At 42.7% G+C, this 288358-nt stretch overlaps 7 protein-coding genes, 1 long non-coding RNA gene and 2 pseudogenes across 24 annotated transcripts in view; 6 read left to right on the top strand and 4 right to left on the bottom strand.

Moving 5' to 3' along the window:
• Positions 1–4400, top strand: part of ANGEL2 (angel homolog 2) — a 16646-nt gene extending 12246 nt beyond the window's left edge. For all 3 annotated transcript variants that reach the window (XM_058539840.1, XM_058539837.1, XM_058539838.1), the window contains exons 8-9: positions 1838–2001; positions 3595–4400. In XM_058539840.1, coding sequence (XP_058395823.1) covers positions 1838–2001; positions 3595–3746 — 316 coding nt within the window. In that variant the 3' untranslated portion in view covers positions 3747–4400. The remainder of the gene's footprint in view (positions 1–1837; positions 2002–3594) is intronic.
• Positions 4401–6453: 2053 nt separating this feature from the next.
• VASH2 (vasohibin 2) lies at positions 6454–44354 on the bottom strand. Of its 5 annotated transcripts, XM_058539832.1 has the most exons (9): positions 44185–44354; positions 43728–43771; positions 43102–43553; positions 34339–34427; positions 30603–30659; positions 30051–30125; positions 23788–24169; positions 22474–22589; positions 14794–15514 (listed from the first exon to the last, which is right to left on the bottom strand). In XM_058539832.1, the coding sequence occupies exons 3-9, from the start codon at positions 43375–43377 to the stop codon at positions 15421–15423; spliced, it is 1089 nt and encodes a 362-aa protein (XP_058395815.1). In that variant the 5' UTR covers positions 43378–43553; positions 43728–43771; positions 44185–44354; the 3' UTR covers positions 14794–15420. The 5 variants fall into 5 exon arrangements, with proteins under 5 accessions (XP_058395817.1, XP_058395819.1, XP_058395815.1 ...); XM_058539834.1 differs by lacking the exons at positions 14794–15514; positions 44185–44354 and adding an exon at positions 6454–9565 and having other exon boundaries at positions 43728–44134; XM_058539833.1 differs by lacking the exon at positions 43728–43771.
• Positions 44355–57581: 13227 nt separating this feature from the next.
• On the top strand, positions 57582–67978 carry LOC131404789 (uncharacterized). Of its 2 annotated transcripts, none has more exons than XR_009219855.1 (3): positions 57582–57696; positions 67024–67267; positions 67513–67978. It is a non-coding gene; the product is annotated as an uncharacterized LOC131404789 (long non-coding RNA). The 2 variants fall into 2 exon arrangements; XR_009219854.1 differs by having other exon boundaries at positions 67406–67978.
• A 7792-nt stretch (positions 67979–75770) lies between these two features.
• FLVCR1 (FLVCR choline and heme transporter 1) lies at positions 75771–115258 on the bottom strand. Its single transcript, XM_058539830.1, has 10 exons — positions 114313–115258; positions 109468–109612; positions 103178–103318; positions 87056–87123; positions 85968–86071; positions 83525–83635; positions 82715–82820; positions 82381–82492; positions 78402–78469; positions 75771–78235 (listed from the first exon to the last, which is right to left on the bottom strand). The coding sequence occupies exons 1-10, from the start codon at positions 115048–115050 to the stop codon at positions 78161–78163; spliced, it is 1668 nt and encodes a 555-aa protein (XP_058395813.1). The 5' UTR covers positions 115051–115258; the 3' UTR covers positions 75771–78160.
• A 483-nt stretch (positions 115259–115741) lies between these two features.
• LOC131404787 (small ribosomal subunit protein uS8-like) lies at positions 115742–118810 on the bottom strand (annotated as a pseudogene).
• Positions 118811–121398: 2588 nt separating this feature from the next.
• On the top strand, positions 121399–121778 carry LOC131401850 (dynein light chain 1, cytoplasmic-like; annotated as a pseudogene).
• Positions 121779–123893: 2115 nt separating this feature from the next.
• On the top strand, positions 123894–153717 carry SPATA45 (spermatogenesis associated 45). Of its 2 annotated transcripts, XM_058539831.1 has the most exons (4): positions 123894–124197; positions 124749–126355; positions 147604–147918; positions 153461–153717. In XM_058539831.1, the coding sequence occupies exons 3-4, from the start codon at positions 147642–147644 to the stop codon at positions 153478–153480; spliced, it is 297 nt and encodes a 98-aa protein (XP_058395814.1). In that variant the 5' UTR covers positions 123894–124197; positions 124749–126355; positions 147604–147641; the 3' UTR covers positions 153481–153717. The 2 variants fall into 2 exon arrangements, 1 of the variants encoding a protein (XP_058395814.1); XR_009219853.1 differs by lacking the exons at positions 147604–147918; positions 153461–153717 and adding an exon at positions 129447–130049 and having other exon boundaries at positions 123897–124197.
• A 3047-nt stretch (positions 153718–156764) lies between these two features.
• Positions 156765–180163, bottom strand: TATDN3 (TatD DNase domain containing 3). 6 transcript variants are annotated; one of them, XM_058539823.1, is made up of 10 exons: positions 180058–180163; positions 178594–178626; positions 177617–177690; positions 177316–177400; positions 173900–173962; positions 172875–172984; positions 172654–172709; positions 170735–170847; positions 163810–163890; positions 156765–162240 (listed from the first exon to the last, which is right to left on the bottom strand). In XM_058539823.1, exons 1-10 carry the CDS (start codon positions 180124–180126, stop codon positions 162097–162099), a joined length of 828 nt encoding a protein of 275 aa, XP_058395806.1. In that variant the 5' UTR covers positions 180127–180163; the 3' UTR covers positions 156765–162096. The 6 variants fall into 6 exon arrangements, with proteins under 6 accessions (XP_058395806.1, XP_058395807.1, XP_058395809.1 ...); XM_058539824.1 differs by having other exon boundaries at positions 163810–163887; positions 180058–180161; XM_058539826.1 differs by lacking the exon at positions 180058–180163 and adding an exon at positions 179874–180040.
• Positions 180164–180278: 115 nt separating this feature from the next.
• Positions 180279–214964, top strand: NSL1 (NSL1 component of MIS12 kinetochore complex). Of its 3 annotated transcripts, XM_058539820.1 has the most exons (7): positions 180279–180512; positions 183901–183979; positions 188638–188768; positions 190547–190601; positions 207824–207901; positions 212050–212117; positions 213411–214964. In XM_058539820.1, the coding sequence occupies exons 1-7, from the start codon at positions 180279–180281 to the stop codon at positions 213687–213689; spliced, it is 924 nt and encodes a 307-aa protein (XP_058395803.1). In that variant the 3' UTR covers positions 213690–214964. The 3 variants fall into 3 exon arrangements, with proteins under 3 accessions (XP_058395803.1, XP_058395804.1, XP_058395805.1); XM_058539821.1 differs by lacking the exon at positions 207824–207901; XM_058539822.1 differs by lacking the exons at positions 207824–207901; positions 213411–214964 and adding an exon at positions 204065–204094.
• Positions 214965–247799: 32835 nt separating this feature from the next.
• On the top strand, positions 247800–259898 carry BATF3 (basic leucine zipper ATF-like transcription factor 3). Of its 2 annotated transcripts, none has more exons than XM_058539818.1 (3): positions 247800–247947; positions 250689–250793; positions 259397–259898. In XM_058539818.1, the coding sequence occupies exons 1-3, from the start codon at positions 247870–247872 to the stop codon at positions 259580–259582; spliced, it is 369 nt and encodes a 122-aa protein (XP_058395801.1). In that variant the 5' UTR covers positions 247800–247869; the 3' UTR covers positions 259583–259898. The 2 variants fall into 2 exon arrangements, with proteins under 2 accessions (XP_058395801.1, XP_058395802.1); XM_058539819.1 differs by lacking the exon at positions 247800–247947 and adding an exon at positions 248527–250406.
• The last annotated feature ends 28460 nt before the right edge of the window (positions 259899–288358 follow it).

Raw genomic sequence — 288358 nt, 5'->3', positions numbered from 1 at the left:
TTAATACAACAAGATGGAAACTTAAATCCTGTCTCTTTGAGAGATTCTTGAAGTGTCCTGATTGTTTTATATTGTGGCTCTTTTATAGTTTTGGTTTTTAACATTTAAAGTTAGGGACCATGGGCCAGCCCCGTGGCTTAGCGGTTAAGTGCGCGCGCTCCGCTGCTGGCGGCCCGGGTTCAGATCCTGGGCGCGCACCGACGCACTGCTTCTCCGGCCATGCTGAGGCCGTGTCCCACATACAGCAACTAGAAGGATGTGCAGCTATGACAAACAACTGTCTACTGGGGCTTTGGGGGAAAAAATAAATAAATAAAATTTAAAAAAATAAATAAATAAAATAAAGTTAGGGACCAAATTAGAATCTTCTCTCATTCATTTTATCTGCTTCTCAGTCTTATTTTATTTCACATATCTTGTTTTGAGAAAATGTTGTCTCATATAAAAGAGCCTAGTAAGAAAGGAAGCAATTGCTTTGAATTTTTAAAAAAGAATACTTAAAAATTTATAATTAAACCTTTGAAATATAGTAAAAACTTCCCTGAGTAAGATTAATAAAAAGGCTAATCTGGGGCCAGCCACCAGTTAAGTTCGTGCGCTCTGCATTGGCAGCCTGGGGTCGCAGGTTTGGATCCCAGGCGTGGACCAGCACACCACTCATCAAGCCATGCTGTGGCGGCAACCCATGTAAAGCAGAGGAAGATGGGCATGGATGTTAGCACAGAGCCAATCTTCCTCAGCAAGAAAGAAGAGGATTGGCAACGGATGTTAGCCCAGGGCCAATCTTCCTCAGCAAAAAGGGGGGGATTGGCAACGGATGTTAGCTCAGGGCTGGTCTTCCTCACACATACACAAAAAAGGCTAATCTGATTAACAAATAGTTTTGAGTAATTCTAAAATCTTTTCATAGCAATATGAGGTATAAGAAAAGATACTTTTAAGTATCTAAATACAGTGTGTTTATATGCATAGTTGATATCTGGAAAGTTGATAGTAAGATAACAGTTTGCAGGAGACCTATTTTACATTTAATAATATTGTAAATATAAGTCCTTAGACATAAAAAGTTGCTAAAACTTGGAAGTAAGGGCATTTTGAAGGAATTACCTTTGTTCATTGACATGTGAGCTCTTTAAAAGCAGAGCAACATCTTTATCTGTGTATTCTCGGCTCCTAAGGTAGTGCCTGGAACTTAGTAGATGTTTGGTAAATGTTGGATGAATTAAAAAAATTTCTTTTTAATTTTGTTTTCTTTCATGACATAGAGGATCATTAACATTCATGATGTATTAATAGGAAATGATTTTTAAACCTTTACCCATAACATCACATGTATTTGTAGTGTGTGGTGAGTGTAAACCATTATAGAAGCTATTTTAAGATGCATGCAAAATTATCTCAAATATCATAGCAAGAATGATTGTAGAAAAATATGGCCCCTTTGACATCAAAAGTATGGTGGGTTCCAGATAGCAGTCCTGAAAGCAACTTTGATTTTCTTTCTTAAAAACACACAAAAAAAATTTATAAATTGTTTTAGAATACATGTTCAGTAGTAAGTGGAGGCTTTCAAAAATGTTATAATTAATAAAAAATCACATTGGTGTGTTAATTATTGAGCTTTTCTTCCCCCCATGTATCACAGCCTTATTAATGGGTTTTATATATCACCACATGAATAAATGAATGCCAAATTGTGACATGATCTATTTAAATAAACTTTGTCTTAATGTCTGGCTTTGTCTGGAAAGTAAATGAAAAAGTGCTTTCAATAGAAGGAATTATAAAAATCATGAAAAAGTTGATGGATGCTAACCACTCTTTCTTTTCAATTTAGATTATCTTCGAATTTACAGCACCATTTCAGCTTGTCATCTGTTTATTCACATTATTTTCCTGACACTGGAATTCCAGAAGTGACCACCTGTCATTCCCGAAGTGCCATAACTGTGGATTATATTTTCTATTCTGCTGAAAAGGAAGGTGGTGCTGGGCAGCCGGGTAAGGAATGCATGTAACCTTAAGTTCTGCTAGAGAACACAGCAACTAAAACCTCAAGGCTAAAGTTGCAAAAGTTAGCTAAACATCTAGTTGAAGTTCGAGATTTAGAAGTTAAAAATATTTTTAAATTGGTGATATGTTTGACAAATTGGTAATATATTGGAATAAATCAGTTAATTACCTGCAAAAGATGGAGGCAGTAAAACACCTCTAAGCAAATTATTATATCCTCAGCTCTACCCTCCAATTCCAGTCAGCTGTTGAGTTAGAAGTCTTTCATATTGCCCTTTGGTTTTACTTGCCATAAATTTACTGTTTTCCTGTGACAGCAACTGAATATATTGTGTTAATGATCATCATATAGTCTTGTGCTTAAATTTTACTAAGGCATGCTGCCTTCATTGTAGTAACATGCTTATACTGCCAATAGACAATTTGTCAGGTTGACCCTGGAATACAGTCATGTGTTGCTTAACAACGAGATACGTTCTGAGAAATGCGTGGTTAGGCGATTTCATCATTGTGCAAACATCACAGAGTGTACTTAGACAAACCTAGATGGTATAGCCTCCTACACACCTAGGCTGTACGGTACTAATTCTTATGGGACCGCCGTTGGATATGTGGTCCGTCATTGATTGAAACGTCATCATGTGGCACGTGACTGTATTGGATCTGAGAAAGAGAAGTCGTGATATGACTGTGTTTTCAAAAAGCAAAGATGATAAAACATTTTCCTTGTATGATTCAATGAAAATCTGATTTTAGATATTAACCAAAGGATTCAAAGTGAGGAAGAAAATGCAGCTTAAAGTAACTGGAAGTCAAAAAATACCATTCAGAAAAATGTGGGCAGCTGCTTTATCTTTTCTGATTTTCCCATTTTTTTCTGTGCTCTTTTTATTTTTCCCTTTTTCCATTATTTGTTTGTTGTTTCCTACTGAGGATAACCTTATTAGTAATACTCAGGAGATGGCTTGCTCCTCCTCACTAGATCAACTCTACAGAATATGCTTGCTGCTTTGAATTTGTAATGGTTCTGGTAGTTGTCATTGCCGTAAACATTCACTAGGTGGCGGGAGTGTGTCATGCACCAGAATCTCAAATGTTAATTAACAAAGAGCATGTCATCTTTTACTCTACTTCTGTGGGTACTGACTCTCTGGGACCAAACTTTACTAATTTATTCTCCAGTCACCTTATAAACTTCCTACTCAGCTGTGGCTGGGTCTGTCTGGTTTTATGCAACTACAAAATAGTTGCTGGATGAATTGCTTATGTAGTTGTTAATATCAAATTACTCTTAGCATTGTCGTATATTACATTGATATTTTCTTCTAAAGATTATTTGCATAACTTGAAATAGAAATATCTGAAATAGAAATATCTGAAATAGAAAAAATCTGAAACTGCTGTTTGAGAATGATAATTAAATTATAACTCAGTAAAACTTGAATCACATTCTAAAAACTGACTTCCAGAGGGGTCTCAAGTTCTGTATCATCGTTATTTAGAAAAAAAGACTTATATGATTAATTTACAATAGCCTGTTGACACGGTTTCACTAAATATGTATGTGTTTCTTTAATGTAGGAGCTGAAGTTGCTTTGGTTGGTGGCTTGAAACTTCTGGCTAGACTATCACTTCTTACAGAGCAAGACTTGTGGACCGTGAATGGACTTCCAAATGAAAATAACTCTTCAGACCACCTGCCCTTATTGGCTAAGTTCAGGCTGGAGCTCTGACTCTGCTTTAATTACATATATACTTTTCTTTCCAATTTATATTCTTTTTCAAAGACTGTAAAGTTGTTCTTAGAGTTTGCATGTTGTTTATTTTTGTGCTGTGGAGTTTCTGAAGAGGTTCTGTTAAATGCTTGAAACAGATAACAGAAGAAACAAGTTTACAACAATTTTCTTTTTTAATAATGAAAAAATATTTTCCTGACAAGTGAGATCTAAATGCTGTTTGTTGTAAATATTTTTTATTCTAAATCCCAGTAAAATTGACCATGACTTTTAAATATAGTGCATTTTCTTTAGTCTTCTTAGTAAAGAATTTCATTTCATGTTTTTGGCAAGCTTTACAGTGAGTGGATCCAAAGTATCTTTGAGTTCTTGCAAACTACAACTCGTTTCCCTCCAGAGGGCCTGATTTCACTGGGAGAACCATATGCTTATTGCGTCCTAATTAGTTCATCTCAGAAATCATTGAGTCATTCACAAGTCATTCACAACCAACCATTTTAGTTTCTTTTTGAGAGGGCTTGATAATGCTTTTTAAAATTGTACAGATTGCTTAATCCACCTTTTTACTATCCTGAGCCATGTAAAATGCCTGCATTTTGTTGGGGAAGGTAGGTCACCGTAACCAGTAGGATGAGCTGCTCTACAGAAGCCCACTCTAACTGGTAGGATGAGGTGCTCTACAGAAGCCCACTCTAACTGGTAGGATGAGGTGCTCTACAGAAGCCCACTCTAACTGGTAGGATGAGCTGCTCTACAGAAGCCCACTCTAACTGGTAGGATGAGGTGCTCTACAGAAGCCCACTCTTTCCATCCTGTGACAGACACCCTCACAGGATGCCTGAGAAAGGCAGAGACTGGGCTATGACCCTCTTTCCCTAGCAGTTGTTTCTTTTTTCTGTTCAGTTTCAAGGAAAGGTCCCTGGGTTGGGGGAGAGATTTTATTTTACTGAACCAATTCTGTAGACATTTATTTTATTAGGAAACTTGTCTTCAGAACAAAAGGGCAGCTATAAGATTATTTTTGTTTTACCTCAGAAGTTTGAGGAAGCCAGCAAATCTCTTGTGGGGAGATACCAACTTGGAGACCTAATACTCTTAAGTAGTAATTTTAACTGTTTTAGTGATTTTGTTTCTAAAATGTTTTGTTTTGCTTTTTAATGATACAGCTGTGTGAGATGGGGCTAACATTTTTTATGAAGTGGTTAAGAGCAGGTCTAATAAATCCTGCAGTTGGCTCTGTATGAGTGTTGGAATCAAAATTTTTAAAACATGAAGAGTGAAAATTTCTTCTTTTTTAGACTTTGGGATCAAGAATTGTGTGCATTTTTACTAAGTAGTGATTTTATATTGAATCATACTGAATTATAAAAGTTTTTACAATGGGTTTTCTTAATAGAAGCTTCAGCTTAAATTAGAAAGCAGTGGTTAACTTTATAATCTTGGACTTTAAGTTTTTGTACTAAAGCATTTACTACAGTTATTTTTTAAAAAAATAAACCAGATGAATACCCCAAAAAAGGCATGTGTGTTATAAGGATTTGCCTAGTAAAAATTGTAATAAGTACTTTAAAATGTTTAATTTCTCATTTTTTGGGTTTCTACCTATAGTATTAACTATAGTTCTAGGATTTTCCACATTTTCTAGTAAAAGTTTTCAGAATATTATGAAATGTCCTAATTAGCAGATATAGTCATCATTAAGTAATAATGACAGTATAATTATCCCCTTTTAGTTTAGGGGAAAGAAAAATGAAAATCCATTGATTAATTACTGCTTTGTGTTGTGTGAATTTATTAACAAATAACTCTATATATAGGTCATTCTTGACAAACTAACACCTCTGAAAACCTCTGTGAAAAGTTAATTTTTCATATCCTGATTAACATATTGTGATTTTAGGCCCTGTTCATGTGCTCAAAAGAGTTAATCCATAAAATTGCTTTCCACTTTAGCTTACAGAATGAAGTATTATTTTGTGGACTGGAGGCCAAAGGGTCAAGGTAACCTTCTCACAGGTTTTTTAAGCTCCACTAAAACTAATTATCTATTTGTCTCTACTGTTTTTGGTCAGAAGAGTTGGTAACTGTCAGAGCCTTCTATTTACCTGCCGAAAGCAATTAAATCTGGTTAATTGCTGAAACCAAATCTTCAGTCTCAAGTACTATACTATCCAAGTTTTAAATGGAAAGGAATATTGTGGGATAATGAAAGTTTGGTTTTACTATACCTTTTGATATCAAGATAATATGCATGTTTGAAATCTTGTCTTTTTTTGGAATTTAGCAACTGTCTGCTTTTAACCCTTTGCTTTCCTCACAAACTAAGAAATCCAGAGAGTTCAAGGGGTTGGGGAAACAGAGACATCAAGTCATTTGCACTTTGTACCTGTAAATTACCTAATAAATTATTACACTAGTATGTTTGTGCCTGCAGGTTTTGTGGTAGGTGTACTAAGCTGTGTAAGCTGGCCTGTTGCCTCTTCTAAACTATTTCATTACCCTTTTCAGCCTTTATTACTTAGGGTGATGCTAAAATATAAGTGAATTAACATGTGCCACAATAGAGTGATGTTTAGTATAGAGTCTGAAAATTGTAGAAGACAAAGGTGAGAGAGTGATAAATTAGTTTACTAGGACAAGTATGTAATCAGAGGACAAGAAAAAAAAATTATACCATCTTACATTTTTAGAAGAAAACCAGCCCTTAAGTTTCCAGGATGGTTTTATTAAAGTCTCATGCTGTGTATAAACATACAAGTGATGAGAAAGACATTAACTTGAAACATGCACTTATCTGGCATTCTCTAAAATACCATTATACAAGTTTTCATTTACTTAGAAAAATACCCACTAAAACAATCACAGTTCTTCTTAAAGATTTAAAAAAAATGTATTGGCCAGAACAAAGTCCAAGAGAATAAACAAGATTCGGAATTGTATGTCAAAAAAACTGTACAAGGTTGTACATAAAACTATAGCTTACAAAAGCCTCGGGTATAGTAAGAATACTGAATTAAGATTTCCAAAGTTCTATTTACCAATATCTATTAATAAAATCCTTATGAAATAATTGACTTAGAAAAAGTGAAATGCTCATGATTTCAGAGTGTATAGAAAATACTAAATATCACTTTCTGAAGTAAAGTGTACTCAAAACAGCACAATGCGTAGTCTAAAATCAAGATTTCTGTCATTCATTTAAACTTTGCATATATTGCCATAATGGCCTTAAGCATAAAACTTCTCTTGCATTAATAGCTTTTTTAAAAATTAGATTTCAGATCATTTCATATTTTATTTTTTGTCTTTTGAATTATAGCCAGTTTTAAAATAAATTTTGGGGGTAAATCATGTCATGTTTTTTTTTCCCTTGCCTTACTATCATTTTAATTAAATTACTGCACTAGAATTTAGAAGTTTGGTGCCTTTTCCATATCTTTTAGAAATTAGCCTATTCCATAAGCAATAAAAATAGAATGACAACTAAGAACATTTTAAATTAATTTTCATGTTTCTGTGACTAACTCTTGCTTTGGGGAAATGAATCTTAAAATCAAAGAGTAAATGTGGAAGAAATCAGGTTACTAATTGAATGATCAAGCCAGTTGGCAATTTTAAGGCTTATTCATCAGCATATTAAAAACAGTTTGTATTCCTATTCTTTTCCCCTTTTTTGTGGGAACCAAGAGGCTATGCAACTATTGACATTCTATATTTTAGATGGGACAGTACTTAAGTAATACTTGGAAAATCCTCTTCCAAGCTCTTAGAATGGCTGCAATGTTATTAGTAGTATACTGTTGGATATAATAAAGTTTCAGATTGATAAACAGAAGATATATATATCCATATATATCTTATCTTATATCTCAGAGAGAGAGAGCTAAGTCAGTATTGTTTTAGAATGAGAAGGAAATGATTCACTGACTACACCAAACATCTAAACACATGTGGCCATGAGGCTGCAAATGGGTTTGTCTTGTGAAGATAAACAAAGATAACTCATTTTAAACTCTGCTAACTGATAATACTATTCTTGAAGTGATTAAGTTCAGAATTTTTAACTTATGCTGTATTTTTATCTAATTGAGATGTACACTTACTTGGTTCCTTTTCATGTACAGGACATCCGACTTTCTTCTTTTTAAAGAAAACGGTACTTTCCATTAATAACATTGATTTTTAGGGTAAAGAGAGCTCATGTGTGCATGGCTGAAGGAAGAAGTCCTTTTCTTTCCATGAGGTTTTATTGGTAAAGAATCTGAGCAGATTCTGATTTTTATACTCCCTTCCTAAAATCACCTTCAGTCAAGGAAAGCCAGAGGGGAAACACGGAGACTGAAATAACTCTTCTGTTGACTGGCAGACTTCACTTAAATGTGCCTTTTGGTCTCATGAGTTGGCATGGCTGCTAAGATAAAACAAATGAGATAGAAGCTGTACTCCTGCTTTTGATGACACACAGACTTGGGATGCTGTTAGAGTTATTCTGTGTGGGCTGCAGCCAGAAGTTACACTGTAACTACCATATGCAGGCCAGACACTCATACAGTGCTTCGTGGACTAAATCACGCTGTAAGGTATAAAACTGTACCCAAAGACTTTTCCATTTTAAAAAAAGGTTCTGCTTTTCTAATTCATTGCATTTCCCAATACCAGTTCCTCAGTGTCATGAAGTGGTACCTAAAAGCAAGGTATTGGAAAATAATCACATCATGCCACATCTGGTCTTAATATAAGACATCAGACCACATCTCTAACAACAGTGAGTCCTTCAGAATCAAGGCCTGACTCAGTTTAAAAATCAGATGAAATGTGAACAGAAAGGTTATCTGGTTCTCAAGACCTACTGATTCACTCCTGGCCTCTGCCTTTCTGAGTGTTTTTGTCAGAGGTAATCGCAATAACAGTGCAGGACCTCTTGTGCTTTTTGCTGGAGTCTGCAAAGTTTAAATGTTAGTGACAGAACATAGACTAGCTTTTGAACGTGCTTCCTGTTTTGTTTTGAAAGAATAAAAATTGCTATCAGAGAATGCTTTAAGAAAGATTAGGAAAGAAGTAACTGCAAGATCCTGAAAATGGTTTCCCGTATTGCCAGAAGAATTTCAGTGCTTTTTAGTAAAACACTTGCATATAATACCTTAAATCTCATCACATGTGTGCACCAGGAAAAAATTCCAAACTTTGTGAAGATCCCCATGGGAAATATTGGGGAAACAATACAAATAGAATATAAAAAAACCAAAACACCATTAAGTTTGCATATCTGATGCCAAGATGCTGAGGTAATATTGACTGCTTAAAAAAAAAAAATCCCACCAATCTTTGCCTCTGTTATTGCTGAAAAAGACATTAATACTGATTGAGTTGCCTTACTATATCAAAAGTGGAAGGGAGGATTTCATGAACATTTACTACTGATGAGGCATAATGTTCAAAGCAAGTAAAAGAAAGTAGGTAAATGGAAAAATATAAACTACAGTTACAGTATCATCCTTCTGTCTGGAGTGAGGGAGACAGTCCAACCCCAGTGGGGTTTATTACTGTAGGCTTATTCATGGTTGCCCTTTTGTGAATTTTTTAAAGTTAATTGTTACCACCCACTCAGATTCTACTTCCAAGTGAATCCTTAAAAATAAAATTCACAAGTTCTCAATAAATAGTTGCAGTTCCTCCTGAAGGTGCTGGGTAAAGTGCAGAGAGAAGCACCATAGAAGCCCTCTTGCTGGCTGGTATGGCTTGCCTAAATTCGGATTTGATAGCCCACTTCATTCAGAGTGCTGAGATCAGCCACTTTCTTTTCTGGCAGCGCAGGCCTAAGAGGAGAGGGGAGAAGGGATGGGAGAGAAATATCAGTCAGTATTTTCAGGGGCCTCTGCTCAGTCTTCCTCACCCTCCTGAGACCTGCTGCCAGCCTGAGCTCCCAACTCTACCTCTTGTTCTCAAGTCCACCTTTCTAGGTTTTAGGGAACATTTTAACAGGCTTTCCAGCGTCGAGTGCCAAAAAATTTACAGGCTGCCAAATGAATTTGTTCAACTTCAAGCCTGAATTTGGTCACATTATAACTTCTAAAACACAGTATCTGTAAAATTTGCAAAGGTCTAAAAATATATTACAGCAGAACTAAAAATCTGAGCCAAATTCTCCTTGAAACCTTGGCTTCCTAGTGTTGGTGCCCTGGGGGAAGCCCAGCAACTACCAGACATCACAGGTGACTCAGATTTTCGTGGAGAGATTCTCAGTTGTCTTTGATAGAGGGTTACTATTCCGGGCTTGAATACCTAAAATCAGGGTGAATCTTTTAGAATTCATCTGAAAAAGCATGTCAATGTGGAAAATCATTCAGTGGCAAATCATCTCTCTTCCCTAAATACATTTTCTAAAGTACTTTCCAATATAAAACTACACCTAAGCATTTATGTGAAGTCATGTAAGAAAGTACATCAACCTGGGGGAAAAAATCATTCAGGAGCACGTCATCTGTCTTCATAAAGACGTTTCCTACATACTTCCCAATATAAAACTATGCCTGAGCATTCTCGCAATTTATCTCATAATTTTTCCATTTCTTAATGAGCCTCTTCTCACCTTTGATAACAAGTAACTGAGACTATAAACCAAGTTTAGGATATGCAATATGTCTAGTGAGTTCTACTTCAAAAGTTTCATATTTAGCCATCTTTGTAAAAAGATCAAAGACATTTCTAGGTTACACATGAACCTTGTTTTAAGTGTTAAAAAAGAGACCGAAATGAAAATATAATTGTTTAAAAGTTTCTTGATTTATACCTTCGAACGATTTCCTAACAGCAAATGGTTTTCCCCTGTCACGAATGTGGTCCAACTCATTCAATGTTGACAGAACCAGAAATCAACAGCTAGCTTCTATCAAGGGTGCTGCTTATCAAGGACATTAGGCTCAAATTTGGGCAACAAATTCTACCACCCTACATATTCTTATTCTCTTTCCCCCTCTTTCTCCTTTGACTTTCTGTCTTTTTTTTTTTTAGAGATGTCCCGTCTCTGCCTAGTCATCAACAGTCTGTGATCATCCTCTCTGAAACTCGATTATTGTAAGTGGTCAAGAAACCTCTGACTTGCCACCCAGCACTACTAAAATGACTTGTAATTTTACTTTTCTCCGTGTTGCATGGGACATATTTCTCAGCTTCACCACGTGCCCTGCTTTATTGGTCAGGAACCACGCCTCATTTCTTTGTCTCTTCTCATGGTGCCCGGAACTCACAGATGATGCTGATAAATATGGCTGACTGTGGGTAGAAATCCCAGCACTTCCTGGCGTGTAGACCCCTGCTTGTTGTATCAAAGAGCTCAAGGCTTCTGACCTTCAGGGTGATGGGGACCTCCAGCCCATACATTCCCTGGAGATGAACAGAGCCACTGCCTACAGGCCTGGCAGAGTGGCTCCCAGGGGCCACTGTGAGGACCATTCTTAAGTAGATGGCTAAAAGGAGCACACTTTTGCTTCAGGATTCAAACAAATTTATATTTCTGCCCTAGTACTCAGCCCAGTAATCTGGACAGAACTAGGGTTCTTGCAGACAAGTCAGGTTCAGAGTCCATATGTACCTTATCCATTTTGTCATAAAGCCTGAAATGAAGTCTCTGTTTTGTTTCCTTTCCTGGGTGGTGTCCTCTTTACAAATACCTAATATGGGGCTTTTTGCCTCAAGCAGACTCCCCATCAGTTAGCATCAGCCTAAGGCAAATGTGGTTAGAAAGATAAATCGACTTCCCTCCTCAGTGTGCCCCACTTTAATCAAAAATTCACTTGCAAAAGGATAAGCTTGAAGTACCCGTATGCGTTCCTTGCTTTAGAAAAGGATCAAATGGGGGTCATTTCGTAGAGCAATTAAGATATGATTTCCTCTCTACATTTCCTGGTAGTATAACTATGTAAGCATATATTCCTTATCTAAATATAAATTACATTTGTATTGGATGATTTTCTTAGCTGATGTTTCTAATGATCTGTGTGTGGCCCAGTCTGTTAGTTGCCCCTCAGCATCCACACTGGGCACAGAGCTGCCTGGAATACAAACTACATTTCCCAGCCTCCCTGAAGCCGGGCAGGCGTTGGACTGCGTTGTAGCCAATGAGACTGAAGTGGAAGTGTGCTGTGGTAGTCAGTTACCAGGGCAGCTCTTCAAAAGACGCCTGGCACGTGCCCTTCATCTTTTTCTTTCCCTTTCTCTTCTTTCTTGTGGAAGTGATGGCTGGAGCCTGGCCCTCGAGGTGGCACACTAAAGAGGCAAAGCAGTAAGAAGCTCCCTACCACCTCTGCTGAGCGTCCTGAGAGTCACATTATGGTGCATCGCTTCAACCTAACCTTGCCCATGGCCAAACCTGATCCTAACTGGTACCACTTCCCTCCATTAACTCACTGATACAACGCTAATTCACACTGATGCTAGTAACAGCGGTGGGTGTTGCATCAGCCTGAGGAAGGTTAGTATGAATAAGAACATGTTCCTAGCAAGTTCTCTAGAATTCCACTCGGGAGAAGCGGCCACACCCTAAATGAAGTCTGGAGACTCACTTCTAAGTCAGTCTTCTTTCCTGGAGCCCTGCACACTACGTAGGACCTAAGCCATGGTGGCCCTTTAGATCTCCACTGTCTCTGAAAATTAGGCAATTCCATGTGCCTGACAAGAGAATCCCTTGTTTCCGGGGTCCCTGCAGCACCTACCAATTAGCTCGCCCCAGTTTCTGAACTTTCTTGCACATGCTTTCTTCCTGGCCTGGCCTCCTCCTCAACACCAAGTCACACTTCTCCTTCTGAAACTAAATGTGCTGCCCTTCATATATGAACATAATGCTAGTTAGACAGCTTCCTGCTGTTGTTCAGGTGTAGGAATTGCACCACACTGAGCTACATTCTCTCCCTCAGTCCCGGGACCAGCAGCACCTGCTGGAAAGCCGGTGGCAGGACAGGCGACAGGGTGGGTCCAGGAGAGAACAAACCCTGCCCCTCAGCCCTTATGTGGGCTTTCTTGGGATTGCTGCAGCATCCAGCCAGAGGCCACTGGCCACAGGCGTGCACCTCCTCAGGAGCCATTTTTTGGCCACTCATCTGACGTCCCCCCTTTCGAGCCCCTCAGTGGCGAGGAACAGAATTTTCACCACATTTTTTCAAGTCTGTGTGTTCTTAAAACTTCACCCTGTACCTTTACCTACGTTCTGTTATTGGCACCCTTGAAAACAGATACACTTGCATTTGGGGGTCTTTGGCCTCCTTTTTCTAGACCTTTCCTTGCCACCTCCATCAGTCCCCCCACACCTTCCAGATGCTGAGAAATCACCATTAGACATAGCTTTTATTTATCAGGCACTTACTCTGTGCCAGGCATTCTTCTAAGAGGTTTACGTGGATTCATTCTCACCCTAACCTTATGGGGTTGATACTGTGACTACCTGTCTTACAGAGGAAGAAAAAGAGGGGCTGAAAGTCAGGGGACTTGCTCAAAGCAAAGTCATAGGGTTAGCAAGTGGTGGAGCCAGGGTTCGTCCCCAGAATCTAGAGCGCGTGCCCTTAAGTATGATGCAAACTGCCCCCATCCTCCCATTCCGCACGCAAAACATCCTCCCAAGCATCTGAGGATGACACCACAGCCTCTCCTGCCTCTGCACCTTGGCTATGGAATGCCCTCCCCCATGTCTTCCTGTCATCCCTTCAAGGTCCAACCCACATGGCACTTCTCCCATGAAGTAGTTTCTGACTTCCTTCCCTCACAATGCATTGTTCCTTGCTCTGTATGCTATGGCATTTCCTTTTGTCTATCTGTTAAAGAAGCCTGCAGGCTCCTAAGCCTTGTGCCTGCCTTGGAGACCGAACAACTTGAGAACAGGGATCAAGTAAATTCATCTATGAATCTCCACTGTTGAATATCCTCTACTTCTCAATAAACTTTGGTCAAGTTCTCACTAACATGTAAATGGCTGATAGGGCTTCATTATGTTACCTTTATCATGGGATATTTTTATTCTAACAAAGTCCTAAGCTAGGAATTCAAGTCACCATGAGAACATTCTAAGAATTAACAAGTAGGAAGAATTTTTTTTTTTCTATATAGTAGCAGCTTTACCTTACTTCTGAAAGCCACTTGGGGAACCCACCTACTTGTAAAGCTGAATGTGGTTCTGCACCGACAGCTTGAGGGCTTCCAAAGGAAAGGGAATACGTTGTCTCCTCCCTCTGTATCCCCACCCCTCCCACTTCCCCCCAGCTACCCAGAACCCAGAGGAAAAAAAAAGGCTAATACTGGCAGAAAATGAGTTAAACTGAGATACCCGGTGAACTGCCTGGAAGATGAAACCCTTTTCTTTTACAGCAACACTGGCTGCAATTTCCTGGCCTGGCGAGGGGCAGAAGTGGGTTATCACAGCATGCCACCTGCCTGTAGGGCCCAGCCAGAAATACTGTTCAGTCCTTGCCAGCTCGTCTCCGGGCCAGAGCTGGGTGCACTGTTGTGTGTGGAGAGGCCTCTTCCAAGTGCTCCCCCAGCTATAATTAGGATATTGCAAGGGGATTTATTTTTAAGAAACACAGGCACCAGGATGATGATTCAGCTGGGTCTGCACTTGCCCAGAACCTCTCATCAGATCCAGAGTTATTATTTTAGACTGAACAATACATTTCTCCAAACCCCTCCCCAGTCCAAACAAGGAAAAAATAATCAAAGGATTTCCTTTTGAAAGGCTCTCAGGCCGCCTTTTGTTTTAAGGGAAGCAGAGTTGGGGACTTTAAGTTTCCTTTGACACACTTTGTGGAAGGAAGGAGGGGGCTCTTCTCTCTGCACACAAATGGATAATCCCAGCCTCAGCTGTCGTCATGTAAATGTATCCTGGGTGAACTAGGGTGACTGCTTGATGGCCTGGTCCCAAGTCTCCCCTTAACCCCAACCTCGGCCTGCATCCCAGGAGTCAGCTGTGGCAGAGGCTGTTCAGAGGGGGAGGTAGGTTGGGGAGGATGGGGTGGTGGTTCCATAGAGACGGTATTCTGTGGGAAATACTACTAGTGTTCGCCGCTGCTACCTAAACCTTGACAGTTCAGGGAGAGTGAACCATCTCCTACGTGTGCCAGGCAGCACATCGAGTCTTTCACACACCCTGAGGCAGCCTCAGTGGCCAGGAAGAGCGCAGCTGGACTGGATGTTGGTATCAGTGAAGCCACAAGAAGCCTCAGAACCAGAAAGTGATGGCAGCGTGCTGGGGACTGAAGTGAGGATGACATCACATCCTGGGGCTGAAGAAGGTGGTGTGTGTCTGTGTGAGACTGGGTTTAAGACAAGAAGCAGTAAGTGGAAGGACAGCCTGTAGGGTGCCCTCTAAATCCCCCAGTCCCTTTTCTGCACCTCTGACTAAGGGCCGTGTCACCCCCCTCTCTCTGCTCAGCTGTTGTTGGGCAGGATGTGTCATGGGCCTGAGTGGCAGCCAGGAGAGCAGGGCTCCTGAAACTTGCTTGCTATTTACTCATTCACAAGAATTTATCAAGCAACACTTTGTGTCAAGTACCTTGTAGGTTTTGGGGTTACCAAGACAGATAGTTTCTGATCTCAGTGGAGCTCAAGTCCATTCCCTTTCTTCCAATGGAAATTTACCTCTTGCTTCTCCCCTCTGAGTATGAGATACTTCAGGGACATAGCCCATCTATGTCCAGTTCAGGGCTACCTGATGGGGACGCACAGGCCACCAGTCAGTCGATTCATGCTTCTTGCTCCTGTTTCCCCTGAGGTCACAACTCCTGCGGGGGGAGTGCACATGCCCATGTGTTCAGATGTATCACCCTCACACACAAACACACTCTCACAAGGACTCGGGATTCTAGAAAGGGACATAAGGTGCAACTCTAACATTAACCTCTCAGTCCTCAGTGCTAAGGGTATGGAATAGATTAAATCAGGGGTGGTGTTGGCCCAGCATTTACAAGTTTAAGTGGAGACCCCAGGCCCTCCTGTCTTGTCTAGTCTGGCAGGAAGTAGGTCACACCAGGCCCCCATTTAGGATTTATGGCCTATTTGGGTAGGCCTCAGCTGGAGGAAGGCTGGGATGGGGGAGCAGTTCCTTCCCACCTGTCACCCTCATTCAAAGCTAGTCCTGCTCCTCACTCACATTCCTTACTTCCCAGGACTGCAGGCACCACTGCTGGCAGCTGACAGGCAGACAGCTGAAGTTACTGTGTAATCAGATCTCAGCCAAGATTTGGCTCTGAAGAGATCCCCAGCCCTTTGCCCTTTCTTTCAAGCCCTCCGCAGGCAGGAGGCTCTGGCCAGAGACCAAGAGCCACAGGCCACTGTTTGAGATTCCAGGGCACATCTTCCTGGCTCTGATCTCACCTCTCCTTTCTGTGACGGAGAACCCCTTGAGGAACCCCAACCCCATCTGGACTATCTACAACAGTCAGCTCTGGAGGCTCCTGGCTCACTGCCTGTGGCGGTCTTTCCTGAAAAGGCCCATCACTCTGTCCTGGTTTCTTCAAGCATTCCTGGGGGCCCTGGACCATATGAAATCCCATGGAGAACTAAGCTGGGCAGTCCTCTGAGTTGGAAGCTACCTTCTCTGGGCTTCTGGAAAGAAACTCCACATCATCTTAGAGGTTTTACTTCTCTCTCCACAGCCTTTCTAGCTGTCTCTCTCTTTTTTTTTTCCCCTCTCCACCTTCCATGCTAAGGAATTTTCTCCTTTCCACTCTTGGGAATATTTTTCCTTTAGGATCTAAAGAGAATGACTTCTTGGGCCCCATTCAAAATATCTTCAATGTGATTAGACCATGGAACCAAATTGATTCTCTATGACTTCATTATGACTTCATTTAGAAACGACTTGGGGCCTCACTCAACCAGATGCCTGGAGGCATCTGCATGATCCTTCATGACAGAATGGAGCAGGAATTCCATTGTCTAGCTTGTGGCCCAGCAGTGAAAGGTGGGGCTTAGTAACCTCAGTGACCCTGCGGGTCTCCAGCAGGGCGAGCAAAGCCCACTAGAGCCATGAACCATCATAGAGACAGATGACGAAGAAGGGAAAGCAAAGAGGGAGGAAAAGAATCATGAATAGCAAAGAGCAGAGGAGGGACAGAGGGAAAAAGGAGCTGGACAGGGGAGAGAAGACAAAGATGTTCTCATCGGTCCTCAGGGACTCTTGCCCCAATTTAGAAGAATGTTCCACGTGTTCACTGCAATTGGCATGAGCTGTTTTCATGCTCACACAGGCAGCCGAGCCAGGAAACCACTGTCTGCTCACCCCTGCTCTCCCAGGTTCAGGTCCCAGGCAGCAGCCAAGAGCCGTGCACCACCAGAGATGGACAGGACCCCAGGGGGCATGCATGGTTCTCAGCGGGGACACTCTTGGCATTTTAGGCAGACCATTCTTTATGGGGGAGGATAGTCCTGAGTTTTGCAGGACATTTACCGTCCCTGGTCCCCGGCCCTAATGGGAGCGCCTGCTATCACTGTGATAAGCAAAAACTTCCCCTCCTAGGCATTTCTAACCCTTCTCCCTCAGACGGCATCCTGGTCCCTGCTGAGAACCATGGTGAATGCCCCTCAGTGAGGAGCTGCAAGGAGACTGAGGCCCAGAGTTGTGAAGGAGTTGGTTTCAGTTCACGGAAGGCCTTTTAAACATGGATCTCAAACTCTATCTCCTTGCTTCTTTAAGAACCACAGGAAACACCTTGCCTATTCTGTTTGGAAAGTGCTTTAAACACTCCTAGAGAAGCAGAGTGAGAAAAAGGACCCGTGGGCGGAGGGATGGGGGAGCCCCTGTTTCCCCCTTGAAACTCTGCCTCAGCTGATGCTAGTGCAGTCATTGCTACTTGCCTTCCACTCAGCTGACTCTTTTGTCAACCCAATGACACCGATCCTCCTTTCCAGAAGGATTATTCAGACAAGTGCAAAAATGGAGAGGAATGCAGGGCTGGAAGTAGCTCCAGCTGCAGGGAGGAGGTGGATGGGGATATAAAGCCACTAAAATAAAGCCACTAAAATAAAGCCACTAAAATTATCCACGCACAGACACAGGCTGGGCCCTCACAGCTGGTGGGCCTCTTGCCTGTTATGGTAATTTTCCACCCTTTGGGCCACTCCCAAGCCTCATTATGGCACCCAACACATTTAGAAGTGACTTGATGGCCTTATGTAATGCTGAAATAATAACATAATGATAGAGTCACTAACTCCTTCCTAGACCTGACCATTCTACAGTAAGTAGGATGCCCAGAGCTTGGTGGAGTTATTGGGTCATAACCAAATTGGTCACTTTCTCGTTTCTTCGCCAAAAGCAAGATTACCTGGAGAAAAGCCTGCTTGCTGAAGGCCATAGGCAGAAGCTGAAAAGCTGCTTTTCTCCAGAAACACCTGCAGGAACCAGGTGTCCTGGGTTCTAGCCTGTAGCAATGGCGGAAGCTGGGATCTGGAGCAGGAGGGAGGGGTTTGTGCTCCAGTTCTTCTTGGGGGCCCCACCGCTAGCAGCCCTTCCTTTTCCTCTCATCTCCTGCATCTCTTTTCTCTTCCTACATGGTAGCCCCTGTAATCCCTTGCCCAGCCCTGGACTCAAAAGTCAGGATTTAGGACGAACTGGGGAGAGACTCTTCCCTCCTTGTAACACCTCAATCCATTTTGAAACTTCAGCCAAGATATTTGCCCTCTAGATTCCCCTCCTAACCTCCCAATACGGGGAAAAGAGAAAACTGGTAGCAACAGCTTCCACCACCAAGACTAACCATGGTCCTACTGGATTTGCTCATATCAAATTGTCCACAGGAACCCACAAGCCACCTGGGCTCCCTCAATGGTCAAACGCTCCCAAGGCCACCTGACCGTTGTGAAAAAAAAGAGCCCCAAATTCTGACCCATTGGAAAGAGTTCCTGAAGGAAGACTCCTGGGAATCAGTGCTCTGCCCAGGAGAAAGGGCTGTGGGGACGGGGCATGGGTCTGGGGGATTCAGGGGCTGGTTGCAGCCACTTTTCACCATTTTTAAAAAGTGTATGTTTTCCTGAACCATGAGCCATCACCTCTGTGCTCCCGGGGACTGCCTTGCTGGGGCTGGGATGGACTCCGGGGCATGGAGGGAGGAGCGTGATGGAATTGAATCCCCACCTTCCTGCAGGTCTTCCTCCCTGACCCCTCTGGTGACTACTGCCCTCTCCCTAGTCTTCCTCCCCATTCCCAGGCCCACTCCCATGCTTTAGGTGGGCAGGAGGGGAGAGGGCGAGTGGGCCCGACACTAGAAAGTGGCTTTGCACTCAACTGTCTAACAGCTGTCGTCTGCAGGCGCGGCCTGGTCACTTGCCTTGGCTGCATGACAAAGTAGCCAGAGATTAGGCTATGGGCATGGCCTGGGGATGACTGAGAACCAGGAGTCTCTATCTGGCCCCCAAGAGAATGACAGTTGGGCTCCTCCCAGAGTGACTTCAGTGGGGCCCAACCATGGGGGCCAGGCCAGGGTCACACCCTGTAACTTCACCTCAGCAACCACATTATCTCAAGGCCCAGGCAGGACTGTGCAGGGCTGAGCCCCTAAATCACACTCGATGGCGTCATCTGCCCCTCTCAGCAGACTCAATACCTTCATCTTGACGTTCTGTTATTTTTTAAGGTCAACCCCCAAATCAGTTCTCCCATTCTGACTGATCAAACGGTGGATCTCCAAGTGTGGTCCCCGGACCAGCAGCATCAGCATCCCGAGAAGTTGTTAGCACAGCACGTTCTTAGGCCCCACCCAGATCTGCGGAATCAGAAGCACTGGGGGAGGACCCGCCAATCTGTTGTAACAAGCCCTCTGGTGATTCTATGCTTGCTCAAGTTGGGGGACAGGCTTATAGGAGCCTTCTATCTCTCCTCAGCTGGGCCCTCGTGCTGCGTGAAGCCCTTTCATCACCCGGTACTGATAACCCGCCCTGTCTTCCTCACTGCCATTGATGACTCAGCCTCCTTCACCAGTAGGATAAAAGCCATGGAACATACAGTCCATCAACTTCTACCTCCTCATCCACCTTAAACCCTCCCTGATTTCCCCTCTTCCTTGGCTCCCACCCTCTTAACAGCTGTCTTCTGCAGGCAGGGGCATGCCCCTTCACACTCCTGATCCACTCTCTCTCTCTCTGACTATTCCTTCCCCATCTCCTGTTCTGGTTCTTCTTCCTCTGGCCTACTCAGGGCCTTGACATCACTTCTTTTTCTCTTCTCTCTTCTTTCTTTCCTCACAAACTTATCCAGCTATCATTTGAACTGTCACTTCTAGGTAGATGGCACTAACATCATTATCTCTATTCCCCAACTTGCTCAAACTCCTGGTCTGCATTTTCAGCAGCTTCTAGGACACTCCCCCGGATGCCTAGGAAGCACCTCAAATTCCACAACCCAAACTCCAAGCTCACCTTCTTCCTCCACTCTTCTCAAACCACCACTACCACCACCACCACTTAGCTTGTCACCCTGACTTCTGTCTCCACAACCAGGCTCTACAATCTTATTGGCTTTACTCTCCCTGGGCAATCATCGTAACTTTTTCTGGTTAAAAACTTAACATGCCTTGGACTGCCAAGTTCCTGTGGATTCCAGCAAAATGGATCCAACAGGAATCACCTTAAAAGCCAACAGCTGCCATTCTGTGCAGAAATCCATCCGGTAGAATGCTTAGGGTTTCGTGTGCTCTGGACTCCAGTCTAGAAGGCAGACAGGACTTTACGGACTGTTCAGTGTTTGCTGAAGACTGGGAGTGCCTCAGGAAGAACTCAGCCCTCCATGGGCAGAAAGGATAATAAATCAGACTACAGGGCCCCCCGCCCCTGCTTCATGAACAACCAGATTCCTATTTCTGGGTCACTCACTCTATGCTAAATGACCCTCTGGGGAGGGCTTACATGTTCATAGTCCTCTGAGACAACTGCTACTTTGTTGAGTGAATGGATGTCTGAATCAGAGAGGAGAGCTGGGGTTAGGGTCAGGGTCAAGAGTCAAAAGCAGCGGTCAGCATCATGGGCAGGATTAGGGTCAGAGGCCATGTGTGAAAGGTTTGAAGCAGTCCTGCTCCCTAAAAGGACAAACCTATGCTGAAACCATCCTGATCTCCAGTTTCTCTTGCTGCAGGAGCCCCCAGCCCTCCCCCGTCATCTTCCTCCCCTTTCAAACCCTGGACTCCAGTCATTTTAGCCAAGGCCTTCCTGGCTGTAGATGCTGAACCCTGGGGTCAGCAGTGGGGAGTGGAACGGAGTCAAACAAGGAACCTTCCTTGGACCTGACAATACTTCGTCCCCTCCCGTTCTTCCAAAAACAGAACCAATACTCCCTTCCCCTGCCACCTTCCCGGGGTCAGGGGACCTGGGTTCTAGCCCCAGGACCATCACTGACCAGCTGTAGAAGACTTAGCACCAGATAACAAATCTTTTGTGGGTCCTGGTTTCTTCATCTGAAAAGGAAAACTGTAAAACTCTCCCTGTTTACTCTACAGGGATTGATGTGATAATAAGAATACACTGTGTAAAAGCAGTTCACCATTAACAAATCACTCTCACTGCATTTTCTAACTTGCTTCTTACAAGCACCTGGTGAGATAGGCAGGGGAAGCATTTTTATCCTCTTTGACAGATGAGGAAACTAAGGCTCCCTAAGGATTGCCCAGGCACAAGGCTCATGGCGCAGCAGAGCTGGGGCTCACCCTGGACCTCTGCGCACTGTACCACATGGTCCCCAACATGGTGAGAACCTCATGTGACACAGCATGCTGCTATTAGTAATAAAAGTATTATTTTTTTCCTTGTATAATTATGGCCCAAATATTTGCTTGTAGATTATCACGGGTTAATCTGGGCATCCTCAGCATCTCCAATCTGCCATTTCTTTTTCTGTGTGTGTGTGAGATCAGCCCTGTGCTAACATCTGCCCATCCTCCTCTTTTTTTTGCTGAGGAAGACTGGCCCTGGGCTAACATCCGTGCCCATCTTCCTCCACTTTATATGGGACGCCGCCACAGCATGGCTTGCCAAGCGGTGCATCAGTGCACGCCTGGGATCCGAACCGGCGAACCCCGGGCCGCCGCAGCGGAGCACGCACACTTAACCACTTGCACCACTGGGCTGGCCCCTCCAATCTGCCATTTCTTAAGTGGGTCATTTTGACCTGAGAAGTAGGTGTGGAATCACTAGCTTCAGGGCTAAAACAGGGGAGAGCAGAGTCAGCCAAGGAAGAAGATGAGCCTGTGGGTATTTCTGATGCCGCCATCTGCGAAGGGCGATCACATTTTCTGCTGAGCCAGAAATTCTGCTGGGCTTTAGGAAATTCATCAATTCTAACAATCTCATTTTTGGGGTGAGAGAACTTAAGCCCGTAAAGGTAACATGACATGCATAAGGTCACAGAGCTCATAAGCAGCTGAGCTGGCTCCAGACCCAGGTGTCCTAATTCTAAGCCCAGGGCTCCTTCCATGCTGCCGGGATTTCGGGCTATTCTTCACCTCATGCTGCCTAAGGCTTATCCCTCCATCTGTGTCTACAACTGATAGTCAGTAGCGTAAGAGCAATGGGGGTGATGTGCATGGTGAATCTTTTCCATGAGAGCTGTCCCCTGCATGAGGGGCAGTCCTCTTGGAGATCTCGGTCTGGTTCAAGTGCCAAGCCCAGGACACAGCTTTGTCCCCATGGGCCAGGACAGCCCCACGAATGTGTGTGTTGGGTCCTGAGTTGAGAAAGAGGAAATGCTACTCACGACTTGTCTCGCCTGCCGAGCCGTCTCGGGGGGCTTGCCTGTCTCCTTCGAGGGGACAGGGATTTCCCCCGGCTTCTCACTTGGGTTGGAGAGTGGGCACTTGCCGGTTTCAGGATCTGAAGGACATATGAGGAGTTACTACACTGGTTCCTAACAGATCCCGCCCTCACGTCTTCCTACAGCACAGCATCCCAGCCCCCAGCCCATTCATGATCCCATGGTTTAGAAGGCACTGAGCTGGAAGACTTCCAGAGGAGGAGGTCTGAGACACAGATGTTCCTCTCGCATTCTGCACTGGCAAGAAGCAAGGGTGCCACTTCCTGGGGGTGACACGATCACACTGTGCCCCTTTTTCCCTGGCAGAGAGAGAAGCAGAGCCCAATGCCTCAGCCTCCTACGGCTGTGTTTGATTGCTCAGCAAGTTCCACTCTCGTGAAGGCAGAGTCCCTTGTGCATTGCCCCAGAAACCAGCTTGTTCTCCCTCCAACTCTCCCACCCCACACACATGCACGGAGTGGCTTCAATTTATCGAGAATCTCCATTCCAGGTCCCGCAGAGCAAAGATGACAAGTCCCCAGGTGCTAAATATAAACCAAGCCTGAGGTCAGCATAACCCCTTCCCCTTGTGGTCTTCAGTGTCTGCTAAGGCTTTCTCTCAGCGATTCCACAAGCCCTGAAGGGACAAAGATCAGCGGGCATCACGTCACCTTGGAAGTGACATGGTAGAAAGAAGAAGGGCTTATGAGTATAGTTCATATAAAACCAGCGCAGTGATGGCTCTTTAATTTGGTAGTGTGATGCTAGGTCAGAATTTTATGTCAAAGAGCTTTGCAATTTATAAAGCAAAGCAGAGATATAATGTGACTCTGAAATAGATTATAAAGCAGGGTGACTCATTCATCCTGATTTGCCCAGGACTTTCCCGGTTTTAAGTACTGAAAATCTCATGTCCTGGGAAACTGGGGTGATCGGTCACCCTATTATAAAGACAAAACAACAAAACAAAACTAGAGCCTTAATATAAAATTACTAACATTTTAGATTTGATTTCATAGAAGGAATTGCAGGCCAAGACATAACATCTAAATTGACTTTAGCTCTGGTTTTTGAAGTAGTATATGCAAAGAGAGACTTTGTCTATATCAAATAGCGAATGACTTACCTTTTTTGTTTTAATATGGGGGCTACTAAGCAAGATAACCTCAAGAAACTTCTGACCATCCCAGAATATGGGGCATGGGGCAAGAGGAAGAGAGAGAGAGAGAAAGGGGAAAGAGCTCTCTTGCATTGCTTATTTGCCTTCACAGCACCTACCTTCATTCTCATGTCCCTGGCATATTTCTCCAGCTCCTTCCTTATGTCAGCCCTCAACATCTTCGAGACATTGAGGACCAGCTGCTTCCACTCAATGGGCTGGAAGCTATGAGGCTCATGGGGGACATACAGCCCAATCTTGACCTTCTTGACTGTGTGCAGGTATTTCTTGTAGGAGTCTTCAAAGTCAAAAATGAGGTCACTCAGAGTCCGAAAGGTCAACGGCTTGTCCATCAGCTCAGCCCTTCGGCTCATGCCCAGCGAGCCATAGCGGCCATTGCAATAAATCCCCAGCACGACGTGGTGAAAGTAGTTTCCTGAGAAGTAGGTTTTAAAGCTGATGGGGAATCGCTCAATGGAAGGCTGTCCATTGGTTAAGTATCTGAGACAATCTGAGTCAAGGAAGAGAAAGGAGGCCTTGACAATTCACAGAGCTTGGACTCCCAGGAAGGGAAAGTGGCCCATAGGATTCACTTGATGTCTTTGAGTACCTACTATATGGTGCATACCAAAGCCAAACCAACATGGGACAAAGAGGAAAAACTTGCTATCTTTAGTAATTAAATAAATGCAAAACAAAACAATAACAAAGAACTTTAACCTCCCTTAGTTTTCTACAGGGGATGACGAGATAATAAAGGTTTTTTTATGCAGTCAGAACGATGTTCTCAGACATTAATTCTGACTGGAGTATGTGGGACAGACCAGGAATTGAAGGCCTCTGCAATGGTCCAGGGAAGAAATGACAACCAGAATCAAGACAAGGCAATGGAGATGTAAGAGAGACAGGCTGATGGACTACCTGGATGAGAAGGGAGAGAAAGGCGTCAGAATGGGTGGCATCTGCACCTTGTCTGCTCCTCCCATTGGCTCCGGCACACCCATGCCGGCAGCCTTGGGTACCACACAGAAAGCTGCCTGCAGCTCCAGAACCTCAGGCTCCCCTCAGTCCCCAACCTACTTAGAGTCACTGCTTGGCTCTCTCCATGTACTGGCCCATTTGCATTGAGTAACCGGGCCTCTTACCATCACCTGAGTTTGGGCCCAGCAATCCCCCAGGGTGCAGCTTCAAGTAATTGCCCCGCTGACTCCACAGGCTGGAACAATGAACAACAGGCACCACACCTTCAAGTCCATCTCAAAGTCCCTGGACAGCCCTGGCAAGGCCATGGTGACCCAAGGACCCAGCATCTCTGGAGAGGGATACTGGAAACTCATAATAGTCTCTGCTGAAAAGCTTTGGTGACTCCAGAGTGTTTCTACTAAAATAACAATCTTAACATTATACATGGGGAGTGCTCAGTCAGTGGGTACCGTTCTCCACGCTCTGAGAATTTTCTTCACCATGTCTTGCCCCCACTCCAATTCCTTTCCAGACAGTGGCCACAATGACCTATTTAAGCCAAAATGTGGCTTAACTTCCCCCATAATATGAAGTCAAATATCATTGAAAATTTTAAATGACCTTTACCTTACAAAGCTATGAGACCAAAGTGATCTGCAAAACTTAAAAAATATGCTACTAAACACACTCTACACTACATTATGTCCCTATTGTAGTGTAACATCTTTTACGGCTTCACTCACACATCAGCCTTACAGTGCGGGGGATTCAAACCTGGCAGAGATCTTTGGGGTCTCATAAGAATCACGAGTGATAAGGATGCTATGGGCTTACTCTCTTTACACAGGCTGTACCCCGACTGGAACAGCCTCACTACTATCCCCTCCCCGTTCCTGGGGCTGATACCTTCCCTGACCTCCCTCAGTGTGGGTTAAGCAGCCCACCCCTCCCCCAACACTCCACAAGAACTCCCACAGCACTTGCCACTTAATCATTGGGCAGTGTCATTGTTTGTATCTTGTGAGGGCAGGAGTTGTGTTGTGCATCCTGGGACCCGTACCCTGGGCACAGCACAGGCCTGGCACACAGAAGTGCTTGGTTCATGCTTGCTGAAAGAATGAACTTTAGATTGGAGGATACATTTCCTTACACTTAAAAGGACTGCATTCAGTGTGGGGGCTAACCCAGCTACTCTTAAAAGAAAGAAGCTGATAGAACCCAGCCCACAGCCCTGACGTCAGCCTTGTCCTCTGCCCTCAATTTAATCATAGATGGTTCCTTTCCATAAAAACGGTTATCTGCTTTCTCTTCACTTCACCACGTGAGAATAACTGGCAGTAAGGGAGTGAAATCACGTCCTTCTGAGTCCTCTTACCTAAATTCTTACTTGCTTTCCGGGGCGAGTTCTCTGAGGCTAGAATAAGAGCATTCCTTAGTTGTTTAAGTCAGTATAACAAACACTTACTGAGCGAGTATCTCCTGTGCCAGACAGTCTGCTAGGTAGGACTGTGGAGCCAAAGATGAAGAATGTAGCCCTTCTCTGGAAATCTGGTGGGGACACAGACTCAAAATGACACAATATGATCAGTATGGTGGTTCCCCCCAAAAATTAAACATAGAATTGCCATACGATCCAGCAATGCCACTTCTGGGTACACACCCAAAAGAATTAAAAGCAGGAACCCAAACAGATATTTGTATACCCATGTTCTTAGCAGCATTATTCACAATGGCCAAAAGGTGGACACAACCCAAGTGTCCATCAGTGGATGAATAGATAAACAAAATCTGGTGTATACCTACAATAAAATACTATTCAGCCTTAAAAAGGAAGGAAATTTTGATACCTGCTACCACACGGATGGACTTTGAGGACATTATGCTAAGTGAAATAAGCCAGTCACAAAAGGACAAATACTGTATGATTCCACTTTATGAGGTACCTGGAGTAGCCAAATTCGTAGAGATAGAAAGCAGAATGGTAGCTGCCCGGGGCTGGGGATCCTGTGTTTAATGGACATGGCATTTCAGTTGGAGAAGTTGAAGTTCTGGAGATGGATGGTGATGATAGTTGCACAACAGTGTGAATGTTCTCAATGCCACTGAACGGTACACTTAAAAATAGCTAAACTGGTAAATTTATGTTATGAATATCTTACAACAATTTTTTAAAACCCCACATTCACAATATATGTATGTTGTCATTATGCTATACACCTTAAACTTATACAGTGCTGTGTGTGAATTATATCTCAATAAAACTGAAAAAAAACAAACAATGTGATGTGTGCTGTAAGAGAGGCAAGTCCAGCAATCTCAGGGAGAGCAGAGAAGAGGCCTCCGTGCGACCACACCGGAATTAGTCTTACAGGACAAGTAGTCAGCCAAATGGAAAAGAGGGAGTGGGGAGGGGACAGAAAAGACCACCAGCTCACTCTGTCATAAGTCACCGATCGTGATGATTTGTTCCACCATTAGGGCAATCAGTAAAGCCTTGGGACCTGGAGCATCTGGGAAGAGAGAGGAAGGGCACAAGGAAGTGTGGATGAGGGCAGGGAAGTAGCCTCAGCTTTTCTAGGGAAAAGGAAGCAGCAGTGCCCCAAGCTCCTGGAAGATCTGCCCAGAATCCAGCCTGCTGGGGATACGGCCAACCTGCCTCTACTATCCAACCTGTTATTTGAAAAAACCATAGTACTTTAGTGCCATGATTGAGCCCCACCAGGGTCAGTGAGGCCCCCAAAAGATCTGCCATGCTTCAGAAAATAATTTGGAACCAAAGGTCTGTCTCTCCAGCATGCATGTGAGTGTGCACACACGCTCAAGCAAGATCAACAGAAGTGGCTCTTCACAAATGAATCCTGAACTCAAACAAGAGAAAGCAAGGAACGACAAGCCAATGGATACAGGCTTCCAAGCAGCAGCCAAGCAGACCTGTTTCAATGTCGTCAAGGCCCCACTTGTTTCTCAGGACCTGCTGAAGGGCCAGTGGGAGAAAGACAGATGACCCAAGTCATGCCCTTCACTGTGCCCTGGATAGCAGGCCACACGGATGCTGACACAGAGCACAGACAAAGATGCTGCAACTTTCAGAAATCAGGTCTGTGTTTCTTGTCTGTGTGCAAGAGTCAAATTTCCCTGAGTTCGGCAGTGTGAGCCGAATTTCTCCAGCCTCCCCACCTTCCTGGCACTTTTCTGAAATGTCACACCAGTAAGAACAAAGGAAAACCAAGAGCACACTGTCGTCTGATTTGGACTGCCCCAGAGGCTGGCACAGGTCTATCCTCCACAATCCCAACAGGTTTTAGGTCACTTAGGTAACCTAAAGTAATGCCTGGATTTCTAAAATTGCACAGGGACAAGACTATTGTGTGCAAGACTATTGTATAAAGCAAGATGACCTCTGTCCATGTGCTCAGACCTCCGTCAGCAAGGGTCTGAAGGTAGCTGGTCCACCCAGTGAAGGGCCAGCGCTTGTGTTCTCCCTCACTGATCTCCAGCAAATCCCCAATTGTTCACCCCCATAAAACTTGCAGGAGGCTCTGCCCAACAGCTGTGGCTGACTCCTGCCACGAAACGGTGGGGCGCTGAGCCATCTGCCCCCACCCTGTCCTGCCCTCCTGCTGGGCTCCACAGGCACACGTTTCATCTCCTTTGTGGGGAGCAGGGAGGAGGTATGAGAGGAGAGCTGGGGAAGGGCCTCAATTAGGCTCAAGTTCCCATTTTTCAAATGTCAGCCTGGGCACCTGTGGACAATCTTGTTTCGGCGCAAGGCCGCCCATGCTTTGCAGGCTGCAGATGGGCAGAAAATTCCACCTTCGTCAAAGTGTCCAGGAGACCAGGAAAATAGACTAGCCCTATCCTACCGTCCCCAGTCTGATTCTAAGCCACCTGTTCTTCTGCTGACTTCTGTATCTTCTTTCTCTCCTGGTTTTCCCTCTACCTTTCTAACTTTCCTTCTTAGTCTCTGTCATGGGCTCTGTATGTCCAGCTAGACCAACAAATAGTGGGATTTCATCCCTATCTTTTTCTCTTCTCAATCCTTGAACAGCAACTACCACCTCCTAAACACTCACAGCTCCCAAATTTGTATTTCTAATGCAGAGCTCTCTCCTGAGTGCCACACTCCAAACGCCCCAACTTGACATCCCACAGGCACCTCAAATTCAACATGTCCACATCTGAACTCATCCCCTATAAATCTGACCCTCCCCTTTAAGTCTTTCCCTTGAACTATGGCTCTATTGTCCAATCACCCAGTTTTCCAAGCCAGAAATGTGGAGTCATCACTTCTTTCTCCTCTAACTCCTCACATCTGGTGTGGATGACACCTCCAACTTCCTCCCTCCACCTTCACTGCTACTGTCTTAGTTCAGGTCAGTGCTGAAGTATCTCACCTCTCTGTCGCTCTCATCCCTCCAGTCCAATCCAGAAACTTGTACTTGTTGACTCCTTTCTCACCAACTCCTGCACCCCGTTGGCCTCCAAATCCTGTAAATTCTAGGTCCTTGATATCTCTTGAAACTGTCCCCTCAAATCCATTCCCATCACCAGGATCCTGATTCAAGCATTACCATTTCCCTCATGTAACAGCTCCTAACTAGCTTTGCAGAACCAGCCCCCCCCACCCTTCTCCAGTCTGCCCTTCAATCTGCCCTAAAAGCAACCTGTCTAAAGTGCATGTCGGATTATGTCACACGTCTGCTGCAGAGCTTTTACCTGGGTTGCCCATGACCTTTTGGAAAAAGATGACATTTCTCAGCACAGCACTCAAGGACCTAACTGGTCTTACCTGGAACCACCTCTCAAGCTCACGTTTTGCCGTGTTCCCTTGGTCATTGTTCCTTCCAGCCATCTGCCCTAAAGGACTGGGAGTTTCTTTCTTCTTCTAACAGATCATGCTCTACTGTCATCATCACCAATAAGTCGGTGCCATCACAGTTTTTCTGGGCCATATTCCCCTCAGCCTGAGGAGCCGCCAGTCTGGTGGAAAATGGAACGGAAAGTATGGGAGAGACCAGACCCTTGTTTCTCTATGTTCTGTAGAGTCAGGACACTACATCATTGCTTGATCTCCTCCATGATCCACTCTTAGAATTTTCCCTGGAGATGGGTTTGGATAATCCTATTTCCCCTTGAGTGTCTCCTTGAATTTTGCTTGTGACTAGTGAGTCTGGCCTGAGAGCTGGCCCTGAGGCTAACAGATTATGCTGATGACGGTCCAAGAAGCCAAGCTCTGATTTGGTTCAACTCCAGATGGTGAAAGTTAAACACAAGCACCAGGGGAGCTTGACACTTTCCTCCAAGGAGACAACGGGCATTATTTCTGTGGATCTAGGATGTTAAAGGCACAACCAGCCCCACCAAGATGGTGAGGCCACCATCTTGGAGTGAACTTAAGCATACATAACTTAAAGGATACATGCCCAGGATGACAGCTTCAAGGCATTTGATAGGCAAGGACTCTCGAGTCATTTCTTTCGCTGTTTCCATTAACCTGTAGGATAGAACACAGCGAAGGATCTCAGGATTTATTTAATTATGCAGTCGGTCTGTCTGTTGATCCATCAGCATACTTGTCTCCACACTAGGCAACATGCAGGAATATAGAGAGAAAGGGGAGAACTCATCTCACAGGTGGGTGCTAGAGCACATCAGACCTGGCAGAACTAAATTCCTAAATTCTCCACTCCTCTCTCCAATAGTTAGTTCCTGGAAGTTAGTGCCCATAATTCCCATAATTCATATTCTTCCTCCACCCCCTGAAAGAGTTAGTCTCCACCACTGAGCCTAGCTGTCAGAGTGGCCTAGACCTCAACCCCACCTCCAACCTGGCCCTGGGGCACCCCCACCTCATCCCTTACAGACTAGGATATTGGAGCCCTGAGATACATGGATAGAAGGTAAGTGAGGTAGTTGGCAGCTCTCAGGTAGGAGAGAGATCACCTGGGCCCACAGATCATGCACCACTTACCCACTCAGCGGTCTCATTTTCCTAATTTCAAAGAACTGGGTCCCTGTATGATTGTATCTGTGTGAAGTATGTAAAGGGAAAGTGACAGAAAACTCCAAAGGTCTCAGTAATCCAGCAGAGAGAGCTGTGCATTGATTTCTCAAAAGGATGAGGAAGTGGGGCTTTCTAGAAGGTGTCCAGTAGCCAGAAGGTAGCCAACAGCCTCTTAATCCTCACTGTCCTGCCCTGGAAATCTAATTTCTAATTTAGGCCCCAAAGCACCTTGAACCTTTATAATAGGTATTTTCAACCTGCTTTGCATTCTGTTTAGTTGAATACGTCTTAATTCACCTCCTGGACTACAAGCTCTTTGAGAGCTGGGACCATTTATTTATCTTTATCTTTTTATCACCCATAAAGCCTGGCGAAAGCCCAACATATTCCAGTTAGAAAATATTATTAAGTGAATGAGGAATAAGTGAAGGGATGTGTGGACAGACGGATGAATGGGTGGATGGATGGATGGAGGGACGGATGGAAGGAATGAAGAAAGGAAAGAAAGATGAATGGAATTGATGGAACGGAAGAGTGGATGGACAGACAGATGGAAAACAGTAGGGTTTCTCAATAGCGCACAGACTCTGCAGCAGAGCTTACTGTGGAGATATCACTTTCATTTCATGCCTAGACTGACACTTGACATTGATTACTAAATCTAAGAAGATGACACCATTATCCACAACTTGGGATTTAGCTGGTTGCCCAGAAGGTCTTGGGGACTGGAAAACTTGCACCAGGTCATTCTGAAAGAGACCAAAGATTCCCTGATATCATGCTCTCTGAGACTAGATCTTGATTTTTTCTGAGCCTAAAGAAAAGTTGCTTTATACATTTCTCTTTCCTGCCTTAGACAAAACCCTATAGAAAAAGTGCATACTGGGAAGGTGCTAATGAAGCATGAACTTATAACTTAGGTGGGGTGTATGAGGTTAGATGTGTGCCCCCACAGTGGTAAAGGCAGCTACAGAGGGTGGCGCTGAGCACCCAAAGGCACTGCACGCCCTCCTGAGAAGGGTTGGGAATCTTCTTCTGGTACAGACATGCTTGTCCGCTCAGACACGAGCACACATAACTCCCACTGGGGAGCTCATTACAAGCAGATTCTGGGCTCCACCCTCACAGGTTCTGACTTCAAGCCACAGTCTTAACTCTAGATGTCATTCAAAGTCATCCCACCTCAGATTGTTGAATTGGAAGTTTCAGGGCGAGAGCCAGGGAATGGTTCTAACAAGCTCACCAGCGTGAAAATCACCAGCATGAGCCATAAGAATAACCAATAACAATATCGGCTTGCTTTTTAAAAATACAATATACAATATACAAAACCCTAGAGGTAAAAGAGAAAAATGAGGGGCTACATATTCTCATTGTGAAGTGATTTTTTTACTTTACCAAAGATTTCATTCAGACAGTGAGATTTCCAGTATATTTAAAGTAGAATTCAATTGGCAAAAATTCTGTTTATATGCCCAACTTTCCCCCGTTCATAGATCTAGTTTATACATCTGGTGCGTAAAATGAGACAACCCTGTACTAAAATAATTAAAAAATTACCTGGCCATCCTTTCTCAGTTCCTTATAGTTATTAGCCCCTGAAAGTGAGCTGGGGTGGGCGGCGAGGGGGAAGTCTCTTATAACCATTGCCTTCAGAGTGGGAGACTCATTGAGCCCAGCTCCACCCTCAGAAGACTTCTCCCCACGTAGCAGAGCTCAGGTGGCACCTGTCTTTCCAGAACCCCATGCACGTTCAGCACTCTTGTTGGCCATTTCTCTGAGGCTGTCAGAAAGGAAGGCAAGATTTATCCTTTCATATCCCCAGCTGAGCACATCTACAGTCAGAGCTGGCCCCAAGCAGTCCAGTCACTGCGTCCAAGATAAAGCAGTAGGAAGTCCCAAGGAACTAAATAAAAAAGTCTAGTCAGGAGGTAGAACAAAGAGACCACACTCTGCCTTCTTTGTGTGGTAGCTCCAATGGCCAGATGACCGGGAGCATGGCCCCAGCAGCCTGCTGGAGCTTTCCCTTCTCCAGCCCTCTCTGCAGTCAGTGATCTAGGTCAGTGACCATCACAATGGGTCAGAGAAGAGAAAAATGAAAAAGCAGATCCTTCAGGGCAACAATGAAAACTTGGCTGAGAACATGCTGCAGGGTTTACGGGAGAATGAGCAAATGATATGCAAAGCACATGCAAATTTTCCCCTGTCAATGCATTCCCAGCCAGGCTCATTCTCTTTAGTCTCTGGCCAGATGATCCTTGTGAAGACGTCCTAGATAGAAGTGGGGAGCCATTCTAAATTCCGTCACCTTCTGGAATGTTCTGTGAGGAGTCAGTCACATCCAGGAAGGCTCAGCTCTTGGGGTCCAGGTCTACTCTGGCAGGAGTTTATGTTTCTGGACCACACGGAGCACCCCACGTGGGGGTCTCAGTTTGGGGATCAGCACCAACACCAGATAGCCTTCCCAGAGCTAGGGCTGTCTGCCTCACCCCTGGTGGCTGGTACTACCTTTTCCCTATAACATCGCTTCAGGATTCCACTGGGAAGATGCCATGCAGGGGAGTTCATACTCTGTGAAGTGGCAACCGAGAGACTAATCAAGTAATCTGCCTACCCAAACGAGCAGCAATTGGTATAGTCCCATCTGGTAGGACCCCTCCCATCAGTGAAGACACGAAAATCCACAGGAGAGTCTTGCCTGTAGCCCAGAAAGGAGAGGCCTCTTCTGGGGTATGTGGGACATGTGTGCAGTGCCCCATGAAATCCTTTCTGCTACGTTCTATGTCTTCAAGGAGGAAGGACAGAGGTCAGCAGAGGTTTGACCTCCTGGACAATGTGCTAGGGGCTAGGGTGGCGGCAGCTGCCTCAGTAGGGAGTCTGATGCTGGCTTAGTTCTGAGATGCTAGCTGACTTGCTTGGGCAAACAGCCCGTCCCTCTCACACACACCTCTGTCAGCCCAGCTCCCCTCTGACTCCCATCCTTGATACAGTGCCAGCAGTGGCGAGTGGACCATCTGCCTCTGCCCCTTCGTTTTTATACTGTTGCTTGAGTGGGCCCTCAGAACTGGTCTAACCCTGACTGCAAACAACCTGAGAACACTGGAGGAGAAAAGGACCAGAGTCTGGCTGGCCTGAAACCAGCCTGGACCCACAGGACTCCTCAGCTCTTCTTCAAACTCAAGTGAGGGGGTCCCCGTCCCGGAGGCCCAATCATTCATGTGGAACGGAGCAAGCTCACCAGTCTGGGTCGCCTGGGGAGCCACAGGCAGCATCAGGTGGGCCTCCGTAGATTACAGGTAGTCAGGATGAAGGCAAAAATGTGACAGAGGAAAGAAAAGGAACGGAAGACTAGGAGGGAAGAGGGAGAAAGAAAGACAGTAGAGGAAGAGAGAGGAGGGAAACAGACAACTGAGGAGGAGGAGGTGAGGAAGAGAAGAGGGGCTCCAGGTGACCCACCACTGCCTCACTGCCCCCTTACTGTTCTGGCCCCCACCCTGCTTAAAGGGAGAAGGCTCAAACCATTGCAACAACATCCTCTGTTATCACTCCTTGTAGCCTCTTACATAGAGGCAGCCCTCCGTGCCCAGCCTCACCAACCTTCCAGAGGATTTGCTGACCATCTGGGGATAGACATGCCACCAGAATTATGATCACCACACCCATCCCCTGGCTGGGTCTGCTCAGTTCCTGGTTGGAAGGATACTGTAGTGTCTTCATGTAGTTCTGGATTGCCTGGAGCCAGTCCGGGATCGTCATCGACAGCCTGTAGTTTGGAACCTGGGGTATTGAAGGCTGCAGAGAAACAGAGAGAGATCTTTTTGTCAAGCAGCTGCTCTGGAGCCCAGTGCCTGGGGGCAAGCACAGGGCTGAAACCACTGGAGAGCTGCTCCTGAGAGCAGAGGGCCACCCCGGTACGGTCACCTGTTCAAGTGGTACCTCCTGGACGAGGTCTCCCCAGACCAGTTGGTCCCTCGCTGAAGTTCTCCTTCTCTGTGTTCCCTCTACACACACTCCCCGTGTGTGTGGCTCTCTATGGCCCTCCTCCATATGTTGTGAGTGTGAACACAGCATGCCTCCCCTTGGGAGCCTCAGTGTCTCCTTAAGGCCCAGGACCATGTCCTATAGTGTCCCCCACCAAGTCTGGCCCAGAATGTTCACAGAGGTGCTCCATTTATCCTCACTCTTTACTGCACGACTACATCTTTTGCTGCATAGCTGGTGTGACCCATTACATGTGCTCCACTCCAGCGCACCACTGAATACAAGATGAACGGTGCCCTGAAGAAATGCAACATGGCGCTACGGGTGCCATTTCTCCTCAACACCACCCCCTGCGACGCCCACTGCGTCCCTTCCCCGAGTCCGGCCCCAGGTGGGTTAGGAAAGATTCTCCTCATGCCTTACTCTTCCCAGGTAAGGGCAGCTCCTCTGACTCACGAGCCGTCTCACCCTTTCACCCCTCACCGCTGCCCAGTCACCTCTTCATTTCCTAGTCTGCCTCTTGGTCAACACTCACCAAGTGTCTACAGCTGAGCATACCGAGTTCTAATCCCTGCTGGCAAGATGAAAGGAGTGATGACAGACAAAGGCTGGAAAGAGGGAGGTAAGCGCCTCTTCTCAGGAACTTACAGCTAAAACATCACTCAGCTCTGAGCAACCCTGCCAACGAGGCCAAGAGCGAGAACAGCCAGGGGCTTCCAATCCAGTTACTCCCGGGAAGCAAGGGGTGGTTTTGCTTTATTGCCCCTGTATGTTTCTCAGCCTCTCTGGTGGGGTGGGGTCGCTGGAGACAGAGAAACTCAGCCCATGTGGGCCTGCGACTCCGACAGGGCTCCTGCCAGGAAGGAGCGGGGAGGCTCCTCCAGGCCTAAGCCACGTAGGGAAGAGCGGAAGGGCTCTCAGGGCAGATGGGCTCCATTCTCTGAGAAAACAGGGATTCAGTGCTTAGCTGATGGAAGGTGAAGCCGCTGGTGAACAGACTTGGGAACAGTGCTGAGCAGCCTGGCTGGGAACCAGAGCCAGACGCTGCAGAAAGACACGCCCTCGCCCTTCCCTGCCGGAGGGCGGGTGCCCCTGGGCCTGAGGCTGACGCTTTTCCATACTTCTACATTTACTTAAAGGGCTACTTGACATTCTTTTCCTCTCAGAGCCTCTATTCTCGCTTTGCTTTGAAGCTTCCTACTTCACAGCAACTGCCCCTTCAACAGAAAGGAAACAGCCACCCGTCTACTTCCCAGCCAAGGTGCTCTGTGTGTGTGTGTGTGTGTGTGTGTGTGCGCGCGCGCGTGCATACACAGCTGTTCTCCGAACTACATTTTGTTTATAACATATCAACTCACACCACATTCCTGTCTTAGAGAGTCATTTTTGGGAGCAAAATGTTCCAATTTGAACATTTGTTCACTGGACCGCCCCCCCCACACACACACACAGAGTCAAAATACAAAGTGGATCCTTGTATTTCTGCCCTAACAAACACCAGGAAGTGTCAAGCTTGTCCTTGTTTTTTGCAGTAACATCCACCGATCTACCCATACCTGGAATTCTGTGTAAGAATTCACAGAGAAATGGAGAGAGAAGGGGAGACGCGAACACACATTTCTTTAGCGCCTCCTGTGTTCTGAGCTCTAGGCCAGGTACATAAGGGGACAAAGGAAGGGAGGAAGGAAATTATACAGTTTATTGAGGAACAAACACATTCCTACACAGAAAAGTGCTGTTTGTACTTATTTAATAGAAAAGCTGGTAAGCATGGAAAAATGCCCCAAAGAATCACTGCCACCTAAGGGATCCCCAGAGGGGATCAGTCCCCCGGCAAGAGCCCTGCGGTAGCCAGAGTGACTTGGTTCAGAGTCGGCTATGGGGGCTGACCACCAAATTATTTCAACGCCCTCAAGCCCAAGAGAGCTGACAAGAGCCGGATGGTAGGGTGGGAGGCAGGCGGCAGCTGGTCCTCAGAATAGCAGCCTAGTGGCGCCCAAGGGCTTTTAAAAACAGCTGCCTGGTTACCTCAGCCCCGGCTGAGAGTGAGTGCAGGAGCTGTGGCCACATTTCCCAAACCCCAGCTGGGGAGCAGAGCTGTGGTGGGGAGAGGAGCCGAGACTGTGGGGAGATGATGTCAGCAGGCTACAACTCACCCTGATGTCTGGGAGAGCTGGCTGGGACTCAGGCTGGGGGTCAGCTCCCACCAGCACCTTGGGCTGCCAGTGCCCCCACAGGGCAATGGACCATCCACCAAGTGGGTTCCTTGGGGGATAATCACAAGGTTCGAGTCCCTGCTCTGCCACCTACTAACACGGACCCTGGTCAAGCTGCATGAACTCTCCTAGCCTCCGTTTCCCTCCTGATAAAATAGGAGAATATCACCTACTTCCACCCTTCTGGGCTGGCTGTGAGGACTATGTGACCTAATGTATATAGCAGGCAACTTGGGTTTGGCACTCGGTGCTCTTTAAGTGTTAGCTGTGTTATTACTCATCAACAACGTGTTTTCAGGGGTCTAGACTGGGGACGCCCGAATGGACTTCGCTTTTCCGGAACTGGAAATCAGAATCAGTAGGGCCTGAGTCCCTGGACACTCAACTCGGGAGCATCATAAAGATGCCTTCTCACCCTCATGGAAGAGGATGAAAACATCCACTTCCTCCCTGAGGACACGTGGTGACCATGAGTTAAAATCCTTAATTCACAAAGAGTTCATACAGGGTGGTAAGAAAACTCTTTAGGCCTCAATGAAAAAAAAATGGCCCCCAAAGGTGGAAGCAACCCAAGCGTCCATGGATAGATGAATGGATAAACACAATGTGGTACAGACATACAATGGAATATATTCAGCCTTGAAAAGGCAGTACATTTTGACACATGCTAGAACATGGATGAACCTTGAAGACATTATGCTAAGTGAAATAAGCTAGTCACAAAAGGAAGAATATTGTATGATTCCTTATATGAGATTCCTATACTAGGCAAATCCATAGAGACAGTAAGTAGAAGGGCAGTTGCCAGAGACTGAGGGGAGGGAGGAACACCGAGTTAGTGTGTAATGGATACAAAGTTTCAGCCGGGAAAGAAGTAGTTCTGGAGATGGAAGGTGGTGATGCACAACAATGTGAATGTACTTAATGCACAGAACTGTACACTTAAAAATGGTTGAAACAGGGGGCCAGCCCGGTGGCACAGGCGGTTAAGTGAGCACGCTCCACTGCGGCAGCCCAGGGTTCACCGGTTTGGATCCCAGGCGCGTACCAACGCACCGCTTGGCAAGTCATGCTGTGGTGGCGTCCCATATAAAGTAGAGGAAGATGGGCATGGATGTTAGCCCAGGGCCAGTCTTCCTCAGCAAAAAAAAAGAGGAAGATTGGCAGATGTTAGCTCAGGGCTGATCTTCCTCAGAAAAAAAAAAAGAAAAAAAAATGGTTGAAACAGTAAATTATATATTATGTAAATTTTACCACAATTTAAAAAATGGCCGTGAAAAGGCAATTCACAAAAGAAGAAATGCAAATAATGAATAAATATTTGAAAAAATATTCAAACACTAATAATTTAAGAAATGCAAATTAAAGCCACTGCAAAATGTCATTTTTCACCTCTCCAATTTTAGAGGTATTCTGAAACGTGGATACTCAATGCTGGCGAGGGTGCTCTCATACAGCACGATGGGAACATAAATTGGTACAGCCTTTTTATGAAAAATCCACTGCACGCTACTTTTTTTCTTCTCCCTGACGGGTCCCGAGAGTCCCTCCTTATGTTATCTTCCTGCCCTATTTCACCTTAAACTCCAGCCGAGATTTTTCACGGCCCTCTCCCTCAAAGTTCCAGCCTCCTGCCGCCCACATCCAGCACCTCAAGCCACAGCCCAGCTGATGAAGGCAGAATCCAGAGGGAACAGATCAAAACCACTCTCTCCACACAGGCGCTGTGCCTGTAGTGTGGGGGTGAGGAACCTTGGAGTAGGGGTAGGAGGAGGGAGTGGGGTGGACAGGAAGATGGTTGTTCAAGAAGAATAATGAAACAAACCAGGGGCCAGCCAGGTGCCTCAAGTGGTTAAGTGCGGGCGCTCCGCTGCGGTGGCCCGGGGTTTGCCAGTTCGGATCCCGGGTGCGCACCAATGCGCTGCTTGGCAAGCCATGCTGTGGCAGCGTCCCATATAAAGTGGAGGGAGATGGGCACGGATGTCAGCCCAGGGCCAGTCTTCCTCAGCAAAAAAAAGAGGAAGATTGGCATGGATGTTAGCTCAGGGCTGATCTTCCTCACAAAATAAATAAAGTTCATGACTGATAACTTAAAAAAAAAAACCAAAGACCAGGCAAGGCTTTTGTGGACAGGCTCTCTCTCCCTCCATTCTTGCCAAACACAATTACCTGTCAGAAGAAGGCAAGGGGAGGGCCGGCCCCATGGCTTAGCGGTTAAGTGCGTGCGCTCCGCTGCTGGCGTCCCGGGCCCGGATCCCGGGCGCGCACCGACGCACCGCTTCTCCGGCCATGCTGAGGCCGCGTCCCACATACAGCAACTAGAAGGATGTGCAGCTGTGACATACAACTACCTACTGGGTCCTTGGGGGAAAAAAATAAATAAATAAAATTAAAAAAAAAAAAAAAGAAGGCGGCAAAGGGAAGTGATGTGGATGGACACAGGTGTGTAACTGGCATCACCGTGTGGGAGAGAAGGGGCAAGCCAGAAAAGGAGCCAGGGAGGCAACAAGAGCCCCAGGCACCAGAAATCTTTAACAAGAAAGAACAAGGAGAAAGCAAAGCCTTTTGCTATTCCTCCTCTGAAAAATACACTGTGCCGGCACCAGGCAGAAGAATTTTCTGCTTTTTTTTTTTTTTTAAAGATTTTATTTATTTTTTTTTCCCCCCAAAGCCCCAGTAGATAGTTGTATGTCATAGCTGCACATCCTTCTAGTTGCTGTGTGTGGGATGCGGCCTCAGCATGGCTGGAGAAGCGGTGCGTCGGTGTGCGCCCGGGTTCCGAACCCGGGCCGCCAACAGCGGAGCGCGCGCACTTAACCACTAAGCCACGGGGCCGGCCCAGAAGAATTTTCTCTGGCAACATGGAGGAGAAGCACAGAACATCATTCAGAAGCCTAGCATGGGCCCCAAGCCCCTGCATCAGGGGCAGCCAGGAACCTGTTGATGGCGGCCTATTAGTGAGGCCCAGGGGTCACAACCTCCGCCAAGCAGGAAGGACAAATGGATGGCTCTGAATTCAGGACAGAGGTGGGAGTGAGCTGCCCGTGTGAGCCAGCAGGGGGCAGGAGTGGGGCCCCGACTACACACAGTCTCACCGCAGCACTCACACTTCTTCACTCAGGCAAAGCTGAGTCCTCTACATGTGAATTATTTCCAAATTTGGAATCAATGTGAGAACAAGGCACAAAAACATGGGATCTGTAAGAAACCAATTGCTGTCTCCTGCTGAATCCCGAGGAGTCACTCAAGAAGCAGCAGAAGCTGTTTCCTAGTGCACCAGCCTCCCTTCCCATCCTCTGTCACCCTCCAACCCAATCGTGCTGCTTTCTCGCACCAGCCTTGAAAACCCTTGGCCTTCAACTAGCAGTTGCTGACTTCAGACCCAGTAACCCCAGGGGAGAAGCCTACAGTCACAAATTCAGAGGGAAGACTGCAGAGGAGGTGAGCCTCCCCAGGTGGGGCACCTGGACCTTGGGGCAGAACTCCCCATGGCTGCTAGCAGAATGTCCTGCAGTCAAAGGAACTGACTCCTAGGCCTTGGACACCTTCCCCCATCCACTTCTTATGCTTCTTACTCCACATTCAATTGCCAAAAAAGATTAATCTCCCTGAAGCTCTCCAACCCTTCCACCGCCACCCCATCACCCCACCTCTTCCGTACAAATTCCTCAGCAAGACATTGACTTAATTAAAGGAGAAAAGGACTTGGCCCAAAGGAAAAAGTCTGCCAAGCTGAGTGCAGGAACAGCCCTTGAATCAGAGAGGAGTAGCCCCTGGAAACAGGAGCTTTTGAAGCCATTCCCATCTCAGGGCCTACACAGGGGTCAGGGTTTGGGGAACGTTGGGACCTGGAAGAGTGGGGATGCCATGGTGGGTTTGGAGATGGAGAACCAGCCATGATGATGCAATGTAAGAGACAGAAACGTTAAGTTCTTTATTTAGGTTCAAAAAACCAATGCCCACATTGGGGCTGGGGTTGTCCTGGCTTGGCAGGAGTTCTCATGTGACCTTCTGCTTACTATGAAAGTACAATACGATATGGCTGCTATATAAAAAGAGGGAACACTCTTTTTTAAGAACACAGCATTCAACTACAATAACAGAAGCATCAAGTACAGTCTCAGGAAGTAGTAATCTGTGTTCTAAACTGTTCAGACAATATTTAGAATATTGTGTTTCACACGTGCTTGTTTTAGGAAACTGACTGATGACAAACCAGCAATTGTCCTAGAAAGAGGAGGAGGAGAGTGCCTTGATCCGGGAAGTACGACACGTAAGAAAAGGTGAAACGAGCTACCTGTAGACAAAGAAGACTAAAGGAAGATGTAGAATGACAGATGTCACGGTTCCAGTGCACCTCTAGCATCCCACAGATCAGCATTGGAGACCTGGAGACTCATGGGTCCTATCATAGGATTTAAGAGTTGGAAAGAACTTTGCATGAAATCTGGTCTACTCCCATTTTATAGATGAGAAAAGTAAGGCCAGAGATTTTAAGTGAGAGACCTAGGCCACAAAGCTAGAGGTAGCACAACCAGGACTAGAATTCAGTCCCTTGATTTTACTCCAAGTCCCTTCCTTGCTCCCAGAGCACGGTCTCATAACATTCAAGGGGCTGTGAGGAGCAGAGGAAGTCGGCATGTGCTGCCCTGATTCAAAGGGCAGCACAACAATCAGTGGCGACATGCGAATGAGGGGGGAGAAAGAGGACTTCTGTCAGTTTAAGAAAAGAGTGTCCCAACAACCAAATCAGGCCAGGCCTGGCACCAGCTGTCCTGTGAGGCGATGAGCCCTCCATTCCCAGGAGGTCTTCAAAAAGAGGAAGGGATTCTGCTGAGAGGTGAGAGACGGTCTCCACTAACATTAACATTCCGTGATTCCCATCGACAAAGGAGGCCCCCACACACAAGGTCGGGAGAAGGATGAAGACACAATGAGAAGCAGGGTCGATGCTGAGGGTGCTGAATTAGAAAGGCAGCGTGGGACAGTAGGAACAGGCCTCTGTCCCCTGTGGCCGCCTCTCTTCCACGTTTAAGGGCTCCGGCTCCTCAAGAAAGAAAGGCTCAGTTAAGTGAGGACAAATGCTGAAGTCAGAACGGCAAGCCAGGACCAGTGTTGTTCTCATGCTCAAGGAGGACTCAGCAAAGGTAATTACAGCTGACACTAATGCAGGCAAGACTCTCGCTGGGCATAATGATCTCCTTGACCTGCTGGTAATAAAACACTGAAACTGACTGCAGCAGGAAGCTTACAGGAGCCCCCAAGGCCTCACATAGCTTTCTGGCCTGCAGGGCTCAGATGCTCAGGTCACCAGATGCTCAAGGTTGGGGACTCGACCAGATGGCCTTCCAGGTCTCAGGTCTGGCATTCCTAGACCTGCCCAGGAATCTTCTCAGCCATACCAGTGCCCCCAGGGCGCAGGGGAAACCATCTGCCATGCCATAAACCCCCAGCCTCCACAGCATTTCTCCCCCAGTTTGCATTTTGATGTTTTATGTGGCGACCCCTGCACATCTCCCTACCTCCCTTTCACCAACAATATCCTTGGCCGCCAGACCTGATCGCTCACTCGCTTCTCTCCAAGGTGGAAAGAGTTTCGCTCCTGAGCCTCTTTCTCTATCCAGTGAGACTAATTCATCATGCGTACTGGAAAGTCCCGTTTAAGCCATAGCCACCACTCTTGTTTTTTGCTTGGAGCCCAGATAAGCTGGGAAAAGAGTTCACTGTTTTGCAAGTTTCAGAGGTGAAAGTCATTGTCATAAAAAAAAAAAATTGGCAAAAAGTCTAGAAATGATTCACGCTGAGAAGTCTCACTGGTTGATTGCAAATTCATTCACAGCCTAATAAATCATTTGCAAGGGGGAGACAGAGAAGGATGGAGAGACTCCAAAGAGGAAGGGCAGGGTGGGATCCTGAGGGGGCCTATGCACTCTTGGCATAGCTGGTGCTAACTGACGGCGACAGCTTTTGCTGAAGGAGGATGTACACGGGGCTGAGTAAATTAAACAGAGTTTGGCTACAGATTCAAAGAAACCTTGGCACAATCCGACAGTATAGTCCCAGGACAGCAAGCCCCCTAGCTCTCCCTCCTCTTCTAAGGCTTCCAAGACAAACATATCAATTAAGCCAAGGGGGTGGGGGCTGGCGGGAAGAATGGAGAGAAGAGTTTGCAGTAGGACCAGGAAAATGGAAATTGTCTCTACTAGCTATGTACTGGCTGAAACGGTCCCCTCACTGCCCACCCCACCCCCTCCTTCGAAGCCACTGACCTTTGCCAAGAAGGCAGCGTTCCTGATGGCACCCACCATTTCTCCCCCCTTGGGGTGCACCTTGGCCACGTGCATCCACATGCGCTCCCAGGTGTGGCTGTCGATGGGGAAGCCGCTCTTGTTAACGTGAAACAGCACCCCGCCGTCTTTGTCCTCCTCCTCCGAGCCCCCGCTGGTGGCGAGGCTCACGGGCCGCGCGTGGCTGCTCCGGGACCGCGTGCCTTTGGCGCCTTTGGGATGCGGACAGCGGTGAGTGTCGGTCGCGGAGCCGGTCATGGTGGGGCCGGAGCGGGGAAGGAGGCGCGGGAGGCGCGCGGCGGCGGCGGGGGGCGTGTGCGCGCGGACGCGGCGCGGGGATCAGCGCCCCTCGGGGGCGGCCTTCTCCATGCCTCTAGCTGCCGCAGGACGCGCGAAGGGGGGACGGCGGCTGGAGCTCCGCTTACGGGCCGTGCCTGAAATCAGTGGAGACACAGCACACACCACGGATAAGTGGACACCCAGAGGAACCGAGGCCGGGGCCGTGACACACAGTGAGTGTCCCCACATCACTTCCCGCTCCCCGCCCCGCGATGACAGACCCCCCCCCCCCCAAGGAATTGAATACAAGCTTCCAGCCCTGCAATTACCTAGAAAAGGCGACTCGAATTTTGCCACAAAGCTTCACAAACACCTAAACACCGGAAGGGAACTACAAGGAACCTGGAGGATGCGGAGTGGACGGGGTAGGGAGATGAAAGACAGCTAGTGCAGCGTGAAGGAACAGGAGGTGCACGCAAGGCTCCACACATTCCTTGGTCGCCAGATGTGGCCGAGCGCCGAGCAGAGCCGAGCCAAGAACGTGCCGGCACGTGAGCGCCCGGGGCTGGCGCGAGGGCGCAGCAGCAGCTTCGGCTTGCAAAGGCGGCCCCTTTTCTTCCAGGAAGCTCTCCTGGAGCCGGGCAGGCAAGGGGGCGGCTCCAGCCCCCAGGCTCCGGTGGAAATAGCTCCCCCCGCCCCCTTTGCCTGGATTCCAGCGCCAGGCACCCGGAGGGACCGGCTGCAGGCGGGGCGCGGGAAGGGCGCGCCGCAGCTCCGGGACCCTACCTCGGGACGGTCGGCCTCATTGCTGCCGAGCCTCTCCGGGCGGCGGGGGCGGCGGGGGCTGCTGCTGCTGCTGCTGCTCCTGCTGATGCTGCCGGGCCTGGGGCTGGGGCTGCTGGGGCTGCTGCAGCCGTCGCCTCATTCCATGTCCCATTCTCGAATGTTATTCTGTGACAGATAACCGAGTCACCCGGGCAGCCGCCGATGTTCCGAATGCGCCCATTGGCCACCGCAACAAAGAGGGGCGGGTCCTGGGCTCCGGACTCTACAACCGGGAGCTCCGCGACGCTCTGATTGGCTCCGGGGGTTCCCGGGCGGAGGGGAGAGGAGTGGGGGGAGCTGGGCAGCCACGCGAAATCCGATCGCTGTCGCGTCCTGGAAGCCCCGCGGGGCTGGGGCGGTTGTCCGTGGGACTGAAGACCGAGTTTCCCCAGCGGTCGTGGCACTGCGAGGGTTTGCAACCGTGGGAAGCAAAGGAGAAGCAAAGCCGGGAAGTGACCGGGAGGTAGAGGAGGGCTTGTCATTAGAACAGCATTCCCTGAGGAAGGCTGGCCCAGTCACCTGCCGCTACCAGGGAGTGATGGGTGGTTCAGGCACGGGCTGTTGGCATGAAGCCACAAAATTAAATCTTCTTTTTTTAATCCTACATTACACATTCCCCAAAACTGACCCCTGACACAGCCAGGTACTCTCTGACATTAGTCATGATTAATAAAGTCCCTTTAAACGCGAGCTGATATGCAACACTAAAACCCAGGAGGTCAACCAGGCTGTGACTGTTCCGTCAAAGCTTCTGAGTTAGAGGAAGGGAGGGAGAGATGCTTCAAAGCCATGGTCAAGTGGGATGCCCTCTCACACTCTCCACTGAAACACCTTTTCCTTAAAGGCAGCCTCTTTTTTTTAAAGGAAAGAGGTGAGGTGGCAAGAGCACCAGACTACTGACCTGAAGGCTGGCTCTGAGCCCAGGTTTGTCACTTGGCTGAGCCATTTCCCTGTTCTGGGCCTTAGCTTCTCTTTCTGAGAAGAGGAGAGCAGACTTCTCCCTCTCCGCGGTCTGTTCTGGTTCTCAGGTTCTGCGATTCTCTGACTTGCTCTCTCGTGGACACTTAGGAACCTGGCCGTAATATCCTCTCTTTAAACTCCAGGCCAGCATGGCAGCTTTGAGAGGGTGAAGCGGTTGTGATGGCAATGCTAAGTTAACCTCGAATTAAGAATGCAGTCATCAAAGAGCCGCTGATGACAGATCAGTTTCTGGATGCTTAACTCTGCAAGTTGCTTGTAATGGAACTGGAACTTCTCTTCCACAGGAGGGCCTGGTAAGGAGCCAGTGCTGGAGTGTAGCTGAGAGCCAGGACTTCTGGACCAGTCCTGCACTGCTACAGACAGACCCCCTGCCTAGGCCTTTAGAGATTCAATAACAAGAGTAATAACTTGGGTCCGTATAGACAAAGGAAATGGGCCAATTCAGAAAATTATCTGAATAGTTCAAGTGGAACAAGCACACCTGAAAAAAATCAGGAAATTGAAAGAAAATTATCCTCTCAATATATAATTGCCTGTTTTCATTTCCCGATTAGAAGAAAACATGCCTCAGAGAGTCATCTATTTTCTCGTCTCGAACATTCTCCTCCCTTGTTTTCTCACTCATCTCTCAAATCCGTCCCTTTCCCCACACTTCCCCGGAGTTTCAAGTCCAGGAGACTAGGATTTCAGGATGAAGATCTGTATGCAGAGGATGAAAATTTGGCCTAACAATCCCTCAGGAGAAAACTGAGCTCTCAGAGCTCAAGTAACCAGACCACTTGGTGAACATCGAAGAATGTCTGGCAAGTGTCACCTTCCTTGGCATCAATCTGCAATGTCCCCACTCAGGCCAAGCCCAAACAACTACAATTACCCTGTTAAACCAAGGCCTGGATCCAGTGTTAGCTGAATCAAAATCCTAGGGACCAGAGACAGTTATCGGTTCATCTTCCTGCCCCAGGCACCTCAGAACTCCCTGACAGTTGAGGGAAAATCTTGTGTTGTTCATCTCCAATAGTCCCACTGTCTGTTCTCTTCTTCCCAGGGGGTGGGGAGCAGTGGGGAGCCAAGTGAGGTGGTATATGAAGAGAGCTGTGAGATTTGGCTGCTTTTCCAGAGAGGTGGTAAGAAGGCTCCTGAAGTGAACTGCACTGTCCCAGGGAAGGGCCTGGGAGGCAGGAAGGCCCTTTTGTTCAGAATTCTTTTGCGTACCAGAGTTGTGCTAGTTGTGTGGACCAGCCAACTCTGTTCTTTGTTTCCTTGTGTATTTTGTGTTACATAACACTCAAATGAACCCCGGCCAGGCAGATTATGGGTTTTGAAAGTTCGGGTAGTTAATAAGAGTGACGTAGCCATATATGCACACAATGGGACAGGGCCAACTTGTGATTTGAACAGGGACACGTGTTCAAAATGCTCAGCCTCTGAGAGCATGGTCCCTTCCATTCATTGGCATAATGACTGGTATAGCAGAGACATGTAGTGAAAGGTTTGGAACAAGAAAAACTGAGTCTAAATAGTATCTCATTATTCAAGTGCCAGCTGCTAGGGTCTCAAAGATAACCAAGACAAACTCCTAACTGATGATGATGATCATTTGCCTAGCTCCACCACTTGTTGATGTTAATAGCCTATTAATGGGCGTATCAGATGCGTCTCATGTGTCTCCTCGCATCCGCTAGACCTTGCCTTTCTCCTGGCTCCACAGCTACCTCCACAGCCACCCAAATCTGTGCAGTCCACCCACCTGGGACTGACTAGTCACTGGCCCAGCCAAGTCCCTCTTGGCTGCTGCTGCACAGCCAGGCCGGCCAGGCACACGTCTGGAGTCTCGGACGCCTCCACTGCTTCTGGACTCAGACGAAATACCACACTGCAGGATGTGGCTTCTAAGCAGCCATCAAAGGGGCTAGATGATGCATCTTAGGGAATTAATTGCCTGTGGGAAGCATTTGGATCAATGAGAAACAGGAGATGGGAGGGAGCTGGGCAGGTAAATTCTCTTTTCTTCCTCCCTTATATGGACTGTTCCGAGTCATGATTTTCCAACACAGCCCGTCTGGAGCTGCCCTGCATGGCTGAGCCGACCTGCCTACTGAGGAACCTGCATGGCTCTTCACAGCTGGTCAGGAAGCAGTTACCTGCATGATCACACATCACCTTGCGTTTCTTCTCATCCTAGCCTACCCCATTTCCTTTTTCACTCACTCTTGCTGCCTTCTCAATCAGATTTAATCTTTGCTTCTAATTCTGTTTTCTAGGGAAACTGAGCTAAGATAATTGGTTCCACAAGTGGTTCTAGAAAGCAGATCCTCAGGATGGATTTTGAGGTTATGTTGCCTACCTGTCTGAAATCAATATACTCCTTTGCTGGTGATAAGAGGGAAGGTAATAACTCTGATATGCGATAGGACCACAGCTTTCCCTTGTGTTTAACTGGGGTCAATCGGATGGAGACACTGGGAGATCAAGTAGCTGTGGGACTCAATCAGTTTGGAAACAATGATAATTATAAGATACCAGAGATCTTGGAAACAGAGAACGACAGGCTCAGAGCAGTTAATTACCAACTCATGGAATACCCTGAAAACCAGGCAGCCTGCATGGTGACCTTAAGGGAGAGTCTTATTTCCTGCGGCCATAAGATGGACTTTTAAAATCAAGCCCAGGACCTGATCGCAGGGTAGCAGAACTGCAAAGGATACTAAATGCATGGCCTTCACAGGCTTCCATGTCAAAGTCAGAGTTCTGATAGGGAAAGGGTGGGGCCCTGGGACCTGGAATAGGGATGTCTCAGTGGATGAGCGTCTTGACCCTTCAAACTCCCAGTGAATACTGCTGCCCAGCGAACAGCCCCTTCTCCATAGCTTGTTCTCCTCAAGACCTGGCCTCACCACTTACTGCCTCCACCAATACCCAGAGTCAAGTTGTAACACAGCCTACACTGGGAAGAAAAAGTCTTGCTCCAGGGAGAAAAAGCAGACCTGCCAAAGATGTTGTAGGACTTGGCTAACATATACTGGCAGGAACTGTGGAAATGTGTGTGGGGGTGGATCTTGAAGATGTTATATTTGAAGGTGGGGGTGAGGCAGAAAGCTCAATGGGGAGAATTCACTGATTTGGAGATACTCATACAGAACTCAGGATTTAATGTTCTGGCAAGCATGCCTGGAGCTTGTCCTGATAGTTTCCTGGGTTGGCTCTTTGAAGCTTGTCTCAACCATGGCCTATAATAAGGAAGTGGAGAAGCCAGACTTCCTTGTGTAGTGTTGAGGAAGGGGTCAGAAGACTCAGGAAGGAGGGAATATTAGAAGAGTTTATTAGTATGGCTCAAGAACCCTCCACCTGGCTAATTTCCTGGGCCAGCCCAGAGGACGCTCCCTTCACTAAGGCAATAAAGAATGCACTAGTAAGGAGGCTTTCTGAGCAGTTGGTAGTGGCTATCCTTGTAGTCCAAGATTGATGGTAGAGGAAAGGCTGCTGTGTAACTGGGCTCCCTACTATTAGTGAAGATGACAAAATCCCAGAATTGAAGAGGCCAGGTGAGAGCACTTAATCATAAAGGACGAGGTGGACGTGCTTACCACAATGGGCAGCAAGGTGGAGGAGCCATCAGGGTGACTTTCTCTGCAGGGACTCGTGGTGCTGGCTAATAGATTATGTGTTCCTAGAGGGAGGGTGTTCATATAACTTTTTGTCCAAATTGAGCACTTTTGAGAGTGAAAAGGGGTGCTAGTGATGATCACACGGGGACAATTGGTATACACCAGGGCCATCCCAGTCAAACTGATACCTATGGTCACCCTACCAAGGATGAGATAGATGAGTAGCCAATCAGGGTGCTGCTTGGTTTGTATATTCAGAAAGAATAGCTGGTGAGCAGAAGGCTGACTTCAGTCACCATAGTGAAAAATCATAGACCCACACCTAATTTCCAAATCTAAGCCAGATCTGGCCCAAAGCTATTGGCATTGCTGAGTGAGCCCAACTGGCCAACTGCGAAGACAGATGCTGAGCCCTCAATATAGCAGCATTCCTCAAGGAAGCCAGATACCTGCCTGGTAGCGGGTAAATTTATATTGGACATTTTACCTTGGAGAAGGCAGTGACTTAACTTTATCACAATCGGTATAAACACCATATGTGGGTTTGCCTTCCCTGCCCACAGGGCTTCAGGCAGGATCACCATCTAGAGCTTCCAGAATATCTTATCCATTGACATGTTACCCCATACAACATTTTCTCAGAACAAGAGACCCATTTTATGGTGAAAGAGGGGGCAACAATGGGCTCATGACCATAGTGTACTGGTCTTGCCATGTATCCCACACCCAGAAGCAGCTGACCTGATAATATAGTGGAAAAGCCTGTTGAAACTCAGTTAAGGCAAAGCTAGGGGACAATACTTTGCAGAGTTGTGTCACAGTCCTCCAGGGTATAGTATGCTTTGAACTCATGACCAATATGCTAGTCCTCAATAGCTAGAAAGAATGAATCCAGGAACCAAGGGATGGAAGTAGAAGTGGCACCTTTCACTATTACACCCAGTGACTCCCCTTGAGGAATTTGTGCTTTTTGTCCCTGGAGCTTTGGACTCTGCTATGTGAGAGGTTCTGGTTTCCAGGGAGATAGCTCTGCCAGGTGCACAGTAAGGTTCCACTGACCTGGAAGTGGGGACTGCTACTTGGCTGGTTTGGCCACTTCAAGCTGGTGAGCAAAGAAAGGAGTTCAAGTATAGAAATTCTAATTACCTCAAGGAGCCTGGATTGCTCCTCCTAGGTTGCAGGGAACCCAGGGGATTCACTGGGATATCTCTTAGTACTTCCATGCCTGGTAAAGCAATAATTTCACAATGATAGCAATTACAATTCCATAAGGGCAGTTCAACTAAGAACTTCAGACCCTCTCCCAAGTGTGAAGACCACCCAGTCAGGCAACCAATCTAGATAAACCAGCTGAAATGTTGGGCAAGAGTGAAGGAAGTCTAGAATGGATGGGTGAGAAGGGAGATAATGAATATCGATTATAGCCTTAGGACCAGCTATAATAGCTTGAATCAAGCTGACTGTAGCTTTACTCATTGGCCCTCTTCCCTTAGGTCTGCTAGGAGATTGCAACTGGCCACAACCTTGAAGGGAACTTCATAACTGAATGAATTTGTACTTCCTCTCTTGGAAAAGAAGTGAGGGTGTTTTATTCTAAAAAGAAAAAGAAAGAAAGAAAAGAAAAAGAATGGCAGCTTCATAGTCTGAAAAAGGAGCTATATATAATGGAAGTGCATGCCTTCTGTCCTGGAAAGAACAGTGATTTCCAGAATCATATCGTCATCAACATATATACCGTATATGGATTTGCTTTGATTGTCCACAGGGCTTCAACCAGCACCACCACTAAGGGCTTACAGAATGTCTCATCCATTGACATGTTACTCCCTACAACTTTTCTGATTGGTGAATGGGTAGACTGTATTGGATGTATCTTATAATGCCTTCTCAGATTCCCTTGGCCTGGCTGCTGATGCAGCCAACCATCTCCACGCTGTTTCACTGCCTAAGCCTTTCTCTTTGGCTGCTGTTATATAGCCAAGCTGGCCAGCTCTAGCTCCTCCTACTACTTCCAGACTTGGATGAAATACCATACAACTGGATGTGAAATCTGGCTTCTGAATGGCACTTAAAGAGATGGAGTTTAGATATAACCCAGAAGCATAGGTGTTAACTCCCTGTGGGGCAACCAATGGGAAACATGAAATGGGAGGTTTATGAAGATAAATTCCCTTACCTGCCCCATTGTTGGATTTCTCTGAGGCACAGTTTCTCTGTACAACCTGTCCAAAGACTTGCCACATGGTCAAGTGCTCACACCTGCCAAGCAACCTGCTTAGTCACTAAAGGCTCAGTTGAAGCAGAGGCCGGAGTAGAAACCCATCACCTTGCATTGTTTCCCAGCTTTCCCTGCCTGACTTCTCTTTTTCCCTACTCTTCCTGTTGTGAGTTAGCGCCCCTCAAATGAAGCATCAGCTCTTAATCCTTGCATCAGGCTCTGTTTTTAGGGCAGAAGTTCTCAAATTTCAAATCACCTAAGGGTCTCATTAAAGCGAAGATTCTGGGCCAGCCCTGTGGCTTGGCGGTTAAGTGCATGAGCTTCGCTGCCAGCGGCCCGGGTTCGGATCCTGGGCGCGCACCAACGCACCTCTTCTGCGGCCATGCTGAGGCCGCGTCCCACATACAGCAACTAGAAGGATGTGCAGCTATGACATACAACTATCTACTGGGGCTTTGGGGGAAAAAATAAATTAATTAATTAAATTATTAAAAAAAAAAAGTGAAGATTCTGATTCAGTGGGTCTGGGATGAGGCCTGAGATTCCACATTTCTAACAAGCTCCCAGTGATGCTGCCTGGTGAGCACCACACTTTGAGAAGCAAGTACTAGAGAACCTAGGTTAAGATGTAGCCTTAAGAAAAAATTTGAAAAAAATTCCAGATGAGTTAATTATCTAAATGTGAAAATCAAAGTTAAGAATTTTAGAGGAAAAGATAGGCAAATGAACCAGGATAGGGAAAGTTTATCAGGCAGAATTCTTCAAAATAAGCACCAATGCTGATTCTGGTTGACCAAGCAGAAAAAGCATCTATTAAAAGAATGCTGGGCTGGCCCCGTGGCTTGACAGTTGAGTGCGCGCGCTCCGCTGTTGGCGGCCCGGGTTCGGATCCCGGGCGCGGATCCCGGGCGCACACCGACGCACCGCTTCTCTGGCCGTGCTGGGGCCACGTCCCACATGCAGCAGCTAGAAGGATGTGCACCTATGACATACAACTATCTACTGGGGCTTTGGGGGAAGAAAAATTAAATAAATAAATAAAAGAATGCTGAGTAGCTCACAGAAATGTTGAGAGGAATAGAGAACCAGGCTTGAGGTTAAGCTTCTGAGGTCAATAGCCAAAACCGGGTTGCAGAACTGGACTGATGAGGAATTGCTGCCACCACCTTAATACTAGACCATACAACTTGCATCGCCTCCAATGTGACTTTACTAGAGTGACTCTTGCTGCCACTTCCAATGCCATTTCTGTGTAGAGCTCGACTTAACACCCTCAGTGAGTCCTCAAATCCAGACTATTCAGCCCTCACCCACCCTTACCAGCAAAATGGATGTTCAGTGCAGAGCCTCTTTCCTCCCCCTGTTTTGTTGTGAATCAACGTCTCACGTTGATTGAATGTGGTGACTGTGACTGGTGGAACTCATGTCACTTGTTTGTGCCCTACTTGCAAAGAAAATTGAAGGGGGACTTTTCCAGATTCTATCTGAAGGAAAAGAGATTCATACGGTGGGAAATTCCCCAGACATAACGAGAGTGTTCAAAGGAGGCTGCATAATTCTGAAACTGTTTTAGATGTCTGATAGGATTAAGCAAATGAGTAAATGTATTGGTATTGTTGGGAGACAGTGTTTTCACTATGGAAGAAGGAATATACAAATACGGAATAGGGGAAAGCAAAAAAGTAGGATGAATTGGAGTTAAAGATATTGATGTGAACTCATTATTTCTAAAATACATGTATATTCATGTATACATGTACATATACATGCATGTGTATACTATATTATTTTATACATACATTTGCTAGCACCATCTGTTGAAAGGGCCAAGAAGCAGATTCCTCTGTAGCAATGAGGATACCAAGCACCCTGTCTTGGTATCTAAATACCATTCTCCCTCAAAAGGAACCAGGGCTCCTTGGTGAAATGGCTGGTTCCATGGCTTGTGTAAGGTAAATATAAGGTGAGCCCAGAATATCTTGTTATGTCAAAAAGTAATTGCTTAAAAACAATGATGAGGGCATTTCACAAGGACACAAGGACAAAGAATCAGCTTAAAGGGGCTCCCACTGGTCAAATTCGGGACAGTTTGAGCACAAAATAATTAACTGCAGTAATGGATTACAAACTATTGAAAAAAGTAGGAATCTGTGAGTCCATATTGATTATAAATAGATAAATGGGGAAGAAGGGAAGGCTCTTGCTTATGGTAGAATGTGAATGTGGAGAGAGTGCTAGAGTTAGAACATCATCATTTGGAAACTATCATATTAAAGATTATTTCAGCCATGAGTCACAAGTGGATGCTAAATCAAGTGGGACAATTTGAGGAGCAGGATATCTGCATGGTCTTAAAGTGTCTTCCTCCAGATTGCTTATTAGTTGCAAGGGAAAGAGTAGTAACTATTCAGTAGAGTAATCACACAACACCTTGACCAGGTGATCAAAATTAACATCACCAATGATGGGCAGATGGACATCATGTGTCTCCAGATGTGATGACCTGAGAAGGGGACACACCATCCCCTGTGCAGTATTCTGGCTGAGAATCCATAACATGAATCTAATCATGAAGAAACATCAGACCAATCCAAAATAAGGAAAGTTCTATTTAAAAAACTATATTTTTAAAATTATCAATGTAATAAAAGACAAAGAAAATCTGTGGAAATGTTCCAGATTAAGGAAGAGTAAAGAAACATGACTAGTGGGGGCTGGCCCCATGGCTTAGCGGTTAGATGCGCGCGCTCTGCTACTGGTGGCCCGGGTTCAGATCCCAGGCACGCACCGAGGCACCACTTGTCTGGCCATGCTGAGGCAGCGTCCCACATACAGCAACTAGAAGGATGTGCAACTATGACATACAACTATCTACTGGGGCTTTGGGGAGAAAAAGGGAAAAAAAAAAAAAAAAGAAAGAGAAACATGACTAGTAAATGTGGTATCTGAGCATAAACGAGATCTTGACCTGCAGATAAAATGGTGGAAATGGTATTATTGGGTCAATTGACAAAATTGGTATACAGATATTTGATTAGATAAAAGTATTGTATCTATGTTAACTTTACTTAAGTTAATAACTGTACTATAGTGACATAAGAGGATATCCTTATTCTTATTCTTAGGAAATATACATGAGGTATATAGAGGAAAAGGGCCATAATATATGTAGCTTATCTCAAGTGGTTCAGAAAAAAAGACCCAGCGTGTGTGTGTATAGTGTGTGTGTGTACAGAGAGAGAAAATGATGAAGGAAAGAAGGTATAATGTTAACAGTGGATGAATCTAGGTAAAGGGTATATGTGCATTCTTTGCACTATTCATATTCTTGCCACTTTTCTGTAAGTTTGAAATTATTTCCAAGTAGAAAGTTTAAAAAAGGATGGGGACTGAATTACTCCTGAAAACATAATAAATGTCTACCATAATAACCCTGTGAGACAGGCATTATGATTTCCACTTTACAAAGGAAGAAATTGAGGTTTTAAAAGGTTAGATAACTTGCCTGAGATGATACAATTAGTAAGTGTCAGAAGTGGGGATTAAACCTAGTTCTCTTCAGTCAACTCTTTTTCCTTTTCCTTTGCTTTCTTTTCTTTTCTTGTCTTTTTTATAATAGCAGGAAGAACATAGATTTAAATGGTAATCACAGACAATTCCAAACATTCTTATGATCAGAAAGTTTTACTGTCCTGATGCTTCAAACTTTTACCTCCCAGGGAAGTCCCTTGAATTTCAGGTTCATCTATTTTTCTAAGCTGTCCCTTGGAGAAGGGACGCCAGCAATGGGGGAACGTGGAGGAGAATTAGAAACAAAATGACCAAGACTAAGGGAGCCACCAAGGAAAGGACCACACTGGGCCTGAATAATCCACTGGCAGCAGTGGGGGCCTGAACAATGGTCCTTCCTGCCAGGTTTAGGGTGCTAAGGTGCTTTGAGGACATTTGGCTAGAGGGAGCAAGAAATTTAAGACTCTCTTGGATTAGAACTACTTTTTGACCACAGAAGAAGAGGATCATCTACTGTAAAACTACTGCCTTCTCTTACAATGGCAGCCTCCAGGGAGAAACCTGTTGTCTCCTTCTCGATAGTGCAGTCAGAGGCTCTGTGTCTGTCCCTTCCTAGGAAAGCAACTGTCTTAGTCAGTTTGGGCTGCTATAACAAAAATACCACAGACTGCATGGCTTATAAACAACAAACATTTATTTCACACAGTTCCTCAGTTTGGGAAGTCCAAGATCCAGGCACTGGCAGATTTGGTGTCTGATGAGGGCCTGCCTCCTGGTTCATAGATGGCTGTCTTTTCATTGTGTCCTCACATGGTGGAAGGGACAGAGGAGCTCTCTGGGGTCTCTTTTATAAGGGCACTAATCCCATTCATGAGGGCTCCACTCTCATGACCAAATCACCTCCCAAAGGCTCCACCTTCAAACCCCATCACTTTGGGGTTAGGATTTAACATATGAATTTTGGAGGGACACAACACTCAGTCTCGAGCAGCAACCATCTTGCAAGGATTTGGCCTCTGTGGGGCTTTCCTGAGATTCCACAGAGAGGGATAGTTGCTCAGATGCCTTGGGACTGCTGGGGTTATGTGGGGAAGCTCCCCTTTTGGTTCTCTGGCATGTTAGGAAGATGTAAATAAAACAAGTTTAACAAGATAGCATCCGTGTCCCAAAAGAAAATGGGAACACACTGACCCGGGCCTGCCCAGTCTGCTAAACGAGACCTAAAGCTGTTGCTATGGAGGTGCATATGATACGCATCAGTGATATGAGGGGCGCTCCACCTGCCAATGTTAGCTCTGCCTGTAACATCCTGGGCAAGGCAGGTAGCCACCTCTAGGTATCTGGTGAATGCCACAGGATGTGTGTTGTGAATATTCATGGAAATTGGAGTTGGACAATCTTCCCTGAGCGGGATGAGTGCGTGCCCCATCATGCCTGGCCACTGAGCAGGTTTTCTGGGTTCAGATCTCTCCACTGGCTCCTGAAAAACTATGTACAGATCAGATTTCGCTTATACCCGTCAGGGGCCAAGCAGGAAACGGGTGAAACTCTCAAAAAGCTTCAAATGAAATACATTTTTGAAGGGCCTGTTGACAGAGGCATTGGCAAGATGGAGGGAACCATTAAGGATGGTGAGGAACCCAGGACCAGGAACCTGGAAGCTGTTACCTGCCCTACACCTGAAGGAGCCCAGTGAGGGCTGGAGACAGGAGCCCAGTCCACTGAGGGCAGCCTCTTGGGCAGAGAGCAGAGCAGAAAGTGGATTTGGGGGTAAACAGAGACAATGAGTGCACCTCCATCTTCAGGGCCCAGGCACAGGCCCCATTGTCTTCTGGGGGAATTTCACACACATGGAGATGGAAAGGAGAGACAGTTAGATGTAACAAGGACTTAACACAAGAGGGAGAAAAGGCATTCATGTATCCAGACCATGAGTGGAAGCACATTCAGAGGCTGGATGTCTGCCTGGGTATGCTGAATAGAGTGTGAGCCCAGGGTTGTGTAGGGAGGTGGTTCAACTTTCCCTGAGGAGAGGATCAAGGAATCTCTTGTTGACAGTGTCCCTTGATGCTCCTGAGTATCCAATTTGAGGTAAGGGGTCAGCATTAGGAATAGGCCTGCAATTCTTCCTTTCTTAATGAAACACTTTCCCTGGCCTTATGAAAGACAACAGCTGTTTGGGGAGCAGGGTGGGTGCCCATGATAAACGTATCTTTTGGCAGAAGAAGCACTACAAAAAGCTACAGAGGAAGCCCGCACCCTCAATATTATCATCATATCCTATTGCTAACGTTTACTGAGTACATACCACGTGCCCGACACTGCTCTGAGAGCTTTTCCTGCATTTACTCATTCCATCCTCACACAACCACCCTAGGAAATGAGCACGGCTATGGACTGAATTGTGTCCCCCCAAAATTCATATGTTGAAGCCCTAACCCTGCAGTGTGGCTGTATTTGGAGATGGGGGCTTTAAGGAAAAACTAATTTTAAATGAGGTCATATTGTTGCCAAACCAATGGGCTCACCTCCTGTTGAGTTAAATAAGACTCTACACCAGTGGAAGTTGTCTCATAAAGTGTATTTGCAGCAAATAGGAGGCCATGAGGAATCATTTCCAAAGTCATGGCGTCCCGGAACAAAGGGAAGCAGGAACTTTTATTTCAGTTGGGGAACAAATATTCAAAAGGGAGAGGTTGGTATTCTCTTATGCAGGCTGAGTTGGAGAACATACTTCCACATAATGAGGCCTAAGCTCCTCTTGGAGAGATCTTTGCATTAAAAACAAGGCAAAGGTCATGGGTGTAGCTCTTGTGGTGAGGCTTGGTCAGTTTCAGGATGGTTGGTGTTTACATCTCCTTAACACACAAAAGGAAAAGAAACAACTTGGAAAAACAGTTAACTGCTTCCAAACCCACCTTTGAGTTTCTCGAGGTGCCTAATTGGTGACAATATGGGTGGGGCTCTGATTTGATAGGATAGTGTTCTAATAAGAATAGACACAGAGAGCTTGCCCCTACGCCGCAGCACATGCAGGCACCAAGGAAAGGCCGTGTGAAGCCACAGCAAGAAGGTGACTGTCTACAAGCCGGGAAGAGAACTCTCACCAGAAACCAGATTTGCTGGCACCTTGATCTTGGACTTCCAGCCTCCAGAACTGTGAGAAAATATGTCTGTTGTTTAAGCCCCCCAGTCTGTGGTATTTTGTTATGGCAGCTGAAGCAGACTAAGACAGGCATCACCAATATTCCAATTTATAGATGGGGAAATTGCGCACAGGGAAGCTAAGTGGCTTTCTTAAGGTCACCCCGTTTGCCTTTGACTTCGATCTCTTCACCTCTCAGGGTCCTGTTTTTCTTATAGGAGGAGGGAAGGTGGAAGTAGATCAGGGGCCATAACCTCAAATGTCAACAGGGGTCAGGGAGATGACAGAAATGAGTGAAGTCAGCCGAGTGGGGACTGTGGCAGACCGGAGAGGGCAGGCCCCTTCAGAGAGGGCAGCCGCTAGTCAGCTGCAACCAAGGGTGGGCCAAGTGGCTGGTGTTCTCAGAGCTACAGTTTTTCAAGACAAACTTGGAAGTCTGGATCTTTTGGGGAAATGTTGCGGTTTTTCAATTATTGGCAACAAATGCCATCATGATACAGTGTGCAGGCCAATTAAGACATATCCACGGGCCATGTGTGGTGTACAATGTCCAGTTTGCCCCCTCTGGGCTAGACGGTTTTTCTACACTCCTTTTTCCTCCTCTCTCTCCCCTTGGCCATGATTCTCTGCCTTTGGCAATATTCCTGTGTGCAGACTCTAAACCCCCTGCCTTCAGGAAAATGAGGATCGTCATGATCCAGAATTGCTTTAAGGCACAGTCAGTGCAAAGAGCACTGCGAAGACTCAGCTGAGCCATGTAACTCTTCTGAAAATTGGTCCAATAACACCCACCTCACGGGAGTTCTGGTAGGATTAGATAAGGTCCTGCACGAGGAAGCACCCGGAAAATAATGCCCTAGCTGTGTGTAGAGCCCCTGCTAGGCTCAGAAACACTGTGCTCGGTGCTTCCCATTCACCATCAGGTGGCTCAATATTAGGTGTCTGAGCTCCTTACACATAGGGGACTGATGACTTCATTGGCTGTAACATGCTTGAAATAGAAACGATTGGCAAAGTTCTAAAAGGCAGCAGAAAATGTTCTGGAGAGCCCAGGGGCATGGCTGGGAGGTGGAGAACTTGTCAGGGATGAGAGCAGCAATGATTTCACCCCTGGAAGACAGGAACAAAACAGCCTCCTGTGCTCATGAGGGATTGGTAAGACTGTTTGTGACAATGTATTGACAGTTCTACTCGATGCTTAATAGCTCCTTGTAAAAATTCCAGTGGGTCCATTTTTAGTTGGGGCTAATGAGGGTTAAAAACTTGCAGACTGCCCAAAATACTCTCAGTGAGGCTCCCCAGGAGAGGGTTTATTTACTGCACTGCTGATTAAAGAACAGTTTACCTACTCTGGATCATCTTTCACCAAACCTTTATCACTGTGGTTTTTTTGGCTGCTGGTGGTTTGTTTTTTAAATAAATGAAAGCAGATTGTGTGGGTTCCAAGGCTGTGACTCAAGTTAGCTGTTTGCCAGCTGTGAGGCAGACGGACTCAAGTTAGCTGTTTGCCAGCTGGGTCCTCTGGGGCCAGCCCTCCCTTTGCAGAGCTGAGGGGAGTCATCAATGAGGAGAAATGAAAAAGAAGGAGGCAAAACTCACTTTTTTCCGCGTCTTGCCAGGAACAGCTCAGTGTGGGAGGGAGGATCTGGGAGGATGTTAGCCAGGAGAAGAATGAGGGGGTTAAAGGCGGCTGAGGTGGAGGAAGGAAGGCCAGAAACAGACTGGCCGGGGACGGAGAGTAGAGAAAAGAGCTGCTGGAGGGGAGGTGCGTTGAAGCCCACCCCAAGAAGCTGAAGACACCAGTGTACGTGGTTGTAGAGGGAAGACGGCACAGAGCAGGAAGGAGGATCTGAGAGAAGCTGCGTTCTGGGCTGGATTAAAACTCTGGATTAAAACTAAATCCACTCTGGGCAGATCAAGGAAAGGCTTAAAGGGTGTGACCTTGGGAAGAACCTTCTGCCATAAAAGCCAGGAGATCCTAAAATGAATTTTCAGAAGATAATAGCAATGCGTTTGGAGTAGAGAAGAGCCCTCGCCGGATTTGGGATTCAGCCCTGCCACGAGGTCACTGGATAATCCTGGTGCACACACAACCTGCATATTAGAATCACCCGGGGAGCTGCAGCCCAGACCATTTAAATCAGAATCTTTAGGAGATTAAAGGGTCCAGGCATCAGTACCCCACAAACTAGAATACTGCACACAGCCAAGTTTGAGACCCGTGGGCTAGATGGTTTCTGAAGGTCCCAGTCAGCCCTGAAGTTCATTAAGCCTTTAAGGAAAGGAGAGGGGATGATTGGCAGGCAGCCCTCCATAGAATCAAGTCTTGGACCAGATGCTTCTTGAGAGTTCCGCTGCCCATAAGAGTCGATGATTTGAGACTCCAAGTGGACAGGCTCCTACTGCCAAGTTCCAGCCAGCTGTGTTTCTCCAGGTTAATTCATTCCTCAAGCATTTACTAAGTGCCGACTATGTGCCTGGCACTGTTCTAGTGGCTGGGGACACAACAGTGACCGAGCCAGACCCTCTGGACAGACCTGAAACCACGAGCCTAACGAGCAGTGTGTAGGCTGGTGCAGAGAGCAGGAAGGGAAGGGAAGTTTGGGAGTCTGTTGAGTCACACAGTGTTCCCCAAACTCGCACATTATTTCATCAAATCCCTAAGGTTACTAGGGACTGTCCTTGCTGCGTTAATGCCACCTTCCTTTCCTCCTTCCTCCTCCTTCAACTGTGGGGGTCATCATATCTGCATTTAGCAAGTGACCATAGGGTCAGAATAATTCTGCCCCCTGATCCCAAATGCACACTCTCAAGTACACACCGTGTCTTCACAACTCAGCTGCAGCTCCTCGCAGCCGAGGGCAGGGCCTTGAGTCCCTGGGGAGAAGATGGTGTCATTCAGGGTGTGCAGGCCACAGACAGTCTGGATCCAGACTGTGCGTCTGTCTCCTAACTAGAGGCCATTACTATGTGACCTTGGACACACTACCTAACAGCACCCGCCTCAGATCTGCATCTTCAAAATGGGAATTATAATAGTACTACCTTTCACGTTGTTGTGAAGAGTAAATGAATTAACGAAGGCAAAGCAGTGGCTGGCACGTGATAATGCTCACAGTAGGTGCTGACTGTCATTGTCCTAGAGAGGGAGAAGTTAAATGTACTTGTTCTGATTAAGCTAAAGGAGAGGCCATCCAGATTGTATGTTGTGGTGGCATCTGCTCTTTCTCATTTCCCATCAGGGCAGGTGTCTGATACATTGGTTAAGAGAATGCTAGATGCTTTAACAGGTAGATCCTGAAATCTCAGTGGTTTAATTCAGAAGGAGTTCATTCAAGTCTAACGGGCCTGGGAGGGGTGCTCTGCTCCATGCAATCATTTAGGGTGCCAGAGGCTGCATCATCCTCAAAGCAGGTCAGGGCTTTGACATCCAAGTGGCACACAAGCTGAGAGAGTGGAGGATGACAGGGGGGCTTTTTGTAGGCCAGGTAAGGAATGGCATCACCTCCATCTACATTCCACTGACCAGAACTCAGCCACATGCCACAAAGAGCCTGGGAAAGGTGCCAGGAAGAAGTGCAGGAGGGGTCCTCCAGGGCCTGGCCTCTGGGGGTCTTCTTAGCTGGCAAGGCCGCTGTCTCCCCATCTCAGGTCCCCAACATGGGAGGCGGTTATCCTGCCTGGGATGGGCACTGGGACCATTGCACATGTGCGGGGCACTCTCTTCACATCTCCTTCCTCTCTGACCTTCTCCAGTTACTTTCTTCCAATTCCTGTTCTCTCTCCCATGGAGCCTACCCTCTATTGAGCTCCTGTGGTTGGAGAAAGGTTATTATTTGGCCATTGAGGGCTTTGGTGGAGAGGTGCTCTAGGGATTCAATGGGACAAAGGATGTTGGGGGGGGAGGTGGCGGTGGGTCTTGGCAGAGGAGCCTTCCAGGAAGGAGACCTGTGGCCACCTCCCTCCGCCCGCTTCCTGTGAGATCTGGGAGTTTGACCCCAGGCCGCTGGGCTCCCAGGAGCTGGGAAGGGGCTCTTAGCCCTGACACTATCCCCTGATCAGCAGCAGCCATATCACCTAGGAACTTGTTAGAAATGCAAATTCTCAGTCCCACCTCAGACCTGCTGAATCAGAAAATCAGCTCAGAAAGATTAATAACCTGCCCCAAGTCACACAGCTAGAAGGAGACAGGACAGAAGCGTTCGAACAAGCCCTGTGTGATTCTGGTGCACACACAAGTCTAGAATCCCTGCGACAGGGATGCAGCTCCGGCGCGAGGGTGCAGATAGGAAAGTGTTTCACACTGCCACCCAGTGGCCATAGACGGAACAACAGCCCAGCTTCCAGCTCCGTACAAACTCGGCCTGTGGCGGCAGCGCTGGTAATAGTACCTAGAATGTTAGGAAGCAACTTCTGGAAAGCGCTGAGGAATCCACAGGCCCAGCAGGAGGCTCACCCAAGTCTGTCCGTGGACAGTTCATAACTGGGCGGCAAAGCCTGAGGGCTCACCTGGTTTGGCCCTCCCTGTCAGGAGCTTGGGGACCCTGGGGTGGGGAGCAGAGGGAGAAAAGAAAATGAGATGATCCCTCAGGGCGCGGGCCCCTCAGCCTGTTTGGTGAGGAATGCAGGGGTGGGGGTGACATCTGAGCTCAACAGGAGGAAATGGCTGGGGACAAAGGCCACTTGCTTTCTCCCTTGCCCCTGACCTGAGACACAGCGGGGCAGGAAGTTCAGCCCTCTGGGTTTTGGCTCTGATTTTGTGCTTTTATGGAAGGAGCTGACAGCTGTGGGGTTCCCAGGGGATGCACACAGCTTGCTGAGTAGGCTGTTCAGTCCTGACATCTGGCTTGGCCTGACGGTGCACTGGAGAAGCAGACTCTGGGGGAGGAGGAAGGGCAAGGAAACCAGTGTCTGTAGGGCAGCCGGTGCTGTGGGGGGAACCCGAAGTCTCCGCCTGGTTTAACCCACTCGCACCTAATTCCCAACACACAGGTGCTAAGTCTCAGCCCAGAGAGGTTAGGAACCTGCCCAAATTCATACGGCTAGTAAGAGGCAGGGCAAACATTGACTCTAAGATCTAATACCGAAGCCTACATATGCTCTGTCCACCACTCTCTACTGCCCACTTCCCCACCGCAGAACCCCTCTGGGCTGACCATCACACAAGGCAGTTCTCACACTGAGAAAACCACGGGATCCAACAGCAGGAGATAGCCTCCTTCCTTAGCTGCCCTGCTCTCTGCTCTCAGGCCCGTTGTAAATGCTTCAACAGCAGCTCTGATAAGGGAGGCAGCTCCAGCCAACTTAGGGACCTGGGGCACTGGTTAGAGGGAGAGCCTCCCCTCACTGTCCCCAGGTCGGAGGGAAAGCCTCCCCATCCTGGGGCAAGACTGACGTCCGGAGGGTGCCCGTCACCACCCTCAGGGCTCCTAGCCAGGGGGTGCAGAGCAGAACAATGCAGGAGCGGGGAGCAATGCAGCAGCTCACCTCGTCCAGAGGAGCGACAGATGGGGACCCTGGAGCAGCATGGAGCAGCCTGGCCACCACGAGCCCCAGGTGGAGGAGCCCAGCCGAGCCTGGGATAGTGGTCTCCAGAGGCCCCACTGTTCCCCTGCGTCCACCAGCTGGGCCACAGCCACCTCACAGTACAGGTCACCGCAAACCAAAGTCACTTTTTAAGATACATTTTCTGCTGCAGACTCACAACTACATAACCGTCACTCAAGTAAACACGAGAAAAGCATGGAGGGATTTATGCTTTAAACTTTATTCAATATACAGTTGTCATCAAAGAGCCTGACATATGCGAACCTCAAGTTCTCTCTGGGAGTCTGATTCAGGAGTATGTGGGTGGTTCGTTGGACTTTTGCCTTGCCAAAAGATCCCAAGGATCCCCAAGTTTGGGAATTGCCAGCGTGGCTTATGATCATCATCATAATTAGACTCCCAGAGGGTCCACCTCTATGTTCCTGGAAGTTCTTCCCTGACTGACCCTTTTGTCACTGACCCAGATCCTCACTGCAAGGCCCAGAGGATGGGATGGGCATAGAAACTGGGCTGCCTTGACTGCACCAGGGGCGGCTGCCCCAGACGGACTAGGTGTGGGAGACCTTTTTTCTTGGGGGTCTGCACAGGGCCTAGTGCCATGGAGCAATCCAGGCAACTGTCCCGTGGGGGTTGGGAGGCAGAAGCGCCAGGAGCAGGTTTGTGCCAGGGCTCAGAGCGCCAGCACCTGACTCCCTTCAAGGTTGATAATCATTGCTGACTCCTCCTTGGAGACGTACGTCCCTCTGGGTCACCAGGATGGACTGGCGCCTGCGTGCTCACGTTACCTGCCTGAGGCTGAGGCTGCTGCCAGCCACTCCCAGCCTGGGTTTTCTGGCCTTCCTTTTCCCAAGGAGGCAGTGTGAACAGGAGAGAGGCTGGCCCTGGGAATCTGCCCGAGTCCCAGCTCCACTCTTTTCTAGCTCTGTGGCTTTTGGCGAGGCTGAGTCTGAGTTGACTCTTCTGCAAAATGGCTGTAACCAGTGAGGCTCCAGTGTGTTTTCCAGGAGGCACCTAGTGGTCCTAAGGAAGGAGGTGGGGTGCTGGGAAGTTGTCTACAAGCACATATACACCATTGTACTTAGATGACAGGCTCGTGAGGGGTGAGTTGGGGGCTGGGAGCCAGGGCGACGCTGAAGCCCCTCCCAGCCATCTTTGCGTCTGCCATGGTCATATGAATCAAAACCTGCCTCCCTCCCAGGGTGGTTGTGATGGTCAAATGAGATCAGGTGGATGAAGCCCTCCGGGAAGTGTAATGTTCTCAACAGATGGAGCAGATTATTATCCCCTCCTAAAGCAGGACCCTAACCCTTTAGTCAGGAGCCAATAATGGACCAGTGATGGTGCCTGTGGGCCCTTCTGCAGAGGAGCCACCAATGAGCACTCTCCCCAACCCTGGACGATGCCCCAGGTGGTTATCTGGGGGCTCCTTCCTAAGCTAGGGACGTGGTCAGATCTTCCAAGCCCCCCAGAACTTTGTTTTCTGGAGGAATCTCCCTCCTCATCAATATCCCAGGCAGTCCTCCAAATAGGTGGTAAGAGTGTTCAGAGGAAAAGGTACCCGCTGCCCAACTGCTTCAGAAGCACCTGGGATGCTTGCGAAAAATTCCATGGCCCCATGCTGGCTCTAGGGAATCCATTTCTGGGAGTGGGCTTGAACAATCTAGAGGGGGGTTGTTTTGTTTGTTAATTACAAGCATCCCTGGTTATTTCTGTGCAAACTAAATTTGAGTTTTGGGTTTATCATGGGATCTGGTCCCCTGCCCAGATAGAGTTCCTGCAAACCATTCAAATTCGGGAGACTCTTTCTCGTTTCTCAAGAGCCCACCTGCCGGCCCCGTGGCTTAGCAGTTAAGTGCGTGCGCTCCACTGCTGGCGGCCCGGGTTCGGATCCTGGGTGCGCACAGATGCACTGCTTCTCCCGCCATGCTGAGGCTGCGTCCCACATACAGCAACTAGAAGGATGTACAGCTATGACGTACAACTATCTACTGGGGCTTTGGGGGAAAAAAATAAAAAAAAAAAAAAAAGAGCCCACCTGTCCCTGGAGGGTGATGAAGTGACAGGAACACACAAAAATATATCACCCTCATGTCCTTTTGGGAAAGTCAGCTGAGACAGTCCAGAAGGAAACTTGAGATTAGAAAGAGGACTGGGGAGGTCAGGTTTTAAATGCATTTGTACTTTGCTAACGGCAGAAACTCCTGTCTGTGTGGGAAAAAGCAAAAAACTAGGGGAGGTCCCACGGGGCGCAGGTGCATGCTCCTGTCAGGCTCAGCTCAAACATCGGCTCTGCCACCCACTTCCCTCACCCACTCCCTGTCCACCGCACCCCCACCACGAGTTCATCCTCACTAATGTGCCACAGCACGCGGCACAGACCCCTCCTTAGCACTGTTGCACCATTAAAATTCTCCATATGTCTGTCCTCCCTAGACTATGACAGCTGGCATCAGGTCTTCCTTGGCTCTGCAACCCCAACCCCTGGCCCAAAGCGCTGTTAAATGTTTGTTGAATGAATAAACAAACAAATCCCGTAATTAACCTGTGAGACAGAAACCCAGAGGAGACCTTGAATTTTAAGAGATAATTTAAAGAAGAAAAAGGAAGTCTTTATCAGACAACTCATTATCCTTACAAATAAAACAGGGAAAACAAACAGGCAGAGGAAGGGTTAGGCAAACCCATACTTGACAGTTCTAGAAGTGAATAATTCAGGGAAGTGGTGTCCTGTGGGAGTCTGACCCAGCATGGCCGTCCTGGGGATCACTAGGTGATTCCTAGAGCATAAAAATCAAGACTACAAGCATTTGTCTTTCCCAGCCTCTACTCTCTCAGAAGGAAGAGGCTCTAGTGTCAAGCCTAGGAGTTTTCCCTGTTGGAAGTAGTGAACTTCCTGCCCAGGTTCTGGGGCAGAGCCTCGTCTCTCTTTTGCTACCTTTTCTCCAAACCAGGTAAAGGTGTTGCTTGCTTTCCTCGCTTAGTGGCAATCACGGGGCTGTGGGAAGGAGGTGTTAGTGCTGTCTTCACCAGGGAGGAAGCTGCTTTCCTAGAAGCTGGTTTTTCCAACCCTCCTTTCCTCACAGCAGAGTCCCCTGCTCCCATCTCAAATCTACCCTGTTTCTGAATCAGCCCAAAAGGAAGGGGAGGGAGAAGATAAACATCTGAGGGAAGAGCGACAGCTGACACTCTCTAGGAATCAGCCTGGCCCTCCCCAGGGCTCCCGGGGGTGGCTGAGTTGGTTTCTGCACAGAAGCAGGTGTCCGGTGGCGTGTGGTCCCAGGCAGGCTGGAGACGGGCCAGCCGCGCCATCTGCGTTCTTTCTCCACAACAGTCACAGATGCGCCCGCCGGGCTCGGAACTGTCTGGGTGTCTGAGAAACCAAATCTCTACCTAGTTCCTCTTCACGAGGGAAGTACAAACGCCTCCCATCTGGATGATGAAAAGAAGAGCCAGGTCATGTGTCCAGTGAGGCCAGAGGCAGCCGGGGGAGCATCCATGGGGAGGGGTGCTGAGCCCAGGTGGACCCACCCGAAGAGGCAGCGTGTGCGCTCTGCCTGCCTGGGGAAGCAAGGCCAGCAGGCAGCTACTGCAGGCAGGCGTTCTCAAAGTGTGGTCCTGGGCCAGCAGCATCGGCATCACCTGGGAACTTGTTAGGAATACCAGTTCTTGGGCTCAACCTCAGACCTGCAGAACCTCAGGGAGAGGGACTCAGCCCTGTGTTTTTTGTTTTTGTTTTTGTGAGGAGATCAGCCCTGTGCTAACATCTGCCAATCCTCCTCTTTTTGCTGAGGAAGACTGGCCCTGGGCTAACATCCGTGCCCCTCTTCCTCCGCTGTATATGGGACGCCGCCACAGCATGGCCTGACAAGCAGTGCGTCTGTGGGCAAACGGGATCCGAAGCGGTGAACCCCGGGCCGGCGCAGCGGAGCACGCGCATTTAACCGCTTGCGCCACCAGGCTGGCCCCTCAGCCCTGTGTTTTAACAAGGCTTCCAGATGATTCTGAGGCACACTCAAGTCGGAGAACCTCTGGGTTAAGGTATGCCGTGATAGTGAGCCCTGAGCCCTGGGGTGGGAGGCAGGGCCTGGGGTACTGGGGGTCACAACAGGGGGCTTCCAGTCAGGGCAGCCTCATCCATTTGCCCCAGTGTGTTATATAAATAGTATCCTCCTCTAGATGCGCCAGCAGGTGAAGAAGTTTTGGGAGCCTGCCTGAGAAGCATGTGACAGGGAGAAACACTGAGGAATGATGTCACCTACTAAAGGAAGCTTTCACTCTTCCAGGCTCAGACAAGTGTCTACCCCAACTTGGAGAGCGTGTTTCCACAGATCCCCCAAGTAACCTGGCTTGGAAACTAACACAGTGTTCAAATCCTTTTGCCCAGCATGAACCTGTCGTGTTTCAGCACAGGCCCCCTACTTTGGTCGGCAGGGAGGAGGAATGGAGAAAGCACTCCGCTGAGCTGAGGGATGTCTGTGGAAGGAAGCCCACCATTGTACCACCAGGCTGGGCCTGGAGCAGCGTGGCCAGAGGGCACCCCGAGGGCCACAGGAGTGTTCACGATTCCACACTGGAGCAGCCTCTGGTGAAAAACAGTCTTCTTTCCCATTTTACAGAAATTGTGCAGACGGTTAAGCTGAGTCAGCACGTTCACCAACCATCCCGTTATTTGGCCTGGAAGTGTCACTAGAAATGTGAAGGTTGTTGATGGCTGACGTTTCACCACTGCCCGGGCTGTGCTGCCCAGACGGGGCCGGGGGCGGGGGTGGGGGGTGGGGGACGCTCACTTGTTTAACATGTGAATGTGAGTGTGAGTGTGTTTGGGGCACATGACCCTCCTGATTTGGGGATATGGCTGAAATGAACTGGCACATCCCTGTCCCCCTTCCCCGAAACACACACACACACACACACACACACACACACACACACACACACACACTCATTTCAGCAATGAATCTGAAACAGTTTGTGAAAAGACCAGTAGAGGGAGCGCTCTCCCCATTTGGGGGGTGGAAATGGTTCTTCCGCCCGGTGCCAGGAATGCCAGGTTTCCAGTGCCAAGGAAATCCACATTTACTCACAGGTCAAGGAGGCACCAGCCCAAAGCAGAGTGACTTCAGGGACACAAGCAGGTGCAAAGCTTTGCATAGTCTGTCTTATTGGACAATTGAGACTGTCTGAGCTTTACCCAGTTAGACTACACCAATTTAAAATGCAAACACAATCTGGATTATACTTCAGGCCTTTTTATCTCATTGAGATGGAGGGAGCTGAGAGAAGGTGACAAACTGGAAGGTGAGGGTGAGTGCTGGGGGGGCAGAGAGGCATGAGGGGCTTAAAACAACGAAATGGGGGCTTCCCAAGCATCACAGTCCTCCTTTGTTCAAAGGAAAAGCCATGGCCACGCCTGATTCCAACAGTGAGGGCTGAGTCTGCCGCACGTGTCCCGTCCGCAGGAGGGCACGCCGCCTCCCTGGGCTCTAGTTTCCTTCGCTCCTGTACAGCATCTGATCAAGCGCTGAGGACTCTGATGATTTGTGTTGTGGATCTTTGAGCATTTTGAGAGGGGGACACCGTTTTGTATTTCCAGCTCCTAGGATAAACCCTGACAAAATTGTAAATGCTCAGTAAAGTCAAATATGTGAATGAATGAATGTCCATGAGTAGGGAACCATTAAGTAAATTACGGTATATCAGTCTCATTGGAATATCATGCAGTTATTTAAAATAAAGGTTATTTGAAAGTTGCTAAGAGACTAGATCTTCAAAGTTCTCATCACAAGGAAAAACTTTGTAACTACATGAGGGTGATGGATGTTAATTAAAGTTACTGTGACAATCATTTCACAATATATACATATATCAAGTCATGTTGTACACCTTAAACTAATACAATGTTATATGTCAATTATATCTCAATAAAACTGGGAAAAAATAAAATAATGGTTATAAAGGCTGTATAGCAACATGGAAAATGCTTCTATTGTTAAATATACAAATTGTATTATACCAAAGTAGGATTATGCATACACGTGACTGAAAAGGGAACAAGGAGGGAAGCAAGAATTGCGTATGCATGGTGCTAGCTCCCCTGCTAGCTTGTTCAATCTCCTTTGTTGTGGGTTGTGCAATAAACATAGAAACCATTTTTTCCTGCCCACAAGTGCGACTCAATTTGGTTCTTTGGTGACCAACCAAGTTCCTTGACTTCCATCCCATTTGCCCAGATCTCACCGTCTCTTCAGAATTCATGTTTGTTTCATTTTCTTTGCACAATACCCACGTGAACGTGGAAGGGGCTAAATACTTTGGATATTAACGATCTTAGTGGCAGCTGCTATAAATAATGTCAAATTCAAAGACTTAAACACCATATTCTCCCAAATCAGTGAACTGCCTCTGAAGTCAGCAGCAAGTCCCTATTTATACTGTTTCTCACAATGAGAATAATAATGGTTCTGATTTGTTAAGGATATACTGTGTGCCTTCTACTTAAATTTAATCCTCACAAACCTGCAAGGTAGGAAATATTATCCTATTTAGTAGAGGAAGAAACAGAAATTCAGAGGGTTTACATTATTTTCTCAAGATCATAGACAGTTTTCGCATCTGAGACTTTAAGCTCGCAAAGGCCGTGTTTTACCATGATGGATGCTTTCAAAGCGCTCCTCATGTAGAAGAGGCAATAAAATAATGTTCATAAATAACATAATCTAATCATACAAGGCAACTGTCTTATGAATAATAGTACCAAATGTTACACAGGTTCATAGGTAATGACTCTATGGCCACCTGTAACCTCTCCGGGGACATCTTTTTTAGTACTAATCTCCTGATTGTGCAGTGGGAAGCTCCGTCCACGCACAAATCCTGCCCTAGGCAGAATGATCCAGCGCTTACCTGTCTTGGTGTTGGGTCAAAATATGTTCTGAAGGATTCAGGCATTTCACTGAAAAAGAAATCGCGGTCACTCTTATTTCACTTCTATGCATTATGAAACTCCATGAAAATTATTCTATCAATTAACCTCAGGGCGTTAGGGACCACTTCAGTGCCTGGAGGAATCAGATGTTTCTCTGAGAAGGAGAGGGGTGCTCAGGCAGCATTCATCAATCAAACCTAGAGGCTCTGGCCAGAAATCAGTTTCTACTGGTTTCTGACAGTTTGTTCTCTATACAGTTGCCATTTCATCATGGGCTTCAAACAATAGAAATGAAGGGAAAAGTGCAAATGAATACATATGACAAATAGGATGAGGCCTAATCCGTCATTTGTCTAAATGGAAAATGAAGCTCCTCTGCTTTCCGTTCATGAGTCTTTTTCTTCCTCTCCTGAATCCCATTCTCCTCCTTTCTCAAGCTTTAGGGCCTCCAGATCCCACTTCCTCCTCCCTTCTATTCAAACCCGCTCACAGGACATCTATGGATCTTAGTGCCGATTTAAGATACGGTATTTCCTCTGGGTGGTCAGTGTGCTTTGAAACTTGACCTCTCTTTAGGGAACCCAAGATATTTTATCTCCTGTGAGATGTCATACAGGCATTTTCCGGGCACTGGGATCCCGTCAAGGCCCCTGATATCCCTTCAGGGCAGGTTGTCACCTATGTGAATGACCAGCTCCACCTGCAGAGCAGGAGGGCCAGAGTGGCGGGGGCTGGCCTCTTGGTCCAGGAAGCTGAGACTGGGAAGTGGGTTACAGGAGAAAGGGTTGACTCCAGAAATGTGTTACTTACCCATATATCTTTGCGTGCTGTGGAAAATAAAAATAGTACTTTTTTTTCCTGGATGGAAGTAGTTTTTCCCACTGAAAATCTAAATGTAATTTTAATGATTCTCAATGGGATCTGAGAAAGGTCTTAGATTTTCAAGTCCCTATTTATTATAGAGTAACTGGTAACAGATAAAATGCTATGTATTATTTTACATTTCTAACAGTTTCATGACTTTCCCTCAACATTTAGCTATTTGTAGAAACTAAATAAAGCTGGAAACTTTATCTTGCAATATCACACTACTATAATTAAAATGGTATGACATGAGGTAGATAGAAGTAGCATTTTTTTATGGCTTCTAGTTTACATGGGAGGTAGCATCTTCATTTGCAGCTACCAGTTCTCTTCTCTTTGGCTTCATTAATAAAGCTACCTAGCTCTGCCTTTCTTTCCCACAGGCTCCTTCTGGGTCTCCAGTGACTCTGCTTCCACCTGTCTCCTCATCAGAGGCCTTTGATCCTTACCCCTCTCTTACCATCCACTCTCCCTTTTTTCTCACACTGTCAATCACTGATCCATGGCGATGACAGCCAAACTCTTTTCTAGAAGAGTAGTTCTCAAAGTGTGGTCAGCAGACCCTTGGGAGTCCCCATGTCGGGGATCAGAACTGGCCCACTCAAAACATGTCTCTTTACCCTGATTATTTTCAAGAACAAAAGACTCTGGAAGAAACTTTGTCCTCGCTCCCACTAACTGCCTAAAAGAGTTTAAGATAGAAGGCCTGTCCCCAGCACAGGCCATCACCATAGATAACTCTGAGTATGGATAGACTGGGAGGGTCCTTGCTATGCCCATTCTTATCAAGGCTCTGAAAACCAAGTAAAAGTAGAAGTTATGCTTTGTAGGAGACATTTACATTTATAAGGGAAATCTCCATTTGTAAAAGTATCTCCCTCTCTGTACCAGGAAGAAGGGGGGATGACCTCATCTCTAGAAACTCTTATCAGTGCAGAAGGCAAAGACTTAAATCTGCATATCAGCCTTACTCTTCTTTACTGTGCTTTTCTGGTAATTTCCCATAACTGACTCCCCCAACCCCCAACATTCTTCTTTGTTTTTAGCTGAAGATAGTATTTTAAGATGAGAACCTCTGCCATTTTCTTGAGTTACCCAGTTTCCTGGGTTTCTCCCATGTATACACGTTATAAAGCTTTGTTTGATTTTTTTCCTGCTATTCAGTCTCATGTCAATTTAATTTGTAGCCCAGCCAGAAAGGACTCAGAGTGGGTAGAGGATAGTCTTCCTCCCCTACACCCAAGAACATTTTCAGGGAATCCATGTCAAAACTCTTTAATAATAATAGAAAGAAGTTATTTGCCTTTTTCACTGTGTTGACATGTGCTCCCATGGTGCAAAGGCAGTGATGGATAAAACTGCTGGTGCCTTAGCCCAAATCAGGGCCAAGACACCAACTGTACCACTGGTGAAATTGGCAAACAGTTAGCCATTGATGATTAAGTAGCTAGGAACTAAACTTTTTTTTTTTTCCTTTTTGCAATTCCTGGTTATAGCTTTTAACTGTTTACCCACCCATTGTTAACTGTGCTGTTTATGCAATATGCTATCTGACTCCCACTAGGTTCCTATAGATAACATCTCCCTGGAGCCTGGATCACCATGGTAATGGGTGTTTGAGCTGTTTTTCAGGAATTAGAACCCCTTGTCCACTTCAGGCCAGTTGAGACCACCAAGCCATCGACTGGGCCCATGCAGATGTCCGATAAGCGACCTTTTGATGTCAAGAGGCTAAAAACTCCACCCTCAGGTCATGCTGATGCCGCCATTTTGTGAACATGCGTCCTATGAAGAGGCATGAAGTCTGACTACGCTTGCACAGATCATCAATTACCTCACCTCTCCTCACCTCCAATCATCTATATCCACATTTCAGACCACCTTGCCCCCTCCCCCATAAATATCCCTGAGTCCTCATTATCGGGGAGTTGGATTTGAGACTTTTCTCCCATTTTCCTCACTTGGCTGCCTTGTGATTAAACCCTCTCTCTCTGCAATCTCTTCATCTCAGTGATTGGCTTTCTGGGTGACAGGCAAAAATGAACCTGGTTCGGTAACACTGGTGGTCACTGGATTGTTCACCACAGTGCATTTGTGGTTTAAAAAAAAAGTCAATTTCACCTAAGACTATCCTCAATGAAGGAGTAAGAGCTACTGAATCCTGAACTTTGGGTACACGACGTTTTACTATTGTGTGACGAAATAAGAAGTACGCATAACACACTTCTGCCACACACCAAAGTATGATGGCTGTTTAGAGGAAAAGCACTTGTACAATTATTTGAGTTGCAAGCCGAACTAGAGGCTTATTTTCATAGAACAATTTTTACCTGAAAGAACGAATGGCAGATAAATTATGGTCATTCAGACTTGGGTATTTGGCAGGCATTTTCTCAAAAAGCAATGAAGTGAGTCTGTCATTTCAAGAAACAACTGACAGAATTTTTACCCAATGATAAGAAACAAATTATCAAACTAAAATTAGCATTTTGAAAAACCTGCATCTGCCAAAACAAGTTTTAGAAAATTTGTATGAGCTTGACTGTTTCCCAGTACTTAAAAGACTTTCTGATGAGATCACAGGTATTAACAAATGTGATTTGTCTGGCATTACGTAATGAAATATATTTTGGAAGAGCTGCATAATTCAGTGAAATATTTTCCAAATGCCAATGCATAATGTTACAGAATCATGCATGGTTAAAGATCTATTTAAAAGTACAAGACAGGGGACAGCCCTGTGGCTTAGCAATTAAGTGCGTGCGCTCCGCTACTGGCGGCCCAGGTTCGGATCCCGGGCACGCACCGACACACCGCTTCTCCAGCCATGCTGAAGGGGGGAGAAAACAAATAAAGTACAAGACAGACCATTAGAGAGAGAGTGTGTGTGTGTGTGTGTGTGTGTGTGGAAGGTCAGCCCTGAGCTAACATCCATGCTAATCCTCCTCTTTTTGCTGAGGAAGATCGGCTCTGAGCTAACATCTATTGCCAATCCTCCTCCTTTTTTTCTTTTCCCCCCAAAGCCCTGGTAGATAGTTGTATGTCATAGCTGCACATCCTTCTAGCCGCTGTATGTGGGACGCTGCCCCAGCATGGCCGAAGTGGTGTGTTTGTGCGTGCCCGGGATCTGAACCCGGGCCACCAGCAGCAGAGCGTGCGCACTCAACCGCTAAGCCACGGGCCGGTCCCCAGACCATTAGATTTTAATGTAACAAAGTAAGAAAAGTTTATTGATATGCTTTCAGATTCCACATAGCAACTAACCCTTAAGACACTACCAGTTCAAATTTTGACACAGAATTAAAAATATCTGTAGTTATCTGAAAAAGCTCTTAAGATAATTCTCCTTTTCCAACTCCACATGTGTGCAAGGCTTTTCCCCAAAAACGTCAAAATAGTATATCTCCACAGATCGAATGGAGAATCTGATATGAGAATCCAGCTGTCTTCTATAAAGCCCAACATTAAAGAGTTGTGCACTCTTTAAACATTAAAAAGTATCACTCTTCTCACTACATTTGTTTTTGTTTTTGAAAAGTTATTTTTCATAAAAATGTAATTTATGTTAAGATGTAGTGAAGTTATTTTTAAACGAATAAAATAGTTTTGTTTTAGTTTCTAATATGCTAAATATCAACAGCTATAACTCACAAAAACAAAAGTTCTTTGGGCTCCTTAGTGATTTTTTTTTTCCATTTGGCTTTTTTATTTTTTTGTTTGCTGAGGAAGATCAGCCCTGAGCTACTATCTGTGCCAATCCTCCTCCACTTTATATGTGGGTCGCCACCTCAGCATGGCTGTCGCTATAGATCCATACCTGAGATCTGAACCCAGGAACCTGGGCCACGAAAGCAGAGCATGCCGAACTTCACCATTACGCCACAGGGCCAGCCCCCTAAATGACTTTTAAGTGTAAAAGAATTCTGAGACCAAAACCTTTGGGAGTCACAGCCCTAGACCAATCAATCATCTAGCCTCCAGTCTCAATTACAATTTCCTTCATAGTCCCCAACCAGTTTATTAGTACACAGGATGAGCTTTGGGGGGATCTGGAGTGGGCAGCCCCTGCCTGGTCTGATTTGAACAGCATAGGCACCACTCCCCTCCTCTCCAAATATCTTCTCTATTGACCCCCACCACAGGACCTCAAATTTTCCTCATTGTTATTCTTTTGATATGAATCACTTGAACTTTTTCTCTCCAAATCTAAATACATATAAGTGGTAGTACATCGCTAGGTACCAGTCACTAATGCATAAAAATAGTAGCCACCTTTTGAGTGCTATGTCAAGCTTTATGCTAAATACTTTTCATGTATTATTCTCATTTAATCTTACAAAGAGTGCATGTTTATTGTACCCTATTTTTCACTGAAGAAACTTCCAGATTGGTTTTATTATATTAATCAGCAAGGCCTCGAGGAAAAGTGACGCATACTATGGGATGTAAGGTACAATACAGGCACATGCTACCGGGAGAGAAAGATAGAGAAGAGCCTGAAGCTTAGGTGTCGTGTCCCATGACGGCTCCTTGCAGGCAGCCCATGTGCCCAATGCGGGGGCACCAAAGTAAGGAAAGGAGATGAAGCCCTCGATGCTTTGCTGTTTTAGCCCTGACCTTGGTTTGACTCTGTTTCCTTGTGTTCCACAAACCACCTCTCTGGCCATTCTGAAATCATATAATCCTTTTCCACTCTCCACGTGTACCTAAGTATCAGAACTTAAAATTTAAAACAAAAAAAGCCATACAAAATTAACATTAAAAAAATAAATTTATTTCAAATCTGAAATACTGAAGAACAAGCATACGGATAAATAATACAAAAAGCAAAAACTAGAACATTAAAAAAGACTGAAGACAGACAGACATTCTTCCAGCAACACTCTTGAGTTAACGCCTAAACATATTTTTAAAGACATTTCTCCAACATTCAGAAAAGGCAAAAGCTATATTATTTGCAACATTTATAAACGCAACAGCTTCTGAAAATATCCAGTTTCTTTCTGAAATCATTGATTAAAATTTACACAAGTGATGGTTACCCAACATTTTCCAAAGATATGACAAAGAATTATATGACATTCTGGTTTGACATATAACAGACAACTGTAATTCAAAATACAGAAAAATTATCAATTCATTTTGTGTTTTGTCACATGATCATATTTCATCTTTTCTAATCAACAAGGAAAAATACAGATGACATATATGTATATCTTTTCAGAAATAAAGTATTCCAACTTTTATCTATAACTTATTCAAAACCTCAGGAACTCAACAAGTACATCATTATGTTAAACAACATAGAGAGTTTAAAAACAAAAACAATTATTTAGAGAAGGGACCTTAAGTACATTTTTGGCCATAAAGCCTGTGATATAAATAATAAGGAAGGTAATGATTCAGCATATTCTGCCTGAGCAACCACCAACTGAATAAAAAGGCTAAAAACAGATTTTAAATTCCCTGGATCTACAAAGTAACAATCACCACTGTCTATCCAATTGTCTAGAGAATTCTTCTCTGGCTAGATTTAAATTCTTGTGCTACAATGATTTGGTCTACCTCATGATGAAAGCATTGAAGATTCACAAAAGATCTTTGAGATTAAATTGAACACATGCATTATATGCACGAGGAAATGCTGCCAGGAGAAACAGATCCAGGACACAGACCTGGACTTCCTGATTCCCAGCTAAGTTCTGCCAACACACTCTCCAAGGTAAGAGTCTACATAATTTACTGTTGTTTGATTACAGAGAATGTTACAGTTTGAATATAAAGCAACATATATACTATGCTCAAATCAGAATTGCTAATTCACTTCAAGGGTATTCAAAGACATACCTGATGGCTTTCTTTTTGTTTATGTGGACATAATATAAATATTATGGCTGCTTAAATGTCATTACTCATAAGATACTCTCTATCAGCTTAGAGAGTCAGGACATGAATAATATTCAAATTCTCACTGTAAACAAAATGCAGCGGTAGGCACTGTGCAAACACATTTGGTCCTATTCTCCTTGCCCTGAGCATGTAAAAGAGCAGACTCTTCCAACAGTATGGAGACTACGTACACTCTGTGGTGAAGAGAAGAATCCACTCCCCCAACACTGAGGGAGCACATACCTGGGCAAAGTTCTCCTCAAAGGAGAATGACCATAAAAAATGGTACTGAGAATTAGGACAGATGGCATTTCAAGAGGTCTCCACTGAATGGGAACCTAGGGTATCTTAAGTTATTATAGACTCCTTATCTCAGGAATCTTCAAGGCAAAAGTATAAGGTGTGATACAAAAAATCATGAAAAAGCCAATAACATACAGGATGGAGTTTTCTTACTAGAAAGTTATATACTGAAAAAACGAGAGTAAAAAAGGCAATGGGTACAAAACTACTCTATTTCAAGTTGGAGTGAAAAAACATAGCGGTAGCATTTATACCATGACAGGAAGGCAGCACAGAGAGAAACTGAAGATAATGAGCCTGCGCCCGGGCTCCTTGGCTTAAATAGAACATAAGTCTAAAACCAAAGCCATGGGTTCAATCTGTACACAGAAGAGTCCTTATAGCCACTGACAGTGTCCGCTACAGAGCACTCTGTGACAAGAAGATAAGAAACGGGAAAAATCTTAGAGGTCATCCGAAGTCTCATTCCAATACTGTCCTTTGTGGCTTAGGAGGGTCATGTTGGCATACTGAGGGGGCTTGGACAGTTGGTAAGAACAGTGGAAAGAGAGCCAATTAGGAATATATTGCATACTTGGTTCCACTGGATATTTTCATATATAAACTGCGTGTACTCTTATGTGACTTAAAGGCATTAGCCCTCAATATTATTTTAAAGCCTTCTAAGCTTCCACTCTCTACAAAAAAGGAAAACACTTACTTTTGAAGCTTACTTTCAGATCGACAATTTAACACTAAAAATGGGACATTCATTCTATAAATGGTAGTGTTAAAATGATGTAAGTGAAAATATTTTTAGTAAGATATTGCTTAAATTAACAATTAAGCAAAACAGTAATAACATTTAGGAGTCATATAATAATAATTTTCAACCAAGTGTCCATGCCCCATAATCTATAAACCAAGCCTTACTGCTCAATTATCACATGATATTAACTTTTCCTTTCACCTTAAATTGCTGATTCTGACGACTTAGACATCATAATAGTTTTTGATTCTTGATCTGTGGGACTATCAACTGGTACCTGTAGAAAGAATCAGAAAATAAATGCATAGTATCTGGCATATGCCATTATGACAGATAAACAGGTGGCTCAGGAATAAAAAACAGCTGACTAGATAGATCGGTTTCACACTTATTCTATGCACACATTTCTCAACAGTATAGTCACAAAAATACTCATTACTTACAGCTTTAATATCGCCATTTGCAATTCCTATATTTATATTGTGTCTTCTCAGATCAGACTTGATTAATGCTAAAACAGAGAAGCATCAATGGAGTTACCATAGAGTATATATGAATATACTTTTCTCTAAGCAGTGCAAAGTCCTTTTGGATATTGTCAAATTTAGCACACTACAGTACCATAATATTCAATAGCAATCTCGTAGCCTGAAAAAATAACAGTACCTCTCTAAGCCACCAACTTAATTAGCAAGTCATTCATTAGTGAACACATACAGGATGCTAGGAACCAAAGACACAAAGATCAAAAGTGCCACTTCTTTCCCTAAAGGATCCTCTGATCTAGGGAAATACTGACATGCAAACATTATAACATTGTAGGAGAAGTGCAATGATGCAGGTATGTAAAAGTTGTAGTGGGAGCACGGGAGAAAAAATGCCTATGTCAGCCAAAGGAAATCAGAGAAGGCTTGCCAGAGGACACACATTTGAATTGAACTTGAAAAATGAGGAGGAACTTATCGAGCAGGGAAGAGGAGAGAGGAAGGCATTCTAGGCAGGCAGAAAAAAGTATATGCAAAAAGAAATCAGGACAGAAAGAGTATAACCTGTTCTTGGCACTAGAGGTAGTCTGAGATCACTGGAGCATCAAGTACAACAGGGAGGTGGCAGGAAATAAGGCTGGGTTTGAGGTATCGTGTACACCGTGTAAAGGAGTTGACACTACATCTGAGTAGGGAAAGACACTATCAGGCCTACATGTTAGGGAGCTCAACCTAGCAGCTCTGTGGAGGATGATCATCAGCAACAAGACCAGAGGCAGGAATGTCAGACAAGAGGCTTTAATTCTGCTGAGATGGCAATCCTGAACGTGAGAAATGGTGATACAGGGACAGATTTCAGAGATATTTTAGGATAGAACCAACATGGTTTGGTGATTTGACAGAATATGAAAAATGGAGGGAAGGAAGAAAGAAAGAAGTGGGTGACTTAGAGTTTTCCTGCTTGAGCAATGAATGGATGGTGGTCTTGGTTACTGAAACTGAAAATGCAAGAGGAATAGGTGTGGTGGGAAGATGGTAAGTTTAGTTCTTTTTTTGCTTGAGGAAGATTCGCCCTGAGCTGATATCTGTGCAGTCTTCCTTCATTTTGTATGTGGGTCACTGCCACAGCATGGTCGCTGATGAGTGGTGTAGGTCTGCACCCGGGAACTGAACCTGGGCTGCTGAAGCAGAGCGCACAGAACTTAACCACTAGGCCTTGGGGCCAGTCCCAGTAAGTTTAGTTCTGGGCAGCCTGTGCTATCAGATGCCCATAGGACATCTAGGTCTGAAGACAGATATATAACTGGATATACTGGTCTGAAATGTAAAAGAGATCAGGGTCTGGAGATAAAGATTTGAAAGTTATTAGTGTTAAAGTGGTAAAGCCATAGACTGCTCAAGGAGAGTGTAAAATAAGACAAGAAGATACAAGCTTGTGGATAATTAAGTAATCTAATCAGTCAGATAGCAAAGTAAAAATAAAAGATGAAAGTAACATCAATGTTCTAAAAGTTAGTCTAATGCTTCCTTTGAAATTCACACTGCCCCTTGTAATTCTGCTCCATTATTGATACCAATGTTTCAGAAATTCAGATATTTATGCTGAGCTAATTGGATATATGTCAATATGGCCTTTCTGAATGCATTTAAATGATTTTAAAGAAACTGGTGATGTTGTGGAATGAGACCATATTTAAAAGCAGTTTAGACATTAAAACACTATGCTGCTTTAAATTGCAGCAGTGATCGCCATTGACTAATCAGCTCTACAATGTTGTACAATTCACCAAATCAAAGAGGCTACCCACTCATTTTTTAATAAGGAGGAAATGTGTATTTCTTTTACTAATTATAGAATTAATACTAATTATAGAATTTAGAAACACTATGTATGGCATTATCACCCACTTTTTTCAATGGACACAAGTGGGCTAAGGACAAATAATATGCTTTACAGAGAGCTGTTAGCCTTGCAAAAGCAAAATGCACTGCATTCAAATGCCAATTTCTATGTCAAAACAAGAACTTCCGGCAACTCTAGGAAAAAAAAAATGTAACAAGAAAAGGTACCACCTTTATCACACCTCAGGAATTTCTTGCCCCCTTTCCTGTCTAGACAATATATGAATACTGGATATATAAACCCATCACACTCTGCTCAGTAAAATTCTCAACAGTTGAGGTAAATTAATTAGCATTTTTAGATGGTAAAAGTATCAATGTAAAACAATTTTAAAGATCTTTTTTTTTTAACCTCTTAATTAGTTTTCTAGACTTGATTTATTTGAATTAACATTTATGAATCTGATTATAAAAATAATGTGAAAACAGAGTACCAAACTGCTCCCTTTTTTGGTCCAACAATCCAACAATAACAGGCAATTTGACAGACATATGTTACTTTCCTGGAACTTAAGAACCAACACAGAATTATTTATGACAGATCAGTAGTAGTTAAGGCAGTTAATGTATTACATGTTTCACAGTTTTGTATGCTTTCTTCTACTAACTGAAACGAACAAGGGAAACAACTCCCCCATGGTAGCATGTTTTTCTTTGAGGACACAGGTTACATTCGCTCTCTTTGAATGTAATGAATGAAGACTGACCTTAGGTGCTTGTGTTTTTCCAAAATAAATGTTTACCACTGGTAAGACTTCATATTGGGGCTTTCAAAAAGAATGATCAGGTAGTCAATAAACATAAAAAGAAGCCTTGATTCACATCTTTCTGACAGGCCTGTCTCTCATGTTGGTAAAGGAATGCAGAAAGAAATTAACAAAGGGAAATAACAGTAGAAGACAACATGGAGCTGGAAGCACTGCTGGACGTAAGTCTTGTTTCTAAATCCGTTTTTACACTTATGTGCCTGGACAAACTATGGATAAAAGTTCTTTTACATACCCGTTCTCTACAGATTGGGCACTAGTCTCCCACCCACATCTACTCTGATTACAGTCACGTGCTGCATAACGACGTTTTGGTCAACTGACCGCATACACAACGACGGTGCCATAAGATCAGTACTCTATAGCCCAGGTGTGCAGTAGGCTACACCACCTAGGTTTGTGTAAATACATTCTATGATGTTCACACAATGACAAAATCACCGAATGATGCACTTTTCAGAAGGTATCCTTGTTAAGCGACGCATGACTATATACCTAAGAAGTGTAAGAAGTGGCTAACCATTCCACACGCTGTTTCCACCACCACCATCTGACTTCTCACTGCCACTGTCACATTATAATAACAGCTAACGTGGGCCGGCCCCGTGGCTTAGCGGTTAAGTGCGCATGCTCCGCTACCGGCGGCCTGGGTTCGGATCCCGGGCGCGCACCGACGCACCGCTTCTCTGGCCATGCTGAGGCCGCGTCCCACATACAGCAACTAGAAGGATGTGCAACTATGACATACAACTATCTACTGGGGCTTTGAGGGAAATAAATAAATAAATAAAATCTTAAAAAAAAAAAAATAATAACAGCTAACGTGACTAGGTACGTCCTAGGTGCCAGGCACCGTACGAGGAGCTTTTCACGAATCACGTCAGTTTATCCTCACAGCAACTCTCTAAGGCAGACTTTTTAATACCTTATGATATAAATGAGGAAAGGAGGATTTGAGAGGTTAAGAAACTTGTCTAAAGTCACACAGCTAGTGAGCGGCAGAATCAGAACTTGAGGCCGGGTCTGCCCACTCCAGGTCTTGACTGACTTTTGATACAACGGTTTTGTTTTCAACGCATAGTAAGTGTATTGAGTTTGAAACCTGAAAAACGAACTAATAGACTCATATCCTTGGAAGAAAACAAATAATATCCTGCTTTTTATCTCATTTTTTTTTTGAGTTCTGCCAAGCCACTGAGAATCAATATACACAAAAATATAAAGACAACATGACATGAGGACTTTGTCAGAAAAATACCCTAATTTACCTGTTAAAATGCTGCCTATAAACATCCAAACACAGAGGAAAATGTTTCCTGCCTTAGGACCATAGTTTGATGTGAGCATTCCTTGAACCAATGTGAATAAAATTCCAAATGTCTAAAATAAAATGAGAAATAATTTTTATTAAGTTTACTTCTTTAACATAACTGTTATGTTTTCCCCAGAACTTTTCTTAACTATTTTATTCATATGATTTGGCTTCTAGAAACATTCATTGAAAGGTGGAATTTTTAAAACAAAAACTATGGTCAAACTCATTATCCAATAGAATATTCGGTAAACTAACCATCTTCAGTTTAAGAGAAATCAGAGGTTTACCTGCGCAGCAGCATTAAGGAGACCAGAGGAAGTACCTTCAGATTCTGGGTAAGTGATCTCAACAGCAAATTCGAAACCCAAGGGGAGGTAACCAGTCATGAAGAAACTAAGAAAACCAATCCAGAATTACAGAAAGAATTAACAGGACAGTATCACATATTGAGGCAATCCAATCATTCTACTTCTCAGCCTTATTCTAATGATCAAATAAGCGAACATTTTGAAGTTGATATGAAAGTAAGGCACTATTATTACTCACCAACCAGCCCAACGTCATGAGAACTGAGAAGCCAAACAATTCCTAATTTTTTTTGTTCTGAGAAAAATTTACCTCGTTTTCTTTTTTTTGTTTTCTTTTTGGTGAGGAAGATTCGCCTTGAGCTAACATCTGTGCCAATCTTCCTCTATTTTTTTTTTATGTGGGTTGCTGCCACAGCATGGCCACCAACAAGTGGTGTAGGCCCGCACCCAAGAACTGAACCTGGGCCACTGAAGTGGAGTATGCCGAACCTAACCACGAGGCCACGGGGCTGGCCCCTACCTTTAGTTTTCTAAGTTGTCTTTCTACGTAAATAAAGTTACCTGGATTAAGTAAGGCTTATCCGTTTTTCACCTATAGATCAAAAAACAATTTTAAACTAGTTTTTATATTTCTAAAGAATTATACATTTATATGCACAGGCTAGATCCTTTAAAGTTTAAAATATTAAAGAACCTTTGGATAAACTTTAAAAATTAAAAACCATAGTAACAATACTTCAGAATTATAATAGTATGCTGTCATTCCTCCTAAACTCATTTGATGCTTACCCAAGCACCCCTCCAGTAATAAACACGATGATAATGTATCCAAGGTCCAACGTGCAAGTAAATATAACCATTCCAACAAAAGACAAAATGTAAACTGTCAGAGTAGTCTGTCTAAAACAAAAATAACAAAATTGTTAGTATTTTGTCTGATTTTCCTAGGCACATAAAAATCATCTGGCTAGCCATTGCTCTGTCCATACAGTACTAATTCTTTGGTCGTCTTCAAGATTAGGTTTTCCTTATCTATGGAAAATGTTTCCACTAGACCATGGACTTGAAAGCTTAAGATTTAAGATTCAGCAGACAATAAAACCCACACCATATCCAATGCTTAGGCAGGAAGGAATATTCATTTGGAAAAAATCATTTTTATACCACCAAATGGGATAGTTCCCTATTCATATTTCAAGATTCAAATTCCACCTCTTACAAAATGCCTTTCCTAACCACTGCAGTTTACAAGATTGTCTCTTTCTTCCAAACTCCCTTATCATTTTACTATCTACATAACTGGCACTTGATGGCTACTGGAAGAACTCAGGGCATCTATTTTAGTCTGTTATACTATTATTTAACTTTTCATATGTGAATGCTTTATTTTCCCCATTTAGACCACAAAGGTCTTAAGGACAGGGATCATATTTTCTTGCCACAATTCCTAGCTAAGAGCAACGCAAAACACAAGGAGTTTGGAAAATGAACGGCACTTACCCTGAGAAGCAAGCCAGGGTAACAAAGAACACACTTCTATGCCTATCAAGTTTTCTCATTATATAATGGACTAAAGACTATTAATAAATTTAATCCTTCATGTATGCTTGTAACAACGGGCCCTCTAGGACCAGTTCAACTGACCCCATCTTATCAACAGAGTAATTAAGAGTGGTTTTTCAGGAACTGAGACCCCTTGTCCAGTTCAGGCCAGTTGAGACCACCAACTCATCAACTGGGCCTGCGCAAGTGCTTGATAAGTGACCTTTTTGATGTCGAAGGGCTGAAAACTCCACCCTCAGATCATGCTAACACCACCATTTTGTGAGCATGCATCCTACGAAGAGCCGTGAAGCTTGACTATGCTTGTGCAGAGCATCAATTACCTCGCTTCTCCTTACCTCCAATCACCTATTCTCCACACTTCAGACCACCCTACACTTCATCTCATAAATTTTGTCCCAAGCCCTGGATCAGGGAGACAGATCTGAGAGCATATGCCTCCTGTCTCCTTGCAGATCAATCTCACAAAGATTTTCCCAAAGGCTGATGCCATAATAATTGGCTCTTTACGCAAATCAGGTGGTGAGCCCTTGCTTGGTAACGTGCTCCCTTCATCGACACATTAATGGGTTTCGATCTAAGCTGCCATTTCACAATAACAAAGCCGCAGCAAGTACTGTCTTAAATTATAGGAGAACTCTCTTGGAGAATTTCAAGATCAGAGGTATTCTGGAAGGGTGTAGAGAATGGTATCAAACAGATCTTGGGTCTTGAAAGGTGCATAGGACACAGTTCCACACTTGATTCATTCATTTCATTCCATTCATTCATTCACAGTTCCACTCATCCATTTCTCCCAAGCTATGTGAAGTTTACACCTGTTAAAAAGTGGAGCTATTCTTTTAAGGCCCAGTGCAAGAGATGCTGCCTCTGAAACCCCCTTCTGAGGCTCCCAGTTGGTATTCCTTTTTCTTATGTATTAGCATTTTGCTGGTGCCATATAGATGTACAATTAATACAACATGAAAACACTACATATTATATTATAGTTAAGTGGTGCTATGGTTTGGGGGCATGTTAGCTAAAAACTTTTTACCAAAAAAAGCCTATGCTCAATAACAATTTTTTAGCAGGAAAGAACTTTTGTTTGTTTTATGCTCACAACATGAGAAAACAGCAGTATAAAATTTCTGTCAAAAGTCAAATGTTTCTCAGAAAGGGCTTTTTTAAGAATAGAAATTCTAAAAAAATAGAAATACCACTTCTGAAGTGGTATGTAGGAGTATTATTAGAGGAGAAGAAGGTTCATTAGGAATCCAAGTTCCCAAAGTTGAAATAAATATGACCAATAAAATAAGACAATACATAGACTACAGAAACATTTGGAAGTGAAGGGAACCTAAGAGTGTCTAGAATCGAAGACTTTTAGTAATAGTACATCCAAAATTTCTCTCTTTTTTTTTTTTTTGTGAGGGACATTAGCCCTGGGCTAACATCCACGCCCATCTTCCTCCACTTTATATGGGATGCCACCACAGCATGGCTTCACAAGCAGTGTGTCGGTGGGCACCCAGGATCCGAACCTTGGGCTGCCACAGCCGAGCGCACGCACTTAAGCGCTATGCCACCGGGCTGGCCCCAATCCAAAATTTCTTAAAATAAAAAGCAAAGTCCTTTAAAATCAAAATACCTTAGGTTGTACACCATACATTTATCTATTTTCACTTACTTGTATGTTTTGGTATAATCCAGCCATAAGCCACAAAGAATGGAGCCCACCATTCCAGCTACTACCAGCGTTAGCCCAATCCTTCCAGCATTCACCTCTTCTCCCTTAAAAGAATTTTCTTAAGAAGTTAACCAGATACTTCTGATTCAAATAGATCCTTCACATTCCCATATCTTTTCATAATCAATGAAAATAATCAGATAAAATGAAGCATACAATAGGAAGATTCAGTCTATGTGTTAGGGTGAGGGGGGCAGGGGCAAGTAAAGCACATATAAAGGACATTCTACTTTAAAACTAGAAAAAAATCCCCTAAAATATAGGAAAAATCAAAAAGGAAATTCTTCCTGATCCTCCATGGTTAGAAGTACAATGATTTTTGTTAGAATTCTTAAGTAATTCACAGATGTCTGAAAAGAAGGTTAATCTGATAGCTTTTACATATTACAACTGCTTTCTCCTTTCAAAAACAAAGAGAGGTCAGAGCTGAGGCCGGCCCGGTGGCACAAGTGGTTAAGCGCGCGCGCTCCACTGTGGCGGCCAGGGGTTCGCCGGTTCGGATCCTGGGCGTGCACCGAGGCACCGCTTGTCAAGACATGCTGTGGCGGCGTCCCATATAAAGTAGAGGAAGATGGGCATGGATGTTAGCCCAGGGCCAGTCTTCCCCAGCAAAAAGAGGAGGATTGGCTGATGTTAGCTCAGGGCTGATCTTCCTCAAAAACAAAAGAAAACAAAACAAACAAACAAACAAACAAAAAAGAGAGGTCAGAGCTCGATATTTACTTCTTTATATTTGTGTTGGTTTCCCTTAAAATTTTTTCTTTTCTTTTTCCATATGACCTATCACACTATTTCTTTAAAAAAGAATAAAAGAAAAGAATTAGGTATTATCAAAGCAATAATAACTTCTGCTTTCCATCTTGTACATTTTATAAATTGTATTAAATGTATTCTCAATTAAAACAAATATATATCTTTTACAGCAACAAGGTCATAAATCTTTAATCTTATGATCCTGCTAACAGGAATTCTACTGCTAAAGAAAAATTCTGGGCCAGATGTTCAACAAGATATAGGTAGATGCTTACCTCATAATATGTCAGTATCATTTGATTTAATAATGTTGAGACTGAATAAAATGCTCCAGTCATGATACCTACAACAATAAACAGAAAACTATAAATGTACCATTAACTAGTTCATAAAGAGATAGGGACTACTCGGTGACAGTTGTGAAAATATATTGTGTTTCTCACACAGCTGACAGAAAATTAACAACTCTTGCTATTCCCTTTCAGGATGTGAACTGATCGATTTAACACCTAAACTTACTGGAGATTATGACAGTATAATTTTGTCCTTACACCTTTATTATCATTTAGACTCAGATATACCGACCATAAATCACATCCCCATGCATAACACTGTGGATGGCAATCATGCAATGGATTGCTTCCTGAGCGCCTGCGATGGACTCGAGCTCATCAACGTTAAAGCAAAAGGCAGAATCCCTGCTTCAGAGATCTCATCCCTGCATCAAAGACTTAAGAGACAATTAGTGATACAGTGTTAACTAAAGAATACTTAAAAAGAGAAAAATAAAAACAGTGGGTTCTCAGGAAGCATACAACTTGTTTGAATCCTCGTGTTTCCTTGCACATACAGCATGACTTTAGTTAAGTCTCTTAACCTAGTTGAGACTTAAGTTGATTATTTGCCTCTCTTTATTATTAAATATTTTGAGCATACAAAATAGTGCAGACAATAATTTAACAAACACTCTTTACTCATCACCCAGCTTTGTCAAACAACATTTTGCCATCTTTGCTTCAGATTCATTTTTCACACCTTCCCTAATCCTATACTTCTCTTCTATTCTTTCTCAGAGGTAACCCCTATCCTGATCTTGGTGCTTATCATTTTATATATTACAATATATGTGTATCCATAAATAACAATTAGAATTATTCTGAATGTATTTAAACCTTATATAAATAATATACTATTTGTAGCCATCTGCAACTTGCTCTTATCACTCAATATTACGGTTTTGAGATTTATCCATGTTGATACTTTTAGTTCTAGTTCATTAGTTTTCTCTGCTGTATAATAGTCCATTGCGTGAATATACTTCAATTTAATGAACTCATCCTGTCAATAAGGCTTTTGCAGTTTTTCACTATTTAAAACAATATTGTAACGAATATGGTTTTTGTTCTTATGTATAAGGGTTTTTCTAAATATATAACTAGGAATAGAACTTCTACTTTCTGGATATAGCCAAATTGTTCTTCAAAACAGCTGTATCAGTTTACACTACCAGCAGAGTTCCTTACTCTACATGCTTGCGAAATCTGTTTTCATCAGATTAAAAAAAATTTTTCTTGCCAATTTGAATGAACGTATGTGATATTGTACCTTACTCTGGTTTTGATTTCCTTGATTACTAGTAAGGCTGAGCATCATATATGAGCAATACACCCATACACAAACACATAAATGCCTTCTGGTCTCCTTGAATTGTTCTTTTCTTATTGATTAGTAGGAGTTATTTTTATATTATAGGTACTAAACCTTTGTTGGCTATATGCATTGCAGACATTTTCTCAGTCTACGTCTTTTCACTTTTTATGGTGTCTTTTTAGAAAAGACCATTATTTTAATGTAATCATATTTATTAATTCTTTTCTTTAGAGTTTATGTTTTTTCCATTAAGAAATTCTTTTAAGAATACTAAAGATGACTTCCTATATTTGCTTTTAAAAGTTTAACGTTCTAATTTTTACCCTTTGGTCTTTAATCCACTACAATTCAGTTTTGTGCATGGTATGATGTAGAGACCTAATTTTACTTTATTTTTCCCGTATGGATAATCAATTATCCCACAACAATTTACTATATAGTTTCTCTTCTGCCAAACATCAAGTTTACATACATACATAATGTTCTAGTCATTAGAGCTGTTCACAAATATTCTAATTTTTCTCTTTTTAGGCATTTAGTATCATGGCCACGTGACTTCAATGTGAGCAAAAGTGACATTTCCCATTTTCTACCTTAGTAATCAGGGAAGCGTGTACTGAGATGTCCGCCTGGATCCCTGAGTAACTCTGATGCACGGACCATTGCTGCCAATTCACACTGAACATGTAGCATTGGCAAGAAATAAACTTTTGATGCATTAGGCCACTAAGGTTGTTTTGGTGGGGTTTCATTGTTATAATACAACCTAGCCCATGCCAACTGATACCCAGGGGTAGGTCCCTGGGCTCTCTATTCTGTCCCAGTGATCTAATTGCCTATCCCTTGATCATACCTCACATCTTAATCACCACTGCTTTATAAATCATGACATCTAAGAATGAGTCCCTCATCTTGTTCTTCATCAAAATTATCTTTGTTGTTTTGGGCCCTTACTCTTCTTAGAAGAATTTTGGAAGTAGTCAAGTTCCATTACAAATCCTGTTTAAACTGGAGATTGCAGGATGAGGACTATAGCTGGTCTAAAGATCTTATGAAAAACCCCTGGGTGAAGAAAGGAAAGTCTCTTTAATAAATGGTGCTGGGAATACGGTCAGCCACATGCCAAAGAATGAAAGTAGATCATTATCTTACTCCATACCCAAAAATTAACTCAAAATGGATTAAAGACTTGAATGTAAGACCTGAAACCATAAAACTCCCAGAAGAAAATATAGGCAGTACACTTTTGGACATTGGTCTTAGCAATATCTTTTTGAATATCACGCCTCCTCAGGCAAGGGAACAAAGGAAAAAATAAACAAATGGGACTACATCAAACTAAAAAGCTTCTGCATGGCAAAGGAAACTAGGAACAAAACGAAAAGACAACCTAACAATTGGAAGAATATATCTACAAATCATATATCTGATAAGGGGCTAATATACAAAATATATGAAGAACTCATACAACTCAACAACAAAAAAAACAAACAACCTGATTAAAAAATGGGCAAAGGATCTGAACAGACATTTTTCCAAAGAAGCTATACAGATGGCCAACAGGCACATGAACAGATGTTCAACGTCACTAATTATCAGGGAAATACAAATCAAAACCACAATGAGATACCACCTCATGCCCATCTGAATGGCTATTATTAAAAAGACAAGAAATAACAAGTGTCAAAGAGGATACGGATAAAAGGGAACCCTCATACACTGCTGGTAGGAATGCAAACTGGTGCAGCCACTACAGAAAACAATATGGAGATTCCCCAATAAATTAAAAATGGAACTACCACATGATCCAGCTATTCCACTTCTGGGTATTTATCCAAAGAACACAAAAACACTAATTTGAAAAGACATATGCACCCCTATGTTCACTGCAGCATTATTCACAATAGCCAAGACTTGGAAACAGCCTAAGTGTCCATCAATGGATTAATGAATAAAGATGTGGTATACACACACACACACACACACACACACACACACACACAATGGAATACTACTCAGCTATAAAAAAAAAGGTGAAATCTTGCCATCTGTGACAACATGGATAGACCTTTAGGGTATTATGCTAAGCGAAGTCAGTCAGAAGGAGAAAGCCAAATACCATAATTTCACTCATGTGGAAGATAAAAAAACAACAGCAAACAAACACATAGATACAGAGAATAGATTGGTGGTTACCAGAGGGGAAGGGTGGGGGGAAGGCGAAAGGGGTAAAAGGACATATCTGTACAGTGATGAATGGCAACTAGGCTTTTGGCATTGAACATGATTAGCCTATACAGAAGTCGAAATATAATGATGTACACCTGAAATTTATATAATGTTATAAACTAATGTTACCTCAATAAAAAAGTAAATGAAAATAAAAAAACCTGGGAGCTGGGCTTTATTACTTCTTTCCTGTTGAGTTCAGGAATGCACAGGTTACCCTGAGGAGGCCAAGAAAACAAAGGAGGCCTGTGCTCAGGCCTGAGTGTACTCTCCTGCACTGCACCCTATGATGATCTTGAATCTATTCCAGACCTGAGTAAGGATAGCAAGAGTCTGGATAAAGAATTATAATAGCAAGGAATACTGTTGCCTGGATCTGCAGTATGGTATTTGTCTGAGTTTCAGATAGCAAGTAGTGCTAGGTGGGATAGTGAGGGATCATGGTTTCTCCAAATAGCCCTACCTCAAAAAAAAATTTTATCTTAGTCTGTTTGGTTCCTAAGTTTTGGACACTGTACATAATCCTAAAAACTTGTCCTAGGAGTATAGTCTCTACCCGGGCTATCCCATGTGCAAGTCTGCTCCAACATTATGTATATAACACTAGGCATGGAGGGGGACAGGTGCACTTTCATAAAGTGTGATGTGACTCTCACTCATTCAAACACTGTGATCCCTAACTATGGACCCCTTTGGTGAAGAATATGAGGCTGAGAAACTTCTCCAACTGCCCCGCAGAATATTATCAAATTCTCTACAGTGTACCCAACTCCTTCTTTCTAATTCCTTCACCAAGTAAACTGTTTAATTTCATAAGCAGTGCTCGTATCTGGCCTTTCCATTAATCCAAGTCTACAACTGGCATTTGTTAATACAATGGGCCTGTAAGGTTAACTGACATCATTGTAATCTTCAGTCTTCCATAAACATGGTATATCCCCCCAATTAATTTAGGTCTTCTCTTATGTCTTTTAATGTTTCACAAATATATAATTTATAAAGTTCTTTTGGCAGATTCCTAGGCATCTTATAGTTTTGGTTGCTATTATAAAAGGTATCTTTTTACAGGAATGCAATTCCTGTAAATACATAGGAATGCAATTGATACTTTCACATTGTCAGATATCTAGTAATCTTGCCAAACTCATTCTTATTAGTTCTAATAGTTGTCTGTAGGTTCTCTTGCATTATTTTTCTAGACCAGGGGGGTCAGTAAACATTTTCTGTAAAGGGCCAGACAATAAATATTGTTAGCTTTGCAGGCCATATGGTCTCTGATGCAACTACACAAAGCTGCCCTTGTAGTTCAGAAGCAGCCAGACAATATGTAAAAAACAAAACTTTATGTATAAAAATAGGCAACAGCCAGATTTGGCTCACAGGCCATAGCTTGCTGATCTCTGGTATACCTAATCGTATTACCTGTGAATAATAGCATCTTTTTTCTTTTCAATTCATACAGTTTTCATTTTTCTTGTATTACTGGGCCAGCCAGGACTTCCAGTTGGATGCTGAATAGGAGTGGTGACAGTAGGCACCCTTGCTTTAAGGGATACTTCTTACTGATTCTTAAGGGGAATGCTTCTAAGGTTCTGCCTGTAGAATGTGTTTGCTATAGGGTTTTCATAGATATACTTTATCAGGTTCAGAAAGTTTATTTTTCTTCTCAGTTTGCTAAAAGTCTTTAATCATTAGGTATTGAATTCTACCAAATGCTTTCTCCTCAGTTACTGGGTAAAATTTCCTCTTTGATCTATTACTGTGGTAAATTATTATTATTTTTGTGAGGAAGATTAGCTCTGAGCTAACATCTGATGCCAATCCTCCTCTTTTCTGCTGAGGAAGATTGGTGCTGGGCTTACATCTGTGCCCATCTTCCTCTACTTTATATGGGACGCTGCCACAGCATGGCTTGACAAGGGGTGTGTCGGTGTGCTCCTGGGATCCCAACCTGCGAACCCCGGGCCGCTGAAGCAGAGCTCATACACTTAACCACTATCCCACTGGGCCGGCCCCTACTGTGGTAAATTATATTCATAAATTTCTAGTACTAAATCATTTCTCACTCCTGAGATAAACCAAACTTGCTCAGGATGTATTATCATTTTCATAAATTGCTGGATTACTTTTGGTAATATTTTATTTTGGATTTTTACACCTAGGTTCATAAGTGAAATTGGCCTATAATTTTTCTTTTACATTTTCCTTGTCTGATTTTGATATCAAGGTTATACTAGCCTCACAAATAAGTTTCAGATGATAACAGTGATTGCCTCCGGGGAGGGGAACTGGGTGATCTGGGGACAGAGATGGGGGAAGACTAACTTTTCATTGTACATCCTTTGTACCTTTTGAATTTTGTACAAATAAATAAAATTCAGAATTAAGAAAAGAGAACTCAGAGTCTTCATTTATAAAATAGGTATGATAATCTTTCAGTCTCAAAAAGTTACATGAAAGGGCCGGCCCCGTGGCTTGGTGGTTAAGTGCGCGCGCTGCGATGCTGGTTGCCCGGGTTCGGATCCCGGGTGCGCATCGAGGCACCACTTCTCCGTCCATCCTGAGGCTGAGTCCCACATACAGCAACTAGAAGGATGTGCAGCTATGACATACAACTATCTACTGGGGCTTTGGGGGGAAAAAATAAAATAAATAAAATCTTTAAAAAAAAAAAAAAAAAAAAAAAAAGTTACATGAAATAATATATACAAAAACCCTTTATAAAATTCAAACAACTAAAAAACAAAGTTCACCTAATCATTTCTGTATAATCAAGTAAGTACTAAATGATGTGATATAGGGCCGGCCCCGTGGCTTAGTGGTTAAGTGCGCGCACTCCGCTGCTGGCGGCCCGGGTTCGGATCCCGGGTGCGCACCGACACACCGCTTCTCCGGCCATGCTGAGGCCGCATCCCACATACAGCAACTAGAAGGATGTGCAACTATGACATACAACTATCTACTGGGGCTTTGGGGGGGGGGGGGGATAAATAAATAAATAAATAAAATTAAATGATGTGATATAAAAGATACACAAACTCCACAGAAATCATAGTAGTCAGAGAAGGCACCATCAAAGACCCTCGCTGGGGCTGGCCTGGTGGCACAGTGGTTAACTTCAGGCACTCCACTTCAACAGCCCAGGGTTTGCAGGTTCAGATCCCAGGCGCAGACCTACACACCACTCATCAAGTCATGCTGTGGAGGCATCCCACATACAAAATAGAGGAAGACTGGCACAGATGTTAGCTGAGGGACAATCTTCCTCAAGCAAAAAGAGGAAGATCGGCAAGATGTTAGCTCTGGGCCAATCTTCCTCACACAAAACAAACAAACAAACAAAAAAAGACCCTTGCTTGTGCCACTTCCCTCTTCTCCTTTTTCTATGCAAATCTAAGCCGTCCTTCAAGGCCAGGCTCAACCACCTCCTCTGCTGTGATGCTCTCCCTGCCATCCCCACTCCTTCTCTTCACTTATCCTGTCCCAAATTGTGTGTTCTGAAGGCTTCTAGCACGCACTTGCCATACAACTTCTCGTGTTGTTACCTTTCTGATAAATAACTCTTAATTACTCTTACAAGTTATAAGTAACTTGTTGTTTACTTTTCAGATGTTTATATAATTATGTTATCTCCTCAACTGGATTATAACCACTTCAGGGTGGAAATCATATATTGCTTATATCACGTTTCTTTCTAGCCCACATAGTATCTAGGGCGCTATTATACATTAGTTGATTTTTTTTTTTTTAAAGATTTTATTCATTTATTTTTCCCCCAACGCGCCAGTAGATAGTTGTCTGTCATAGCTGCACATCCTTCTAGTTGCTGTATGTGGGACCTGGCCTCAGCATGGCCGGAGAAGTGGTGCGTCGGTGCGATCCCAGGATCCGAACCCTGGCCGCCAGCAGTGGAGTGCGCGCACTTAACCGCTAAGCCACGGGGCTGGCCCACATTAGTTGATACTTGATAATTATTGATAGAATAAATGAATGAATAACAATATGAACAACAAGTGTGATAAACATTAAGCTAGCTGTTGTAGGATTGCTTAAGGAAAAAAAGGAGCACATTTCAGGTAAAAGAAATAATGGCATAAAATTACAGAGATTAGAATTAATAGTGTATATGCATGTAGAGGCATGTCTGTGTGTCTGAGCATATGTGTCTGTGACAAGGTGTTGGTTATAAATTTGGGAAAGAGAATTTTGTATTGGGAAACGGTGAAAGAAGACACCTTAAACGACAATCTAAGAAATAAATTTGCTCTAACAGGTAATAGTGAGCCACTGTATTTTCTCTACTTCCTAGTTATGAGTTTTAACTTTAAGCTAACTAGTGGAGGTAATCAGCAAAATTAAGAAAAGGAACTATGACATGAAGTATTTAATGAAGAGATGATTTGCTTCATTGCTTCCAACATCCGGGATTTGCTTTAAAATATTCCAGAAAAAAGTGCAGGAAATAGATAAAGCAAGAATGGTGAAATGCTGATAACTGTTGAAGCTGGGTGATGGTGGGTACACAGGAATTCATTAGATTATATGTTTCACTTTTGTGTTTAACAATTTCCACTAAAAAAAGGGAGTGAGGGAAGTAATCCTGGCAGAAGGGTAAGAGTTTAGGTCAGGGTGTAAACTGCTACAATTTGTAAAACAATTTATGTACCAGGGTGTGTACTCCCCAAAAAATGTAAAGAAGAAAACAGCAGTGAGTGACTTCTGAAGGCAAGTAAGACAGAAATAGGCAGTGTTGGTGGTTAATATAAACAGTGTTAATATAAGAAACAAAAAATAAACTGTCAGAAATCTCTGAATGGAACCAAATGTGTTGGCGCCTGAAGTCAAAGCTACAGTGTTAGGATGTATATCTGTCAGCTATGCTGACAGATCTAGAAGGATGAGAATTGTTTTTAAAACTTAGAACTGGTTAAGGTGACCTCCTTAAAATCTAGTTTTGAATGAGGAGTTAAAATAGATGCTAATTTCCACAGGGTCAAAGAAAGGAACTATTAATGACATTGCCCATATGTTTACAACGGTCATGACTATAGTTCATAAAGGACCTAAAATACTCTGTGGCAACTCACAAAAGACAACAGTGCTTCCCAATTTGAGATCTTTTTTTTGTGTGTGTGTGAGGAAGACTGGCTCTGAGCTAACATCCATTGCCAATCCTCCTCTTTTTGCTGAGGAAGACTGGCCCTGAGCTAACATCCATTGCCAATCCTCCTCTTTTTGCTGAGGAAGACTGGCCCTGAGCTAACATCTATTGCCAATCCTCCTCTTTTTTTTTTTTCCCCTTTTTCTCCCCAAAGCCCCAGTAGACAGTTGTATGTCGCAGTTGCACATCCTTCTAGTTGCTGTATGTAGGACGTCACCTCAGCATGGCCAGACAAGCGGTGTGTTGGTGATGTGCGCCCGAGATCCGAACCCAGGCTGCCAGTAGCGGAGCATGCACACTTAACCGCTAAGCCACGGGGCCGGCCCCAGATCTGTTATATTTTTATTTTAAAAACGTAAGAAAATCCATTCTGAAGTTTTTGCTTTTAGTTCAAAGTTCAAGTTTATGATATGCTATAATTATCATTATAGAGTTAAACATATCTAATTAATTAAGGCTCAAACCACTAGATTAAGGGGAGTGACGTCAGCATCACGGCGAACTGAGCTGTTCCCTTTGTCTCTCCCCTCTAAGTTACAACTAAATGGACATTCATTAACCAACAGAGGATTCCCTACACAGAAGAGGACACCTGAGAGATACATGCAGCCATACACCTGAAGGTGGGTGGACCAGATTCCAGGAAGCAGCAGGACTAGGTGAGTGCACCCCTCCGCCTCCCCGGCAGCAGTGAGCCAGATCACGGAGCCTCAGACAGCAGCCGGGGCAACTATAAGAGGAGGTGGGGACACCCTGGCCTGCACACATGAGCGCTTTCAAAGTAGCAGTCTGGCCTGTGGAAGCCCCCACTGTGCAGCGGTGGCCCCGCCCATGGGAACGCTCCCCATGGAGTGGCGGCAGCACAGCACCCAGGAAGGTGCACCGCCCACCAAGAGCAGCGGTTCAGTCAAACCACCCGCAAGCGCAGTGCCAGCCTGAGCATGTCCACCCTGCCCACTGAGCCCAGAGGCCCCACCCGCACAAGAGCAACCCGCTGAGCACCTGTGGCCAGCCTGTGCAAAGGCAGAGCATCCCTACCCGCACAACTTCCCACAGATGGGGCGAGATCAGAAAACACAGCTCCCGATCCCCCCGAGCGCTGGGAGGTAGAATCTGCGACCTGATATTACCACAAATATGCCAGCAAAAGATCCATTCATCAAACGCCATGAAGAACTACAGTAACAACTCAGAGCAGAAAGAAGATGACAAGTCTCCAGAAACCAATTATGAAGTCACAGAAATTTATAGTCTAAATGACAGAAAATTTAAAATATTTGTCATAAAGAAACTCAACAAGTTACAAGAAAACTCACAAAGACAATTCAATAAGCTCAAAAATAAAATTAATGAGCAGAAGGAATACTTCACCAAAGAGATTTAAGCCCTTAAAAAAACCCATTCAGATATTCTGGATATGAAGAACATAATTAATGAGATAAAAAATAATTTACAAACCATAAAAAATAGAGCACACATTACGAAGGACAGAATTAGTGAATTAGAGGATAGAAATCTAGAAATGCTTCAGGTGGAGCAGGAGAAAGAAGTAAGATTTTTAAAAAAATGAAGAAATTCAAGAAATATCTGACTCAATTAGGAAAAGCTGCGTAAGGATTATAGGTATTCCAGAGGGTGAAGTGGGGGAGAAAGGAGCAGAGAGCTTGTTCAAAGAAATAATAGCTGAGAACTTCCCAAACCTTGGGAAGGAACTGGACTTATAGTATATGAAGCCAATAGAACTCCTAATTACATCAATGCAAAAAGACCTTCACCAAGGCACATAACAGTAAAACTGGCAAAAGTTAATGACAAAAACAATATTAAGGGAACAAGGCAGAAGAAAATAACCTAGAAAGGAACCCCTATCAGGCTTTCAGTGGATTTCTCAGCAGAAACCTTACTAGGAGAGAACGGAATAATATATTCAAAATACTGAAAGAGGGCCGGCCCCGTGGCTTAGCAGTTAAGTGCATGCGCTCCGCTGCTGGCGGCCTGGGTTCAGATCCCGGGCGCACACCGATGCACCGCTTCTCCGGCCATGCTGAGGCCGCATCCCACATACAGCAACCAGAAGGATGTGCAGCTATGACATACAACTATCTACTGGGGCTTTGGGGTGGGGGGGATACTGAAAGACAAAAACTTTCAGCCAAGAATACTCTATCCAGTGAAACTATCCTTCAGATACAATGGAGAAATAAAAGCTTTCCCAGATAAACAAAAGCTGAGGGAGTTCATCACCACTAGACATCCTCATAAGAAATGATGAAGGAAGCCTCCTACCTGAAACAAAAAGGCAAAAGCTTACAAAGCGTTGAGCAATGAGATAAACAGACAGACAAAATCAGAAAATTGCAGCTATCAGAACAGGTTAGTAAACACTTAAGTATAACATAAAAGATAAAGGGAAGAAAAGCATCAAAAATAACTATAAACACTTCAATTTAGTCACAAACTCACAACACAGAATAATTTGTGACAATAATGACTCAGAAGGGGAAGCAGAAAGGGATGGAACCTGCTTAGGTTAATGGAGATAAGAGGCTATCAGAAAAGGGACTATCTCATCTATGAGATCTTTTATACAAACCTCATGGTAACCACTAAAAAAAAATCAAAGCAGAGACACAAACCACAAATAAAGAGAAAACTGAGAAAACCATCACAAAAAACCACCAAACTGAAATGGCAGTCAGAAATATAAGGGAAGAGAAACAATGGATATATAGAACGCCTGGAAAACAAGAGATAAAATGGCAGTGTTAAGCCTTCATATATGGATAATCACTCTAAATGCAAATGGATTGAATTCTCCAATCAAAAGACACAGAGTGGCTGGATGGATTAAAAAACAAGACCCAACAATACGCTGCCTCCAGGAAACACTTCTCAGCTCTAAAGACAAAAATAGGCTCAGAGTGAAGGAACAGCAGATGATACTCCAAGGAAATGGCAAGCAAAAGAAAGCAGGCGTTGCCCTACTTATATCAGACAAAGCAGACTCCAAGAATAAAAAGACAAAGAGAGACAAAGAGGAGCAGTATATAATGATAAAAGGCACATTCTACCAAGAAGACATAACACTTATGAATATATATGCACCTAACACAGGAGCACCAAAGTATATAAAGCAACACCTAAAGGGAGAAATTGATAGCAACGCAGTAATAGTAGGGGACCTCAACACCTCACTCACATCAATGGATAGATCATCCAGACAGAAAATCAACAAGGAAACAGTGGCCTTAAATGAAACACTAGGCCAGATGGACTTAATAGATATATATAGAACATTCCATCCAAAAACAGAGAACACACATTCTTCTCAAGTGCACATGGAACATTCTCAAAGACAGACCATATGTTGGGAAACAAGGCAAGCCTCAATAAATTTAAGAAGACTGATATCAGGGCTGGCCCCGTGGCTTAGAGGTTAAGTGCGTGCGCTCCGGTGCTGGCGGCCTGGGTTCGGATCCCGGGCGCGCACCGACGCACCGCTTCTCCGGCCATGCTGAGGCCGTGTCCCACATACAGCAACTAGAAGGATGTGCAGCTATGACATAGAACTATCTACTGGGCTTTGGGGGAAAAAATAAATAAATAAAATAAAATAAAATAAAAAAAAAAAAGAAGATTGATATCATATCAACCATCTTTTCTGACCACCATGCTATGAAACCAAGAAAAAACACGGGAAAGTCACAAATATGTGGAGACTAAACAACATGCTACTGAACAACCATTGGATCAATGAAGAAATCCAAGGAGAAATCAAAAAATACCTGGAGACAAATGAAAATGAAAATACATCATACCAATACTTATGGGATGCAGTAAAAGTAGTACTAAGATAGAAATTTTAAGCAATACAGGCCCACCTCAACAAACAAGAAAAATCTCAAATAAGCAATCTTAAACTACACTGAACAGAACTAGAAAAAGAACAAAGCCCAAAGTCAGCAGGAGGGAAATAATAAAAATTAGAGCAGAAATAAATGAAATAGAGACTAAAAAAAGAAGCAGAAAGGATCAATGAAACTAAGAGCTGGTTCTTTGAGAAGATAAACAAAATTGACAAATCCTTAGCCAGACTCATTAAGAAAAAAAGAGAGAAGACTCAAACAAATAAAATTAGAAATGAAAGAGGAGAAATTAGAACAGATACCACAGAAATACAAAGGATTATAAGAGAATACAATGAAAAACTATATGCCAACAAATTGGACAACCTAGAAGAAATGGATAAATTCTTAGACTCATACAATCTCCCAAAACTGAAGAAGAAACAGAGAATCTGAATAGACCAATCAAAAGTAAAGAAATTGAAACAGTAATCAAAAACCTCCCAAAAGACCAAACATTCAAAGATTTAATACCTATCCTTCTCAAACTATTCCAAAAAATTGAAGAAGATGGAATGCTTCCTAACTCATTCTATGAGGCCAACATTACTCTGATACCAAAACCAGACAAGGACAACACAAAGAAGGAAACTTACAGGCCAATATCGCTGATGAACATAGAGGCAAAAATCCTCAACAAAATATTGGCAAACCAAATACAACAACACATTAAAAAGACCAGACACCATGATCAAGTGGGATTTATACCAGGAACACAGGGATGGTTCAACATCTGCAAATCAATCAATGTGATACACCACATTAATAAAATGAGGAATAAAAATTACATGATCATCTTAATAGATGCAGAGAAAGAGTCTGACAAGATCCAGCATCCATTTATGATAAAAATTCCAATGAAATGGATATAGAAGGAAAGTGCCTCAACATAACAAAGGCCATATATGACAAACCCAAAGTCAACATCATACTTAATGGTGAAAAACTGAAAGCCATCCCTCTGAGAACAGGAACAAGATGAGGGTGCCCAGCCTCACCACTCCTCTTCAACACAGTACTGGAGATTTTGGTCAGAGCAATTAGGTAAGAAAAAGAAATAAAAGGTATCCAAATTGGAAAGGAAGAAGTGAAACTCTCGCTATTTGTGGGTGACATGATTCTATATATAGAAAACCCTAAAGAATCCACCATGAAACTATTAGAAATAATCAACAACTACAGCAAAATTGCAGGGTACAAAATCAACTTATAAAAATCAGTTGCATTTCTATACACTAATAATGAACTAGCAGAAAGAGAAGTCGAGAACACGATCCCATTTACAATCGCTTATTACAATCACTTATTACAAAAAGAATAAAATATCTAGGAATAAATTTAACCAAGGAGGTGAAAGATCTATACACTGAAAAGTATAAGACATTATTGAAAGAAATTGAAGAAGACATAAAGAAATGGAAAGTTATTCCATGCTCATGGATTGGAAGAATAAACATAGTTAAAATGTCCATATTACGGAGAGCAATCTACAGATTCAGTGGAATTCCAATCAGAATCCCAATGACATTCTTCATAGAAATAGAGCAAAGAATCCTAAAATTCATATGGAACAACAAAAGCCCCGAATAGCCAAAAGAATCCTGAGAAAAAAGAACAAAGCTGGAGGCATCACAATCCCTGACTTCAAAATATACTACAAAGCTATAGTAATCAAAACAGCATGATACTGGCACAAAAACAGACACACAGATCAATAGAACAGAATTGAAAGCCCAGAAATAAAACAACACATCCATAGATGTGTGGACAGCTAATCTTTGACAAAGGAGCCAAGAACAAATGGAGAAAGGAAAGTCTCTTCAATAAATGGTGCTGGGAAAATTGGACAGCCACATGCAAAATGAAAGTAGACCATTATCTTACACCATACACAAAAATTAACTCAAAATGGATTGAAGACGTGAATGTAAGACCTGAAACCATAAAAATCCTAGAAGAAAATATAGGCAGTACACTCTTTGACATCCGTCTTAGCTGCATCTTTTTGAATACCATGTCTACTCAGGCAAGGGAAACAAAAGAAAAAATAAACAAATGGGATGACATCAGACTAAAAAGCTTCTGCACAGCAAAGGAAACCATGAACAAAACGAAAAGACAACCCACCAACTGGGAGAAAATATTTGCAAATCATATATCCAACAAGCAGTTAATCTCCAAAATATATACAACTCGACAACAAAAAAACAAACAACCCAAGCAAAAAATGGGCAGAGGATATGAACGGACGTTTTTTCAAAGAAAATATACAGATGAAAAGACAACGCATGAAAAGATGTTCAACATCACTAATCATTAGGGAAATGCAAATCAAAACTACAATGAGACATCACCTCACACCTGTCGGAACCGCTATAACTACCAAGACAAAAAAATAACAAACGTTGGAGAGGATGTGGAGAAAAGGGAACCCTCATAGACTGCTGGTGGGAATGCAAATGGTGCAGCCACTATGGAAAACAGTATGGAGATTTCCCAAAAAATTAAAAAATTAAAATAGAAATACCATACGGTCCAGCTATCCCACTGCTGGGTATTTATCTAAAAAACATGAAATTGACAATTCAAAGAGATTTATGTACACCTATGTCACTGCAGCATTATTCACAATAGCCAAGATGTGGAAGCAACCCATGTGTCCAACATTTGACGAATGGATAAAGATGTGGTATATATATACAATGGAATACTACTCAACCATAAAAAAAAAAAAAGACAAAATTGGGGGCTGGCCTGGTGGCGTAGTGGTTAAGTTCACGCACTCTGCTTTGGCGGTCAGGGGTTCGTGGGTTTGGATCCCAGGCATGGACCTATGCATCGCTTATCAACCATGCTGTGGCAGGCATCCCACACATAAAGTAGAGGAAGATGGGCACAGATGTTAGCCCATGGCTAATCTTCCTCACCAAGAAAAAAAAAGACAAAAAATCATCCCACTTGCAACAACAAGGATAGACCTTGAGAGTATTACGTTAAGTGAAATAAACCAAAAGAGAAAGACAAACACGGTATGATTTCACGCATATGTACACCTGAAATTATACAATGTTATAAACCAATATGACCTCAATAAAATAACTGAAGGAAAAAAAAAACCACTAGGGGCTGGCCTGGTGGTGTATTGGTTAGGTTTGCACACTCCGCTTCGGTGACCCAGGGTTTGCAGGTTCAGATCCCGGGTGCAGACCTACACACCACTTATCAAGCCATCCTGTGGCAGCATCCCATATACAAGATAGAGAAAGAGTGGCGCAGATGTTAGCTGAGGCACAGTCTTCCTCAAGCAAAAAGAGGAAGATTGGCAAGAGATGTTAGCTCAGGGCCAATCTTCCTCACCAAAAAACAAATAAACAAAAAACACTAGATTAAATGAAAAGAATCTATAATGCTCCACGGTTTATACAGACATCAAAGAAAAGAAAACCACTTACCATACGTTATCAGTAGAAGAACAAAAGGAATGTTTTTAAATAGGTTCCTTATTGACTTCTTATAGGAGTACTTTTCAGGGGAACTGTCTTGGATCGCTGCTTGAGCCTGACTTGGTGGATACCGAGGTTTTTCTTTGAATGCTGGAAACATACATAAAAAGGCAATTAAATATATGTATCTTCCTCAGTGAGACTAAATTCAGTTTAAGTTTAAAGAGGTAGTGAATGTCTTTTACAGTGAGGCTTTTCATTTTCACTAATTTCTAAGTGAAGAACATTTGGCATTATCATCTCAGCCCTCTGAAAGTGACTAAAATGCAGAGATTTGGCCAATTCACATAACTGAACTGCAAAACCATATTATGTCACAACCTTGCCTGCTGATTATTCCATTTTTAGTTAAGCAAGATCAATTTTTATTATACTAGGCATTCAACAATTCTATTTTTAAATTTAGTTCAATTTGTAATTAGATATGAGCAAGCCAATATATTATCGAACTTTTAGAAGACTGTCTTGAGTTAATAATTATTTTCTTCTGATATTTGATATAAAGTTTATCATCTGATCCAATTATACCTCTAGAACTGAAAAGGTCCAGGTGGATTCATGGGAGCAGAACTAGGTCTTCTTGTTGACTCACTCTAGCTGCATATGGACAATCTAGGGGTAAAGCTGAGAGACACAAAAGGTAATACACGGTTTTTGATACTGTAAGTTCTAGCGCTGCTGGTATCTATGGAGTTAGAGATAGATTTCACAGCGTTCTCAGCCAGACATTTAGAGATTGCTCTTTTGATGGGCAGGGAAGGATCTACCAAATTCCTGTAACAGATGGCTAGGAAGAGATTTCTGTAGTTTAGGCTAGTCAGAATTCAAAACTACTTGAGAAAGAGCTGAACTGTGAAAATTTGGTACATCAAAAATTAAAATCTAGTTTTAGCATTGACTCAAAAATTTAATTTAAGATAGATGGAAAATACTGTACTTCATTGAATCTAAGATGCTCTGATGCCGGCACTCAATGATCTTGCCAGGTATCAATACAAGGTTTCCATATAATCATGTCTCAACTGCCACCAATGTTACGTGCCATTGATTTTTTTTTTTATTGTAGTAAGAACACTTAACATGAAATCTACCCTAATAAATTTTTAAGTGCACAATACAGTAATTGTTAACTATTAAGCATAATGTTGCATAGCAGATCTCTAAAACTTATTCATCTTAGATTCTACTGATTATTAAAGGCATCTCCATTTCAGAGATTTCATGAAAAAAATGTACACTTTAAAATCTATGAAATAGGGTAAATTCAAAAACCAAAAAAAGGTAAATGGATTCAGAAAAAAGTAATATTTTCTAAAAGATTAGAATTTCTTCTTTCTCTTTCTCTATAGTGGCTATTTCTTTCTTCCAACAAGGAACGAACGCATGCTTTGCAGTTTGAAAGTGGGCTAGATCTGATGGACCTGGCTGTCAATCGTAATCATGTAGAAGTTTAAAAATAATACAGATTTTGAGATTCTACCCAAAGCTCAATGAATCAGAACCTCCAGAATGGAACCTGAGAATTGTATTAAACACAAAATTCCAAATGCTATCAACACCCGGCCAGGTTTGAAAATCACTGGGAAAGAAACGATCCTTAAAACTTCCATATAATAATGTAATTTTCTAATTCTCCTGTTTGTTGCTAAAAATAACAAAATTAAAGTTCTTTGCTCACCAAAACATTGATTAACTATGATATAACTAAAACTTATCAAACTAAAACAGACTTCTATTTTTATAGGTCTCATAACTAATTCAAGAGGAGATATAACTCATAAATATTTACTTTTTAAATACTGGAGGACTGGTAGACATAAAATGCTTAAGTTCTTGGAATTCCTCCTCATCCTTTAATCCTATCTGCTCCTTGCACTGTTGAGGATGTCTGCTGTCCTTTCCTGAAAGTCTCTGTGTGTCCTAGTTAAGATAAAAGATACCTCTTTTTATTAATATTGGTAATACAAAACTCACGCAGTTGTAAAACAAAGTTTCAGAATGTAAAACTATGCTTACAAGGTACTCATGGGTATTTAGTGAGGCTTAGGTCTCTTACTTAGGTTTTTATTTACTGTGGTGAAATAAGTCTAAATGGCTTGGATCTAAACTAAAATGCAAAATGGAAACAATCTTACTAGTCTTTAACTCCACTAGATTTATTTTCTGAATACTAGTGTTATCTTTTAGTTTCAGGTAGTCAACTGCCCTTTGGGCAAAATCAGGGCTATATCTACCAGCTACACAATATAATAAAAGTCAGGCTTAAGTCTATATGAAGAAAAAGAGGAACAAAAAAACCACTGGTCTATGGCCCTCTTTACGCTGCAATGCTCCTTTCAAAGGATGAAATATGGCTTTTTCTTTCTCCTTTGAAACTGAAAAACAATAGCCTTCTGCCCTCTTCTCTTCTCTCCACTAAAAACCTGTGCCAATAAAATAACTATTAAAGCGGTTATCCTCTGCCCCTGGCAACAGGCATATAAAGTAGCCAAAGGATTTTTGGGCACCACAGTCAAATTTTTTCTCCTATGATGAAAAAGTAGCAAATTATTGCTATTTAGGACCACTTCTACTTTTTGAAATTAGACTATAACATTATCTTTTGATTTCATTATTTGTCCCTGTGATTCATGCAAACATTACACATATTAACTTATTATAAAACAAATATAAGTTTAAATCCTGGCTCTGCCTCATTTCACTGTATGACTCTGAAGAAGTCAATTCCTATCTCTCAACTGTAACTTTCTCATCTATAAAATGGAAATAACAACAACAACCTGTTATGAGGATTACATGATGTAACGTAAAAGAATTTTGTAATTATTGAATGCTACACAAAAAACATTGTCTTTTTTGAGGAATAGTCATTTTTAAAAATCAGAGACTATCTCAAGGGCTTGAAATTCTTATAAATTAAGTAAAACGTATTTTTGTTAAAAGTTTACAATAGCAGCCTATACATAGATATCCTGAATATAAAAGTCAAGATAAAATTATGCATATGTTACACACTCATATGTATAAGTACCTTAATATTAAATATTTTGATTGCCATTACTTTTGATTTCTGTCATCCACTCACTTTACTGAATCAGAATGGTAAGGTACTCTGCTGCATAAGAACAGCTTTCAAATATAACATTACCACTTATACAAGAGGCATTTGAATTGGAACAAAAAATAAGGCTAAGTAAAAATTAAAATGGTATATTTTTATATAAAATATTTTATATATAGAGTTAGACTGCCAAGCCTCAAATCTCATCTTCATTATTTACTAACTGTGACCATGGGTAAATTAAATTTACTTAAATTCTGGCACCAGTTTCCTCATCTATAAAATGGGAATGATAACAATAGCACTGTGCTCCTACGGCTGTGCGGATTAAATGAGATACAGCATGTAGTGTGTCTTTAAACATGTTTGGTACATATCAATCAATCAAATGTTAGGGGCTATAATAGTGTTCTCTGAATAAGAATAGGGTATTAGTGTAAAATCCAGTGGAAGGCTTGGGTTAATTCCTAGAAACGCTAGATGGATTACACTCACATGTAAGCTCCGTGGTGGAGGGGAATGGGGTCACATGGCATGGACCCTCAAGATAGTATTTTAGGATGACTGCTGAGTACCAATTTAGTATACGTCATGTTGCTGAAAAGCATCAGCAAAACTAAATTATTTTATACGATTTGGTTGGGCTTCCAAAGTATTTATCAGTAGAATTTAGAGGAAAGTAGCACTGTCTCCCAGTAATTAAGGACCTTTAAGTAAGTTAAGCTTTTTAAAATAATTCACATTTTCCTCAATAGTAAATATTTGGATATGAGGAAAACAGGTAAATTTTTTACTTAAATGTCACAATTTTCAATGAAAGATTTTCATATCACAACTGTACCTTATCTTGCTTTTATATTATGCTTAGTATCATAAGATGAAGATTATAGGCCACCAAGTAAACCTTTACAATGAGCCCTTTTTTCTATTGCACTTCTATTCCATTTTTTCCATTCTCTTTTTTCCCCATTTCCTTTTCCACTGTCTACCCATAAGCCAAGAGTACATAAATAAGTAATTATATACATAAATAGCTCTTTCTTTTAATTTCTCAAATAACACAGGGTGATAAGCCAACAGTCACATCTATTATCATTTTTTTGTGTGTGTGAGGAAGATCAGCCCTGAGCTAACCTCCATGCCAATCCTCCTCTTTTTTTTGCTGAGGAAGAGTGGCCCTGGGCTAACATCCGTGCCCATCTTCCTCTACTTTATATGGGACGCCGCCACAGCATGGCCTGACAAGCAGTGCATTGGTGCGCGCCCAGGATCCAAACCCGGGCTGCCAGCAGCAGAGCACACGCACTTAACCGCTACACCACGGGACCGGCCCCTTATTATCATTTTTTGTCCCCTCTTTTGACAAATAATTTTATATTTTTAGCATCTCATACATATTTTCTTTCTTTTTTTTTTTTCTTTAGTGAGGAAGATTGGCTCTGAGCCAACATCTGTGCCCATCTTCCTCTATTTTATACGTGGGACGCCTGCCACAGCATGGCTTCATAAGTGCTGCATAGGTCCGTGTCTGGAATCCAAACCCGCGAACCCCAGGCCGCCAAAGCGGAGCGTGCACAACTTAACCGTTATGCCGCTGGGCCAGCTCCTCAAATATATTTTCTAAACACATATATGTCATATACATAATTTCATATCTTCATATATCTTATATACAATCTGTTACTCTCTCACTTCTTCCAAAGAGATAAGCTATTAAAAACAATAAAAAAGGTAAACTAGAATTTATGTGAAGATACATAAGCAATCAAACGAAAGAGGATTTTATACTTTAAAAATCCCTATTGCTAATGAAAAGGTCCGTTTATGAAAAATCTATATAAATTCTATTTCATATTTCATCTAGCAAATCAAATGTGGCTACCAGAAAAGCAAACTTAAGAGTTTGTTTTTTAAAAAAATATAAATTACTCTTAAAACTTTATTAAACTGCTAAAACAGTACAAGGTTAATCTGTCCTTTTTCAGTAGCCTCTACACAGCAAATATGCCACTCCCAGACTAATTAAAGACATAAAACCAACCATAAGTCGATTGGATATATCAAAATACTTTATACACTACCAAGAGAACACTTTGCTCATTATCTTAAAGAAAATTAAATATGTGGGCTGAGCTTCCTGTACCTGGATCTTGCAGTTCATTTACAAAGGCAGTCTCTACTGAAACACTCCATAGTCTTCAGCATACATGTCTTTGAAAACTGAGGATTTCATATCTGGAGATTATAAAACTTGCATTTTTCATTACTATGATAGCCATGGTAAAAATTAATATATAAATTTTAAAACTCCAGCTATAATGCAGTTTAATTATAAATTTTAATGATTAAAACATGGCCTTTCCACTTCATAGCTGCTTTCCTCTTCAAATGAATTTCAGATATTCTGAGTGCCTAACAGGCAACACTATAGCTATGTCAGCAGCTGTATTACTTAAATAAACCTTACCTATCCTTTTCCCTGAAATCAAAATTGGTTCCCATTAAAAATAAACTTTAAAAAGCAGACCTTCCCAAACCTTCTTCCAAACTGATGATGGCTGCTTGCAGCTGATTCTGACTGACTGCTTCAAGAGACAGGCCCAGACGAGAGGACTCAGTGACGAATGCTGGCAGCCGTGCTTTGCTTGAGTGGCCTAACAAGTAGACAGTGGCCAGTTTGAAATTCTGCTGAACAGCTTGCTGCTGCCCAGGGTCATTCGCCGGTCAACACTTTCAGATCCAGTTAATTGTTAAATTAGGGATCTTTGGAAGGATTTATCATTAAAAGGAAGGTTGTAGCCTATCTGCATCATTTCAAAGCATGACAAGAACTTGTTCCTGGCTAGGTTAGCAGAAGATGCAGAACATGGAGAGGAATATGCAAAGAGGAGGCAGGTAATATGTTTGAAACCAATAGTTACAGAAGAAAAGTTAGTAGGGAGATAAACGAGATGAATTAGTCTTCACACTCTTTACAACATTAAAACAGATGTAATGGACCACAACATATCCCTGGGGTTGTAGCATTCATTACCTGAACAAGGAAGTGCACGGCAAGAATGAAACTAGCAAATGGCATCTGAGATATTAGCAACAAAAATTTTCAGGGTTGGTTATTTTTATTTTCATGTTTGTCATGCATTTACTATTTAAGCTTTAGGGAAAATAATTCACTTACCAATTACTGTTAAAATAAATAAAAGTGTGGCAACAGCTGATGTTCCATAAAACATGGTACTGATATTACAAGCCAGGAGATCTGTGTTATTCTGTGTGTTGGGCACTAAGACTGGTGGTAGCAAAAAGCCAACTGCAGTTCCAAGCTGTAAAATAAAGAGTCCTGTTAACAGCTATTATTATAAGAGGAACAAAGTACATACGGGCAATTAATACAACATAAGAGGATAGCTAGTCTATGTAAGGTGCTTTTGTAAACTCTAAAGCACCACGTTCTAATGTCTTTATTACTATCGTACTGTTAAAGGGAACTTGATGACAAATGTCTTCCCTATTCAACAAACATTTACTGAGCTTCTACTATCTGAATGATGCTGCAAAAAGTTGTGTAAGATACAGTACTTACCCTTTAGATGCTCACAAGCAAAAAGAAGTATAAGAATATACAAAATAAGGCTGAGAAAAGACAACCTATAGAATGGGAGAAAATATTTGCAAATCATATATCTGATAAGAGTTTAGTATCCAGAATATATATAGAAGTCTTACAATTCAACGACAAAAAGACAAAACATCCCAATTCAAAAATGGGCAAAGGACTCAGACATTTCTCCAAAGTTATAAAAATGTCCAAAAAGCACATGAAAAAATGCTCAACATTATTAATCATTAATGAAATGCAAATCATAACCACAATGAGCGGCCGGCCCCATGGCTTAGCAGTTGAGTGTGCGCGCCCTGCTGCTGGTGGCCCAGGGTTCGGATCCCAGGCGCGCACCGATGCACTGCTTCTCCGGCCATGCTGAGGCCGCGTCTCACATACAGCAACTGGAAGGATGTGCAACTATGACGTGCAGCTGTCTACTGGGTCTTTGGGGGGCGGGGGGAAGGAGGATTGGCAATAGATGTTGGCTCAGAGCTGGTCTTCCTCGGCAAAAACAGGAGGATTGGCACTGATGTTCACTCAGGGCCGATCTTCCTCACCAAAAAAAAAAAAAAAAACCCACAATGAGATACTACTTCATACCCACTAGGATGGCTATAATAAAAATTTTAAAAATTAAAAAATGGAAAATAAGTATTGGCAAGGATATACAGAAATTGGAACCCTTATACACTGCTAATAGGATTGTAAAATAGTGCAGCCCCTGTGGATAACTGTTCAGCCGTTCCTAAAAAAGTTAAACAAAGAATTACCATATGACCTAGCAACTCCACTCCTAGGTATATAGCCAGAAAACTGAAACAGGTATTCAAACAAATATTGCATATTGTACATGAATATTCATAGCAGCCCTATTCACAACAGCCAAAAGGTAGAAACAACCTGTGGTCTAGTCATACAATGAAATAGTATTCAGTCATGAAAAAAATGAAGTACTGATACATGCTACAAAATGGGTGAAATTTGAATACATGCTAAATGAAAGAAGCCAGACACAAAAGGTCACATATTATATGACTGCATTTATATGAAATATCTAGAATAGGTAAATCCATAGAGAGAAAAAGCAGATTAGTGATTGCCAGAGGCTAAAGGGAGGGAGGAATGAGGAGTGACTGCTGAGGGGCTGGCCCGTGGCGCAGCGGAAGCACTGTTTGTCAGGCCATGCTGTGGCAGCATCCCATATAAAGCGGAGGAAGATGGGCACAGATGTTAGCTCAGGACCAGTCTTCCTCAGCAAAAAGAGGAGGATTGACAACAGATATTAGCTCAGGGCTAATCTTCCTCACCAAAAAATGAAAAAAAAGAAAAGAAATTGGAGTTAGCCAAGTGAAGCAGTATTCCCAGACAAGGGGACGTCATGTACAAAGGCCAGGAAGGAGAGCAGACCTTGTGAGAAGCTGTTAGTGCCCAGTTCCCCTCAGAGCAGAGAAAGAGCATGTGTGCGGAATGGGGGTGTGGAGAGAGGTGAAGCTGAGGGGTTGGCAGGAGGCAGATCTGGAGGGTCTCGTGTTGTCACGTTAGAGAGCTTGAATTTTATCCTAAGGGCAATGGAAGCCACTGCAGGGGGCAACGGAGTGCCCTGGACAGATCTGCACATTAGAAACACCACAGTGGATGAACGTGGAGCAGAGTGGGAAGAGAGCGAGAGCCACAGATAGGAAGAGCAGTCAGCAAGCTCTGGGCGAGAGCTGCAGTTGGCCAAAGCTAAGACAGCAGCAGTAGAGACAAAGAGAAATGAGGGAGGACGCCAGGTAAATTGTGAGTGGTGGGTTCGTACGGGAGATTCAACTGGAAATATCCAGCTGGCCAGTATCTATATGAGTCTGAAGCTCATTCATTTATTTAACAAATTTTTATGGAGAATCTACAATGTGCCAGGCACTGTAATGAATGCTGGTGACACAGTTGTGTACATTCAGACCATGTGCCTATTTTCATGAAACTTACAATCTAATGGTGAGGATAGGAGATGAGTAATAACAATTAACATATAAACCTGTAAATATACCAGACAGTGTAAGCATTATATGGAGAATTAAAGCACAATGACGTAGGGGCCGGCTGGGTGGTGCAAGCGGTTAAGAGCGCGCGCTCCGCTGCGGCGGCCCCGGGGTTCGCCGGTTGGGATCCTAGGCGTCAAGAAATGCCACTGAATGATATTTAAAACGAATTTAGGGGGCCGGCACTGTTAAGTGCGCGCGCTCCACTGCTGGCGGCCCAGGTTCGGATCCCGGGTGCACACCGATGCACTGCTTGTCAGGCCATGCTGAGGCGGCGTCCCATATAAAGTAGAAGAAGATGGGCACGGATGTTAGCCCAGGGCCAGTCTTCCTCAGCAAAAAAAAGAGGAGGATTGGCATGGATGTTAGCTCAGAGCTGATATTCCTCACACACACAAAAAAAATGAATTTAAACTGAAAGCTGAGCAACAATAAGGACGTAATAATGTGATCCTAGGAGAAAGAACATTCCAAGCAGAGGGAATGTTTCTGCAAAGAGCCTTATGCAAATGCAAGCTTAGTGTTAAGGAACAAAAGAAGACATGTTAGTAAGATTTTGTAATCCAGAGTAAAAAGTTTAGATTTTAAGTACCATAGGAAATCATTGGCAAGTTCAAAGCAGGGCAATAACATGATCTGATCTATGTTTTACAAGGTCCTCTCAGGTTGGCAAGATGGCAGTATAGAGGGGTAGTTAGAAGCTAGGATTAAGGAATCAGACAGAATTGAGTGTGAATGCTGCCACTAATTAGCTGTGTGACTTTGGAAGTTAATTTCATTCCTCCAAGTCTCACTTTCTGTATCTGTAAAATGGGGAGACTAATAGTTCCTACCTTACATTATTAAATTAAATGACACAATGTCTGTAAAGTACTTAGCATGCTGCCATGTTCTTAGTAAGTGCTCAATAATGTTGAATATTATTATGAATGATCACTCCATAATGTAGGCTGAAGATGCATAATTGGCAGTTATGAGCAAGTACCTAGCTACTGGAGTCAAGGAAGGATGAGAACACTTAGAGAGAATGTAGGAAGAAGGCCCAAAGTTGTGCTGAGTCAGTTAGAGGGAAATCTATGAGAAAACATTTCCATTTATTATCCATGAAATAATAAATATGTTTATATTATATATATTATAAATAAATAAATCTATGAAATAAATATTCATATCCATGAAATAAATAATCTATAAATATGGAGTTGATAATACTTCTGTCATACTCAATGAAGTGTTAATCTTGAATATAATTTTGTAAACGTAAAATACTTTAAGAAAACAGTTCCTATCCAAACATGCAGAAGTAACCAACTAAAATATCAGTCACAAATTATTTTGGATACACAATTATATTTCAAGCTATCCCGTCTCCTATACTTTCAGGGAAAGGAATATAAAGCAATGAGCATGTACAGTTAGTCTTTTTATGGATTTTAAATAAATCTTATTGTGATCTTGAAACAAGTGTTAGACCAGAAGTAAGAGTAACATTCTTTTGTTACATAGCTACATGTAGTAACACGTTTATATATGTACCTGTATAGCATGTATAGACAGAGGTGACTTTTTTGATATATTTTTAACTAGATTCTCCTCAAGCTGAATGGACAGTCAATACAATTTACATAAAGTATCATAGGACTCCATACGTAAAATTTAAAATACAATAATCAGTCTGCAATTTTAAAAAACCAGACAAAACAATCTACGTAGCAATGCTATTTAAATGCTAACGGAATTTAAACCTGTGGTGTCAGGAAAGACTAGGAAGCACCTTAATAGAGACTTGGCAAAATAAGCCACCCTTTTCCAATGGATTCCATGATCTGTGATTTGTCTTGCATTTTCTTACTGTTACTTGGTAATTGGACTCAGTAATGCTGTGAGGCCTTTAACACTAGAACATTTATTTAGCAGTTATTTACAAGTGTCTGTTCCGTACCAGGCACTCTCTTAATTGCTAATATATAAAATTAAACAGGGGCTGTTCATGCTGACCACTCAAAATGGGAACAAATTTCCCAGAATCCAATACCTTCCTTTTGCAAAGAATATACTGGTGACAAAATATTACCTCCCTCAGTCTCATTCATTATTGCACTAACAAGTTTTCTATGATGTTAGGCATATACAGGCTAAAACAGTGAAGTATTTTATAAGTAATTTTCCAAGATGACAAGATGGTCACTTGAAACTGGTTCTGAAAGCTCTGTCCTTACAAATAAATCAAAAACCCTCTTTAATCCAAGACTGTCTCTTCTCTTGTAAGACTACTCATCTCTCCTTCATTTAGAGACAAATGCCTCCTGAGTGTCCATCCATACGCCTAGCTCACACGGCCTATGACTTTTTCTGCTCCTTTAAGGATGCGATTTTCGTCTAGCACCCTAGTCCTTACCTGATTGCCTAGCACGGCGGTGGCACAAGCTGTGGAGACCTCCTTGGGCCCAAACCACACTGATGCGATGCGGGAAGGTAAACCGAGGATGAACACCTGCGCCACGGAGCACAGGCACTGACCCAGCATGGTGACCCAGAAGAGATGCTGCTGCACACTGCAGCACTTGACCCAGGCGCCCAGGCAGTTGAGGCCGGAGCCCAGCAGGGCGGTGACCCGCAGGCCTCTGGTGTCCAGCAGCCAGGTGGCCGGGAAGATGAGGGGCACGTAGGCCAGCATGTACACCATGGACAGCCAGTCGATGTGCAGCGAGGAGACGCTGTAGAAACCCTCGAAGATGTTGCTGATGATGCTGTACTGGATCCATTGAAAGGCGTTCACCAGCGAGTACAGGCTGAAGATCAGGAGCACCACAAAGCGCCGCGCGGAGAGCGCCGTCCGGGCCACCTGGGCGCCCTCGGCCCCTGGGGTCTTCTCCCCGGGGCCCGCGGGCAGCAGCCGGACCTGGGTCTCCTCCTCCGGGCCCGGCGGAGACTGCGGCCTGCCCAGGGCTCCCAAGACGGCCGCGGGGCTGTCCCGAGGAACCCCATTCAGCGCCAGGCAGCCGGCTTTGAGCCCGTTCTGCAGCTCCGCGCTCACCTTGTCGGCGGGCGCGTCCCCCGGGACCAGGAGATATCCTTTCGCGGGCGGGTGCCCGGCCGCCACCGCTGCCCCCTCCTCATCGTCCGGCCGCGCCATGTCCCCGGGCACCCGGCGCCGCCTCGCGCCCCGCTCTCCTCCCCCGCCCTGCACGCCCGGCCCGGGACCTGAGGCCCTCCCTGCACCCCAACCCCTAGCCGTTGGCCCACCGCTCCTGAGACACTTTCCCTCGCCGAGGGAGCCCGGGTGTGGGCCGCGAAACGCACACCACGTTGCCCGGTTCCGCAAGCGAAGCACTCCTCCCAACGCGTGGCGGAACCCGCGGTCGCCCGGCGCCAGGCCCCGCCCCGACAGCGACGCTTCACCGCGCGGCGCCCACCAGCCAATCAGCCGGCGCGGGAGCCAACGCGGAGCTTTCGTGAGGGGCGGGGCGGGAGCGAGGTGCCTTGCCGGAAGCAGAGGAGGACAGCCGGGCTCAAAGTTCTGTTGATTTTTCCTGCTATATTCTGAGAACTTGAAACGGTATCTAGCACACATGTCCAATAAATATTTACTGAATGACTGCAGCTAACGAGCATTGAATTACTATTGAATATTTTAAATAATTACTTGCTTTGTAAATAGATCCATATCTTTTTTTTTAAAAGAACTTGTAAATTTCCCCTGCAAAATATGATTTTCTAAACATTGATTTAGATATTATTTTAGATTATTGAGCGATGTTTTCTGAATGAACAATTAAATGTGGAATCCAAAGGATTTCAGTTTTAGTTAAGTTTATTTTATGGATTTCTGAAAAATGAATTAATTGCATTGCTTAAAATGCAGCACAACTTATTATTCAATATTCAGAGGCATTTTACATAGCTCACAAAAAAGCTGTTCAGAAAGGGAATCCAATGGATAGAATTTTAAATGGGCCCTGCTTTGCTTGCCTCAGTCCTACTTCTGTTCCAGATGTTCACAGTAAACATTCTGGTGTTTGCAAACTTCCCACCCTCTTCCTGAAACCAGAAACTGGCAAATTATATTAGACTTTGTTTTCCTGTTACCCAGTGGGCGTTGGAGATAATCTTCTGCCAGATCTGAAAGATAACTTTCGTTTCTGCTCAGAGACAGCTTCCTGAATGTACTCCTTCAGGGAGGCCATTCTTTCTTGATTGTGTAGGCTCCTGCTGTTTACAGATAATTTGTCTTCTCTATGTCTTAGCAAGAAGAGTTGGGTTGGGAGTCCTCTGGGTATCCTGGATTCCAGTCAGCACCTAATTTCTCTCCGTGTTTTTACCATCTGGCACCTATCCTATTCTTGCCCACCTTGTCATTTGCTTTCCCTGCACATGACACAGCTCTGTATCTGACAGCATCACCATCTACATGGAGCATACCACTAAGGGGGTCTAGAGTAGTGGGGAAGGGCATCAGATCTAGAGCCAGGCTACCTGGATTTGAATCCCAGCTTCAGACTCACTAGCTGTGCAACACTGGGCAAGTTACTTAGCTGTTCTGTAATGGTACATGCTTCACAGGATTGTTACTATGAAGATTAATGGGTGAGTGATGCCTGGCACATGGTCTAGGCATTTTTAGTTACAGTTATTACGGTAGTCTACTATAGTGGTTAAGGGTCCAGATTACAGAGCCAACTGACCTGGACTCAAATCCTAGCTCTTTCGCTTACTAGCAGCTGTATGACTTTGGACTAGTTACTCTGTGCCTCAGTTTCTTGCAACTGGAAAATGAGGACAATATTCTTCATGAGATTGTTGTGAGAAATAAATGGCTAATAAGTTTAAAGAACTTAAATGGTATCTGACCTCTGATCTATACTCAGTAAATGTTACCCAAAGCCATTATTATCAACTCGTATCTTTTCTCAAAGTCATATATCATTCTCATGTTATCTTAGATTTGACCCCAATCTTGTCTATTTAAGCCTGCTTGGATTGTCCTGGAGTTACTCCAACCTCTTTCAGACTGAATTTATGATTGTAAGGCCCCTCCCCAGAGGGTGCTCTGAGGATGCACCTAAAGGGCGGCACACAATGGCGTATACTAACTACACTTGGGCTAACCTTATCATCAGAGGTGGTCAACATTTGAATGGATTGCCGTGTGACATAACTAGACAACAGTTAGATGATAGCTATGTTGGACCAGGTATGTTATAGGTAGGGTTCTCAAATTCCATGGCAAATTGAGCTATGTGAGATCTAAGATTTCTTCTGACTTTAAGTTTCTATGATTTATGAAAAGTAAAATAAGATATTTCCAATGAAAGGACTGGACAAAATTCATATAACTGATTTCAACCAAGTTCTGTAAAGAATGGAGTACAGAAAGGGGAAACCTCAGCAGTATCTCTTTGTAGTGCCATTCTAATCTCTTACCTTTGCCTCCTCTCTCTTGAGGTTTTGGTGGTAGATACTTTTTAACCAGTTTAGGCGTGAATAATACTTTATATCATATGTTAGGATGTTTAACATAACATGAAACTTAATCTCTGCCAGAGAGTACACTACTGGGAGCATTACTTGACTGGGAGTCAGGATGAGATTGAGCTACACTATGGGTGTGGAATGCCAAGTCTGAGAGAGATTTGAGTAAGTAGTGGTTCAGTGATTGAGATCTGAACGACACCCAGGAGCGAAGGTCCAAGATGCTGTTAGGAGTGATGTGGCTGTTCCTGAGCAAAGGTTTCCTGTAATCTAAGAGGGTAAGATGCAAGCCAGAACAATGCCACTAGGTGTAAAATCCATGTTTCACGGGGAAGGGGTAGATTTTAGCAGGCTTGCCTCCAGTTTGCGTCGCTGTTACCGTGCTCTGTCCGCCTGAGTGGCCAAGGCTCTGTGGAATACTGTTCTACTCTGTGGAAAGATTACATTGGGAATGGAGGAGTGGAACAGGCTGGAAATCAGATCCTCCTATGTGTACTTTTTTCCCCCACTGAGGCACTTTATTTGTATGTATATATTACATTCCTAGAAAAAGAATCCCAGGATTTTCCCTTCCCTATGTTTTTGTCTTGCTTTCTCTTGGTCCATGCTGCCAGTTGAGTTCGTCAGTACAGTGAAACCAAACTGATGGAATGGGAGCAGATTCTTGCTACCATTTTCCTAGAGTTTTGAGTTGCACATCAAATCTAGGGCTGGTCACTGCACACTGGTTTAACCTGCTTGTGAGGTTCAGAACAATTTTCCCAGCTCTGTGATCATCAGTGACTTCAAATTCACCCATGTAATCATGCTTCAACATCACAGAAACCAAACAAAGACCTTGAAGCACGGCCTAATGAGAACTTGGCGGTTGGGTCTCTTTCCAGCATTGTTGATACTCTTGAGAACATCAGCCAGGACATTTGTGCATACCATTGTAGTGGCACAGAACGATGGTGGAAACCACGTGGACATTTTGGTGGAAATTGCTAGGGATTTAATTCTGCAGAGGGCAGAGCCTCCTGCCCCAAAACGTCTCCAAGAATTTACTAAATTAGCTCCTGCCTTTCCTGTCTGGCTTAAAATTTGCGTTTGAGTGATTTAAGTATAACCAATGTCAAATCACATTTAACTGTCCATATAATAACTTGTTCCTACTCCTTTTAGCATGAATTAATTTATCGGGTTAACTAGTTGGAACGTTAATTTTAAAGATGATGAGATTCAGAATAACAAATATAAAGAAGTTGAAGCAAGATAACCTGAGATTTCCCTTCACACATTTACCCCTGGCTGCTCTCCTACCCCCAGCCATTGTCGTTTGAGCTTATGTTGTTTGTTTTTTAATGTCAAGGGAGGATTTTTTGTTCAGGAAAACCAAAACATGGTTACTTGTGTTTAAATCAATATTTAATTTATTAAATTGCTAATTTCAAATCCTTTATTTTAAAAAGCCCTCAAGCTTAATACACACATTTTGTTATCTACAGATCTTTTGATTAAAAAAAAATTGTCCTCATAAAAATTTTGATTTACGATTACTCAGTGTTCAATTAACTTACAAATCTCACAAATCTCAAATTCCTCTAACCATTTTAATACCGTTTAAGTTTAAATACATATATTTATATTCCCTTAGCCATTCTGAAATATAATGTGTGATTTTCTCAGGCTCATCCAGCACCTGACAAGGTTGACTTACAAGTAGTGATGTGCTGAAACCAGCATGCACAGGCTTGGGAGAGCTGAGTGCATCGCTTCACAACTTCAGCTCAGTGACATCACATTGATAGCTTCCAATTGGCCATAATCGGAGTATTTACATAATGAAAATTGGGAAATGCTACATCTACCAGTATGCCATTGCTAAAATCTAACAAAACAAATCATCCAAAGCATTCAAAACACTACTTACAAACCTAATAAGTTAAAACTTTTTGATTAAAATGAATTTTCTTAAACAGTGAAGTACCGCTTACAAAGAAACTCTTTTAGAACTGTGAGATAATGGAAAAAATATATATTGGTCTCTGCCTCCCATGTCTGGCACAGAGCTCCTAAAACTATTGTAATTTCCTAAATGATAAGAGTACTAGGAACATCTTTTGTTTTAATATTTGATCTTTGACCCCAATTCCTGACACAGAGCTCCTAAATCCCTCGGAATTTCCTGGGTGATAGGAGTGTCTTTTCTTTTTTTTTTTTTAATTTTTATTTATTTATTTTTCCCTCAAAGCCCCAGGAGATAGTTGTATGTCATAGTTGCACATTCTTCTAGTTGCTGTATGTGGGACGCAGCCTCAGCATGGCCGGAGAAGTGGTGCGTCGGTGTGCGCCTGGGATCCAAACCCGGGCCGCCTGCATTGGAGCGCACGCACTTAACCGCTAAGCCACGGGGCCGGCCCAGGAGTGTCTTTTCTTCTAATGAGGTGACTTTTGGTGGGCTCTTGGATGTGGGCTGGTCATTAGAAAGACCAAGCCATGATGAGAAGGTTGGAATTTTCAGCCCCACCCCTCATTCTCCAGGAAGGGGAGAGGGGCTGGAAATGGAGTTAATGATTAATCATGCCTACATGATAAAGCTTCCATAAAAATCCCAAAAGTATGAAGTTCAGAGAGCTTCTGGGTTGGTGAACACGTGGAGGTGCTGGGAGAGTGGCACTCTCAGAGAGAGCACAGAAGCTCAATGCCCCTTCCCACATACCTTGCTCTATGCATCTCTTCTATCTAGATGTTCGTCTATATCCTTTATCATATCCTTTACCAGCAAACTGGTAAATAGTAAGTAACTGTTTTCCTTAGTTATGTGAACTGCTCTAGCAAATTAACCGAACATGAGGAGGAAGTCATGGGAACCTCCAATTTACAGCCAATCAATCAGTTAGAAGCTCAGGTGACAACGTGGACTTGTGATTGGCATCTGAAGTGGCGGGAGGTGCAGTTTTGTGGGACTGAGACCTTAACTGTGGGATCTGACGCTATCTCCAGGATGATAGTGTTAGAAGTGAGTGGAACTGTAGAACGCTCAGCTGGTGTTGCAGAATTGTTTGGCATGGAAAAACAAAAACCTACACATTTGGCTCCAGAAGTGTTGTGAGTGTGATAGTAGTGTGAGAGTAAAGGAGAAACACACAAGAGGAAGAGTGTGTTTTTCCTACACAGAGCTTTCAAATAAAAATACTACAAGTGGAATAGCAATTAAACATAAATTAAAATCACAAGTCTAATAAGTCAGATTTTCTAATACACCAGGATCGCTTAATCATTCAAACATTTAAAGTAACAAAACACACTCTGATTATTATGATTACAAAAGCAGTACAATATTATGATTTTCTTCATTTTCTTGTAAAGTCATTTATCAAACCAAGAGAAGAGATTCACTATCTCAGTTTGGTTGAGATTATGACCAGAAGCCCTAGGCAAGGACCTGGGACCTGAGCATTATATTTCCAGGTTGACTTCTCTCAAGTCACAAGTTAGCACAAAAAGCCCTTTCTCTTTTTTTGTGAGGAAGATCAGCCCTGAGCTGTCATCCATGCCAATCCTCCTCTTTTTGCTGAGGAAGATTGGGCCTGGGCTAACATCCGTGCCCACCTTCCTCCACTTTATGTGGACCGGAGCCACAGCATGGCCTGACAAACAGTACATCAGTGCCTGCCCAGGATCCGAACTCTGGCTGCCAGCAGCGGAGCACGAGCACTTAACCGCTACGCCACGGGGCTGGCCTCAGCCTTTTCTTGAGTTACTAGTAATTTAAAAACCCACACCTTCTTTTGCAAAGTTCTGTCCAAGTTTTAATCGCTTTATTTGAATTGATTGAAACTTGTACTACCTCTTCTCACCCCCTAGGGGTTGATCCAGGTTTTTCGGAGTCTGAAGCTTAATCATTTTGAGGATCTCTTTAAGAAACTGACATCAAGGTGTGCTGTGGCTTGGGTAGCTACCACAGCTCTCATAGGGTCTGAGCCTCACCAGCCCTTCCTGCAGGAGACCCGTTGCCAGCCCCTGTTCCATGGTAACCACATGTGACTGAAAGACTATGATCAAAAATGCTGATATGATAGTGGGAGGAGATGCACCAGGACTCCGTGGAGCGTGCTACTCGGGCATTGGAGAAACAGAATATAGAGAAGGATTGTGTGGCCCTTATCAAGAATGAGTTTGACAATAAGTACAACCTCACCTGTGGGGAGGAAATTTGGTAGTTATGTGACACATGAAACCAAACACTACATCTACTTCTACCTGAGCCAAGTGGCCATTTTTCTATTCAAATCTGGTTAAAAGCATGGACTGTGCCACACACCCAGTGATCCCTCCAAAAACAAGGCTTGCAGCCTAAATTCCACATACCGGGGACTGAAATCTTCAGCCTTGTCTAAGGGAACACTTTGATCTTTGAACTTTAATGTGTTGTTTTGTACAGGGCGTGCTCTGTACTGATTTGTTGTGGTTATAAAACGATTAGCAAAACAGCTTACATTTTTATTTATTTTCTACTCCATATCTTCCTGTCCCATGTTTTTTCTCCTCAAAATTCATTCCTTTCAAAAAAAGTCTGTTGGAGAGGAAAAAAAAAGAAATGGACGTCAAAATTGAATTACAAAATTAGGTCCAAGACCTTCAAAGAGAACCTGAAGCTTAAGCTATATTAACTTGATGGTAAATCTGCCTCTGTTCACCATTCTCACCTGTTGCAACTAATATCTTCATTGCCCAATTTGCACTAAAAAGATTGTGCAAACCTCTTTATGTGTTTCCTGTTGATCCGCTACTTGGGAGTTCATTTACTGAAACCGTGTTGAAGGTATTGGACCAATGAAAATAGACCTCCAATCTCCCTCTCCAGCCCTGGCCAATCCAGAATGTCTCCTAAAGAGTCTTAAGGGTTGTATATGCTTAGAATTACGAGAACAAATAGCTCCTGAAAACCGTATTTAGAGGAAGTGCCAGATGGAGCCAGGCTACAAGGAGAAATCAAGTTGCTAATCCAGAGGTCTAGGCAAAGGAGAGAACAAGTATGAAGCCCAGAAAGCAACTGAATGAGAGGGCAGGTCTGAAATGGATGATAGAGATGAAGGGGGGCAATTCCAGAGTTGAGAGCAAGCACTGGTAAACTCATGAGTGTGCACACACACATATACATCACATGCACTTGCACACAGCCTTCCTATGGTGAAGGTTATGGACGAAGGGTGTTAAGGTCCGTGGGGCTTTGGGAGGGAGGGTTGTGGTGGTGGCAGGGGCTGGGGACTGAGTTGTAGCAAAGTAGAGTCAGTGATGAGTATCACCTATGTCACTATTGAACCCTGAGCTCAATCAGCCAGGAAAGTTCAGGAGGGGCTATGGGAAACAAAACAAAATAGGTTCACATTCACATTGCTGGAGAGGAGGAGAAGGACACTCTGCATGGTGAGAAAAGGCATGTGGGTGGGAATTGGAATCCATTTGGGGCAACTGGTCTGGCGGCAATGAAAAGAATGCAGTCAGGGCCAGATTGTTGGCGGCCTTGAACTTGAAGTTAAGGAGCCTCGGCTTTATTCTCTAAACGTTAAGCAACCACTGAAATTTCTTGACTGGAGAAGTAGAATGATGAAAACACAATTTTAGTGTGCAAGACGAATTCGAGGTAGAAAAGAGACAAGGCAAAGATAGCTATTGGTAGGCAATATAATACATAACATAATATATATTTATTTGTGGGCAATTGAATGCCCCACATTATTCCAACAAGAATTTGAAGAGAATACTAGTATAACAATTACAAGAGAGAGTAATAATGTTATTATTACAATATATAAACAAAATATATTTATAATCTATGAATGTTTCCAAAATGATTTGAGGCAGCTCACAAGAAAACATAAGCACGTTAATGTTTGTCTCTTCCCTGCCCTATCCCATCATTACATTTAAGATACTGTTTTTAGCATTATCAGTGTGTATGTCTCCCCCAAAAAACTATAAGCTTCTTGGGGGCAGCAACTGTCTAAGTCATCTTTGAATCTCCCACTCCTAGCATCATATCTGGAAATTAACACTCAATACATGTTCAATGAATGAATGAGTATCATTACGTCAGATTCTACAGGTTAAGGGCTCAAACCTGCAAAACTGCCCCCTCCACTGTTAAAAAACAAAATTCAACTGAGTAAATTTGAAGATCTAATTGGCTTTATTCAATGATTCATTAATTGAACAGCATCCCATCTAACAAATAGAATGGTGCTTCAGGGGTTGTACAAAATGGAAGGTTTTTATAGGCAGAAGCAGGGTGGGTCAAGGAAGTTATTAGCAAAAGAAAAAAAAGGATTGTTTGGGGGATCTTATTGACATGGTTGCCACTCAGTCTCTCATGCCCCTACTTCCTCAATCGCCCCTGGCTGGGAGCAAAGGAATTTACCTCAGGTGGTAATCAATGACTTTAATCTCCTGCCTATATGTTCCTTGAGGCATACTTTACCTTGGAATGCAAGGACAGATCTCATTCATCCACCCCCATGCCCTGATCTTTGAGGCTAACCAGACCACCTAATACTTTTTCCTTTGACATTTTATAGAATACTAAAAATAGCTAAACTCGTATGTAATGGCCCCGCATAGACTCGTCCATGCAGCAGCTCTTTACTGCCCATGGGTTCTGTCCCCAGGAAGCTCTTTATTGCCTATGGGTCTTATCCCCATGCTGAACACAAAATAAAGGTGCACGAACGAGCGGCTCATGTCTGAAAATTCTTTTTCAACTCACGACTCAGCGGCCCCACATCATTTTTGGTGGCCTCTACGGGGATCCACTGAGCCAACCGCTTCGGTAAGTGTGCCGTTTTCCTCTTCCTTACTTTACTCTGTTCTTTGCTTGAAAAACTGTCCTTATTCTCAATGAATTAATGGGTACGGGTTGACCACTTAAAAGTCATTAGGACGGTCCCAATTCTTAAGACTCCAGTTGCAGGTTTCGCTTTCGGAACTCGGAGTTGTGCCCCTTCCCTCCTGCCTATGACCTTATCCTGAGCCAAGAGACAATTCCCACAACAGGAATCCAGCTGGAGGAAAAGTACCAAGCTTGCCAAGAGCTCGGGAAATTTCCTCACAGGGAGACGGTTATAAAGGATGGGCAGAATGTCCCTCTGAGCTGAGAGCTTCTACTCTGACCTCTATGTTTCTCTCTCTTGAGACCATTCACCAGGTGCCCATTGGCCAGGCAATGGGGAAGATTTACTGGGGGACAAACTTTGGGGACGCCCCAATTGCCCCTTGCTAAAGGAACCCGATGTAACCTTGTGGCAGGACACCGCACATAGGTTCAGGGGGATTTTTTGGTAACGTGCCTCTTTTTGTCTTATTTCTTTTCTGTTTCCATAGGACATGGGAGCCTCTAGCTCTATACCCAAAGACTCCCTTTTGGGTTGTCTCTTAGACAACTGGGCCGGATTTGAGCTTCAAGACCTAAAGAAAAAGAGACTAATCTTTTATTGCAACACTGCCTGGCCCCAATATGTCTTAAATGACAGTGAAAAGTGGCCTGAAAATGGAACTCTAAATTCTAACACCATTTTTCAACTGGACCTCTTTTGCTGACGTTTGAGGAAATGGTCTGAGATTCCATATGTCCAGGCATTTATGGCTTAAAGCTGGGACCCTGACCTCTGGGCTGTTTGTCGAATGTGTTTGGCTACTCCCCAAAAGACCGACAAGACTGCAGACATCTTAGACGACGACTGCCTGGTCAGACCAATTCTAAGGCCTCCACCTACAACCCCAGAGGCCCCTCCTGATGTAGAAAGAACATCTACCTCTCCTCCTTCCTCTGAGGGCTCAAAACAACAAGACCCCTTAAGTCCAGCAGGACACACCCGCAGCGGGGCATCCTATAATTCTGGTCAGTTCCCCCTTCAGGAAGTAGTTGATGGAGAAATGGGCAACATTCAAGACCATGTCCCTTTCTTTATGTCAGACTATGGCTCAAATAAAGTTTCAGTTAGGACGATATTCTGAAAATCTCTATAAGTTCATTGATGGCTTTCAGCAACTCGCCATGATGTTTGAGTTACCATGGCAGGAAATACATATATTGTCCTGACTCAATGTTGTACTACAGATGAGAAAGCACGCATTTGGGCTGGGGCTCGAGAGTTCCTTGATGAGCTCCATGCTAGAGATTGACATCGATATCCTGTAGGGGGCACAGCAGTGCTGGACACAGACCGTGGCTGGGATTATCAGGATGAGCAGGGGAAAAAGAAATCATCTGATAACATGCCTGATAGAGGGAACGAAAAAAGGATTTATTAAACCTGTGAATTTTGAAAAACTTCAGAAAGTCACACAAGGAGCAGATGAGAACCCTGCCCTGTTTCAGGGAATACTAGCAGAGGCTATTTGTAAATACGAAAACTTAGATCCTGCCTCTCCAGAGGGCATCACTATTTTAAACATGCATTTTATCAATCAGTCATCTCCTGACATTTGGTGTAAATTAACCAAGTTGGCCCTAGGGCCACAAACCCCCAACCAGCGACTAATGGAGGTGGCCACCCAGGTTTTCAATAACAGAGACCTGGCTATCAAACAAGATAAGGACCTCAGGGCTAAGGTCCAGGGTAAGATACAGGCTCATGTCTTAGTGGCTGCAGTTGTGGGTTGGCCACAGAGACAGATGAATTTGGGGTCTGAAGCTAAATTTAATGATGGGGGTCTACCGAAGTCCCCCTGTTTTAAATGTCAACGGCTGGGACACTGGAGTAAACAATGCCTCAAGAAGGATCTGCCTCCAGGGCCATGTCCTCTTTGCAAAAAGGAGAGACATTGGAAGAGGGATTGTCCTCATCTCCAGAGTGAGAGGGGGCCAAGAACCCATTTCCCCGCCCAAGGAAACAATCTAGAGGATTCAACCTAGAGGGGCCCAGAGGACAGTCCGGCTCCCATTGACATCCAACAGGCTAAGCCTCGGGTTACTCTGGATGTGGAAGGTAAGCAAATCAATTTTCTTATTGTTACGGGAGCCACTTACCCTGTCCTTATTTGCCATGCTGGTCCGACACGTAAATCATCCCATAAGATTGTGGGGATAGATGGAGACTCAAAAGGTTGCATTCAGACTTATCCCCTGACTTGTAAATATCAAGATCAGCTGTTGTCATATTCCTTTCTTGTTTTGCCTACTTTCCCCACCCCGTTGTTGGGTCGAGATTTAATGACCAAGCTGGGAAGTCAATTCCTATTGACGCAGGGAGAAAATAACTTGCTTGTGGCACTCCTTATTGGATCCACAGGTCAACAAATGCCTCCGAATATTCCTGCCCATATACTAAACAAAGTGGATCCCAAAGTATGGGATTGTGCGCTTCCCGGACGAGCCATCACTGCCACTCCTCTATTACTCTTCAAGACCCAACTTGTGTTCCTCCTGTAAACAGTACCCCCTGAGGCCTAAAGCTATACAAGAACTTCAGCCCCTGATTTCTAAATTTCTGGAACACGGGATTCTCTGGAGGTTCAATTGCCCTATAATGCTCCTATGCCTGTTAAAAAGCCCAACAGCCAATATCATTTGGTTCAAGACTTTCGAATAGTTAATGAGGCTGTTGTTCCCACTCATCCCACAGTACCTAATCCCTACACTAGTCTTTCTCAAATACCTGAGGGTGCACAATGGTTTACTGTTTTGGATTTCAAAGATGCTTTCTTTTGCATGCCCTTGGCAGAGAACTCTCAACTGCTTTTTGCTTTCAAAGGGCATTTCTGTAATGAAGCCCTGCCTGTCCAATTGACCTGGGCTGTTTTGCCTCAGGGTTTTCGAGATAGCCCTCACTTATTTGGCTCGGCATTGGAATGAGATTTACGAGACTTAAATCTTAGAGACAGTGGGTTAATACAATATGTAGATGACATCTTAATTTGTATCTTACCAGAGAAACTTCTGATGCTAACACAATTTTAACACTCAACATTCAACTTCCTGGCCCAACACGGTTATCGTGTCACTCCCACCAAGGCCCAAATCTCTGTACAATGGGTTCAATATCTGGGGTCTGAGATCACCTCAAGACATAGGGCTCTATCTCTGGCCAGAAAACAGTCATTTTAGATCTGGTAGCCAGGGAAATAATTTTGCTGATGCCAAGGCCAAACGAGAGGCAAAATGAGACCTACCTCCTCGTTCTTCTTCCTACTCCCCTTAGTCTAGGTGATATTGTTCCTAGATATACTGAAAAAGAAATAAATTTAGCACAGGAAAAAGAATTTTTGCAGGACACTTCAGAGCCGACATCTTGGTTTAAAAACCAACTAGGAAAGCTCTTTGTGCCTAAGGAATTACAATAGAAGCTAGTTAATGGGATTCATTAAGCTACTCATTTGGGCAAACGTTCCCGGACACAATTAATAGGCAAACTTTTTGATGGATTGGGACTAATTTCTACTATAAAACACGTTTGTCGAGCCTGTGCTGTTTGTGCACAAATAAACCCTGAAGGAGGATTAAAGCTGCCTCCACTTTCTCAGCCAGTACAAAGGCAAGGCACCTACCCTGGAGAGGACTGGCAACTTGATTTTACTCAAATACCTCCTTGCCGTGGATATAAATGTCTTTTGGTCTTTATAGATGCCTTTACAGGATGGCTCTAGACGTTTTAACTGCTGCTCAGGGTGGTGTTACCGCACAAAGGGCACAATCTGCTCGCTGCAAGACAAAAGCCCATCGGCAAGAGGCAAGCTGGTGGCAGAGAGAGGGCAGTTTATTACAGCTTGCTAGCAAGGGGGAAGATGGCCGACTAATGTCTCAAGAACCATCTTACAGAACAAAGACTGCAGGCCAGTTATATAGAGGGCTGGTCTCTGAGTAGGGGAGGCATCTGGCCCCACTGTGGGGGCATCCATCTGATTACTGGGTGGAGGCATCTGGTCTTAGTTCCCGGCAGTCTTTGGTTTTACTGGATATGCATCAGAGACTGGAGCCACGCCCTACAGCCTGGTCTTTCAGTTGTCATTGATGATGGCTATCAGCATAGACTTTTTGCCCGGGGGGTCATCACATCACATTCCTAAGGAACTTAAAAGAACAAAGTTATCAACTTACAGCAGCTGGGAGGGGCCATAAAGTCTAGAGTTAGTCAGAGGACATTCCAAGTCACAAGTTTCCCCTCTAAAATATGGCTTCCCTTATGTCAACACTGTATTGAGCCAGTATCAGTGGCACTTGTGCCATCATTAAAACTGAGTGCTGTGTATATATTCCTGATTACCATAATAATGTCACCACTTTACTTGAAGACATGGGAAACAAATCAAGTCCATGTCAGACCCCATACTCTCTTTTAATGATTGGCTAAATTCATCCTGGGGTTCTGGGTTCTGGACGACTATCAAAGCTCTCCTTATTGGATTTAGCAGTCCTCTCGATTCTGTTAATTGTACTATTGATACCCGCTCAATACAGGGTTGACTACCGGAAGCCATATTGTAGAGAGGAAACCATATTGTGACTTGGAATGACCTCTGACTCACTCTAGACTTTACGGCCCCTCCCAGCTGCTGTAAGTTGATAACTTTGTTCTTTTGAGCTTCTTAGGAATGTGATGTGATGACCCCCGGGGCAGAAAGTCTGTGCTGATAGCCATCATCAACGACAACTGAAAGATCAGGGTATAGGGCGTTGCTCCAGTCTCTGATGTGTATCCAGTAGAACAAAAGACTGCCAGGAACTAAGACCAGATGGATGTCCCCACCCTGAGACCAGATGCCTCCACCCAGTAATCAGATAGATGCCCCCACAGTGGGGCCAGATGCCTCCCCTACTCAGAGACCAGCCCTCTATATAACTGGCCTGTAGTCTTTGTTCTGTAAGATGGTTCTTGAGACATTAGTCGGCCATCTTCCCCCTTGCTAGCAAGCTGTAATAAACTGCCCTTTCTCTTCCACCATCTTGCCTCTTGATGATTGGCTTTTGTCTCGCGGCGAGCAGATCGTGCCCTTTGTGCAGTAACAAGATGCTGTCTTTTCTGTTGTTTGTCTGTCAGTTGCCAACAAAGACTTACTTCCTTAACTTTGCCCTCTCGACAGATGATTCTCTCTCATCTTGAAACGGTCACTACATTGTCTGCACTTGACTCTGCAGCAGCCACATTTCAGTCATCTGAAGTCCCTGGTTCCAGTCACACAATCCCCATTTAGGGACAGCTCTATGCCCATACTCAGCAGGAAGTAGATACAGAAGATGGACTGTCACTCATTTCCCAAAGATTTTGGGGGTCAAGGGTTCAGAGGGAAATATGACGTGGTCACCACTCAACCTCACATACCCCTACTTCCTCAATCGCCCCTGGCTGGGAGCAAAGGAATTTACCTCAGGAGGTAATCAATGACTTTAATCTCCTGCTTACATGTTCCTTGAGGCATTTCTCATTCATCCACCCCCATGCCCTAATCTTTGAGCTGACCAGACCACCTAATACTTTTTCCTTTGACATTTTTATGGAATACTGAAAATAGCTAAACTCGTATATAATGGCCCCGCACAGACTCGTCCATGCAGCAGCTCTTTACTGCCCATGCGTCCTGTCCCCATGAAGCTCTGTACTGCCCGTGGGTCCTGTCCCCAGGCAGCTCTGTACTGCCCGTGGGTCGTGTCCCAATGCTGAACACAAAATAAAGGTGCACAAATGAGCGGCTCATGTCTGAAAATTCTTTTTCAACTCGTGACTCAGCGGCCCCACATCATTATCATGCAGATTACCTCACTGGTGCTGATCAGTAAATTTCAGACTGATTGGCTTAAAATTCCACTCCAATTGGTTTAAATTGGTTTAAAATTTCAGACTGATCAGTTTAAAATTTAAATTAAGCTGAAACTGCAATTAGGTTGGGTATTAAGTCTTGGGCTCAGTATAAGTGACTCCATTATGGGCTTGTTGTTTCTTTTTAACACCACACACACACTTCAGATGCCAATGGCAAGAATAGGTTTTCACCTGTGCTTCTGACCAACTGGCTGTATATAGATCCAGTTTCCCGAAATCCCCTCTCTGGATTTGATTGATTTGCTAGAGCCTTTCACAGAACTCAGGAAAACATTTTCTTTTTTTTCACTAGATTACCAGTTGATTAAAAAAGGATATAATTTAGGAACAACCAGATGGAAGAGACTTATAGGGCATGGTACGAGGGAAAGGGCACAGAGCTTCGGTGCCCTCTCTAGGCATAGCACTCCCCTGAATCTCCACGTGTTCACCAACCCAGGAGCTCTCCACACCCAAACCTTTGGAGTTTTTATGGAGGCTTCATTATCATTACACAGGCAGCTGGGCCCGATGGTATAGTGGTTAATATTCAGCACTCTCACTGCCACAGCTGAGGTTCATTTCCCAGTCAGGGAAGCACACCACCATCTGTCAGTTGTCATAAGTGGCAGCTGCATGTTGCTGTGATGCTGACAGCTATGCTACCAATATTTCAAATACCAGCAGGGTCACCCATGGTGGACAAGTTTCCTCAGAGCTTCCAGACTAAGACAGACCAATGTAGCGGAGGAAGAACTATCCCTCTACCCTCTAGGTCCTTCTGGCTGGTCTAAGAATTAAATTGACATGAGGCAGAATAACAGAAAATCAAAGTTTAATAGCATGTATACATGGGAGAAACCCAGGAAATCTGAGTAACTCAACAGAATGGCTGAAGCTGCCATCTTAAATAACATCTTCAGCTAAAGACAAAGGAGGATGTTGGGGGTAGTGGTTTGGGACTTCAAAGGGGAGTAAGGAAATTTACATGGAGATGGAAATGCAAATATTTGGTGAACAAGTATTTGCTGGACCATCTATATAGACAATGTGACTCAAGAGACAGAACTTTGATAAAAATGGGCTTGCTAGTACCTTTTGTCTATGACATCTATTTTACATTATACTATAGTTATCTTATGATATTAGCTCCTTCCAGGAACAGGCCTTCTATCTTACATTCTTTTATTTATTTATTTATTTATCTATCTATTTATTTATTTATTTTTGTGAGGAAGATCGGCCCTGAGCTAACATCTGCCAATCCTCCTCTTTTTTTTTTGCTGAGGAAGGCTGGCCCTGCGCTAACATCCATGCCCATCTTCCTCTACTTTATATGGGACGCCGCCACAGCATGGCTTGACAAGCGGTGTGTCGGTGCGCGCCCGGGATCCGAACTGGTGAACCCCGGGCCACTGCAGCAGAGCACGCGCACTCAACTACTTGCGCCACCGGGCCGGCCCTGGCTTGATTATTTTTAAGAACAAAAGACTCTGAACAAAACTTTGTCCTTCTCCCTAACTGCCTAAAAGAATGTAAGATAGGGGCCAGCCCAGTGGCGCAAGCGGTTGGGTGCATGCGCTCCACTGCGGCAGCCCGGGGTTTGCCGGTTCGGATCCCGGGCGCGTACCAACATACCACTTGTCAAGCCATGCTGTGGCGGCGACCTGTATAAAGTGGAGGAAGATGGGCATGGATGTTAGCCCAGGGCTGGTCTTCCTCAGCAAAAAGAGGAGGATTGGCAGATGTTAGCTCAGGGCTGATCTTCCTCACCAAAAAAAAAAAAAAAGTCAAGCCAAAGAGACACACTTTGAGGTGGCCAATTCTGATCCCCCACACCAGGAAGAAAGACCTGGCCAGCCACTACCGAAAAAATTGGCCATGAAAACCCTGTGAATAATAGTGGAGCATTGTCTGATACAGCACCAGAAGGTGAGAGGATGGCGCAAAAAGACCAGGCAGGGTTCCCATATGCTGTACCCAGGGTCACTAATCGACTAGACAACACTAACAAAAACATTACATACAGATGATTGATTAAATCATCAGCCATTGGTGATTGATTCAACCTCTGGCCCCTCCCTCCTGCAGGTTGGGTGTGGGACCGAAGGTTCCAACCCTCTAATCACATGGGTGGCTCCCCTGGCAACCAGCCCCATCCATAGGTGCTTTCCAAAAGTCATGTCATTAACATTATAAAAGACAACTTTATCGTGCTCATCATGGGAAATTCCAAGCATATTAGAAGCTTTGTGCCAGAAACGGGGATGAAGACCACATCCATATTTCTTATTATAAATCACAATATTACATTAGTCTAGTAGGAGATATTTATTGGCTACCATAGCAAGACTAATTCCTGATCTCCAGGCTTGTGAGTGTGACGTTGCTGAAACTCCACCTTTTTGGTCAGGATTGGTGAAGGAGTTGGGTGTGGCTGAGAGTATAGATTGGAGACAATACCTACAGCAGAGCAGAGAAGAAATCACATTACATTAGTCTACTCAGTGCCTCCAGTATGCCATGTGCATGTTTATCATGCAAGCTTCCTCATGGTCTGCTAAGAAATGGTCTCCAGGGGCCGGCCCCATGGCTTAGCAGTTAAGTGCGCACGCTCCGCTACTGGCGGTCTGGGTTCGGATACCGGGCGGGCACCGACGCACTGCTTCTCCGGCCATGCTGAGGCCGTGTCCCACATACAGCAACTAGAAGGATGTGCAACTATGACATACAACTATCTACCAGGGCTTTGGGGGAAAAAAAAAAGGAGGAGGATTGGCAATAGATGTTAGCTCAGAGCCGGTCTTCCTCAGCAAAAAGAGGAGGATTAGCATGGATGTTAGCTCAGGGCTGATTTTCCTCACAAAAAAAAAAAAAAAAATTAAAAAAAAAAAAAGAAATGCTCTCCATCTTCTCTCAATTTAGCCAAATTCTACCCATCCTTTATTGTCTAGGTCAGCTCAATTCCCTTCCTTAGTATATTTCCATGAGTAGAGTCTCTAGAGTCTTCTCCCTCTGTTACAGCACAAAAAGGGGGTTCTCCTCCCAATGCACATAAAAAGCCAATAATTATGCCACCAGCTTTTTGAGAAATGAAAAGGCTTTATTGTGACGTTGACCAGCAAAGAAACAAGAGTCAAGGCTCTCAAATCTGTCTCGCCACTCCAGGGCTTGGGGCAAAACCTAAGAGGTTAGGGGAATAGGCTGATACATGGTAATGCTGGTGGGGCAAGTTTTGATTGGAGAACTTTAAACATTTATGGTAAGATGTGGAAGGGGCATTAACACTGGATCTTCCTAGACAATGGATACTTTGCTTCTGATGAGAGTCCAACTTTCAAGTTCCAGTCACTGATGAGAGTCCGACTTTCAAGTTCCGGTCACGTCCCAGTTCTTTGGTTCTGTGAAGGGGTGAATGTTTGGCTCTGGGTGTTATTTCAGGTCAAGATTTTCTCCTCTGCCCATGCTCTGACGACATGACTTGCAATTTTTTTTGGCTCACTGGCCCTGGAAAACAACTCTTAATCACTCTGTTGATATGATGGGGTCAGTTCAAACTGATCCTAGTGGGCCTATGGTTATACCTCTTCTGACCTGGTAGCACTGTTACAGCCACTCATTGAACTCTTCCTGGCGATGTTACTTAGCTTTTCCCTTGTGTATTTATCTCTTATTTAGATTTGAGCTTCTTGAAGCCAGAGACTAGATCTTTTCTTTGGGGGGGGGCAGACATACTACTTTATTTATTGTGAAATTTTGTTGTAAAATTATTGTTTATCAGTCACCATATAAGTGCGTCGCTCCACCCCTTGTGCCCACCCCACAACCCCCCTGGCCCCTGGTAACCACTAAACAGTTCTATCTGTCCGTGTGTTGGTTTATCTTCCACATATGAGTGAAATCATGCACTGTTTGTCTTTCTCTTTCTGGCTTATTTCGCTTAACATAATACCCTTCAGGTCCATCCATGTTGGTGCAAATGGGACGATTTTGTCATTTTTTATGGCTGAGTAGTATTCCATGGTATATATATACCACATCTTCTTTATCCATTCATCAGTCGAGGGACACGGGTTGCTTCCACGTCTTGGCTATAGTGAATAACGCTGCAATGAACATAGGGGTGCATAAGCCTCTTTGGATTGCTGATTTCAGGTTCGTTGGGTAGATACCCAATAGCGGGATAGCTGGATCATTTTTAATTTTTAGTTTTTTGAGGAATCTCCATACTGTTTTCCACAGAGGCTGCACCAGTTTGCATTCCCACCAGCAGTGGGTTAGGGTTCCCATTTCTCCACAGCCTCTCCAGGATTTGTTGCTTTTTGTCTTGGTGATTTTAGCCATTCTAACGGGTGTAAGATGACATCTTAGTGTGGTTTTTTTTTTTTGTGAGGAAGATCAGCCCTGAGCTAACATCCATGCTAATCCTCCTCTTTTTGCTGAGGAAGACCGGCTCTGAGCTACCATCTATTGGCAATCCTCCTCCTTTTTTTTTTTCCCAAAGCCCCATTGGATAGTTATATGTCATAGTTGCGCATCCTTCTAGTTGCTGTACGTGGGACGCGGCCTCAGCATGGCCGGAGAAGTGGTGCATTGGTGCGCGCCTGGGATCCAAACCCAGGCCGCCAGTAGTGGAGCGCGCGCACTTAACCGCTAAGCCACGGGGCCGGCCTTATCTTAGTGTGGTTTTGATTTGCATTTCCCTGATGATTAGTGATGTTGAGCATCTTGTCATGTGACTATTGGCCATCTGTATATCTTCTTTGGAGAAGTGTCTGTTCATTTCCTCTGCCCATTTTTTGAGTGGGTTGTTTTTTTGTTATTCAGTTGTGTGAGTTCTTTATATATTACGGAAATTCACCCTTTGTCAGACATATGGTTTGCAAATATTTTTTCCTAGCTGGTGGGTTCCCTATTCATTTTGATGCTGGTTTCGTTTGCTTTGTAGAAGCCCTTTAATCTGATGAAGTCCCACTTGTTTATTTTTTCTTTTATTTCCCTTGTCTGAGTAGACATGGAATTCAAAAAGATCCCTTTATGGCTGATGACAAGTAGCGTACTACCTATATTTTCCTCCAGGAGTTTTATGGTTTCAGGTCTCACCTTCAGGTCTTTGATCCATGTTGAGTTAATTTTTGTGTATGGCGAGAGAACATAGTCTACTCTCATTCTTTTGCAAGTGGCTGTCCAGTTTTCCAGCACCATTTATTGAAGAGACTTTTCTTTCTCCACTGTGTGTCCTTAGCACCTTTGTCAAAGATTAGCTGCCCGTAGATATGAGGTTTTATTTCTTGGACTTTCCATTCTATTCCATTGATCTGTGTGTCTGTTTTTGTGCCGGTACCATGCTGCTTTAATTATTAACGCTTTGTAGTATGTTTTGAAGTCAGGGATTGTGACGCCTCCAGCCTTGTTCTTCTTTCTCAGGATTGCTTTAGTTATGCGGGGTCTTTTGTTGCCCCGTATGAATGTTAGTATTCTTTGTTCTATTTCTGTGAAGAATGTCCTTGGGATTCTGATTGGGATTGCATTGAATCTGTAGATTGCTTTAGGTAGTATGGACATTTTAACTATGTTTATTCTTCCAATCCAAGTGCATGGAATCTTTTTCCATTTCTTTACGTCATCATTGATTTCACTCAATAATGTCTTATAGTTTTCATTGTATAGGTCTTTCACTTCCTTGGTTAAATTTATTTCTATATTTTATTCTTTTTGTTGCAATTGTAAATGGGATTGTCTTCTTGAGTTCTCTGTTAGTTCATTGTTGGTATATGGAAATGCAATTGATTTCTGTTAGTTGATTTTGTACCCTGCCACTTGGCTGTAGTTGTTGATTATTTATAATAGTTTTCCAATGGATTATTTAGGATTTTCTATATATAAGATCATGTCATCTGCAAACAGCGAGAGTTTCACTTCTTTGTTGCCTATTTGGATTCCTTTTATTCCTTTTTCTTGCGTAATTACTCTGGCCAGATCCTCCAGTACTGTGTTGAATGAGAGTGGCAAGAGTGGGCACCCTTGTCTTGTCCCTGTTTTCAGAGGGATGGCTTTCAGTTTTTCACCATTGAGTATGATGTTGGCTGTGGGTTTGTCATATATGGTCTTTATTATGTTAAGGTACTTTCCTTCCATACCCATTTTGTTGAGAGTTTTTACCATAAATGGATGCTGGATCTTGTCAAAAGATCTATCGAGAAGGTCATATGGTTTTCATTCCTCGTTTTGTTAATGTGGTGTATCACGTTGATTGATTTGTGGATGTGAACCATCCCTGTGTCCCTGGTATAAATCCCACTTGATCATGGTGTATAATCTTTTTAATGTATTGCTGTATTTGGCTTGCCAATATTTTGTTGAGGATTTTTGCATCTATGTTCATCAGGGACATTGGTCTGTAGTTTTCCTTCTTAGTATTGTCTTTGCCTGGCTTTGGTATCACGGTGATGTTGGCCTTGTAGAATGTGTTGGGAATGTGTTCCATCTTCCTCTATTTTTTGGAATAGTTTGAGAAGGATAAGTATTAGGTCTTCTTGGAATGTTTGGTAAAATTCTCCAGAGAAGCCATCTGGTCCTGGACTTTTATTTTTGGGGAGGTTTTTTTTTTTTTCATGAGGAAGATCAGCCCTGAGCTAACATTCATGCCAATCCTCCTCTTTTTGCTGAGGGAGACCTGCTCTGAGCTAACATGTATTGCCTATCCTCCTCCTTTTTTCCCCTTTTTCTCCCCAAAGCCCCAGTAGATAGTTGTATGTCATAGTTGCACACCCTTCTAGTTGCTGTATGCGGGATGCCACCTCAGCATAGCCGGAGAAGCGGTGTGTCAGTGCGTGCCTGGGATCCGAACCTGGGCCACCAGTAGTGGAACGTGCGCACTTAACCGCTAAGCCATGGGGCCGGCCCCTGGGGAGGTTTTGGATTACTGTTTCAATCTCTTTACTTGTGGATTGGTCTATTCAGGTTCTCTATTTCTTCTTGATTCAGTTTTGGGAGGTTGGATGAGTCTAGGAATTTATCCATTTCTTCTAGATTGTCCAATTTGTTGACATATATTTTTTCATAGTATTCTCTTATAATCTTTTCTATTTCTGTGGTATCTGTTGTAATTTCTCCTTTTTTCATTTCTAATTTTATTTATTTGAGCCGTCTCTCTTTTTTTCTTGGTGAGTCTGGCTAAGGGCTTGTCAATTTTTTTATCTTCTCAAAGAACCAGCTCTTTGTTTCATTGTTCCTTTCTTCTGTTTTTTTTATTTCAATTTCATTTATTTCTGCTCTGATATTTATTATTTCCCTCCTTCTGCTGACTTTAGGCTTTGCTTGTTCTTCTTTTTCTAATTCTGTTAGGCATAGTTTGAGATTGCTTATTTGGGCTTTTTCTTTTTTGTTGAGGTGGGCCTGTATTGCTATGAGTTTCCCTCTCAAGACTGCTTTTGCTGCATCCCATATGAGTTGGTATGGTGTATTTTCATTTTCAATTGTTTCCAGATATGCTTTGATTTCTCCTTTAATTTCGTCAATGATCCATTGGTTGTTTAGTAGCATATTGTTGAGTCTCCACAGCTTTGTCACTTTCCCAGTTTTTTCCTTGTAGTTGAGTTCTAACTTCATGGCATTATGGTCTGAAAAGATGCTTGTTATGATTTCAATCTTCTTAAATTTATATAAGCATGTCTTTTTTCCCAACATATGGTCTATTCTTGAGAATGTTCCATGTGCGCTTGAGAAGAATGTGTAATCTGCTGTGTTTGGATAGAGTGCTCTGTATATGTCTATTAAGTTCTTCTCATCTAGTTTTTCGTTTAGGTCCATTATTTCCTTATTTATTTTCTGTATGGATGATCTGTCCATTGATGGGGGGGGAGACTAGATCTTATATCTTATTTTATAATATCCTCAGTACCTAAAAAAGTCTTCTACTTGGCAGTTCATGCCATACAGTATCACTTGCATCTAATACAGTAAATACTTTTAGGTGGCAGTGACTAATATTGGAAAATCGCCATCCCTATTACTGCAAAATTTTAAAATTTAATTTATATCATAAGTTAAATCATGCCCTCTCTCCCTCTGAAATGTAACTAAACACAGTTTAAATTCATTTTAACTTTTTTTTTGTGTGTGAGGACAATCAGCCCTGAGCTGACATCTGCAAATCCTCCTCTTTTTTTACTGAGGAAGACTGGCCCTGGGCTAACATCTGTGCCCATCTTCCTCCACTTTATATGCGATGCTGCCACAGCACAGCCTGACAAGTGGTGCATCAGTGCACACCTGGGATCTGAACCCAGGGTCGCTGCAGCGGAGTGCATGCACTTAACCACTATGCCACCGGGCCAGCCCCTAAATTCATTTTACATAGTTAGCCATAATCGTGCACGTCTAGCATTGTATCCTATAACTTAGAGTGGGAATGAAGTAAGACCTTCTTAAGGGTTGAAGTGAGCAGCAAACCAGAGTAAGTCCAGGAAATGGGGCTAGGAGTAACCTTAGAATGTAGCCTGAAATCTCTGGCAAGAGAGTAACCTTTGAGTAAGGAAAAATTGTTGGCTAAAAAATTATGCAAATTGGGTTTCTTATGTGGCAAATTATGGCATTGTAAAACAATGATAGCATTACTCAGGCACAGCACACATAACTTTCTGAGTTAACAATCTAATATACACTTTAGGAAAGCTCACAATGCTTGTATTATACTTTATAATTTATAATGTTCTGTCACCCATTATCTTCTTTAATCCTCACAATAGCTCTGTACTGATATCAGCCCCATTTTACAGCTGAGGAAGCTGAGGCTCATAGATGTAGAAAGCTCCCTCCAGGTTGCACTCTAAGAAGGGAAGATTTGGCTATAGCCCCTCGCCATCACGTGCCAGGGTTGTGCCCAACTGGTTAGACCTCTTTGCATTATCTGGGAGCTTTGTTAAAAAGCAAACAAACAAACAAAAACAATGAAAAAATACCTCTTTATTCTTAGCAACTGCCCTGTGTTGGTCTCAGCGGTTTTTGTACCCTAGTCTCCCTAGAGCTGGGTGGTCTAGTTTCTTTTGCTGAGCCTTCCTGAAGTTCTTCAGGGAATTAATTTCTCTGGCATTGTGAACTGCCTCCTTCAATACCAATCTTCTTTCTTCCATCACTAATTCTCGTAAAGAGATAAAAAGAATGATGACTTTTGCATTTCTGAAATGTATTTCTGAAGTTTTTTTTTTTTTTATCTAGAGGCTTCCTCTTCTGAGGAAAAAAAATGAATAAAATAATTCTCCAAGTAAAACATGAAGTTTTAATAAAATCCATAAAAGAACTACAATTTACTAAGTACCTACCACAAACACTTAGACTATAAGCTCCAGGGGGACAGGTTCCTATTTGTCCCCAGTACCCAGAACAGCACGAGGCACAGAGTAGGTGCTTGAGAAATATCTGTACCCATAATAATTTGATGCCAGGCACAAAAGCTTTAACTGGGGGCAGCCTGGTGGCGTAGGGGTTCAAGTGTGTGCGCTCTGCTTTGGCGGCCCAGGGTTCTCTCGTCAAGCCCTGCTGTGGCGGCGTCCACATATAAAGTAGAGGCAGATGGGCACGGAAGTTAGCCCAGGGCAATCTTCCTCACAAAAAAATAAAATAAAAGCTTTAACTGCATATCTCATTTAATTCCAACTCCCTCCCTACCTCCTACCGCATACACATAAACACACAACAATTAGGGGCCGGCCCTGTGGCGTAGTGGTTAAGTGCGCGCGCTCTGCTGCTGGCGGCCTGGGTTCCGATCCCTGGCACTCACCGATGCACTGCTTGTCAGGCCATGCTGTGGCGGCGTCTCATATAAAGTGGAGGAAGATGGGCATGGATGTTAGCCCAGGGCCAGTCTTCCTCAGCAAAAAGAGGAGGATTGGCATGGATGTTAGCTCAGGGCTGATCTTCCTCAAAAAAAAAAAAAAAACACACAACAATTAAATAGGTGTCTATCCCATTTTACAGACAAAGAAACTGATATTAAGAGAGATTGAGTAATTTATTCAAGGACACATGGGTAATAAGTAAATGGTCTCTCTGACTCCAAAACATCTCTTAACCAGGGTTCTAGGAATGGAACAAAGTTGGAATGGCACAGATCCATCATTCCATCACCAGGGTAACATCTCAGTGGGCTGATCCACACCAGTGGACTTCAAACAGGCTTTGGGTTGCTGTATGTCAAAGGTAATTTACAATAATATACCTATAGAAACAGTGGTATATTTTCTATATATATACAGTTGATTCTTGTTATTGTGGTAGTTATGTTCTATAAAGTGGCTCTGAACACTGAATTAACAAATACTGAGCCATTGCTCCCAGAGGAAATACAGGCGTAGGTTCCCGTGAGCCTCTGGTCACAACATTTTTGTCAACCAATCAATATATAACCTTGTTTTATATGTGCTTCTGTTTAAAGACACCTTATTTATCTATATTATTGATTCGTTAACATTGAACTCACAGCCAACAGCACTATAACTCATACCTGAACAAAGCTTATCCGACATATGTATTTTCTCCATAAGGCACATCACAGCCTTTTTGCTGTTTAGGAACACCAGACAGCACTTCAGCACCATGCTTGGGGGGCATTCTAAACAGTGAAATCAACAAAAAGCACCAAAATGCAAAATATGTGACACTAAATAGACTGGGAACAGGAGACGTTTACAAAATGAGAGGTGAAACAAGAAAGTAGAGTGTCACCTTTTTCAACCTCAGCTGGGAATGTGTGTATCAAGGAGGCTGAAAATTGTCACTGCTCTGGGCATGTCTGGAAATGACTGTGAAAGTGCCATAAGTATTGATTTGGGGATAACAAACAAATTTTAGTGAATAGGCAAATTTGCAAATACAGAATAATGAGGATCTACTGTATACACATGCTTAATATTTTCAAAGCCCTTTAAAAAGCCATAGGTTAGGGCCAGCCCTGTGGCTTAGCGGTTGGGAGCACGCGCTCCGCTACTGGCGTCCCGGGTGCACACCGACGAACCGCTTCTCTGGCCATGTTGCGGCCGCGTCCCACATACAGCAACTAGAAGGATGTGCAACTATGACATACAGCTATCTCCTGGGGCTTTGGGGAAAAAAAGGAGGAGGATTGGCAATAGATGTTGGCTCAGAGCCGGTCTTCCTCAGCAAAAAGAGGAGGATTAGCACGGATGTTAGCTCAGGGCTGGTCTTCCTCACACACACAAAAAAGCCATAGGTTACACACATTACTTATCTCCATTTAAGAGATTGTAAAACTGGGTAATTAACCATGGAAATTGACCAGTTCCTATGTCACACATAGAGCCAGTTTTATAGGCATGGGACCTCTACACTTGCACAAGGACCCCACACTCATAAGGGCTCTACACTTGGTTTAATGCTCTGCTGGCGCCATCTTAAAATCCTCTGGGATTTTTCAATAAGGGGCCCAGTATTTTCCTTTTGTACTAGGCCCCAAACATCATGTAGCTGGTCCTGGTCACACAGCAAGCAAATAGATTAGTAACTGGAGGAACAAAAAATACTATTTATTTATCCATTTGAACCAATCCTTTTTTTTCACAGTGCCTAATTAATGTATCAAAGTTACTGTTTATTGAGGGTTGGCTGTACCGAGCTCTTGATATGCATGGGCTCATTTAATCCTTGTGACACTACGTCAGTTGGGTGTTACTTGCATTTAACATATAAGGAAACTGAGGCTCAGAGAAGGTAACTTAACCAAGGTTGTACAGTTAGCATAGCTTGCATAGGAACCAAGCCTTTTTTTCTCCAAAATCTATGCTCTTACCACTAGATTCGATTGCTGTGTCTAATTTTAGTTGATTTCAGTTTTCAGGTGATTTATAATAAGTTTGAATTTTGTGATCTTCTCAGTGAACTTTTAACTAAGATATCTACATTTCATTTGTAGTAAACCCATATAATGAGCTTTTAGCAAAATATAAATTAGCTCAAAAATACAAAAGGGATAATTCCCTTGTTTTCTTTTGTTTTTCCTTTAGTCATGTCCCCATTTGTTTTTCATTTGTACATCCCCCAGAGAGGATAAAGAGTGAAAGTATTAAAGGAGATAGAATTCAAAAAGTTTAATTTCTGATGAATTAATATCTCTAGTAAAAGGAAGCTGAAATTAATGACAAAAATGAGATATTTGAACTATTTGTAGATTTATTTCATCCATATTTTCTTGTTTCCGTTATACTGGATAATTAATTGGTGATTGGAATAGAGTTAGATTTATTGAGTCCAATCTAATTCTTTAGTGTTAATTGAGCATGTTAAATATTTTGTCTTCCTTCAATTTAAACGTGCTACATTCAATTTTGAAAAGACATCTTCTCTTTTCACTTTTGCAGTTGACATCTTGCCTAAAGAACTGTTTACTTAAATACCAAGGGATCATTTTCTGGTCGGTTGTACATTTATCTTTCATATTTGTGAGCAAACATTGCTGAAGTTGTACCTTTAAGAAGGTCAATTTGTCAATTGCTTTTTATTGGGCTCCTACATTATACTGAGCTCAAACTCCAAGTTATTGTACAAGATATGAGGCATGAGCTCAAGGATTTTCCAAGGGAGATAGGAAATAGAAATATAAAATGAGAAAGCTGCATATGCCAGAGATGACAAAATTAAACTGCAGTTTCGTAAAAAAAAAAAAAAAAAAAAAATAGTTTGCTTTCTTCTCATATCCTTTACCTTAAAAATTTTTTTTCTCTTATATTATTAAAATTCCCAGAAACAAAATGAGAATAGGAGAGTTCGATTCTGTCAGAGACATCGGATTAGAGAAAAATAGCTTTTCTTGTTTCTTCTAGTCCTAAAATTTTGGGAGCAGACCTAAGCTCAACTCTCAGCAGGGAGCAAGCCTGACCAGACTCTCAGCCTGAAGCCGAGTTGTCAGGTGAGCTCAGCCTAGATCGGTCAATCCACTACGGAACTCGAGAATAAACGTTTATTTTTGTATGACACTGAGTTTTGCATCATTATTGCGGCAATAACTGCCTGAGACAATCCTTTACCATCTTTCAGAAAATCCTAGTCTTCCTTGTGGCTCTGGAAAGAAGGAGGGGGAAAAAGGTCCAGAATGCCTATTCTCCCTTAAAGCATTTCCTTCTGTTCAGGGACAACTATTTTCTGCAGGCATAAATACTTGTAAGATTTTTTTTTTTTTTTTTTTGAGGAAGATCAGCCCTGAGCTAACATCCGATGCCAATCCTCCTCTTTTTTTTTTGCTGAGGAAGACTGGCCCTCGGCTAACATCCATGCCCATCTTCCTCTACTTTATATGGGACACCACTACAGCATGGCTTGACAAGCGGTGCATCGGTGTGCACCTGGGATCCAAACCTGCAAACCCCAGGCTGCCAAAGTGGAGCACCCGCACTTAACCACTGCGCCACCAGGTCGGCCCCAGTACATTGCTTTTTTATAACTGAGAAGTATCCATTGCGTGGATTTACCACCATTTGTTTATCCATTCAGCTGTTAATGGTCATTTGGGTTGGTAGTACTTTCACTCATTAAAAAAAGCTGTGATGAACATTCACATACAAGTTTTTGAATGTACAAATAATTTCTTCATACACTGTATGGAGAATTTCATTTTTGTTGAGTAAATACTTGGGAGTGGACCATATGGTAGGTATATTTTTAACTTTTTAAGAAGCTGCCAAACTGTTTTCTTTGAAGCAGTTTTACCTTTTTACATTCTCACTAGCAGGTATGAGAGGTCCAGTTCCTCCACATCTTCACCAGTACTTGATATAGCCAATCTTTTTACTTTCAGTCATTCTAGTGGTATGTAGTGGTATCTCATCGTAGTATGGATTTACATTTCCCTTACGACTGATGATGCTGAGCATCTTATGTGTTGACTTACCATTTGTATAACTTCTGTAGCACATTGAAAATATAATTTCTCTGTCTTATGCCTTTAGTTGTTGCTTGTTGAGGAGTCAGCTATTAGTCAAACTGCCCCTCCTTTTATTCTCTGATGGCTTTTAATATTTTTAGTTTTTTTCAAATTTCACTGTAATCTAAATGTAGATTTAAAAAAAATCCTGACTTGTATTCTATGAGCTCCTTGAGTCTATGGACTGGTACCACTCATCAGTTCTGGGTATTTCTCAAACATCTATCTAAATCTTGCCTCTGCCTCATTCGTCTCCTCTGGACATCCACATAGGTTTTACCTTCTCACTGTGTCCTCCACATATTTAACTTTTTCATAGTTTCTATCTTTTTGTCCTTCTGTGCTGCATTCAGGATAATTACTTCTGATCTCTCCTCCAGTTCTCTAATTCTCTCTTCATCTGAATCCATGTCTGCTGCTAAATCCATACAATGAGCTTTATTTATTTATTTTTTTTGTGAGGAATATCAGCCCTGAGCTAACATCTAATGCCAATCCTCCTCTTTTTTCTGAGGAAGACTGGCCCTGAGCTAACATCCATGCCCATCACCCTCTACTTTATATGGGACGCCACCACAGCATGGCTTGACAAGCAGTGCGTGGGTGTGCGCCTGGGATCCGAACCGGCGAACCCTGGGCCGCCGCAGTGGAGCATGCACACTTAACCACTTGTGCCACCAGGCCGGCCCCCCATACAGTGAGTTTTAAATTTATTTAATAACATTTTTTAATTTCTAGAAATGCTTTTGGTTTCTTGTTTTCTGAAGATAGTTGCAAACTTGTTTTCTTACTTCTTTAAGTGTAGTATGCATAATTGTTCTATAATCTGATGCTTCTAATGTATGTTGATTTCATGGATTTGTTTCTACTGTTCTCACTTCACAATGCCTTATTTACTTGTGTGCTTGAGTAGTTATCCTCAGCTATGTGCTATTTGTCATCTTTGAAAAAGTATTGTTGGGGATTCCCAGAGGCCTAGGATGAAGTTCTTCCAGAAAAGTTTTGAGCCTGCTTCTGTCAGGCACTTGGATATATTCTTAGCCTGGAACCCCTTCAGGTAAATTCTGAGTTTGAGGTTTCAGCTGGGTACCTGAGGGTTACTGTAAATATTCAACAAGATTACCTTTTGACCTTGTCATGAGAAGAAGTTAATCTTGTCAATTTGCTGTTTTCCTGGTTAACTTGAGGAGGAACTCAAGGGTCACCAAGATTTATGAGCTTGTTTTACAGAAGAAAGAGAATGCCTTCAAGGATCACCAGATAATGAGCCCCCAGCTGCTGTTGATGCCTAGAAGTCAGATTGCCCAGGGGCTTATCGGGAGGAAAGAAACACGGATTACCCTTTTTTTGTTCTCTGAAACACCTCCTGCCACACTCCTTAGCTCTATAAAATCCCCTATTTTCTTCTCTTGTTAAGGCAGATTTGAGAGAACCCATGCCCCCGTCTTCTCGTCTTGGCCAATTCAAATAAAACTTTCTCTATCTCCAAGCACTGATGCCTTGGTATTTGGCTTACTGAGCATTGGGCACTTGAAATTGAAATTAAGAGGTTCAGGGCCGGTCCCGTGGCTTAATGGTTAAGTGCGCACGCTCCGCTGCTGGCGGCCCGGGTTCGGATCCCGGGCGTGCACCGACGTACTGCTTCTCCGGCCATGCTGAGGCCGTGTCCCACATACAGCAACTAGAAGGATGTGCAGCTATGACATACAACTATCTACTGGGACTTTGGGGGGAAAACATAAATAAATAAAATCTTTAAAAAAAAAAAAGAAATTAAGAGGTTCAGTAACATAACCACCCTTGTTTGTCACCCTGACATTTCTTGTAACCACTCTGGTTGTGAATTTGGGCTGAAAATGCATACAAGACTCAGCTAGTGCTTATAACTTTTGATGGAGGGATTTTTTTCCCCCAGAACTGTGCTTAATGCTAAGGCAACACTCTCCCTGCAAATTGGTGATGGAATATGAGTTTATTTCTGGTTCACTCTTACCCTGAGTGGGTAACACTTTGGGTCCCAACTTAATATGGAAAAGGTCTACTTTATAATTTTTATTTATTTATTTATTTTCCCCCAAAGCCCCAGTAGATAGTTGTATGTCATAGCTGCACATCCTTCTAGTTGCTGTATGTGGGACACGGCCTCAGCGTGGCCAGAGAAGCGGTGTGTCAGTGCGCGCCCAGGATCCGAACCCGGGACGCCAGCAGTGGAGCGCGAGCACTTAACCGCCAAGCCATGGGGCTGGCCCGAAAAAGGTCTACTTTAGACTCTCCACTGTGCACAGGCTTTGGGCTTTGATTTTTGTGCTCTCTGTCCTCTTCTCTAACCCTCTGGGATCTGAAAATGTCCTCAGGGAAAGCACAGATTCTGTTTACTTCTCTAGGTCCTTGTTCTTGCTTTCCCTTCATTTGGGGCCTAATATTTCCTTACTCTCTTGTCATTTTATCATCAACAAATTTTTAAAAATATTTTCCCCTAGCGCTTTTAGTAGTTTTCACTGGGAGGTTTGTCTGAATAATCTATATTTAAATCTATATTTAAATGACTATAGTCATTTAAGTGGAAGTTCTGTTCACCTATATAAAATGTTAATGTGAGATTGTTTTTTAATGTCTGAGAGGAGTCTTTGTGTGTAGAAAGGACTATTTATAGTTATTTGGATTTCAAATTAATACTGGTTTTCTAAAATTAAAACATTAAAAACCTGTCGGCCAATCTTTGATTTCAACATATGACTCTTGTATTCTATTTCTAAATCGAGTTATTTTTGTATAAAGAATGATCACCTTTATTTTTTATGAAATTAATGTTCAGTTAACCCAAGTTGAAAAGACTAAACACTAGAGGTAATCATTCCATTTACAAACTTAGTTAATACAAGTTCTTTAAATACTTTAAAATTTCTTTGTAAATTTAATATATCTGATTTTTAAGCACTTCAAATACCTGAAAAAACAAATTTACAGCCCTCACAAGCAAGCTCTTCTGAAATTCTTAACATCATTTATACATTTTTAAATTTATGTTCTACCATAGCCAATGTAATGTATTTTTCTGTACTTTTTGTAATGAAATCCCTTCGGATGTTTCTTGGGAAAGAAATATCCAAAATGTTAATTTGGTTGTCTCTGGATCAAGAGTGATTTTAGTTTTTCTACTTTATGCTTTTCTGTATTTTTGACATTTTCTACAATGAATATATATTATTTTTATAATCAGAAGAAACAGGGAAAATTCCTAAAAGCAAGAATTAATGCACAGTATTAGTGTCAAAAACAAAATATATTCTCTTACTATACCCTCTTCCTTTGAACTTTTTTTTCCTGAAGAAACATCAAAAAACAAAAAGACCTTAGGAAACAGTAATAAAAAAGGGAGTGAGTTGTAGGGCAGGGGGCGCAGTGGTGGTGGTATTTTGCAGGAGAAAGGAACTGGTAAATACCTGATTGTGGATACCAGCTTCTAGGTCAAGCAGGCAACTGAGAGTATTTTTTCATTTGTTTACAGGACAGCAAGAATCAGTTGACGACTGATTTGTCAACACAATGGCATCTATAAAAAGAACTAGTGAAATCACTAAAAACCGTAAAGCAAATAAACAACATCTCCTGGAGGAGATCAACGAAAAGCGTGACTCCCACTGCTTGGTGGAAAGAAGCAATCAAGTCAGCTTATTGCGAGTTCAAAAGAGGCATTTCAGTGGTGCCTATAAGTCCTTTACTCACACCCAAATCAAAGAACCTGTTCCCGACAGTGGCAGGAGCTCCTGGGTCACGCTGAGTCTCCGTGTTCACACGGAGAAAAAGCACTTTCCACCAAAAAGTAAGATGTTATGGTAGGATTCCCACCCAATCGACAGGAGGGATTTATAAGTAAACTTAGGAAGAATTTCTGGGGTTGAAAGAGGTTTATAGGTATTGCTTTGGGATCGTTTAAAGGCAATCTCTCCGAAGTTAAAAGCAGCAGGAAATTAGGCTGGTTGATGTAAGATCTACTATAGACCAGAGATTCTCATTTTCTTCTGCTCACAGAATTGCAGGCTCCAGCTCCAGGCTGGCTCATCCGATGGGCTCTAGTTTGGGTCCTGGAATCTGCATTCTCAGCAGGCTAAGGTGATTCTGATGCTGGTGGCCTGAGAACCACATTGTGAGAAAAGTTGTTCTAGATAAATTATAATAGACCACCGAAGACTCCTGAAGCCTCCTATCACACCAATTTCCGTGGCCTCTGTATAAATTTCATGTGCAAAATTGAGATACAATGGAAATGATTTTGATGACAAGTATTAAACAAAAAGCCCTGAGAAACAAGAATAAAATGTGGAGGGAGGTTGGCACAGAGGGTATGCGGTGGTGGTAGTATTATTTTGCAGGAGGAGCAAGAGGAATTGGTAAATACCTTGATTGTGAATATTTGTTTCTAAGTCAAGGCAAGCAACTGATGGTATATTTTTTCATTTATTAAAAAAAAAAAAAAAAAAAAAAAAGAGGAGAAGGGCTGGCCCGGTGGCGCAGTGATTAAGTTCTCATGCTCTGCTTAGGCAGCTCAGGGTTCACAGGTTCAGATCCTGGGTGCAGACCTACACACCGCTCTTCAAGCCATGCTGTGGCGCCATCCCACATACAAAATAGAGGAAGATGGCCACAGATGTTAGCTCAGGGCTAATCTTCCTCAGCAAAAAGGGGAAGATTGGCAATGGATGTTAGCTCAGGGCCAGTCTTCCTCACCACACACACAAAAAAAGAGGAGAATGTAATTATATTAAATACAACCAACAAATGATTAAGTTGGATCAGAAACAAAATCGCCTTATTGGAGATCTAACTTTTTTGATGAGGGGACTGTGACTTACATTTGCCCCATGCTCTTAGTTAGTGGTGTAGACAGGGTGACAGAATGGCATGGAAAATTGAGATTCTCCATTGTGTTTTAAAGTTAATCTGTACCAGTCATTTGTTTATTTTACTCAAAAAAAGAACTCTTTCACAAGGAGGAATGCCCTTAGTGTTCCTAATTCTAAGCAAATCTGCGTAATCTTTTATTCTGATTGAATTGCCTGGAACTAGATGAGTTAAGTCACAGCTAGTAGGTTGGTTCTCACCAGCTTAATAGTGGAGGGTAAATTCCACCTCCTGTGACAAACATAGTTTACCACTTTACATGAATACACAGTTTTCTACAAAACAGAGTCTAACAAATGTAATTTCCATAACCAACATTAATGATAGCAAGAGTATAAGCCAACAATTCTGGAACATTGAAAGAAACCTTTAAAAATTGCAGAAAAGCTTAGTTCCTTTTAAGTAAACAGACTTAAACAGAAACTCAATATTATGATGACAAGATACAGAATAAGCATAGACTTCATTTGAAGGTTATGGTGATTGGTATGTAAATACATGCTCTTTCTTTATTAGTCTAAACGAGTAATTCTCAAAGAGTGGTCTGGGGACCCCTGGGTATTCAAGTCTTTTTCAGAGGTGCATGTGGTCAAAGCTATTTTCATAATGTTACTGAGATACTATTTGCCTTTTTTATTCTCATGCTTTCATGAGAGTACAATGGGGTTTTCCAGAAGCAATGTGAAGTGTAGTGACATCATTACTCTGACTTTAATGGAATGTGGACTTGTATTCTTGAGTTTTAAATTTTTTTCTCAGTTTAAATTTCTAATATGGTAAATATTGAGAGATACAACACACAGGAACAAAAGCTTGATAGGGTCTGCAATAATTTTTAAGAGTATAATGGGTGCGGAAACCTAAAACTTTGAGAACCACTTGTCTAAACAAATGGTAGGTAATTGTTGACCCAGTGCTGTATATTCTCAAGAGCTTATTAAAATTTTTTTTCCCATAGTTTTCTCATTAATCTCTACTTCAAACTTATGGTCTTTGGTTTCAACTTTAAATGTAATCAAGAATAAAAAAGGTATATTGGGGGTTCCAAAGGTGAACTCATCCCAAAAGAGACCTTCTCTCATTCCAAACAAAAGTTCTGGCCTGCCACACTAGACTGAGAACAGATGAGAGTGTACCCTCTCGCCTAGGAGGCCAGCAGATGCAAAGAGAAAATCCTCATTTGTAAAATAAGGATTAATAAGGAGATGGGACATTATCTCTAACATCATAACATCATATGTTCATTTAATATGAACATGTGTAATGAGTCAAATGATAAACATTATTAACTCTAAAATAACACCCTCTTCATATAAGATGGCCCTCTTCTGTCCTCTGAACGTTGAAGAACACCAAAGCTCATTACTGGGCCGTCTTCTCACCATTTTCACTTAGTTTCTAGGCGATCTCAACTTAGACAGATCGCTGGTCTTTGACCTGTTACAGGACTTAAAATCTCATCTCTATTCTGATGACTCCCACATTTCTATTTCTGGCCCGCGCCTTTCTGCTGAGTTCCTGACACATCTAACAGATGGCATAGGTCAGAGTGCCACCTATACTTGATGTTATCTCAAATTTACCATGGCCAAAGAAGAATTCCTATCCTCCACCCCAAAACACACACACTCACCCCTGCTCCCTCCTCATCTCAGAAAGTGGTCAAAGATCTAGGAGCACCTTTGACTGTCTTTGTCTCACATCCCACATCCAATCTGTCAGAAGTCCTGTCAACTCCTCCTTCAGACTCCATCCTGAATCTGACCACTGCTACCACCCCGATCCAATCCATCGTCATCTCTCTCCCAAAGTGCAGCAGGGGCCTCCCAACTCTCCCCTGGCCTCTACTCTCGCTGCTCCCACATTTACTTCTTCACACAACAGCATGAGTGATCTTTTTAAAAAATACATTAGATATACATTGCTCAAAACTTGCCTATGGTTTCACACCACACGTGGGATAAAATCCACACTCCTGTATCCTGTGCTTATAAGCTCTCCAGGAACAAGTCCCTGCTTGTCTTTTCAGTCTTATCTCCTCTACTCTCCCTGGCCTCATTTCATGGCCACCACCTGGGAGATACCACACTGGTTCCCACCTCAGGGACTTGGCACATGCTGTTCCCTCTGCCGGAAACTTGCTCTCTTTCTTTCCCTCACTTTATCCAGATCTTTGTTCAAAAGTCAATTAATCAGAAAGCACCCTATGTAAATAGAACTCCCCAACACCCTACAACACCATCCCCAGCTTTCTTTTCCTCCATAGTGTTTGTCACTCCCTGGTGCTCAGCTCCTTCAAAGCGGAGATGGTAACTGTTTTTTCACTGCTTTATCCTCAGTCCCTAGAATGGTGTCTGGCACAAATTAGGCACTCAGGAAATATTTGTTTGCTGATTGAATAAATATTGGGGCATGGAATATATTTTTCCAGAAGTAATGGTGGATCTTACCTCACTCCTTTTGAGACCAGTAGCCATGCCCTTGGACCATGGCTCACAAACCTAGAGTTTTCCATGGCACCTTAGAGAATAATGTTTAGAAATGGAAGAGGATAATAAGAAGGTACATTTTGCTAGACATAGACAATAAGAATTAGAAGTCCCTTTCCTCTTCTCCTATGTACGTATCTGTGTTAGAGGAAGAAACATATTCATTCAACAAATATTTATGAGTGTCTACTTTCTGTCAGGCACTATTCTATGTGCTTGGCAATACAGTGATGAATAAAACCCCTGCCTCGTAAAGCTTAGGTTTCAGTGGGTAGAGGCAGGTAGTGGTAAGTGGATCAGTGCTCTGGGGAAACATAAAGCAGCTGGATGGGGGTGGGTAGGAGGTGCTGGGTAGGGGGTGCATTGCTGCCCATAGAGCCACATGAAGGTTAGGATCCTGGGCATGCAGGACGACCCAGGACTCTCAGGCTTCCTCAGGTAGCCAGTGGAAACAGTGATAAGGGACAGAACGAGATTAGTCCTAATGGTCTCAAGTGGTGCTGAGGCTATGAGTGTCAAAGGTGAGGGAGGTTGGGGATTTTGCTAAGAACACTCGGAGTTCTGGGGACTCTTCTTTGCTTCTATCGATAGGGATGTGAAGACCAGAGAAGGAGTTTTCTTAGCCGGAGATCTCCAAGCTCTCTCTTCAATCTTCCACTTGGAGATGTGGAGGCCAAAAGAGGGGCTGTCCTTTTTTTTTTTTTTTTTTTTGGTGAGGAAGATCAGCCCTGAGCTAACATCCGATGCCAATCCTCCTCTTTTTGTCGAGGCAGATTAGCCCTGGGCTAACATCCGTGCCCATCCTCCTCTACTTTATATGGTACGCCGCCACAGCATGGCTTGACAAGCGGTGTGTCGGTGTGCGCTGGAGGGGCAGTTTTACTTAAACATGTTAGCCTAAAAAACATGAAACTCGGGTATCTTAGTCAGTTCAGGCTGCTATAAAATTACCATAGACTGAGTGGCTTAAACAACAAATATTTATTTCTCACAGTTCTGGAGGCTGGAAGTCCAAGATCAGGGTGCCAACATGGTTGGGTTCTTGGTGAGGGCGCTCTTCCTGATTTACAGAGGGCGTTTTTTTGTGTGTGTGTGTGTGAGGAGATCAGCCCTGTGCTAACATCTGCCAATCCTCCTCTTTTTTTTTTGGCTGAGGAAGACTGGCCCTGGGCTAACATCCGTGCCCATCTTCCTCCACTTTATATGGGACGCCGCCACAGCATGGCTTGCCAAGTGGTGCGTCGGTGCGTGCCTGGGATCTGAACCGGCGAACCCCGGGCGGCTACAGCAGAGCGCATGCACTTAACCGCTTGCGCCACCAGGCTGGCCCCTGGAGGGCTGTTTTCTTGCTCTGTCCTCACACAACAGAAATAGCCAGCTCTCTGGCCCCTTCTTTTTTTTTTTTTTTTTGTGAGGAAGATCAGCCCTGAGCTAACATTCGATGCCAATCCTCCTCTTTATTTTGCTGAGGAAGACTGGCTCTGGGCTAACATCCGTGCCCATTTTCCTCTGCTTTATATGGGATGCGGCCTCAGCATGGCCGGAGAAGCAGTGCATCCGTGCGCAACCGGGATCCAAACCCGGGCCACCAGCAGCAGAGCGCACGCACTTAACTGCTATGCCATGGGGCCAGCTCCACTGGCCCCTTCTGATAAGGGCACTAATGCCATTCACGAGGACTCCATTCTCATGACTTAATTGCCTCCCAAAGGCCCCACCTCCAAATACCATCACACTGGGATTAGGGTTTCAACATAGGAATTTTGGGGGAGACACAGATATTCAGTCCATTGCACTCGGGGTCAAGTTCTGCTTCTGCCATTGACTAGTCTCATGGTTTTAGTCATTTAGTGTTTCTAAACCTTACTTTCTGTATCTATGAAATAGTACTCATCCTCTCTGCCCTCAGGGCTATTTTGGAACTATAAAATGTATTGTAAGTTCTATAACAAATACTTCTTATTTCTCTTTCAGATAATGCCATATTTGAATAAAGTGCATCTCCAGAGACACACAGAAATACAATCTCTTTGCTCCTTCTTCATTGTCTCTCTAAATTATTTACAAATATTAATTATAAAAGAAGTCAAACAAAATTATTCACTAGATAACCAAGAAAATATTTTATTGTCACATATAACATATTTCATCTTCATTCATTCCATTCCATCATTTAGACTTAGATGTTTTGAAGAGAAGATTTGAGTTTTTAAAGATACTTTCAAAGATGAATGACCAAAAAGTTCACTTTACAGTGATCTTCTCTTTACTAATATAAAATGTTTAAATAGTTTATATTTGTTTCTGTCAATTAGTGGAATATGTTGACCAACCCCACTAATCAAGTTGAAGGCTAAAGTTTCTCAAAGTTAAAACTTGCTTCTCTTGCTTAATTACATTAACTTACTCCACTAGAGCTACGATTTTGATAATTTGAATAAGTACATATCCTTGAGAAGGTAATATAAGGTGCCTATAGAGACTTTTGTTATATTTCATTGCCTATCCCCAAAGTGGCCATTGCTAGAATCATCTCATGGCCAAATCCTATTTGGCTACTATCACCTCTGTGTCATTGCTTCTTGGATAGCAGCCTAATTTTCAAATTTTAACTCAGCTTATGTTCCTTGTTGCAGCATGAGTTAATAGCCTGTTCCATATGGCAAGCTGAGCACTTCCTGGTCTGGAACCCAGCTGCTTCTCGGCATTTGTCTTTACATCAGTGAGACATTCACTTTTTATTTGGTTGCCCTCTGCCTCCATGGAAAGCTCAGATTCATAAACCAAAGCATTTTAATATTGGAAGGGATATGGATCCGTCAACTGGCCTAAAACCCTACCTCAGCTAGGCCTGCACCAGGGCACAGTGCAGATAAGATTCATCAACTCTGAGGGTGTGTAAAAAAAAGCCAGACCCAAAGCTAATTTTTTGCTTCTCAAAATGGCAAACACCTAGTGTCAAGAGCTATGAGGTTAGCCTGCCACGGTTTCACGGGCATTGACAGAAGGCACGACTCCTGGTTCAGAGGCAAAGGCCTTTATTACTCAGAGCACAGCAAGTAGCACAAGCCTCATGTTCTGGTTGGTTCCCCTTGCCCTCCCCCACACTCCCCCGCTGCAGACCCCAGGGACAATGGGGAACTGCCCAGATAGATGCTACACACGTAGAGGTTTTGCCTCACAGCTGAAGACTCCTGAGTTTAAGAAACCCAACCTTCCTCCCAAGCCTGGAGGAAGACATTCTCTTTATTATACAGGGCAGTAAATAAACCTGCCCTCTGCTCCAGTGGGAGACCTTATCTCTGACTCCCAAGGCCCTTGGCCATACAAACATCCTTGAAGAGACAGTCTGGAACAAAAGCTGTCAGTGATTCTGGCACAAGATTGTAGAAATGTTAGAGATCTGTGGAGAATTATCTCCCAATAGTTAGCAGCCCAAATAAAAGACTCATATACAGCATCAATCTTTCTTTGGCTCAATCTAATGTGAATCATAGGAGATAAACACATAGTAAATGAGTGTCAGGTTATGTATAAAACAATTAACAACTTTTCTAACCTCATTTCTCTATAATCCCCTCCTACCTCCTCCCCCATACACCTCTGTTTTTATGGAACTACTTGCGGTTCTCTGCCTTATTCTGCCACAAGCCCCCATTCTGTTCACCTGGCTAACTTTAGTTTAAATGAAATTTGGTTTAAATACCACCTCCTTCTCCCACCCCCTTTCCCTCTTAGGTGTTTCTACTCTGTCCTCCTCTATATATCCTACAATGGCCTCAGGCTAAAACCAGAAACTCAAAAGTCACAATATATATTTTAGATTCTGACCCTACCTGAAATCACACGTCCAGCCACCTCCCTCAACGCTCCCAGGAGTGTTTCATATCTGTGGATGCACGTGTTCCATCAGTAACCACGTGGGGATCAGTAATTTCCTCCTTTTCTGCTCTGGCTTCCTGTAGAGCTGTCAGCGGGTGAGCTCCCAAGTCAAGCCCACTAATGCCTGTGCAGGATGGCTTCCTGCGGCACCCTTGGTATTCCAGAAAAGACTTCAGTGTGGCCCACCATTGCTGCTGAAGCTACCAACATCTAATGCCTCTTCCCTGGGGAAGGTCTCGCAGGCCACAGTGGGAGAGCTACGTCTCTTTCCTGGCACTGCAGATGTGTCCCAAAGGAGGGGCCCGGCAGAGCCAGAAGCCAAGCAGCTGTGGAAACCAGGACACTGCCACCTAAATAAGACCTCCGGAACAAGAGGGGCTGAGGCAACCCTAGGGCTGGACAGCGGACCCAGCCAATGGAGCGATGTGGGTGGGCAGGTTTAAGGACACTCAGCTGTGAAAGTGTTGCCCAAACCTGCACTTTTCTCTCTTTCCTACAGTGTGATGGGTGGGTAAATTGGCTCCACTTAATGCGCCAGGGGAGGAGCAGAGACTAGGGGATGTGAGGAAGTTTCCCTTGGAGGTTTTAGTGAAAAACCTCTTTCAAATTATTCCTCTCTTTTATTGGAGGACCCTCTTCCTCATTCACGAGTCTGTGAGGCTGTTCTACAGAAAAATCTGAAGCACAGATATCACACTAGAGTTACACTCACCCAAGGTTTGGGTCCCGGGACTCAACTCTCTTTTGCCTTGAGCACAGGGTGACAGACTTCCTCTGATTTTCTATTTCAAGAACTGATTTCAAGGTGATGTATCCGGCAAGGATGACCTGAGGCATCTCCTTTTGTAATGTTATCTTTCTCATCAACGAAATAAACCAAACATCACCTCTGTCAACCTGTGGTCACATAGACAGGTCAGTTCCTCAAAAGTGAGTCTCTCCTGCCTTAGGGCAGTGACATCCGCTCCTCCCTCTGCCTGGGAGCCTCCTTCCCCAATCTCAGATTTGGCTCCTCACCTTTCAGCATCTCAACTACCATGTCACCTCCTCAGAGGCCTTTACCGACCACCTCATCTAAAGCAGATGGAACTCTGCCACGCAAATATTTATTACTAAGCAGGCAAAAATAAAAGTCGTGGAATATGTTCCATAAGCTCAATGAAGTCCTTGCTCTTGCCTTGCTACTCAAAGTGTGGTCCATGGACCAGCAGCATCAGCATTATCTGGGAGTTTTGGTTTTTTGTTTTGTTTTGTTTTGTTTTTGTGAGGAAGATGGGCCCTGAGCTAACATCCATGCCAATCCTCCTCTTTTTGCTGAGGAAGACTGGCCCTGGGCTAACATCCACGCCCATCGTCCTCCACTTTATGTGGGACGCCGCCACAGCATGGCTTGACAAGCGGTGCAGTGGTGCGTGCCCAAGATCTGAACCCGGGCCGCCAGCAGCAGAGCACGCGCACTTGACCGCTATGCCTCGGGGCCGGCCCCTGAGAGTTTTTTTGAAATACAGAATCCTAGGTGTCACCCCAGATCTACTGAAATAGAATCTGTCTTTTAACAAGATCCTCAGATGACTTATATACACATTAAAGTTTGCGAAGCACTGCAGATGAAGGCACCCTCACAATCCCCTTCTTGAATGAGTCACTCCACTTCCTAGTACATGCTTCTCAAGTCTGGCTGCACCTTGGAAACAACTGGTGAGCTTTTAAACAATTCCTTTCTTTAGGCCTTGATTTCAGCAATTCTCATTTGAATGACCTGGGTTGGGCTTTAGGCACTGGAATTTTTTAAAAGCTCCCCTGGAAATTCTGAAGTACAGTCAGGAATGAGAACCACTGTTCTAGCTGGGATTGAGCCTTCCAGTCAAAATCAAGTGACATAATCCTCTTTAGGGGCTGAATTCCAGACTAGAAGGAATCCCAGGCCGAAGGCATAATGCTGAAAAGTATAGGCCAGGGGTCAGCAAACTTTTTTCTGTAAAAGTCTCAAGGATGAGTATTTTAGTCTTTACAGCCATGTGGTCTCTGTCACAACCCCTCAATTTTCTTGTTGTAGAATGAACGCAGACATACGTAAACAAGTGAGCATGACTGTGGTCCAATAAAACTTTATGGACACAAATCTGAATTTCATGTAACTTTCATGTATTTTGAAATATTCTCTTGATTTTTTTCAACCATTTAAAAATACCTCTTGCTCATGCAAGAGGGGCGTATCTAGCTAATCCAAATATCTGAGCCTCACTGTTTCACCATGAAATCACAATGAGAAATCATTATGTTAATTAATAAAGCCTCTAGTGTTAACTGAATGGAAGGTTGCTGAGGCACTTGTGTAAGGCCTACAGAGATGGCCCCTCATCAGTCTCTTCTACTGACCATCCTAACTGACCACCCCTGGAGTTTACATTTCCTATATTAACTAGTCGCTCCTTAGCATACAGATGAAGATGAACTAAGACAAACATATGTATAATACTGTTTAACCTGAAGTATTTAAAAACAAATTACATACAATATAGCACCAGCACAATTCCTGAATATAGCAGTTACTTAGTATTCATTGAAAGAATAGATATTCTAGATTGAAATTAAAGTGAGTAACCAATCTGTATCCCCACCAAAATTCAAATTATAATATTTACAAAGTATGTGGAGAAAAAGGAACCCTCATACACTGCTGGTGGGAATGCAAACTAATGCAGCGACTATGGAAAACAGTATGGAGATTTCTCAGAAAACTAAAAATTGAAATACTGGATGATCCAGCTATTTCACTATTGTGTATTTATCCAAAGAATATGAAATCAACAATTCAAAAAGATATATGCACCCCTATGTTCATCACTGCATTATTCACAATAGCCAAGATGTGGAGGCAACCCAAGTGCCCATCAACTGATGAATGGATAAAGAAGATGTGGTATATATATATAATGGAATACTACTCAGCCATAAAAAAAAACAAAATCGTCCCATTTGCAACAACATGGATGGACCTTGAGGGTATTATGCTAAAGGAAATAAGCCAGACAGACAAAGACAAACTCCGTAAGACTTCCCTCATATGTGGAAGATAAACCAACACATGGATAAAGAGAACCAATTAGTGGTTACCAGAGGGGAAGTGCATGGGGGGTGGGTAAAGGGGCACATACGTATGGTGACAGATAAAATCTAGACTATTGGTGGTGAACATGATGCAGTCTATATAGAAATTGATATATACTAATGTACACCTGAAATTTACCCAATGTTATAAGCCAATATGACCTCAATAAAAAAAAAAAAACAACCCAAAACTAAAAACACAAAACAAAACAAAAGTAGAACACTCCAAAGTGCTGAGGAGAAAGCAGAAGAACCAGATATCATTAGGCCTTCTTTGGAGTGAGCAGGCCCTAGGTCAGACCGGAACTTCAGGTGCCCTCAAGTGAATCCTGATTCAGTCGTCCTCCTCCCGAAACCCCAGCCAAAAGGAGGGCTCCCTCAGGGAGCTCCAGGGAGAAATATATCACTTTTCTCTCCTGTCTTTCCAGAGCACTTTTTTCAGCAGAACTTTTCTCCCTGATGAAAAATGAAAACTTTTGGCTCATTAATTCTGCATGTCATTAAAAAATCTCATTTGCTTCCCTACTCTGCTTATTTTTGTCGTTATTTTTGGGATTAGAATGAACAAAACCTTTCATGTGTGTGTACCTAATCTCTTCATTACAGCAGTGAAGATAGGACCAGTCATGATGTGGAAATGTAGGCAAAATCTTTACAGCATAATTACTCTTCAGATTTCTAGATAACCAAGATTTTTCATTAGGATAAAATAAATCTCTCCTTCTTACCAATTGTTGCAATTCTTTGAACTGTTCTTTCATAGCTTTAGGAAGAGATAATTCATCAGTCATCTATGATATAAGTAACAAAATGCATTGATTGGCTTTGTAAGGTGCTCATTTGTTTTGGAAGTCCCTGAGAACATTATTCTATGAAGATTTTTTAGGTTAGGGCAGATGTATGAGAACAGATAGAATAATTTTGATGTTATTTTCCTAGAAGCATTGGGATAGATCAGGTGAAGTTTAGACAGCCCCTCCAGATTTGTAACCCCCAAAACTTCTACTGAGCATAGCTATAAAGCATTCCTCCATCTTCTACTTGTCTTCAGTTTTACCTTTAACCTCACATTCTACTCCTCTCTTTCCCCCGACCCCCAGACCCCAGAAGTCCCAATTATTAGCCCTTGTATGAGCTAATACAGAGTCATCAGAGGTTGTGAAAGGGCCAGCATTGTGTTAGAACAGCAATGATTTCTACAGCTTCCTGATCAGTGTTAAATATATCACAACCTGGAATTCCTGTAAGTAGAGGCCGTATTAGGGTTTTCCAGAGAAATAAAGCCAGTGGTGTGTGTGTGTGTGTGTATTATATATACGGGATATATTGAGAGAGAGGGAGAGATTGAGATTCATTTGAAGGAATTGGCTTACATGATTATGGAGGCTGGCAAGTCCAAAATCTGCAGGGTACGCCAGCAGGCTGGAGACCCAGGGAAGAGTTGATGTGCAGTTTGAGTCTGAAGGCAGTCTGCTGGCAGAATTCCTTCTTGCTTTAGGAGGTCAGCTTTTTTCTATTAGGGACTTCAACCGATTGGATGAGGCCCACCCACATTATGAAGGGTAATCAGCTATACTCAAAGCCCACCAATTTACATGCTCATCTCATCTGAAAAATACCTTCACAGAAATATATTCTAGATATCTCTAACTAGTTTTTGACCAAATTTCTGGCTACTGTGGCCCAGCCAAGTTGACACATAAAATTAACCATCAGTGAGGCTGTCCTCCACAATAACACTTTCTCTTATGAGGATTCTTTGGCATTTGGAGGACCCAGGCCAATGCTCATGGTTCTAAGTTTCCCACTCTCTGAATTCCGCTGCAGTGGATCTGGTGACTCTGGCCTTACACATGTATTCTAGAACCAGAGAGGAGGAGAGGGGGCCCTACACTACAAAATCCACCATCCTCAGCTCTAGCAGATAGCTTGGGAAATCCACAGGGAAGCCTTGGTATAATCCGGGAGAGATTTAGTAAAGAGCAAGGCTGATTGGCACTCTGAAGGAACTGTAAGAAATTTTCTATTTTTTTGTTTTTTGGGAGGAAGATCAGCCCTGAGCTAACATCCATGCCAATCCTCCTCTTTTTTTCTTTTTGCCGAGGAAGACTGGCCCTGAGCTAACATCCGTGCCGATCTTCCTCCACTTTATGTGGCATGTTGCCGCAGCACGGCCTGACAAGCGGTGCGTGCCCGGGATCCAAACCCAGGCTGCTAGCAGCTGAGCACATGCACTTAACTGCTATGACATGGGGCCGGCCCCTCTCTATACATTTTATTTTATTTATTTTTTGTGAGGAAGATTAGCCCTGAGCTAACATCTGTTGCCAATCCTCTTCTTCTTCTTCTTTTTTTTTTTTTTTGCTGAGGAAGATTGGCCCTGGACTAACATCTATGCCCATCTTCGTCTACTTTATATGGGATGCTGCCACAGCATGGCTTGATAAGCAGTGTGTTGGTCTGTGCCCGGGATCTGAACCTGCAAACCCTGGGCCGCCACAGCAGAGTGCACGAACTTAACCGCTACGCCACCAGGCTGGCCTTCTCTATATATTTTAAAGAATTTTAGGTATTTCAATGATAATTTTAAACACCCTAACTTATGTTAATAAATGCTTCCAGTTGGTCCCAAGATAAGCAAGTTGGAGGAAAGAGATGAAAACAGATTTGCGTGTAGAGTTCCTTTATAGGTAACTACTGATTTCAGAAAATGTCTGTTAAAATGGACTTTCCCTGATAATATATGTTCACTAGTTCAGTAAATTTGTTTGGTGACAGCATTTCATTGATGAGCTTTGTTGAGGGTAGCTATATGAGACACCCCAAGTTCAGAGAGGAACCCTGGGAAATGAGGCTGAATGGAGATCTCTTGTGAACTCTGGGGATTGGGGAGAAGTTCCCCTAGGACTTGTTCTGCACGCAGTTTTGGGATAAAACTTCATAGGCTTGATCCTTTGTCTGATTCCAAAGGGTGTATTCTTTCTGGCCTAATTAATTTCTGGCTTTTCTCCTGAGCCCCCAACAAGAGGCCTTCCATGATAAAAGTACTAATAAACAGGCAATTGTGGCTACTGACCAATTGCAAGGCATCCTTCAGGGCTAATGGCTCAAGACATCTCTGGGGTTAAGGTTACCGGAGAAATTCAATGTGCTTCTTTCCCATCCTGATTTTTTTTTTTTTTTGTGAGGAAGATCAGCCCTGAGCTAACATCCATGCCAATCCTCCTCTTTTTGCTAAGGAAGACTGGCCCTGGGCTAACATCTGGGCCCATCTTCCTCCACTTTATATGGGACGCCGCCACAGCATGGCCTGACAAGCAGTGCATGGATGCGCGCCTGGGATCCGAACCTGGGCCGCCATCAGTGGAGCGTGCGCACTTAACCGCTATGCCACAAGGCCAGCCCCTGCTAGGACTCTTTTCACTGAAAAGCAGTGCAAGGTAGAATTAGAACCCAGGGTTTCAGGGTTCAAGCCCAGTGTTTTTTCTAAGAGAAAAATTTCTCTAATAGTATTATCTTCTAAATCTCTGTATAATATAGCTTCCTCAATTCAGACTCCTCATCAGAACACTTCTTGTCCTCAAATGCTGCCCCCTGCAGTCGATTTGGTTTCAAAGCTATTTCTGGAGCATGTGCTGAAGCTTGGGGAACAGTCTCAACGCATTCTGTGTGGTCACTTCCATAACTTCTTCCACTGAGATCCCTTTCACCTGGGCAATATATTCTGCTGAAATGGAGATGTTTTGGGGCTCATTCCGTACCTAAAACAGAACAAAGCAGAAACTAAATCAAATATGACACCCAAGGGAAGCAATCCTTGGAGACTGCAGATAAAACAGAAAAAAATGAGTTGGTAAAAACACCTGATGAGCTTTTTTTTTTTATTGGGGGTGGCGGAGGGAGGTGAGGCTGGGGAGAAGGTCCTGAATCTCAGCTTAAAAGCTATGGCTATAACATTGATTGTAAGTCTACGTTCCTCTTGAAAAGAGCCCTGGAATATATATATATTTTTTTTGTGAGGAAGATTAGCCCTGAGCTAACATCCCTTGCCAATCTTCCTCTTTTTGTTGAGGAAGACTGGCCCTGGGCTAACATCGGTGCCCATCTCTCTCTACTTTATACGGGATGCCGCCAAAGCGTGGCTTGATAAGCGGTGCATAGGTCCATGCTTGGGTTCTGAACCTGTGAACCCCGGGCAGCCGAAATGGAGCACAGGAGCTTAACCGCTACTCCACCAGGCCGGCCCACTAACTGGATATTAATTAGCAAAATTCACATAGCAATCACAAATAATCATAGTTTATTAACAATCACTACTGCTCCCAAACCTCTAAATCTCGAGTGCCAGTCCTCTGAACCTGGTAGGCACAGAGACACAGATCTCATGGGCAGCAGGGCACTTAGTAAGCTACACATTGGGAGGTGATTGTAATAGGTACTGTCTAAACGAAATAAAGCAGATACTGTGGCTTCCTGTCAGAAGATTATAATTTAAAATAGTAGCAATATTTAAAATATGATTCTTTGTGGCCTACAATAACAAAATGTACAGCAAAGATCACATAAATCTATGACTATATCAATACTTGTACTGAAAGAAATACAGCCTCATTATAACATGCTAATTAAACTGTATTTTATTTATTTCTTTTCCCCCAAAGCCCCAGTAGATAGTTGTATGTCACAGGTGTACATCCTTCTAGTTGCTGTATGTGGGACGCGGCCCCAGCATGGCCGGAGAAGCGGTGCATTGGTGCGCGCCCGGGGTCCGAACCCGGGCCACCAGCAGCAGAGCGCGCGCACTTAACCGCCAAGCCACGGGGCCGGCTCTAACATGCTAATTAAAAGACGAAAAATAAACATTTATTCACCATCTACTATATACCAGATACTGCTAAGTGCTTTCATATACATTACTTCATTTAATGCTCACTGTAATACTTTAAAGTATTTTATCATTTATTATTTTGTCCACATTTTATAAGAACCAGTTTCAGAGAGATTAAGTAACTTGCCCAAAGTCACACAGCTAGTGGGTAGCAGAGACAGGATTTGAATCCAGGTCTTTCTGAATCTAGACATTGAGCTTTTTACTATACTGGTCTGGCTCTCATTATTACATAAATTAGGACATGGCCCATATCAAATAATCTCTGGAGCACAACAGCTATGTTTAGAAAAGACCTGAAATGAAGTTAATATAACCTCTTAATTTGGCATTAAAATAGGATTTCAATGTATTCACACTATAAAGAGAAACACAGCTAAACTAAAAATAGCTCAAATGAAAGCTACAATCTAAATAATGTAGAAATTAGAAAATCATTTACCTGTTTTTCTGGTCCCAGTGCAGGTGAATCTGTTTCCAAGCAAATTGAAGTTAAAGGCAACTGTTTCAGGAGTTTCTGCTTCTTAGAGAAAAGAGAAAGCTAGTAAGTATAAAACATGAGAAATAAAGATAAAAAAAAAGGAGCATTAAACCATGACAAAGAATATGCCAAGGAACCCTACTCTGCAAGAACCTAAAATTCATGCTTTAATATTCAGTTAATAAACGTTCACTCTGTTCTCCTCATTCCACTACTAACAGATTTAAACAGAAACATTCATTGCCTAAAATTATCCAAAGCCCCCAGGGATCCAAGGAGTAGTAACCAATAGCAAAAAATGAGGTACACCCAGGAAGAAAGCCAAACATCTGATATCACAGGCCCACTGAAAGATCCCAGGAAGAGACTTCCATTGTTTCTCCACCACCACCACACTCAGTGTTTCTCTCAACCATCTACTTTAAGTCACTCACGGCTTTATGTTTATAAATCCAAAGCTCACATGCACATTTGAAACTTCAGATCGGGTGGTAGATGGTTTTATTTTCTTGTTTATGATTTTCTGACTGGATTATAAGGAAAGCAATTAACTCAAGGAGTTTTATACCAAGAACGTAATTCTCTTGCTGCCACTGTACTTTTAAATAAAAAATAGGAAGGAGACACATGATGCAAAGTAGGACACTGTTAAAATAAAATATTTTAAGATTAAAATTTCAAAGCAGGGAAACTGGTATGCTCATACAACTGTTGGTAAATAAAAGTTAAACTGGTATAAACTTTCTTGAAGGGAATGTGACAACTTAACCAAACATTTGAAACTATACACCCTCTTCCTCAATGATTCCATTTATAGGCAATAACTGCACAAGTGTGCATATGTTTTTGTGGATGTACAAAGGTATTCACTGAAGCACTGTTTATAACAGTGAAAAACAGAGACAATTTAACCTTTACTTAAGGTAATACTTAAATAAATTATGGTACATCCATATTGTGAAATCTTATGCAATCATTTTAAAGATGAGGTAGGTCCATATTTATAGACACAAACAGCTATCCATGAAGCTCATTCAAAACAAACAAAAAGATTAAGGTATCTGCTTATTTTATCTGAATCAATGTTAACAATGATTATCTCTGAGTGGTAGGATTTGAAGTTGACTTGAAATTTGTTCCTTTCTGGTGTTTCAGTTTTCTATAATGTACAAATATTATCTTTAAAATTAGAAAAAAAGGGCTGGCCCAGTGGTGTAGTGGTTAAGTTCGTGTGTTCCGCTTCGATGGCCCGGGGTTCGCAGGCTCGAATCCTGGGGGCGGTCCTGTGCACTGCTCATCAAGCCATGTGTGGTGGCATCCCACATACAAAATGGAGGCAGATAGGCACAGATGTTAGCTCAGGGCTAATCTTCCTCAGCAAAAGGCGGAGGATTGGCAACAGATGTTAGCTCAGAGCCAATCTTCCTCACAAAGTAAATAAATAAATTAATTAATAAAATAAAATAAAATTAGAAAAAAATAGCATTTTAGTTTTAGAAAAGAAACGATACCACAGCTAAAGATTACTACTAAATAAGAAATTTCTCTGCAAATGATAAAAGAAAAATAAAAATAATCTTGGACTATCAATTAACTTGACCTAACTGACACCTCTACACTACTCTACCCTACAACAGCAGAATACACATTCTTTTTAAGTGTGTATCTTCTATTCACCAAGATAGACCATATTCTGGGCTATTAAACAAACCTCAACCAATTTGAAAAAATTAAAATCATATAATGTATCTTTCCTGAACACAACAGAATTAAACTAGAAATCAGTAACAAAAAGATATCAGGAAAATTCCTAAGTATTTGGAAATTAACATACTTTTAAATAATCGATATGGTCAAGAAGGAAGTCACAAGGTAAACTAGAAAATATTTTGAACTGAAAAAAAGTGAAAATACAGCATATATCAAAATTCGTGGATTGTAACTACAAGAAGTGGTTACTGCTAATGCAACTACAGCATTAAATGTTTATACTACAAAATAAGAAAAGTTTCAAGTAAATAATCCTAGGTTCTATCTTAAAAAACTATAAAAAGGATAATATATAACAAACAAGTAGAATTCATCCTAGGAAAGCAAGGTTGGTTCAACATTAGAAAATCAATCAATATAATTTACAGGCTAAGAAAAGAAAAACCAGAGGGCCAGCCTGGTGGCGCAGCGGTTAAGCGCGTGTGCTCTGCTTCGGCGGCCCAGGGTTTGTGGGTTCGGATCCCAGGCGCGCACCGACGCACCGCATGTCAAGCCATGCTGTGGTGGCGTCCCAAATAAAGTAGAGGAAGATGGGCACGGATGTTAGCCCAGGGCCAATCTGCCTCAGCAAAAAAGAGGAGGATTGTCATCGGATGTTAGCTCAGCGCTGATCTTTCCCGCAAAAAAAAAGAAAAGAAAAACCATATGATCATCTCAGTAGACACAAAAAAAGCATTTGACAAAATCCAACATCTGTTTTTGATAAAAACTCTCAGCAGACTAGAAACAGAAGGAACTTCCCAAACCTGATAAAAAGGTATGTATGAAAAACCTGCAGCTAATATCAAACAACGGTAAAAGAATGAATGCTTTCCCCCTGATCAGGAAAAAGGCAAGGCTGTCTTTTACCACTTCTATTCAACATTCTACTGGTAGCTGTATCCAGTTAAACGAGGCATGAAAAAGAAATAAAGGCTGGGCCAGCCCCATGGCTTAGCGGTTAAGTGCACGTGCTCCGCTGCTGGCGGCCCGGGTTCGGATCACGAGCGCGCACCGACGCACCACTTGTCCAGGCATACTGAGGCGGCGTCCCACATACAGCAACTAGAAGGATGCACAACTATGACATGCAACTATCTACTGGGGCTTTGGGGGAAAAAAAAGGAGGAGGGTTGGCAATAGATGTTAGCTCAGAGCCGGTCTTCCTCGGCAAAAAAAGAGGAGGACTGGCATGGATGTTAGCTCAGGGCTGATCTTCCTCACAAAAAAAAAAAAAAGAAATAAAGGGCACAAATATTGGAAAGACAAAGGTAAAACTGCCTTTATTCATGGATGACATGATTATCTACATAAAAAAGTCCTGAAAAATCTACAAAACTCTACTAGAACTAATAAATGATTCAGCAAGGTCACTTGATAAAAGTTTAATATATAAAAATCAACTATATTTCTATATACTAGCAATGAATAATTGGTAACTAAAACTTTAAAACCAGTACCATTTAAAATAGAATGAAAACTATGCAATACTTCTCATATTTAACTAAATCTAAATCTAACTAAATATGTGTATGATTTACGACAAAAATTATAAAACATTGATGAGACAAATCAAAGATCTAAATAAAGAGATACACTGTGTTCATGTCAATTATCCCCAAATTGATCTATAGATTCAATACAATCCCAATAAAAATCCCATCCAGTGTTTTTTGTAGAAATCATCAAGCTGATTCTAATATATATGGAAAAGCAAAGCACTTAGGATAGCCAAAATGATTTTGAAAATAAAGAACTAATTGGAAGACTCCTACAATCTGATTTCAAAACTTAATATAAATCTAATGTAATCATGATAGTGTGATACTGGCATAAGGACAGACATATATCAATGGAACATAATCGAAAAATGAGAAATAGACTCAGATGTATGGCGAATTTATTATTTTTTTAAAGTGCTAAAATAATTTAAAGGAGAAATTATGGCGTTTTCAACAAACTGTACCGGAACTGGATGTTTGTAGGCAAAAAAAACCTTGACTCATACCTCACGTCTTATACAAAATAGATCACACACTTAAACATAAAATTAAATCTATAAATCTTCTAGAAAAAAACATAACAGAAAATCTTTGTGACCTTGGGTTAGACAGATTTCTTAGATACAAGACTAAAAGCACAAATCTTAAAAAAAAAATCGATTAACTGTAGTTCATGAAAATTAAGAATTTTTGCTCTCTGAAAGACACTGTTAAGAAAATGAAGGACTGGGAGAAGATATTTGCAGGACATAGCAGACAAACACTTGTATCCAGAATATATAAAGAACTCTGTGAACTCAATAATAAGAAAACAATCCAAATAAAATGGGGCAAAATATTTGAACAGAATTTCACTAAAGAGATGTGGATGTATGGATGGTAAATAAGCACATGAAAAGATGTGCTTTTAAACGTCATTAGCCATTGAGGAAATGCAAACAAAAACCACAATGAGCGTGACTACACATGTATTAGAATAGCTAAACAGAAATTACAAGACCAAGGATGCAGAACCAAAACTTTGACATATTGCTGGTGGGAATCCAAAATGGTACAGCCACTTTGGAAATCAGTTTGACAGGGTTTTTTTTTTTTTTTTTTTTTTTGTGAGGAAGATCAGCCCTGAGCTAACATCCATGCCAATCCTCCTCTTTTTGCTGAGGAAGACTGGCCCTGAGCTAACATCCGTGCCCATCTTCCTCTACTTTATGTGGGACGCCGCCACAGGATGGCCTGACAAGCAGTGTGTCAGTGCACACCAGGGATCCGAACCCAGGCCGCCAGCAGCGGAGGGTGTGTACTTAACCGCTACGCCACGGGGCCGGCCCTGATGGTTTCTTATTAAGGTAAACGTACACTTACCTTATGAACCAGCAATGCCACTTCTAGGCATTAATGCAAGAGAAATGAAAATACATGTGCAAACAAAGATCTGTATGTGAATGTTTATAGAAGCTCTATTCATAATAGCCCCAAACTGGAAGCAATCCAAATGTTCATCAACTGGTAAATGGATACACCGTGGAACAATCATATGCAAGTGACTCAGCAATCAGAATGAACGGACTACTTATATATGCAGGAACATGGATGAATCCAAAAGGATTAAGTTAAGGAAAAGAAGCCAGACTCAAACACCTACATAAATGATTTCATTTATATGACATTCTAGAAAAGGTAAATCCATAGGGACAGAAATCAGATCAGTGGTACCCAGGGACTAGGTGGAGGGAGGGATTTACTAGAAAGGCACATAGAGCAACTTTTTGGGATGATGGAAATATTCTATATCTTGAATGTGGTGGTAGTTACATGACAGTATATACTTGTCAGAACCCAGAATTCTCTATCTAAAAAGGGTGAATCACTATAGGTATAATCTTTAATAAACCTGACTTTAAAAACTACAATTCAAAACACAATAAAACAGAGAAATGATTGCTATTGGAGATACTAAACAAATTTTTTAGCTATACCTCAATTCTGTACTTTCTTTACTTACGCTAGTTTTGGAATACTGATACTTACTATATTTCATACAATTTAAGGTGCCATTGATTGAAACATGTATCTCAATTTCACAGACCATAAAATATGAAAAACACAAGTGTCTTAAAATTGATGAAATAAGGTAAATTAACTAAGATTAGTTTCCACTTCTTTTTTTATTGATGTAATTCACATACCATAATCTTCAACTTTTAAAAGTGTACAATTCAGCGGTTTTTACCATATTCACAAGGTTGTACAACCATTACCACTATCTAATTGCAGAACATTTTCATCACCCCAAAAAGAAACCCCCTCCTGGTTAGCAGTCACTTCCTGTTTTCCTTAGCATTAGTAACCACTAATCTACTTTCTGTCTCTATGGAGTTGCCTAGTCTGGACATTTCATATAAACGGATTGATATAACATGTGGTCTTTTGTGTCTAGCTGCTTTTCCTTAGCATAATGTTTTCAAAGTTCATCCATGTTTTAGCATGAATTAGTACTTCATTCCTTTTAATGATGGAATTATATTCCACTATATAGGTATATCAATTTTGTTTATTCACTCATCAGTTGATGGACATACGAGTTATTTCTACCTTTTGGCTATTATGAATAATGCTATTATAAATATTCATGTACAAATTTGTGTGTGGATATGTTTTCATTTCTCTTGGGTGTCTACCTAGGAGTGGAATTGCTGGGTCATCCTCTATGTTTAATTTTTTGAGGAACTGAGTGGGTGTGAAGTGATACTTCATTTTGTCTTTGATTGGCATTTCCATAATGGCTAATGATGTTGAGCATCTTTTTTTTTTTTTTTTGCTGAGGAAGATTAGCCCTGAGCTAACATCTGTTGCCAATTTTCCTCATTTTTTTCTTGAGGAAGACTAGTCTTGAACTAACATCTGTGCCAATCTTCCTCTACTTTTTATGTGTGGGTTGCTGCCACAGCATGGCTGATGAGTGCTGTAGGTCTGCGCCCAGGATCTGAACCCACGAATCCGGGCCGCCGAAGTGGAACATGCTCAACTTAACCACTATGCCATGGAGCTGGCCCCATGTTGAACATCATTTCATGTGCTTATGGCCATTTCTATGTCTTCTTTGGAGAAATATCTATTTAAATCCTTTGCTCATTTTTTAATTGGGTTATTTGTCTTTTTATTGTTGAGTTGTAATGGTACTTTATTTATTCTGGATACTAGACCCTTATCAGATAGTATATGATTTGCAAATATTTTTCTTATTCTAAGGGTTATCTTTTCATTTTCTTGATAGTGTCCTTTGAAACATAAAAGTTAAAAAGATTTTTTATTGTGGAAGTTTTAAATTTTGATGATGTCCAATTTATTTATTTTTTCTTTGGTTCCTTGTGCTTTTGGTGTCATATCTAAGAAATCATTGCCTAACCCAAGGTCACAAAGATTCAGAGCTATTTTCTTCTAACGGTTTTATAATTGTAGCTCTTATATTTAGGTCTTTTATCCATTTTTGAGTTAATTTTTATGTAAGTGTGAGGTAGGGACCTGAGATTAATTTTTGTAATGTAACTAGAATATTATCAGAAGTACGTAATAAAGGCTTACATTTTAAAGTGTATTTCACAAAGTGTAAGATGAGGTTCAATGAAAGGATTTACCTGTCCGCTTCTGATGATAGAAGGAGGAATTGAGAAGAAGTACCCAGCTCTTATTCCTTCCATGGCTACAGATGGCCGACCGTCAAATGCATGTAGCAGCACTTTGTCAGCACCTCTCAAAAATTAAAGATAAATTAGGGTTTCATTTTATTTCCTTAATGAGAGGTTTTCCCATTAGTCAAATTGAGCAACAGAGATCAGAAATTTTAAGTAAACGTTGATCATTATGATATAAAGATGAGGTCTATGACTTTTTTTTTTTTGGTGAGGAGATCAGCCTTGTGCTAACATCTGCCAATCCTCCTCTTTTTTTGCTGAGGAAGACTGGCCCTGGGCTAACATCCGTGCCCATCTTCCTTCACTCTACATGGGACGCCGCCACAACATGGCTTGCCAAGCGATGCGACAGTGCGCGCCGGGGATCCGAACCGGCGAACCCTGGGGCCGCCGCAGCAGAGCGTGCGCACTTAACTGCTTGCGCCACCGGGCCAGCCCCAGGTTCTATGACTTCTAAAGGGTGGATAAATGTACAGTGTTCAAACACTGTAGAATAAAAATATAGTAAATTCTTAATCTGCAGAATAAAATTATTAAAATTGAAATACAAATTTTCAAACAATTATTTAAACTTCCTATGCCATCAAATCTTTTCCAGAAGTTTGTGAACTGTCAAATTATTGTTCCTAATAGGAGGTCTCTAAGCAGTCAAATAGTCCTTGGCAAGAATGTTAGTGGAAGAGAAAGTGGGGAGCTAAAGGACTGACAAATTCAACAGTCAGAGTTGGCTTCATAAAATCACCTCCAGTTCTTAAAGGATGGCTGCTCAGCCTGCATAAAAATCATGCTCTCATTGATTCTAGAAGTGCTCAGTACTCATCACTGAGAAACACAATGCTTTCTAGTTGCAGGCAATTATATTTACTTCTCTATGTCATACTGTTTTTTCAAATGGTAGTTGTGACCATTACTGGGTTCCAACTATGAGTTATGAAATCAATTTAGTGGGTCACAACTGACCAGTATGCACTTCATATGTATGTGTGTGCAGACACACACACACACACTTATATGTGCTGATACACACATACACATAGATAATTTGCTTGTTAAACTTTTGTCAGTTTTCTGTATGTTTACATACTGAGTCTTGAAATAAAGTATATCTCTTACTGGAGGTGGCACTTTAAAAAGTTTGAAAAGTAATGCTATATGATATATTTTTACATTAGGAACAACTGGTGAAGATGACAGTGCATTTTACGTACGATGGCCACAATCTGTATAACACCATCTTCTGCAGCAGCAGCCAGAAAACATGCAAAACAGCAACTCAATGTGATTCTTTTTCTTTGCTTTATTTTTTCCACCCTCTCATCAACCAGCTGGTTAAGCTGATCAAGAAACTGGAGGTAATAATTTTTAATTTTTTTGTGAGGAAGATCAGCTCTGAGCTAACATCTGGCACCAATCCTCCTCTTTTTGCTGAGGAAGACTGGCCCTGGGCTAACATCCGTGCCCATCTTCCTCTACTTCATAGGGGACGCCACCACACCATGGCTTGACAAGCGGGGCGTCAGTGCGCGCCCGGGATCCGAACCCTGGGCCGCCACAGTGGAGCGTGCGCACTTAACTGCTACGCCACCAGGCTGGCCCGCAGCTAATAATTTTTAAATCAATGAATATAAACTACTTGATCCAATTTTTCATTTGCTCTATCCTGGCCTGGTAAATATCATAATCACACTGAAAGCCTTATAAACAGTAGGCTGACTTGCAAAATCACCTTGGTTGACTTCCACTCCTTTTATTATTTCCACCCCCTTTCCCTTCCCTTTAAAAATCTGGCTTGCTCTATAAGAATATGGACGGGAATTGTCAAACCTAAACATTGGGCACATTTCTCCCAGGAACCTAAATACCTTGCTCACGTAAGAGGCTGATCGTGGGTCTTCCAGCTGAGCGTGAGTGAACATTTCTGTTTAACAACAAAAAAATTTCTTTTAAGTACTTACTCTGAAAGTACTATTTTAGTTCTAGTAAAGTAATTCAGAGAAAAATAAATGTAGAGCTCCATTTCAGGAGAATCGTTATTTAATTTGCTCTACAGCTATTAACATAGAAAGAAGATTAATTAACCTACAAAGGCAAATTGAGTCTTTTGGCTAACTGGATCTGTCTGATTAGGACTTGTCTTTGCTCCTCCTTTTGTTCATCAGTGCCAGCAAATCGGGGGGAGAAATCTAGTCCAACCTGTAACAGAAAAATAAACCAGAAGTACATGTTTATGGTTTAATGAATCCCAAAAGATGTACTATGGAGTTGTACTGTCCAATAAAAATATAATGGGAACCATACATGCAAGCCACATATATAACTTTACATTTTCTAGTAGCCACATTAAAAACACTAACAATAAACAGGTGAAATTAATTTTAATAATATACTTTATTTTGATCCAATATATTCAAAACATTATTATTATATACTAATATTATTCTTTCAACACATAATCAATATAAAAAATTGAGTTCTTTTACATTCTTTTTTGGGGGTACTAAGACTTTGAAATCCTCTGTGTGTTTTATACTCATAACACCTCTCAATCTAGATCAGTCACATTTCAAGCACTCAACAGCTGCACGTGGTCACCAACTGGACAGTGACGATTACAGATGACTGCTTCCCTTGATAGTATTTTGGCACGCATTGCTATAAGCCATATTCTGAATTTAAGTGTTAGTCTTATCTTTCATCTTCAATTAGAAGTGGACTTTATTACCAAGTGATAAAAATTTTTTACAAATACAATTTAAGTTAAAAATGTTATTTAATTACAAATTTTTGGCCTATTTAAAGTATGTTTGTATTTTAATTAACCAGAAAGATGACTCATTATTTAAGCAAAAGCAAAAACACAACAGCAAGGCATATAGAAATTCTATTAAAGTAGTTTTCTCCCATTAACACAAACCTATAATGAGGTTTTTCTACTGTTTCATCCCTAAGTTCTTTTGCTTACTGAGGAAGTATCAACAAATTATTTAGCTAAACAAGGTGAACATAATTATCCAAGTTAGTTACTATCAACACTGAATTAAGGATTATTTTCATATATCATATGAAAGTCTGCATTAGAAGTCATTTGATCAGCTAACACGTGTTTACCTCTCCAATTGCCAACAATCGATCCTGATAATTCTCAATGATGGGCAAAGCTACATCCAAATCCTGGGAGAAAAAAAAAGTAAATTTGTTAAAATGGAAGGAGAAGGAAACTGATACTTTATAAACACTTATTATATGCCAGGCACTATGCTATACTAGGTCCTTTACATAACATTCAATACCTTTACCTCAGTTAAGGAACTAGGAATAGTAATCCTTCTACAATGGAAACTTGAGTAGAAAAATACCACAACCATCCAAGTTACAAGAATATGACTTTTTAGGAAGATTCCCACTTAAACACTTCTTTCTGTTTAGGAGGCACTTCCTGGCATTTAGGAGGACTGATTTAGATTTCCTGGAATTGCTGAGCAAGAAAAGAAAGCCACTGAGTGGTTACTTTTGTGAGTGAGTTTTTGGGAGTGCAGTTATATTCTCCTCTTAGGGTAATTATGGTTTGTGAGTTTATAACAGTGATAATCCCATACGTCCTTTGCACTATTTTCATTCATTTCTTTTGTTTTTATAGTCCTGCTTGGCCTATTTTGCCCTAAAGGTCCAACAATACAAACATTAAATATCACATATATGCTTGTGTGTTAACTATCGAAGTAACTGTGTACCACTAGTTTCCGTGATGCTACAATTCCCACTTAAAGAGAATTCACCCTTTGAGGGTTCCCTTGTTAGGCAAGGGAAAGACAAATACATGAAAAAATTGCTGTTTTTCCACTATGCTATTCAAAAGCCCAGGCTGCTGAAAGAAAGGAGAGAGAAGGAAAGGAAGGAGGAAGAAAGGGAAGGAAGGCAAAAGGGAGGAAGGAGAGATTTATTCTGAAGGATTTTAAATAATTACAACAGATTTTTTACTAAAGAAAACATTTAGTCTTCAGAACCTTTCGAACAGGGGTCAGGCTGTAACAGAAATGAGTCAAGTGGCTCAAGTAGGGACAGGAGCCAACTGGAGAGCACATGCCCTCCCTGCAGGGGGCAGCAGACTGTGGCCAGAGAAACTGGTTTCCCGCAGCATCCCCAGGGCCTAAACTGTGCCTGGCAATAATACTTATTGAATGAACTAATTCAGGAATATGCTGAAAGATTTGTGTGACGATAGGCAATTTTCATTTTATAAACCAAGTTAATTTAACAAATGCTTACTACATACCTAGCTTTATACCACTTATTAGGGGCTTATAACAAATATGGGAAAACTACACTATGGTATGGACTACTAGCGCACTAGGAATAAAATAGGAAAAACTGCTTATCTCGGGCCTTTTCCAGAGGGCTATCCTGAGAATTGATGAGTTCATATCTGCTTTGAGAATCTAGAATTACTTATATATTGTTGTTATTTTAATTATTTTTTAAGTTAAACAGCCGTATCAGTTCCATATTCATCCCCCAAATATGCCAAATCCACTCACTTCTCTTCACCTCCACTGCTACCACTCCTGTCCAATCCACAATCGCTTCTCGTATGGACTCTTCCAATAGCCTTCTAACTATTCTCTCTTCTTCCATTTCCGCCCTCTTCAAAATTCACTCTTCACACCATAGCCAAGGGGATTTTGAAACTAAATCACATTTGTCACTCCTCGCTTTATTCCCAACTGACGTAAACTAAAATCCAACAGGCCCTGGATGGGGTGATGCCTGCCCGATCCCTCTGACCTCACCACTGTTACTTCCCCTTCCCTCTAGTCCCATCAGCCTTCTTTCTATCTCTTGACCACGGCAAGCCTGTTCCCACAGTAGGACGTTTGTGCTTAGTTCTTTCCTTTGCCTATAACACTCTGACCTCTCTTTTTGCATGGCCGATTCCTTTGTAGCATTCGGGTTGCAGCTCACATGTCACCGCCTCAGAGAGGCTTTCCTTGACTACACAATCTAAAAACCAGTACCCACAATCCTTATCACATAATCTTGTTTTATTGCCTTCAAAGCACTTAGTGCTCCCTAAAGTTTTCCTGTTCCTGCATCTAATTATTGATGTCTGTCTGCCCCCATCTAGAATCTAGCTTCCATGACAGGGATCTTACTCTATGGTGCTTAGAGCACTGAGCTCTTTGGCATGCTGTAGGTGTTCAGTAAACACTCACTGACTGACTCATTAAACAAATACCTATTATAAAGCTCTACATATATGAAGGAAATGCTCTTCTGCTATGATCCCCAACATTTTGGGAACTGTAACTCTGGCAATTTAGCTGATTTTATCACACTCAACAACTCATGAGAGTGGGCCGGCCCCGTGGCGTAGTGGTTAAGTGTGCGCGCTCCGCTGCTGGCGGCCCGAGTTCGGATCCCAGGCACGCACCGAGGCATCCCTTGTCAGACTATGCTGTGGTGGTATCCCACATAAAAGCAGGAGAAGATGGGCACGGATGTTAGCTCAGGGCCAGTCTTCCTCAGCAAAAAGAGGAGGATTGGCATGGATGTTAGCTCAGGGCTGATCTTTCTCACAAAAAACACCCCAAAAAACGAAAAAAACACAACTCAGGAGAGCTACAGGAGAAGCATTTCTTTTTACCTTAAGTATAAGTAATTTTGTTTCAAAATCAGCAATGTAGGAATACAGATTCATTAGAATAAAAAATGATAGCCCTCATATCTTAATTTTTTTTATAGGTACCAACAAGTCTTCACGTCATCAAAATAGGGCTATCAATCCCATGATGTAATAAAGTACCTCCCTAATGCTGAGTCAGGGAACAAGTCTGAAATGTAAGACATATTGACTATTGTGAGTCAGTGAGATCTTGCCGATAGGATTTTTTTAGAGAGAGTATAAAAGCAATGCAGTTTAACAGATTGAGAGCACTCCTAGAGTGATGGTTCTATGTTCAAAGAAGATACTGTGTACTTGAACTCATCTGTTCCCTTATAGTACTGCACCTATGAATCTGTATCTTTCTTTTTCTGGATATTTCATCCCTTTTTATCAAAGTAATGTGACAACATGATAAAAAATGGGAAAACAAGTCACCTATAATCCTACCAGACCATCACAGCTACGATCATTTCTGTGTTTTTCTCTCCAGTCTTTTCTGTACAGAATATATTTTTACATGGATGTCACTCACAGTGAATAGATCATTTGGTATTCCACTTTTTTCCCTACATTATGTTGTTAACATTTTCCAAGTTGCTACATAAACCTTATAATCCTCATTTTCTAGAAATGCATTATTTTTAACACTCTACAAGTTAACTAATTATTCCTTTATTTCTGAACCTCTAGGCTGTTTCCACTTTTTCTCTATTACAAATAATTCTTAACAAACATCTTTGTGAAAGAAGATAGAGTTTCCTTCTTTTGGATTATTTCCTCAGAATATAAATCAGAAAGAGTAGGATTACTGAGTCAAAAGGTATTATCTTTTTTAATGGTTCTTGTTTTATATGCCTGTTACCTTTAATGTGACACTTCTTTGGTGTTCTGGTGAAAGTCCTTGAACCGGGTGAACACCTAAGCATGGCAGGACAAACCCATTATACCTGAAAATGTAGAATGAATTAAGAAAGCAGGAATACTAGACAAGTAGACTACAATGTTACTCTAAAGAACAAGTAGAAAAGAATTTCTTTTTAGGGCCACATTAATATGATTTTTCCTTTTCATTGTCTTTAAAAATGGATGATCTTTCATACTATAAATATGACATCATAACTATGTCCTTACTGGCAACTCTTTAAATTCCTAACAAGTAATACCTTTCTGAAAGTTGCATAATCTTTTCAAATTCTCCTGAATGTTCAGCAACCACCACAAGGGCCATAACATTGGCCTGAAAGAAAAAAGAACAGAGTAGTTAGAGTCTCAAACTATACATATATCTAACATAATTAAATAAAACTGTAAAGTTTTCTGTGCTTTTAGTTATCCTTGCTCATCCACGCACGGATACCGCTGAGTACTTACCATCTTTCAGGCACTATGTTCAGTGAATATAAATATTACCTCATTTAATCTACACAACCCTATGAGGTAGGCATTGCTGTAGCCCATTGTCTAGATCAGGAGACAGAGTTTTGGATGGAATCAAATAACTTGCCCAAGATCATTAGGCCTGCGTATCTCCAATGCCCACACTCCGAATTAAGCTGCTACAGTGAAAGACAGCTATATATAAAAATATCCTGGCAACCATTTCTGACTATCACCATGGGAAGACCACAAAACACTAGTTATAACAAATTTCATAAACACTTCCAAAAATTAATAACTTTTTCCCAAACAAATCAAAATATTCCAGAAAACTTTTATTATTTATCCAAGATCTTCAGAACTGACAGATGGATCAATCTGTTCCATATTGCTGGTAAGCATCGTGGCTGCAGGAACATATTTTGGATTCAGACTATGTTGTCTCTACCATTTTACTAGCAATGTCTCTTTGGATTACTTAGTAATCTCTAGGCCTTAGTTTCCTCATCTATAAAATGGGGGATGGTTAGCTATAAAATAGTGGCTCCCCCAGAAGCTTGTTGTTAAACATTAAATGAGATGAAGTACAGAAAGGTCTTAGCTCAGTGCCTGGCACATAGTAAATACTTAATAAATGCTACTTATTATTAACTTATTATTACTGAAGCAACATCAACACAGTATACCTGAATTTCAAGCTGTTTTAGCTTGAAATTAGTAGGAAAACCAAAAAAAAAAAGGGCTGTTATAGATATTAACTTACTTTCTTGGCTTTTTCCAACACATCATCCAGATCCTAAAATAAGCATAAGTAATCACAATTATTTGAGATGAATAAGTAACTGCTCTTTGGCTGTGTAATATCAATGCAGCTGAGGCACCATAAATGACAATGATAGCAAGGAACAGGCTGGTGGAAAGCGAAGAGCCTACACTGACCCACCTTCTGTTTATTCTTTCTTTCTCTCAGTAAAATCTGGCTCCTGTTCTCACTCCACTAAAACACAAACTGTTGTTGTCAAATATAAAGGCCACTTCTCTGTCATCCTCGTACGCTGCCCCTCAGCAGCATGAAGAGCTCCCCATGGGTCCACTCCTTGCCCCTGGAATATTTTCCACTCTCAGCTTCCACAACACCACTCTCTTACTGGCTGCTACTTTTCAGTCTCCTTAACTGGCTCTCTTTCCTCTATTTGATTTCTGGACCCCATGCGCCTCTCTCTGTACTCACCTTAAGTGATCTCATCCACAGGTTTAAATATCATCATTACGTTACTGAGTTATCTCCAGCCTACAATTCTCTCCTGAACTCAGAATTCACATTTTAAAACAATCATATGACATCTCTACTTGGATATTAGCCTGCGACATGTGCCAAACATAACTGTGTTTTCTCCTTAACAAACCCATTCCTTCTGTCTGTTCTGTCCAACCTCAGTCTTCCCTCATCTCAGTAAACAGCACCACCATCCTCCAACAGCATCCTCAAGTCCTCTCTTTCCCTCCCTCTCCACATCAAATTCCTCAGCATGTACTATAGACTCTATCTCTAAAATATACCTTGAATCCATCTGCTTCTCTCAAACTCCCCTGCAACCACCATCATCTCTTGCCTACATACTGCAAAAGCCCCTCAACTGGTCTTCTAACTTCCACTCTTGCTCTCCTCTATCCATTTGCCACACAGCAGCGAAACAGTTTTTAAATGGATATCAGATCTTGTCACTCTCCTTTTTGTTAAAAAAAAGAACACTTTACTGGATCCGCGTTATCTTTCCTAATGAAATCCAAACTCCTTACTGACCTACCTCACCTATTTCCTGCCAAACTCTTCAGTCTTGATTCATGCCTCTCTCTTTCCAGCTCATCAGGCTCCATCCAGACTTTTGGTAGCATGAATGTGCCAAATTCCATCCTGTCTGGGGCCTGCGACCTGCCTGCTTTCCTCACCACCATACACCACCTCCTGGCTTGGCTGGCTCTTTGTCTTTCCAGCCCCAAATGAAGCATGGCCTCGTGAGAGGTTCCCCCCCTAAAACAGACCCCACTCTTCGTCCTCTAGTTTCCAACGTAGCGGGTGAAACATTTTGCAGCTGTGATTGTGTGTGCTCTTTCTGTTTGCTTCTCTCCCCTCAGAACTGGAGCACGCGCCGCGTCGAAGCGAGCCCGTGTCGGGGCAAGGACGGGACCTCCCCGCCCCCACGGGCCCCGCGTCGCTCTCACATACGCGGTCAAAGTCCGGGGCGGAGAGGTGGCAGTGACAGTCCACCAGCCCTACGCACACCTCCCCCATCATCGCGCCGCTGCAGCCTGCTACAGGCCCGCGGAGCCTCAGCCGGAACGCGGCTGCGGCGGCGGGCCCAGTTTCCGGCCGGAAGCGGGTCCTTCCTTCAGTGGGAACGCGCACTTCCGCTCCCAGAGTCCCAGCCCACAGTTCAAACTGGCAAAATGGCGGGGGTTCCTGAGTCGGTGGTCCCTGCCCCTCCGCGGGACGTGGAGAGAATGGCCGGGACAGACGACCAGGCCTTGGTCCCCGCCGCTGCCCGAGAGGACTTCCGGGTGCACTGCACCTCGAAGCGGGCCGTGACGGAAGTGCTAGAACTGTGCGGCCACATCGTGCAAAAGCTCGGGGAGGCGCTGCCGGAGAAGATCCGAGAGCCCGCCCTGCGAGATGCGCAGTGGGTACGGGCCCTGTAGCCACCTCTTGTCTTATCACCCCCGTACCCCACACCCCGAGTCTCAGGGTGAGCCTACGCCAGGCCTCAGCAGCGTTAACGGTGCCCTCACGCCGCCGTAGCAGCAGCCTGGGGGATGAAATAGATGCTAGTGTCCACTGGGTGTTCGTTACTTAGACTGGTGCTGTCCAGTAGAAATGTAAGGAGAGCTACGTATGTAATTTGCATGTAAAAGTAAGAAACCAGTGAAGTTAATTTTAATAATAAATTTTATTTAATCCCAGATATCACTTTAACATGTATTAATCTAAAGATGAATGAGATAGTTTACATTCTTTGTTCGTACTAAGCTTTTCAAATCTCGTGTTTTAAATTTACAGTACATCTCTTTTGCCACTAGCCACATTTTAGGTCCTCAGTAGCCATAACGTGGCTAGTGGTTCCCTTCTTGGACGGTGCAGACATAGATTCTATGAGGAATTCTCCAGGAAAGGGTAATTCTGGAAGTCAGTCACCAGGCTAGCTTTTGGCCTTTCCTTTTGCCTGTTGTAAAACATCTTGTAAAGAGAGTGAATACGTTTTCCCTACGAAGGTAAAATAGATAAGGAAGCTGTCTTGAGTATAAACTTCACTATCTAAGATCAAACACTGGCTTTTATAATACATTTCCCTTTCCTTTCTTAGATATTTTGCAAAGCCCTGAAGAAGATAGTTTTTGGGGGAAATAACGCAACAAATTGAGGGGTTGGTGCCTGTCATAAGTAAGCACACAGTCTATATGTAGAAAAAAAGTTTACAGCTCATAATGCAGCACGCTTGTGTGAATGAGCACAGTGCAAACAATAAAAATAAAGGTTAAGTAGAAGAAGAATGAAGAAACACTACGTGAGTTGTGATTCTAGTTTTGTATACAGTGGCTCTTATGTCATTCCCTCCTAGCAAGCAAGGCAAGAGTAGAAACACACCTCAGGACATTTTTAGTAGTTTTTTGGGAGAAGACTGCTTTGTTGTGTAACGATCTTAGAATTTGCCCCATCTTTGGAAGTGCTAAGGAAATTAGAGCATTTAATTACCTTACAGAAAGAGGCACTCAGCTTAATCTATTATACCTTATTTAATGGTCGATAAAGTGAATTAGAAGGTAAAGGTTTGAAGATTTTCACTACCAAGGGAATTCATTTGTGTTTTATTTTAAATAAGGGAGCAGATAAAAGGCAGAGGTTTTAATTTTGTTGACGTATCTATCTAAAACCACATAATATAGTAGCAGATATTCTTTAAAAAATAGTATTGGTACATCTGTGCAATGAATATTATGAAAACAGTTTGTATTCTCAGATAATCCTTGGAAGTTTATACATAAAGTAAAGGTTTTACTTTATAAAATCTTAAAAGTGTAGAATATATACTGTAACTCATAGTAATATCAGTCATCATTTGACTTATGTTTATTTTTAATTGTACAAAATTTACAGAATAAGTCCTTTTTTTTTTTGTGAGGAAGATCAGCCCTGAGCTAACATCTGTGCTAATCCTCCTCTTTTTTTTTTTTGCTGAGGAAGACCGGCTCTGAGCTAACATCTATTGCCAATCCTCCTTTTTTTCCCCAAAGCCCCAGTAGATAGTTGTATGTCATAGTTGCACATCCTTCTAGTTGCTGTATGTGGGACACAGCCTCAGCATGACCGGAGAAGCGGTGCGTCGTCGGTGTGCACCGGGATCCGAACCGGGCCGCCAGTAGCGGAGCACGCGCACTTAACCGCTAAGCCATGGGGCCGGCCCCAGAATAAGTCCTTATTGTAAAAAATTCAAAATAGCATAAAGCAAAAGTCTTTGAATTCTCCTCCCCCATCCCTCTTCCTTCCTGGAAATAATTTACTATTTTGGAGTGAGTAAACCTTCTGCCCCCTTTTTTTTTTAATGGCTTTACCTCTCTCTCTCTCTTTCTCTTTCAGTTATTTGTTGTTGTTATTTTTTTACATTAATAGTGTCATGCTGATTTATTGTCAGCAAACTTTTTTTTTTAAACCAATGTCTGACTGTTATTTGTCAATGTTATATAGAGATATACTTCATTCTTTTTTTTTTTTTTTTTGTGAGGAGATCAGCCCTGTGCTAACATCTGCCAATCCTCCTCTTTTTTTTGCTGAGGAAGACTGGCCCTGGGCTAACATCTGTGCCCATCTTCCTCCACTTTATATGGGACGCTGCCACAGCATGGCTGTGCATCGGTGCGCGCCTGGGATCCAAACTGGCGAACCCTGGGCCACCGTTGCGGAGCACGCGCACTTAACTGCTTGCGCCACCGGGCCGGCCACTACTTCATTCTTTTTAAGTGTTGCTTGGTATGGATATATTGTATATTTAACCTTTCTCCTAATTTTGAATTTAGATTTTGTATTTTTCCCTTAATATTTCATAATTTCAAACAGTGCTGAAATAAACATTCATAGTATGAGAATAGTCCTTTAGGATACGTTACTAGAAGTGAAATTGTTAGGTAGTAGGAAATGTGCCTTTAAAATTTGAATGGTACTGCCAAATCTTTTTAGTCCTTTATTTTTCAATGTATTATGAACATTTTCAACCTTCAGAAAATAGACTAATACAGTGTACACCCATACATCCATCACCCAATTCAGTAGTGATCAAAATCTTGTTACACTTCCTATTTTAAAGCAAATCCAAGATCTCATGTCATTTCATCCCTACATACTTCAAAAAAAAATAGTCCTTTACAGGGGCCGGACTGGTGGCGTAAGCGGTTGGGTGCGCCCACTCCGCTGTGGCCTCCCGGGGTTGGCCGGTTGGGATCCTGGTCGCGCACCTACGCACTCAGTGCCATGCTGTGGCGGTGTCCCCTATGAAGTGGAGGAAGATGGGCATGGATACTAGCCCAGGGCCAGTCTTCCTCAGCAAAAAAAGAGGGGGATTGGCAGATGTTAGCACAGGGCTGATCTCACAAAAAAAAAATAAAAAAATAGTCCTTTACAAAGTAGAAATAAATTTCAGTTTCGTTAAGTGTGTTTTCCCCCATTAACATTAACAATCAGCAGCATATGTAGTACTTATACCCTTGAGATTTAACTGAGCCCAAATTTGTTAGCTTTTATATCTTCTTTCATTTAGGAAGTGTATTTTTTGTTTGTATGAATATTCTAAAATTTTGTATCGAATATTCTTATAGGTAGCATAATAGGTATCAGAGCTAAATGTAGGTGGGATCAGTGATGAAAACGGAATCTTCATTGAAAAGAATAAATATGCTAATAGGCTAGTCTGCTAGTTTTCTTTATATTCTTTGTCACAAAACTGATATTGTTAGTTTGCCAAAGTGTTTGAATTCTGTGTTTAAAGTTATTTTTAGTGACTTGAATATTGTGAATTTTTTGCAGACTTTTGAGTCAGCTGTGCAAGAGAATGTCAGCATTAATGGACAAGCATGGCAGGAAACTTCAGATAATTGTCTCATGGGTATGTGACTTAACTTTTTCCTTCTGTCATTAATTTCTGAGTTATTTTTGTAGATGATTTTATTTTGAATGCTGTTTTTTAATCCCCATTTTCAGTGTCACTTCTTTTTAAAAAAATCCTTTCCTGGGGGGAAAAGAGGAAACTAATCTAGAAGACTATTGAATTCTAATCTCTGGCAAGCAACACAGTAGTTACCAGATCCTTCGTATATGCTATCTGGCATTTTCAAAAGGACTTTCATCTGATTAATTTTCTTTTTTTTTTTTTTAAAGTATTCCTTTATAATTTTTATTTATTTATTTTTTTTCCCCCAAAGCCCCAGTAGATAGTTGTATGCCATAGCTGCACATCCTTCTAGTTGCTGTATGTGGGACGCGGCCTCAGCATGGCCGGAGAAGCAGTGCGTCAGTGCGCGCTTGGGATCCGGACCCGGGCCGCCAGCAGCGGAGCGCACGCACTTAACCGATAAGCCACGGGGCTGGCCCTGATTAATTTTCTGATCAAAAGTATCCTTGTCAATAGTTTATTGGAAAACACTGTAGAACTACTCCCAGATGAAGAAACAGGCCCAGAGAATTCCTATGATTAATACCTTATAAATCAAGCTGTATTTTTTTTTTTTTTTTTGTGAGGAAGATCAGCCCTGAGCCAACATTTGAGGCCAATGCTCCTCTCTTTTTTCTGAGGAAGATTGGCCCTGAGCCAACATCCGTGCCCATCTTCCTCCACTTCGTATGGGACGCCACCACAGGATGGCTCCACAAGCAGTGCGTCGGTACGTGCCCGGGATCCGAACTGGCGAATCCCGGGCCACCGCAGTGGAGCGCGCGCACTTAACCACTTGCGCCACCGGTCCGGCCCCATCGAGCTGTATTTTTACAGGTTATCTTTAGAGTAGATAGTGAAGTATCCTTAGAATGGGAAGTTAAACTATGAGAGTTCCATGTAAAGGATGAGGTCCATAATGGCAGAAAGCTCCTTAAAAAGACAGTCCAAGGCAGACTTGATTGTACCCTGATTAGTGGTGTTCACCTGTCTAAAGGAATCAAAGTTTTAATAGAAAGAAAATGATCAGTGTAGGAAGGAAAAAAATTGGTTGAAAGGGAATGATCAGTGTGGGAAGAGAGGCAGAATTCTCCAGCCATGTCCTGGGGAAGGGCTACCCTGACAAGAGGGTCAGAGTGTCTTGTCTGTCCCCATGGTGATATTACAGAGATCTGATCAGCATAGCTTGATGTCACTGATAGCTGTTCTGATTATCCAGTTACACACTTGAGCTGATTCCAAGCCTATCAGGTAACCCTCTCTGGTTATAATTTTTCTTCTCAACATTAAGATAATACTTTGCCCAGAAGACTTCACTGTCTGATCCTTGGGATTATTAGAGTTGTCTCTTCAAAGTCACAAAATTCACTTCTGGTTTGTGTATTAAAACAGTAAAAACAATAACATCAGGTTTCCCAAATATTATCAGAGTGATTGCCAATTAGTAGGGGAGAAGTTGTGTATCAGAATCACCCAGACTTTTACTGTGTCTTTATCTCACTTGTTCCGTGAAGTCACTTTGGAATTGCCTTATTGTTTGGTCACTGCCATTAGCAATATGATTCATCAATGTAGAGATTAAGGTATGTATTTTCTGACAGGTGGGCAGACTAGGCGGAGTATAGCTATTCTTTGGCCCTTTTTCCCCTTATAACTGTGAGGAGAAATAGTTGAGAATACTACACTTTCACTTTCTTTCATGGGCACCTGATAAATGCCAGGCACTATGCCAAATGCTGGGAAATAGATGAAAAGACATGGTTCTTACCGTTTTGGAACTCATTGTTCATGGAAGAAAATGGACAAGGAATCACGATATGCTTTGGGAACTGGGAGAAGACAGAGTATGTTGTTGTTAAATGCATTTAATAAATGAGAGTGTGCTAGGCAGAAAATTTAGTTTTTTTTAAAACAATTTATTTATTTATTTATTTTTTCCCCCAAAGCCCCAGTAGATAGTTGTATGTCATAGTTGCACATCCTTCTAGTTGCTGCATGTGGGACGCGGCCCCAGCATGGCTGGAGAAGCGGTGCGTCAGCGCGCCCGGGATCCGAACCCGGGCCACCAGGAGTGGAGCGCATGCACTCAACCGCTAAGCCATGGGGCCGGCCCAGAAAGAAGGTAGTTTTTGAAGCAAAAAACCCAGCATGCATAAAGGCACAAAGGAGTGATGTGTTTAGGAAATGTCAGAGGTGAATTGGGAAAACTAATGACAGATGTGGCCAGAAAGATAAGTTAGGGCCAGATCACAAAGAGCTTTGCAGGATATGGTAAGGAATTGACACTTTATCCTGTAGGCAATGGGGAACCAGTGAAGGTTTTTAAAGTAGAATTAGATGAAAAGGTTTGTGTTATTATAGAATGCTAAGTGCTGGCTATGTGGGGGATGGATTGGAGAAGGGAGAAATTCAAGGCAGGCAGACCTTAGGGAGGTAATTGCAGTGGTACAGCAAAAAGATGGTGAAGTCCTATACTGAGACTGTGGGAAAGGAGAGAAAAAGACAGGGTCAAGCAGATAGAATTAATGGGACTTGGATCTGATCTAGTAAGTAGAAGCAGTAACTAAGCTTCACAAGGGCAGAGGTTTTTGTGTATTTTGTTCACTGAGATCGTTTATAAATGAGTGAGTGAGTGAAGGAACAAAAATACAAGTGAAACCAACTTCTTCCTCCCTGTCCCTGTAACTACTCTGAAAGTACTTGATTTCAGGAGGCTTGACGAGGCACATTTAAGAATGAAAATGTAAGCTCCTTGAGAGCAGGGACTATGTTTGATTTTCTCATCACTGTTTTCAGCACTTAGCTTGGCACATGGTAGGCACCCACTAAATATTTGTGAAATTAATGACATTCTTCCCTGCTCAAATTGTTTCTACATTTCAGTTTTGTAGCTTTATTGCTAGGTGGCGCTAAGAAACCATTTTCCTCCCTACATAGTCGATTTAGATGGAAGACTTGTGTTTTTTTAACTGATTGTGAAATAGTACATTGTTCCTTTCAGGTTAGTGATTTAACTTTTTTAATGGATAAATTAAAATTTAGGGAAGGCTGCTCATTTATTTTATTTTATTTTTTTAAAGATTTTATTTATTCATTTTTTTCCCCCCAAAGCCCCAGTAGATAGTTGTATGTCATACGTTCACATCCTTCTAGTTGCTGTACGTGGGACTCGGTCTCAGGTTGGTCGGAGAAGTGGTGCCTTGGGGCGTGCCCAGGATCCGAACCCGGGCCGCCAGCATCAGAGCGCGCGCACTTAACCGCTAAGCCACGGAGCCGGCCCAAGGCTGCTTATTTAAATGAGTATTCAAAATAAGAGATGACGGTGTCTTTCATAATACTTGCAAAAGAAGTAATTTAGTCGGACTTAATGAATATTTGTTACATGAATGAAAGACCATACCTGATATACCTTATTAATCTTTACCTGATATGTACATATATGCTGATATGTATCAGCAATTCTCAAAAGGTTTCCAAAAATATGTATCATGTTTCAGACTTCTCCCTAATAAAGCTTCTACTCAATAAAATAAATAGATTTGATCCATTCCGTACATTTGGTATAGCAGAACACGTATGATCTAGATCAGTTAAGCTGAGGATCTAGCTCTTTAGTATTTTTAACTACTTAATATTTGTTATTCTTTAAAATGATTTTCAAAATAAGGTTGGTGTATCACCTGCATTCATCTTATCTGGGGTGCTTAATTTCTGGGCCCCATCCCAGAGACCTGCTGACTTATACTTTCCGAACTTCTGACAAGTTTTCTGGGCGATTATTCATTCTGCTTAAGTTTGAGAGTCACTATTTTAAAACTCAGGAAAGTATCTGATAAAATAGTTTTAGCTACATCAAAGAAACTGTAAAGTCACCATAGCTTTCACTTTTTCCTACCGTCTGTCCAGTTGAGTCCTATTTTGGATCTAGCTACTCCACTCACTGCTACTGTCACAGCTTTGGTTCAGCACACCACAAAGTCAAAACTTGTTAGGATCCCTGATGTTAAATGCCCTTTCCAATCTACTTCTTTTATATTTTACCATCCTTCTTTCCTCATACTTGATCCTGCAGCCATTTAGAACTTTTTCTCTTTGTAAAGACTCGGTGATATTGCAAGTACTGTTTCTTCTGCCTAAAATGCTTCTAGCATTTTTTCCCCTACCTTTTTTATCCAGGGGATTTATACTTACATTTCAAGGCCCAGCTCAAATGTTACTCTCTCTTTAAAGTCTTAAATTCTGCAGGCAGAGTTAGTGTTCCACTGTTCTGTCTCCTGATAGCATTTTGCTCATACCTCTGTTGCATTCATCAAGTTGCTTTACAATTATCTGTCTGTTTCTTCCAGTGAACTGGGAGCTCATAGACAGCAACGATCATCTTATGTTCATCTTTGTATTTCTGTGATTTAGGCCTGGCTTCCCATAGGTGCTCAATAATTGTTCAATCAGTACATGAGTCGGTCACCAAAGTAGGGGCATCCATGAACTTGCCATATTTGTTTTCCTTAATTATTTTGTGTTATTTAAATTTAGTTTACTTAGATTACATTTCCATATAGAATATAAACAATGTGTTTTAAGGAATTTTTTTGATTTTTTTTTTTTTGAAATAGATTCTGATATCAAAGTGCTTGAAGATCAGTTTGATGAAATCATAGTAGATGTAGCCACAAAACGTAAGCAGTATCCCAGAAAGATCCTTGAATGTGTCATCAAAACCATAAAAGCAAAACAAGAAATTCTGGTAAGACGATTTACTTTTAAGATAGTAAATTTTATGTTATGTCTATTTTACTATAGTAAAAAAATAATAAAGTATAAGATCCACATGGAGATAAATGACATTTTGTTTTCTTTGTTTATCCTACCTCAATTACTACCTTTTGTCTCTTGGAAGACCTTTTCCTGTTCTAAGTTACAGTAGGTTAAGGTAGAATTTGAAGATGGAAGACTGATAATGACTTCCTAATTCTGAGACCGGGAAGGAAAAAGAAATTTATCTTTTAAACCTCTTATTTCTATTTGTCCTTTGTGTTTGGCACATTATTTGTATGTGTTTATATATTTTGGAGAAGCTTTTAGTTAAATTGATGGTGAAGATTGAGTACCTGTTTATAACACTGAAATTGGCTATATGAACTGTGTGTAACTTGTTTTGCTCCAAAAATCATGACAGGGTGGAAGTAGGTTTGCTGGGAGTGGCACTGCCTCTGGAGTGAGAAACACGTTTCGATTTTAGATTATGCTATTCTGTTTGTCCTTAGTTTTTGAAATTAGCATAGTTTCACATATAAATCTTCCAGTTGCTTTCCTTTAATGAATTGTTTTAGGGCAGCAAAGGCAAGTACTTTATCTCAACATTTTCATCATTCTAAGAGAAAGAAAGTGTTTATAAGCAGAATTTTTCATTTTTTTCTTCCATAGCAGTTAGTTTTCAAAGAAATACCCCATTCTATCCCCCCGCCCTTTAAAGTTTCTTCAGGAAAAACATTCAAAATGTATTTATTTTCCAGTGTCTCCCTCCCTATTCCTACCCCTCCCTCCCTGAAAAAAGCCTGGTAATCAGTATTGTGTAAAAGCAAGGAAGTTCACAGGCCTAGGTGAGGTACTCCTGTGGAGAGTTAAAAAGTCATGCAAAATGGATGGAGTGAGGATAAAAAGACAGCTTTTTTAAAAAACCTTTTGGCTCCTGCTAGCTCTGGGCAAGAGTAAGGAGGAACATTTCCCTCTTTCTTTTTGCGTGAACTGTGGATCCTATTCCTTTAGTTGTGCTACTGTAGTCCCAGTGTATCACAGAGTATATAGGCTTTAGTGGGCTGACGTGGTGGTAGCCTAGCCACTTTTTAAAACAGTTTCTGTGAGAATATGAGTTCTGAGTTCCAAACATTTGTCTTAAAATGAAGTTTTGAAACACAGTCCATTTATAACATGGAGACTACCCTGTACTTAAATACAAAAATCAATCTCTGTGTCTTTAAATTTGCTTGATTGCTTTTTCTTCTTCTACTTTTTTTTGGTGAGGATGATTAGCCCCGAGCTAACATCTGTTGCTAATCTTCCTCTTTTTGCTGAGGAAGATTGGCCCTGAGCTAACATCTGTGCCCATCTTCCTCTATTTTTTTTTTTCCCGTATGTGGGACACTGCCACAGCACGGCTTGATGAGCCATGGGTAGGTCCACGTCTGGGATCTGAACCTGTGAACCCCAGGCCGCCAAAGCAGAGCTTGTGAACTTAACCACCGTGCCACCACACCAGCCCCTTTTTACTTTTTTTTATAGTGCTATTTCTTAATGTATGCAGTAGGTGGCAATACTATAAAAGGTATAATTCGGACTTAGTTTGACTGATCTTATCTTCTTTTCCCCTCCCTTCCCTACAGATTTCAAGATCTAATGTTTTTTTCTTTGCAAATGATGATGCTACTGACTATGTAGTATATTTACTTACATTAACTGAAGGAAATATTTATATGAGGCATTAAGTGGTTAAATTGAATCTGTTTTAATTTATATTATGTTTAGAAGCAGTACCACCCAGTTGTACAGCCATTGGACCTAAAATATGATCCTGATCCAGGTGAGTCAATGTTCATTTGTGGTAGAAACGAAGCATCAGCATGTAATTTTTATGAGTTCTTGATATTCTTCTAAAGGTGTCAGCATCAAAAGTATCTTCCCTGTGATGCTCTAACTCACTATCGGTCATCCATGTTTAGCTCTTCACTTAGAATTATGAGAACTTGCTCTAAACCTACTGACTCAGAATCTCCAGGGGTAGGACCCAGGAATCTGGACTTGATAAAGCTCTCTCCTGACTATTATAATGCTTTCCCAATCTCTAACTTTTATTATATTACTGTTCCATCTCTAACTGCTGTTATATTATCCTTTCTTTGCATTATAGCCAAAGTTATACTATTAAAGCACTGTCTCGGTGTCACTCCCCAGTGCAATAACTTTCATTCGTTTCTCATTGTTGACAGAATAAAATCCAAAAAAATATAATGTTCAACTTAAGAAGAGATATACATGCTTGTTATGCCTTTGAACTTAATTCCATTTCTATTTAGATGCATCCTCTAAAACAGAAATAAAATTGATACAAACTTATGAAAATCTAGCAACAGAACTGGCCTTGCTAGAAATATGGATCATACATGCTTTTAAATGGCTCTATTCTCACATTTTAAAATTTGTAACAATTTTCCTAAGAGATCTTTTGGAATTTGCCTTTGGCACTCAAAATTACCATTTCTGGAGGCTGGCCCGGTGGCGTAGGGGTTAAGTTCGAGTGCTCTGCTTCAGCTGCCCAGGGTTCACACGTTCAGATCCTGGGGGCGGACCTATGCACCGCTCATTAAGCCATGCTGTGGCAGGCATCCCACGTATAAAATAGAGGAAGATGGGCACAGATGTTAGTTCAGGGCCGATCTTCCTCAGCAAAAAGAGGAAGATTGGCAACAAGTGTTAGCTCAGGGCTAATTTTCCTCACCAAAAAAAAAATTACCATTTCTGAACTATTAGAAAAAATAGTTAAGACCTTGATTTATTTGTATGGGATATTTATACTTATGGCTTTGAGTACCTTACCTTTGTCGAATTCTGAACTACTTTCTGACATGCCCCCTTTCCCTTTCCAAATCTTCCAAACTGATGGGATAAACTGAGAGGGGAAAGTACGAGCATAAAGATATTCTGAAATTGGTTAAAATCACAGCATTCACTGTGTTTGACAATAAAAATTAACCTAGGGCCCAGCACTTAATTGTCATAGTTCACTAAAAATAATAGTTGCCAAAATGCAGTGGTTAACATATATTTGTTTTCATTTTGAACAACATAAAAATAATAATTGAAACTTGTGGTTTCATAGTATACTCAAGTATTATTTTTTAGCTACATTTAATTCACCTCTAATGAAACTTGGTAACCTCTTATCTTAGGAGGGAAAACAAATTTACTTAAACGATCCTTAGAAAACCTACATGATTTTACTCCCACCATTCCAGTTATATAGTATAAGTGAGAAAATCTTATGTATCATATGATTCTGATTTCAAAAGTAAGCAAAGGAATAATTAGAATCTAACTTTGGGGAAATGTTGAGATTTTGTCATTATACATTTTCATAATGTTCATAAGCTTAGAATAGGATCAGCCCTTTAAGCACAGCAAAATTAGCTTATAGGTACTGGTCATACATCCTTGGGGAAGTCACTTGACTTCTTCAAGCCTCAGTTTCTTTATGGCGAATCTTAGAGTTGGAGCCTGATGCTTTAGGTGTGAATTCCAGCTCTTGTCACTAAATATTACAGAAATGTCCTGCCCACTTACAGAGGTTGTGGTGTGAATGGGATGAGATAAGTGGCTCTATACACACACTATAACTAAAACACGTTAAGTAGTAGTTTGTAAAGAGGTGCTGTGTAATAATAACCCTATGATAAATCCTAACCCATTTACAGTAGTATACCTTACAATATTGCATAGCTTATAATACGTTTAACTGGTAAAATCATATGAAACCAATTAAATGGCTTAGGAGGAAAGTGGAAAGCATAAATTTATATAGGACCTAAAAATCTGAATAAGCTGCATGGGAAAACTTTTGTTGGAACTTCTTAAAAGTTTTTTTCTTTTTGTCATTGGAATATTAAGTGATATCAAATTTATTTGAAAGCTGACACTTTTGAAGAAGGTTATCTGATTTTCAAAACACAATACGTAGGCAATGTGTATCACATTGATTTGGCATAATTATGTTAGGAACTTTGGGAGATACAGGGATAAAACAGACAGTTTCTCCCCATAAAGAGCTTTTGTCTGAGTAGAAGAAATAAGAGAGCAACATCAAAGAGGATTCTTTCATGCCCTCTAACTGAATCCTCTCCCAGTTTTTCCCATTTGAGTAAATGGCACCTTCACCTGCAAATTGTTTTAGTCAGAAGTCAACCTTGATTCTTTCCTCTCTTGAACTCCTCATATGCAGTCCGTCAATAAGTCCTACAAATTATTCCTTTGAAATAATCATCTCACATTCATCTACTTCTCTTCATCTTGCTATTGTCACCTCTATTCTAGGTCACCATCTCTCTAGCCAGGGTTTCTACAAATGCTTCCTAGGAAGTCTTCATGTTTTCCTCTTGCTCTTTTCTGTTCCATTCTATATATATCAGGTAGAGTTAATTTTTTTTTAATCCTTTGAAATATTTCAAACATAAAGAAAATACAGAGTATAACATAATGAACATCTCTGTACTTACCGCCCATATTTAAGGGCTATTCATGTTTTGCCAAACTTGCTTCAGACCCTCTAGGAACTAAAGTGTATGGAAACAGTTGAAACTTTCTTTGTACCCCTCTACCATCCCATTTACTTTAGGAGTAAGCACTATCCTCAAGCTGTGTGGATCCTTCCTATCCATGTTTTTATGTTTTTACTTTATAGATATGTATCCATAAACGTATGAAATTTGTATATTTTTATGTAAAGAATTATCATACTGATCATATCATTCTGCAGCTCAGTTTTTAATATAAAGATCATTTTCTTACGATTTTACCAGTTAGATGTCTTATAAGCTATGCATTATTATAAGGTATACATTGTATACACACATAGCTTTCTATTAATTTAGCTAATATATAGTATTCCAGTGTATAAATACACCAGTGTTTATCGATTCGTTTACTGAGGAACACTTAGATTGTTTCTTTTTTGCTGTTATAAACAGTATTGCAATGAACGTTCTTATACCTGTCTCCTTATATAGTGTAAATATGCCACCAGTTCTCTGAGATGGATTTCTAGAAGCAGAATTTCTAGGTTATAGTGTTTGTTTCTGTTCAGTTTTAGTATATTTGAGCTTTACTGCCCCTCCAAAGTAGTTGTATCTGTTTACATTCTCGCTAGCAGTGTATGCAAGTTCCTGCTTCCCCACATTTCACCAGCAATTTTTAGTCAGGCTTTCTGGGTTTTTTTTTTTTTGCCAATTTGGTGGGCATGCAGTAGTATTTAAAGTGAGGTTGAGCATCCTTTCTTATGTTTTTTGACCCTACAGTTTCTTCTGTGAGTTGTCTATGTATATTCTTTGCCCATTTTTCTACTGGGTTGTTTGAACTTTTCTTGTTCATTTCTAAGAGTAACACACACAGGCACATATACATACACACATATGCACACACGCATTCTGGATGTCAGTCCTTTGGTTATAAGCACTGTAAATATTTGTTCTCAATTTTTGGCTTGTCTTATGACCTTATATATGTTTTAAAAATCAGAAGTTTTAAAATTCAGTGTAGTCGGATTTACAGGTTTTTTTCCTTTATAATTGGTTCTTTCAGTGTCTTTGAGAAATCATCTGCCCAAGTGACATAAAAATCCTTTGTTATTTTCTTTACACAGTTTTGATTATCATGTTTAGGTCTTGAATCCATCTGAAATTTAAAAAAAAATTTTATGAGGAAGGGATCTAATTTCTACCATACTGATAGCCAGGTGTCCTAACATCACTTATTGATTAGTGCCATCTTTTCTCCACTGCTTTGTAATGCCACTCTCTCATGTACAAGTTTCTACATATTTTAAGGGTCTGTTTCTGGGCTCTCTTTTTAATTTTATTGGTTGACTTGGCTGTCTCTGTACCATTACCACACTTTTTAAGTTACTGTAGTTTTATAATAAGGCTTGATATCTTGCAAGTTCTTCAAAATTTTGTTGCCTCTTCATGGCCCTTTCCTCTTCTATAGGAATTTTTAGGATCATCTTGTTAAATTGCATGAAAATCTTAGCGAGATTTGGTTGGTATTGCATGTAATTTACAGATTAATTTGGAGAAAAGTGTCGTGTTTCCAATATAATGTCTTCCCATTTGTGAACATATTATATCTCATTTTGGGTTTTTCAAAATGTCCTTCAATAGTGTTTTATAAACACAGGTAATAAAGATGGTTGTAAGAGTGCTGCCTGCTTGCTACATGGAAAACAGTGTTATTTAAGGGGATGGATGTGATAGCCATTCTGTAATGTATGTAGAGAAGTGTTTAAAAACACCTAATAAAGATCGTTATAAGAAAAAAAATAGTGTTTTATAAATTTCTCTTTATAGGTTTTGCACATCTTTTATTTATTGCTAAGTACTTTGCCTTTTTGTAGCTATTGTAAATGGTAACATTTTGGGATTACATATTGTAATTGAATATTGCTGGTATTTAAGAACACCATTGATTTTTTTTTTTTTATAGGCTATAGTCTACTTTATTATTTTTTTTACATTGGTTTATAACATTGTATAAATTGCAGGTGTACATCATTATACTTCTATTTCTGCATAGATGACATCATGTTCACCACCAAAATACTAATTACAACCCATCACCACACACATGTGCTCAATTATCCCTTTCACCCTCCTCCCTCCCCCCTGCCCCTCTGGTAACCACCAATCCAATCTCTGTCTCTATGTGTTTGTTTATTGTTGTTATTATCTACTACTTAATGAAGGAAATCATACGGTATTTGACCTTCTCCCTCTGACTTATTTCACTTTGCATAATACCCTCAGTGTCCATCCATGTTGTCACAAATGGCTGGATTTCATCGTTTCTTATGGCTGAGTAGTATTCTATTGTGTATATATACCACATCTTCTTTATCCATTCGTCCCTTGATGGGCACTTAGGTTGCTTCCAAGTCTTGGCTATTGTGAATAACGCTCCAATGAACACAGGAGTGCATGTATCTTTATGCATTGGCGTTTTCAAGTTCTTTGGATAAATACCCAGCAATGGAATAGCTGGATCATATGGTAGTTCTATCCTTGATTTTTTGAGGACTTTCCATACTATTTTCCATAGTGGCTGCACCAGTTTGCACTCCCACCAGCAGTGTATGAGAGTTCCCTTCCCTCCACATCCTCTCCAACACTTGTTGTTTCCTGTCTTGTCAATTATAGCTATTCTGACAGGCGTGAGGTGATATCTCATTGTAGTTTTGATTTGCATTTCCCTGATAGTTAATGATTTTGAACATCTTTTCATGTGTCTGTTGGCCATCTGTATATCTTCTTTGGAGAAATGTCTGTTCAGGTCTTTTGCTCATTTTTTAATTGGGTTGGTAGTTTTTTTGTTGTTGAGATGCATGAGTTCTTTATATATTTTGGAGATTAAGCCCTTATCAGATGTATGGTTTGCAAATATCTTCTCCCAATTGTTAGGTTGTCTTTTCGTTTTGTTGATGGTTTCCTTTGCTGTGCAGAAGCTTTTTAGTTTGATGTAGTCCCATTTGTTTATTTTTTCTATTGTTTCTCTTGTCCGGTCAGACATGGTGCTTGAAAATATGTTGCTAAGACCGATGTCAAAGAGCGTACTGCCTGTGTTTTCTTCTAGAAGTTTCATAGTTTCAGGTCTTACATTCAAGTCTTTAATCCATTTGGAGTTAATTTTTGTGTATGGTGTAAGGTAAGGGTCTACTTTCATTTTTTTGCATATGGCTATCCAGTTTTCCCAACACCATTTGTTGAAGAGACTTTCTTTTCTCCATTGTATGTTCTTAGCTCCTTTGTCAAAGATTACCCGTCCATAGATGTGTGGGTTTATTTCTGGGCATTCGATTCTATTCCATTGATCTGTGTGTCTGTTTTTGTGCCAGTACCATGCTGTTTTGGTTACTATAGCTTTGTAGTATATTTTGAAATCAGGGAGTGTGATACCTCCAGCTTTGTTCTTTTTTCTCAGGATTCTTTTAGCTATTCGGGGTCTTTTGTTGTTCCATATAAATTTTAGGATTCTTTGTTCTATTTCTGTGAAAAATGTTGTTGGAACTTTGATAGGGATTGCATTGAATCTATAGATTGCTTTAGGAAGTATGGACATCTTAACTATGTTAATTCTTCCAATCTAAGAGCGCGGAATATCTTTCCATTTCTTTGTGTCTTCTTCAGTTTCTTTCAGCAATGTTTTATAGTTTTCCATGTACAGCTCTTTCACCTCTTTGGTTAAGTTTATTCTTAGGTATTTTATTCTTTTTGTTGCAATTGTAAATGGGATGGTATTCTTAATTTCTCTTTCTGCTACTTCGTTGTTAGTGTATAGAAATGCAACTGATTTTTGTATGTTGATTTTGTATCCTGCAACTTTACCATATGCGTTTATTACTTCTAAAAGTTTTCTGGTGGATTCTTTAGGGTTTTCTATATATAAAATCATGTCATCTGCAAATAGTGACAGTTTCACTTCTTCCTTTCCAATTTGGATCCCTTTTATTTCTTTCTCTTGCCTGATTGCTCTGGCTAGGACTTCCAGTACTATATTAAATAGGAGTGGTGACAGTGGGCATCCTTGTCTGAAGAACACCATTGATTTTTATTTGCTGACCTCTTATTAGTTCTAATGGTTTATCTAGTTTCAGTTAGATTTTTTAAAAGGTAGATAATCATATCATTTGCAAGTAATGATGGGTTTTGTCTTTTTCCCAAGTTTACATGTTGTCTTTGTCTTATGGTGATTAGAACCTCCAGTATAATGTTGAATAGTAGTGGTGGTAGTGGTCATAAAATTTTAAAATTATGAATAAGTGTTTAATTTTATTGAGCACTTCTTTTGCATCGACCGAGATCATATATTTGTATAACCAACTTAATGAAGAATAATTTACATATGATAAAATACATCCATTTTATGCATACAGTTAGTTTTGAGAAATATATACAACTATGAGCTATCACCACAATTCAGATGTAGTAGAACATTTTCCACCCCTTATAAAGTTCCCTTGTACCCCAAAATCATATGCTTTTTCTCTAACTCTTCATATGGTAAATTAACATTGACAGATTTTTCTGATGATTATCTTTACATTCATATAGAAAACCTCTTACTCATTAATATATTTTTTTGTCATACACTGTTGTATTAAATTTTCCTATACTTTATACTTGTACTTTATTTAGTATGTTTGCCTATACTATGTTTGCATCTTTAGTCATAAAAAAATGAATATGTGGTTTTTTTGGTGAGGAAGATTGGTCCTGAGCTAACATCTGTTGCCCAGCTTCCTTGCTTTTGCTTGAGGAAGATGGTCCCTGAGCTAACATCTGTGGCAGTCTTCCTCTATTTTGTATGTGGGACGCCACCACAGTATGGCTTGATGAGCAGTGTGTAGATCTGTTTCTGGGATGGAAACCTGCGAACCCTGGGCCACCAAAGCGGAGCATGAGAACTTAACTACTGTGCCGTGGGGCCAACCCCAATAGATGGTATTTTTAAACATACTGTCCCTTTCTCATTTTTCCTCAAGATTATGCTGCTCTCATAAAAGAGTCTGTAAAGATAGAAGTTATTTGTTCTTTGAAGAGTTGATTCATCTAAAAAACAATCTGAGCCTAGTATGTGGGGGGATGATGTTGATTGAACTGATTTAGTATATTTAATGGTTATTGATTTCTTCAGATTTTTAGTTTTTTCTTGAATCAATTTTGGTAATATTTGTTTAGAAAATTGTTCAATCCATGTGTTGAATATATTTGTGTGAACCTGTCTATAGTAATTGCTTATAATTTTAAAAATCTCTACTCCGTATATGAAGAGAAAGAATATTTTCTTTCTTAATATTGTTTATTTATGCTTTCTTTTTTTTTCTTGATATCTTGCTCTAGGTTTCTTTGTTTTTATTGATCTTTTCAGAGAGTCAGACTTTATTTTTGCTGAGTTTCTCTATTGTTTTTTTTAGTTTTCTGGTGCCTTGAGTTCTGATCTTGTCTTTAGTATGGTCTTCCTGCTTTCTTGAATTTTCTGTGTTAGTTTTAGCTTCTTGAGTTTAACATTTAGTTTATTTCTGTCTTATTTTTTAACAAATGCATTTAAGGCTACAAATTTATCTCTAAGTCTTGCTTTAGTTCCATCCCCAAGTGTTGACATGTAGGACTTTCATAGTTCAGCTCTAAATACTTTTTAGTTTCCAAATATAGGCGTTTTCTTTTACTATTTCCCTTCCCTCCTTTTTTTTTTTGCCTTCTATCATGTTAGAATTTTCTTTATTTTCTCATTTTTCTTTTTTTCTGGTTTGGAAGCTATATGCTATGTTCCTATTCCTTTATTGTTACCTATAAAATTTTAGCATGCTATAATTCTAAAATTAATCAAGTCTGAAATTATTCAGTATTTCAGGTCCTCTTCTGGGCAGGACAAAGACCTTAGTACACTGTACCCACTGAATAAGCACAGTCCCTCCCCAATTAAACTTCTTATTTGTATCTAGAATTTTAGTTCTTCTCTTGTTAAAAAATACAATTTAATGGTTACACTTTTTTTGTGTGTGTGTGTGAGGAAGATCAGCCCTGAGCTAACATCCACGCCAATCCTCCTCTTTTTGCTGAGAAAGACCAGCCCTCAGCTAGCATCTATTGCCAATCCTGCTTTTTTTCCCCCTTTTTCTCCCCAAAGCCCCAGTAGATAGTTGTATGTCATAGCTGCACATCCTTCTAGTTGCTGTATGTGGGACGCGGCCTCAGCATGGCCGGAGAAGCAGTGCGTCGGTGCACGCCCGGGATCCAAACCCAGGCCGCCAGCAGGGGAGCGCCCACACTTAACCGCTAAGCCACGGGGCCGGCCCCTTTCTTTGTATTCTTAATGTTCTGCAGTATTACCACGATATGTCTAGATATTTATTTTTATTTATCTAGCATGGTGTTTGTTTTGTACTTGTTTCTTATGTTTTTTACATTGACATTAACTTTATTGCTTTTTCTTGATTACTTAAAAATACATGCACCTTCCAAAAATATTAAAAGCATAAGACACAAATTTAAATTTCATGAAATCACGTACCCAAGAGATAACCACTATTAAACATGTTTATGACCAGTGACCAGTATTATGATATATTTCTTGATGCCCTCACCTTCAGACCACCAGCAGATCCTACTGCCGTTACCTTGGAAGCATATTCCAAATCCAGTCACTTCCCACCAAATCCATCTCTACTGCTCTTATCCATGTCACCGTATTCTCACCAAATCCATCTCTACTGCTCTTATCCGTGTCACCGTATTCTCTTAGCAGAACTACCACAATAGTGTCCAGACCAGTCTCCTTCCTTCCATTCCTGTTTTCCACACAGCATCCGGAGGATTCCTTTTAAAGCATAATCAGATTATGTCACCCCCTTTTTAAAACCCTCCAGTGGCTCCCTGTCATCTTCCATTGGTCGACAAGGTTCTCTCTGACCTGGTCCCTGGCTGCTACTCTGATTTCCTCTCTGACCCTGTCTCTTACCACTCTCACCTTTGCTTACTCTGCTCCAGCCACATTAGCATTCTTGCTGTTGCCCCAAGGACGTGCCAAGCACATGCTGGCCCTGTGGCTTTCACACTTGCTCCTCCCTGGTTCCTGTATGAAACTACCTTTCTGACTCGCGCTTCATTCAGCTCTCTCTTCAAAGTGTTACCTCATCAGAGAGGTCTTCCCTAACAGCCTGTGTCGCATCCCTCCTGACCCCCTTGCTCATGCTCTGTCCCTTTTAACCTGCTTTTTTTATTCCTACCACGTACATTACTGTATAATTTCTGTTTATTTTATTGTTTTCCCCTCCCTTCTCCACCACTGTATTGTAAACTCCCTGTGAACAAGGACTTTGTTTTTCCACTTCTGTATCCCTTAGCTTTAAGATCATTATCTGACATAGTACACTCAAGAAATATTTATGTAATAAATACATAATTTTACATAAATGGGATCATATTATACATGCTCTTTTCTTTAAAAAAATAAGGATAGCATTCTATTTTTTTACTTTTTGTTTTTGGCTTTCTCCTTTCCCATCCTCTACCCCTTCAGATATCCAACGTTAACTTGGTATGAATGCATTTATTCATTTTTCTCTGCTCATATTAATAATATAAGAACACATATGCACTGAACATTTTGGAGCCATAATTTATTTTACAGAAAATTGGTTTATGTATTTAAATTATCTGCAACTTACTCTTCTAACCTAAATATATGGTGGAAATTTTCCAGTTCAACTGCATAGATCTAACCTTATTATTATTTTAAACTATGATTATATTTTAAATTGTGTTATATTTTAATAGTCTTTGTGCTCTTAATAAAGGTAAGCTTAATATAAAATTTTAAATAATCAATGGTGTATATATATATAGTAGAAAAGGAAAATCCAGCATAATCTGTCCTCTCAAGTCTACCTGATCCCATACACCTTCAAATAGACAACTACTGTAACAGCTTCCTTGTCTAATTTTAGATCTTATCAGTGCATTTATACACAGGCAGACAGGGGGGTTTGAGTTGTTTATTTTTTTATGTAAGTATTATACAAAAATGTTTTATTCTGTGACTTTTTTCCCCCACTCAACAATGTAACATATAGTTCAACTCCATGCTTTTTATTGGTAATTTCTTCATGCTTTTATACACACACACACAGTTTTATTTAAATAGATTATATGCATATTTTTTGTTGTGGGGGAGGTATTTTATTTGTTTTGCTTGCTTCCTCTTTCCTCCCATCTCCTACTCACGTCTGCATGTATACTTTCAATCTGAGGACTCCCATCTTCTAGAAAATCTTGAACCTAATCCTTCAACTTTGCTTCTCTGTCATTTCTTCTGTTTTTGTATTATTTTTGTTTTTATTTCATAATTTATTTTTTTTTGCAATATCTGTTACAGTTTCGTTTAGCTATCAGAGGATCCTAAACATTTAAAAATTATTTTCAGATTGCTCTGTTTTTATTCCATCTACAGTAAATTCCTCTCCTTAATATTGGTTATATTAGCTGTCTCTCATGGTTATAATTTCTTCATGTATTTTAGAATTTTGATTTGTAAGCACTTCTTGACTAAATATTTTTCATGTGCTTATTTTCCTATTGCTGCTTTCCCAGCTTCCTGTCTAGTAGTTTTGTGGTTACCTTCCACCTGGCCCCTGAACAATCCCAGGCAACAACCATGTCTTAAATTGGCAGCGTGGCTGGGGCCCCTGTTCCACTGTAATATTGGAGATAGTGGATCTAGTCACTGAGTCAGCAGACAGCTTGGTCCAGGCCCAGGCTTTGAGGCATTATCTGCTTCCCATCGCTTCTGGTGTAGCTTTAAATATGCTTCAGCTCCTGGCAGTGGTTAATGGCATTTTTTTTTCAGCCTCCTTTCCAGGGTAGGAAAACTCCGTCTTAGCCCTTGGTTTCATTCAGTGAAGCTGACTCTCCCTATTTCCTGCTCTTCTGAAGCACTTTGAGCCCCTTTTATCTTGTGGGAAGCAAATTCCTGGTTACCTACTGCCTACCTGCCATCTACCTACCAGTGGGTCTGCAGCTGTAGCCTGACTTAACAGCTTTTTCTCTTTTACTTTTTTCTGATTCATAAAAATGTTTGTTTTGTATATGCTTTGGGATATGTCCCTTTAATTTTCTATATTTATTCAGTGATGTTTTGGACAAAGGTGGATAGTTTTGTGAACTTCCAAGACCAACTTGACTAGAAGTCTAGGATACTCTTAAAAACACAAATCAGCTTTCATTCTTCTGCTTAAAATCCTAAAATATTCCAATTTTAAAAAATATATAATAAACTTGAAATTCCTTAGCCTTCTGTTACATGATCCGGCCCCCACCCACCTCTCTAAATTCATGTCAGGCACTTTGCTTTTTGGTCTAGCCCCGTGCCCATCTTTCAGTTCTTTGAAAGTGCCTCACTTTCACACATGTTTTTCCCCAGTGCTTCTAAGGTTGGCATCTTCTCAATTTTTCTTTGTCATTTAAATGTTACCTCCTCAGAGAGATCTTCTCTAACTACCCTAGTTAAAATAACCTCTCCCCAGTTCTCTGTCATAACACTTGTTTATTTCCTTAATAGCACTTGTTACAGTATATAAGTATTTGTGTATTTCCTTATTTGTGGTCTCTCACAAAACTGAAAGCTCCATGAGTTTTTTTTACTTTGTATTTGCAGTGTATGTGGCCAGCATACAACACCATGCTCAGTAAATACTGACTGAGTGACTGGTATTCATCCATGTATTGAACATATTTGTTGAATGTCTGTTATATGCCAGAACTGTTTTCCAGTGTGAAAGATATAATGGTGAGCAACACAGACAAGGTCCTTGCTCTACAGAGCTTACATTCTGGTGGGAAAAGAAAAGTATAAACAAATATAAAAATAAATAAGTAACATCAGTGCCAGGGTGATGTGTTTAGGTGATGGGAAACACTTTTCTGAGGAAGTGACAAGAAGGAATTTATCTTGTGACTTTCAAGAGGAAGAGCTTTTCATTTAGAGAGAAGAGCTAGAACAAAGTTCCTAAGTCAAGAAGGAGCTTGACTGTTTATGGAACAAAAGACCAATGAGGCTGTAGTAGAGGGAATAGAGGGAAAGAGCATTATAGGATAAGGTCAGAGACTTGGCCGAGGCCAGGTAACACAAGCTAGGAGTTTGAAAGTATGTGGTGCCTTAAGAGAGATTCAACTCTTCAGTCCTGAAGGAGGTGGTGAGGTGCAGGTAGGAATGAATGCAGAGGATTATCTACGTGCCACCTAGCAAGTGTGTTCAATGTATCTCTTTAAGTTGTAGTAAAGAGTTATCTTCCAGAATGTCATAAATCACTGCTGAGTTTTTGGTTTCATTTTCACCAGAGATGCTACTTTTCAATTCGTGGTTCTTATTCATGCCTTTAGTTACCTCTTTAGAAACCAGTACAAGCCAGATATCCTATGTTATGCATACTTGCTCATTCATATTCATAAAATATATTGGAAATAGAAAGGAAGGACTTAGTTAATGCTTTTTTGCTGAATTTCTGAATTTGTGCAGGCCTTTGGAAGTTCATGTTTCCTAGTTTAGTCAGTTGCAGTGACCTGAAAGCAAAACTAGGTTCATTACTCAATCTTTCATTTCCACTTTTTCATTTCCCTATGCTTTAGAAAGCAAGTAGCTAGGGAAGGCAGTGTACTCAAGGATGCCCAACTTCCACATTTTTAAGAGCGAACTGTTTTTGTTTTTTTTTTTTTTTTAATATCCTTGCAGCAGTCTTCTGATTAGCTGTCTACCAGTAAGGTGAGTTTTCATTTGTCAGTTATAACTTTTTGTGATCCTATTAATAAAACTAATAATTGCTTCCATGTTGTCTTCTTTATTAAAGAGTTCTTTGAAGTTAATTGAAGAAACTTCTTTTATTTTTCCTGTCACTCAACATGTAGTGATGACAAGCAGCTATTTTAAGTTTCTCTACAGTGGACTTAATGATACTTCCAGTTCTTTTGCTGACCCTACAAGCAGAGGCCTTACAAGCAGTTCCTCTTCTTTGCTAATCGTGCCGACTTGCTTAAGCTGCTGCCAGAATATTTACAAGTAGTCACCAGCTTACAAATGGTTATGTTTCAAAAATTCATATTTAATCTGAGCTTTGGAATTGGAAATGCATTTCCCCCTGAAAAAAATTTACAGTGGTATTATAAATGGGTGAGTTTCTGTGCTACCGTTTAAAGACCTATTTAACCTATGATGTAGCTGAAATACTACACATTTATCATGAAAAATATTAGGAAAATCACATTTCAGATGCACATGTAGTTATACTACGTAATGTTTAAATAGGATTTTGTGGGGAATAGTTTGGATCGCTAAACACCTTTGTTTGTGGGGAGAAGGGTAAATAGTGGTGCCACAAAGATGTTCCCATCAAGGCTATGGAGAAGAAAGCCATTGGGAATGCTTCTGAAGAAAGCCTGTCCCCATCTCCTGCATGGTAGGGACCAGCCATCTGCATGTGAGACATTCTGAAGTCAAATGTTTGTGTATCAAGAGTACCTGTATGCTCTTACTAGTTACAAAAAGTGAAAAATCAGTTTAAAATAATCTTGAGTGACATATGTGGAAGGTAAACTTAACACACAGACAGAACAGTTTGATGGTTACCAGGGGGAAAGGGGTTGGGGGGTGGGCACAAGGGGTGAAAGGATGCATTTCTGTGGTGACTGACAAACAATAATGTACAACTAAAAGTTCACAATATTATAAACTATTGTGACATCAATAAAAAGAGCATATGGAAAGAGAAAAAAATAAATCTTGAGAGTGAAAAATTTATATGTTTTGAAATTTCTTTAGCAGATATTAATGTTGGAAAATGCTTTTTTGATGCATTTACAGGCAACATATTTACATACTTAATGATCATTGTTAATTGTGTGTTTGTTTTTCCCCACTTTGTGGTTTTTTTTTTTAATCTTTATGTGTTTGGTTTTGTTCTTAAATTTATTGATGCTCCTTAGTTTTCCATGAAAGGAATTTAATTCACTTAACTAAAAAAAAAAGGTACTGTAATGTTAATAGTTAAAAAAGATTTAACTCTAAAATTGTTCTATTTTTAATTCTTTACCAGGATAGTTTATTTTTATTTCAGGAGATTTTTATGTTGGAGCTAATTTTTGACCATTTGTTAACTTATATTCTTATGAGTATGGTATAATTCCTGGCAAAGTGATTTTTTGAAAAGTTACATATAGAATATAGAAGGCATTGTGCTTTAAGATTCTAGGAGATGTGGGTTCTAATTCTGTTCAATTCTGGGCATGTTTCTCAGCTCTCACAGCTTCTGTTTCCTTATCTATAAAAGGAGGCTGATGAAGCCTGCTTGCTTCACGGGGTTGCTAAAGGTCTTACGTGAGATTGATTGGCCGTGTGTGCCAGCTCACACTACTATAAGAATGGGCTGTCAGGGGTCAGCTAGGGAAAGCTTTCACCTCATTGTGTTTCTCTTTCCTGAACTGTCTTTCTTTTCGTAGCCAAGTTTCGCAAAAATCTAATCTACGTTCATCAGCTTCACTTTTAATCTTCCGTTTTTTTCAGTAGTATTTAGTATTTATGTTGTTATGACTATATAAGTGTTCTTCAGTATAAGTCAGGTAATCATTACTAGATTCTCTTGAACAGCTTTGCATCCCCTTAGGAATAATTTCTTTTTTTTTTCTGTTTTCTTTGTTTGTTATTGTATCTATTGCTAAATCTTTCCCAGACACTTCAATAGAACTGTAAAATTCCTCTCAAATATAGTAAACTCTTCAGGTTATCCATCAAGTTCATTTTTGAAACCTTTTCCTTTTTCTTGGCGATATTCCTCTGGAAGGCTTTTGTCTTCCTATTCTAATCGGGACTGGTTGCTCTCTAGGCCTACTGCAAAGTTTTCATCCTGTCTGTTCCTTTCCTCACCTTCCTGGGAATTTCCTTTGCTTCTCTTGTGTTTTGGATCATGTTTCCTGTGTTTTTTTGTTTCTTGATTTATTCCCTTGTTTTGGTATAGCACATCCTCTACCACATACTTCCTATTCCCACTCACCCCCAGCCATGCAGCACCAAATCCTCTTTTAAGGCAACTGTTTTATAACATCTGTGAAGCTTTTACTCTCCTTTTAATTCCTGTTAGATTAACCTCACCCTCCTTTGTGCCTGCACAGCACGCTCTCTCACAGCCTTGGCCCATCATACATGTTGAGCACCTGCTGTACTTGTCAGGCACTGTGTTCAACACTGGGCAGTCCAAGATTAGGAGAATGAGGTTCTTGTTCCCAAGGAAGTCTGAAAGATAAGTAGTACCATGGTTCTCACTGGAGGCGGTACTGCCCCCTAGCGGCCCTTTTGAAAAAGTGGGGGGAAGCTTTTGGTTACCACAGTAATGGGAAGGTACAGCTGGCATTTTGTAGTCAGGGGCCAGGAATACTACATGTTTTCTATGTCTAGCAGAACTTTAGAATATTCCACCAGATATTCATGTGTGAAAATTTGTTTATAATTATCCAAGCCTGGGACCTAACTACATTTTACACATAAAACCAAACTACTCTTGGCACTTTTTACATTGTCATTGTGCAACAGAGAAAATAGCTATTGTCCATTAGTGTGGGTTTATAGAGAAATTTTTTGAAGGTGGCACGTGTTTATAACAAAATTAAGAATCTCTTAGATGATAGATTATTTTGTAAATCATGCAATAACAATTGCATTAAGAATATAATTGCCTTACCCTATACATAAAAGTAAGATAACTTTCTAGAGTAAATGTTAAAAAAGATTTTGGGGGGCCGCCCTTTGGCGTGGCGGTTGGGTGCGTGCGCTCCGCTGCTGGCGCCCCTGGTTCGGAACCCCAGGCATGCACCAGCGTGCCGCTTGTTGGGCCATGCTGTGGCGGCGTCCCATATGGAGTGGAGGGAGATGGGCACGGATGTTGGCTCAGGGCCAGTCTTCCTCAGCAGAGAGAGAAGGATTGGCATGGATGTTGGCTCGGGGCTGATCTTCTTCACACACACTAAATAAATAAGTAAATTAAAAAAAAAAAGAGAGCGTACTATATTAAAAAAAAGATTTTGTTCATTATTGTGTGTATGTGTGTATATATCGAGGTATAACATACAGAACATAACTTGAACGTATACACATAATAAACGTAAACACATGTAACTGCCCCCGTGATCGAGATATACTGAGTGTCTACATAGTTGGGAAACAGGATAAACTTATGTTTAAGCAGTATATTGGTTATATTTTCAAATAATGTGCCCGTTATGTTTTCATGTGTACAATAAATACAATCCAAAGTGTCCAAAAAAATCTGAGAACATAGGGAAAATAGTGTATTTATTGTATTTTTTACATATTAACAATTGGACCCATTGCTTTAAATTTAGAAGTATTTCACCTGAAAAGGCAATTTGAGGTTGAAGAAAAAGATACTGAGTATATTATTTGAAAATGTAACTGACACATTTATCCTGCTTTCCAACTTTACAGACACTGTATATAACGTTTCCAGTACCCAGAAATGTTTTCTTGTGCTCCTTTCTGTTCAGTATTCTGCTGCCATCAGAGGTAACCACTATTCTGACTTAACATCATCATATTTCTTCAAGTATTCTTTCTATCTCTGTTAGTTAACATGTGCAGGAAAGGTAAATTGAACTAAAAAGAAACAAAGTAAACAAATCTTTGCAACCAGAGCTACGTTTTATCATTAACTATGAAATGTTTTAGATTCAGTTAGGACTTTCATACTCCCTTTTTTTCAAAACACAATGAATTACTTAGAGCATTTCCAACATTTTTAATTGCAAAGAGTTTTGGTACAGTATATAGTTATTAGAAAAGCAACAAAGCTGATGGGAAATATGTAATAGAAGATTTGTGAGTCCTTTTAATAGGACTAGACCCAAATGTTAATGAATAGAAATACACAACATGCAGGAATCTCATTCTTTTTATGAATAGAAATGATTTGAAAATATTTCCTATTATTGCCACATTAAATACTAAAAATTATGTTTTTGTACTTTAAGAAATGTGAATATTAAAATTTTAATATTAAAAAATCTATTAAAAATTTAATTGTATTTTTAGATTGCTTGTCTTTAATCTTACTCTGAATCTGTCCACAGAGGTCAATCACATATTTTCTCTATAGTTTCTCACATTCATGTTTTTGCTTAATCCATCCTCTATACTCCATTGCCTTTCAATGGTATGATCTCTAAAGTCTTTTTAAGTGAATGCATATACTGAAAGTAGCCTGAATTAAGGTGGAATTTCAGAGTAGGAAATATGTTTTCTGTAGGATATAATCTTACACCTTCCTACGTTATAATGTAGGGAATTATTTTGACACAGCACTTTTTTTTCTTTTTTTTTATTGGTGAGGAAGATTAGTCCTGAGCTGATATCTGCTGCCAATCCTCCTCTTTTTTCCTGAGGAAGATTGGCCCTGGGCTAACATCCATGCCTGTCTTCCTCTACTTTGTATGTGGGATGCTTGCCACAGCATGGCTTGATAAGCAGTGCGTAGATCCGTGCCCAGGATCCGAACCTGTGAATCCCGGGCCGCCAAAGCAGAGCACGCAAACTTAACCACTACGCCACTAGACCGGCCCCTTGACACAACACTTCTAATAAGGCCGTCGCATTTGTAGAAATATTGTAGCTCCTAATTTTCACTATTTTAACAGCCTGTACTTTGTCTTGGTATGTTAATATACTCTGTTAAGATTATTTCTTCCTTATTGTATTCAAATAAATCTAATCTATTATTTCTTATACAACACTAGTTTTTCTACCCATACTTCTGATCTTTTGTTTTCTATATAGAGTGGCTTCTGATATAAATTTTCTTAAATCCAAATTTACTTCATGTAAATAGGTACAAGTATCTGAATACTTCATTACATCTTCTGGTATGGGTGGATCTAGGCATATTAAACATATTAAATAGTATTCTATTATGGTAAATATCTGTTTCTCCTTTATATTTCTATTTATGTATATAGAAATATTGTCTATGAATTTTATTTTAGAATAGTAAAGGAGCTTTACAAAATATATTCTAAAGGGGGAGGTTGGGTCCGATAGGATTGAGAAACATATTCTAAACAAATTAGTGCAATGAAGTCTTGCAGGTATTCTGCTAGGACTGTTCAGGACACAGTGGGAGCTTGTTGTAGCAGGGCAGTGGTCAGTTCAGGCAAGGGGTGGAATGTGTGGCAGGGCTTGTGGAAATGTGAGACTGCCCAGGAAAATTTGAGCTGATTTTGAAAAAATACTGACTTGTTTCTGCGTGTTTCTATGTCTCTCTCTTCTAAACTGAAAGTTCTTTGAGGGGCAAAGACCATTTTTCCTTACGCTGAGTACCTTGTGCTGGTAAAATACGTAATAAACATTGGAAGAATGGGCAACTCTCACATCGATGTGCAAGTTTGAGGGGGAGAAGCTGTGTGTGGGCCTGCCTGGAAGCCAGATTGCCACAAGAGTACCAAAGGATGGATCATTTATTTGCCATACCCAGGAAAAAATAATTGCCTGAGTGCTTTTGAGGGCTCTCCCCAAATCTTAAAAGAATTGAAATTAAATTAGCTTATTATTCTAAGGCAAGAGTCCTTAGAGTATGAGGGGGCTATGAACTTAGATAGGAAAAACTACATTGTTATTTTTACTAACCTCAAACTGAAATTTAGCATTTCCTTCAATTTTGAATGCAGGTAATGTTGATAGTATTAGGAGTACCTGAAACTTTTGTTGCTACTTGAAGCCACAGATATTTTCTTTTTTTTTTTTTTTTAAAGATTTTATTTATTTTATTTTTTCCCCCCAAAGCCCCAGTAGATAGTTGTATGTCATAGCTGCACATCCTTCTAGTTGCTGTATGTAGGACTCAGCCTCAGGATGGACGGAGAAGTGGTGCCTCGATGCGCACCCGGGATCCGAACCCGGGCCACCAGCATCGCAGCGCGCGCACTTAACCACCAAGCCACAGGGCCGGCCCGCCACAGATATTTTCAATTTCAGTTGTTACAGATATATCACAATATTGTTTATACCCATTATTTTCATATTATGGTAATTATTAGACCTGCCACTCGATCTTGTTATTTCAAAGAAGCACAGGGGCTTCTAGTCAGGGGCCAAGAATACTAAATTACCTCTCAAAATTTTTTAGTAATAGAATTTTTTTTTAAAATAATTTTATTTATTTATTTTTTTCCCCCAAAGCCCCAGTAGATAGTTGTACATCGTAGTTTCACATCCTTCTAGTTGCTGTATGTGGGACGCGGCCTCAGCATGGCTGGAGAAACGGTGCGTCAGTGCAAGCCCGGGATCCGAACCCGGGCCACCAGCAGTGGAGCGCGCGCACTTAACTGCTAAGCCACGGGGCTGGCCTAGTAATAGAATTTTCAAGTTTTATTTTAAAACATTATTGTGAAATTCTAGAGTAAGCAAAACTAATGTATAATGATAGAAATCAGATGAGTGGTTGCTTCTTGTAGAGAAGATTGACTGGCAAAGGGGCACAAGAGAACTTTCCGGGGTGATGGAAAGTGTCTTGGTGTCCCATGTCTCGGTATACATTTGTCAAAGGTGATTGAGTATTAAATTTAAGATCTACATTTGACTACATGTAAATTATACTTCAATTTAAAAAACAAATACCCAAAAATATTCTGAGAACGGGTCCATAGGCTTCACAAATTGCCAGAGAAATCTCTGGTAACAAAAAAAAAGGTTAAGAACTATTTTCCTGAGGCCATTGTGGTGTCTTTGCCTTTCTCCTTCTGAGTGCCCTCTTTCTCTCAGTTGCTTTTGCTATTCATTTCCTTTTTTTCTGTGTTCTCAATTTTTTGAGCGAAGTAAAGTCAGAAAAGAATAGCAGCTATGAAAGAAATTCTTTTCTTGGCTTATTGGCCAGTCTCTTGAAGCCAACAAAGCTGTGACCCTCCTAACATAGTTAGGTGCTTGCTTAGACTTTAAGAAATTTCTGGTGAGAACTGCTCTTCTAAAAACTAATTTCTAGATGATTTCATAATTAAATGATTTTTCTTATCTCTAATTTTGCTTTGGATTTTTATCCCTCTGTATCATTGAGTATGCAGTTCTGTTATGAAGGTAGTCATGAACATTTGTAACAAAGACTGGAAGAAATTAAAATGTATTAGGAATCAGAAAAGATCAAGGAAGTAAGGAAAGAAAAATTAATATTACTGACAATCTATTCCAGATGTTTATTTTCCAGAAATTCCATCTAGGTGTCCTCGATGCAGTGTGATTGTATATTCTAAGTTCAAATATGTTTTACTTGTAAAAAATTAAGAGTAATACAAATATCAAATATTAGCCTATTTTTATTTTAAAATATGATAGTGCTTGGAGATGTTAAACATAGTGGTAGATAATATGTAGAACAGTCTCTCTTTTAGGAGCACACAGTGTTAAGACTACTTATAATCAACTCTTGTTATCTGTCATCTTATGCTTGTAAGTATTAGTTTTACTCTACTGTTCTAATATTTTCACAGTCTTTTTATTTATCTAGATAAATTTAATAGGACGCTTGTTTTAATAGATTACAAAGTATTCTAAGAAAGATTGAGCTAAGGTGAATAGTCCTAACAGATTGTTCTCCAGGTAGCGTCTGCATGTCTTTTATGACTTGGTACTAGATAAAAAACCTAAAATACTGTTTGGCGATTTCTTTGCAGCCTCATGTATGGAAAATTTGAAATGCAGAGGAGAAACAATAGCTAAGGAGATGAGTGAAGTCATGAAGGTAAAAGCTACCTGCTAAAAAATTATAAAGTGACGGACATGTATAGCTAAGTGTTTGCTTTCAACATCCATATGTGTCTTAGTCTGTTGTAACAAGAATTCTCAGTCTTTTAAATAGATCTTTAATGAATTTATTAAGCGACAGTAATATTCAGAATAACTACCATTTATTAGGCACCTACTATGTGCCTGTATTATACCTGGCTTCTTTAAAGGTTGGTTATATATGTGCATTCTGAGAGTTAGCAGTCCATCAAACAATTTTGGATAGTAATACCAGCTAACATTTAGTGAGCATTTAGCATGGGTCAGGCAGCACCTAAGTACTTCACATGTATTAGCTCATTTAATCCTTACAGTAACCCTGTGAGATAGGTACTGCTGTTTCCCTTTTTTACAGAGGCTAAGATGATTGCCCAAATAAATGACTGAGCCAGGATTTAAGCCCTGGATGTTTGGCTCCAGAGCCTGTACTCTTAACCGCTATATTATACTGCATATCCAACTTGGAGTCTTAATATTATTATAATAAAATTGCTTATATTATTGACATTTATCTTACCCAAACAGGAAAACATTTGGATTTCTAGTATATGAAAATTATTTTTAAACTCCTGAATTTCCCCTGTTGTGATAATTTTCTATAACATTCTTTTGTGGTTTGTATTGATTCCATGGCTTTCTGGTGCTCATGCTTCTCTCTTAGCATGTTCCTGATCAGGAATTGGCAAACTGTGGTGGGCCAGGCTAAAATCCAGCCTGCCACCTGTTTTGTAAATAAAATTTTATTGGAACACAGCCATGTCCATTCATTTACTTATTGTCTGTGGCTTCTTTAACTATTATAATGGCTAAGTTGAATAATTGTGACAAAGACGTAAGGCCCCAAGCCTAAAATATTTACTATGTGGCCCTTTACACGAAAAATGTGCTGATCCCTGCTCTTGATGATTGAGATTTCTAAAATACTTACTATCCTAAAATATGTAATTTCAGACATTAAATCCTTAGCTCTGAAATTCTGTCTCCTGTTTGCCAAAGTGTTATTTACTACCAGGCATTGTAGGAATAGAACTTATCTTTTTAGTCTTAGCTTTTGGCTAAAACTCCTCAGCTAAAACTGGTATTTTAAGGTAAAGTCGAATATCTATGACCCAAAAAATTAGGTCTTAGAAAAAACCTTGACCCAAAGAATTAAAATTCTGGAGTATCGTGCCTGTCTCTGTGTGTTTGTGTTGTAACTTGAGACTAATGTTGCATATAACTGTTTTTTGTTTCTTTTTTTTTTTTTAAGTCCTTGCCTGCATTAATTGAACAAGGAGATGGATTTTCCCAAGTTTTAAAGATGCAGCCTATTATCCAGCTCCAGAGAGTCCACCAGGAAGTCTTTTCCAGTTGTTATGGGAAACCAGATGTTAAACCTGAGAACCTTATAACACAAATAGAAACCACACCAACAGAGACTTCTACCAGGACAACCACTGACATAGTACTGAAAAGAAAGCAAACTAAAGACTGCCCCCAGAGAAAATGGTATCCATTGCGGCCAAAGAGAATTAATCTTGATACATAAGCTCGTTTTGTTTATCTTGGGAGTTGAAATTAGGCACTATCAGCATTTAGCGTACAGCCTAATGCCTACAGAGGACTTCATTTACAACAACAAGTAACTCTTTAGTGATTCCTTTATAGAAGTATAGTAGCTCTATGCTGGGATCTGATGTAATATTGTATTTCTTTCCTCACTATTCATCTATAGCTGATGAAAAGCATGATTTTTGAATATTGACACAAAGCCCACCAATGGGCATTAAGAGTGCAAACTTTTACTGTCAAGTGCCATCCACTTTTGGCTGCCTTAACAGCTTTTATGGAATTTCATGAGTAACATATTCTATTGGGTTTTTTGGGTATACATCTTTCTTAAAAAAAGAGCTATGTAGCAGTTGTCTTTAGTTAAGTGCTGGAGGTAGTCATCAGTTCTGCACAGGAGCTGAAGCAGATTTTTTTTGTTTTTGATGCTGTTTGATTTATCAAATTAATGTGGAGATGACAAGACTGGCTTTGGCTTTGTTACTCCAAGTTCAGCTAATTTGGATTTGTAGGATTAATTTTAGGATTTTTTGTTTTTGTTTTGTAAGACAAAGAAGAAGACTATTATTTGTGCAAGACTTTCTTTTAGAAATAAAAATTGGCGTGTAGCCAACGTTTCTTTCCCAGATTTTTATTTTCCATAGACCTTTTAACTTTTAATCATAATTTGACTCGGGACTAATAGTTTGTCTTCAGGATTTCTCATTATTTCTTTTAGATGACTCAAGTTCAAAAGTATATATCAGATTAATACGTTAACAACTTGTCATTGTGGAACAAATATAGATGCAGTCATACTGAACTATTTTACATTTAAGGATGTTTATATATCAAGGATATCATCATTGGTAGAAGTCTGAGAAAGCTATTTTGCCTGTACTTCTAACATTTAGCTAGTTTCTTATAGCTCTTATTGTGTTTGCTACTCAGATTAATACAGTGTAGGCAGAGCCATCTAACTTCCCAACTGTTTCCTCTTTTGATGACTGTGTACCTTCATTCATTTGCAGAGGAATTTACTAATCATGAGGTCAGAAAATCTGTACTTCTCTTGTTTATTATGTCTTAATAGTCATAAATGTCTAAATGTGACAGAAAGTCTGTCTCAGTGAAGAAAATTTACAAAGCCACTTTATTGCATTCTGTATTTTAATGTTACAATTTGAGATCTGTATATTTGTACACAGCAGTGTCTTTTTTATTAAAATAATGTACAAAGACTGAAATCTTGATACTGTGTGTTTTTAAGCGTTGTCTTAGGCATTCTTGAGTCAGCTTTAGTAGGATGGTAGGTCAGCACCCTGCATTTCAGAACGTACTAAATTTCACTTTAAAACTGTTTTGAGGCTACAGAGTATTGCTATTCTAATTCAGTGCTAACTTTTTCATAATGTAAAATTCTGTATAAGTTGTTTCACTTCAAAAGCCTGCACATGAAAGTATTGTTAATTTTCCTAGATTAGATAATTGTGTTGTGCTTATATAAGAAAATGTCTCCCTTTTTTAGAGTTTAATGACTTGATGTCTTAGATTTGCTCTGAAATATGTCAGCAAAGAAAAAAAGAAGAGGGAAAGAAATAGATTAAGCGAATGAGGCAAAAATCTTGATAATGTTAGATCTGTGTGATGGATATATTCTTTCTAGTCCTGTATTTGGAAATTTTTATAATTGAAAAAAAGAAGTTTGTTTTATTTTAAAGCCCCCAGGCAGTCAGTTGAAACTTGAAATCCCTCAGAGAGCCCAAAGTTTGCACTCCACAGTTATAGCAGAGTTCCAAATGAAATACCTTTGGGAAAGAAAATATATTAGTATTATTAACTAAGATAGACATGGCTGATGTCAGTAATAATATTGGATAAGTATACATTTTTAAGGAGAGAAATTGAATTTCTGCTTAGACAAAGAACTAGCTAGCTAAGATGATGAAAACTAAGAAAGTCTATAGTTGTAGGGAATGTCGAAGGAAAAAATAGAAAATCAAATGTTGACCTCCCTGTGGTAAAAAGAAGGCTGGATTGGATGGAGTCTTAAAATTTCTTTTCAACAAAAACAAACACAAAAATGCAACACAAGAAGGTCAAATCCAGTCCTAAGAGAGGGAACACTATAAAAGCAGCTGGTTTATGAAATCAGTGAAGGAAAATCTGTGTTTTCCAGACTTTAGCCATAGGAGCTGTATTAGTCTGCTTGAGTTACTATAACAAAATAGCCCAGACTGTGTAGCTTAAACAACAGAAATTTAATTCCTCATAGTTCTGGAGGTTTGAAGTCCAAGATCAAGGTGATAGCAAATTCGGTTTCTGGCAAGGTCTCGCTTCCTTCCTGCAGGATGGAGGATAGGGAGAGTGCTAGTGTCTTCTTATAAGGGCATTAATTCTATTGGATTGGGCCCCACCCATATGATCTCATTTAACCTTAATTACTTCCTTAGAGGCCCCATCTTCAAATAGAGCCACACTGGGAGTTAGAGCTTCAGCATATGGATTTTGAGGGGACACAAACATTCAGTCCGTAACACTAGACAACAGAAATCTTACCCTAGACCTCTTTTCCTGTGTCTTTATGGCTTGGGCTGCATAGAGAACAAGGTCAATAAAATCAGATTTTTCATTTGCTTCAAAATGTGGCTCTCTCTGAGACTGAGTTTTTTTGACTTCTATTGAAGCCTTGGTTTTTCCCTATCCACCTTCATTCATTTATTCATCCATTCAACAAATACATGTTAGGCACCTACTCAGTTCAGAAGCCAGAGAGGTTCAGAGCATACTCTCTAAGCCAGATCATCTGGGTTCAGATTTCTGCACTACCATTATTAAATAGCGTTGGACAAGTTACTTAACATCTTTGTGCTACAGTTTTCTCATGTAACACAGAGGTGATGATAAAACCTACCTCAGAGTTATGAGAAGTAGATGAATTCATAATATAAAGTCCTTAGACTAGTACTTGGCATGTAGTGTCCATAGTGAGCATTCTATCAGCACTATTATTACTTGGTTTGATAAAGGAAATGAAAACTCATGGGGTAAACATTGTCTTCAAGAAGCTCATATTCTAGTGAGGAGAAGGAGCATGTGAACAACGATCATGTGATGCAGCAAATGCTGTATAGATGTATGCATGGGGAACTTTGGGCAGAAGTCATGGAAATCTTTATGGAGGAGGCGACATTTGAGCAGTCTGAATATTTTAGACATATAATCAGGGATGAAGATTCCCAGTAGTGTGAAGAGAATTTACCAAAGCAGGGGGTTGTGAGAGAGTATGGTGTATTGGAGTACCATCAGGTGAGTATATATGGATCTTGTCTAAAGAGACTGGCTACAGGTGAACCCAAAGAGATAGGCAGTTTCAGCTCTTAGAATTGGTGGTGAGGAGCCATTAACTTCAACAAAGGAGGGGAAAGGAAGTGGAAATCTATTGAATCCATTTTCCTCTTTGTGTAGCATTTACCCCAAAATAGCAATTACAAGAAAGAGAAACACTCAACTTTTGATGAAACCAGGAGGTCTGTTGCCCCAAATCATAGCATATGAAGAAGGAAAGTGTATGGAGGAAAGAGTAATGAATTAGCAGATCAGAGGGAGATCAAACGTAAGTGTCTGCAGAGAGACATTAATAAGAAAAATCCAATTCACCCCCAGAATCTCTAGACAACTGAGAGATGGAGGACACCACAAAAGGCTAACATGAGATGGAGGGTCCTAAAAATGAGATCGTGTCCTCATCCCCTCCACTCACTGTCAGTAATTGCCTCTGCCAAAGGACCTTGTTTTCTGGAAAAACTGAAAGAGGCCCTGGAGAGGAAGGGTGAAACTCAAACAAAAAGTGGGCAAAATGAAATTCTGCATTGGAATGGTAAGACTTGAGGTTCCAGAATACTGGCAGCCTGGCTCATACATCTTGGATGATCCTTCTTTTGAGAAACTGAACAACCCCAGGGAAACGATATACAGATAGTGATATTTGGTGGTCCCCAACCACTTATCCAGCTTGCCAATCTAATCACCCTACTGTGGAGCCGTTTAGTCTCTAAGCCCCACTCACTTCGAGCTCCCAGAAGCATTTTTGTATTTCACTCTCAAAAATGAATGGGCATACTAAAAACTGGAAGGAACCTAAATATCCATCAGTAGTAGAATGAAAAAGTAAATTGTGGCATATACATATAATGAAATACTACACAGGAATTTAAAAAACCGAATTACTGATACAACAATTAAATCTCAGACATTATATTGAATGAAAGAAGCCAGGCACAAAAGAGTACATACTGTGTATGAAATCACAGAATGGGCAAAACTAATCTGTGGTGGTTACTTATGGGGAGAGGTGAGATATTAACTGGGAATGGACACAGAACATTTTCGGGTAAGGGAAATGTTCTTTATGTTGAGTTGAGTGGTGCTTACATGGCTGTATACATATGTAAAATTTCATTGAGCAATGCATTTAAAATTTCTGCATTTTATGTAAGTTTTATCTAAAGAAACACACACACACACACACAAATTGAGATTCACCAGACATTTGAGGGAAGCCTCCAAAGACAGAGGCTTTGGTAATCCCACATAGGTAGGAACCTCTGTTCTGTCCTCTGATGTATCCCAAGCACCTAGAATAGTGACTGGCATAGGATAGTTTCTCAATGCATGTTGGTTAACTGAATGAAAACAAAAAGGAAAGAGAAAATAGGATCTCAAAGAAAAGAGACATAAATCCAAAACAAAGTGCCAGAATAATTACCATCCTCCCAGAGATAAGAGAAGATAGTGCATCCATCAAAAAAAAAAAAAAGAAAAAAAAGAAAAAACATGATATTAAAACATCTTTAGTAAACAAGAAAGAGTTCTTGAAAACTAAAGGTGTAAAAGTTGAAATAAATTCAGTAGAAGGGCTGGAAGATAATATGAAATTTTCCCAAATGTAAAACAAAAAGATTAAGAGATGGCAAATTAGAAAAGAGAAAAATAAAGAGAATAAATGCAGAAGGTTCAATATCTAATCAATATCCTTTCCAGAAGAGAGTGCAGAAAAAACAGGAGTCAAAATTATCAAAGAAATAATGCAGTTACCATATGACCCAGCTATTCTACTCTGAGGTCTAAACCTAAGAGAATTGAAGACATGCCTACGCAATAACTTGTACATGGATGTTTGTAGCAGCAATCCAAATATCTATCAACTGACGAATGGATAAATAAAATGTGGTATATCCAATTGATGGAATATTATTTGGCAATAAGAAGTACAGTACATGCTACAACATGGATGAAACTTGAAAACATGCTAAGTGGCTGAAGTCATTCACAAAAGACTCTTGTGTGACTCCATTTATATGAAATGTCCAGAATAGGCAAATCTATAGAAACAGAAAATAGATTAGTGGTTGCCTAGGGCTGGAGGGAGGAAGAGGGTGCAAAAAATGGGGAATGACTACTAATGAGTATGAGGTTTCCCTTGGGGGTGATGAAAATGCTCTAAAATTGATAGCGGTTATGGTTGCTTTGTGACTATACTAAAACCCATTGAATTGTACACTTTAAATGGGTGACTTGTATGGCGTGTGAAGTATATCTCATTTTAAAGAGAGTAAAGAAATAGAAATAATACAAGAACATCCCCAGAACTGAAGGATACCAAGACTCCAGCTGGAAAAAGCAGACTGAGTATTCAGCAGAACGAATGAAAAAAGACAAGAAAGAAAAAACCAAAATCACTCCTGCCCCAAAGCGCGTCACTGAGAAATGTTTGATAAAGAGTAAGTTCCTAAAAGCTTCCACCAGGGGAAAAAGATCATAAAGAAAGGAGAATTGGAATGGCATCAAACTACTAAATAACAATCCTAGAATCTGGAAGTCTCTGGACTTACAATCTGGAAATTCTTTTTTTTTTAATAATTTTATTTATTTATTTATTTATTTATTTTTTCCCCCAAAGCCCCAGTAGATAGTTGTATGTCATAGTTGCACATCCTTCTAGCTGCTGTATGTGGGACGCAGCCTCAGCATGGCCGGAGAAGCGGTACATCAGTGCATGCCCGGGATCTGAACCCAGGCCGCCAGTAGCGGAGCACGCGCACTTAACTGCTAAGCCACGGGGCCGGCCCTGGAAATTCTTAATATAAATGATTTGCTACCTAGGATTCCATACCCAGCCAAACTATCCATCAAGTGTGAGGTTAGCCAAAAGCTTTGTTCTCAGACATGCAAAATTTCAAAAAAAAATAAAATTACCTCCAAAGCATATGGTTTGGGGATACTGATAGAGAATGTACTCCACTTCAAAGGGTAAATCAAAAAAGAGGAAGCCATGGGATGTAGGAAAGAGAAGCTCCAAGATAGCAGCAGACTCAAGTCCATAGGACACTAACATTCAGCAGATCTGGAGAAGAGTCCAGTCAGACCAGGTTGGAATATGAATACGTAGGACACCAAAAGAAAGATTGTCAGGAGAAAATATAACCAACAACACAAGAGGTAATTTAACTACCTGGAAAATAGTAAAAAGGAGTATTCAGATGTCCAAAGAAATAAACTAACAGGCAATTATTCACCACAGTAAAAGCAGAAAATTGTACAAGAAAATAAAGGTAATCATAGTTGCAAATTGGCTCCACAGTGAACAATATTTATATAGACATAATAATGAACACCCCAAATCTGAATTCAATAAAAAATGGGGACAGTTATATTGTGAGAGTTAGAGGACTGAGAATTAATCCGTACAGCACAGGCACAGGACAGTCAGAATGGATAGTGGTCAAAGCACTGGAGCGGGGTTCTGGAGGGCCCCCTTAGCTGCTGGGTCCTGGGGAAGTCCAGGGTGTCCCAGGATAGGAACTGGAGCAGCCAGAGTGGCAGGGACGGGGCACTGGGGAAGCTTCTGTATGAACCAGTACAGAAGTTCATTTTGCAGTATTGAAACAACTTATATGGTTGTGACTGCGTACCATCTGAATATCAGCCACGAAATGAGAATGTTGGGGAGTGAAATCTTCGCCACAATTGCAAGTCAGTGCATAATCTCTAAAATAGCTGAATCAAGAGATAGGACAATATGTATATTATTCAGTAAATATCAGAAAAAAACAGCTAAGAGAGTGGACAGCAGTTAACTTTGCAGATGAACCTAGGGTGGGGAAGTGGGCCAAGGGACCAATATTTTTTGTTATAAGCCTTTTGTCATAATCCATGATTTATTAAATTATGTGCATGTAATACTTGTGTAAAAATAAATTTGATTTTTAAGTGATTTTAAAACTGTAATACATATGCAAGTGAACATGAATTACCATTGACACTATCTTCCATTCTTTATATCATTGAGAATTAAGAAACAAATTATACCTCAGAGGCTTTCACAGGGTTTCAGTTCCATTATCTCAGTATATTTCAGATAAGACTTGTAGTCTCTGTTTTTAGCTGAGAGTTTAGTTTTGGTTTCTTTGGAGTTTTTTTTCCCTCCCCCTGATCATTTGTTCTGCAAATAGATTCTATTATCAAGCATCTGTGTACAAAAATAAAGAAAAAAATATCTTTCTAGAGAACCACTGAAGGGTTTGTGGGGATTTTATACGAAAGGATTTGGGGAGATTAGTATAATATTCATTTGAAGATTCAGTGGTGAAGAGTCCTCCCGTAAATCATTGCTGTATCCCTACATTGCTTGTACCTGTGAGCCCTCTGCTAAATATTAGTTGAATGAATGAATGATTTCATATTGCAAATTTCTAACTTGTCAGTTCCCCTAGATCACAATCTCAGGCGCTAATGACTTGTGGTATTCATATTCATTACTAATTGAACTTAAAAGATGGGTTCACCGCGTTGGGGGGGGGCGGCGTTGAGGGGTAGAATTTAAAGGACTGGGGGCAAATCACTAGGGAACTCACCTGAATTAGAATTCTAGAGTCTCCTGGCTACTAAAGCTGAAGCCTAGTCCCCATACCCCTGAGGACTCCCTCCTCAGGGTCCCCCACTCCAGCTGATTCTGAGCCTATGCAAGATCGGGCAGTCTGTACAGTCACTTGACTGGCCTTATTCAGAGAATGGCTCCCATGCTTTTGGGCTCATACCTAGTCATGGATTTTAAGGCCTCCCTAGCTGCCCACGTGTGGCTCTGTGCCCTACATCTGCCATGTTGGCACTGGAACTCTCTGTCCATTTGTGTCATCTTCATGGGAATCCCCTCCATGCCCCTCTTCACCAAGTCTGAGACTTGAGCGTTTCATTCTTTTTCTTCCTTCAAACTCTTCTGAGGTTTAGTTCCTCCATGAAGCCGCCTGTGGTTACCCTCCCCCTTCAGGGCTCTTTGCTGCCTGCTTCACCCCAGCAGCGCTCAGTCCTCCCATCCCTGCCCTCTGCAGCTGGTTCAGTGGCTTTTTTCCAGGTTTGAGCTCCCTTGTTCCTTCGTTCCTGCATTTGAAGCTCCTTTGCTTTTGAGCCATTTTACAGTCGAGCCAGAAGAGTAGGTCAGGAAAGGAGAAGAGGGGAGTCTTTGACCCGCTTATCTTGCTTCATTTCCTTCTCTGTGAAAAAAGTTGGTGGGAAAAAGGTTAAAATAAGTGCGGGGTATGAATTCTCTCTGCTTTGTCATAGTCTATATTTGCCATGTCTGCCCGCCTCTGATCCCGTTAGGGTGTAGAAATTAGGGAATGACAGAGGTAGAATATAACATTTGGCCAAATTGTAGGACACCTCTGCTCCAGGTCCCACAGATCCCAGCTCCTGAGCCTTATGATCTTGCCCAATCACATTCCAAACAATATTTTAAAATCATTTTTCATAATCATGCCTTCTTCTATTCTACAAATACTCAGTGAATCCAAATAGTGCGCTAAGGTGTGTGGATATATGCGTGTAAACCAAGGCACAGACCCTGCCCACAAGCAATCTACCATAGGTCACAGGAGACATCAGTGGCAGCTGGGTATCCAATAGGGTGGAGGGAAGGGCCCAGGAGCCAGGGGCAATCCTGCACTGCTGTGGGGTTCCAGGCTCCCAGAGGGAAGATGAGAGTGAAACTCATGGGTTTTGAGATGTCTGTGGAATTAGCCGCTTACTAGAAATTGTTTTTTCTGGTTTCAGAAACTATGATGGAACACTAAGAAATTCCTGTAATTTACCAGCAAATCTTAATGCTTACTGCAATTTGTCTTTGTTATAAGCCCAACCCAAGCATTTTTCTTTTATTTATTTATTTATTTATTTATTTATTTATTTATTTATGAGGAGATCAGCCCTGTGCTAACATCTACCCATCCTCCTCTTGTTTTGCTGAGGAAGACTGGCCCTGGGCTAACATCCGTGCCCATCTTCCTCCACTTTACATGGGACGCCGTCACAGCATGGCTTGCCTAGCGGTGCATCGGTGCGCGCCCAGGATCCGAACTGGAGAACCCCTGGCCGCCGCAGCGGAGCACACACTTAACCGCTTGCGCCACTGGGCTGACCCCCCAAGCATTTTTCTCTAAAGGAAATTATCAAATTTGACAAATGATTGCTTCCCTAGAAATATTCCTTACGAAAACTAATCCTCATTTCTTTTGTCTTTCACACTCAAAAGGAGGAAAAGTTCAAAGATATAAATAAACGCTGTACTGCTCTCTGCACAAGTGATGGACTCTGTGATCCCCACCCTCCACCCCCAACACTCCCAGCCTTGCCCTCTGGACTCAGTTTGCTGGAGGCTCTGCCCTGGAACGCCCCCACCCCACCCCAGCTGTTATCTGAATCTGAGAGAGAGGAACAGAGGAGGGACAGGCTGAGATGTGGCCAACAAAGGGATCGTGATCAAGTTTACCCCATGTTGTCTGTGAAGTATCACACTCCCCAGAGGTCTCATAGAATGGCATCTACGATGTGCAGATAAGCCCGTGGTTCCATTCACTATTTAATGCATCAGACCAGAGCCTCAGAATTCTCAGAAACCATTTTTCTCTAACAACATTCCTTTTCTCTTTCATATCTCTCCATAAATCCGATTTGAAAACATTGTTTAAACAAACCCACGATGTCAGATTTGTTCTAGCTGCATGAGGTGACAATTTATTCTACTCTTGGTAGTTCAAGATAAAAGATCACCCAAAGAAAAGGGAGAGATTAAGTAAAGCCACAACTGTAACAGTGCAGCAAAATTGGGTGAAAGGCCATTAATAAATAGTGCGAATTATAGAACAGTTTAAAGCAACATATTTTTAAAACAAATATATAACGAATCTACTATATGCCCAGAATTGTACAAAAATACTTTCCTGTACATGTTTAAATACATCCTTATCAACTTATTTGCTGAAGGTAATAGTAATAAAAGACTAGTAGTTACCATGTGTTGAGTGCTTCTATGTGCTGGGAACACGCTAAGAGCTTCTTATGCATCGTCGCATTTAATCCTCAAAACAATCCATCAGGTGAGGCTGTTACCATCTCCATTTCCAGGATGCAGAGATAGAGGTGAGAGAGGGTATGCACCCGCTGCCTTCCCAGGGTCTGCAGACTATACAGAGTAGAGTGAAGTGGCCTGACTCCAAGCCCCACCTCCAGTCTCTCCCCGTGGTACACAGTAAAGGCGCTTGCCCTGGTGTCAGATCTCCTTGTCATTACACCACAGCTACCCCGCTGGCTTTTTTTTTTTTTTTAATGGCATATAGCAATGTACGGTAACAACAAACATTTCTAAATTTTCCAAGAGTGAATGAACAGCTAATATTCCCCGGTAATAGCAGCATCTAAGAAGTTGCCCAAAGTGGTTTAAAGCAGTTGATTATCTTAAGGAGATTCAATACGTCCTTTTGCTGTTAATTGCTTGGGAACTATAAATCCTCATAGCCAACCATTCCTTCACTGTGGGAAGCTAACAGTCCTGCCTGTTCAGGATTACAGTTATAAGAAATTCTGAATTGGCAAACCGTGAATTAATAAGGTTTCAAAGCAAGCTCCAGAGAGTTGTCATCAAGTTTTTCAGAGAATTATGTGCCACTCATTTAATTCATTGTCCTTCTCTTTGGTGAAATGTGTGTGATACTAATCGAAGTTATAAAAGAAATAATTTTAGTTGACCACTTCTTGAAATTGTATGTTTTCCAAATCTGTGTACTGTCTGTTACAAAGATAATGTTTTGAAAACAATAAACTGACGTATTTTCGTTTATTCAGTTAAACCTTGTGCCCCCCCGGCCTTCTCTGTCTAAGGCTGAGCACTGAGGAGGGGAGCACAGGCCCCTCCGGGAACAAAGGGCCGTAGAACAGCTGTGAGTCTCAAGGCCAGTCCTGAGTGCCGTATTTTGTTTATAGAGAAAAGGATTTTCTAATGTGCATTAGCCTCCATGTAACACATTAAGAGCCAGGTCTGGTAGACTAGCTATAAGCACAGTCCAGGAGAGAAGGGAGACCCTTGTCCTTCTGCCCCTGGTGAGCTGTGGGAAGGTGAAGAGGATGAAGCTGGTAGACTCAGAGTCCCACCTCCCTCTCCGGGGAGTGGTCTCAGACTAGAGTAGGTTGAAGGGATGCTGAGAGAATACAGCCTGGAAGCACACCGTCCCCGTGCCCCTCATCCATCACAATCAGACCAGAGGGTAAAATGGGGGTCAGAGCTGTCTTCAGGGGTAATGCAGTGCCACTGGGAGCTGAGGTGAGCCAAGTGGTCAGGGAGGGCCACAAGCCTGGGCCAAACCCTGTAAACCACAACATCCCCTGTGCCCAGATGCCAGGTGGACAGGGGCATTACCATGGAGACCAGAGGGGCCAGAGAGGGTACAAGGACCTGCACAGATGGTTCTTGAATGGAAGATGCAATCTTGTCAAAGAACGAGGAAATCTGAAAGTTACCAAGTCATCCAAAAGAGCCAGCCTCCTCAAAACTGTTTAAATATTTGGATTACACTGGATTTTCTGAGCTGGACTAACGCTAGTACTTATGTTTTTCTCCTACTACCCAGGAGAGTAATAGTTTAGGGGGGAGAATTGATCTCTTTATTTTCTTCCAGATGGCTAACCACCTGTCCCCATACTATTTATTTAATAGTACTTCTTTTCCTCCACTGATTTGAAATGCCACATTTTTCATTTAATAAAATCTAATATATATTTGGGTCTGTTTCTATTCTGTTCTATTCATATGCCCATACCAAACATTTAATTTTTATAGATTTATGGTATATTTATTTTACGTTAAGACTATTCCTCTGCCACTTGTTATTATTATTTTTCCAGAAAGTTCCTGGCTACTTTTGCTTATCCCCACATGAACTTTAGCATCAGATGCCAAAAAAATCCTGTTGGTAATTTTTTTGGATTGCATTTATTTTATAGCTTATTTTTAGGGAAGATGGATGGGTTAATTCTTATCTAAGAACTTGGTATGGGCTAGTTTATTTAAAGGCCTATTGCTACCATGACACTGCTTGATTATGCAATTTCTAAGAATTTGGTCTATCAAAGTATCTTGAAACCACTTTGGAGGATCATATACTCCTCTCTTGTTTTCAGGAATTATAGGAGTTTTAAAAAATTACTAATTGCTGTATAACAAATCATCCCAACAATAGTGGCTTAAAACAACAACCAAATCATTATTTGCTCACAGTTCTACAATGTGAACTGGGCTCAGCTGGATGGTTCTTCTGCTGGTCTTGCTGGTGGTCACTCACGTGGCTGCATTCAGTTAGTGGGTTGGCTGGAGGCTGGGTTCAGCTGGAATTGGGATGGCCGAGCTTCTCTCTCTTTCCCTGTAGTCTCAGGGCCTCTCCGTTTCCAAGTGGCCTCTCCACATGATTTCTCCAACAGAGTAGCTGGACTTCTTACATGGTAGCTCAGGGGTCCCCGAACCACCAAAGCAGAAACTGCCAGGTCTTCTTGGGCTGAAGCCTGGAACCGGCACAACATCATTTCTACTGTATTCTATTATTTAAAGCAGGTGACAGGCCGGCTCAGATGTAAGAAGTGGTGAGGGCGGGAGCTACACAAGGACATGAATGCTGAGAGGCATGGGTCATCATGGGTCACCAAATTGATGGGCCACCATAACGGTCTTAAAAATTTTCGGTGGGCACATCATCCCCAGTATCTAACACAGTGCTTGGCTCATGGCAGGTTCTCAGTAAACATCTGTTGAATGACCACTGCTGAAGCCTCTGGCTAATGTTGCTCATGTAAGCAGCACCACTGAAAATATAGTTCAGGTTCTGAAGGCAAAGTCTGAGCAACTACCTGCTGAGTCACATCTGTAGCAATAGCACTGATTTGCTGCTCTGATGTGTTGAGGTCATTTGCACATCAGTAAGACACCATGCTACTTCTTGAAAGGCATCACTTATTATTATATGCTTCCTAAGAATGTACTCAAAACACATATTAAGCTAATAAATAAGTTGCAGCATTCAGGTTCTCTGGAAACAAAGGGGAAGTTCTTTGAGGAGAGTGGTTAGTGCGGAGGGAGGCCAGGAGGTTTCATTATTCTAGTTAGTCAGGGAAGGCTTCCTGGAAGAGGTGGTTTCAGGAACTCTTTGAATGATGGGAGAAGATAAGAGGTTGATTGGGGATATTCTGGGCAAGTGGTATGACCTTAAAAAAAAATCCAAGACACAAGAGTCAGATGGATGAAAGGGGTGGCGAATAACCATTCGCAAAGAATGGAGGGCCAATTTGGGAAGACGTTTGACAGAATAGTCCAGCACTTTCTGCAAAAGCTTGGCAGTGTCTGGAATTCTTCTGCAAAAGTTGAGCATTTACTGAGTCTGAGTTACTTCACTGCTCAGGGTCTCACCCACTCTGGCTTCCCAGTTACTTCTAGAGGGGTTCAGATCAAGGCACAGGACGAACATGGCTGTATCTCCCAGGTTCACAGGTATCAGGGTGCAGCGATGCACAGCCTCAACACCACCACGTTTAAAAGTGACTTCCTTGGAAAGAAACAAAGAAACCAGGAGGAGACAACCTGGATGAGCCCCAACTGCCTGGAGCTCCAGTCCACGTTGAGTTAAGAATCCCCTATGAAGCCTGAGCTCCTTGAAGAACATAATCCCCAGGGCATGTCCCCTGCCAGGGAGCACATTGCAAGGGGCAAGGAGGGGTCCCTCAGACTGTTTTTTATGACCATCCCTTTCATGATGAATGTGGAGAGCAGCGAGTGGGAATTGAGCAGGAGGACTGTATCTTTTCCCTGCTTGATCCACCACCGAGTAACCAGCAAATTCCTGGAACTGCCTTTATTGTTTGTGGCTCTTATCAGGAACCACACTCTTGAGTCAGACAGCCAGTAAAGCTTACTACATATTTGCCATGTGCAAAATCCTAAGCCAGGCTCCACAAAGAGGCACATAAAGTCAGAAGTGACAGGAAGCCCCAGAAGTCATCTGATCCGGCCCCCTGTTATCAGGAAGGAGAATGCCTAACAACCAAGTCAATGAGTTGTTAGGAAAAATATGCCCAGCTCTCAAGCCTCTTAGAAGGTTCCAGGGAGACCTCAAAGTGATCAAATAATTGGAAAACAAGACTCAAATGCCAAGGAGAAAGACAATTGATTGTTTCCTTCTGGAGAAGAGCAGGTTGAAGGCGTGGTGGTTCAGTTCTGTGGAAGATTCTTAGGCAGAGGAGAGAGGCCATCACTTTTCTGCCTCTGCTGAGGAGAAAACAAGAGGAAATGGGTTTGAAGAACAGCATGTGGAACCAAAAATAAACATGAAGAACTGCCAACCATCAGCAGTATTAAGTCCTGGAACACTGAGGGTAGGTACAGACTCTTCACTAAAAAAAAAAAATAGATCAGGTATAGTCTTGTCTAGATTAGAACAAAAAAGATCTAGAACAATCTCACCAAGGTCCTTTTATGTTATCATCAGTTGTGGCTGGGTAAAGGGATTATGGATGGTAACAATAATTATTTTAACTATTTATTAATTAAATGTATAGTTTATTATAAATTATCAATAATAATTATCATTGTTATTGTCTAATTTTTCTATAATAAATGTTTCATTTTTATAATTAGATGATAATCTTTATTTTAAAAAATGTCTTCTAGTCTTCTGTGACTTAAAAATTATAGTTCAATTTTTAATAAAGAGTGGAATTGCCTGGTATGTGAAATTTCATCCATATGAGACACAAAAATGCACAGCTATTTTTATGAAGTTGTATGAAACTTGCCTGGACTTCTTACTTTAAAAATAACATAGAGGAGCCAACCCTGATGGTCTAGTGGTTAAAGTTTGGCGCTCTCAGCACTTTGGTGGCCTAGGTTCGTTTCCTGGTTGCGGAACCACACCGCTCATGTGTCAGTTGCCATGCTGTGGTGGCGACTCACATAGAAGAACTAGAAGGAGTCACAACTAGAATATACAACTATGTACTGGGGCTTAGGGGAGGAAAAAAAAAATAGGACGTTTTTTAAGGTCCTTTTATATTATACAGTCTACTGAAACTATCACCTAGCTTGAAGAAATATAAGTTAAAGATTCAGTGGAGTGTTGCCCACTTCCACTCGCAAAGAAACAAGTTAGATTTTTTAAATTACATTTTTCAGTTGTTTTGCTATTGAGAAAATAGTTCATCTCCCACATCCAACTGATGTGTATATAGAATTCACTTCATAGTACGAATTTATCAGTATTCTGAATAATTCATTCTTCCCATCTCTTGTATAGGTGGTACATATTTCTGCTCAACAAATTGGTGGTTTGCTACATATATCACTTTTGGTGAATTTGGTCATTTGATGGAATTTTAACATTGGTCATCACGTGAGCTAGAATATTAATGAAGGAGACGCAGTTTGCCTATAAGCCAAGAAATGGATGTGAAGAAGCAACAGGACAGTCCTGGTCTGAATCACTGACATGAGGCCATCCAGTGGTTTCCCAGATGTGTACATTGTGATACAAATCCTATGACAGACGTTGTAGGATAATAGGAAAGGGCAATCACTTCCAGTTGGTATGATCAAGAAAATCTCCATAGACGGAGCATTTGAGCCACATTTTATTTTATTTTATTTATTTATTTTTATAATTTTATTTATTTATTTATTTATTTTCCCCCCAAAGCCCCAGTAGACAGCTGTATGTCATAGCTGCACATCCTTCTAGCTGCTGTACGTGGGACACTGCCACAGCATGGCTGCAGAAGAGGTGCGTTGGTGTGCGCCAGGGATCCGAACCCCGGGCCGCCAGCAGCGGATCGCACGTTCCCAACTGCTAAGCCACGGGGCCGGCCCTGAGCCATATTTTAAACTTAAGTAGGATTTTGGTTGACCGGGAGCTCTCGAGGTGGAGGCAAAGACATGGGTGAAAGTGTGGAGACAGGGACCAACTCAGCTGGGGAGCAGCGAGGCGCTGACGCAGCTGGGTTAGTTAAACCAGAAGTACATCATGTAGGCTTTAAATGTTAGGCTAAATTTTAGGACTGTATTTTTGAGACAATGGGGAGTCACTGGAGGTTTTTGACGCAAGTGTGTGTCTAACTGCTTGTGGCACTGTGCCAGATGGAGAAACAGGAGAATTACCCAGAGACATATTCGCGGCTTCTCTATTCAGACGCATCAGCAGGGGTCACTACATATGTAAAAACAAAAACAAAAACGAAAACCAGAAATAAGAGAAAAAAGCAATAGGTTTGAATAATTAGTAAAGTCTCAACTACATGTTTTATTTATTTATTTTTTTAAAGATTTTATTTATTTATTTTTTCCCCCAAAGCCCCAGTAGATAGTTGTATGTCATAGCTGCACATCCTTCTAGTTGCTGCATGTGGGACGCGGCCTCAGCATGGCCGGAGAAGCAGTGCCTTGGTATGCGCCCGGGATCCGAACCCGGGCCGCCAGCAGCAGAGCGCGCGCACTTAACTGCTAAGCCACGGGGCCGGCTGCAACTATATGTTTTAAACGGTGCAATTAGGGAGGAAGGAAAATATTTAATTTCATCCTCAATCTTACTAGAACTCAGTGAAATGCGAATCAATCCCACAATAAGATAACATTTTCCATCTACTAGATAGGCAAAAATTAAGATATCTGACAATCATTGATAGAACAATCTAGACAAAAATCAGCAAGGATATAGAACTCAGCAACACCATCAATCAACATAATCAAACCAATATTTATAGAACACTCCACCCAACAACAGCAGAATATGCATGCATTTCAAGTGTGCATGAAACATATACCAAGATAGACTATATCCTGGGCTGTACAACAAAAGTCAACAAATTAAAAAGAACTAGAATTATACAGAGAGTTTTCTCTGACCACGTTGGAATCAAACTAGAAATCAATAACAGAAAGATAATAGGAAAATCTTCAAACACTTGGAGTAAACATTCCTCTAAATAATCCATGGTCAAATAGAAATTTCAAGGGAAATTGAAAAAAATACCTTGAACTGAATGGAAATGAAAATACAATATATCAAAATTTGCATGACATAGATAAAGCAATGCCAAGAGGAAAATTTATAGCACTAAATGTCTCAAGTTCTCACCTTAAGAACCTAGAAAAAGAGCAAAATAAGTCCAAAGCAAGCAGAAAGAAGGAAATAATAAATATCAATAAAATTTAAAAACAGAAAAACAATGGAGAAAACCATTGAAATAAAGAGCTGATTCTTTGAAAAGAGCAACAAAATTGACAAATCTCTAGCAAGACTGACCAAGAAAAAAAGAAAGAAGATACAGATTACCAAAATCAGGAATGAAACAGAGAATATCACTAGAGAAACTTTAGACATCAAAAAAATTATAAAGGAACACTATGAGTAATTATACATAGATATGACAATTTAGACGAAATGGACCAATTCCTTGAAAAACATGAACGACCACATCCTACCCAATATGAAATAGATAATTTTAATAGCCTTATGAACTACTAAAGGAATTGACTTAATAATTTTAAATCTCCCAAAAAAGAAATCTCCAGACCCAGACAGTTTCACTGGAGAACTCTGCTAAACGTTTAAAGCAGAATTAACACCAATTCTATACAATTTCTTCCAGAAAACAGAAAAGGGGGCATTTCCCATTTCATTTTATGAAGCTGGTATTATCCTGATACCAAAACCAGATGAAGTCAGTGTGAAATAAAGAAAAATACAGACCAACATCCTTCATGAATATAGGGAAAAACTTAACAAAATATTAGCAAGTAGAATTCAGCAATATATAAAAAGAATTGTACACCATGACCAAATAGAGTTTATTCCAGATACAAGACAGGTTCAATATTGGAAAATCAATCAATATATTCCACCATATTAGTAGACTAAAAAAGAAAAATCACATGATCATATCAATTGATGCAGAAAAAGTATTTGACAAAATTCAACAGCAATTCATTATCAAAACTCCCAGAAATACAGGAATAAAGGGGAATTTCCTCAATTTGATAAAGCACATCTACGAAAAAACTGCAGTTAACATTATACTTCATGGTGAAAGACTGAATGCTTTCTCTTCTAGGATCTGGAACAAGGCAAGTAGGTTTGCTCTCACAGCTTTTATTCAACATAGTGCTGGAAATTCTAGTCAGTGCAGTGAGGTTAAAAAAAAGAAAATAAAAAGTATACAGATCAGAAAGGAAGAAATGAAACTGTCCCTATTCACAGATGACATGATTGCCTACATAGAAAATCCCAAGGAATCTACCAAAAATTCCTGAAACTAACAGGTGAGTTCAGCAAATTCACAGGACACAAGATAAACCTTCAAAAATCAAATGAACACATGGACATTGAAATTTAAAAGACAATACCATTTACATTCACTCAAAAAAGAAAAGAGAAAGAGATGTTAACCTAACAAAAGATGTACAGGAGGTGTATGCTAAAAGCTACAAAACGCTGATGAAAGAAATAAAAAATCTAAATAAATGGAGAGACATACTGTGTTCATGGATTGGAAGACTCAACCTAGTAAAGATGTCAATTCTCCCCAAATTTATATACAGATTTAATGCAATTCCTATCAAAATACCAGCAAAATTTTTTTTATAGATATACACAAGATTATTTTAAGATTTATATGGAAAGACAAAGGAACTAGAATAGCTAAAACAATCTTGAAAAAGAAGAAAGTGAGAGGAATTGGTCTATTAATTTTCAAGACATTATACATCTGTAGTAATCAAGACATTGTGGTATTGGCAGAGAGATCGATACGTATATAAATAGAACAGAAGAGAGAACCCAGAAATACACCCATGCAAATATGCCCGGCTGATGTGTGACAGCGACGCAAAAGCAATTCAGTGGAGGAAAGACAGTCTTTTCAAGAAATAGCGCTGGAGCAATTGGTCATACATGGATAAAAAAGAATTGAACATCAACCTAAGACTCACACCTTACAGAAAAAAATCAACAAAGATCACATGCTTAAATATAAAATATAAAATAAAAAGTATGAAACATATAGAAAAAAAATAGGAGAGAATTTCAGGGTCTAGGGCTAGTCAAAGAGTTCTTAGACTTGATACCAAAAGCATGATCCATAAAAGCAAAAACTGGTAAATATGACTTCATCAAAATTAAAAATTTTGTTCTGCAAAAGACTGTTAAAAGGATAAAAAGACAAGCTACAGAATGAGAGAAACTATTTGCAAATCACATATCTGACAAAAGAGTAGTATCTAGAATATATAAAGAGCTGTCAAAACTCAATGGCATAACAACAGACAATCCAACTGAAAAAAGGACAAAAGACATTATTGGGGGAAAAGGGAGGGAGAATTCCTCCCCCTCTTTTCCCTAAGGTTCTTATGGCTGGTCAAATAATTAAAAAGGCAGGTTAGCAGGAGAAAATCAAAGTTTAATAACATGTATACATGGGAGAAACTCAGAAAATACTGAGCAACTCCACCACCTGGCAGAAGCTGCCAGCTGAAGTATCTTCAGCTAAAGACAATGAGGATGTTGGGGTGGTGGTTTGGGGTTTCAGAGGGGAGGAAGACAACTTACATGGAGATGGAAATGCAAATGTTTGTTAAACACGTTTTGCTGGACCAAAATGGGTTTGTTGGTGTCTTTCCAGCAGACCTATTTTACATTATATTATAGCTATCATCTGGTATTAGCTCCTTCCTGGAGCAGGCCTTCTATGTTAAATTATTTTAGGGCAGTTGGGGAAGGTCAAGTGTTCTTCCCGAGTCTTCTGAGCCTTTATTGTCTTCAGCTCGAAATAATCTGCACACCAGAGTGGCACATCTTGGTGCAGCCTGCCCTGAACCCCATCAACATAGAGAGATATTTCACTGAGGAGCACATACAGATGGCAAATAAAAACATGAAAAGATGTTCAACATCACTAGCCATTAGAGAAATGCAAATTAAAACCACACTGAGATATCACTACACACCCATTAGAATCACTAAAATAACAAATAGTGACAAGACCAAATGGTGGAGAGCATGCAGGGAAACAGTATCACTCATGCATTGTTGGTGGGAATTTAAAATGGTTCAGCCACTCTGGAAAGCACTGGCAGTTCCTTAAAAAAACGAAACGTTCTATTACTATACGACCCAGCAGTTGCACTCCTGGGTATTTTCCTAGAGAAATGAAAACTTATATTCACACAAAATTCTGTACACAAATGTTTATAGCACTTTTATTCATAATAGCCAAGAACTAGAAACAACCCAGGTATTCTTCAACGAGTGTTGGTTAAAGAAACTGTGATCCATCCATATCATGGAATACTACTCAGCAGCAACAAAAATGAACTATTGAGATAGACCACAACCTGGATGATTCTCCAGAGAATTATGCTGAGTAAAAAAAAGTCAATCTCAAGAGAGTATATACTGCATGACCACATTTATACAATATTCTTGAAATGACAAAATTATAGAAACGGAGAACAGATTGGCAGGTTAAGCTGAGGAGAGGGTGGGCCAAGCAAAAGATATTGGCAACATGGTGATCCTTGTGGTGACGGAAATGTTCTGTATTGTGACTGTATCAATGTCAATATCTGGTTGTGACATGGTACTATAGTTTTGCAAGATTTTACCATGGTGGAAACTGGGTAAAGGGCATATGGGATCTCATTGCAAGCGAACCTACAAATATCTCAAAATAAAAACATTTAATAAGGGCCAGTCCTGATGGCCTGGTGGTGAAGTTTGGTATGCTCCACTTTGGCAGCCTGGGTTTGGTTCCTGGGTGCAGACCTACACTGCTCTGTTAGCGGCCATGCTGTGCTGGAGGCCCACATACTAAAAAACAGGAAAAGATTGGCACCCATGTTAGCTCAGGGTGAATCTTCCTCAGCAAAAAAAAAAAAAAAAAGTTTAATAAAAGAACAGCAACAAAACGATAAACACAAAATTTAGGATTGTTGGGGGGAAGGGGGGACACAACAGACAGGAGCATAGAAGTAAATAAAAGAGATTTTCAGTGTTCTTGGGTTAGGTGATGAGTTTAGAGATGTTTGTTATATTATTAATGAATAAATAAGTAACAAAGAATTAAAAGAAGTCCATCATGAAACAATGATGACAGAGTATAAAGAACCAAGAATAAAGATGAATCCCATTTTATGTACCTGAGGTCTTTTGGATAGAAATAACAAACTAGCTCACTCCCTTTGAGAAGCTGGCTGTGGGCTACTTTGTTACACAAACCTAAAGCTCTTTTCTGCCCTAAACAAGCCAACAGCATGGACAATCGTTAAGAAAGAAACGAGATATCTCAAAGCAGCCCCAGGTACCTATCTTGAATGTTTGGGGGAATACCAAAGCTATTATTCTCCTTCTAATGAAATCTACTGCGTTGCCAGTGGAAGTCCTTCACAGCTTACTCATTCAGCAGATATGTGACCTGTGAGCCCAACTCTGTGCTAGACTCAACCAGAAGTCAGAGATGCCTCCAAGGAAACCACAAATTAGTCGTCGATAGGGGTAGGTCCTACTGGAAATGAGTGAAATTGTTTTTTAAAGCGAGTCACAAATGTCTTGAAGAGAATAATGAGCAATCTCTTCAGATACTAGGCCATTATAATTCCCATAGTATGCCATAATTTAGGGCTGCGCTAGATACCAGCATTGCACAATGAATTAAAACACTATTTTACTAGATGTCTTCCCATAGGAAACAAAACTAGGGGGAAAAAAGAAAAATTAATTACTTGTGTGTGAAGTATGCTAACGTGATGCTTATATAAGTCATTAAGCACACTCACATCTACTTGAATGCTATGTGCTGGACCTTGTCTGGGGACAGCCCTTGTAATTCACATGCCACTTGCCCCAGTGTATATATTAATCAATTAAACCTTTAGTAAGTGCATGCTCTGCCTGAGTTTGAATGCTAATTCCACCACTTTTCTGGGTAAAACTGGACAAGTTCTTTAGCTCTCTGCGCTTCAATGCCCTTATTTCTAATGCCGTATATTCCTACAACTAGGCACTAGGTTGGGGAGTGGGGACAGCGTGATGAATAAGACCTTGCCTTTGCCCTCATAGGGTTTCAAATCTAGTAGGGGAAGAGAGACGAGTAAATGAGGAGGAGGGCACTAATATATATACAACAACTAAAAAGATACACACCAAATTAATGACTGGAAGGGAGTGATAGTCACTTTCAATTTTTCTGTAATGGTTGACAATGTGTTTTACAATGGGAGTACATTCATGTATTTCTTATATAAATAAAAAAAAATTTCAAACTTTATAAACAAGTAGAGTAGTGGAGAAAAAAAGTGTGTAGTTAATTCCGATTGTCAAGGAAAGTCTTTATGGAGGGAGAGATGCTTAAGCCACTTCTTGAGAGAGCAGGAAATGTTCATTAAGCCAACTGAGTTAGGGTGGGAAGGGGATATGTGTGGAAAAGAGAAGAGGGAAGCAGAAAGACAGCAGCCATAGAGAGTGGAAACATCTTGGTGTGGTCTGGAGGACCCCAAGCAGTCCTTTCACTGCGTGAGCGTAAGGGGTGAGGTGGGTTGAGGGGGAAGAGAAGGTTGGAGGGGTGGGAAGAGCCGCGGAGGCCAAATGGAGTTGTGCTTCATCCTGGTGACAAAGGAGAGCCAAGGAAAGGTTTTAAATACAGGAGTCATGTGACAATTTTGCATTTTAGGTGGACTGAAGGCCCATGAGGGCAGGAGAAGGAAGGCCTATCACAGGGCTGTTCTATGGTCCAGATGAAAGAAGATGTGGGGGTTCGGGGAAATGAAAGGAGGGAGGGATTCCCGAGATGTTTGGAGATAGAAGCAGAAATGGATTTACTGTGAAACTAGTGAAATGTAAGCTTCAGGCCCATCATTTACACCCTTCCAAGACCCCGGGTGGGGTCAGAGCACTGTGTTCACGTGGTCATATATTTTTGTAAAATTTGCAAAAGAAAGATATGTTAACTGCACTTAGTTAAGACGATTATCTCTTTCCACTCCAACTTTCCCTCCAACATATTTCTTCTTCTGTTAGTGGCACTGGGGTGACCATGGGCATTTTTGAGAGAGAGCGAAGGGGAGTTAAGTTGGTATACAATTAGTTTGGGAGTATAGAGTTGTTTTTGCCAGGATCCTGCTGTAGGAATGGCTTCTAGGATTGTCCCAACACCCACTAGACCAACTCACCTGGCATGGCAACGAGAAGGTGCAGGGCAGAGGTGATGGTGATAGGAATGTGTCCCACAGTGCCAGCACCAGGAGGAAGCGGGCAGTGGAAGTTTGAAATATACAGAGTCAAAGCTAGTCGGTGGCTGATTCTTCCAACCATTAGCTATGTAAAAGTGGGGGATTTGGTTCTCACAGAAGCCTAGTCAAAAAGGCAGTTCTCACTGTCTGGCATGTATCTGACATTGCAGCTGATACAGCTATACATACACAGACTTTTTGATGGGAATCATACAGAATAGAATTGACGAGAACTCCTGTGTTTCTAGGGAGTGAGCAGCAGGTATATCTCTGTAGAATTACGTGATTGATGTATCTCAACTATCAGTAATAAAATAGTTTCAAACAAAGAAAACATTGAATGATCTTTCTTATCTCTGTAAAAATAACTGTCAAAAGCACTGTTGTAGGAAGAGGTGGTCAAAGAGTACACAGCCAAAAAACATATGAAATAAAAGCATATGGAGTATTTTAGCCATTGATGAAAAAAAAAAGGCATGCCATTTTCTGAATTTTCGTCGTATTTGTGGTGTTTTGTTAAGATTTATTTTCTTATATTTAATTTTTAATTTTAACATCTAAATTTAATTATTTTTCTTAAAGAGGGTGCCCTAAGTGGTATCAGTTTCAGGCCCCACAAAACCCAGATCAGCCCTGGTGTAAGAACCATAGCCTTAGAGATTGATTGGGTGTGGGGCTGGCAGAAAATGCCCCCATGCTTTCTGCTGGGATGGCTCGACAGCTGTTGGCACCAGACTATGGGACAGTGGAGTGTGTTTGGGTGGATGATGAACTCAGTGCTGCTCATGCTGAGGCTGAGGTGTCCATGGGCTATCCCAGGAGAGAGGCCCAGGGGAAAGGTTTTGGTGGAGAAAGACTAGATGGAAAGATTCAGAATGGAGGAGCAGGGCCAAGGATGGAGTACGGAGCTCAGGGCAGGAACAACTAGGAGGCAGTCAGAGCTGCAGAGATCAGAGAGGCAGAGAGAGGCAGACAGACAGAGAGCGAGACAGAACAAGAACAGGTATAGAACCAGTCACTTCAATTTCTCAGCCTCTATTCCAGAACCTTCTATGGTCCAGATAGAGTCACTCACTGGCATCTTGCCATGAGTACCTTCTTTTCTTTTTCTGTCTCCTTTCCCCCCACTTTTTGCCTTTTTCTTTTTCCTTTCTCCTTTTTCAGGGTCAATTCTATACATAGGAGCGAGAGGATAATAACCTAATATAATGTGATTAAGGTTCTTCCCCAAATCTCTTCCCCACTTCTAGAGCCATAGAACCTAAAATCCCACCATTCAGTATTTGTCCTCTGTGTCAATGCATCTTCCGTACTTTTCCTTTTAACATGAAATCACCTTAGTAGAGGTAGTATGAATACCCAGTTTGACTGGCTGTCCTTGTCTTTCCTCTCTGACAGGGGAGACAAAAGCCTGAGGGGTGGAAGTCTGGATGGAGGATTAAGTTTTTTTTTGGATTAGGCTGTAGAGCCCAGAGCTTCACCTGGTTTGCCTGCCCCTCGGGGAATCCTGGGCACCAGGGAGACAGCTCCGGGAAATGGATAGATGGGGCTATGGAAGGGAAGTTGCTGAAAACAACACTTGACACGTTGTCTTGGGCAGGCCTTCGTCTTAGATGTATCTGTTCTTGTTTTTTTTTCTTCCTTATCAGGAGTCCAACAAATGACCTGGGAAACAAGTTCAGATCTTCTGACCCTGAACTGTAATCCATCTAAAAATGGTACCTAATTAGCTAGTAGGAGTTTCATACACTGCTGGCAGGTCTATTAATTGCAAGGCTATTTTGTAATATGTGTTGTCGGGGAAGAGGGAGAATCTCTCTCAGCCCTTTCCCTTCAGGTTCTTCTGGCTGGCCAAATAATTAAAAGACAGGTTAGCAGGAGAAAATAATACCAAGTTTAATAACATGTATACATGGGAGAAACCATGGAAACTGAGTTTCTCAACATGATAGCAGAGATTCTCATCTTAAATACTGTGTTCAGCCAAAGACAAAGGACAATGTTGGGGATGGGGGGAGTCAGTTACGGGAGATTACCAGAAAAGCACAGTAAACAAGAGTAAGGTTATTATGCAGATTTAAGGCCTCACCTTCCTCATTGATAAGTTTCTAGAAATGAGGTCATCCGCCCTCTTCCCAATACAGAGAGGGAGATACCTTTACAAATGGAGATTTGCCTTATAAATGTAAATGTTTGTCTGGCAACTCCTAGCAGGGCCACCTAGAGAATGTGGCTGGGAAGAGACAGAATTTTTGATAAGAGGGGCCCGTTGGTGCCTTTCCTATTGTAACATCTATTTTACATTATATTACAGCCATCAGATAGTAACTCCTTCCTGGAACAGGTCTTCTATGTTAAATTCTTCAGGCAGTTTGGGGAAGGTCAAATGTCCGTCAGAGAAAATAATCAAAGTAAAGAGAAATATTTCAGGGCGGCCAAATCTTGATCTCCCACAGTGTTAGATACCTTGAAAATGTGTATATTCCTTTTGATTAGCAATTGTATTCCTAGGAATTAAAGCTAATGCCATAATCAGACAAATGCAGAAATATGTGGGTACAACAATTGCTATGGACTAAATTATGTCCCCCAAATTCATATGTTGAGCCCTAACCCACGATGTGACTGTATCTGGAGATAGGGTCTTTAAGAGGTAATTAAGGTTAAATGAGGTCATAAGCGTGGGGCACTAATACAATAGGACTGTGATCTTACAAGAAGAGGAAAAGAGGGACTTCTCTCTCTCTCCACCGTGTGAGGACACAGGGAGAAGGCGGCCATCTACAAGCCAGCAACAGTCTTCGCCAGTAACCAAATTGGCTGGCACCTTGATCTTGGACTTTCCAGCCTCTAGAACTATGAGAAATAAATTTCTGTTGTTGAAGCCACCCAGTCTGTGGTATTTTGTTATGGCAGGCTGAGCAGACTAATACAATGATATTTATAACAATGTTGTTTACACATATGGAATAATTGTAAACAAAGAGTAATAGATACATCAGCTATGGTATATTTCTACAATGGAATACTATGCATATTTAATATGATGATGTAGATGCATATTTATTGTCAGGGAAAGAGGTTTATGATGTTCTTAAGTGAAAAAGCAGGTTAGAGTGTGATTTCATGCACATAAATACGTATATGTGTACATACTTGCATTAAAAAATGTGAGAAAGAAACCTACGTGTATTAGTCAGTGTTCTCCAGAGACACAGAACCAATAGGACATATAGAGATATATACATAAGAGGGGATTTTTTAATAGGAATTGTCTTGCATGGTTATGAAGGCTCAGAAATCCCACAATCTGCCGTCTGCAAGCTGGAGAATTGGGAAAGCTGGTGGTGTAATTCAGTCTGAGTCCAAAGGCCTGAGAACTAGGAGGCCACTGGTGTTAAGTCCCGGAGTCCGAAGGCCCGAAAACCAGAAGCTCCGATGTCCAAGAGCAGAAGATGGATGTCCCAGCTCAAGAAGAGACAGAGAATTCGCCCTTCCTTCGCCTTTTTGCTCCAGTTGAGCCCTCAACGGATTGGACGATGCCCACCTGCACTGGTGAGGGCGATGTTCTTTACTGAATCAAATGCTAATCTCTTCCAGAGACACTCTCACAGACACACCAGAAATAATGTTTTACCAGCTATCTGGGTGTCCCTTCGTCCAGTGAAGTGGACACATAAAATTAACCATCACAATATGCCAGGGCCGGCCCCGTGGCTTAGCGGTTAAGTGTGTGCACTCCGCTGCTGGCGGCCCGGGGTTCGGATCCCGGGCGTGCACCGACACACCGCTTCTCCGGCCATGCTGAGGCTGCGTCCCATATACAGCAACTAGAAGGAAGTGCAACTATGACATACAACTATCTACTGGGGCTTTGGGGGGAAAAAAAAAAACAATACGCCAAAATATTAACAGAGTTATCTCTGTGTGGATGGTTGGATAACAGGGAGTCTTTTTCTTCTATGTGCTTTTCAATTGATTCTAGACTTTACTATCACCTGTGAGCAAGAATCATAAAAATACTAAAGGTTGTAAAGTTAGGTAGCTGACTATTAGGTGCCAGCTACCTGCTCATCTCGACTACAGTGTCATTGACGGTTGAACAACAGGACTAGAATTAAGAAAGCAATTTTCTCATTCTGAAAAAAAGGTACAACAGGAGGCTGGCCCTGTGGCGTAGTGGTTAAGTCCGGTGTGCTGTGCTTCGGCGGCAGCTGGGGTTCACAGGTTTGGATCTCGGGCACAGACCTACACCACTTGTCAGCCATACGGAGGCAGCGACCCACATACAAAATAGAAGAAGACTGGCACAGATGTTAGCTCATGGCAAATCTTCCTCACCCCCCCAAAAAAAGAAAAAGGTATAACAAATGACAAATTTAAAAAACTGACAAATACCAAAAACATCAAAAAAATTAAGAAAAATACCATATTTCCTGACATACCTCCATAATACTTTTTTCTGCATACTCTTTGCTCTCTTCATAAGACAATGATTCTGTAATATCATTTTTCTATAAATAGACTAGAAAGATAATTCAGTCTTTCCATGTGGTGAATGAAAATTTGATTAAAAAAATAGTCAGATAATTTCTCTTAGCCTCACAATGCATTATTGGTAATGTCATGTAATTTTTTAGAATTGTTGTCAGATTTGGGAAAACCTGTACGTTTTTTAACGGGTAAGTTGTAATATTTCAGGGCAGTCATGTTCTCTTTTCCAGTGATTCATCTTAAATATTCTTAGAATTGATGACACTCATTAACCAATTTGTTAACCAACTTGTTACCAATGTCCTCATTGTAGTAGCATATTATCCTCACCAATGCCAATATTTCAGATGTGAGCAGCAAGAATTGTGTTTTTCCATTGTGTTTATATAATCCACTCTGCCTCATTACTGGATCATCAGACAGTACAAGAACCTGTTCATTGCTTCTATTTGTTTTTCTTCTGAATGAATTATTGCTTCTAATATAATCCAAAATTTGTTTTTACAATTTGCTATTGATGTCAGAAAATTTTCTATTGATTTTAATTACTTATCTTTATCTCTTTTTTACATTTCATTAATTTTATATATTTTTCTCAGTTTTTTAAATACACAGATAAGTTGAGAGCTGGCAATTTGCTTACTGAGGTCAGAAAATTTCGATTGATTTTAATTGCTTATCTTTATCTCTTTTTTACATTTCATTAATTTTATACATTGTTCCCAGTTTTTTTAATACACAAATAAATTTAGAGCTGGCAAAGGATGGTGCCCTTCATATAAGAACAAATCAGGAGTCTGTACTTTTTAACTTTGATTGAAAATGTTCCACAACATATTTCCAAATAGCAGATAAAATGCCATATTCAAGCTTTATTAAATATGCCACTCCCATTAACAACAACAACAACAAACTCCTTATGGTACATTTATAATTGTATAAGCTGTCTTGTTGACTTCATTCTTGGCAGGAGGGGACACTGTTTTGATGAGACATAACAAGAACTGAATCCTTTGCTTATAATTTTACATGTGCGACGATCTGAAGAATTTTCAGAGATTAGCTTCCAGGGCCGTATACTTCAAACATTGCTTCTCTTCTGCCACCCACATAGATTTGGTGGCTGGCAGTGTAGGAATGTTCATGTCTCAGTACAATGTACCTTGTCAGGTGAGTTAGCACAGTGGACAGTAGGAATATTCCTGGAAGCCATATAACTAGCAGTAATATGACTCTAGACAGAAATGATTACAAACCACATACATATATCCCAATATATAATATATCTCTGAACAAACCTTCCTTCCCAAGGTCCCCCAAATGCCCACAGCCACTTCAACATCACCAGACATGAAGGGACTGGGGGGAAGTCGCGGTGAAAAGAGACAGTGGTCTTAACCATTTACGCTTAAAATATCCCACTTTTGCAAATTTTATTACAACCTATCACCACGTGAACTCTTTGCTAGGGCCCCTCTAGGCCTTGGAAGGGGTCGGTGCAAGTGAGGGGCCTCGAGGCTTCTGATCATTGACTTCCTGGCAAATTTGCCTCAGCCTCTATCGCTGTCAACATCTTCCAAACCCTCACTCCTGTTTCTTCCTCACCCTTTCAGTCTGTCCTTTACACAGTGCCCAAAGTGATCCTGTAAAAACTTAAGTCAGGTCACGTCACACCTCTGCTCAAAAGCCTGCAATGTTCTCCCATCTCACTTTGAGTAAAAGCCAATAATAGTTCAGATGGCTCTGCAGGACCTGGCCCTTTGCCTTCTGATCTCACCTCTAGGTATCCAGCCCTTCTTCACTCCGCTCCAGCCATATGAGTCTCCTGCAGTTTTTGGAGTGGCTAGGCACACTCCCCTGGGGCTCTTGCATTTGCTGTTCTTGCAGCCTGGACCATTGCTCCTGGACTGTTCACATGACTCCCTCTCTCACCTCCTTCAGGTAAAGCTTGCTTGACCTCCCTATTTAAAATTGCACTCTGCTTTCCCCTCTACTACTCTCTATTTCTCGCCCCTGCTTTATATTTCTCCATATCATCATCTAAATACTTTTGCCTATCGTCTGTCTCCCTCCTCTAGAATGTGAGCTCCAGGAGGTGCGGATCTGCAGCATCCCAGTGCCTAGAACAGTGCCTGAGACAATGCCAGACTGTAGCAAACGCAGGGGTCTCTGCCTTAAACTTTCCTTTCTCTAGCCCCAGCAGAAGCCCACAGGACCACCTCCTGAGAAAGAGCAGTATAAGTGCCCTTCCTGGAAGGCCAGTTTCCCTAAAAGAAAAAAATAAAGGTGAAATAGCGGCAAGGTTTCTAGCATTTGAGCAACACGTTTTTATAAATAACCGTCTTCTTGTGAAGTGAATCATCAGAGGATTTGATCACTGAGCTATAAACCTCCTACACCTCCTCTCCCTGCCTCCAAAGATGTAATCCAGGGTCATTGCGGTAGTAATAGGAAATTGCCAAATCCTCTAATATAATTTCTCTTCCCAGTTCAAAGGAAAAAAATACAAATAAAAAGATAAGTAGAAGAAGAAAAGAAGACATTTGGAATGTTTGTTCTTGCTTATCTTTTCTTCATTTTCATTTTTCTTCCTCCTTTGACTTAAGGAGAATAAAATGAGCCAGCAAATATTACAAAAAAGTAGAAAACAGGCTGTTATTAGAGCATCCTACTTGGTCAGAGAGGTGCTGGCATTCTGGTGTGACAAACGAGCTCAGTGCCAGGGAAGGCAATATCACTTGTAAATATAAAATGTTTTAACATTATAAAACAATTTTTCAAAAAGTTTAAAAAGACAAGCAAAAGTAATTACTTATAATCCCACCACCAAGACAAAGAAGCTAGCCCTTTTGTGGATTCTTTTCCAATTTTTTCTCATATGCACACACTTTTTCATTGTGGTATAAAAAACACAACATAAAATTTACCATCTTAACCATTTTTAAGTGTGCAGTACAGTAATGTTATGCACAAATTTTTATACATGTTATACTTGTACTTTTTGTATCCTGATTTTTTTCTCACTTTGCTTCATATTAAATAAATCTTCCATGTGGCAAATTTGTCTGCCATATAATTTTAAAGATTCATAATATTCTACCCCATGGCTATAACATATTTTATTTAGCCATTCACCTATAATTGGAAATTTATGTTGCTTAAAATTTTTCACTCAAAAATATTATTATGAACTTTTAATGCATACAGTATTTTTTTCTCTTTAGTATTTTCAATGATCTTCCTAGGATGACTTTCTGGAAGTTTTCTAGGGAAAACTCAGTAAAACGTGATTAGTCTTGCATGGTTCTTGAAAGTTACAATAAAATTGCTTTCCATTAGGTTTGTACCAACTTACAATGATGCCAGTGAAATATGAGAGTATTAATTTCACCATACTCTCACCAGCATTTGATACAACTTTTTATTTTGCTAATTTAATATTTTAAAACGTTTCTTATTTTAATATGTATTTTTCCTCTATTTATTTTCCTTGATTATTTCCTCTGTTGGGAAATGCCAGTTCATGTCACTTGTTCAGTTTACCTTTGGGAGATTGTCTCAATATTTTTCTTATTCCTTTTCATGGGCTTATATATAATAGAGATTTTAACTCTTTGTCGTATTTACTGTGAATATTTTTCCCAATCTATACATTTTTAATTTCTGGTCATACTGTCATCTAAAACAATTTAAGATTCTTTTTAAATTCAGATCTTTCCAATGTGATTTCTTCTATGACATGCCATCTTAGAAAATTCTATCCATTTTGTCTTATCCCCGGGCTTGAATAAAGGATTTAATTCTGCTTTATCTCCCTAATTTTATTTTCTATGTCTAATTATTTAATCCATTCACTTTGATGTATGCTATGTAGGTCAAACTGATCTGTTCCTTAAATGGTAACTAGCTAACCAAGGCTCTTCCTTTAAATATATTTGAAGAAACCCTTGAATAACTAAGACAGTAGGCCAATGCCTATATGAAGAGTTCTTGTGTGTTGGGGCGAGGGTTCAGGCTCCCTGAGGAGTGAGGTGGAAGGTACAGCCCCAGAGGACTTGGAATGCGGTGTGGCTCAGTGAGAACAGGAAAGTAGCAATAACCAAAATGCGGTGTGGGAGTGCACCTAAATGTCCGCTGTGTTTTTACCTTGCCCTTTCCACTCATAAACAACATTGCAGAGGGAAAGCACTTCTGAAAATTCAAGACTACCTGACCCAGAGGTCTCTCTATCTTGTTAAGAGTCCTGTTAAGTTTCCAAGAATGAGGGCTATCAGTCGACCTGCTGCAATAAATTTACTGAGCACTTGTGTGTGGAGCGCTGTGCTGGGCACATAGGGGTGCCTGCGTGGCCCCGCGGGCAACCAAGAGTTATGTTGAGTGATGAAAAGGACAAGAGAGATGAGAAGAGAAATCTAGGCAGATAACCGAGTGTAGAGATAGCTCCGCTGTGCAGCGTTGGCGGCGTGGGGTACGGCACTGTCGCTTAAAGTGCTGCGCCCACCCTCTGTCCTCCGGCTGCCTAGAACCTGCACTCTCCTCTCGGTTGTCTGGCTGAAGCCCCTGCTCACACAGACAAGAATCTCCACTTGCTTTCCTGCCCTCTGCCCGGCAGCCAAGTTCACGCAAGCTGCTTTTCAAAGGTTTTGCTAGGGTCTTAAATCTTGGCAGAGAGCCACGTGCACTAGACTGGGAGTCCGAAGTGCCCGAGCCGCATCCCCGCTGCTGCCCGCGAGCCTGAAGTCTTAAGCGACCGCACTCGAAAGGCACGTCTGATCTCCTGGTCTTGGTTCTCACCCTCCCACCCAGGTTCGCGGTTATCTTTCTTTGCCCGTGTTCACAGTATGCAGACCACAAACCCGTAACCGCTCGTTGCTTCTTTGCTGGGACCACGTAACAATACTGCTTGACTTTGCATCTTGTAACTGACAGGTAGGTGGACAGGAAAGCGCAGTCCCTTCAACCCGTCCCCAGTTTGGCGTGAAGTCACGCATCTGCCACTTGAATCTTGAAAAACAGAAAGGATCTGGCCCCTTTAACATTAGCATGGCGAGTCCAGATTCCCGAACCCGTCAATAGTGACTTGCACCGTGGCAGATTCGCTCTCAGGGAAGCCCGGTCACTGTTTCTCTCCCGGACAACCTCCTCCTCCCCACCCTCCACCGAGGGAATTCACCCTGGGGGCCCCAGGGTGCTCCCACCTTGCTCCCTCCCACAGCCCCGCGGGACTGGTGAAGGCAGAGCAGGTGCTCCCCGCAGAAAGGCCCCGGGGCGCCCGTGGCTCTCAGGGTGCGCAGTGGGACTCGGTAAAGCCGGCTGCCCCCTGCCCTGGCCTGAGCCTCCCGGGCGGGAAGACCGAGGGCCTCGGAAGGAGTGAGAGTGGCGCCGGGATGACTGATCCGCGCGGAGAAAGTCCCCCGAAACTGTGACCCCTGCGCTGGGGGGAGGCGGGGCTGATGCTCAGGAAGATGCCGTGATGGGACCGGGGGAAAAACCACCAACCCCAAACCACCCACTTGTGTTTCTCAAGCTGAGTTCTCCGAGAGCGGCTGAAAGACCCCAAAAGTTGCGCCGCGCCTCCCGGACCTGCGCCCGCCCCAGCGTCGCCTCTTGTGGGTGGGCTTCACGTTGCCTCCAGGGTTTCGGAGCCACCACGTGACTTCCACGAAGAGAGGGGCCCCAGCGGAAAGCCGCGACAGGGGTGGGATTTGGGACCCCGAAGTGCGGCGAAAGGGCGGGGAGAGGAGGAAATGAGGCGGAGGTGGGAGAAGGAGGGGGCGGGGCAGACTTGGGGACGGGAAGGACGGCGGGCCGGGACCGGGGGGTGGGGAAACCCGGGCGACGCGCAGCGGCCGCGCGAGCCGGGAGAGCGGGAAGCCCGGGGGCGGGGCGGAGGGCCGGCGGCCAGCAGGTGCGGGGGCGCGAGGATGCGGGTGGCGGGCGAGCGCCGGTAGGCAGCGCCCCGCGTGCAGGGCGCGGCGGGCCGCGCGGCCGCTCCTCCGCGAGGCTGCGCGGCGGGGCGGGCCGGGCCGGAGGAGCGCCCGGCATGTCGCAAGGGCCCCCGGCCGCCGGCAGCGTCCTGCAGAGGAGCGTCGCGGCACCCGGGAACCAGCCGCAGCCGCAGGTAGTGAACTAGAAGCCCCAGGAGGACCGCAGGGATGAGAGGGTGGGGGTGCCGGGGGGCGCGAGGAGCTGGGCGCTGGGTTCCCGGGTGGTGATTGCTGAGTGCCGGGGTGGAGGGCGCTGCGGGAGCCAGAGACCAGAGGGAGTGGGGGCCCGAAGGCGGTCCAGGAGCCCGGGCGTGCGTCTCTGCCGGTCCGACCCGGGCGCACGCACAGTGCCCGCGGCGTCCGGGATGGTGAACCAGCTCCTGCGCCCGGGGACGAGGAGAGACCGGAGGGCGCCGACGCCTGGCGGGGCCGGGCCCGGTCCACGCTCCCCGGCACGTGTTGTCCGCGTTGCCCCGGGTGTCTCGCCATCCTTGCGCCGCCGCCTGCTGCCATCCCACCGTCGGCGCGCGTGGCCCTTCCGGCCGCTCCGAGGCGGGGGGGCCAGGGCGCGGAGAGGGGAAATTCAGCCCGAAGGAGCGGCTGGTGCCCAGGCGCTCCCGACATCTACCCTCCTCCGACTGCCGGCCGAATGGGGAACTCGGGAGCGATCAGCCTGGGGGTGCGGGGTGGGGGCCCGCAGTTGGCAGATTCCACCCCTCCGCTGGTGGAAACCCCTCGCCCGCATCCAGTCCCGCGCTGTCCCGGCAACATTTCCAACTGCGTACTCTGAGACAATGTTGCCCGCAGGAACGGCCGTCCGAGAACTTCCCGCTCAGGTTCTTCAGGACTGAGTCTTTTCGTCGTTATGCCCCTCTTCCCAGTTCGGTGCCTGGCCCGTAGTGTCATCGGGTGACGCTAGAGAGTCACACGGATCGGAGTTTGGGCCTCGAATTTGCCACACACAGACTGAGTAGCCTTAGGCAACTTGCTTAACTTCTCCAAGCCTCAGTTTCCCTACCTGTAAAATGCATATAATAATCTCAACCTCTCATGATTTTTATGAGAACTAATTGAGATATGGTTAATAATATGTTAATCCCCACTTCCTGTCTTGATTAAACGTTTCTGCTGGGCTGTCGGGGGGACCATGTGATAGGTGATCAATCCAGTTTAGCGTCAGCTCCCAGAGGGCAGCATGCAGCCTGCTTCGTTGTGCCCTGTGACTTTCTGATTATGAACAGAGAGGCATGATTTGGTGACAGGCACTGTGGGGGACTGGTTAAAAAGTAGCAGCAACCTCAACAGACGTTATTGAGGGCACACAGGGTGCTAGGAGCTAGGATGAATTCGCCTTTTCTCTTCTGCCAGCCCCAAGCATTAGGCTTTTAGAATGATGGCTGCAGAGATTACTGACTGTTTGTTCAGGGCGTGGATCTCCCGTGCCCAGGACAGTCCCCTGGCACATGGCAGGAACTCAGTTAATACTTATTGAAAGAATGAATGAATCACACAATAAATGAGAAAACTGAAAATTCAGAGAATTTAAGCCATGTCCCCAAGGCCAAGTTGACAGTAAGAGACAAAACCAGAAGCATGCATTTCTACACTAAAGTTCTGTCCTCGACACCACATTTCCCCTCTGTGGTCTTCTTCTGGTTGTGTTTACCAAGACCTCTTTGCCTCTAAAAGACTATGTTTTAACACCTTGTCTGTTTCCTTGAACACTGTCTCCAGGCCTCTTCTATGTGTTATATTATTTCTGTATATGGTATTCATTCTCCTTTTATCGCTTTATATTCTTGGATATGCTGAAAATTCTTTACCGGGCTGTAACTCGGGGAGATGATATTTGTCCCTCTTGTTTGGAATATGAGACTAGATAAAATGATAACTGAAAATATCCATTGTTTTATGTTATCTGATTTGCTTTCCATTAATATTAATAATTGAGTGGCTTTCCTGTGTTTGTATCCCACTAACCTCTGGGCTTTTAAACTCTTTAAAGGTAGTATTTCTACCCCCCACTCCTTAGTATCTTCTCACAGGGTTCTGGAAGCAAATACTGCTTTACTTCTCCATGTTTTCTATAACTGAATGGAGTGTTTTTACCATGGTAGGTGCATTTTTCTGCCGGCCTGTTTCAGGATAACTCTTGAAGGATTTGACTAGGTTTGGTTAAATCTCTTATATAGCCAAGAACTTTCAAGACACATCATAAATGTGCTTTCTGATTTGCTCTGACCTGTGAAAGAAAATGTTAGTCAAGCGTTGTTCAAATGAGCATATTGCCTGTAGTGTTTCAGATCATTTGAGGTGTTGATAGAGTGATGGGGTTGCAATTAGTTGTGTGTCATCACGATTTGCACACCATATCAAGAGTACCTGTTTGTGTATGGTAATAGAAGGCCTGGCACATAACAAGTTCCACATCGCAGATGCCTTCTGCCTTTCCCCTTCTCAGATGAACAACGTTGACACCACAACTCTTCCAGGCTCACGCCCTGTGGGGTAGAGGTTTATGAACGTTGGTTTGGAGTCCAACAGACCTGAGTTCCACTTCCCATTCACCCACTTACTAGCTGTGATACCTGGAGTAAGTTCCTAACGTCTCTGAGTTTCTTATTCCTCATCTTTTAAATGGCGGTCACACCACACACTCTCAAGGTGGTCATGGGGATTAACAGCTGAGCACAGCCATGGCACATGGTGAATGCTCCATAACAAGGGGCTCCTGTTCTCCTACTGGTGTAGCAACGAGCACCTGTGACTGCAAATAAGATGGTGAAGCTCGATGAGCAACGCTGAGTGAAGAGAGGGCAGAGAAGGGTGAGGCGAGGGTCCTCAGCGTCACACCTGACCAAACACTTTCCCCCAGAGCCCTGAGGATGATGACAGGAAGGTCCGAAGGAGAGAAAAAAACCGAGTTGCTGCTCAGAGAAGTCGGAAGAAGCAGACCCAGAAGGCCGACAAACTCCACGAGGTGAGACTGTAGTTGGGGCAGAGCCACGTTAGGGCCACGGAGAGGAGCTGTCCTCCGCCCTGCACTGTGGTGGTGGCCCTGAGGTCACGTCCTGCTCGTCACCAATTCAGCCGCATGCACATCTGATTCTGCTGCATGCTTCCAGCCCAGTGTTCTGATTCTTCACTCACTGGCATCTTCATTTCTCCCTCACCCACTGGTTGCATCTCACACTCAAGTTTCTTTCATTATAAATCAAAACAAAATGAGATCTCCTCTTGATCCTGATTCCCTTTCAAGCTAGTGTCTCATTTCTTTTCTTTTCATCCCTCAATTTTCTGCTCCTTAAAAAGAGACCTGCTGTCTCCATGTCCTCAGTTCCTGTTTATTCCCTAATCCTCTGTGATTTCATTTCTGCTCCCCTCTCCCCACCCAGCGCGCGCGCGCGCACACACACACACGCACACACACACACTCTTCCTGCAGAGGCTGCACCCACTGAGGCCACTAGTGCCCTGGCACTGCCTTCTTTCTAGTCTTGTCATGCTTGACCTTGCTGAAACATTTGACACCATTGACCCTCCCCTTCTTGAAACCTGCTTTCAAGGTCCTTAGCTTCTAAAAGACCACATTTCCTACTTCCCCTGACCTTCTTAACCACTTTTTTTCTCAGTTTCTTTGTTAGATTTTCTAACTGTCTGTTTTCTTAAATGGTGGTGGTGACCAGGGTTTCAGACTCTGCTGTTTTTTCTTCTCACCCAGAAAGATTTAATCTATTAATCTGTTCTCCCGATATCAGCTGCCAACACTGATTACTGTCAGGTAGACATTGATTATTCCAGGCAAGACTTCTGTCCTGGGCCCTAGACCCCATATCTCCAATGTCTGCTTAGATGTCTCCAAATGGGTCTGCTGCAGGTTCCTTGGATGCAGCAGAGTCATAATGGAGTGTCTGTTTACGCTGAGACTTTCTCTTCTCACTGTCTTCAAATTGTAGTTAATGGAGCTAGACGTCTTTCTCATCACCCAAATCAGGAACCTGGGATTTATCCTAAAATCTTCCATTTCTCTCAGCCCCTATGCATAATCCCACATAATCGCACAGCCAGGACCTGGGAACTGCCCCATATCAGGACCTGGCGTTGAAGGCATCCGAGGATCTGTCCAAGGAATTGGTGACAGTCCTGTGCTCTTGTCTTTGCACAGGGTTGGTGTGAATAATTAAGGATTTTAATTTAGCTCTCTCCTGCCATGCTTTCTTGTTGTAGATTGTCTCAGCAGGGCCACTCTGGGGGAGTTGACAGCGTAGGAGATTCTGAGGTGTTATGAGGGGGAATGACAATCTCTGAAAACCCTTTAACAATAAACAGAGAACAGATATGCGATGCACAAACTCTGGGGAGAGGTGACCCACTGATAAAAATTCATAGCATGGCATAAATTATAAATGTCAGTTTCTTTCCTAGAAGTAGGAAGGCTGGGCCGTAGAAAGAAACTATGGTCTTCAGACTAGGGTCAGGGACGGTCCTTCTTAGCCTTTATTTGTTTTGTAAAATTTCCACAGAAGAATGGGGATGCCCTCTGCCTCCTCTCTTCCTTCCCCCTTGCTCCTGGAGCAATCCTGGTTCTTGCTTCACGTTACCAAATAACTCCCGAGGGAACTTGCTACTCACAGTGCATGGCCCTGTGTTCAAACCACATGTGCCAGCTGGACAGCCTGGGCCCTTCCTCTCATGAAGCTTCTAGTCCCAGCCAGGTGCATTAACATCAAAAAACACTAGAAGACGCTTCGTTGTAAGTCCCAAGTGATTATGTGTGTAGCGGTGACTAAATGACTTGGATAGGATATTTCATGGAGCAAGGTCGACTAGATTCATTCCACAAATATTTATTAAGCACTCCTATGGGCAAGGCATTGCCCTTAGGTCACAAAGAGAGGAGTAAGCTCTCATTCCTGTCTTTGCGAAGCACAGGAGTTCCCAAGGAAGATATATTCATTTCCTATGGCTGCTGTAACAAATCACGATAAATTTGGTGGCTTAACAGCAACACAAATTTATTATCATACGGTTTGGAGGTCAGGTGTCTGAAATGGGTCTCACTGGGCTCAAATCAAGGTGTTGACAGGGTTGCATTCCTTCTGGAGGCTCTGAGAAGAATCTGTTTTCTTGCTTTTTCCAGCCTCTAGAGGCTTCCGTGTTCCTTGGCTTGTGGTCCTCTCCCATCTTCAAAGCCAGCAATGGCCGGCTGACACTGTTTCCCTTGTCACATATCCTTCTCTGTCTACTGACTCCTTGTTTTACTTATAAGGACCCTCGTGATTACATTGGGCTCACCTGCATAATCCAGGATAATCTCCCCGTTTTAAGGTTCCTCACTTAATCGCATCCGCAGAGTCCCTTTTGCCATGTAAGGTAACGTATTCACGGGTTCCAGAGATTGGATCTAGACGTCTTTGGGGACCATTATTCCGCCTACCACAGATGGTCACATAAATACTTTACTACAGTGTCAAAAAAAATAAGTCTCTCTCAATTTCTGTCATGGTTGGATTTGATAATCAAATGAACCAGGTGCCTGGGAAACTTAGGGGTGGTGCCACATTTACTTCTGCCTACTCCCTCTTAGAACCGTGGGTGAGAGGCCGTTCTATAGGGTTCCTAACCTGTTCTGCTATCTGTAGACATGACTAATTATGCCAAGTGCCCTCTCCAGAAATGGGGCTGATTGATGTGAAACCCAGTTCCTCCAGGGAAGAACACCCCTTCTCCTCTTTCTCTGTGGAGGTGGGAGAGTGGATCAAGATCATGCACCACTGGCAGATCACCTCAGCAAGGCCAGTTTTGTTGAGAAACACAGTGTCAAGGAGGCCGGGACAGTGGCTCCATCCATATACAGACCCCAAAGCTGTAGCCCACACCTTTGCTGTCACGAGCTACACACAAGTGTCATTGGTCACAAGATGGTGTGAGGGAGCAGGTGGCTGGCTTAGGAACATGGAAATACATGTAGCAGATGAGGAACGTCATCTCTGGACTGAAGGGCACCACGTGTATAATCCCTCCCCTGTTAATTCCTTGGCTCCTTCCAGAAGGGCATCATAGTTATAGGGATCTATGCTCTGTATGGCCAACACAGTGAAAAAAAAAAAGTAAATGTAGTAAAAAAAAAAAAATGACTCTTTTTTAAACTTTGAAAAATATCTCCATATTGACAGTGGGTGTCTGGTTAAAAAATATGGTGAGGGGAGCTGGCCCGGTGGCATAGTGGTTAAGTTCATGCACTCTGCTTTGGCAGTCCAGGGTTTGCAGGTTTGGACCCCAGGCGTGGACCTACGCACCGCTTATCAAGCCGTGCTGTGGCAGGCGTCCCACATATAAAATAAAGGAAGATGGGCACAGATGTTAGCCCAGGGCCAATCTTCCTCAGCAAAAAGAGGAGTATTCGCAGCAGATGTTAGCTCAGGGCTAATCTTCCCCACACACACAAAAAAGTACCGTGAAGAATAATTTTACTGTGCTCTAGTGAGTTGAAGGTAGGGTGCCTAGCACACTGTTATGGGTCACGGCAGAAAGCCCCTTGGGGCCCCTGGGGCTCCAAGGCCACATCTAGGGTGGGGAAAGTGAGAGCCCGACACAGTGCGTAGAAACTTTCCCCTCAAACCTGGAATGAGGCCAGCTAATTGGGAGACACCAAGGGGTGCAGCAAAAGGCCACCTGGTAGCCGTGACTGCCTGCTGCTCCCTCGGGAGAGCAGGGTTAGCCCATCAAAAGAGCTTTGAGTGAAGCCTCTATCGCATAAACTCCTCTGTCCCATACTGTGGGGTAGCATTGCTAAATATCTCAAAGTAACTCAAGATCTTTATTTGCCTTTCTTGAATACCATGAAGGGAAATATGTAGGGCAAGATGTTTAAAATTCCCACCTTTCTGTCCTGCCCACCTCGCTCACTCACCCCAACTATTATTGAGCCTCTCTCACTTCCAACACCCTGAAAAACCTTCTCCTGTGCCAGCTCTTGTGTTTCTCGGCTGCCTCCCTTCCCTCCCAGTTCTCCATGTCCAGAGCCAGAGGCCTGTCCATCAAGGCAGGACCTCCTTGGAGGGCAGGGCTGGGGAAGGGCCTGAGCTGGCCAAACCAGAGAGAGACTGGGGTCGCTCTTCAGTCTGAATTTCCCCTCAGGGTAGTGGTTGTTAGAAGTAGGACTGCAGTGATGAGAAGCGGTTCCTAATGAGTATCTGTGTACCTCGGTGTTCACGGTGGCTTTTCAAATCATCCCTTCAAGGCGCTTACACCTCTCATGGGGATTTCGACCCCTATTCATCTCTGAACATTAGGCACACGCCTGAGTCCACGTTCACAAATGAGAACCCAAGTGAATAGTCCAGGTCTCTAGACAAGCTGAACAGTGGCTCAGAAGTGGGTCAGACTGGTTTGAGCCAGGCACACCAAGGTGTAAGACTGAGAAAGAATTTTGAGTCAGAAAAGGAAAGCAGCGATGCCATCCTCAGGAGCCCCAAATGTCACAAACTGACAAAATTCTTGGGCAACATGATTGTGGTATGTGTTGCCATGGTTTTTTCAGATATTGCATATTCTAAGAGAATGCCTCATGTCAGTCCCCACTTGGTTTAGAAACTGATGATGACACTAATTTGTACAGCCCTTGCTGGTGACACAATTTTTCTGCTGGGAAGTATATTAGCTTAAAGCTTGGAAATAGACTTATTGTAAAATCCTGAGCTCTTGCTACCCTTGACTGCTGGTAACCACCATGGGGAAATTTGGTCCCAGGCACTGCCAAGCAAAAGCAGAATTGCTGTCATCGCATGAGAGTTCAGTTGACCTTGAAATCAGCAATCACGTCCCAAGTCTGCGTGACCTTGGAAAAGTTACCATACCTCTCAGAGTTTGTTTTCTCACTGGTGGAATGTGGTCTGTGTGTGACTGTGACCTCTGATGGCCTTTGCCTCCCTCTCATTTCCTTACGCGCTTCGTTGTCACACCTGGTCCCGGGTACCCACATTAGCTTCTTTACCAGTCTTTGATCCTTTCTTCTGCCTCAAAGGCATCCGGGACCCCGAATCCTCCCAGACAGCCCCACATTCCTCGATCAACCTCTGGTAGATGCCTGGAGCAGGGTTTCTCAACTTCGGTGTTATTGACATTGGGGGCCGGATAATTCCTTGTGGGGCCTGTCCTGTGCACTGTAGGATGCTGAGCAGCACCCCTGGCCTCTATCCACTAGATGCAGTGGCACCACCTTTCACAGTTGTGACAACCCCAACTGTCTCCAGACACTCTAGATGTCTCCCGGGGACTGCCAAATCACCCCAGTTGAGAATCACTGTCCTAGACGGTGTACTTTCTGAGGCAGATCTGGGATTTGCAGTGATTGCACCGCCTCTAATTTTTAGGTCTCTGTTTTGTGACTGTGTCCTGGCAAATACCCTGGGCAGGCAGCACGGTAACCTCAAAGCCTCCTGGGGGAGAGGATTCAAAACTCAGCAAAATTTGGGCTAAACTGATCATCTCTTCAGAAATCACAAAGGGTCTAATGTGCTCTGATTATTTTCCACGGGTGTTGAGTCCAGGTCATTTCTTCTCGGTGTGGGGGGTCTTCCCCTTCCCGCTCTGCTCCCTCTCAGTGCTCTCTCACCTCCGCTTCCTCTCTTCCCGGCTCCTCTTTGTGTTGTTGTTGAACTGGTCTCACCTGAGGGCCATTTTGACTTCTCTCCTTTTGATTCCTCAGCTTGATAAAAGTCCCTCAGCAGATTTATGAGTCAAACTTAAATTCCAGGAGAGAAAGTCCCTGCAGAGAAGGCAGACAAGGGGCCTTCTGGGTGGCCTGTGACGGCAGCTATGAAGCCCCTCTGAGCTGGGGTTTGGGGAAGGCGATGGTCCCTCAGGAAGGCCTGAGGCGGCGCAACCCCTGGTGACTTCAAGAGATAAAGCTCAGAAGCTCACAGCATCTTGCCACACCGTTCAGTAAATACAGAAAGGCAGTCTGGAATATTCTGCCACAGGAAGCGAGTTTCCTATTCTTTGGAATCTAATTAAAATGTTAGCTCATTGGAACCATTCAAATCTATTCTCCATCTTACTTGGAGGTGAAGAGCATTTCTAGCTGCAGGGTGGAGAGTGTGTGTGTGTGTGTGTTTGTGTGTGTGTGTGTGTGTGTGTGTATGCACTCTACACAGAACTACAGCCTCTCTCACTCCTCTCCTATGATACCTAGGCCTCCATCCCCATCCTCCCATCCAGACCCTCCCCTTGCCCGTGGAGGGCTTGTCGCTGGTTTGTATTCTGACTCTAGGGCTAGAGCTTGTCAGAGGCGAGAGGAGAGCGTGAGGAGTTGGGGGTGGTAGGCATGGAGGAGGGCTGAAGGCAGAATGGGGCCACGTAGTCCTGAAGCCAAACGGACCCAGGACAGCCTGCGGGGAGAAGTGTGAGGCCTGCTGCCTTGGAGAGTATTCCAGACCACCCTGAGAGCCTGCCTGGGAAAGGCAGAGGCAGAGGAATAGCTCAAATGGCCTCTGCATGCAGCCCCTCTGGATCCCTTGTTCTGAGAGAGAGGAAGGTTCCTGGAGCGGGAGGAGGGAAGGAAGTGGGTAAGAGATGGAGATGGAGGACTAAGGCTGAGGGTCACTGAGCACGTAGATGCTGGCACTGGGACCTGTCAGGCAGGGGTACAGGAGAGGGTAGCAGAGGCCCCTATGTCCTATATATTTCTGATCTTTGGGGAGAGATCTTATTTAACATAAGTAAGATTGAATATGATACAAGACTGAACAGCACACACAATGAGAGATGTGGTTCTATTAGGTGCTGTGATGAGGGAAGCCTTCCTGGAGGTGGTGGGCTTGAGCTGGGGCCACACAGAAAAAGAGGAAGGCAGTCCAGTTGAGGAGAACCCACATTAGCACAGGGGCAGAGTTGAGAATTTGTGTGTGCCTCAGGGCCTGTAAGAAGATCAGACTTTTAATGATATTTCTTAAACAATAGCAGTAAGAAGAAAGATGTGATGGATAAATCCATCACAAGATTGGGCCCCCAATTCAGGAAATGCATGGGTGTGCATGGTACAACAAAGCCTAACCATATGAATCAACCTAGAAATTATTGAAAACAACATTTCAGCAAGATTTAAATGAGATTGTCAGCCTTAAAAGGGTCTCTATTGGCATGCCATAGGGCTCTGCTGTTGGCCGAGTATTGTAGAACTTATTAATGACTTGGATGAAGAGAAGGAAGACCGGTTTATCAAGTTAGTGGACAGCTGATAGCTGTGTGGTATCACTAATCCATGAGCTGACACAATCAAGATTCAAAAAGATTTTGCTAGGCTGGAAGATGCCCAAGAGAACAGGGTGAAATTCAGTAGCGGTGGATGTAAAGCCCGCCCTTGGGCTCCAAAACCTCAATCATCCAAGTATAGACGGTGAAGCAGCAGGTGCAGATGAAGCTTGCACTTCTCTGCCAGCTCAGGGAAAATCCCCAGAGCAAGGTGGCTGTGGGCTTGGGTCTAGCCCAGAGCAGACCATCTCTACACATCTGCCCTCTGCATGGTCAGGCGATCCCTGGAATCATGCACTGCGTTTTGGGAGCAATATGTTTTCAGAGCTCCTGGCAAATTGGCGTGTGTGTTGGGGATGGCCTGCAGGAGGGCAAAGGGACCGAAGGTCCTAAAACCCAAGGGACTCAGAGGACCTGAGACAGTTGAGCTCAGAGGACACCTAAGGGGAAGTGGTATGGAGCTGTCTCTTAATGTTTCAAGAACTGTGATGTTGAAAAAGTTTTGAATTTACTCTATGTGGTTCCATAAGGTGGAACCAAGCCCAATAGGTGGGTTTGAAAGAGAGAGAAATTTTGGATCAGTACAAAGAGGAGCTTTCTAATGGAGCAGCTCAGAAATGGCAAGGACCGTCCTTTGAAGGAGAGTGTGCCCAGCACCCTCTGTAATTCACCCTCTGCCCAGCACGGAGCTAGAATTACAGAGGGAAGTTTTCTACATTGCATGGGTTGGACTAAGGGCTCTCTATGATCCCCTCCAGTTGTAAGCCTCTGTGAACTCTGATGTGGTAGAAACTTAACAAATGACTGTTGGAGCAAAGCCAAGGCGAGGGGTATTTTCATTCATTTACTCAGCACTCCAGAAACATTTGTTATATTCTAGGCACTGTTCCAGGAGCTGGGGCTATGACAGTGAACCCAACAGAGACCTTTAGAAAGCAGATCAGCAGTGAGGGGAGGAAAGGCTGACTGCAAAGGAACGTGAGGGAACTTTTCAGAGTGATGGAAATGTTCTATGTCTTGATCAATATAGCTGTTTACACTTGTCGAAACTCACTGAATTATACACTTAAAATAGATATTATATGTAAATTACACCTCAATAAAGTTGATTCGAAAATCAAAGCCCTGCCCTCATGAACCTCTCATCCTGGTGGGAGGAGAGAGACATTAAACAAATGAATACATATGAGTGGTGGAGGGGGACATGGTTAACGAGAAAGGTTTCCTGGGAAGGAGGTGAGCATCCTGGCGTGGGTTAGATCTGCCAGGAGGACAGAGGAAGAGAATGTGGTTTCAGAGACGATTTTGTCCGTTCTCTGCCTTCCGCAGGAATATGAGTGCCTGGAGCAAGAAAACACAGTGCTGCGGAGAGAGATCGGGAAGCTGACAGAGGAGCTGAAGCACCTGAGCGAGGCCCTCAAGGAGCATGAGAAGATGTGCCCGCTGCTGCTGTGCCCCATGAACTTTGTGCCCGTGCCGCGGCCGGACCCTGTGGCTGGCTGCCTGCCCCGATGAAGCCCAAGGACCATCCTCCTCTGCCGGGTGAGGAGCCTTGGTCTTTTTTACACCTGGGAGGAGGGCTCTATCCGCATCTTGTGTACACAGGGACCTGTGGCCAGGCCACCTCCTCGGAGCTCCGGCCGTGTCCTCAGCAGACTGGGCTCAGCCAGACACTCCCACAGGCACCTGACTCTCAGAGCCTCGAGTGGATCCAGGCAGGGAGAGCACCCTCAGGAGTCACTTTTTATCCACTTTGGCAGCTAGTAGGTTCCGCTGTTATGCAGAATCATTTCCTCTGGAATTTGGGTAATAAAGATGATTATCATCTCTCCTTTTGCCAGGTTCTTGGAATTTAGAGACACAATACATTTCCTCTTCCTGAAGAGGTCATCTTCTGTTGTTTTGCGTCTTGTGGGTCTTGCATCCCCCTTCTGGTCATCTCGCCTACAGCCACATCCATGCTAGATGGAGGAGGCACCTTTGGGGGCTGCAGAGTCAAGGCCCATGGGACTTCCCTGCCACCCAAGCTGGGTCACGACGGGGCGTGCTGGGTGTGACTCGTGCTTGTCTTATGCTTTGCGTAGCCCTCCGTCTTGGTCAGTTCTCCCACCCATGCTGGACCGTCACGGAGGATTTTCTATTCCAGGCTGGTTTTCCCAGCTGCTCTGTATACTCCTGGGTCACCTCCCATTCCATAAATAGGCATAGGATCAGGGGACAAATTTACTTTATATTAGTCTGATTCCCAATTGAATGGGGAAATCTGTCTCTTTTAAACAACCATTTGGGTAGGTTAGGAGAGGAGAACATTTTCCTTTCAAAAGTCCCATCCAACTTTATTCTTTTTTTTGTGTGTGTGAGGAAGATCAGCCCTGAGCTAACATCTACTACCAATCCTCCTCCTTTTTTTTTCCCTCCCCAAAGCCCCAGTAGATAGTTGTATATCATAGTTGCACATCCTTCTAGTTGCTGTTTGTGGGACGCGGCCTCAGCATGGCCGGACAAGCGGTGCGTCAGTGCGCGCCTGGGATCCGAACCCGGGCCGCCAGTAGCAGAGCGTGCGCACTTAACCGCTAAGCCACGGGGCCAGCCCCCACCCAACTCTATTCTTTAAGGAAAAGCAGAACCAAGCCAAGTTGAAGGTGGCCCCAGCGAGAAAAGCAAAATGGGAGGGCACTTCCCATCCCTCTCCAATTCTCTTTTTCCCTGGAATGAGGGAGTTATGGAGGGTGGATACATTGCATCATAAAGGAAACAAGAAATGGGAACAGAAAGGAAAGTGCTTTGTTGTAAATGTACATGGTTAAAAAAGAAGAAACAAAGAAAGAAATAGAATGCAGCCCCTGCCAGGGGCAATGGACTTGCTGACTTTGTGCAAGTATTTGTATTGGCTACTCCCACAAGCCTCCTCTTTCCTGGGAAAGGCTTCCCCTGCCTATGAGGAGCTCTTCCTGGTCTCTAACTCTGCAGGCTGACGGCTGCCTGCAAGATTTCCCTTGTCAGAGGCATCAGAAGGCCTCTGCTAGAGAACAGGGCTGATGCCTGCTGGCAGTACAAAGCCGAAGCTTCCTGAATGCAGCTGTCTCAGGGGAATGGTGGAATTATTTAGCACAAGAGACTTTAAAATCGTCCAGCCTGACCCCTTCATTTTGCAGATGAGGGGTGCAGCAGGGGAAAGCGAATTGCTCAAGGTCACCCGTGGGTGAGTCGCTGAACCAGGTTGCAGCCCCAGGTGGTGTGACTCCTGACCCACTGTAGAGTTGATAGCCAGGCTGAAGCCATGCCACAAGGAGAGTTGGGGCAGGGTCCTGCTCAGCTGGTGTCTAAATGTGGTGTGACCCTCTGTCAGCACCTCACAAGGCTGGCCAGGACTGTGCAGTCCAGATGAGCAGCCCATCCACAAAGGGTGAACTCGGAGCCAGGTTCCCAGGGGCCTGTGTGGCTGAGTATGAACACATCAAGTGTGTGCCTTATACCTGCAGCCATTGTGCTGCTGCTGTCTTTCAACCCAGCACTTTCTGTCCCTGAAAGGAGTGCTTTACTCTCTGGCTGGGTCTCAACCAGATCCTGCAGTACTGCCGTGTTCTCCTGGCTTCAGACCCCTCTTGCTGTCCTGACCGCTGATCTGTCTGACACCTGCTGTCACTGCTGTTTGTCTGGCTGCTCACCCACTCCACTGCTAACCACATGGTGTCTGCGCCTGTGGGCTCCACTGGCCTGAGTCCCCTGGCTCCACATAACAATTCAGGGACCAATCTCTTTCTGTCTAGTTGCTCTGTGCCCCCAAGGCCTTAGGGTCCCCCTGGATCCTCTACTCTGAGTGGGAGACTCGGGAGGAGGGGCCCGTGAAGGATGGTGGGGAGGGGCTGTATCTTGCAGGTGATAGTGTATCATTTTCTGCCACAGTCCGTGGGCCAGACGTCAATCGCACAGCCTCACCCAGCTACAGGCGAGGTTGGGAAAATGAAATTGAGCCATGTGCCCAGGGAGTGGAGGAACTGGATTTGGTGAATATCTGTCAGTCTCTGTCATAAGAAGACCTACCTTTGCTCCCACTGCCTCACTGAAACTGCCCACTTGGAGGTCCCCAGTGATCTCTGGTTGCGAAATCGAATGGGCTTATCTCAGGCTTTATCTTCCTTTACTTCCCAACAGCCTGTGACGCTGGCTTCTGCATTTCTTCCTCTCTCTCTACCTGCTTCTCAGTGTAAAGGGGCTCCTCTTCTTGGGACCTCAGGCACCACCTATCCCTGTACAGATGACGCCCACATGTGTGCCAGAACCCAGCTCTCTCCTCAGGGCAGACTTGTCTGTTCAACTGCCCATCGTGTGTCTCTGAGAGGACACCTCACAAGCATATCCCACTCAACGTGTTCAAAGCTGTACTCATGATCCCATCATCTTCCCTCCAAACATGCTTCTCAATCTGTTTTTACCTGTTTGATAATGGGCTCCATCATCCCCCTGGTCAGAAACCTGGTCAGCATCATATTTGATTCCTCCAAGCCCTTCAGTGGTGTCTCCTAAAAATCCCCCAGATCCAGCAGCTTGGCTCCAATGTGCTAACTGCCTTATCTACGATCAAGAACTTTATTCAGATTAGCTGCTGATTGCCAGGGGCTTCCTCCGTACACTGTGTATTCATTGAGGTTGAGCTCACGTTTAGGGAGGGTTAGGCCTCCACTTTTGATGTCAAAACAGTAAATTTGGAGTCAGGGAACCAAAACTAGGGTAGCCCAGGGTAGTGAGTCATGGTGCTGGGGCCAAGTCCCCTCCAAGAGAAGCGGAGATGTGACTAGTGTTCTGAAAACCGAATGTTCCCTGAGCTTGGCTGCTAAGAACATCCTTATCAAGATCCCAGTAATGTGAGGGGCTGTCTCAGCTCCCCAACTCCTACTCTGAAAAAGTAGAAATTCTGTATAAATTTGAGAAACTATCATATTATTCCAAGAGGAACAGTTGTGTGAATACAACAGCAGCAGTGTGCATACAACCAAGAAAATCCCATCCCTAGCAACTGCATTAAGTCTCAGAGTGGCTGTTTGTTGAGCTGGGGGGAAGGGAGGCAGGCTGAGAAAGGCCCCTTCAGCATAGAAAGTGTCAGAGAGGGAGGAAGCCCTTCCTTCCCACCCACGCAGCCACACCACTTCCTGTCCGCAATCCCGCCCTGTATTGCACCAACCCAGCCTTGAAGCCTGGGGTTTCCATCACTGAATCAGGCCCCAATTTTGGCCCCAAACTTAGGTTGAGAATGATGACTCTAACGGACAGGAAAGCCAGAGACCCAAAAGCCCCTCTCCTCTTTCCCATCAATACTAGAGTTTCCACAGTCCCAGTGTACTTACCCGGGCAGCGGGCTCTGCCCTAACAGGAGCTAGAAGAAAAGGGGCAGCCCCGAATGTCACTGACACGTCTGCCCTCCCGTGATATCCAGGAAGTCCTGGCAGAGTCATCCATGCTACAGCAAACAGGCTTCTAACAGAAAGCCAGGGGGGGCAGAAAGAAGGAAGAATGGAGAGGAGGAAGGAGAAAAGAAGGAAGGGAAGGACAAAGAGAAGGAATAAAGGAAGAGGGAAGGAGGAAGGGAAGAGGGTGATGGGGATCCTTGAGCTCTGAACCTAAATCATCCCTGCTCCTGGGAAAGTTATGCTGAATCCCCAGGAGGCTATGCTGTTGGAAGCCCCCTAATAAAGTCATGTAACTTAAGGTGTGAGAGTGGAGGTAGCCAAGGCCAGAGTGTCTGGAAACTGCTCTATGTTTGGAGTCAAGAGAACTTTCCTGGATTGCTCATTTGGAAATTGACCACTTTGACGAAATTACCCCCCTATCTATTTGGGAACGAAAGAGATCAATGTAGTCACTACCATGGCCATGGACATCATCACCATTGGCATGACCCACACTGAAAGTCTGTATTTAGCAGGGGCCGGTGTGCTTCGCATGACATGCTTGAAGAACCGGTGTCCTAGGTCTGGGGCTGTGTTCAGTGCAGACTCTGCCCCTGGAGACAGCTCACCTGCTCATCTGGGTGTTCTAGCATGACCTTTTCTCGTACGATATTCTTAAGAAGATCAGAAATGTCATCACAGATCAGACCAAAGGCCACTGGCCCAGAATTCCGACCACAATGCAGGGAAAGTGTGAGGGAGAGTCCAGTGTTTGCATTCTAAGACACCATCCTGAAAGGCCAGAGATGTTCTTGGAATTTCCCTGATTTTCCTTAATAACCCACTACTTATCTATCCATCCATTTATCCAGACTCTTCTTGAACTGGGTTAAGTTCTCAGTCACCTCATGCAGGGTGTCAGCTTCTGCTCTGCTCTGAATCCGCGCTCTGTGCTGTCTGAATCCACAGCCACTCATCCATGAACAGTGTGGGCACCCTCGCCCAGGGGCCTGGAAAGCGGGACTGTTTGCCCAGCATCCGGGTGCTCACCGAGCTTCCTCACAGCCTTTCCTCTAGACCAGCGGCAGGGCAAAAAAGTACCTTCCAAAATGTCACAAACCCACAGAAGGCTCGACTCGCCAAGCAGTATTTTTTGAAATTGAGAAAGTAAAAGAGTTGGAGAAACAGCAGTGGTGGCCACTCCTGAGGTAAAAGAATGGAAAGAACCATCGAGTATACCGCACGGCAGTTCTTGAACTGTTGCGGCAAATTTGAGAATTATTAATCATTACTAAACTTTATTTGTAAGTGATTACTTATTTTAATTAATTAATTACTGCAATAAACCAATACTTATTTCTACAGATAATAAAATATTTTAAAATAATAAGATAATTATTAATAATTCATTATTATTACTAACTTATGAATTAGCTATTGTTCAAACAATTAGTAGTTAAGTACCCATTGTGTGTGTAGGGGGTGGGCAGGACCAGCAAGGGAAAGACACCCCCTAACACACCTTGAAGGGCCACCTTATCATACAACTTCTGAAATCTCACCTTCAGACCTCAGTTTGAGCAGAGGAAAATCTAATGATTTTCTCCATCTGGTTCCAACAGGGAACACCTCTGCTTAGATTGTACGTAACTACAGGACAGGAATTGTGTTTTATTTATCTGTATATTCCTGTTTGCTTAACAAGGTGCCTAGCACATGGTAAGCACTAAAAATAATCTGTTTGAATGATTGATTGAATGAGTGGCTACTCCTTCCCTAATCTTCATACCAATGAAGCCCTCATCCCCATTCCAACCCCCCAAAATCACTTAATATTATTCTATTTGTGATATGAGTTTCTCATCGTTTCCCTCTTTAAGAGCATAGGCCTAAACTACTGCCTTTCTTCCTATAATTCTTCATCTGGGTCAGTTTGCCTGTTGTAAATTAGGAATTCCCATAAATCAGCAGTAAAGTTGCTTCATAAAGTCCTTGTAACAGTAATATTGAAAGTGACTACAGGTTGATGATGATGAAAGTGGAGGCGTGGGGCAGAAATACACAGAGGAAACAAATCTCCTCAGTTGTTATCTTTAATTGTATTTAAATGTAAATAATGTAAAAATTATATTTTTTTCTACAATCATTACTATTTAAGTCTTTAATATTTGCTTAGAGTTACTTAACTTATCATGTGTGCAGAGAGGAGTTGGATACACAAATCACCAGTGGCCCTGGCCTGGAGGGAAAAAGAAAGAAATTTGGAAAGGTTGGTCTCCTAGGGAAAAAGTTCAAGGGAAAACTCTGCGTTGTCTGGAGGGCAGTCCTCAGGTTATCCAATTATCTCTCAGTGTCTTCAAGTTATTTCACAACTCTGTAAATTGTAGCTAATTGATAGCAATGCAAAATAATTCTTATCTATTGACATGCAAATTATGTCCTATACACAGACAATTTACTTTCCTTCCTCCCTCTCCCTTGAAAAACCAGTTTGCCTCCATTTGCTCATTCATTTCAATATTTCAAATCTATAAATACGCCTGTTCTTTGGATTCTCTTTTGAACTGGTTATAACTGCTCAGCTCCGCCATTGATTAATGATCTTTAATCTCTATGATCTTATTTAATCTTTAGTAAATAAAAATGTTCATACCTATTCATTTCATATCTGAATAAAAGCCATGATTTTGTCTTTCTTTTGAAGTTTATTTTGCACAGGGTCGAATGATCCTAGTATTGTTGGAAGATGTTCACCGCATGTGGACAGAGACACCGAGGAACCAGGCAGTGTATTGACTTTACTGTCACCTTCAAGGAGCCGAGTTTTCAGGGCCATTTCTCCCATTCTGCTGTCCTGGGCTGTGTTATCCTGAATCAAGTTCTCAGATTTGCTGTTCCTCCTCCTTAATTTTTCTCCAACTCCTAAGCATCCTTTATGTCACAGGCTAAACGTCACTTTCTCCAGCAGCCTTCTGTGATCCCCGACAGGTTTGATTAGGTGCTCTCACTATGTGCTTCCCTTAACTCTGTCCATGAGTCATAGCACACATCCCATTCTATTGTTATTGCTCATTTAAATAAATGAGTATGCAAATGAATGGATCCTGATGTGAAAGTTTCCACAGCACCTTGTATCTACCTGTTCTGGTGTCTGGCTTCAGTGAGAAAACTTCTTGGGCCTAAACAGAATCTCTGTGGAAACACTTCCTTTTCTTCTTTCTCAGTGGACACGTCACCCTTTTTTTCTTTATTGTATATTTTCACATGCTTGGAAACCCTTACTAACTCCTTTTCTTTTTCATATTTTCTTCTTTGTCTTTCTTTTTTCCCTCCTCTATCCTCTTTAAGAAGCTACAGAGCCCACGAAACTAATAACACATAACTGAACCTGTATTTGCAAATAAAGGCTTTGAAGGCAGCAAGATCCTGACACATGTCACCTCGGGCTGTTCTCCAGCGGCTCTGGGCTCTGGACACTTCACGGGAACAACAAAGGAGCAGACATCTCCCTGAGGCCACCCCCAGAGTGATGCCAAAGCCAGCATGCACAGATCTTCCCATGCATTTCTCTGAGTCATCTGACCCCTGTAGACAGCTAAGAAAGTAAAAAGCATAACAGGCACTCTGGGCCCAGATCAGACTGAGCAAAATCTGTGCACCTACCCAAACTAATTCCTTACATGAATAAGGAGAAAGATGATGATACATTTCAGAAATATCCAGACCCCCTTTCAAACCCGGATTTCAGAAAGGCTCTGCGGTGCACTTCCATTTCACCCCAGGGCCATGCAAATGTGGTTGGTGGTCACTGGAGGTTCTTTGCCTTCCAGCTTATTGGGTGAGAAAATATGGAATCCTGTGTCTTTAAGAACTGAAACTGTCTAGAAACAGGATTTGATACCCTGCAGGAGACAGGAGACTTCCCTTTTGCTGTTCAAGTTTCATCTTCAGTTATCAGGAACTGAGCTGGGGGCACCAGGACTCAAAGCAGCAGCAGCACAGGTCTGTGAAGCTGCTGTTCTCTGGAGATGAATACACCGTTCTTTCTTTTTGAATGTACCTCATCGCAGTGAAAAGTACGTTTTAGAAAGTCCCTCGTTGACTCTGCACGTCCCAGGCTTCGCTGGAAGAGAGGAGCACAGGTCTAGTCCCACGTGCTGGCCAGTCCCAGGATTCCCCAGTGCTGCCCTTTGTCAGCCACGGTGCCCTGGGAGCGGAGAGCACGGCGCCCAGCACAGTCTATGCTCAGCGAGAGAGCAAGGTGACTGACAGCAGAGTCAAGGGACCCTACGTTGAAAGGCTTCAGAGGTCACGTGGTCCCACCTATTCATTTTATAGCTGAAGCAGTCGACGCCCAAGATGCCAGCAGTGTGGCCTTTAGGACAGTTGGTGTGTGGCAGAGTCAGGCCTGCAGGAATCTAAGTATCTTGACTCCCTGTGGTGTGGTTTTTCTGTCATTCCACAGAGTTACCCAGGCCACTGCCTTATGCAGGCTATGTTGGTGTATCTCACTTGCCCCCCACACACCTGATCCATTCTCCACCCTTCTCTGCCTCGCTCTGTGTCCACAAGGCTGACCCCTACATATTGCATCCCCTGCTCCCCTGATGGCTGGTTTCCAATTGGCATTAGCCAGTGGGAGGCACCCATAGGAGACTGGAGGGTGAAAGGAGGGAGAGGTCGGCTGGGGTATGTCTCGACTGTCCCTGATTTGGAGCCTCGGTTCTGGCAGTGCCTGCATTCCTCCGTGACTATAGCTTCTCCTACAGTGGCAGCCCCTCCTTACAGCTCATTTCCACTGGGCCCCAGTAGTACCATCCTCTCCCTCTGCCCCTTCAGGCTTAGATGTGGTAACATCTCCCCACTGTTGATGTCTCTTGGGTACCAAACACCCTTTGTTGGTTCCCTTAATCCTGCCCACATCCCTAATTGTCTCTTCATTGAAGTCTCTTCAGTGGAACAACTGGAATGGAATCCTGGAACTTATTGATATGCTGGTCAAATTTGTTCCAGCATTCTAAATCAAGGGCCAGTTGGCTGGGGACTAAGAAAGTCTATGCTAAATAACACCAACACCAACAACAAAACCATGGAGAAAATTGCTTTATGCTTGCTCAGAGCCCTAGGACTCAGCATCTGTCTAGCCCAAAGAACACCTTTCTCACCAGCAGGGTCTGCTCCATGGAGGCAAAAACTAAAGGGCTTGCTGGAGTCTGTCCATATCTAGCTCTCTGCTTGTTGGGTACACTCAGTGGGATTGAATTCCTGAGCTCTCTGTGGGATGTGTAGACATAGTTCTCTCAACCTTTCTCAGCCCCCACTCCCATATATGAACCTACTTTGCTCTTCATTTCCCAAATCCTGGGAAATGAAACCATCATCCACCTAGCTTCTCAAGCTGGAAATTGCAGAGTTACCTGGACTTCTTTTTCTACTCAGTACAGTTGGTCCCCAGATCAGTCCCTGTCTTCCATCTGTTCTCAATTCTCTATCCCCATAGGTGTCACTTTGTTTGGACCAGTAGTTCTCAACTAGATCAACTGGGGAGTTTTTTTCAAAATGCAGATGCTTTGACTCTCTTCCCCCGGTTTCCTAAGGGGATATAAACATTTTTGACCAAGGTAGGATGTATTTTGCCACTACTCAATCCCCATGTTCACCGAGTTCCATAGGTCTTTTTTTTTTTTTTTTGGTGAGGAAGATTGGCCCTGAGTTAACATCTGTTGCCGATCTTCCTCTTTTGTTGCTTGAGGAAGATTGTCCCTGAGCTAACACCTGTGCCAATTTTCCTCTATTTTGCATATGGGACGTCACCACAGCGTGGCTTGACGAGTGGTGCGTAGATCCACCCCCAGGGTCTGAACCCACGAACCCCAGTCTGCCAAAGCGGCACGTGAGAACTTACTCACTACACCACCTGGCCCGCTTCCTGAGATCCATTGGTCTTGACCTTCACTATGTCTTACTTGGAATACTTTCTTCCCTGGTCTGCCTGCCTATCTAGTCTCTTCACACACTGTCAGAATTATCTGCCTAAAAGCCAAATCTGATCATTTCTTTCTCTTGCTTAAAAATCTTCAGTGGCTGCAATGATAAAAACCAACCTGCTTGGCCAAATAAGACCTTTCTACCTGGTTCTAACCTATCCTTCCAGCTTCATACCCGGAAGCACAGAGGGAATAAAGCAGATGGTAGGAGCAGGCAAGAGAGGATGGACACAGACAGGAGATGACATTAAAGATTTATGGGCTTCAGCTGCTGAGGCCAAGAGAGGAGCCTCCGATCCAGAAGTGCCCTCCAAGCCCAGAATTCATGAGGTCTCACCAAAGATTTCCATGAGACTTTATCTCCTGAACAGTTCCACATGCAATCCCCTCATTTGACCAAATGGGATGAGTTTTAGTTCCTAAAGATTAGGAAAACTTAAGTAAATCAATGCCCTTCATGAATGTCTCCACCTGGTAAGTTACTTAGTCATTTTCAACTCCAAGTTCAAATGGTATCTCCTTTGAGGAGCCTCCTCTGCATTACCTAAGGAGAGCTATTCTTCCTTCCTCTGTGCTGTTGTAGAATCACCTTATCAATGTCTAAAGACCACAGCTGTTTTCAAACAGGATTGCATTGAATCTGTAGATCAATTTGGGAGAATTGACATCTTGATAATATTGAGTCTTCCAGTGCATGAATGTGACATATCTATTCATTTATTTTCAATGTTCTTTAATTTCTCTCAGTTTATATAATGTTTTGTATATATTCAGTGTTTTATCATATTCACTGTAGAGGTCTTACACATCTGTCATTAAATTTATCCCTGAGTATTTTATGATTTCTGATGTTATTGTAAATGGCATTTATAAGATTATAATTTTCCAAGTTTTTGTTGCTGGTATATTGGTTTTCGTATATTGACCTCATATCCTTTATCCTTGCTAAAATCGCATATTAATTCTAGTTGGGTTGGGTTTTTTTTTAGAATCCCTGAGATTTTCTATGTAGACAATCATGTTGCCTGTAAACAGAGAAAGTTTTACTTTATCCTTTCCAAATTTTATGCCTTTTATTTCTTTTTCTTGCTTTATACATTGGCTAAGGGCTCCAGCATAATATTTAATGGATGTGTTAAGAGCAGCCATCCTTTCCTTGTTCCCATCTTAGTGGAAAGCCTTCAGTCTTTCACTATAAGCAAGTTGTTAGCTGTACTGTTTTCAGAATTGCCCTTTATCAAGTTGAAGACGTTCACTTCTATTCTGAGAGTTTTTATCATGAAGCAATATTGAATTTTTTCAAACACTTTTTCTGCATCTATTGAGATAATTATTTGATTTTAACCCTTTATTCTGTTAATGTGGTCAGTTACATTGATTGATTTTTGAATGCTGAATCAACCTTTCATTCCTGGGATAAACCTCATTTGATAATGGCACATCATTATTCTTTTTACATGTTGCTGGATTCAATTTGCCAAAATTTTGTCAAAAACTTTTGCGCCTATGTTCCTGAGAGATATTGGTCTGTGGTGTTTTTCTTGAACTGTTTTTTATAATAAATACACTAAATATTTAATTAAATTTTAATTACATTTTTAATTAAAATTTAATTTTTAATCAAACATATGCATAATTAAAAAAATCAAATAGTGCTAGAAGGCTTATGGAGCAATTAGAATTAGTTTCAACTACAAATAACAGAAAAACCCTAAATATTTGTGCTTAAAACCCATATATATTGTTTTTCATGTAAAAGCAGTCTGGGAGGAAGGAAGGGAGTCAAGCTGGTCTGGCAGCTCCATTGTGTCATCAGAAACCCAGGCTCATCTTCTTTTCCTGCTGATCCTGAGGCTCACTCCATATTCCAAGGTGGCTGTTGGAGCTCCATTCATCAGGTCCATATTCCAGGCCAACAGCAAGAGAAAGGAGAAAAGAAAAAGGGTGTTTGTCTCTCAGTTTTATAGAGCCTTTCCAGAATTCCCACATGACCCTTCTAATTATGTTTCTTTGGCCATCATTTTATCATATGGCCACAAGGAAGGGTGGGAGGTGTAACCTTTTAGCTAGGTACATTGCCTAGGATTCAGTTACTAAAAAAGAAGGGGAGGTTGGATACAAACATTACACTGAGCAAAAAAAGCCAGCACACAAAAAGCGTTCATACTGTGCGATTTTGTTTATACCAAACGCTAGGAAAGCCAAATCTACTTTATAGTGACAGGAAACACATCACTGATCGTGGGGCAGGACTGAATGGGATGGGGTACAAGGAAACTTTTTGGGATGACAGAAATGTTCTGTAACTTGATGGTGGTGATGGTTATATGGGTGTATATACATTTGTCAAAATTCATCCAAATGTACACTTCAAATGATTACATTTTTATATATAAACTATACTTCAATAAAGTTGATTTTTATATGTATGGAAAATCCCAGGACAATAACAAAACTCCTCAACTTTTACTCATTTCCGTCAAGTCTTCTTTTCTTTGCTTATCTTTACATCGTTGAAACTGGAACATACATGATGACTTTAGATCTTGTTTTTTTCACTTAACATTACATCATGAAATTTTCCATGTTGCTACATTAGTCTTCATAATCCCCATTTAAAATAACTCTATAACCCTTTGGGAATTGCAAATGTAATATATACATACAGTAAAAAAAGAAATTCAGAAATGCCAAATAGTACGCAGTAAAAACTGAGTCCCTCCCCACAATTCTGACTTTGAAGTCTCCTTACTTTGAAGCAGTGGACAATCCAGTTTCTAGTATGTACGTCCAGAAATATTCTATGCACATAAAGACACGTCTGTGAACATCTCTCCCTTTCCTTTTAGACACAAATAAGGCAATACTAGATACTTGCATTTTAACATAATGCATCTTGGATACTATCTCATGTTCACACATCGAGACAGATTTCATTCTTTTTAATCACTGCATAATGTTCCATGAATGGAAGTTCTAAAATTTACTGAACCAACACTGACAAACAATTAGGGTTTTCCCAGGTTTTTTTTTTTTTTTTTTCCTATTCTACATACCATGAGAAGTAATGCTGAAGTTTTGACTCAGCTACCAAGTTATAGTAGATGCGACATTCCAAAGGAAGAGCTAGATTGTATGCAGTTTTTACCACAAAAGTAGCTGAAAGCTGGTTATGTGACTATTGAAACCTCTCCGCTACACCGAGGATAGAAAAGGGTGGAGAGAAGAGATTGTGAAGGGATTTGTGAGGGTTGCCTCCATACCCTCAAGTCAAGAAAGAGGAATTCAACAGGTAACTCAAAGGGCTTGGTATAGGTGCTGCATTCTGGGGGACACAGCGAGCTGGTGTCTGACTTCTGCCTGGGAAATGCTGAGGAGGAGTGGAGTACTGGAATGCCGCCTTAAGAGAGTGAAGTGGTGTGGCTGCTGCCTGTGCTCATCCTGGGGGCTCGGGCTTCGTCCAGGGAAAATTACACAAGCTTTCCCTTGCAGCAGTTGGTGTGGGTTGTCTTAAGTCAGGGCCAGCCCTACGTCCCCTTGTCTTCCTGTGGTCTGTCAGCTGGAGGCTCATAAGGCCAGCTCTTATCTCCTTGCCCATGGAACACAGCCCGTTTCTCTCTCATTCTCAGCACAAGTCAGCAGCAGACAGGCCAGGACCTCTGAATTGGGCCTGAGCCCAGCTCTCAGCCTGGTCCCTTGCCTTTGACCACCCACTCTGAGGGCTAGGCTGAAACAGAGTGTGTGCATCACTGCTGATGCAGAAGGGCTTCTCTCTTCCCTTCCTACCTCCTGCATCAAGACCGGTTTTCCCCTCACAGGGTCCAGACCCTCACGCCCTGCTGCCCACTGCCGCCTGGGAGAACCTGCTTCCTGGGCTTCTTTCCCCTTTGCTCCTCCTGATCTAGAGGCCAGCTGCCAAGGTCACGACGTGCGCACCCCCCTATGTGATCTGTCCTTGCAGGCTTCCGGTTGTTCCCTCTCTGCTCCCGGCACCCTCAACAAGGCCCAGGGCTGGCTGTCCCCAGACACAGCACACGCTCAGAGAAGACCAGCCCCTCTAAGTATCGTTGGGAGCTGAGAAAAACTCTGCAAGGAAAGTCACTGCCCATGAAGATAATACCCAATACAGTGCTTCTCAAACTGTAACGTGCGTTGGTAGCACCTGGGGATCAGAACCGCAGATCCTGACCCAGGAGATCTGGGGGCTGAAGAGTCTGCGTGTCTAACAAGCTCCCAGCTGATGCCACAGCTGCCAGTCTGTGGACCAAATGTTGAGTGGCAAGGATCGAGCACATTCCAAAGCCAAAGTGATATTTAAAGTCATTCTTCGGGGTCATCTCATTAATTCAGAATAATGAGGTAGAGAGCACAGTCCGAATTTTTAAAAAGCAAATTATTTAAATATTGTAAAGCACAAGGGCTTTTATTTCTTTCAAGGATATGTATTATCACTGAGTGACAGACGGTTAAAAAAGAGTGAGTCTGTTCCAACGAAGAGGGAAGCATAAGTTGAGATTCACAGGTCTGTTTTCCCGCTAAATGCGAGGGCTTCGAAACAGTTTGAAAATGCCCGATTCTCTCCCATAGGCTAGGGTGCTACGACTGATTATCTTATGCATTTTTTTCTTGACAACAAGGGCCATTTTTAGGGTTTTTTCTAGCCCTCATTTAGTGCATTCTCATATATGTGTTGAATAAATGAACAAACAATTGAATTAGTTTGCTGAGAAATTAGTTTCCTCATAGATTGCACAAAAGTAAACTTTGGTCCCACACTCCGTCGTCACGAAGTCTGTGCACTGTGCAGACTAAGGACGCTTTCCCCAGATCTAAGCCAGGCCAGCATCAGTTTTCTTCTTGAGCCCCTGTATGCCCAGGGATTGCTGGGGGTTGGGTGGATGTGTTTTCCTGAGCAAGGCTGAGTGATCATTTTTGCTGCCCTGCCATGACAGACAGCCGGGGACAGCCCATTTATTATCACCTCTCCCCACCTGGGTCGGGTGGGGCTGGGGGTGGGCGTGCAGGAGGATCGGCAGGGAAGTCAAGGGGCTGCTTTAGAGGCTGCTGAGGAAATTGCTGCATGGTCTCTCCCTGGGTCATCAAGGCAGGGATGACCTTGGAGGAGCAGGGTTTTCCTGCCAGTATTTGGGCTCTGTGTGGGTGTGAGTGGCCACAAATGGCTCTGGTAACCAGCCTACAGCTACTGCCTCATTTGTGTGGCTGGGTTTTGGACGCTCACAGGCAGGCATTTCTCTGGGGTGTTTAGACAAATACATGCTTTCTGCACATCTAGGCAAGTGAGGAGTTGTGGGGAGTGATGAAGGATCAGGGAATTAGATTTTTGGCTCATTTCTGCATTTCTACCAGAGGTGCCAGCTGCTAATAGAGTCATAGCCGTGAAGTTGGAGCATCTAACTAGGGTCCACCTTGTGAAGAACTTCGTGTGCGGCCCCTTGGCATTGGAGAGGGGAGGACATAAAGAGAACTAGTAAACACAGCCCTGGCTTTTGAGGAACTGACAGTCTGAGGCAGGAACAGAAGCAAAGAAAGATCCAGAGAACGCTCATACAGGAACTTCTGTGCAAATGGGTTTGGGGCACAAGGGCACAAGAGTGGAGACCACGTAGAGAGCAGAGGTGCCATGGCCTGGGGGAAGGCAGAGTGCACTAACTGTGTCCTCTAGGGAACTACTTAACCTACCTACGTCTCAACTTCCACCGAATAGTGAGACTAATAATTCCTGTCTGCTCAGTTGCTTTGAGGATGAAATGAGATAATGAATATAAAATGCCCAGAACAGCATCTGGCTCTAAATGGCATCTGGCACAATAATGATTGTTGTCAATAAGATGAAACTAGGGACCAACCACGATGCCATCTTGCATATTCAGTTTGCCTACTGCATTTTCCAGTGTGAGGAAGGCCTGCCCTGAGCTCCCTCACAGCCTCAGACCCTGGGATCTACCACACCAATGAACGGTTAGACAGAGCGCAAGGTGCCCCTTGCAGCCACCAAACAGGACATACCAGATTGAGGCTGAGAGGTCCACTGGAGGGTAAAACTTGAGACTTCAGCCTCAGCGACGGCATACCTAACTTCCCACTCGGAGCCAGCTTGCTGTAATGTGTTGGCAGACTGAGAGGCTGTGTGGCGGCTAGTTAAGAGCACAGAGCCAAAGTGGGTTCATATCTCAGCATTGTCACCAGTTGTATGACCTTGGGCAAGTTATTTAACCTCTCTATGCCTCCGTTTCTTGATCTGTCAAATGGAGATAATAATAGTACCTACCTCATAGGGTCATTGTGAGAATCACAGGAGTTAACACATATGAAGTGCTTGCAACAGTGTCTGGCACAGAATAAACACAACATAAATGTCAGCTATTCTTATTTAGTAGAGATCTTTGAGTGTGAAATTCTGGGTTTTGTCACTCTCTCTTTTTGATGGGGTGACTGGTGTGTGTAGGGTAGTGGGGGGGGGGGTGTGGCCAGAGGACTGAGGACAGCCAGCTGGGCAGGCAGAGCCCTCCCCTCACCCTGGTCTGTGGGTTTTCAGGGAAGGGGAGGGTAAGGACGGTGGCCAGGAGGGAGGAGGACATGCCTGTCCGAGGTCAAACAGTTCCTCTAAAGGACTCTCACTAATTTTCTAGGAGCGTCCACAGGGAGCTCAGGGCCCTGCCCAGGATGTCATCTCCTCTTTCTGCAGATGGAGAATGGCTGTGTCTATGTGACCCTTCTGGGGACCACACCCACAAGCGGCAGCCCCTCAGCAGGGATGTTGATGCCTAAACCTTACCACGGACTTTTATGACCATTGTTTTTCCTTCTTCCCATTTCCTTCTTTACTTTAAAAAAAATCTTGCTATGTCATATCTATTTTTGTAAGTCACCTTTGGTTGTTCCGGGAAGAGGCAGAGAATAAATAAATAAATTAGTTCCTGGAGTTCTTATTTACCTTTCTTGAAGTTTTTACAGTAGTGATTTTCAAATTTATATTTTTCAGAGGTATCCCTTCTTAAAAATGAAATCTTTCATAGAAGCCCTACATACACATATTACATATATCTATCTTGCTCAGGTTGAAGCAGGGAGAAAGACCCCCAGCCCCTGGCCGTCCCCTGTCCAGAGGCATCCCTCTGGTCCAGAGGCCCTTGCTCTGGGGAGCCCTGTTTGTAAACAACCAGTTGGCTCCATGGAAACCACACTGCAATGCCTAGTCTGTCATTCAGATGCAAAAATAAGGAAGTGAGATGGTTTCTTCTGACCTTTTGGACAATTTGCTAATTATTGGTGGACACTAACTGCTAAAGAATGAGTATTAGTTAATATCTAACAAGAAAGAACTATGGACCAAAACAAAAGTTCTGTTTACCCTTCTATTATATAAGATAATCCTTGTGAGTTTAAGCAACAACTAGGCCTGAATTCCTCATTCCTCAAAATACCGCCACTTGCCCATTTCTCTCCTTTCCTGTTTAACTCTTTCTCTCCCCAAATCCCAGCTCCCTCATGAAGCCTCTTGTGATCAACCTGGTCCAAACCCTGTAGCACGTTGTCAAACACAGGCTGCTGTGTATTAGGATGTGGGCCTGGCTTCCCCAGGGAGGGGACAACGTGGTGTCCGAGTCACTTTTCACCCAGTGATCAGCCTACAGTGGGGCAGTGGGCACCCGATAACTGCTACTTATTCTCTAATTCTGCCTGTGTCTTCTTTTAAAAAAAAAAAAAAAGCTTTTTTTTTAATAAGCCCCCAAAAGTATCACAGGCCCTTGGCACTACGTAGGTATATCAGGCTACCACTTACTAGCTATGTGGTCTTGGTCAATTTACTTAACTTCTCTGGGGTTTAGTTTTCTCCTTTGTAAAATGGGGATAATAATAGAACCCAATTTGCAAGATTAAATGTTAGCTATTACTTGTTTTGCATTGCACAGTTAAAAATAGGGACATGCAAAGGATAAAATCTTAATTCCTGTGCCCCGGTCCAACCTCAAATCTAGTTTTTCATTTTATTGTTGGCAACAAATGGACTTCCTATTTCAACAGAAAAGCACGACAAAAACAAACGAAACCAAACCAAAAGCTCTTTCCGAGACATCCAAGGACTCTTGCCAAACACCAACTTGATGAGTTCACAGTAAATGAATCAGAGACACAGGGTTTAGATTTCCGTCTCAGAGTCCCAATAGGGAAACAAGAGGCGAGGACTGCAGAGAGCAGCTGTCTGTGCCACCCCCACTCTGCCAGCTGAGCAAGAGCTCAGGACATCCAGGACCCCCCAGACACCTCCTTCCCTGGGCTCGACTCACATTTCCCATTTGAATGTGTCTTCCCCCAGAGAGTGGGTGTCATCACGCTCCCTGACTAGACACCACATAGTAACCAGGGCACCCCAAACCCAATATTTGGTTCTTGATTAATCCTCAACCTTCATTCCATTCATTCCTCACTGCACACAGTAGGATTTCTGAGAAAGATCTGGGGGTAGAGGTGGTAGGTTTGCTCTCTGTGGATGATGTTTTCCGGGAAACTCAGCTGGCTTCCTGAGAGATGTCATACACTGGAATGTTCCCAGTGGCTGGCAGGGGAACTCTGGAATGACTCAAGTGAGGACCTGAATCAGGAAAGGGTGGGTTATGGCCTGAAACCACACCCTCCTCTCGCTTTGTCAAAGTGCATCCGTTTCAATTACAGGCTTTAGCCCGTTACCCCCCAAACCAGGAAGACTTCCTAGAGGAACCAGAAGCCGTTTCCACTCCAGGTCACCCTAACACCTCCAACACCCTCATTTGCATATGTGGTTAGCTTTTTATTGACATCTGAGTGATCGGTGAACGGCTTCAGAAGGGCCCTCTGATGGAATCTAATGAGTTGGATCGCAGCTTCTTTAAAGATCTGCTTGGGATCCAGCTTGGTTGAGCCCTCAGAGCCAATATGCAGACAGTAAGTCAACACACATGGAGTGATTGTGCACTGCCAACAAGGCCTTCTGCCAGGCACTGGTTAGTGCAAGACAGAGAGAGAGGTTGAGGAAAGACCTGACTCTTAGAGATAGAGTCAGGAAAGACATAAACAGAAACCCCAAAGAACTCCAGACACAAACATCTACAAACCGACTTGTTAACCTGTGTGGCCATGCACAGCAGAGGCAAGAGTTCCACACTGTCTTAATCTGGCTAAGGTTCTGGATGCCAAGTTTCTAGAGCCAGTTTCTTCCCCTCCGCCCAAGCAGGCCTTTATATGGAGCACACAGGCTCTCCAATCCTGAGTGGAAACAAAACAAGCTTTGGCACCACCCACTCTAAAGATCCCCTCAGCTCCGGGGAGCAAAAGGGGCTTCCCGGCCTAGAGGAGAATGTAAGGCTATAGCTCTCATCACTCAAAACTGGGCACCACATGCCCACAGCGGAGAAGGGCAGAGGAGGGGGCGCACAGCAACTGCACCAGCAGGTCTGTGTAAGAACCCACCACCTGAGAGAAGAAAAGATGGAGACAGAATTGCAGCCAGAGGTGGTGGTTTGTGGTGACCCCTATGACCCAATCTACAGCGTGTCAGGCAAGGGCCTGTGCTGGGTGTTTCTGAGCATAGAGCCCTCTAAGACAGCCCTCTGGCCAGGGGACATCCTATATGAAAACTCAGCCAAAAACACAAGGCTGCCTGTACTGAATGCCAAATGCCTGGTGCACATAGTGTCAGAGGAAAAGAAATAATAATGGTAACATTTATTAAGCACTTACTATGTGTCAAAGCACTATTCTACGTGGTTTATATGTATTTAATTTTTCCAACACCCCACGAGGTGGGTCCTAGTACTACTCTCATTTTATCCATGAGAAAAATGAGGCTTAAGGAGATTAAAGAACTTACTTGGTGTCACAAAATTTTTAATGGTAGATCCAGGATTTGAACTTAGAATTCTGCCTCACTCAGCGCGCGTGTGCACAAACATCCCTGTGCGTGTTTTTCTTAAGAGATGGGAAAGGACTGTAGGAAAGAGAGGTGACAGCAGGCACGGGACTCTGACTTCTATTTGTAATTTATGCTTGATATAAAGAAGGAACGTCGAAGGCTGAGTTTTAAAAGTAGGAGCGTGCCTTACGGCGAAGAGATCATTTTCGATGTTTAGTTTTGCAATATTTAAAATCCTCAAATTGTGACCGTGCTTGAATTGTAACATGCGAGAGCGGTGGCTAGGACTGGCTGGCGGGCCAGGGGAGGAGCTGAGGGGGGAAGAGGAAGGGCGGGCAGGGGAGGGGAGAAGCGGCTCTCCTGGCCGCTGCCTGGGAGTCGCTGAGTCCCAGCGCCGGGGCTGGGTCATGCGCTCCCTGATGCGGCCTCCACGCCGGGGCGAGGGAGAAGGAGGGAGGGGAGAGAGACTCCGGTGGGAGCTGGGAGCGCGTCTTCAACAACCTCTTTCCGCGCCTCCGGGGTCAGGTCCTTCGCGGGCCAGCTCTGACCTGGTGGGTCCCGTCCAAGAGTCCCGGGTCCTGGTCCTCGATCCCCGGAGAGGCTGTCAGTCAGGAGCCCGAGTCTCCTGAACCACAGCGCCATCTTGTGGCCGCTGACAGGTCTCTCTTGGGCTCCTCCGGCTCTGGTGTCTGGCGCTCTCCCCACCTGCGCTAGTGGGTTCCAATTGTCTTTATCCTTGGGCGGGGAGCCGAGCGGTGAAGAGAGCCTGGGTGCCGAGGCCAGGACCAGATTCGCCTTTCTTTGAGAACTGTCTTCTTAGAGGGTAGCATAATGGAAAGAATGATCCTTAGAGCTGGGCATGCCAGAACCCTGTCCCTTGCTTAAGAGCTTTTGTTCCTGAGCCTCTCTAGGCCTCAATTTTCTCATCTATAAAAGGGCATAGTAACGCTGGGTGGAGAATACATTGCACGTCTCTAGAACAATGCCTTCAAGCAGTAGGAGCTCAATACATCAGTGACGATGTCACCATCCTCAGTGGCCGTGACAGGTCTCAAAGCTGCTGAAACTCACGTTTGGCATGTGGAGGGGCTCTGGGCGCATTGCAAACTAGTAGTGATGCCTTCTTAGTGCCAGCTCAGTAGTGGGACGGCCCTAGTGCCAAATATTTGCCTATTTTCATAAAAGATAACAGTCCGGTTGGTCTTGCAAACCACGTAAAAATAGCTGGCTATTCTGTTCATCAGCCCAGGGGGATGCTCCATGGTCACCAGTTACTCCTGCCTCCCACGTCTGCCTGTGGGAAGCCCTCTTGGAACAAAACCATCCCACTTCTGGGAGGCACTGTAGTAAGGAGGGGAAAGGGCAAGAGTGCAAGGGGTCACTCAAATCTGGGGTTCACTTGCCAGGTGAGGATATGGCATAACTTCGCCGAACCCCCATTTCTCAACTGCAAATCAGAGATATTCATTCTCACTTCCTTAGGCTTTTATGGAATTAAATGAGATATCATGTCAAATGCTTAGCGCAGTGGATTTAGCATGCATTAGCATCACCAGAGAACTTACTAAAATGCAAGTCACTGGGCCCCCCCTGGAGTTTCTGAATCAGTATGTCTGGGGTGAGGCTCAAGAATTTGCATTTCTAATTTGCATTTCAGGAGATGTTGGTACAATCTGTCCTGTGACCAAACTTTGAGAAGGACTAATCTAGCACATACTAGACCCTCAATTAATATTCGTTGTCATTCCCCAACCACCCAGCTACACATCAAAAGGGAGAATGAGGAGATATGGGGGAATATTAACCCAAATCCAATCAAGTAAAAGCTGCAGACCCAACACCTAGCTAGTAATAAGAACAGTTCCCGTCAGCAAATGTTAATTTAATGTCTTCTCTCCATTTCTTCCATATGCCTCATGGGGCAGCGCCTCACGCACATGCACCATCTTGTTTGGTGCTTGTCACAGTCTTCTGAAGTGTATGATGATTATGAGGAAAGGGTTCTCAGAGAGGTCGAGTGACTTGCTCAAGGGGACAGAGCTCTGGATGGCAGAGCACAGACTTGGTTGGAGTCGGCTGACTGTGATTTGAGCCCTTCCACACTGCCTGGCAGACACCCGAGCATGCTTCTGGATGCTGGGTGGGCTGACGTGAACCTGCCTTGGCCTTGCCCTACGATGGCTTCACTCTTGACTGAATTCTCCGCCCGAGCACACTCAGTCAACCAGCTCACCCTGCTTTGAGGTCAAGGGCCAAATGGGCTCCTCTTGCCGGACTCATTTGCTCTGCCTCTCTTCTCACTCACGGGACACTTGGTCTTTCCAGAGTGAGGCTTGTATCCTCACCTCTGACTGTTTGGTCTGGGCCGCAAGGCCCCCAGTAAAAGGAGGAGGCCCTGGGGCTTTGAGGTGGAACCAGAAGGCCCATCCTTGACAACCAGGCCCTACCCAGGCCCTGTAGGTCTCAGAAGGGGGTCCACCTTTCTGCATCCTCGGCATCTGAAAGGCTGCAGAGACCCAGCCTTAGCAACACCTCAGTAGGGAGCCATCCCCGGGCCTAGAAGGAGCTGCTGCCCTCCCCTCTCAGCCTGGGTTGGGAGAGAGGAGGAGCACTAACTCTCGGACTTTGGGACGCCAGAGTTTCCTCCTCCAGCCCCAGATCCGTTGGAGTTTTTATGATTAGTGGAAGGAACATGACCTTTAGAGCAAAAATATCTGATTTGAACCAACCCCCGGTCTCTGCTACAAAATAGCTGTGCGGTCTTAGGGAAGTCTCTTAACTTCTTCACCTGTGTTTGTTTCCTCATCTGCACAAATGGGTTCAGGAGGACCCGCCTCCCAGAACTGCTGTGCGGGCCTGAATGACATCTGTGTGCTCAAGACACTAGCACCCAATGAGCAGTTGATAACTCCATTTTCTTTCCTTGACATTTATCCACCACCTGCGGTGTACCCTGGGGGTACACAGGCCCTGAGCCAAAGTCCCTGCCTGCTGGGAGATTCCACCCCCCCACCCTTGTCCAAATAAGGCAATGGTGGAAAGTCTGAGACTGGATCTGGCTGGGGCCGTTGAGTATGGAAGGTGAGGCTGCTGGTCCAGGGATGGGCAACCCGTGTGTGAACTCTGCAGCAGGGTGACTGAAGCCAGCTCTGTGCCAGCTGGGCCTGAGTCAGAGCTATTGGCCTGCTAATGGTTTTCAGAGCTTTGCCTTGGAGGTGTGGAGAGCCCTGTGACTCACTGCTCTGCCAGCCAAGGAGACTGCAGTTTCCTCCATCCCACAGCCTCTGCTCTTGGCACCTTTTCTTTCATGTTCGTTCATTCATTCATTCCTTCCACAGACACTTGTCAGGAACCCAGGGTGTGCCGGGTTCCCAGGCCTGGATGAGGAAGACAGACTTGAAGGGGGAGGACTGAAGGTGGGTTACTGCCCACCCCCCATCCCCACCTCTCCCTGCCAGGCCCTGAGTGAGGGTAGGGGTAGAGGAGTTGGAGATTTCCTCCAGCTGCCCAAGGCTCACCCCCTTTCTCATGGGGTCACAGGAAAGGCCTGATGAAGCAGAAGTTTCTGAGGTTAATTGGCCTGGACTTGGCTCCTGCAGGGATGCGAGATGAGGAAGGAGGAGGCATCAAAGATAGTGTCTGGGGCACTAAGAGAAGGGGTGCCCCTGACAGACACGGCCATGGGATTGGCTTGGAGGAGAAGGGGATCAATTTGGTTTCAGTATAAGTGTTTTCTTGAGTTTCTTTTCTTTTAGGAGACGAAAAGGGAGTCAAGAAGCCCAGGGTGGGGATATTGATGGATAAAAGTGAGGATTGAGAGAGGGCAAATGCTTCCGTGGCCCCAGCTCCCTCGAGCCTTCCTTCCCTGTTTCTCCGTCCTCCTACATCTCCCCTCCTCCTCTGGCCATCCTCTCTATTCTCCTGTCTCTTTAGTGCCTCCCCATCCCAGACTATCTGTGAAGCTCCCAAGGAATAAGTGAAAAGTACAGTGACCCCCACCTGCCCCCCTACCCCTGGCCCCACCTTGTGACTCTGCGCTGTGGCTAGTGAGCTGTTAGTGGGACGTCAACACTAACTGCAAACCCCGCTTAAACCCTGCTGAATAGGGAAATTGCTCTAAGAGGTCTGATTCAAGGTGAACGGACGGGTGGTGATGGTTAAGTGATTTGTCTAAGGGTAGTCGATAAAGATTAGTTCTCCTCTCTCTTTCCTCCTCCAAATTTCCTTGGAGGTCCCAGACATTCCTAAGACCCCCACCTTGTCATCTCTGTGGCCATGGACCAGCTTCTGACCTCTTGCCCAAGTGCCAGAGCCTAGAAGTGGTTAGGAGCTTTGGAGTAAGGAGCTTGGGTTCTTACAAGCTGTGGGAACTTGGGCAAGTACTGAACCTCTCAGAGCCTCAGTTTCCTCATCTGTAAAATGGGGATAATACTAATATCTACCCATTAGCATGCCGTGAGGATTAAATGGGATAATGCATGTGAAGGGCATAACATGGTGCCCGGTAGAAATTATGTTTTCAACATGTGTCAGCCAATAATCATTGCAGTAATATCTCCACTTGATGACCTACAAGGACTTTATACTCAAAGATAAACCAGCTCTCTGGCTTCACTTTCCAGTTCCCTTTAATGGAGTCAGCATTCCTCCCACATGTCTTTGGGGACCTAGTCACCTGGATTCTACTTTGTTCCTTTTTCATGACCTTCCTACCATCCCCCCATGCCCATGTTCAGCCCTTCATTATGTCTTCCCTGGGCTCCCTGACATCAGTCCCCTCATTCAATCCCTCTCCGCACAGCCACCAGATTTAGCTTTTAGATTATGCCACTCTCCTCCTCAAGAACCTCTAGTGACTCCCTAGTGGCCCCTACTAATGTAACTCCTCACTCTTCACCCTGATGGTTTAGGTCCTGCACACTATGGCCTGACACCCTGAACCACCCTCCTCCCTGATCTTCCCCTTGCCCAACTTTTCTCCTTGGAAGGGATATCACTGTCTCTTCCACCCTCTTGTTGCTCAGTCAGTGTGTGCTCTGTCAGCAGGACAGACTTGCAGAGATTATCCTGGGTGAAAAAAGGGAATCTTTTGGTGCTACCCTCAACCCACCAATATACCTGGTCCACTTATATTAATCAAGGTTTTCCAGAGGAACAGATTTAATAAACTGTGTGTGTGTGTGTGTGTGTGTGTGTGTATATACTGGCTCATGCAATTATGGAGGCTGGCAACTCCCAAATCTACAGGGTGAGCTGGCAGGCTGAAGACCAGGAGAGCCAATGCTGCAGTTCCAGTCTGAAGACCATCTGTCATCTTCAGAAGAGCCGATGTCGTAGAGAAGTCTGAAGGCGGTTGGCTAGAGAATTCTCTTTGCCTTGTGGGAAGCTGGTCTTTTTGTTCTATTCAGGCCTTCAACTGATTGGATGAGGCCCATCTACATTATAAAGGGCAATGTGCTTTGCCCAAAGTCCACTGATTTAAATGTTACTCTCATCCCAAAACACCCTCACAGAAACACCCAGAATAATGTTTAACCAAATATCTGGGCACCTCGTGGCCCAGCCAAGTTGACACATAAAATTAACCATCACTCCACCCTTAGTCCTCCCAATGCCTGCCTTCTTGAACGGATCATAGAAACTCATCCACCTTGAGGAATATTATGAATAGTTTTGTCTCCCAGGAATATTTACGTTCTATCTCTAATGGTGGAATTTTAGGTGCTGATTTCCCAGGCAAAGAAAGTGTGATTTTGGGCGGTGGCTGCGGAGTGAGGGGAGTCTTTCTGAAGCCCCTGAAGAAATCACAGCACATTGGCACCTCTGCCAGCTGGCAGCTGTCCATAACCGATATTACCACTAGGTTTGGTTCACTCTTTTGCAGCTTTTAAATTAAATTAAAAGTTAGCTTCTAGCCTCTCCTCAAGCTCTCTTTGGTCTAAGCACAGCTGCAAGGAAAATTGTGAAGGAGAGCAAAGTCCAGGGCAGGAAACCAACCAGAAACCACAAAAAGCACTCATCTGTGAGAGGTAAAGGACCTTGCTGCCAGGCCAGTGGGGAAGCAGCAGATCCCAGAGCCTCTGGGAGCTGGGAAGTGGAGCCGAGGCAAAGGCGTGCGCGCGTGTGTGTGCGTGCGTGTGTGTGTGTGTGTGTGTGTGTGTGTGTGTGTCTGTGAGTGTATGGCTGTGTGAGCCCTGACAGAAAGAGCTGGGGACACATCTTGGCCTTCCTCAGACTCTGGCGTTTCAGGTGTCTCCGGCTGCAGTCCTACCCAAGCCTAGGCTGCTCTGTCTTTCTTTTTTGCCCCTTTGCCCACGACTCTCAGACGCAGGATCCAGGCTCTGTCCACGTGGTACCCCACCCAGTCCCCTGCCCTGGGCGCTCAGTCTCCTTTGGGGCTTGAGGAATCTGCCTTGGGGTAAGACTCAGGAGGCTCAGGTTCCCCTTCTGGTTCTGCCTCTGCATTTGCCTCAGATTCTTCTATTACAAAATGACTCAAAGCAAGCTGATCTTCCGAGTCTCTTCCAGCTCCAACAATATGTGATTAATTATTTTGGAATACAGTGAGTGAATCAGTGTGTCAGCATGTTTCAGCTGCATATAACAAAACACTTGACATAAAGAACTAAATGATAGGGGCTGATTCACAACAGTAAATCTGCAGATTGGAGGGAGGTGATTCTGGGGTTGGCATGAGTCTCTGAGAGATCGCCGAGGACCCAGGCTCTTCCAGTTCCTCTCCCTGCCTTCTCCAGGGCTACCGCTGTCTCCTCCAGTGGTGGCAAGATGGCTGCAGTGGTGCCAAGCTTTCCTTCTCATGTAGAAGCTTCCCAAGCAGGAAGAAAGGGGGTTAGGGGTGCAATCAGAGAGGAAAATCTTTCCCAGAAGCTCCCAGCAGCTTCCTCTGTGATCTCTTTGTCCAGAACTGGGTCACAGGTCTAGACTTAAACCAATCATTGGACAAGGGACTGGCACTGACCAATCATGATCCAGCCACTTGGACCAGGCAGATGTACAAACAAATGAAAACTCGGGGTTCTGTTAGTAAGAAAGCGGTGGAGCAGCTATTGGGTGGGTTATTGACAGTGCCTGCCACGACCAGGAGGAATGCTCTCAGAACCAAGAAACAGAGACAGCGTCTGGTCGTTGTAACCAGAAAGGGCGTTTATTGGAAGGAAGGTATGGGTGAGTCTGGAGGAAATAGGCAGGAAAGAAGCAGGAAGCACAAAAATGGCCTTTTAGCCAGAATGGCTTGGTATGGACCCCACCTCACTGCGAAAGAATTCTAGTGCCTCTGTGCTTTTCATCACTTGTTCAAGATTGAAGTCTTGGCAGAAGCATCGTGTTGACGCAGGCTGGGATTCAGGCCTATGACTGGACACCTGGGTGCAGAGAGAAGGAGCACTTGGCCTTTCTAGTATGCAAAGTTGCCACTTACCAAGACCTTATATAATGGGAGATTCTCCTCCAATAGAAAAGGAGTTGGACGCTGCATAGCAAAAACAAAGCCAGACGGCCCAGTTAATATCCAAGAATTTGAACAGCCTCTATTAAGCCTGTGGCTTGGGAAATGCAGTACTTATCAAGTGGTGACTGGGCTTATTTATGTCCACTATGAAGAATTGCCAGGAAGCAAAGTAATGACTATGTGCTTCATATCATTTTGCAAGTCTTATTAACTCTTGGGCAAGTTTAATTTGATTACAACACTACCACCTATTTATGTCAGCCAAGTTTGCAGTGTGGTTAGCTGTTCACAGCTTCCAGGAGTTGGAAGAATATGGTTAAAAACAAACAACAAACATTAGAAGGAACGTTGTCTTTGAGGAAGCTGGACTGGGGACGAGTGTGATCTTAGGGCCATACTTGCAGCTGCTTCTCCCTCGGGTCTTCTCTGACGGCCCCCCAGGGAAGACACTGATGGGAGCAGAGGCTCCTCAGGGCACAGGTTCCATCTCCAGTAATTTGGGGATGGGCTGAATTGGTTAGGCAGAGAGAAGCAGGTCCTGGATTTTGCAACGTCTATTGTATTGAGGCAAAACTTCTGGTCATCTGCACGACCTCCAATTAACACGAGTTGAACATATGTTCACACAGCATCAGTTTCACCATCCCTGAGTCCAGGTACCCAGGTCTGCGGTGGAGGGAAGGATGGGGCAAGAGAGTGCACAGCTGGTGATGTACATGCACATACTTGCACATGTGCACACAGCACAACACGTGCGCATGCACAACGCACCCAGTCAGGGCTGACATCCTACCGTGAGACGTGAAATGAAACCCGAGCCTGGTGCCAGGCTGGGGAGCCTTGAGAGTCCTGGGAAGGCTGCTCCTGGCTCTGGAGAGGGCAAAGCCACGGGCTTCGCTGAGGTAATGGCCTGCATTTTAATTGCTGCTAAGTGACCTCTTTGATGGAGGCTTCAGGGTAGGATTCATCCTTACACCTGGTGACAGAGGAGGCTCCCCACCAGGGCCCACAGAGGGGGTCATCATCTTAGGGCGTGTCCAATGTCCTCTCCTACATCCACTACAATTTAAACGTTTCAAATATTTAAATCCTTCCTCTTGGTGCATACTCAACATTGGCAAAGAAACTCAACAATGGTGGTTGTTGCATCATCTGAAAAGAAACATTCCCTTATCAAACTCTCAACTTGAATATTCAAATCCAATCATTATGCAATTTTAATCATCTTCTTTAAAACAATTTTTTCCCCCAGATTATCAGGCCCACTAAATAGCCTCCTGAGGGACCATCACAAAGTCTCTCACCAGGACCTCCAGTGGAGGGATTGACCACTGGTGCTCAGATCACCAGGCTTGCGGCAGCTCTGGACACTCTGGGCAAGGCAAGGAGGAGTGAGAGAAGGGGGAGAAGGGAGCCCACCATCCTTCTGCCATCTGGGTTCCCCTGTGACTCATTCTCATTCAGCTGAAGTTCTCCCACTGCCCTCACACACCTCACCCTCAGATTTCCCACTCAGAGCCTCTTTCCTCCTCCCTGGCC

Source organism: Diceros bicornis, chromosome 4, assembly GCF_020826845.1.
Source record: "Diceros bicornis minor isolate mBicDic1 chromosome 4, mDicBic1.mat.cur, whole genome shotgun sequence".
In the NCBI taxonomy this organism is placed as follows: domain Eukaryota; kingdom Metazoa; phylum Chordata; class Mammalia; order Perissodactyla; family Rhinocerotidae; genus Diceros; species Diceros bicornis.
The sequence above is the reverse complement of the archived record's forward strand: the minus strand, read 5'-3'. Positions and strand labels throughout refer to the sequence as shown.

Coding starts and splice junctions, on each gene's coding strand:
- NSL1 (XM_058539820.1), top strand. CDS start 180,279: ATGGCGGGGGTTCCTGAGTCGGTGGTCCCTGCCCCTCCGCGGGACGTG. Junction 207,902..212,049: donor GTATTCTGCTGCCATCAGAG/GTAACCACTATT, acceptor ATTTCTTTGCAG/CCTCATGTATGGAAAATTTG. Junction 212,118..213,410: donor AGATGAGTGAAGTCATGAAG/GTAAAAGCTACC, acceptor TTTTTTTTTAAG/TCCTTGCCTGCATTAATTGA.
- FLVCR1 (XM_058539830.1), bottom strand. CDS start 115,050: ATGGCGCGGCCGGACGATGAGGAGGGGGCAGCGGTGGCGGCCGGGCAC. Junction 109,613..114,312: donor CCGCCGTGCTAGGCAATCAG/GTAAGGACTAGG, acceptor TTTATTTTACAG/CTTGGAACTGCAGTTGGCTT. Junction 83,636..85,967: donor GATTATACCAAAACATACAA/GTAAGTGAAAAT, acceptor TTTTTGTTTTAG/ACAGACTACTCTGACAGTTT.
- TATDN3 (XM_058539823.1), bottom strand. CDS start 180,126: ATGATGGGGGAGGTGTGCGTAGGGCTGGTGGACTGTCACTGCCACCTC. Junction 177,401..177,616: donor ATTATGCAACTTTCAGAAAG/GTATTACTTGTT, acceptor CTACATTTTCAG/GTATAATGGGTTTGTCCTGC. Junction 173,963..177,315: donor AAAGAAGTGTCACATTAAAG/GTAACAGGCATA, acceptor TTTTTCTCCCAG/GATTTGGATGTAGCTTTGCC.
- BATF3 (XM_058539818.1), top strand. CDS start 247,870: ATGTCGCAAGGGCCCCCGGCCGCCGGCAGCGTCCTGCAGAGGAGCGTC. Junction 247,948..250,688: donor GGAACCAGCCGCAGCCGCAG/GTAGTGAACTAG, acceptor ACTTTCCCCCAG/AGCCCTGAGGATGATGACAG. Junction 250,794..259,396: donor AGGCCGACAAACTCCACGAG/GTGAGACTGTAG, acceptor TGCCTTCCGCAG/GAATATGAGTGCCTGGAGCA.
- VASH2 (XM_058539832.1), bottom strand. CDS start 43,377: ATGACCGGCTCCGCGACCGACACTCACCGCTGTCCGCATCCCAAAGGC. Junction 30,660..34,338: donor AACTACATGAAGACACTACA/GTATCCTTCCAA, acceptor TACTTCACACAG/ATACAATCATACAGGGACCC. Junction 30,126..30,602: donor AAAATGAGACCGCTGAGTGG/GTAAGTGGTGCA, acceptor TCTATCCTACAG/GTTAATGGAAACAGCGAAAG.
- SPATA45 (XM_058539831.1), top strand. CDS start 147,642: ATGGCATCTATAAAAAGAACTAGTGAAATCACTAAAAACCGTAAAGCA. Junction 147,919..153,460: donor AAAGCACTTTCCACCAAAAA/GTAAGATGTTAT, acceptor TTTCTCTTTCAG/ATAATGCCATATTTGAATAA.